Below are 288,358 nucleotides of genomic sequence, written 5' to 3' on the forward strand. Positions count from 1 at the left end.
GCCCTTATTACCGGCAGGTGAGACCGTAATTGAGAAGGCCTGCAATTATGAAGTTAAACACATAATGATGTATGATTTCATGCAGGTAACGCGATCGTTGTTTGCATTTTGTTTGCACAAGGAAAATATTCAGTGCAATTAATTTACTTCTCAATAAATTTTAGATAAAATATATAAAAATAATGTGCATAAAATTGTTCACACTAAATATGTTAAAAAAGATTTTTTTTATACTTCATCTATCTTGTACAAAAGTCGTAAGCAGTATTTCTTTAGTAACAACACTTTCCTGAGCCAAAATTGTAATATTTTGTTATATTTATCCAATGCAGTGATGTTCATACATTTTTAAGTGGCTTAAGTGTCCAAATACGTGCTATATTTTAAATGCTTATCGTCAGTAAATTTCTCTCTCTGTCTCTCTCCAGCAGATGAGTTTGATATCTCAGCATGTAAATTTTTCCACCTTTATAGCATTTGAGACACTGAACTAATTGTATCTCCCGCATACAGATTTGCATGCTTGAACTTATGCAGCGCAACTCTGCCTTTCTCTCACGTACATGAACTGCGACAAACATGCACATGCTGTTCAACTGTTAAACACTGCTGCGTCCTCGCTCTCAATCCCCCTCTGCTCTCCTCTCCCCGCTTCTCGCTCGTACAATTGAAACCGACCACAACTGTTTCCTCCTTTCAAGCAAATGTGGACAGGTGGAGTTTGATCGAGTCCAAATGCCAGATAACGCAGAACAAAACCTCTGCAGAAACAGTCAGAATGAAATTTGCCGGAGCACGTGACCTCCACGGCCCAATGGCGGTTGGCCCCTTTTAGATTTTTTTGCAATTGTGGGAACAGTTAAACTTGTTGTCTGGCTCTGGAGCGGCATTCTGTGGGCCGCCCCGACCACAAACCAAGTCTGCAACCGGTCACCGCTCTCCAGGCAGTACTAGAGGAGAGCGAGATAAAGATAGACGCTGAGACTGCGAGAGGGGAGGGAGGGCGATGACACTACGTGTTGATGTCAGAGTGTGAATCAGCCAAATTGCCAAAAAAACCACAGCGACGCATTCGTGCTGCTTCTCTTTTGCGCAGGGTAAGCATCAGTCAACCACAGACTGACCGCCGATCGCAATCTTCCCTGTCTGTCAGCCATGCACAGAGCCCAAGGACAGAACCGCCCTGCCAACATCACTGGACCGACACAGGGTGACCATGGGTTCCAGGGTGTGGGTGTGTACTGTGTGTTGGGCTTTCGGGTTTGATTTGAGCTAAACGTTGTGGCCGCTGTTGTGCACGTGGCGTGTGTCATGATCGTATTTTTGGTCTTTGCAGGGCAAAGCAGGGAGCCTTTCAAAATTAGGGAGCAAATCAAGTTGGAGGTGTTGGATTCAGCCGAAGAGGAGGGCTCGGCGTTGGAGAAGCAGTCGATCGTGATGGCCTCAAACAGCATCTTTGAAAGCTTCTCATCCTACCAGTCTTGCTTCGCCAGAGGTGAGTATCCGAGGTCTTCACGGCTCTTTTTTTGAGTCGCTTTCATAAGAATGCTACGAGGAAGCAAGAGCCGAGCTCTTATCTCCATGCTCGGTGAATCGATGCTGTTGTTTACACAGTGTGACGACAGTCAAGTTCTTGTTTGCAGTGTCACTGAAGTACTGAAATCTTGTGGCTGAATCTGAAAACCACAGGGCTGTGGGTTAGTGAGCACTCCACTGGTTAACCTCATTCAACCAGCCAGTGTGTAGTGGACCCAGCGCGTCGCTGCCTGTGGACTTTGTGGTGTTTCCTTGTTGATACAGTCAACCATTAAGTGTTAGTTTGAGAACATTATTTGAACCGTGCATTGTGTCCGCCGAAGATAACGTCAGGTTAGAGATGGAACGTTGATTTTGGAGATGTTTTTTTAACTTATACACCAAAATATTGCTTTGATGGTTTTGAGATGATGTTGGAAGACTTTGGCTTGCTGTGTAAATCATGGTGGTTGTTGGGTCGAGTTTAAAGATGAGAAGATCAAGAAATGAATCCACATAATCTAATAAACTCAAGATGTTTGGATGCTGAATTTTATGCAGTGTTTTTAGCCGATGGATTGTTGAAGTTATGCATTGGCAGGTTTGAAGTTGAAGTTCATGATGTATGTTGCTTTACACAATCTTAAGATTGCATTTCAGTTCTCTTGTCATATGCATTTCTAAACTGTCTGAAAAATGGTCCCAAGATGTCACTGGGGCAATCAAAAACTTGTACAGACGTGTATATATCTGGTACCAGTATGTACATTTGATGTACTCATATGCACTCTTTATTACCAGTATTTACTTCTGAGGTACTAACATGAAATCTTAATGGAATATTTTACTTTCATAAAAATAAAATTCCAATAATCCCAATAGTCACCCCCACGTCATCCAAGATGTTTATGTCTTTATTTGTTCAGTCGAGAAGAAATTAAGCTTTTAAGGAAAACATTCAATGATTATTCTCAATTTAATAGACTTTATTGGACCCCAACAGTTCACAGTATCAACGCAGCTTCAAGACTCTAAACATTCCCAACCGACGACTAAGGGTCTTATCTAGCGAAACGATCGACATTTTCTGCAAGTAAAAAATAAGTATTTTTAAACCACAACTTCTCGTCTTGCACTAGTCGTGTGACCTTACGTAATTTGTAATCACGTCGAAAGGTCACATGTTACATATGTTAAATGTACACTTGTGGACCATTTTAAACAATAAACTGACATTAATTAATATCATTCCACATACAACAACGTCTAAACGGTCCTCTTTCTAAACACTGGAGCGGTAGTTTCGCATACATCATGCGTGACCTTTCGACGTGATTACGTAATACAAAAGGTCGCACTGCACGTCACACGGCTAGGGCAAGACGAGAAGTTGTTGTTAAAAAGTGCTTTTTTTTTCATAACGAAAATGACTATCTTTCGCTAGCTAAGATCCTTATCCCTCTTTTGGGATTGTTTAGAGCCCTTTGCGTTGAAGACTGCATTAAAATGTTAAACTGTTGGGGTCCAATAAAGTCGATTAAATTGAGAAACATCCTGGAATGTTTTCCTCAAAAAACTTAATTTCTTCTCGACTGAACAAAGAAAGACATCAACATTTTGAAAAACTTGGGGATTAAATTATCAGGGTGTCTTTTTTATGAAAGTTAGGGCTGGGTATCGATTCAGATTTTCCAGATCGATTCAATTTCGATTCACAAGCTGTCAAATCGATTCGATTTCGATTCTCGATTCAATTTTCGATTCCGGTTCTCGGGGCAGTTTTTATACTCGATTCTCGATTCAACTCAATAAATATAGATTAAAACAAATACTATACTAATAAAAAGAACAGTGAACAGCAGGTTTCAAGTGGGTAATTAATTATTAAAATCGATGAAGCACCTGAAACCACCATTTTAAGCACTGAATTAATGAATGATAGGCTTGCCTCTCGCTCCTTGGTAACCTCGCGCAAAGCAAAAAATAGGGTGACATCTAGTGAAGAAGACTAGTAATTCGATTTACGTTAATCTTTCGTTCAATGTTTGCAGAAATAAATATGAAAGAAAAAAATCGATTCTGCTCTTTGAGAATCGATTCTGAATCGACCACATTAAAAAAAACGATTAATCGAAAAGTCGATTTTTTTGCCCAGCCCTAATGAAAGTGTAGGATACCTTCAAAGTCCAATAAGGTGTATGAATATGGCTTATATGCCAGAAATGAGCATCAAAAGTAACTTTAGGTTGTGCCCTGGTTTGTGGGTGGAAGTTGAGTTTCATTTTGAGCCTTCCATTGAAAGGCAATAATGTATTGATCATTTTAGTGTTATAAACATTATTTTCCAGAAGGAAGAGATCTAGTAAGACGCGTTTTCTGTACCCATTGTGATGTAGTGGTAAAAACATAAAATAAATATTAGGGTTTTACAGCAGCAACAAATATACTGTAAATGTGTTTCATTTTTGGTTCGTTGAGTCAGAGCTCTGAACTTTCCCTCATTTTTAGTCTATGTTAAAGCTCTCAAGTTATTTTTAATACACCTGTGGTCTAAACATGATGATTAAGTTTCTAGTACTGAAATGACGGTGGGCTAAGGTGAATGGAAATACCCAGTAATACATAAACTGGTGTATTTAACTCATTCAGTTTTCTCTACGTGTGTTTCATTATAATGGAAGGATTAAATCATTCGGGTTTCACTTAGAAAATGTTTTTTTTTTAATGCATTTAAATGCATGTGTTGAATTGCAAACAGGAGCGTGGGATCTTTTTGAGAAGTTGTTTTAATGAGGTTGCGTGACCTTTTTATCTGTTTGTTAGTGAGAACGACATCCACACGTCGTTTAAATTTCCTGAGCCTCTCTCTCTTTCTCTTGCACACATACGTTTACATGCGTATGAGCGCTTTCAGTTAACACAGGAAGTTTTATCAGTCGCACCCGATGCATGTTTTGCTCTGAGCGCATGTGAACAAGACCTGATGAAGCATCTGAAAGTCACAACAACGGCCACATTCAGGCGTCATCATCCTCCTAATGATGTGCATCTCCACACGACGTGTCTGTTTATGTAGATCACAGCAAAGTTTAACAGCCGCTTGTTTTGCACCTGTGTGCAAACTACCTGAGTAAAACTGCAAACGTGTGATTTCTTGCATGCATATTTTTTAAAAGTGTGTGCATGTATGTATGTGTGTGTGTGTAAGAGATGTGTACGTGTTTTTATGCATTGGTTTGTGTGTGCATATGTCCGTGTAAGAGATGTGTGTGAATTTGTGTGTGGGTTTTACCAAAACCTCTCCCAGCATGAGTCATTGTATATCATGGTTACGGTATATATATATATATATCTCAAAATAGTTATTGTTATTGTAAAATGTAAAAATACATAAATTTCTAGTTTTAACAACCAATGATTAGGCCTAATTTTATATTAAATATGTAACAAATAAAATATGCTTGATATTATTTAATTATTGTCTCTTTTTAACTCAGACTTGATGAAAAGATGAGAGCATTCGTGACAAATGTTAAATGTGACAAAATGTGCAAAACTTATTTTAAAACGGTTACTGCAGACAATGGGATGATTTGATCGAATAAGCAACAGTCAAAACAGATCTTCATATCATTCGAGAGGTCTGAATATGATGGTGTCATGTTGTCATTGTATTTCTGTGTTTAATGCATCTCACAGTTTCTACTTTGTCTGCAGTTGTTTTTGCTCCGGCACATTTGCATGTATATTTTAAAATCAAATATGAATGTTTGTTGCAGTCCTATTTGCATTTCTTTTTGTTTCGAGGAAAGCTACAGGTTAATGTATGTGAGCGGACGCATGGGGATACAAGCATGGTTTTGTACATGGGTTCTAAAAAACTAAACTAAAAAACTAAACAAAAAAACTGTTTGAGTTAAATATTTTCAATTGTGTCACACAATTCAAGTCATTTGCGAAAATCGTTGAATGTTGTTACTTTAAATAATAATTTACTAAAGGGCATAGACCTTAACACCTATACACACCACACAACTGATGTAAAGCGATATCTTTAGAACAGATAGTGTCACCATACTTAAAAACGTAGAACAGGACATGTCATTTAAATAATTGAAATTATATGCTTTAAATTGGATAAACATATACTTTATTTAAATCATAAATCCAGGCTAACGTTTATTACTTTTAGCACTAAAAATTAGGAGGGCAAGCTGAAAATTTAGGGGCAAACCTCAAATCACCCTGCAATGCAATTTTTTACCACCCCCTAAATAACAAATACTTTGATAATAAATAGACTAAAACCTGTATGCATTTGTCACACATGTCATCATGCACAATTGGTCAAACTTTCAGAATAGAAAGTGATGAACCATACAACCTCCTTGACTAATTCTAGACATAAGATACCCCAAAAGTCTCAATTTGCAACAAAAACTAGAACATAATAGCAAAATATAGATGTCTTTTAAATTAGCAAAAGAGATTCCCAATGCTGATCTTAGGTCTGACAGGCTGGCGATGGGACGGTCTCACCATTATGGTGAATATCGACCAACACTAGATGATCTACTCTTGACATTTGAGTCTGCATAAATTTGTAGAAAGCTTTGTGTTTTTGTCCTACAAATGCTTACAGTTATATTTACACCAGGCCATTTATAAAATTGAGCTACAGTGTTTCAATAGTTCAATTGGTAGAGCGTGTTAGCTGCACAAAGGTCATGGGTGACATTGCATGCTTGTGTAAAGGGTCTCGAGGTGTTAAAGTTACCATATAACACGTCTGACTAATGAGAATGTCACACATGAGAGCCCCTTCACCTCTTTATCTTCAAATGAAGCCACTTTTACCCTCAACATCATCTGTTTCCTTCTTACAGACGCGCTCGGTAAGTTTTGTTGTATTGCGTATATCTTTCCAGTGTTGGTTGGAGCTGAAAGCTTTACTGGGTTGTTTTTGTGCTCCTTTGGCTCTTGTCATCACCAGAGATGGATTTATGGTGGTTCTTAAGGGTCGTCTTTGCTCTATGGACCTGCAAACATCGGTCTGTGACCCAGCGGCCTCACGCCTGCCCATGGCTGATTTTAGTTATCTACATCCCCAGGCACCTGAGAAGGAAGCCATTTCGCCTGGTCCATGTAGATTCAGAAAGGGACTCACATAGGGTCATAAATTCCTCTCGTCGCTCCCCTGTGTCCCTTTGGTCGTCGGGGTGAATTTCAAGAGCTTAGCGGAACTTGGAGAAGGTGCGGATAGGGGCGGCGTTCGTATCCGGAATTATGGGAATGTGGTTCGAGTGGAACCTTCAACAAATAACATAAATTATTTTATGAAATCTCACCCAAGTAATTTATATTTCTTCAAGTAGCTCTGCAAAAACAGTCAAGAAGCTGAGTGCACTGGCACCTCGTTTGTTGTAAAATAATCCGGCTATTCCCAGCACCTTCCTGAAGGGCCTTTTTGGAGATTTCATCCCAGTGCAATACCTGATATGTATTAAAGAGCAATATGTTCCAATGTGAAATGCTGATCTCTTAATATCAGAATTTTGCAGGACCGATCGTCTTGCAGCTCATTGCCGAGGCTTATATTGAGTTTCCTGTCCTCGCCGAAATAGATTTTTTTACAGCGCTCTTTTTACACAGAGCCTGGAGAGTTTGGCCCTGGTAATATCGAGCTCCATGTCTGGTAGACAGGCAGGCAGGCCGCTAGCTATTGAACCCGTGTCTGACACAACCACGCTGCGAAAGTTTCGAGTGGCACCACCCCTGGAAAATGAAGCGACTCGGTGGAGATAAAGATGTTTGAGAACCGATGGAAGAAACTGAAGTTAGATGCTGATGGTTAAGTGGGCATCATTTGGTGTTGTTTGTTTTACCTGTAAAACGTTTTGTTTTTTAATAAGAGATTTTCATAGATTTTAAAATTACATCCCATTCTATTCCCAAAATAAGAAATATCCAAATATACCACCTTGCTCACAGCGCCGTATCGCATCCAAACATCGCTAACGTATCGTATTGCCAGATTCATGTCGATACACAGCCATAGTAGTAAATCCACATTTTGAATACTAAAGGAATTATTTGTTATAATTTTGACATTTATGGCTTCATGTTTGGTTCATGTATGCTTATAAAATCAGATTTAACTCCATTTTGGTTTTGGGCAAACAATAAAAAAGATATAAAGATATTAAAGCGTCCTACTAATGCAAATTGATCAGTGAAAAACTTAATTTTTATTGCATCAGCCCTAGATGAATGTTTGATGATGTCATTTCTGAATAATAATTGTAAAAAGTTTAAGTATATTTCTCCAGGGATGTTTGTTTTGGTGTGAACACACTCCAGTTTCATTTTAATAATTATATGGAGGACAGACATTGATTGGTTGACCGCATTGCATTAAATCAGCCACTGATTGGTCAGCCATCGATCGGGTCGAAAGCCAGCGACACAGCGGTGCTGTATTGCCGAACGAACCATTTTGTAAACGTCCAACCGTCTGATCCTCCACCTCAGACTTTTTTTAGTCACTTGCCGGGCAAATTTCCTTATGGAAATCAGCTTTCAGTCTCCAAGGCATGTAAAATAATGTGAGAGACGGAGCGTTTCATAACACGCGCGTTAAGAGAAACAGAGACACCTCCTCGGCTTGGATGTGTACGCTCAGAAACCACAGAGAGGTTTTGTTGGTGCAGATAAGAGGTCAGGAACTCGAAGTTCTTCTGTGTTCTCCTTCATTATTAACCCCCCACACCCGCTTTTCCTGTGAGTCAACAGCTACTCGCTGTTGTTGAAAATAACTGTTTCACTGTGAGTCTCTCTTTTAACACCTCAGGCCCCACATGTCGTTTGAGAAAGCGGAATCGGGCTTCGCTTTAAGGCCCTGACAGGAAGTTGCTGCTTTTGCAAGGTGCACGAAGAACGTCTACTTTCTCTCCTGTCGTGTTTCATGTGCACAGGATATGTGCAAAACCCCGGTGCAACCGTGAACTGCAAACGATCTTCACGTTTAATATCCAGGATTGTTTGAAACCAGCTTTTTAAATTACTTAAAGATGCTTTAAGTTGAGTTAATCATAATCAAGTTACTACACTGAATTTCAAGTGAACCAAACAAACTAAAATTTTAAAAGTTAATGTATTTGATTGATTTTGTTGTAAAGCTGCATGTGCAATATAAAGAAGCATATAATTTTGTTAGGCTTCACAAAAAAATAGCTGTACGTTTCGTTAGTTAGTTAGTTATCTAACCTAGTATATCAATATATAGATTTCATCAGAATGACCCGAGGCGTGCACATGCATGTGCTCCTGAAATTTCTTTGTTGAGTGTTTGTATGTGTTGGCGAGTCTGTGTGAGGTTTCAGTGAAACAAACCTCTGTGGTGACGGAGCGGAGACTGTGGCTGCCCGACTAGCCACAATTCTCTACCCACATGCAAAGTAGCCTAACCAGAGCTCTCATTCAGACAGTGTTACTGTAGACACATGCATGTACAAAGACAACAAAACTACATCAGTCATACACTTACTCAAACTAAACAAACTGATGTCCAGGGTGCGATTTGCTAGGGGAGATGGAGGGATTATCCCCCTGAGTCTTTATATCTCTGCCCCCGTGGAGCCAAAATGTATCCCCCCATGATTAACGGTCATCAAACGGCCTAAAATAAAGATAATTTAATATACAGTAAGTAAAGACGCTGCCACACAATAGTGCAAACAACAGTAAAATCAGAAATGGAGTATTACTGTGACAGTAGGTGACAGCGCGTCTAGGTTATGTCATGATCCTTTTTTAATCCATGCCTGGATTTTCCATTTGTCACCATGCACAAATAGTCTATTTCATGGTGAAAACAGCCAAATAATAAATGAAAAGGATTGCAAGAAACATAACATCGTATTTTACAGGACCATCACAAAACAAATCCAAGAAATATTACAATAAAAAAATGAAACAGCAACTACAATCGTTTGGATGGAGGGGAACTTGCAGGATGACACAGGAAACCAAAAAAGCAGACTATTTTCTTAGTCTGACGTCTTAGGTCATATATATATAAAGCCTATTTATTGTTATATTGAGAGTACTTTGTGTATTGCATTTTTTTTATTATATGATTATAAACAAGTGTTTTTGCATGTCTGGCACAAGGCATAAAGAAGCAATGCATTCAGGTTCCATCATAATTTATTTTCATAAAAACAAATATTTGAAAACAAATTGCACCCTGCTTACTGTATGTCAGATAATTAAAATTATAATAATTTTATAAAAGCGATGTAACTTAAATGCACCAACAGAGAACTAGAAAACTCGGCAATTGAAATAAGAATCGCTTTAGTAAAGAGAAATGATTGAAATAAGAGAGTTCCCCAACCAAAGACTAAAGTCTTGTTTCGGTGGTCAAAAAATATGTTTGCACAAACGCTTTTAAATGATTGACAGGTCAGTCTTTAGATGGGGGTTGCACGTCCTTTAAAACATTGGTTATTGTGTGTATATCTGTGTGTGTGAATGTGTGCGTTTCAAAAGATGTCACAAAAAGCCTTCAGTTAGACTCAAAGCTCCTAACGGCAAACTCACATCTGCGGCTTCCTTCCTCTGCAATATCAGCTTCAGCGATGGACAGAAAAAAGATCTGTCCTTTAAGAGTATACTGCTCATTTCTATGCAAACCATAATTGGGTATTACGTTCCCCAGTCCAGGGTTTTATCAAAAGAGGAACGTAACAAAGTTTTTAAATAAAACTAAAATTAAAAATAGACAAAACCAGAAAAACACATGAGTAAGTGTATAAGTTATGATTTATTTTGCATTAAATGTTTATGGAGCAATGACTTCAGGGTGACCCAAGACTAACATAACAAACAAAAGTATTCTAATAAAGAAATCCCTCAACATAACTAAATCTGAAATAAAAATACAAAGGTTTTACTCCTTACTCCCTAAACAAAAACAATCCATAAAAGGAGTTTCAACAACGATAAAAAATTAGCATGTCACCCCTATGCTCTCAAATGTTTTATGGCTAGTTGTATATAACCAGACTTTAGATTAACTCACACCAGGTTGAATAATTAGAAAAATAAACTTAACAAAGGATGACAAATTGGTCTGTGGCAGAGATGGTGGAATCCACAACACTCTTGAGCGTGCGGTCCAAATTTCAAAGTGAGCTTCTTGCCGTCTTTTTAAAGAGTAACCGCGAACAAGCCGTCAAATCCCGTCCAAGCCCACGGCAGCAGGTTTGCCTCCTCATTACCTCGTTAAGGATATGAGCGAGAGAGAGAAAAAAAGAAAAGTAAAAAACAAAAAAACAACACAGGACGTAACATTATCTGCATGATATTGAAGTAAAATGCGATATGGAATAACCCGCTAAATAATGCAATCTATGATATGCGATATGTTGCATTGTATGTTAATGCAAGCACTTGCAATCTTTGCTAATATTTTGACCATACACAACCTATTAAAGTATTATAAAATCATTCAGTTATTGCAAAGTATTGCGCACATCTGCGGTAATTGCAATGTATTGTGCGACCACTGTTTTATTACCATTGAGGTCATAATATCCATTATGGTGCATTCACACCAGCCACGTAAGAGGCAGCAAAAATGCGCTATTCGAGAATTCACACGGAAATTCGCGGAAATTCACGGCACGGAATTCCGACGAAGTTCAGATTTTTTAGCTTGCGTGTTTCCCACAGCAACGCTCTATTCGCGCTGAATGCGCCATCTGCGCCGCAGAATGCCTAATCACGTCTTTGCATTAAATTAGCATGTAATTACCCATGCTTGCCGCCTCTACCGCGTCAGGTGTGAACCCTGCATTACTGTTCTGTCTTAAAGACAAGGGCGCCACTAACATTTTAGGACCCTATTAAAGAATTTGGGGTTGGGCCCCCTACCACACCCATTTTGCACCAAAAATACAAGCAAACCTAGCTATCTAAAATTTTTGTCTGCAATTTAATAATACAGACCTATTACGTACACTATTATCAGTCTTTAGTCAAAGACCGACCATGTCTGTAGCTATAAGATGATTTATTGTAAAAATGTAAATGTAATAGCAAAATACACTACAGTAATCAAATATTCAGAGAAATGCTACATTCTTAAACAAAAATGTAACCATACTTGATGTGGTGTGTATGAACCTTATCCCAAAAACCTTTGGCAGTTTACCATCTGATCACATTCAGTGACTGACTCAAGCTTTGTTTATAAGTTAATCGCGCTTTGCTCCACACCACGAGCCTCCGCTGATCACTCACGCCTCTCAACAAACAGACTTGACTTTTGTCCTGAAGCTACGTGAGACAGTGAATGGGGAGGGGGGGTTATTTTGCAGAAAATACAGAAACATAACTTTGCTTTATTGGTAACTCTTTGGTAGACACATTAATAATTTCTATTAGATTACTACTATTAGTGTTACTAATCAAAATTATCTCTTGGGGCCCCAAAAGTGTGTGGGCCCTTAGAATCGTCATAACTTTTCCTCCCATGCTTAAAGAAACACGGTAAGACCGTAGTCATCTTTTTTGATGTTAGTGAAAGTTTTAGTCTGGATTTTAGAGGCCAGATAATTTACATACAAGCAAACACTGTTAACATGAACGTTTCTACACCAACTTCTTGTTTTTGGTCTGTACTGTCGATTCCTCGACATCATTTGACTGTTATCATTTTTATCTTTGGCCTTTGTCATATTTATTTACATACTCTCATTTCGCCACCGGCCTTTTTCCCTTTTCACCAATGAAATTAATTTGCCAGACAAATGACTCAAGAGAAAGATATCGTCTGTTAGCGCCCGCTCATGCTGACCGTGAATACACAAATAGCCTGTTACGTGTCTCCTTTTAAAGCCCGCGTGCGAGCGTCTGCGTGCGCTGCTGTAAGAATGCGATCCGCAAACTTTACGACACGAGTCTGCTGCAGTAATTATGTCCGTATGACTCAGTGGCTGTTGGCTTGCGTCCTGGGCACAGTGAGCATCACCTGTTTCCAGCACAGTCGTCCGGGCGCCCGTGTATATGCGTGTTTGTGTGTATGGTGAGTCAGAGAAGATCTCAGCTGGTCTATGTTTAGTCATTGCATCGGTCGGGGGGCAGCGTCTTCTCCGGTCGCCGTCTGGCCGCGTAAGAAAGCCGTAGTCATGTCTAGCCACTGTGTCTCGCTCTGTTGAGCACTTATGCTTGCACATGTTTGGGTGGAAATAGGCTCACATGAATTGTGTGTGTGTGTGTTTTGGTGTATTTAAATGGACTTATACATAAACACTGAAGGAATGTGAAGAAGGACGTGTGAAAGTTGAGTTCATTTAGATTAAAGGTCAAAGTTTCGATTGCTAGAGAGCAGACATACTTATAAAATGCATTGCTTGAATTCACAAGTCGTTTTAAAGTAAAGCATCCTTAATGTAAATGAAAAACGATTGTAGTAGACAATGATGATAAGTCCATAAAAACAGAAAAAAGATAAACACACAAAGATCTTAAATTATTTGCCACACACTTGAGTTCTTGGCCCATTTTAAAATTTAAGGATGTCAAATATATCTTTGGTGTTTTAGCTCAAAATACCCCACAGATTTTATATAATTTATTATAAGATGTTAAAATTGCCACTTTGTAGGTGTAAGCAAAAATGTGCCGTTGGGTGTATCCTTAAAACTGCAAATGAGCTGATCTCTGCACTAAATGTCAGTGCTGTGGTTGGATAGTGCAGATTAAGGGGCGGTATTATTATAATAAGATCCCCTTATGACATCACAAGGGGAGCCAAATTTCAATTACCTATTTTTTCACATGCTTGCAGAGAATGATTTACCAAAACTAAGTTACTGGGTTGATCTTTTTCACATTTTCTAGGTTGATAGAAGCACCGTGGACCCAATTATAGCACTTAAACATGTCCCCTTTAAATAATTTTTTAATTAGTTATTTTAAATCCTTTTTTTCGTGCATTCTATATTTTCACTTTTAATTTTTTTTTATGGTTAATTACCTCACTTGTCAAACAGCATGTTTTAAACAAAAATTATAAAATGTAATAACTTATCTTTTCTAAAATAATCAAATAAAAATCAAATAAAACAAATACATTTTATCAAAACATTGCATTTTTTGTCAAAGTGCTGCATAACAAAACTTTGTTTAAATTAAAAATTAAAGTACAAATCTTTTGAGGGTGATTAAATTACTTAAGAAATAAAAAAATGTAAATCATTATTTGATTATTTTAAATGTAGATTTTACTATACAATAGTAATGAATTTCTGTCAACTTCATTACGTTGAACAGACTATTATTTTGAGTTCAGTGTATCAGTGTGTATTTGACGATTGCTTAAAACAATGAAATTCGCGTGAACTCTGACAGCAGTTCTGAATATGACCTCATATATTTGTGTCCTCAGATGCTAAAAACAGCACGACACTGAGTCATCCGTGTAAAGTTTTATTGGTCAATATAAGATAGTTGCTAATTAATCCACTTTAAACATTTCTTAAAGAAATTAGAACCAGCAATTTAATATTAGGAGCATATGCGACCAAAATCTTTGCAATTTTGAACCCTGCATAGGTTAGTCAATATACGGTATTGTTTGACAAAAGCTCAGTGGGTAGCACTGTTGTCTCGTAGCAAGAAGGTCCCCGGTTCGAGCCCTGGCTAGGTCAGGTGACCTTTCTGTGTGGGGTTGCATCTTCTCCCTGTGTCAGTGTGGGTTAAATCCAGGTACTCCAATTTTCTCCCACAGGGAAAAAACAGGCAGGTTAGTTGAATTGAAGATGCCAAATCCCCCCTCTGCCATCAACTTGTGTATGAATTAACCAATTCTCGCCATATAGCCTTATATGCTGGAATGGTGTCTGAAATGTAAGAGTTTAACCAAAACTATTTTGAGATTCAATCTCCATTTACTCATCGTCTTTTTGTATGGGGAACACAAAAGATTTTAGACAGAAATAACAGTTTCTGCGTGAAAATCAGAGCAGCTTTAACATTTCACAAAAAGAATTCTGGCAACTGTTGTCTGGATCATCTAATCTGTATTGCTCAGGTTTTGCTCTTTCATAACTCTCATTTATGTAATTAATAGAGCTATTAAACTTAATTTAAGATCATTTATTCTTGGGAGAATTTGAGAGATCCCATTTTATGATCCCTGACTTTATCTTGGCAAGCCTGGGCACACAGAGTTTTAGACATTGTTCAGATCTCTTTTTAAACTCAACACATTTAATAGGGAGATTTCTTTCCTATATAGGGTACAAATCATACGAATGTGAATCGTATCCTAGTCCTAAAACAACACACATTTTTGTCTGTATTATCATGCCACGTTGCCATCTTAGAAAGTTGTCTCTCATATCAAAACAACTCTCAACATCATATATATCTTTGCCTTTCATCACTAGGTTGGTCTGGTTAAGCAAGTGTCATAACAGGTAAAGCAGATGATGAGCTGTTTTGACTCGCCACTTTTTCCAGACTAATACGCTGCTGAATAAGTGGTGAAATATGTGTTTCTATTTGAACATGTCATTTAATACTGTGAGAGTTATAGCTTTTATTAAAATACTTTGATGGTCTGTAAAGGGTTTTAAACAACTCAGTTTTAATAACAAAATGTTTGCCAATAGATTTAAGTAGATTTTTACTACACTTGATAACTACATTCAGTAAACTGCAAAAAATGACTTTCGTTTTCAGTACAAATATATAAGTTTTTAAATCCAGATGTATTTTCTTGATGAGCAAAATGCCCTAAGAAAATAAGTCTAGTTTTAGACATAAAATATAAATTTAAGTAACTTGTGCATAAAACAAGCCTAAAAATCTGCTAACAGGGTAAGACAAAATATATTTATTCAAGAGAAATTCAGGAAAAAAATGTTTTAAGCACAAATTTAATTTAATATTTTTTTCCTACAAACTAGACTTTTTTTCATCAGTTTGCTTATCAAGAAAATGCGTCTTAATCTAATTTTTTTTTTATATTTTTATTGAAAAAAGACAAAAATAATAGGTAATTTTTGCAGTCTATGATTAGTTTTGCTTATATGTTTCTATGAAATTGACCATGAACGCCCCCTGTATACACCTAACATTTTTTTGGAGAAAAAGATTGAACTATAAGCACAGTTTGTGAGATTTTTGGGACTCAAAAGAAGGTTCATGAAATGTCACCATTTGCTTTTTCATTGCGATCTAAGGAAACAATTAGGATATAACAAGGTATTGTTTTGTTTTGGGTAAATGCTTCTATGTTTTTCACAAAACCTGTTATTGTTAAATGCCTATTGAAGTCATGCTTTTAACCGCACAGTCTTTAGCGCACAATTCATGCCCCTTAAAATCTCTGTAATGTGTGAGAGCTAAGCCCCGCCCCTGACCCCTCCTCTTGACCCCACCTCCCCGGGGAGCCTCAGCCATGTGGCAGATTGGCCCGGGATCTAAGGGACCCGCCGGTACGTTTGATCTGCTCTCTGCGCCGCTCCACATAACCTCCGCGAAACAGGAAGAGGATTTCTAATAAAGCCTCTTCATTTCCTTTTATTTTCATTTCTCTTCACTTTCTCCATTTGCCTGGTGAAAAAAAGAGCACCTGCTAAACTGATCCAGATGGTGACCTGTAAAACCATCCACCTGTGTGGAGTACATTTAGTGTTTTTAACTTGTCAACAACACTAACCATTGCATTGTCAATTTAAATCCAATTTATTTGTTGTTTAATTTATTTTTTGGTTTATAAAAACAAACAGAAAACTAGAGTGAGAAGAGTAAAACATAGCTTGCAAACAAGTTGACTTTGACCCGTATTCCTTCTCGCCCACATGTCATACATGTCGAGCGATGCTGTGCGTGCTTCACCTTTGCTAGTCAATAACGAAAGTGCCGGGGTGTAAATCCTGTGCACAAATACACACTGTGCCCCTTCACTTCAACAAGTCTTTGAATAGATCCAGCAGATAGAGTCTGCTTATACCAACAACTGGCAGCCGAGTAATATTGATCAACGTGAATGAAGCCGAGAGCGAATGGAAGGTGTTGCCATTGATCGTAACATGGTCTTGACAGGAGCCTCTTTGTTCCCCTGAAGATTGTAACTGAGAGCGCTAATCGCTCTTTGACGAACAGTTTGTCTGATGTGTTAAAGACACAAATGATCCGTCTGACTTTAGTTACTAACTGCCGAGACATTTAGGGGCGTTTGTGTCGGATACGGGTGGACAATAGCTGAGTGTTCAGCTGTCACCGGCCGCGAGGAACAAATGTGCTGTCATTCACATCGGCAGCTCGAGGCAAAATACTTTAAAGGAAGAAGCGCCTATTCGTTCATTTTTAAATATTTTTCAGCTTCTTTGCCTAAATGCAGTCAGGCCTGTTTCCTCTCACAGCTGCTGTTGGTGAGTTTTTATATTCATAAAGCCACCGGTGAGGCCACATGTTAATGGTGCTGCCCAAAAAATCCCAGATTTCTTCATATTACAAGCTTTGGGACACCACATGTGAAGTTCAGGAAGAGTCACCACAACCCAGCTACATGGAAAATATTCTGTACAGCTAACAGAATAAACGCCTGAATTCCCATTGGAGAAAATAACATTTAATGAGATGTCATCAATTTCTTTTTAATCAGTTTTATCACTTTAAACTCTTAATACTTTATCCATCAGTAATATTAATAAATAAATAAATAAAATATAAAAAAATTAGGTCTAAGGCAGGGTTCTATGGAGTGCACAATTGAAACTAACTTTTGCTTTCACGTGCGCACGCGATAATTTCACGTGAGCACACGAAACGTCTCAGGTTACTTATGTTACCCTTGTTCCTTGAGAAGGGAACGAGACGCTGCGTCTCCGTGGCCATACTTCCAGCGTGCTTGTACACCCGCTTCGCCATATGCCAGATAAAGTGGGCATTCCTTTCTTCCGTATTTATGCTTTCTGGCTTTTTTTGTTTTGCCCAACCATTGGTCGAATTTGATATACATACTCAGACGCGTCACACTATAGGCGTTCCCCATAGCATTAGCTCTGACGCAGTGTTGAAGTTCCCTTGAAAGGGAACTAAACTTTTAATAAAAATTCTGATGACTAAAAATTAGATTTTTTTTACTCCAATGTCACCTTAGGGGCTCGGTAGTCTCAATCATTTGTGATCAGATTTTAAGTTGACACTTAAAAATATGCAACAACTAGTTAATCTGTTCACCATATATCACCCCATAATTTTCTGTAACAATTCACTTTCCAATCAGATTAATGCATGTAGACTAGCGATGCGCGGGTCGTTTCTTAACCCACGGGCCCCGCAGATAACCATTTCTGGTAAAGAAATTTTCACTTTATTTCTGGGGCGGGTCATTAAAAACAAAATACGCGAGTAATCACATACAAAATAAAGGTTTGTGTTTGCATAATATATGTGTTATGTATATATAAATACACACACACATATATATATATATATATATATATATATATATATATATATATATATATATATATATATATATATATATATATATATATATGTAATAATTACATACAGTGCACACACATAAATGATGCAAAAAAAATAAATATATTTTGTATGCGATTAATCGCGATTGATCTTTTGACAGCTCTAAAAAAAACATGTATGTTGTGTGCAATTCAATATAGCCTTTTAAAACATTTGGTTGTATATATTTTCATATTTTATTATGTTCTTTAATAAGGTTACAATTTTAAGCCCTACGTAGCCATCTTTGGCCTAACGTCACCAAAGCGTCAAGCCAGCCGCAACCACAAAACAAACAGAGAAATAGAAGTGAGGACGAGGTGTGGGGAAATTATAAGGTCGGAAATTTACATCTTTAAAAAAATGAAGAAGGTTAAGCTGCTAAATCTAATGTAGAGATATTTAAAGTTCTTCTATACAGATGACTACAAACACTGCTGTTGAAAATGTTTATTATTATCTTGTTATTAATATGACCGTGCTGGTTTCTATGGTTCATTCGCGTATGTTGTTGTGTACAGGGCGATATAATCTAATGGCTGTTTCCAAGCACTTTTAGGCTGAAATAAAGCCTGTTTTCATTTACATTACAATGCCTAGTATGTAGATTTAATGATCGCAGGTGTTGGGCGGGCCAAATAATTTCATAAAAATGGGACCTGTGGGTTGGAAGAAACTAGTGTTTCACTAGTGTAGACTATAGATCACTCTTTGTCTGCCACATTTGTTACTTTTAAGTATGAACTGACATGATTGTGAAAGACGTTTCAGAAGAAGGTTGTTGAAAATGCACGCAGTCACCTTTATGCCGCTCGGCACGTAATCGGTTAAAACCGCAACAGAAAATGCCAATAAAGCGGTCGATCCCAGCTCCCGGTCAAAGCTGCTTCGCCAAACCACATAAACCCTCCTAGACTTTGATAATGGACCATTCGGAGAGCCACAGAACCTGATGGGATCCGTCCCAAAGTGAAACTCTGACGTACTTTGCCGATGTGGTTAACAACTTGGAGATGCAAACGGCGTCGTGTAGGAGCTTTCCATTTGTCGGTTGCTAATTTATTTATCTGTGGATTTTGATTTGGTTGTCGCCTTGTGAATAGACGTTCCCATTCTCTAGAATGTTCTTCTGGCTAATTTGGTAGGCCTTCATCCGCATAATAGTTTAAGTGAAGGATGAAAGTGAATGAACAGACCTACTGAAGGATGGAGATGCTGTTAAAAATGACTTTTGGAGTTATTAATTGATTTTGTGGGTGACTAATGACTTTTTATTGAGCACTCCATGTGGGTGGAAGGGCTAAACAGACCTCACCAAACTCATGTGGCCTAGATATGAGTACAGCTGAGCGCTGAAAATCACTTTGAAGGACCTTATAGAAATTGTATGCAAGACTTTATGTAATGCCATCTTTTGCAAAGTGTTTCTTAAGAGAATAAAGCGATAATAAACAAACAAAAGTACACATGCAACAAGGCAACCAGCACCTTTGTATCTTTTTCACTTTAGATATAAAATCATTCAGCAGCTTAAAGTGAAGAAATGTGTTTGCTGTCAAAGATAACAAAACATCTGTCAGTAGTCTGTGTGTGTTTTTGAGATCTGATCTCTGTGAGTCATTGTCTAAAGTACCCATCTGCCCCAGCTGACCACAGGTCATTCAGACTGAACCGCCAGCGTTGGCCCGGCCACGAGTCTTCCTCAAACAAAGCATCTGCGGTCCGTAATGCATAATCATAGGTCAGCCACAGAGACGAGATGGGTTTGAATGCTCCTGTCAGCGACTAAACAACATCTCACGTCTGCCGTGAAGAGTAGACAGACAGGAAAATACCTTCAGTTAATGAATGGAGAACCTGAATCACTGGGGTTTTTAATTAGAGACTGTATGATAAACTAAACAATAGTGGCTTTCACAAAGTGTCAAGCTGTGCCTGCATGATTCATTTTAATGTGCCATGAGTGAGCATCTTCAAAAGTGACGTGTTTGAGCCTATAGACAATGCATTGTCTTATAGAGACTACATTGTGTTTTACAAAATACATGCACACACAAAATACCTTGAGAATATAAATGGAGAACGCGTGTTATGTTGAACAGGCTTTCCCAAACTGGGGTTCGCGTAATTAATTACAATTAAATCAACCGTGAATAGTCACTGAATTTTTTGCTAATTTTTCCGTGGCATTCTCACGGATTGGTTATTCAACTGTTTTGTCCTATTTTCTTACCATTGTCGCTTCGGTTTAGGGTTAGATTTACATAAAATTACATCCTTACCCAAACCAAACTCCAACACCAGGCGACAATTGTTTAAAGTTTAGAAAATATAAAAGAATAAAGCAGAAAAAATAGTATAAACCAATACTTAAAGTGACATACTAACGCAAACACCAAATCTAACCCTAAACCGAAGCGACAACGATTTGAAAATAGGAAAATGCAGTTGAGTAACCAATCCGTGAGAATGCCACGGAAAGAAAAATGCAAAAAATTTGCAACAAATCATGTTGATTAAATCCTAAAATTTAAATAAATAATAAAAAAGTCGGTAACACTTTACAATAAGGTTCATTAGTTAACTACATTAGTTTACATGAACTAATAATGAACTGCACTTATACAGCATTTATTAATGTTTATTTCAACAATTACTAATACTTTATTAAAATCTTGTTAACATTAGTTAATGCACTGTGAACTAAAATGAACAAACAATTTAAAACTTTATTTCTATTAACTAACATTAACAAAGATTACTAAATACTGTAACAAATGTATTGATCATGGTTTGTTCATGTTTGTTAATAATACATTACATACATGAGTTACCAAAAAGTCTAAATAAAACACTAACTAACAAAATATATGTTTTATTTGTTTAATCTGAATGTCATGTGACCAATACACAACAATATATCAGAAACGGATTCTTACAGATTTGTTTTATGTACCAATAAAAGAAAATTACCAGATGAAGGTCCAATAACAGGTAATGATAACAATAATGATATAAAATACTATTAATAAAACTTTAAAAACAATAAATGTTTTTGAAGTTAATGTGCTATTAAACGATTAAAATGTTAACTTAAAATTTCATGGGGTACCTTTTGTAAACAATTTAGGTCAAGGGGATTTAAAAAAGTTTTATATACTATGTAGAAATATCCGTGTGAATATCAGTTATTATTGATTTAGTCTTAAACTTTAAGGATATACAGTTTTTTAACGAGGGTTTAATCTGAACTCTTAATGTACCGTAGTTTACTATTATGATTCACCAACCCAATCTCACATGAGTTCATATGTATTTTACAAGGTGGCCAATTCATATGAATTCGTACAATGTGAGACGTACAAAAATGTACGATTACTTGAAACACTGATTAAGCCCCACCCCTAACCCCAACATTACAATGGTGAAGACAAATCGTACTTAAACATACACTTGAGTGTACAAATTCATACAAATTGGCCATCACGTAAATACGTATGAATTCCTGTAAGATTATGTTGGATTTATTTAATATTATAACTTAGATCAGATGTTTTTAGATAATATTGTGATCTCATTTCTGATCTACTGGAACACATTACAGTTTCTCTTATTTATAAAAAATTTTTGTCAAATAAAAAATTTGACAGTGAGATTCACAACCCAAAGCTGCTTTAAATTTCATCTCCAGCTGCTAAATAAGATGATGGGCAGCTTCCAGCATCTTCCTTCTCGTTTCTGTTATCATCCAACTTCTGCTTCTCATTTCCTCGCTCATCTCCGGCTCCCGACAGCTCCACATCCTCCTGTCCTCATGCCCGAGGCCGTGGCTCAATGCTGCAATAACCCAACGGACCAAACCTTCTTTCATTGGCTTCGGTTTATTCAGTTTTCTTCAGTGCTTAATTAAACTTTGTCTTGTAAATTGTATTTGATTTTCATTGAGCATAAAGCAGTTGGAATGGGATAAACGTCTCAGATTGGATTCGAGATTAATCGCTCCTTGTTTGAAAATCATTGCATGCTGCGTTTGTTTGATTTTGAAACATTAAGTCAGTGTGTGCAGGCAAAATCTATTTTTTTAAGTAGTTTTACAGGAAACCTTGAAATGATGAACGTCAATATTTCTGGGGCTGCGGGTGTATTACTGGAACGCTTTACTGATTAATTAAAAAACTGTAATTTTAAAGGTAAATTCATTTTTGTTGTTCTTGCACTGTACATAAATAATAAAATAAAGTAATAAACATTAACCAAAAACGATTCATTGTGGTCAAAAAGTCATCATTCCTCGTGACTTCCCGCACTGATACTCGTCTATTTAAGTGTATAAGGTACAAATTACTGTGGGTTTCTTTAATTATGACTTAAAGCCCTGAAAGAAAATGAAAAGGTTGAGTCTCTTAAACAGTACCTAATATATTCAATAATGTTTAAAGGGATAGTTCACCCAAAAATGAAAATACTGTCATCACTCACTTTCATGTTGCTACAAACCTGCATCAATTTCTTTGTTCTGATGAACACAAATGAAGATGTTTTGAGAAATGTTTGTAGCCAAACCATTCGTTGACCCCATTTACTTTCATAGTATTATTTTTCCTACTATGAAAGTGAATGGGCTCTACAAAAGGTTAATAAAAACTTTAAAACAGTAAAGTCATGTTTTAATAACCACAGTCAAAATTATTTTTATGCAAAATACTTATTTTGTTTAAAATGTATTTTAGATAGTTGACCCGTGGCTTAATGTTGACACGTGTGTGTGTGTGTGTGTGTGTGTGTGTGTGTGTGTGTGTGTGTGTGTGTGTGTGTGTGTGTGTGTGTGTGTGTGTGTGTGTGTGTGTGTGTGTGTGTGTGTGTGTGTGTGTGTGTGTGTGTGTGTGTGTGTGTGTGTGTGTGTTTTAGCTTTAGCTCTGCTGTGCTCACTCATCCATTCAAACTGCACTAAATGATGCCTGCGGCAAATCTCTAGATGTCTTTTAGACACACTCACACGCAAACACATGCACACATAAACATAGACACAAACACAGTCACACTTTCAGATAGATACAAACATAGACACACACGCACACATGAACGCATAGACACAAACTCATTCAAAGACTCAAACACCGACATGCACTCTTACACAGACACAATCACACAGACATGAACAAAGACACACACAGACACACATGCAGACCTCTCCTCTAGATCAGGAGCACACACCTTAGACTCACAACAGAAACTAAAGACCTCTGATCATCATAATGTTAACATTTGACAGCAGTACTTTACACAAGTTGAATTCCTCTCACAACAATCTTGTGTAAAACTTTCTCTGTTTGTTAATAGAAATCTGCTTAACGTCTTCTCTTTCCTGACAATATAGACCTGAAGATTCATCATTTGATCTCCTCCACTTTCTTTCTGACATCAGCCCTCATCCCATGTGCCAGAAAAATCAATCGGTAGTTTCAGAGGAAGAGCTCGGTACACCGTAAGCGATCGCTGAATTATTTACATGAACTCACGACCCTCCCACCTGATCTGAGGTCCACTCGCTCTTTACCCTGACGTCTGGACCCGTGCTTACATTCACTGCTACAGTACAGAGATCAGCACAAATCAAATATTGTGATCAGGACCATGACATGATGTTTATATGTCCACAATAGAAACATTGCATTCAATAACGGCATGTATATGCTGATTTCTGACAGTTAACATCTTTCTTAACAGTTTAATTGTATTTCGCATTTCATTTAATATCAGCTTGGGCAAAGCATTAGATTGTGCGGCGGCCTGCGCTCTCATTACAGTATATGGGACCTTTGGGAGCTGTGATGGAGGTAGATTGAAACTCACAGCGGGATCGTTTCATGTTTTGTTGTTTCCTCTGTGTGGGGGCCGGTCGTCCACTATGAAGAGCCCCGCTGTGATGTTAAATAGTGTTTTATCATGAAACTACTCTATGCAAAGTGATATTGTTTCATTTCACTTTGCTGCCTGTAGTTTGTTGTAAACATGAAGAGTCAGACAGGTGTTTATTGACAGACAGACAGATAGACAGATGTGATCCGGTCCGGAGGATCATGGGAAGATGATCGTCTCAGTCTCCGATGACGTCAGAACGGGTGTATGATCAAACTGGAACATTCTGATCAGCAGTAATGTCAATACAGCTGCATTATGTGTGTGTGTGTGTGTGTGTGTGTGTGTGTGTGTGGCCCCGGGACTGAAGACATCTGTGGCTTAAGTGTTCACATCCTCACACACAGATACAGTATCGCGCCTGTATGTAAAATACTCCTCGAGAATTGATACAATAAAGATGAAAGCATGCTTATGAGGTAGCAACGGGCTCAATGCAATGACTATGACTACATATACATGGTGTAGTAATAGAAGTAACTGATTTGTTTTTGGTTGATTTGTTTGTCACACACAGTAGTTTCGGTTCAGTATGGACAGACACATCTCTCTTGGTTAGGATAAAACAACTTATCTTGTAACACAGTGTGCTGAGAGATTAGAGCTCTAATCACCTGTTACTGCATGGAGACACATTTTGGATAAGCCAAAGTGTTGAGTGCTTGACTGTGATCCCTAACAATGCAGTCTGTAGACAGCTGACTAAGTTTTGAAATGGAGCAAGTATATGAGAGAGAGAGAGAAAGAGAGAGAGAGAGAGAGAGAGAGAGAGAGAGAGAGAGAGAGGGCATAGTAGAGTGCTTTGTGCTGTCACTTGGCTATTCTGCTAAACGATATGTCAGAAAATCAATTAATTACTTTTAAGCAGCAGTTAACAGCATTCACACAATACAGTCACATGAATTATTAAAGAAGAGGGAAGCTGAGTTACCCTCCCATCCTTTAACTAACCTCCTCATATAGTACAGTACTGAAGAGAGACTAAGAGAGAGAGAGACAGGAGGAAAGATGCAGTGAGACAGAGGGGGGTGATGTAGTGAGACAGACAGGAGGAGTGATGCAGTGAGACAGACAGGAGTGATGTAGTGAGACAGACAGGAGTGATGCAGTGAGACATACAGGAGGAGTGATGTAGTGAGACAGACAGGAGTGATGCAGTGAGACATACAGTAGGAGTGATGTAGTGAGACAGACAGGAGTGATGCAGTGAGACACACATGAGGAGTGATGTAGTGAGACAGACAGGAGGAGTGATGCTGTGAGACAGACAGGAGGAGTGATGCTGTGAGACAGACAGAAGGAGTGATGCAGTGAGACAGACAGGAGGAGTGATGCAGTGAGAGACAGGAGGAGTGATGCAGTGAGACATACAGGAGGAGTAGTGATGTGGTGAGACAGACAGGAGGAGTGATGTAGTGAGACAGACAGAAGGAGTGATGCAGTGAGACAGACAGGAGGAGTGATGCAGTGATATAGACAGGAGGAGTGATGCGATGAGAGACAGGAGGAGTGATGCAGTGAGACAGACAGGAGGAGTGATGCAGTGAGAGACAGGAGGAGTGATGCAGTGAGAGACAGGAGGAGTGATGCAGTGAGACAGACAGGAGGAGTGATGCAGTAAGACAGACAGGAGGAGTGATGCAGTGAGAGACAGGAGGAGTGATGCAGTGAGACAGACAGGAGGAGTGATGCAGTGAGACAGACAGGAGGAGTAGTGATGTGGTGAGACAGACAGGAGGAGTAATGCAGTGAGACAGACAGGAGGAGTAGTGATGTGGTGAGACAGACAGGAAGAGTGATGCAGTGAGACAGACAGTAGGTGTGATACAGTAAGACAGACAGGAGGAGTGATGCAGTAAGACAGATAGTAGGTGTGATACAGTAAGACAGACAGGAGGAGTGATTCGGTGAGACAGACAGGAGGAGTGATGCAGTAAGACAGACAGGAGGTGTGATACAGTAAGACAGACAGGAGGAGTGATGCGGTGAGGAGTGATGCGGTGAGGAGTGATGCGGTGAGGAGTGATGCGGGAAGACAGACAGGAGGAGTGATGTAGTGTGACAGACAGGAGTGATGCGGTGAGACAGACAGAAGGAGTGATGTTGTGAGACAGACAGGATTAGGGATGGAGTGGGAAAGTCAGGAGGAGTGATGCAGTGAGACATACAGGAGGAGTGATGTAATGAGACAGACAGGAGGAGTGATGCTGTGAGACAGACAGAAGGAGTGATGCAGTGAGACAAACAGGGGGAGTGATGCAGTGATACAGACAGGAGGAGTGATGCAGTGAGAGAGAGGAGGAGTGATGCAGTGAGAGACAGGAGGAGTGATGCAGTGAAACAGACAGGAGGAGTGATGCAGTAAGACAGACAGGAGGAGTAGTGATTTGGTGAGACAGACAGGTGGAGTGATGTAGTGAGACAGACAGGAGTGATGCGGTGAGACAGACAGAAGGAGTGATGTAGTGAGACAGACAGGGGGAGTGATGGAGTGAGACACACAAGAGTGTTGAAGTGAGACAGACAGGAGTGATAAGGACATATGCAGTGAGACAGAAAGTAGGAGTGAAGTGGTGAGACAGGAGGAGTGATGCAGTGAGACAGACAGGAGGGATGAGGAGTGATGTGTTGAGACATACAGGAGGAGAGAAACTGCATTTCTGTGAGTGTGCAGATGTCTCTTTTTGAGGAGGTTTAAGGTTGTTGCTATGGGGTTGCTAGGGTGTAGTTATGTGTTTGATAAGGTGCTCTGATCTTGTGTCATTTTTTTTAATTGTTTCTGTTCAGAAAGTCACAAGTGTCATCTTTTTGACATCTCGGTTGTTTCTCTGCTACAGCAATGAGATTAAATTCATAGCAACTCTCTCATGTTTCTCTTGCTAGCTTTCAGAAGATATCTCATCAGTGCCTTAACATATGAACATTGTTCATAATAGAGCTGCAAGATATATTAAAATTATTAAAACATTGCATATGTGCATATCACACATATGCAATGTACTTCAAAATGTTATAAATAATTAAAGTTTTAGGTTGATGCAGGTAGCACAGACACTGGTGAGAGGAAAAAGGATGATTTCTTTTCCCAGAAAAAATGTAAAACATGATGTTGATATTATTTTCATTTTTTGAACATATTTTAATATAACTTAAATACATTTTAAAACCTAATAAGTATTAACGCATATCACATTTTTTTTCATATTATTCAACCCTAGTTCCTAAGAATCTTCCATGATCAGAAGATCTTGGCTGTGCTAGCCACATTCATTTCAACACAGTTTACTGTTACCGTCAACAACCAATTTAGTTTCAATTGCCTACAAATTTTACAGGTTATAAAATAAGGTTTGAAGTTAAATAAATTTACTGCATGATATTAACTTTTTAAGTGACTCTCATGATGGCTTTAGTCCAACTGAACGACTGCTAGTTTTGACCACATTGATTGTTGGGCTGTAGGAAGTGATTATTGATCCTGTGTGTCCAGCAGTGTTGGCCCCGGGGTGGCGTCTCTCTGAGGGCCCACAGGGGACAGACCGCCTCAGGACACTGAGCTGGACAGCAGCGTATCTGTGCTGTCTTTCGTAAGTGTGTCTGAGGTGTTTGCCAGAGTTTCAAAAGACAGACAGCACTATATGTGATCCATCTTTGTGGTGGTATGAGCGATGAAAGGATCTGCCGTCCAAACCTCGGTTACAACCGTCATGACTTACTGTGGCTTACCAAACCTTTACTGCAAACCAGACAACTAAAATCCTCCAGACCCTTTGAAACCTGAGCTGTGAGTTGCCTTGGGTTTATGCCAGTGTCATTGAGACCAAAATATCATTTCTATATTAACATCATTCAGCAAACGCTGTGGACACTGACACACATTCAGATATCTGTCAAGTGCATGAATTTGCATGTCTGTCAGGTCTTAAAATACGTCTCATGAAAATGTTTTACATGGCTGAGGAACCTTAAAGGATTCAGTAGAGCCGGATAAACTGCTTTCTTTCAATAGAATATTTTGTGATCCTTAGATAAAGATGCACTTTTCTGTCTTGGAATACTGTTGGAAAAATCCAGACATACTTAGAGATGCTTAGAACCAATACATCAATCTTAAGAACCTAAAGCATAACATTTTACAAAAACAAAGACTTTTAATCCCCAAATTGATTTTGGATTTGATGCGTGGCTGTACAGTAAAGATCCTTAGAAGCACAACACAAACCTTGTTCATTTCTTTTTCACAAGCATTTCACCTCAGAATCTCTTCATCCCTGTCCTCCATTTTTGCTAAAAAAAAAACAACAAGATGGAGACAGAGGAGAAATCATTGGCTAAATGAAATTAGCAGGTTCGAAGCGCCCCGGGGCAGAGAGATGGGCCTGTCTCCTGAGGCCATGGTTACTGATGGGATATATTAGTCATGACTGCATGTCAGCTTTCCCTCCATCACCTCTTCATAATCGGTGTTTTTTGTAATATGGAGCGTGCTGGTGCGAGACCAGACGGTATAAAAGCAGAGAAAAAAGAGCGAGTTCTTGTTTCCCAATTGCTAAACTTGGATCGGATTCATCCCATCATGAATTCAGCACCATTCAAAGCATCCGGACCGCTCTCGTGGGCCATGTACTTCATGAGGAAGGGCCGAAATGGCAGCGGACTTTTTGGTAAAGCCCAAACTTTCACTTGTAAATGTTTTTTATCTTTCAGTTTGGATTTCATCACATCACACATTGTTATTTCTCTGATAGCTTTTCTTGTCTTTCCTTCTTTTGTTTGCTATATTTCCCTCACTTTAAAATGAGGAACTGCTCAAATAGGGAACAACAACTTCATTTTGTGTGTGTGTGTGTGTGTGTGTGTTCAGGCCTTGCAGCTGAATTTTTTGTCATTAAATCATTTTCAATAAATCAATTGTTAAATAAATAGCAGTGACAATACAGTAGGAAGTCTGATATTAGTGGAACTTTTATAAAGTTTTAAGTGCTTTCTGATGGTATCTTCGGGATAGTTTGTAGGTAATATTTTGAAAAAAATCCTCACTGCTGATTTTGTTGGTATCATGCAGCATAAAGACCTAAAAAATTTTTTGCAGAGCTGTTTAACGTAGATGAGTTTTTTGTTTAACCAGCAATCATAGTTTCAGACCGAATGATGAATGAATGAATTTAAGAGCTCATTTAAACTGTGAGATGTAAGATTTCTGTATTTTGCTGGCTGGATAATACCAAGATACCACAGTTTTATTTGAATTGCAAAATTATTACTGTAGTTACTATGTTATGTTAGTGAATACTGTGGTCATTCTGGTATTTTTATAAGGCTTTAAAGAATATAAATTAAATAATTGAAAACTAAAATCATACATTTTTATGTCAGATTCCATTTGAATGAAATATTAGTATACGCAGTATATGACCCTCAATGGCTCGACTGAACACGATCAGATATTTGTAACCTTGCAATGCTTGTCAATATATTTTATGGCCGACTACAAGCACTATTGATCGCTCAACTTTCAGAGATCAGATTACTCCAATTCAGTAAAACACAAGACCGGGATCCTGCACATCCAGACCCATGGAGCCTTTGTGCTAGAAAATCATTTACGATGGGCATGGATGTTATTTTCTCTGAAATTGATTGTCGGTTTCAGATTCGGCCACTGTTAACCGTCTTATTTGCTGTGTGTGGTTACATTGAACTAAAATTAGTAACCTGAACTACATCACCCTACCTTTCATAGACAGCAAGTATAATATACATGTGTTTGTGTGTGGTCGCTTCAGTAAGAGACTTGAGATCAGCTCGGTGTTTTTTTGTGTGTATGCCGGCTGACTTTTTGTGACATCAGTATTTGCATTTGTTTTCATTCATCCTCAGCAGAGACAACAGAAAATGCTGCATGAATAACACAGATCTTAAGAAAGATTGTTTTACATTTTAACAAATGAATCATTTCATGTAATCTGATAGGACAAAGTTGTTCAGTTCTTGGTGTTTTTGTTACAGATTTTACTGACTAATATGTTTTTAGTTTATTTTGAGAAACTGCAGTGGCATAGAGATAAAAGTCTATATTTCAGAAGTGAATCATTTGAGCTTTTTTTGGTCTGACCTGTTTTGAACGAAATATACATTTTATAATTAAGATTATAATTAAATTCACATAATTGTTCTAAGATTAAACTTTTCACACAGAATAAATGCAGCTCTTCATATTTACAAGAATATTTTTTGTTGTGTTGGATATTTGTAAAAACAGGATCTTTCAGTTTGCTGTTGTGTTTACTATGTGATAAAAAAACATTTGCTTTGTCTGACACATCCACTTCATGCACATGAAGAGCAAACACATCATCCATATGATTCATATAAATCATCTGCTGCCCCCTACAGAACACAGAGTATTAGATGTGTGCTCTTCATCAGACCCCCTCTCTCTCTCTTTCTTTTACTCACTGCACCCTTTTGGTTGTTGCTTTATTCTTTTCATTTATTTTAACATTTCATTCTCTGTAATATTTAGACTTGTATGCTTCATCTTAAACATTTTATTTTGTTAAAAATGTTTGGGCTACGCTTTTGTTTATTGTGAGAACATCGTGTTTTAGTGACATAAGACTTCTCATGAATGTGCTGATGTTTTAAGGATATTACAAAGCCTACTAGTACAGCAGCAACATTATCTTGCTTTCAAACAAAAACACTCCTATTACCTAAAAATATCTCCTATTACAATAGAAATATATACAGTTCAATACAATTACATTTTAAGCAAATAACAGCACTATATTTTTTTCTAGTATTTATCTTGCTGTGCATTTGTTTTCTTTTATTATTTGTTGTTTTTTATAATATATAATATAGCTGTCAAATAATTTAATATATAAATATTATATATTATATGTGTAATTTAATAAATGTAAATTACTAAAATAATATAAATAACTTATGTTAACATAAAAGAGAAATGTAATTATAATTCTTTCGTGTCTTCACCCTGTCGGCTGGTCTTTTAAGTCACGTGACGAGTAACTTCAAACCAAACAATTCAAAGTAAATTAACCTTTTGACGAGAGCGCGCGTCAAAGCACGCGCGAGGAATTCCATTGACGGCTCGGCTGCTTTTTTTTCTCCCGCTACGGACGGCGCTCTGATTGGTCGAGCCCACCGAGGGCCGTCATCTCTGGCCAATGAGAGCGCTGTATGGGCAAGGCTTATGCAAATGACCCTCCGGTCTGGCATTCCTGCGCTGCGCGTCGCCAGTAAAAGCCGCGTCGCGCCGGGAGATTCATCCAATGCGTCATTATTCCTAACGCGAGGAGTGTGAGCTGGATTCAGGAAGAATACTTTCTCCCAAAATCTTACTTTTATAGATCAAGTATTAGTTTAAAGTGAACCGAAAACGCGTGCGCCAGGGATAACGCCTACAAGGTGCGCAACTTCACGCGCACTTTCTGACGGATACGCGAGTGCCAAGACATCATCTCTGATGATTTCTGAGAAAAGAGGAAGAGAATCGACACAACGCGTTCATAAAGTTTACTTTTAAGACTAATTCCCTATTTACCCGAGAGGATTGTTACGCGTCTCTCTTTGCGCGTCTCAGCTGCGCGTCTGGTTCTTCATTTCATCAGAGAAGCGCAAAAGATACCAAATGGTTTTTCTTTGGGACGCCAAATACGGTAAGATTGATTTCTCAGGTCTATCAGGACCACTACTTTATCGCGTCGTGTTTAATAATATCAGAATATTCACAGCTTTAATTACAAACACAATTGAATAGCCAAACCTACTGTTGATGTTAATGCAATAATCATAAAAGCTAACAGAATGTATCTGAATTATTTAGGCTATAAGTCGGTCTTTATTTCATTGTAAAATATAGCCTAGTGATGAAATAACATTGCAAACTGTATTTGTATTGTTGAAGTGCGAAACGTAAGTAGTCAAATAAAATATCAATAGTACAAAGTTATTAAACAAGTAGTATTGAATTAGCTATGCAGACTAAAATACATATTAACAATAAACATTTTCAGAAAAAGGTAATTGTAAATGCAACATTTATGAAATGGAGTGTATCATTAAAATTGGCACAAAATGACAAAGTAAACAGTAAAACTAAATGTAATAATAATTTTAATATTAAACAAATCTAGAATAGATCAGTTGCTATATCAGTTAAATAGGCAGAAACTTTACAGCACTGTTTTTATTGTTTGCTAAAGTTTCCAAATCAAACAGAGCACCCCGACTAGACACAATACATAATATTTGCAAATAGGTGACCGATGTCGTCTGAGTTTGACAGCAGCTTTGGCAACAATTATTTTGTAAATCATCCAAAAGACAAATACATTTAAACTTCTCAACAGAGCTTAATCCTTGCATTACAAAAGTCATGTGCACGACTCCACCTGCAATATTCTCATACAATCATTATACTGTGCGCTTATGAGATGCAACGTTTCCCAACTGTATGTGTATTTTAAGCGTTCAGTGTTTTGTACACTAATCTCTCTCTCCTAACCAACCACCATAAATATACTTAGTCACCAGCTGCAGTTTTGGACTCATCTGCTATCTCTGCGTTCACATTGTGTGGCGCGTTTGGAGAGTGCGTCTGTGGTGCAGCGGTACGCCGCGTTTAACCGCATTGATTGTGGTTGAGTGAATGACGCTTTAATGGTCTGAATGGTTTCAAACTGCTGCTGGCACGAGCACCAGCGCGCAGCTCAACCAATCAAAACTATTTTAAACCATTTAAACATTTGCAGTATTGATGTGACATTAAATTATATTTGCATAATGTGCGTAAACGAGAAATATGCAGGAAATGATAAGGTTTCGGTTGTTTTGGGTAAAACACTACTTATTAATTTAATTAGCATTAACAAAAAGTTAATTATATGCAGTTTAGTACACTTTTTAAGGTTATTTTGTGCATAAAAAAATACTGCATAATATTGAGCCCTTCTCATTCAGTCAGATTTCAAAGCAAGCAGCAGCATTGTAATATCATCTATGATGAAGTTAAATAATTGTATTAAAATTAAAATGTTAGATTCATATAAAATATTTGTGTTCATTTGACATGTGGTGCCCATTTTAATAAGTTGAACATGAAACTGAATGCTATTTGTTTGGTTCCTGTTTCAGAACCTGCGCCTGGGCGACGCTTTACGCCTCCCTCGACCACCCTTAGCTCAGGGAAGATGAATGAGGGTTTACCCCTGGGGGCTCAGGAGAGCAGCGGCGCCGCCCTGGTGGGCAAACTACGCATGGCTGACCGGAATATGGTGGAGGTGCTTTCCGACCACCCGGGTGAACTGGTGCGTACGGACAGCCCAAACTTCCTGTGCTCGGTACTGCCCACACACTGGCGCTGTAATAAGACCCTGCCCATAGCCTTCAAGGTAAACCGCACTACAGACTGGTGATTCCTTTCTTATTGTTTTGAACAACAACATCATCATCTCTCTATGTTAGTAGACAATGTAAGACTGAGTTGCACTCACAAATGCATACATTGAAAGTCTAAATATACTAAACTACACCAGATAGACTTTTAAACAAGGTATTAGTTGCGCAAAAATTATCATATTAGCTGTGAAAATACAATAACATTGTGCATTTTATATAGTCCATTTTCTACAAAGCCTTGCCTCAAGCTTTTTCATCTCAACAGTCTTTTATAATTTGACATTAGTCTTTTAATTCTTGCCAACATCCTTAACTAATCTAATGATTTGAAGGGAAGCGTCTGTAATTGTTGTTAATCTCCTGTGGTCATGGGTGACCTCACATTCTTTCATCATAGTATTATTTGAAGGCAGAAATGTGACCCGTCTAGTCTTACAAAAACTTAAACGTAATGAATGAAGCTGTGACGCATATGTTTTCCTCTAGACCGTCTCTTCGCTGTTAATACTGTACTGACATTTACAGTTAATATGCAAATAACCTGCTTATTTTGTTTAGATGTGGAGATATTGCACGAGTTGACAATGACGCAGGGCAGTAGAGATGATTTGAATGATGTTTGTTTTATTTTCTGTATTACATTTGCCCATGGGTTTGCATGATAGTAGTCATTAAATGTCTGATGGTAAAATTTTAATAGACTTAAATAACTAGCGTTTTATGGTAATTGCGAGATTTTGAATTGTTAAAAGCATTCATGTGCTTGTAGAGCTTTTGAGAGCTCTGACGTGTATCACCTGACCTCCGTAAAATCTTGTAATATTTCATTTAAATATTTTAGATAATTTACCATGTGAATTAAGTTTAATGTCTTATTCATAATCAAAAGCCATATTGTGTTGCATTATAAATAATAGTATAATTCAAAGTTTGAGGACATGAACAGCTCTGAGTAAAACATCACAAGCTGTCTTCTCCTGCATGAATGCAGAAATACGTTTTAATGATCACAAATCTTGTAATAAAATATATTACTAAAATCTTGTAGTAAATTGTAATAAAATAGATTCCTATTCTGTTATCCAAGTTTTGTCATTGTAGTTTAGTGTTTTAATTGTTGTACTCAATGTTTAGTTAATTTTTATTTTATTGAATGATTAAGTCGTAAGTTGTTTCTAACATATCTTCCTCATTCATTGAATGGCAGGTGGTGGCTCTCGGTGATATCCCAGATGGAACGTTAGTGACGGTGATGGCGGGGAACGATGAGAATTACTCTGCCGAGCTTCGCAACGCCACGGCCGCCATCAAAAATCAAGTCGCCCGATTCAACGACCTGCGATTCGTGGGCCGCAGTGGACGAGGTTAGTAGGAAAAAGGGAACCAGAGAAACATGACGAAACATGACACCAAAATAGAACATAAAGGACTTCTCCGATGGTATTGTGTCACCGTGCACAATGCTTTTAGCTGGATGTGCAGAACAGATGTTGGGTTGTGTATATCAACGATTGTAGAAATTTGACACAGACACAGTATATCTAGTACATCATTGGGCCATATTGCTGCTAGATACACAGACACACATTCACATTTTTCCAAGCGAGGATGTCCTATGATGTTTCCAAATTCAGATTTATATAACTATTAGTCCACAAATTATAGCTAAGATGCATATTTGTGAGAAGGAAACACTGCCGCTGAGCCATGACGAGACATTTTAACACCTGTGTGTGTCTGCGTGTTCCCATGTGTGTCTGATGTAGACCGTTACACACACTACCTGATGCGTCTGTTTCCTGTAACATGCGTCAGACAAAATCAGGTGCAGTCAAATACGACATGGCTTATCTATTTAAAGCATAACCCTTTATGTACACTAGTTAGACATCCACCTCCAGTTGGCCCTTTGTAACGCTGGTTAAACAACTATCTGACTGTTTAACCACTTCACTGTGCTGTGGGTGGAGTTACAGTATAGTACAGTAATGCTCAACGGTCTCGCTTTATGTTTTCGAAGCTTTATCGAGGTCTTGGTTAGATAATATAGAAAGATATTTAAATTTCCGAGTTTGTGTTTATAGCATTTGAATTCTGTATGCTTGGATTTGTTTGTGATGTTGCACATTTGTAAGTTGGTTTGGATAAAAGTGAATGTAGACATGCAGACATTGCGTTAAGAAGGGATCAGTGTCGTTTTGCATGTTTTGCATTTGGTCTATTTTATATTTGTGAATTATATGCCAGTGAATTACTGTAACTTCTCATGGAGACACCAGAGGAACTGAAGCGAAAGTCACTTTTTGCACAAGTGTGAGATATTTTTGTAGATGTTTTCCTGTAGCTCAACTGGCACAAATGCAAATGCAGTACATGCTGATAAAATGCATAGATAAATGCATTATAGGTTGCTTTGGATAATACGTCTGTCAAATGTATATAAATGTAATCATTGCAAGACAAATCTGGTTCTAATTTCATCCTGTAGTAAAAAGCAAGTGTTAAGTAGCGCATTCATGACTCCAGCTTTCATGATGACAGAGGAGTTAGTCAACAACACTAGACTCATCTTCTGGGAAATGTGGTGTCCCGCAGGGCTGTATTGTGGGTCTTGATGCGATTTGTCTGATATAACCCTCAGCACTAATGTTGCTGTCTTACACCTGCATGCCCGGGCCTGATACACACAATCACAATGTTAACACTCTTTGTCCTGTTCTCTTTTGTCTGCGTCTTCATTTGAAAGCACATGTACGGCATAATAGAGGGAAAAACAGGATTTAGGCATCAGAGTCTGTGTTTGCTGCAGGTGTGTTTAGATCAGAGACATGTAAAGTCTGACAATGGAAGATTTTGTGTATGATGTCTTCAACACATCTGTGGGAAACGCAAACTCACAAACACATGAACAAACATTAACGTTTAGTTTAGTACACCAAACAAAACAAACATATTTGTGCAAGTTTTGCTGCGTGAAGGCCCTTGTCAGATATGCACATCTATACAGACATATGTGAGAGAAAGAGAGAGAGAGAGAGAGAGAGAGAGAGAGAGAGAGAGAGAGATAAAGCAGCTGTACTGTATAGTGATGGAAGTGATTATAGTTTGTGCCGGAAAAGAGTGCGGGCCGAGAGAAAGCTAGCGTGTTAACTAAGAGAGAAACATAAACTCTCTCTCTTTCTCTCTCTCTCTCTCAAACACACACTACTCGGTTGAAATGCTCAAGGTTTTTCATCAGTTAAGACCTGCAGATAAGAAAACAACAATTTATCCGTGTGGCTTTTCTTTCTTTTCATATTCTTTGTTTACTCAATTGTGTTGAGTCGCTGTCCTTGGGCCGTTACAATGTTGTTGATTTGACTTTTTCAATTTACACACACTAGAAAACACAGACATTTACAAACAAATCAACTCAGAAAACTTACACATGTTATGTGGGGACGTTCCTATAAGGAACCACATGCACTTCCTGGTTGTTTGGACATTAATGTGTCTTCTCAAGACATAACATATCTCATCCAATCACTTACGCACAGTGTAATGTTTGTGTGTACTCTACTCATGTGTTATTGTGTGTTTGAGATGATTTCGTAGAGAGAAGCACCAGACACCAGTATGGTGCATTCGCTCAGGTTTGAGCTCCAATCCCTCGAGTGTGCGTGTGGTCAACCTCACCATTTGTCCAATTTTTGGGACAGTTTGGAGTTTTTCCCAGGTCTGGTTTTCTGGTCGAATAACAAGTGTGTGTGTGTGTAACTGTACTTTGCTTTAGACCCGTTCATGTAACTTAAAACCATGGTTGGCACACTGGCTGCAAACGCCCTGAGCTGCATCTTATCAACATAGAGATGAGTGACAGGTGAATGCATGAGGAATTGTGTGCATAGATCCTTATTTTATGAATACAATTATTAGGAAGTAGGTCATTATTTATACTTTTTATTATTTGATGGCTGACATAATATTTAACATTATATTGAGACTGTTTGACATGTAATGTAATTAGAGATGCACCGATATATCGGCAAATCATTGGTGATAAAAACAGCCAATTGTCATGGCCGATATATCGTATATTTGAGCTGTGTGTATAGAAAATCTAGTTTGATGTTCAATATTAATGGTCATTACATGAATGAATAATATTCAGAAAGTGTTATCTTCAGAATCTAGCTTAATGCAAGTTAATATAACCACCAAACTATCGGTATTGGTAAAAAAATTTAACCCATTCTCACGGAGTTGTGAAACCAATAAATAAGATGCACTGTATAAGTGAATGGGAAGGAGTGGCGTATCATATGGATGTCAAATTGGAATTTGGCGTATGTATTGCGCGATTTTCACACTTCGTGCCTATACACATCTACATGAGACTGGGTAGTAAAAATATGGTGCATCTCTAATAATATATGTAATATATGAAGACTTCAGACAGAAATACTTATTAATCAGACTGCATGTTTATTGCTCACGGCCGTGACCGAGGTCTGTTGAAACATTTATTTTTAAGTTGTGGATGTCTACACGTGTGTTTGTGGATGTTTATGAGGAGTGAATTCTGTCTGACTTTGTGCCACGTCTCCTCCTGATATCTCACAGTATTATTTCAGTCTCTCTCTCTCTCTCTCTCTCTCTCTGTCTGAGGTCATCTAGCTCGTCCTGTGATTATTTGGGGCTGGTCACATGGCTCGTGTCTCTGCTGCAATGTGCGTTTAAAGACACAACAAAGGCGACTTTAAATCCTCGTGTGTGCCTTTTACCAAAGTACAGGCAGTAATGTTGGGGTAGACTTGACAGCTGTCCATCAAAAGATCTGCTGTAATGTCCTCATCCATAAATACACACAACCTCAGTCTCATCTCATCTTTCTAATCGGGTTTAATAGCCTCAAGCTTCCTAAATGTGGACATGGCAAATACATCTGCTAAATCTGTTCAGCACATCTACTGTAAAGTCTCACCTGTGTTTTCTCTTTCACAGGGAAGAGTTTTACTCTCACCATCACCGTGTTCACCAACCCTCCGCAGGTGGCCACCTATCAGAGAGCCATCAAGATCACAGTGGACGGACCGCGAGAGCCACGCCGTAAGTTCAAACACATCACTCATCAGTTCATCCCTTATGAAAATTAACCATGGTTTTACTACAGTTAGAACAAAAAAACAGTGGTTACTGTAGTAACCACAAAATAACCATGGTTTCTTAATAATAATCATTTTTTTAAGGAACCTCTTAAACTAGTGCTGGGAATAACTAACTAACAGCGGTGGCACAATTAATTGAACTACATGGTTCTTCTCTTCAGTTTGATCTAAAGTAGGGCTGGGCGATATTGACCCAAATTCATATCTTGGGAATTTTGGGATGAATGGTGGTATACAATAAATATTTCTACTATATATTGTACAAAATGTGATAAATATTTACATGCAAATTAAATTAAACACAGGGTTTTACTTCCTGTTTGAAACATGCAAGCTGGTTGGACATCTTACGTCTGACCTCAGTAGGGTTGGGAACCCTTTTTTTAAATGGAACCGGAAGATTCAGTTCTAAAAGTGGTTTAGATGCAATGCACGGGCAAGGCACTTGAAGTGATCACTTTAAATAGCTGTGTCTTGTGTCGAATATTAATTGCGTTAAGGTACTGTTTACAGTCATGCATCCAAATTAACGCAGCTTAACACAGAAAACACTCGCGCTGCTGAGGTACACAAAGGTGTAACGATGAAGCAAAGTGTAACACATGTGACAAAAATCTCCTGCAAAAGCCGCTGTACAAGTAATATGACAAAAAACTTGCTCCAGCTCGACATGAATCTTAAATCATGCAGTGTTTTCAAATGTTTGAGAATTACTGCTCCTAACATGTCCACTTCACTGGGTACACTGTAAAAAAACTTTGCTGCCTTAAAAATTTTTGTTAAATCAACTCAGATTTACCAGTCATGTTAACAGAGGAGTTGTCACAACTTATAAAATATAGTTGAGAAAATTCAACTTAAATTTATAAGTTATAACAACTCATCTCTAGTCAAGATAAATAATAGTAAGTTGAAATGACTTGTAAATCTGAGTTGATTCAACAAATTTTTTTTACAGTGTACTAAACCTTACGAGGACTACTTCATCAAGAATAAATGATATAGTAATTATTAATAAACACAAATGGAATTGTTTAAGTATTGTGCATTATTTTCATATTTCTTTTTATTATAATGTAATCGGAATCAGAATCGGAAATTGTTAGGAAGAACTGGAACCAGAAATTTCTTACGATACCCAACCCTAGACCTCAGCCTACATTTCAGGCTGAACTACTATTGTAAAGGAGGGTCATATCAGACCATATCGATATACAGTCCCTCCAGAAAAATGCGATTATGCGATCGCATGATTCAATGCATAATCAGCCAAAGTCCGCATATGTATGTGGGGGCCAAATTTTTTCAAATACGCCGTACTTTCACCGCATAAATTGCAGATTTCTGCATTCAAAATATGCGGAGCTTGCATGATTTCATAATCCCCGCATTTTTGTAGCAAAAACTCACATATATCTTAGCAGAAAGCAAATTTTTTTTAGCATTTACTTCACACAAGCGCAGCCATGTCCCCTGTTGCTATGGGAACGTTATGAAGTGACATAAATACGCGAGGTGAACATCATTGAAAAGCTGCAAGCCCCAACTGCAGTTTTTGCAAGTTCCCGCAATTTTTGCAAGTTCCTGCCTTTTTATTTGCATAAAATCGCATAAATATCCCGCATTTTCCATCGCACATTTTAAGAAAAAGTGCCACAAGATCAAGGATTTTTGGCCGCAACAATCACAAAAAACTCTGGATTTCTCTGGAAGGACTGGATATAGACGCTATTGTCTCATCCAATATCCCACTGGGAAAAAATACGGAAATATTATTAAAACTTAATATACCACCCAGCCCTAACCTGAATGCCTTATTAACTTTGGTTTACTTTTGGAAGTTTTGTTAGTTTGTAGTCTAATAGTAGATTTTACAAAAATCAAAACCCCAACACTTCACATTACTTTGTAGAAAATGAATAATATATAAAGAGTTTTATATTTCACGATATATGTTATAAACAGTATCATATATATGAATATTATTATTGCAGCACATTAGTATTTCACTAATAAAAACGTTTTGTACCCAGTAGATCTCAAAATATTGTTTTATTGTATAGTATAATTTGTGTTTGTCGTCCTGGTGTGTGTGTGTGTGTACTTGAAAGAGTTTTTATAGCGTGGCTTTATATGCTCTTGTATCACGCTGTGCTCTAATGCTGGTTGCCGTGGCACGGCTATTCCCCGTTGGTCCGTTATTCCGGTCGGGAATCTGTCTGGCGGCGCCACCCCGCATATTCGGGGTCTGTCTGGCCCGGTGTTCAAAGCTGTCAGACGCGCTCTCTGATTTCAGCGGGACTTCCTCTCCTCGCGTGTGCGCAGACGAGCGCGTCTGCATGAGTGCGGCTGACGGCTTCGCACAGCTGCGAGCGGCGTCTCTTTCCGTTTGCTTTTTCTCTCAACGCCTGTGATCATTAATCCGGCGTGCTCGCCCGGTCTCGATGTGTGAGGTCAGAGAGAGTCGCCCACACACGCACATATGCGTCTCCTTTTACTGTAAATGCAGACAGGCTGAAAAACAGCATCTGAAATCCTCCTGTGTAACATACGCACCTCCAACACACATACACATAAAGAGGAGAGAAACAGAGACAACTCAACCTCATGACGTCATCATAACAACAATCACAATTAGGATTTTCAAAAAAAATTGAATTTCATTCTCTCCTCTTCTCTTCTTATTCCGTTTCTCATCAGCTCTCCTGCTCATCTCTTCTCCTCTCCTCTGCTGTCCCCCTCTTCCCCCTTTTTCTCTCCTTTCTTCTCCTTAGCTCCTCTTTTCTATATTCATCTCCTCTCCTCTGCTCCTCTCCTGTTTTGCTTCTCCCCTCTGCTCCTCTTTTTCCTCTCCTATATTTTTCTTCTTCTCCTCTCTTTACTCCTTTCCCTTTTTTTCTCCTGTCCTCTAATCCTCTTTTCTTCTCTCCTCTCCTTCTCATTTTCTCTGTTCCTCTTATCTCCTCTCCTCGGCTCTCCGTCTGCTGTTTTCTCCACTCTTGTACTCCTCTTTTCTCCTCTTCTCCTCTGCTTCTTTTATTCAAACTCATCTGCTCTTCTCCTCTCTTCACTCCTCTTTCTTCTGTCCTCTGCTCCTCTTTTCTCCTCTCCTCTCTTTCTTCTTTTCTCTGTTCTCCTTCTCTTTTTTCATCTCTTATCATCTTTTCTCCTCTCTTTCTCTCCTCCTCTGCTTCTCTTCTCCACTCTCCTTTGCTCTCATTCTGCTTTTTTCTCCTCTCTTTAATTATTTTCTCTTTGTCCTGTACTTTGTTCCTCTGCTCTCCATCTGCTGTTTTTTATTATTCTCACATACTCCTCTTTTCTTCTCTTTTGTGCTCCTTTATCCCAACTCCTCTGTTCTCCATCTGCTTTTTCTCCTCTCCTGTCTTTCTCTTCTCATCCTCTTTTCTCTTGTCCTCTCTTTTCACTTCTCTCTTCTGGTGTCCTTCTTTATTTTTCTCTCCTCTCTTTCTCCTATTTTCTGTTCCTCTTATCTCCTCTACTCTGCTGTTTTCTTCCATCTTTCTCCTCTCTTTTCTTTTCTCTTCTTTGTCTCTTCTCCTCTGCTTCTTTTATTCACTCTCCTCTGCTCATCTGCTCTTCTCCTCTCTTCACTTGTCTTTCTCTTTCTCCTGACCTCTGTTCATCGTATCTCCTCTTCATCTGCCATTTTTGCTGTCATCTGCTCTTCTTTTCTCCTCTCTTTCTTCTCTCCTCTCTTTCTCCTCTCCTCTGCTTTTCTTATCCCCTCTCCTCTGCTTTCCATCTACTTTTTTCTCCTCTCTTTGTCCTCTCCTCTACTCCTCATTTGTTCCCTTTTGTCTTTTTCTTCTCCTCTGCTCCTCTTTTTTCTTGTCCTTTCTTGTCACTCCTCTCCTCTGTTCTTCTTATCTTTTCTCCTCTCTTTATCTTCTCCTTTGCTTCTCTTATCCACTCTCCTTTGCTCTCTTCTGCTCTTTTCTCCTCTCTTTACTCCTCTTTCTCTTTGTCCTGTCATCTGTTCATCTGCTCTCTGTCTGCTGTTTTCTATTATTTTTCTCCTCTCATGTACTCCTCTTTTCTTCTCTCCTTTGCTCCTCTGCTTCTCTTCTCCCATCTCCTCTGCTCTTATTCTGCTCTTTTCTCCTTTCTTTGTCCTCTCCTCTACTCCTCATTTCTCCTCTCCTGTCTTTCTCTTCTCCTCCTCTTTTCTCATGTCTTCTCTTTTCCTTTTCACTTCTTTTTTCTCTTCACTCCTCTCCTCTGTTCTCCTTCTCTTTTTTCCTCTCTTCACTTCTCTCTTTTCCTCTGCTCTCTTTCTTCTCTCGTCTCCTTCTTTTCCCTCATGCTCTTTCTCTTCCTCTGTTATTTAGCAGGGCAATTAGGCCATCCAGTGTGTTATATGCAGATGTATGTGTGGTTGTGTGTGTGTTAGAGTCAGAACTGGGTTTTTTTGTGTTTTGATTTTGCTGATGGACAACAGGTAACACAATCGTTTTCTCTTATCTCCGTTATGTATGTATGTGTGTCCAGGGCATCGACAGAAGCCGGATGAAGGTGTAAAGCCAAGCGCGTTAGCTTTCTCTGAGCAGCTGAGGCGAAGTGCCATGCGCTGTAGTCCACACCATGGCCCCGCCCCCAACCCACGCCCCGCCCTCAACACGCCCCCATTCAGCAGCCCCGCCCACAGCCAGATTTCTGGTGAGTTAGTCCAGTAATTCACTTTATGTTTCATTATAAATCCACATCAAAGAGCAGCGCAAAGAGCAGGGAGGGGCCATCATCACTTTTAAACTAAAGTCTTATTGTTACAGTAATTCATAAATACGCCATTTGGATGCACTTGTGAGTGCTGTTAGCTGCTTTAGGGATAGTGAAAGGGTGTGTGACTGTGTGTGTTTGTGTGTGGTACTTTGTTATTGGTTCTGCTTGTTCCTGGCAGGTGATGGGGGGGAAGTGGGGACACATCACACATCATCGAACATTCAGACATAACAAATACAGAGAACAAGGACACCTTTGATTGGAGCTTAGCTGAGCATGCCAGAGCGTGTCACTACACACGCACACACACACACACACACACACACACACACACACACACACACACACACACACTAGAAGGGAAAGTTTAGGTCCTAATAACATTCAGTAACAATTCAGACCTCTTGGTGGCCACAAATCTGTCTTTACGAAATGAAACAAAAGAAACGATGAAAGAGCAAAGTCAAACTTTCTGTCCTTTCATGTATTCATAAAACACACAAATGCCATCGACATTTCCCACAGTCCCAGCTGTCATGATATTCTTATTATTTGGTCTGTTTGGATTATGTGTGTTCACAGCGCATGATCAGTCATCATTACATTCATGTTTTGTTTAGAAAACATTTTGTACTTATAATATATTTTACCTTGTTTCATTTTTATGTTCAGTCTCAGTTTCTGAGAAATGAAGTGACAGGAGCTCTAAGTTAAGACCCAACACTTCTGCTTTTCAATTATTTCCCAACGTATAAAACACGGAGCTCCACCTCTGAAATATTGACATCATCTCAGTTTCTCTTCCCCTTCATGTGTGAGGTGTGTTTGTGTGCACGCAAGTGTGTGTGTGTGTGTGTGTGTGTGTGTGTGTGAGACAGACAGAGAGAGAGAGAGAGAGAGAGAGAGGGATATATAGAGAGCGATCACCTTGCATGTGTGCATTTGTGAGGAAGCAGAATAAAGGAAGTGAGATTCATTTCACAGGAAGCAGGTTTGTGTGAAAATCCCTAATTCAAAACACAACCAAATCTTTGTTTTGTGTATTGAAATGATTTGATTTAATTATAAAAGGAGCACCAGAGGATCAATACAGTTTATAGATGATGTGAGCTATATAGTTGTATTTGCAGTACATTTAGGGGTGGTTTCCCGGACAGGTCTTAGTCTCAGACTAAAATATATGTTTGAGCTGCCTTAATTTAAAACCACGTGGTACTGACACATCTTACATATAACAGTCCCATAGTTTTGTCTCAAGATGCACACCTGTATTGTTTTTTGTAAGGTTTATCTGAAATGTCCTAATATAACTAAGGCCCTTAAGTGTTTAATCATGATCAAACCTTATAGCGATAGGATTTATTTCCATTCTGACCAAAGCCTTTTCATGTTGATTTGTGCAGATTCTCCCAAATATTTTTGAAAGATCTCATCTATATTATCAACATACATTTTAAGCCGTATGCCCTTAAAGCCTATTTTAATTTCTCTTCAGTGTTAAAACAAAGTTGATTCTTAAAGCAAAAAATTACAACACAATATTGGGCCAGATTTACTAAACGGGGCAAATTAACGTCAGAGCGCAATTCCAAAAAAGCGCCAATGAGAGTGGTGATATCTGGGGGTTATTTACTAAAAACACGCAAATTAAATAACAAAGGAGGAACAGTTGATTTCCATAATGATCAACGCAACCTACTAAGAGCAGCGCAAAATAGTTCAGGGTAACAAATAAGCAGAGCTGATGAGGTGCAGGTGATCTACTAACACCTGATGCGCTTTAGTTCAGCACCACGGACATCACAGCTGAAAATTCAGGGAGTGAAATCGCAGCTAACGAAGTCATAGGACACTGAAACGAACTGGAGGACAAAAAAATGAAGGTTTAGAAGAAGTTTTGAAATGTCTGGTATTGTGTGACGACTTCTCGTGACTCCTATTTTATTTACTTTAGCAAATAAAAATGAATATGGTTTGGCAAAAATATTTTTTAAAAATAATATGTTCTTCTGGCATTCCAAATAAAATGTTATATTTTAAAAAATCATGCGTTCTTTACTCTCTGTGATGCCTCTTTTTTTTAGCAATAACTGCAGCCATTTCAAGCGCAAGTGATTTAAGACATGATTTTTTGGCGTTAAATAATGGTGCAAATAGCAGTAATATGACCACATGCAAAGATTAGTAAACCACATATAATTTAAATAATCTCCTCCCATAAATTTTGTGTCTGAAAGGGAAACTCCTAAAAATTAATATGCAATAAGATCAGTCGCAAAAATAACTAGACCACACCTTTACAAAGCTAATTATCCACTGCACGTCTTACGTAAATCCAGACCGTTTTTATTTAATGCCAAAATGATGGTTTGCGCTGACGCAAGCTTTTAGTAAATCTGGCCCTAATTCTCATGAGCAATAGAAGAGCTGCATATGACCATAAATAATTACATGACCCTGGACCACAAAACCTTAAGTCTTAAGTAGCATGGATATATTTGTAACAATAGCCAACAATATATTGTATGGGTAAAAATGATTTTTTTTATGCAATAAATTATTAGGATATTAAATTAAGATTTTTATTTATTTTTATAATTATTATTACATTATTTAAATGTATTTATTAAGTATAATTATATAATTTTATTAAGATTTTTTACCTCTCCAGGTTCAACGTTTGCCACCTCTGTCCTATACTAATAAACCATACATCAATGGAAAGCTAATTTGTTCAAATGATGTATAAATCTCAATTTAATTGAGAAAACATTTCTTCAAAAATATTGACCCTTATGACTGCATTTGTGGTCCAGGGTCAGATATAGCATTGAGCTCTGGATGGGTTAATGATGAAGTGAGCAGTGGATTGAACCGGGTTGGGCTGTGACGCTGGATCTGAATGTTTCCTGCCGCCTGCTTCTCTCTGATCCGACAGACAGAAATAGCCATGGGAACGCAGCCAACGGAAACCGTTATTAAGTCAATTCGAGAGCGCTTTTTCTTTCTCTTTCTCGTTATTTTCTACTTCTCTTTTCAAACTGGAGAAAATGGGGAGCAGCTGCAGTGCCACGGGTTAGACGCGTCTGTTTGTGTGTTTGCACAGGATTTGCGTGCAAATATGAGGAAGCTTATGAATTTAAAGAAGTTTGCATTTACAGCATGTATTAGTGTGTAGGTATGTGTGTGCAGATAGAGCGTGAGAGAGAGAGAGAGAGGGCAGAAAGCGGAAGTTTGGACTGAAATATGTTTGGAGAACGATTTTTGGCAGCGCCTTACAAAGTAACGCAACACTTGCTGCTGTAGTTGTTTTCTTAAAAACCACTATACTGTAACATTACACCACAGGGACATTAAATAAGTTACAGCCAGACGTCTCGGATGACTTTTTGTATCTCTCAGGCGTTTTCCTTAAATGTAAACTGGAATAAAGAATTCGCTGGAGGGAATTTTAAAAGCTGGAAACATCACAGAAGTTACAACTTTGATCATTCCAGTAAATTAAAACCGGTGAGAATAACTGGAAATTCTTGTGGAAAAAGTCATTTTAATCCCAATTCCAAAAGACATATTTTCATAGTACACAATATGAATCATTACAGGACACGACTCAACAGATACTCCATCATCTTTCTACTGACAGGAACACTTTAGCCAGACTGCAACAACATACTCTGTTATTTGCATCGTTTTCCAGAATTATTATCATCTTAAAATCAATAAAACAAGATATATTTACTAAAGTCTTGTTTTTAGAGAAATCTGAAAATCTTGTGCAATTTTTGCTTTAAATAAGAACAAGCTGTTTGCAAATGTGGTAAGAAAAATAATTCAATTCAAAAGAAAAAACAAACCAACCATATTTGTTCTTGTTTAAGGCATAAACTTCACAAGATTTCTCTAAAAAAAATCAAGACATTAATTTTTTTGGCGATGTATGGCAATAGTTGTATGGTTTCTTTAAGAACATTTTGTATTCGTGTGCTTGTAAATGTAAGTAGTTATTGAGTTTCGTATCTCTCCAAACCATTTTTGGTAGCCGTATGTGTGTGATCTCAGTAATAAATGATTGAGTCCTGCTAACACCGGATGCCTGAATCCGCCTCCAGCCACCCACCCAGCCATGTGTGACTCCTGCCCCAGATCAGAAGCCCTCAGCCTGGGGAGGGGAGGCAGGAAAAGTGGGGGGGAGAAGGCTGGCAGCGGGCCGCGGTCTGGATTCACTTGAAACGGACCGCTCGCTCTTTGGCCGCCGAGTGTAATTTGCTTCCCCTGTGATGGGCCGCCCCGCTCTTCTGTCTGAAAGTCTGTAGGATATCGGGGAGCGTTTATTAGACCGCAAGGATGGAGAGAAAACAACCAAACTTGTACCGATACAACCGTCTCCTCCCAAATGCTTACTCAGACTTTATTATTCAGGGTCCTTATGTTTAGCTGAAATAGTTTTGTTTGGATTCTACTGACTTTGATTCGTGCAAATGTGCAGATGAAAATACTCTCATTCAAATACTGACTGTGTGTAATATGCAATGCTTGTACTTATTTCTTTTTGTTAATATCAAAGTATTAGTTTGAGTTGTGATGAGGTTTGTAAGCCAGATGTGCAAAGTTTAACCTAACAAAGCCTCTCCAGGTGTATCATAAAACACACACATCTGTGATGGACTCTCTTCATTTCTTTGTTTTTATGCTTATAAGAACACATATTATGCATATTAATGTTTTTTATAGTGTTCATCACATACAAAACTTTTATTTTCTGTAATATGGTATTTTTTGAAGCAGCTTCTCCAGAGTTATTGTGTAAATATGATTTTACCATGTAATAACATTACTGTACTATGGTAACACCACAGTACCCATTTTGACAATCATACTGTGGTGTTATCTGAATATAAATGTTGAATGTTATGATTGAATATAAATGTTTTCATTTCAGATACTCGACAGATGCAAACTTCTCCATCGTGGTCGTATGAACAGTCGTATCCTTACCTGGGTTCCATCTCCACCCCAACGGTTCATCCCACAACACCAATATCACCCAGCCGAAACGCCATACACTGTAAGTACTAAATATACTGTAGTATCACCATGGTACTTACTTGTTAATGCTTTCTTTGCAAAAAGATACAGTGATGATATCAAATGTGAATTTCATTTAACATTGAAATAATAGCTGATCATGGAAATCTAAAACATCACTGGATTTAACACTGCATTTTGTTGGTCAATAGCTTGAACGATAAAGTACCCATGAATAAAAAAAATCTTGTTGATGATTTCTCCTATACACAAATCACAGTAAATAGGACACTTTTAGGGCATTTTTATGGCTCTTATTTTTATTAGAAACATCTTAGACAGCGTTGATACTCCATTCTTTTTATCATCCTTAAATATCTCATATGTTGTTTATGTGAAAAGCTTTAATTAACACTAAACACTGTTTTACAAATACCAAGTCTCATTGTTTTGAATCAATCATGTACCATAACTAATCATAACATTGTCTTCTCTCAGGTCCAGATCTGACAGCGTTTACCGACCCACGTGTCAGTCTGGAGCGTTCCTTCCCCTCGCTCCCCTCCCTACCAGACGGGCGTTTCTCTGACCCTCGAGTGCCCTACCCCACCGGAGCGTTCACTTACACGCCGACCCCCGTCACCAACGCAATCGGCATCGGGATGTCGGCTATGACGACCCCTGCCGGCCGCTACCACACGTATTTACCGCCGACCTACCCCGCCGGCTCTTCTCAGGGTCAGGGCGGACCCTTCCAAACCAGCTCGTCGCCCTATCACCTGTACTACAGCAGCGCCGCCGGATCGTACCAGTTCTCAATGATGCCGGGGGGAGGCGGAGGCGAGCGCTCGCCACCCCGCATCCTACCGCCCTGCACCAATGCCTCCACAGGCTCCGCCCTCCTGCACCCCTCTCTGCCCAATCAGAGCGATGTCGTGGTGGAGGCCGAAGGAAGTCACAGCAGTTCGCCAACCAGCATGTCCGTCGAAGCCGTTTGGAGGCCGTATTGAGAACAAAGACTGAAGGGTTTGACCAATAGGATGTGGGCAGCTGAATTTGGTGGTTTCTGATTGGAGCATTTTGGACTCTTTGTTTTACACCTCACAGCATGAGACTAGTTGTGGATAGTTTGTATTATTATTATTATTAATGTTGTTATTATTATTGTTATTGTTATTGGTCTCATCAACATCATCATCATCATACAACATTGTTCAGCAGTGGCAGCCATGTTTTGAGTTCACTTTTGTTTCTTGTTTCTTGAACATCCCAACTATGCAGGTACACAAACCTAAATGCTCAGCCAATCCTTTGCAAGCATGTGCTCCCATTGTACACAATGATAAGAAAATTGCGTTGACTTGCTAGGCAAGATTTTTTTCGTACTGTAACTCCGCCATAACAGTTTTTGACCTAAAAGAAACTGACGACTTACATCACCCTGCACGCAGACAGACATGTGTTTCGTTTTGTATTCTTACGTTTCAGTTTACATTGCTGGAAGTGTTTGAGTTCATATACGTGCTTATTAACTATGATGCACCGCCACAACAGTATGGATGCAGAACGCCGCAGAACAGGGAACGAGACGCTGCGTCAGCGAAGCTTCGCTATGAGAACGCCTTCTGTGTGACTGCTTTGAATTTGGTGCCAGAGAGCGAAACTTATTACACAGTCAATATTTCCAAGTATTCGTCATAAAGTGAAAGATACATTTCAAAGACACTGGCCTTTTAATCTTTTCTACTCTGTTGTCGATGTTTTCTCAGCCCTTTTGACACACTGTAGCCAAGGTAAAGCACTAAGCATAGGAAACAAAGTCTTTGCCAATAGCGATATGCTCTTAAGAGTTTAAACAGACATTTGACTCAGTAAGTTTCCAGGTTTATGAGACTCCACTGCCTTTCACGCTCTTTCTCTTCTCACCGGGAATTCAAGGTTTAATGGTTGGATGGATGTAAGATGGACCTTTTGTGTAAATAGATTGTAAATGATTTCAATGGCAGTCTGATGATGACATCATGGATTGCTCAACACAAGACACTGTTCTCAACTTCCACCATTGTGAAATGGGCAAATCTTGCCAAATGCAGCTTAAAATGTTTGTTTTTTGTCCTGTTCAACATTTCTTTGCTGAATATAATACGGTTGTGAAGGAACTGCTCATTTCTATGCCATGTGTTGTGTCTTTATTTCTTCTTTATAATGAATGGGGCTTGCCAAGATTGACAGCATCATTGCTGTTACTCGTAGACAAAACACTTAAGTGTTTATCTGTCTCTTTTTTTTTATCTTACAACGCTTAGGAATTTTAGGAATATTTAAAGTTGGAAACTTAATGAATTATATGAAATTATTTGTGCATGTTGGGTAATTTATACAAATCACATACAAACATTAGCTGCCTTGACATCAGACTCATCTTCATCTGCGTGCCACATTTCCCATATAATCCCGTGTAATTTCCATGAAAAGTTTCCATAATTCCCAGAATTTTGCAACCCTAAACATTCTCCAGGCGCGATTGATATGTTTTTTTTTTTTTAAGGAGATGTGCTGTCTTCTAATCAAACTTCTAATCAAATTGACAACCAGATTTTTTGCCTGGTTCATAAAATTGGTAACAAAATTCTTTGACATTAAATCTGTGATTTGAGCCATGCATAGAGTCCAAAATATTTAGTTTGGGAAGGTGCTTTTTTTAAATGGTAAAATCAAACACTCATATTTTTTAAGAGAACAAAAAATAAAGTTTGCAATATTTTATCATGAAATCCACATAAACTCTGTTTACTTTTATATGCTGGTGGGTCAGCAGAGTTTAAGGGTTAAATTCTCAACCTTAATGTACTTAACTACCCTGAACCACAAAACCAGTCAATGATTTGTTAGGAGATTTTAAATAAACTGGAAACTGAGGGTGCAAAAAATAAAACATTTAGAAAAAACTGCATTAAAGGCGCAGTGTGTACATTTTAGTGGCATCTAATGGTGAGGCTGCAAATTGCAACCAGCGGCTTAGTCCACTGCTCTCCCCTCGCTTTTGAAACACATAGAAAATCTACGGTAGCCGCCACCAGACAAACATGTCATCGTTGGAGACAACTTAGTAAAAAAATGTGTCCGTTAAGGGCTTCTGTAGAAAAATGCTTGCACAAAATGGCGACTTCCATGTAAGGGGACCCTCGGTGTATGTAGATAAAAAGGTCTTATTCTAATAAACACATAACGGTTCATTATGAAAGGTCTTTATACACCCCTGATAATATAGTTTGTATATTATTTTGCATTTCTGTCAAGAGATCCTTGACGCAAAAAATTTATTGTTGGCTATTGCTACAAATATACCTGTGCGACTTAAGACTGGCTTTGTGGTCTTTTGTTTTCTTAAAATAAGGAACTGTGGTGGTATCATAGCAAAATTCAAGTTTTTGTGCTAGTACTCAAAACTGTCCGCACAGGATTCAGTCTTGTCTTGGTTTCACACTGGAGTGATATCACTAAATTGCATTATCTTTTTTCTTTAACATCTTTAATGTGATTGGATATTAACCTTCCTGCTTCAAATGCAATGAAAAACTTATTTGGTAGATTTCTTTTGTTACTGGTGTGCAAAAAATATCAAAAATTATAAAAATAACGTATGCCGACAACATTGTTTTGATGACTGCAAGAAATACACGTATGAGATCTTATTTTTATATTATAACATCTGATATATCACAAGAGCAAGAGGGCTCTTTTTATGAATATAAGCATGATTGCAAATGTGATTTTGTGATTAAATATGAACATTAATAAAAAATGAACTAGATCTAAAACACTATTTCGACAATGAAAGAATTCTGAACATATCAGCTGTTTAAAGGAAAATTCATACCCTACTGAAAAAAACTGATAAACCCAGAATAAGCTGGTGAGCTGGTTTTTGCTGACCTCCCAGCTTGGTTTTAGCTTGTGTAGCAAGCTGGTATAGCTGTGTTTTGGTCACTTTTTAAGCTGGTCAAGCTGGACTTAGTTGGTATATTTAAACCAGCTGTCAGCTTATGCTGGTCTTAGCTGGATCTTACAGTAGGGTACACATAAATATTCACCACTGCAATAATCTAGTGTTTTTTATCATTAAATTTATTGGGTTATGTTTATTTTTCTGTTCTTGTCTTGGTCTCGACAAACTCTGGTCTTGGTCTTGGTTTAGGTGGTCTTGACTAAAACACTTTGAATCGTCATTCCATGTTATTCTTAAAATCTTTGTCTTTCATCAGAATTGTAATAACCTTCGAAGTAATTTATCTAAACTGACACCATCAATCCCTCTTCTTTTTCAGTCCCATAAAAACATTTAAAGTGTTAAATGCATTACAGCAGGGAAAAATGCATTGAATGCTTCATGTCGACATCCTTGAAGCGTCTCTGTTCGTTTTATCTTCTGCTGATACGTCAAGAAGTGTTTGGCTGTGTAGTGTGTGTCAGTATTTAAACGCCCTCACATAACTCCAGCGTCTATATACTTACTGTACTATTCTTGATCCAGGAAGAATTTATACAGACAAGTCCTGACCTGCTTACTGCCTGCAGATACTACACAGATAAATGTCTCTGTCTGTCTGTCTCATCCACATCTCTCTCTCTCTCTCTTTCCCCTTAAAGTTTTTTCACATATTTGTTTTTCCTTCTCACTTGCCCAGATTTACCCACAGGCAAACACTCACAGAACCGTAGGGGACAGGAGAGGCTAAATAAAGGCGGACCTGTCCCAGCGGTCTGCGTCAGGACCCTGCCGAGCCTCGGCTATAATTGTGGTCTAGGAGTCGGGCCAAGGCCTATAAAATCAAATCGTCTTTATAAAAAGAGTCCAGGGTGTGAGAGCGGCATGACTCCAGCCACCCACAAACACATACCGCTGACTGTCTCCATACACGTCTGTGTGCGCACTCATAGAAAAACTGCTTGGAGAAAAAGTGTTGTAAAATCAGGCTATTTCTAGTCGTTGGACCCTGTGTGATAGTTTTTGTGCCTTCGTTCTACTTGACTCTTTTAGAGACTAAATGTTTGGAGACACAAGCAATGTGGGGATGAAAAGAGAAGCTCATGAAAAGAAAATTAACTTTGTCCTAAGCGCTGTAAAACAATCTGTAGAAGTGACAGTATTACTGTCAGCTGTTTACCAGTAACTTACTGTAGATTTAAATTGATGTTATTTACTGTAAAACAATAAAATAAAAGCCTCATGCAAAGCATTCCGGAAAATAAAATCTGAAGGAAAAAACAGATAAAAGTTGATGACGATTTTTGGTTTCCAGAATACTTTGCATGAGGCTTTTATTTTGTAAGTTTTATTCTGTAAAGACTGAATATGTAAAGACATCAATTTCTTGATGAGCAAAATGGCCTAGTTTTAAGACAAAAACAAACAATTTAAGTAAATTTTAGACAAAAAATATAAAATTTAAGTCAATTTGTGTTTACAAAACAAGCAAAAATATCTGCCAGTGGGGTAAGCAATTTCTTTCTTTATATGTAAACTTATTTTAATATTTTTTTCTTACCCCATTGGCAGATGTATTTGCTGTACACAAATTGACTTAAATTTGATATGTTTTGTCTAAAAACTGACTTTTTTTCTTAGGTCATTTTGCTCATCAAGAAAAAGCATCTTAATTCAAGAATGTTTAGATAGTTTTACTGAAAACAAGATAAAAATTTTCTTAGTGTAGAAATAGTTACAAATGTGTTAATTGTTAATTCAGGAAAAAATATTATTATTTGGTCTTGGGGGATTCTGATGAAAATATTTTAGCTCATACATGGCAAAAAATATCAAAACATTCTTAAATTAAGCTTTTTCTTGATGAGCAAAACGAGTTAAGTCTAGTTTTTAGACCAAAAATATCAAATTTAAGTGATTTTGTGCATAAAACAAGCAAAACAATCTTGAACATTTTTCTTAAACACTAAATTAAAGAAAAATATCACAAAAATTTGGTTACAACCATTGGCAGATTGCTTGTTTTATGCACAAAATCACTTAAATTTGATATTTGTGTTCTAAAAACTAGACTTTTTTCTAAAAAATAAAATAAAAAAATTTGTAGTGTACTGAAATTTTTGAATGCAAAATTATTCATCTGGGCAAATCTAAGCCCAATTTGAAACATAGTTGAGATTTCTTCTAGATATCATGTGAAAAAGGCACATAAAGTTAAAAAACACATTTACATTTACAGATTTTTAGCCTGATTTAAAATAAAAAGTCCTATATTGCTAAAAATCTCAATATTCTTATAAAAACTGTCCAAATCCAGTTGAGGGTCACTGGTTAACCTCTGGTCATTCATCACACAGACAGTTCAACATCACATCATTCCCGACCAACCACAGGATCAATATAAAGTGCTGAAAGTCCTGACAACTCATCCATACATACAATATTCCCTCCTGTCACTTCAAATAATGATTTATCACAAATGCAAACGATAAATAGCGAGCAATTAATCGTAGACTGATGTCCTCTCATTAATCTACATACTGACATATTGAAGGACAGCAGTGAAACAGGAAGCTTTGCATATAATGAATGAAACTGGTCGCCTGGAAATAATCCTTTATTTGTTGATTTTTTAAAATTCAAAGTTAAACTCTGGAAACTTTTCTTTCTGTCCAGGAGATGGCAGTGCTTCACTTGTACTGATAAAAAAGAGTTTAGCCCACACTAAATTAATAAAAGTCCTGTTTATGATTAGTAATAAATAGTGATGGCAATCGTTTGGATTACCACAGATTCGAGCCGATTTGATTCTTAAGGTCACCAATATATTAAAACATTCATTCTCGATTTTCAATCAAATTATGATTTGATAAAGATAAGCAGGGAATTTTATAAAAACACATTCTTGACACTGAAACCGTGATGCAATAGATTTTATAAATTCGTAACAATAAAGATAAAATGACTTTTTTTTTATAAATAAATATTATATTTATCTACATCAGCGAGATTATTTATGCATTTTCATTTTGCTCAAATAATGTTTATATTCGCATTGTTGCTGTTGTTTAATTATATTCGACTATTTTAAATTAATATTGTTTTTCAAATAATAAAATAATTTTGCTATTGTTGTTTTAACAGTTTCGCAGTGAATATAAAACGGTGAAGACTTTACATTTGCCGGGTGTTGCTACGTCAAGCGTGCTTTCGTCACCACGCAACCCATCGACGTCATTCCGCTAAGCGCGAAATTTAGATCCCCGCGTTTAGAAACAAAACAAGCAGCTGTTCTTCCCGCCTCACGTCACATTCACGGTAAGCTCGAGAGCTCAGACATGACGGAACCGGGCTGCTACTCTCCCAGCTTTAAAAAACCATCCGATGTTCTGCGGATGAGAAGGAAGCGCGCGAGGAGTGACGCATTCGGTGGGAAAGCGTCCAGTCCGGTGGTGTTGGCCGACGGAGTCCGTCCGTTCTCACCGGGCCCACTGTTGAACGCACCGGAGCGCGCGGGAGTCAAGCGCAGAAACCCTTTCGCGAGTATTGAAAACACGTACAACAGCCCCAAAAAAAGAGTTTTATCATACAGCGGCTCCGGTACCGGCGCTCCGGAGGGAAAAACGGCGGCAGCTGCGGGTCTAGAAGGAAAATTAAAAGATGAGCGTTTAAATACCGGAGCTTTACTGAGAGAAGAGCTTTTACAACAACAACAGCAACAACATCATTATCATGAGGTAAATATGACTTTAATGCTTATGCTTTGTAAAATCATAGTAATTTTTTACATCAACATGGTTAAACATGGTAATAACATTGTGACAGTTTAGTTTATTAGTTTATGTTAGCAATCTGTGCTCGGTTCAGACAAAAGCCCCTCAGTTAGACGTCAACGACCCGTCGTCAATTAACTTATTCCTTACGTAATAGTGTGTAAGTGTACTATAATGTATAGCCATATATATAGCGCGTAAGTGTATTATAGTCATTTATAGCGCGTAAGTGTACTAATGTATAGCCACATATAGTGCGTAAGTGTACTATAATGTATAGCCACATATAGTGCGTAAGTGTACTATAATGTATAGCCACATATAGTGCGTAAGTGTACTATAATATATAGCCACATATAGCATGTAAGTGTACTATAATGTATAGCCACATATAGCGGGTAAGTGCAGTATAAGTGTACTATAATGTATAGCCACATATAGCAAGTGTATTATAATGTATAGTCATATATAGCACATAAGTATACTATAATGTATAGCCACATATAGCATGTAAGTGTACTATAATGTATAGCCACATATAGCGGGTAAGTGCAGTATAAGTGTACTATAATGTATAGCCACATATAGCAAGTGTATTATAATTTATAGTCATATATAGCACATAAGTATACTATAATGTATAGCCACATATAGCACGTAAGTGTATTATAATGTATAGTCATATATAGCACACTATAATGTATAGCCACATATAGCGTGTAAGTGTACTATAATGTATAGCCAAATACAGCGCGAAAGTGTACCATAATGTATAGCCATATATAGCACATAAGTATACTATAATGTATAGCCAAATACAGCGCGAAAGTGTACCATAATGTATAGCCATATATAGCACATAAGTGTACTATAATGTATAGTCAATATATAGTGTGTAAGTGTATTATAATGTGTAGTTATATATGGTGCGAAAGTTTATTATAATGTATAGACATATAGTAATGCAAAATAAATCAATGACCTAATCTATATTTAAGCATCTCTCAAAAAAAATTGCAATCTGTTCAGTTGACATAAGATTGCTACAATTTAGTTTCAAAGTGTTTACTTTTTTATGAAAGAGTTAAAAACTGAATGGTTTTCTGCTGCACATGGTTTAATTTTTGCTTTTCCAAATATTTTTTAATGCTGCTTTATTATAAATTATGTTGTTTGTTCATATGCAGAAACCGGTTTCTATCTCTGGAGAAGATTCGTTGTTTGAAGAGGACCTGTTTGAACCCGAGAGTTCTGATCCAGTGTTAAAGGTACGTGAAGAAGATGACCTGGTGTTTTCTCAGGTTTTAGTCTGGTTCCCTGTGGATTCATGAGCTTCATTGGTTTTTGATTGTCTCTAGAGTCCAGAAGGTCGTCCGATTTCTGATGTGGATCCGTGTGAACCGTGCCTGGAGTTTCCGGCGGATTGGTCCCTGAAAACCCGTCTGCTGTTCACTTCTCCTCAGTCCTTTAGTTGGGCTGACCAGCCGAAGGCTCAGGAGGAAGCTCAGGGTTTGACCGCTCACTGCAGGGCTGCGTACACCAACCTACCTGCTCAAATACAGGTGATGGTGCTTGACCGATATCAGCTTTTTATTGGCTGATATTAAGAAAGCAATGTTCCTAATTTCTCTGATATATCGGCCACTGCAATGTATGAGTCTATTGCAAATTTGTGCCATTTGTATTGTACAGAAGTCCAGTGGTCATTTTGTCTTAATGTATTTTTGTCATTTGTAAATATTTAGTATAAGAGTTTTTTTTAATGATCAATTTCTATACACTTAAATGAGGTGAACCTTGCTTTTATGTTTTGGTTGATTGCTTGTAGCAAAGAATACAGCAAGATATTAAATGTTGATGATGTCATTGTATTTTAGATAAACATTTCTGTTTTTGTACTTCATATGTTTTGTGTTCCAGGACCCTCGGGGATGTGCGGAGCTCCGTTGTGGTTTTCAGCAGTGTTTGCAGTATTGGCAGCATCCGTCTTTCTCATGGCTCTCTCTCTTCCCGCGGATCGGAGCCGAGCGCAAGTTCGCTGGCAAGATGACGCCGTGGGCTCAGGACACCGGCCTGGAACAGAGTCTGATGAGTGACTGGTGAGAGAGCTCAATGTGGAGATTTAACTTTGTGGATTTATAGGAGTCAGATACGAAACGTATTTAAATTATATTGCAAACAAAATTAAGTTTGGCGTATCAGCCAGTCCTATAAACAAAGAACAAATCATTAAGTCTTCTGTCTGCGTATGTTGTGAGAAATCGGGTGTACTTTAGGACCCAGGAGTAAGCTGCATGCGAGCTGCAATCGTGAAAGAAACAAACTAAATAAAAGGAGCTAAACATTTAAAATATGGTCAAAGAACTGAGCAAGTGACATCGGCATTGGGCAATAATAATTTCATTCCTGTTTTATATCTGTCGTACCTCTGGTATAAAGTGAATGTCTTGTTAATGTGTTGTTGTTTTGTTTCTGTAGGTCTGTGAGTCTGACGTCTCTGTACAGTTTACTGAAGTCCAGACTGTGTCCATACTTCTACCTGTGTTCATACCAGTTCACTGTGCTCTTCAGAGCTGCTGGTCTTAATGGTTCCAGAAATATCAGCGCACTTATGACTCCCACCACTAGAGGACTGCGTGAAGCCATGAAGACTGAAGGTGAGATTCAACACTGACTCCAGATGATGAGGCCGGTCATATCATTTCCTATATCAAACACAAGATATTTGGCTTTTTGCTAAACAAAATCCTGTCCACAACCAGTTGAGGTTTTATAGGTCTCTGATGCTATTAGAGACTATTTACCTTTACTCAAACTACTCTTTATTAAACATATTTCTGACTGAATTTGATTGGATGAGCCACATTTTAAGACCTACTTATTATTCTACAGTTGAATTGCTTGTAATGCACAAAGTTGCTAGCAATATCTTCATCCGTGTGTGTTTAGATGTTTTGCTCAATGTTTGTGTGCGTCTTGTGTTCAGGAATTGAGTTCACACTCCCCCTGCTGGAGGAGAAGAAGAAGAGCAAAGATTCACCTGAGGTCAGCGAGAGCTCTCGACAGGCTGATGGTGAAGATCCGCTCAGGAGCTGTGATGATGTGTGAGTAGATAAACACAGTATACAGTATCTATCTATCTGCTGCTGCTGATGATGAGAAGATTCATTCATTCATTCAATTTCTGTGTGTGTTTCTGCAGAAAAAGTGATCACAGTGAAGATGAAGATGTGGGTGATGATGAAATTGATGATGATGGTGGATTTTCTTGGTTAAAGGAGATGGGCGTCCAGGACAAGATCAAGAAACCTGATGCTATTTCTATCAAACTGTATCCTTTATGAGCTTCTAAAATAAACATGCATGGAAATGATGGATTTAGAGGTCAATAGTTAGAAACCAATACAGCACATATTTTTCAACCTATTAAATATATTAAAGGGACATACCACTTTTTTTGAGAATATGCTCATTTTTCAGCTCCCGTAGAGTTAAACATTTGATTTGAACCTTTTTGGAATCCATTCAGCTGATCTCCGGGTCTGGCGTTAACACTTTTAGCATAGCTTAGCACAATCCATTGAATCTGATTAGACCATTAGCATCACGCTAAAAAATAACCAAAGATTTTCAATATTTTTCCTATTTAAGTTTGACTATTTAGTTACATCGTGTTCTAAGACCGACAGAAAATTAAAAGTTGCAATTTCTAGACAGCCTCCTGCAGCAATGTTACGGCAGCAAAGTCCTTTATTATTACGCCAGTTTGAGAGTATAGTTCCTAGCCATATCGGCCTAGAAAATCACAACTTTTATTTTCTGTCAGTCTTAGTACACGATGTAACTACAGAAGTGTCGAGTTTTAAATAGGAAAAATATCCAAACTCTATGGTTATTTTTTAGCGCAATGCTAATGGTCTAATCAGATTCAATGAATTATGCTAAGCTATGCTAAAAGTGCTAGCGCCAGACCCGGAGATCAGCTGAATGGATTCCAAAAAGGTAAAAATCAAATGTTTTACTCTACGGGAGCTGGAAAATGAATATATTTTCATAAAAAGTGTAGTGTCCAAAAACTAGCTAAATCTTTGTTCCCTTACAGCATCTGATCGCTGACTGAAATTAAGATAAACTTGAGATGATCCAGGGTAAAGTACACATGGTTTGAAATGACACATGGTTTAAACTGACCTTAGGTAATTATTTTCATGTTTTAAAGGTGATTTTGAATCCACTTTTTTGAGTTGAAAACAACATCTGCAAAGTAACAACGCTCAAAAGGGCAGTGGGGGATTTTCGCTTTAACAGAAATCACTTCTAAAAAAAGAACTTCAGCAAATGACTGGATTGCCTACAATTAAGCCACTTTCTGGGTTAGTGACATTACCAACCCCAAAATTTACATAAACCCTGCCCCCTGGAACACGCAGCATAATTCCTGATTTTCAAACTCCTTTATGTTGAATATTAATGATCTTCCCTAACTGATGTACCAGTCGTAAGGAGCACAGAGAGGTTCGGTTAGATCACAGACCGGAGTCGGTGGTGCTGGTCGAGGGTTCAAACACATTCACTCTGCTGAACTTTCTGATTAACTGTAAGAGTTTGGTAGCTGGAGCCGGATCTCAGGCCGGGCTTCCTCCAACACTTCTCGCCCCTACGGCTTTCAGAGGAGCCACACTGCACGCGCTAAAGGTTTGGACCGTTTACCATCTTTTCTCCTGAGCATTATGTTATTTTTTTGTACGGTTTTAAAATCATGAAGAGCACACCATGTGTTTATTATAGGATTGCAAAGATGCGGAAAGTCTACAGAAACTTTCCATTGGAATATAATCTGCGGAATTTTGGAAATATTCCAAATAGAAAACTGAACAGGAATTTATGGAAATCAGAGTTCTCACAGGTCCTTGAAATCCTTAAAAGTTTATGAATCTGGTGGAAAAAATTCAAGGCCCTGTGAAGTTTTTGAAAATATACATACATAGATACAGGTCATTGAAAGTGCTTGAATCTATTAATCTAAGTTTTCTGGAAAAAAATCCATATTATTCCCTGTGTAGTGTAGGATAATATCATAAAAATCTAGACTTTTTAAGCACACGTGCTAAACTGTTCATTTTAAATGTTTATATCTTCTGTATGCGAATGTTGATTTATACCAAAATGCTTTTTTGCATAGTTGTGTTTGACAAATGAAAACGTCTCGGGTTACGTATGTAACTGTTGTTCTCTGAGAAGGGAATGAGACGATGGGTCTCCCTTGCCATACTTCCTGCGTCCCTGTAACGCCGTCTTTGGCAATATTTCAGATAGCGATATACTTCCTGGCTCCCGCGTCACCCTGTCTTTGTCGTTAAGCCTCACCATTGGTTGAATTTAATATACACATTCAGACGCACTTACCCATGGAGGCGTCCCAAAAGTGTCACCGCAGTGACGCAGCACGAGTTCCCTCAAAAGGGAACTGTAACAATGTATCTTTAAACGTAACACGATGTAACCTTGCTCTCACCTGTCATGTGCCCCACATTTAGTCCTTGAATTTAAAGTTAACCAAGGTGTGGATACTTATGCTCATCAAGCCGTGCATTTATTTGATCCAAAATCCTTTAGGAATCATTCTAATCTGAAAAAAATCTAATACTTCTTTCAAAAACATTACAAGTTGTTGCAGACTAGTTTACACACAGCACAAGAAAGCTTTAAGCTATGAATAGATGCAAAGATGGACATTTTGACATTACTGTTCCCTGTTATAGGCAACTCATTATTCCCATTAATTCCCATCGAAAGTTACCAGCCGTGAAAATTTTCAGAATTTTGCAACCCTAGTTTATTATTATTTACATTAAAGCATGTGTAATGGGCTGTTTAGAGTGAGTATACCTAGCTTTAATGACAAGTACTCGTATCAATGCTAGTATTATTTATTTAAACATCTTGTAATGTCTGCTGTTTCTCCCCTCAGGCACGTACAGTGAATGTAAAGACTCAAGTTCGAGCGGGTTATCAGGACGTGTGCAGTCTGGAGGTGACGGGACCCATCATGCCTCACACACTGCATGCGCTCACCCAGCTGTTAAAACCCGCTCAGAAGGGTGAATTCTCTGTCGGCCTGTATACTCATGAACCCACCGCTGTCCTTAATGTTCCCATCGGTCAAGCATCTGAACTGGAGACACCGGTATGTTGAACATTTGTATTTGTTTTAAAATACTGATAGAGCTCCAAATGAAATGCACACAAGAGATTAAACACACAATGTACAGAGTTTACAATGTATATGTATAATGGGATTAGCATATTTATAAAAGAGAAATGCAGTAAGGTGACTAGGATGCCACATTAACTATTATGTACATAAGTTGACACATGTGTTTTGACACTCTCCCTAAACCTACTCTTAAGGGCTCATTATTGTTGTATGTAGGTCCTACGGCACAGCTGAGATGACGTAGGTTATGTGTTGGTTTTCATTTATACTTCTGCGTTGTCATCATCCATGTCGACGTGCAAACACACAAACAGACCACTGGTAGGCAATATCCACGCATGTAACCACAGTAGCAGCACTACCGTCAATGAAGAAGCAGCTTAGCAAGTTTAACCCATTTCTTTCTGATGAGTGATTTTCTGTCTGTGTGTATGGTGTGCAGTGAATTCACTGTAGGACTCTCTGGTCGTCTCATCTCATGTGTTTCATTATTCACAGGACGGTGTGGTGCAGGATCTGGTCAGGTGTGGTCTACAGCAGAGTACAGTTGAGCAGCTGGCCGTGCCAACAACATTGGGAAAATCTGCTCTCAGACAGCTGCACATGAAAGGACATTCATACAGCTGGAGGTCCTGAGACACAGACCACATCTATTCCTATCTGTGATGGTGTGACTTACTATACCAGCTGACACCAGTGATGCTCTTCCCACTGTAGTACAAGTGTGTCTGAAGTGACTTTATAACTCTGATAGTTGTTTCTTTATACTGCAACTATTGACTATCATGTCAGTTTAAGTGTTTTAATACCTGTTTTACGTTTTAAACATGTCATTTTATCAGAGATAAACTTGTGTTGACTGCAGCTAAATGTTTTTTTAGGCTAATGTTGTAATATTTATCACACCTGTATAAAATTGTAATATTAAATGAAATATTTGAAATCATTTTTGCTTTTCTTCACATATTACTATCATCAGTGTGTTGAGTGTATAAGAAGTCCCTGTAGTGTACTGTATCAGATATACTGATGGTAGTAAATTGAAATTTTGAATACCATAGTAATGAATAATCATGTGTCATGGGCGTATATGACATTCCAAGGTACTTAAATAAATATTATTTAATAATATTATGTGTATCACCGTTGTACATTTTCAGAAATATCATAGTAGTACTACTGTTAGGGCAAAACCTGGAAAAGAATAATAAAAAATGTCTTGCTCTAAACACATATGGACGGTTTCCCAGACAGGGCTTATCCTAGTCCCGGACTAAAATGCATGTTTGAGCTGCCTTAATTTAAAAACACCTTGCGCTGACACATCTTAATCAGTACCATTTGTTTTGTCTTAAGATGCACACCAGGGGCCTCATTTATAAAATGTTGCATAGAAACCAGCCTAAATGAGATTTTTCCATATAAAAGACAGTTTTTATAAATATGGATTTTGCCGTGGAATCTGTGCGTACGCACGCTTTATAAATGAGGCCCCATTATAATTTTTTTTGTAAGGTTTGTTTGTAAAAACTTATAATATAACCAAGGCCTGGTCCTAGTTTAAACTCTGTCTGGGAAATCCCTATCCAGTAACCATGTGAAGTGTACCAGAACTCTTTAAAAGGTCATAGATTTTTATTTTTAGTGAAAAAAATGTGGGAGGAAAAGGTAATTGTGTATTGCAATCTAAGAATTTAATATTTTTGCCAACAATAGTACAGTTATTGACATCAGAATTTTTTTAAGGTAAAGTGTGTATCTAAAAGCACAATATTAGTTCCCAATATTATGTTAAATGCAACAAAAAACTTTTTCCATTGACTTTTAGATTATCGCAAAACATTAGCTCTGTGATTCTCAAATTGGTGATGCAATAACAATAATTAATAGCTCTTTTATTTTAACACAGAGAAAAGAGCAATTTCTTCTCAAGATATTTTCAGATAGTACAGGCTTAATGTCACCAGCTACTGCTATCAAGTCGATCCTCAGCAAGACAAAAAATCTGATCCAGTGCTTTCAGAATCAGAACATCAACATCAGGATTTGTTTCAGTTTCATCATGGTAGTTCTTCACTGGGAAGATGTTGGACATTGGTACACCAATCGAGTCACTGCACGTCTGCATCTAGAAAACATAACATCATTAAAAACATTAGACTGATCAGTGAGATTCTCAACCTTTATCACTTCAAGACCCCCCCGCTCACCAAAATATAAAGTATACTACAGCTTGTTTTAACTAAAGCCCGGAATACACTGCACGATTATTGGTTGTCCCAGACGAAAGATTGCCATCGTGAAACAATCGTCGCGATTTCTGTGATCGTGGCTCTTCATCTGTGGTCCTTTGTCGTACAATGAGAGAGGTTCAAAGACGGCCGTTTTCCCGGTCTTGTGTCCAAAGATAGCCTACGATAGTTTTCTGACAGTGTCAGAAATTCAGCATGATCACCGCACCGTGTGTTTGCTGCTACGACCTGCACGACGGTTTTTGTTTACCACGGGCGCATGCTGGTGACGTTGCGGAACGTGTGACGCTGCCGCCGAAGCTTCCGTGTCATCATCGTACAGTCTACATACCTCTCGTACCCGAGTTTAAACGATACATGTCGCACAGTGTGATAAGGTAATGATCTTATAGGAGGGCAAAAATCGTGCAGTGTATTCCGGGCTTAAAACATATTTTTTTATTGTACACCCTCTTGAGGCCCCATTGAAAGTTTTTTGAAGCCCCCCCACTCCATTGGGCTCTGGTCCCCTGATTGAGAAACACTACTGTAGATCATATTTTCTTTAATATTACTTAATGGATGATGTACCTTCTCTTTGATCTTCTTGCTGTGAAACACCTTTCTTAGATTTTCCTTCACCGCTGGACATGCTTCATCTACTTTGGTCATGACAATGACTTGAGGAATATCTATACAACGTTAGACAAACATCATATGTCAAACATCAGGACAAGGGTCAAGTGGATTAGAAAGAATGGTGGCAATTTATTATCACTGTCATATTTAAACCAGGGCCGTAACCACAATGCCCCCCAATAATCAAAAACGGACAAATTGTCCCCCTTTAGGATTTATGGTTTTACAGGGCTTCATGTCATTTGTTCTGTTGGCATAATAAAATGAGACACAGCATGTGAAAGTTTCACAGAGAGTGAAAAATATGAAAGTGTGAAGCAAATATGCAGTTTGGTTGTAGTATGATATATATAGTAGATATAAATTATATAAAATAGTTTTAAAGTATAAAATTATATAAAATGTCAGTCTACTGGCAGTTATATTTCTGAATGAAACGCCTATTTTTCAATATCCAATTAAAGCACATTGGAAAGCACAAGCCATGCCCACTATTTTCCTTGTGTGATAAGGGCCAATCAAACTAGACTTTTTGTTCCATTGACCTCCATTCATATGCATGCAAATGAGTCAAGCTTGTGCAACAATATTTCAAAGCTTACTGCGTAGCACAGTTCAAGTCTGGCGAATTCGTATTATGTAAAGCGTTGTGACCAGTACATAACTGGTATGTCACTGCTTGACCTTTCTATCTATTGAAAATCACAAATGGACGAAGCCAAATATTATATTATATTCACAGGAGAGACTCACCGCCTTTGCTATGGTAAGTACACTTTAATATGTTACAGATGGATGGATGTTGTATGTATTGATACATATAGCCCTGAATGTTTTGGTCCCCCCCAATGTTCAAGCTGTGGTTGCGGCCTTGATTTAAAACATACAACAACTTTTGAAAACCAAAATCACCATATTTCAAAGTAATAACTGCACAGTAACCTAACCAACAAATAATCATAATCCAAAGTTATAAAAACAGTAAACAAAGACATTCGGTGTAAGGCTGCATTACGATTAATCGTGACTAATTGTTTGCAAATAAAAGTTATATACCATACACCTGTTCAACTGCTTGTAATGCAAATTTCTAATCAGCCAATCACATGGCAGCAACTCAATGCATTTAGGCATGTAGACATGGCCAAGATGATCTGTTGCAGTTCAAACCGACCGTCAGAATGGGGAAGAAAGGTGATTTAAGTGACTTTGAGCGTGGCATGGTTGTTGTTGCCAGACGGGCTGGTCTGAGTATTTCAGAAACTACTGATCTACTGGGATTTTCACGCACAACCATCTCAAGGGTTTACAGAGAATGGTCCGAAAAAGAGAAAATATCCAGTGAGTGGCAGTTCTGTGGGCGCAAATGCCTTGTTGATGCCAGAGGTCAGAGAAGAATGGGCAGACTGGTTCGAACTGATAGAAAGGCAACAGTAACTCAAATAAACACTCGTGACAACCGAGGTATGCAGAAGAGCATCACTGAACGCACAACACGTCAAACCTTGAGGCGGATGGGAAACTGAGGCTACAATTCACACAGGCTCACAAAAATTGGACAATAGAAGCGTTGCCTGGTCTGATGAGTCTTGATTTCTGCTGCGACATTCAGATGGTAGAGTCAGAATTTGGCATAAACAACACGAAAGCATGGATCCATCCTCCCTTGTATCAAAGGTTCAGGCTGGTGATGTAATGGTGTGGGGGATATTTTCTTGGCACACTTTGGGCCCATTAGTACCAATTGAGCATTGTGTATTGTTTCTGACCATGTCCATTTCTTTATGACCACAGTGTACCCATCTTCTGATGGCTACTTCCAGCAGGATAAATCATCTCAGACTGGTTTCTTAAACATGACAATGAGTTCACTGAGCTCAAATGGCCTCCACAGTCACCAGATCTCAATCCAATAGAGTATTTTTGGGATGCGTTGGAATGGGAGATTCGCATCATGGATGTGCAGCCGACAAATCTGCAGCAGCTGTGTAATGTTATCATGTCAATATGGACCAAAATCTCTGAGGAATGTTTCCAGTACCTTGTTGAATCTATGCCACGAAGGATTAAGGTAGTTCTGAAGGCAAAAGAGGGTCAAACCCGGTGTCAGGGACAGGAGACGAACCCAGGCGCAGACAGTATAACAGAAACCTTTATTATAACAGAAATGAGAAAACAAAACCCACGAGGGGGCAAAACACACTAGGGAAACAAAACACCAAACAAACTAGACTTAACAATAAACTTCACAAGGAACTACACTTACTTGACAGAATACTAGACTAGATTTAATAAGAATCAACACACAGGATAAGTACAAAACGAACGAGCACAGGACAGCAAACACAAGGGCCTTAAATGGGGGAGCAAATCAAGAGGGAACAGGTGACATGAATCAAACAATCATTAGGTGATTAACAAGGAGACAAGGGGGCAGGGTTAGACAAGACAGGCAAGGCACATGGCCAGATAAACAAAGCCAAGTGCCTTAACATAAAACATGGTACTGCCAGAACCCTGTCACAAGGAGCTAGAAACTATGACAAGACAGGATCCTGACAGTACCCCTCCCCCAAGGGACGCCACCTGGCGTCCCTCAAGGGAACACCCTAGACATAAGACAAGAGTGAGACAGAGACAAGAACCAACAAAACATGACAACTAACAACAATGGTAAACAATACAACAGAACAAATGGGTTGGGGTTACATAATAAAAACAACAAACAGGGGAGGGGGGGAGGGGGAACAGAGTTCATGGGGGGAGGTCCAGACAGGGTGGGAATGGGTGGTACAGTCTTAGGTCCAGGGGGTGTTGAGGGCTTGGGGCGAGGAGTCCGGGCAGGCTTGGTGGAGGGTAAACGAGATGGGATAGTCTCAGGGGGGGCCACCATCTGGGGCCAGGGCATGACAGGGATAGCAGGTTGTGGTAGGGCAGGACCTGAAATGATGGGGGGAATGGAAGGAAACAAGGCGGGGTTCCAGGGCAGAGGAGGAGTCGGAGAAGAAACAGGCAGGGGAAGTCCAGGGCTGAATGGGTAGGGAAGAGAGTTCAGGGAGGACATAGAAGCTGAGGACCAGGTTGAGTGGCAGGGTGATGAGGGTGCAGGAGATGCAGCAATAGACAATGGAGGCGAGACAGGGGGCGCCGCAGCGGGCTGGACAGCCGAGACAGGGGGCGCCGCAGCGGGCTGGACAGCCGAGACAGGGGGCGCCGCAGCGGGCTGGACAGCCGAGACAGGGGGCGCCGCAGCGGGCTGGACAGCCGAGACAGGGGGCGCCGCAGCGGGCTGGACAGCCGAGACAGGGGGCGCCGCAGCGGGCTGGACAGCCGAGACAGGGGGCGCCGCAGCGGGCTGGACAGCCGAGACAGGGGGCGCCGCAGCGGGCTGGACAGCCGAGACAGGGGGCGCCGCAGCGGGCTGGACAGCCGAGACAGGGGGCGCCGCAGCGGGCTGGACAGCCGAGACAGGGGGCGCCGCAGCGGGCTGGACAGCCGAGACAGGGGGCGCCGCAGCGGGCTGGACAGCCGAGACAGGGGGCGCCGCAGCGGGCTGGACAGCCGAGACAGGGGGCGCCGCAGCGGGCTGGACAGCCGAGACAGGGGGCGCCGCAGCGGGCTGGACAGCCGAGACAGGGGGCGCCGCAGCGGGCTGGACAGCCGAGACAGGGGGCGCCGCAGCGGGCTGGACAGCCGAGACAGGGGGCGCCGCAGTGGGCTGGACAGCCGAGACAGGGGGCGCCGCAGCGGGCTGGGGGTGTGGTGTGAGCCCTGGTGGAGACTTAGGCTGGGATGCCACAACCCCTTTCCTCCTCTTCTTCTTGCGCGGGCATGGTGCGGTGAGCGGGCCAGGTGGGGTGAGCGCTGTGGTGGGAGTGGCAAGCTCAGTAGAGGACCCCTCGGATGCCGACTCCCAGGATGTTCTCCGCTCGCGCTTCCCTCGGATGTCGGTGGACTGCGCGGGGCTCTCCGGCACCGGAGTGGCGACCACCGGGTCCTCAAACATCAGAACCCCTACCGCAAGACCCTCCGGAATAGGAGGCAGGGGTGGAGGCGGTGCAGCCTTGGCCGAGACCCTGGACTTCGACCGGTTTCCGACGAAGCGGATCATGTCCTCCAGTTCCAGGGGTTTCAGCATCCTCATCTCGCTCGGCTTAAGAGGCTCGTCGAGACATCGATTGAGGATGACCTTTAGCTCATCCTGGGTGAAGAGAGTGTCTTTTGCTGCCCGCCTGAAATCCTCCGCAAAACTCAAGACATCGACCTCCCTCTGGCGGAGACCGAATAAGCGGTGAGCGTGGCGGGCTCGCTCAGCTGGGTCCATACTGTCTGCTGGGTTCTTAGTGGCTCGTTCGTTTTGTCAGGGACAGGAGACGAACCCAGGCGCAGACAGTATAACAGAAACCTTTATTATAACAGAAATGAGAAAACAAAACCCACGAGGGGGCAAAACACACTAGGGAAACAAAACACCAAACAGACTAGACTTAACAATAAACTTCACAAGGAACTACACTTACTTGACAGAATACTAGACTAGATTTAATAAGAATCAACACACAGGATAAGTACAAAACGAACGAGCACAGGACAGCAAACACAAGGGCCTTAAATGGGGGAGCAAATCAAGAGGGAACAGGTGACATGAATCAAACAATCATTAGGTGATTAACAAGGAGACAAGGGGGCGGGGTTAGACAAGACAGGCAAGGCACATGGCCAGATAAACAAAGCCAAGTGCCTTAACATAAAACATGGTACTGCCAGAACCCTGTCACAAGGAGCTAGAAACTATGACAAGACAGGATCCTGACACCCGGTACTAGTAAGGTGTACCTAATAAAGTGGCCGGTGAGGGTATATATACATAATTATTATACATAGTACACACACACATCTATATTATGTAAACAAACTTTTATTCTGCAAATGATTCATCGTAATTAATCGTTATGCAGCCTTTAATTCGGCGTTCAGTTTTACCTCTATCACTGATTCTGCTGCGAATGATCTTCAACTTGTCAATAAGTTTCTCGTCAGTGAATGATAATTTATCAGCAGCTATGATGTAAACCAGACAGAAAGCCTGGTCAGAGAGGTTGGGGTCACTGATGTAATGTTCCTTTCCTTGAGCGATTGGCTCCGACTCATCAAACTGAATTATAAGATAAAACATACAAAACATTAGGCATACTGGACACAAACAACTTTTATGATTAAGTGTTATTCTGCCAAATATTGTGATTTATTACTTTATAGCCATCCTTCACATGGCCAAATACAGCACTGACGATGTCCTCTGGAAGTGACCCACCCAACGTTTCAGATTCTAAGCCCATTATGTCTGTGAAGACATAGGGCAAGAACTTGTGTCCACTTTTAATGCGGAATGATTTGAGCTACAAAGACCAGAAATATAACAATATTTACATTTGGTAGACATTTTTAAATTAATTAATTTTAAATGACCTAGTTTTAAGCTTATGTTTATTTTAACGATAGGCTATATGAGTGCAGAAAAAGATGAAAATTGCCACCTTTGTTGTTAAACTTTTACTTTGCCCAGCAGATGAACTAACTGGTGCTATGGAGGTGATCCGTTCTCGAAAGACACTATTGACGGAGTTTATAAAGCTGGACTTTCCTGCACCAATTTCTCCAGCAACCAGGATCTTAATGTACTTCACATCTTCATTACTCAGAGTGAATTCTTCTAGCTTCTTTTTCAAGACATCTCTCTGACTGTCAAGAGAAATACAAATAAAGCTGGAAAATCAGAAAGGCAAAGTTTAAAAAAAAATCTACTGTAGTATTTCATCACTTACTTCCAATCAAACTTTCTCCATGGTTCATTTAATTCTGGTAAAAACAGATCAAAAATCTGTATGATCAGTGTTTGTGATCTAATATGAACACTAATCATATAAATACTGCTTTATGTCATAAAGAGTCTTACCTGGTTCAGGCTGTGGTGGTGTTTTTGGTTTTGACTCTGACACACCCATATTTGCAACACCTCCAGGAAGCAATTTCAGTCATAAGTGAAAGTGGGAGAAGATTAATATCTTTAATATCATAATATTTCCAGAAATAGGATCAGAACTCTTGATATGTAAACTTTAGAGCAATGAATAACAACATTTGGAGAATTCATCCGAAACAGAATGGTTTTCCTCAAATCAATCCTCAATAATATATGTGCTAGTATATGAATGATATAATTGTAGTGCTATAAAAATGTTTGCAGACTATTATTCTTTGAATTGGATTTGCTACTAAATAGTTGGGGTTAACAATACAAAAAAGTGATATTTACAATTGGAATAATTTATTTAATTTTATGTAGCCTACATTAAGCTACACTGTCAGAAATAAAGGTACAAAAGTGTACCTTTTCTGTCACTGGGGCTGTACCCTAAGTTTCTGTTTGGTACCTTTACAGGAATACAAAACAGAATACAATTTTGGGTAGATTACCGTACCTTAAGGACCTACATTGTTAGAAAAAAGTCAAAATATGTACCCTAGCTGTCAGTGGGGAAAGACCTTTAAGAAGGTAATTGTATGGACCATTAGGTACAGATGTGTAAACATTTAGTACCAATATGTACCTTTGAGACACTAATATGTATTTTTGAGGTACTAATAAGCTCTCTTTGGTCCCAGCATGTACTTCTGAGGTACTTAAATGAAATCCTTAGGTGCAAAGCTGTACTTTTTGAAAGGGTACAGCCCCAGTGACAGAAAAGGTACAGTTTTGTACCTTTATTTCTGAGAGTGTATGTATTTTGTTGTGTTCTTGTCTTGTTGAGTGTCCATGTCTTTTATTTTGAAGTTCTCGTGTTCATGTCTTTTATTTTGATAGCATGTGTAGTCATGTTTGTCTCTAGTTTCCCTGATGTGTCTTGTTCTGATCAGTTTCTTGTCTATATATATCCGGTTGTTAAGTCATGATGTAAGGAATACAGTTTCTGGGTCCAAACCTCCACTAATTTCAATAGAGGATATTATTTAAACAGCCGTATATGAGCACTATTTATTCATTTTACACGTTGAAGCGAAAATTTTATAAACACTGTACAGTCTCTACTGTCAACAATATATTAATAATTCATACAAAATCCATGTCCATGACTCCATGCCTCTTTTTTTGTTTTTGTTTTTGTTTTGTTTTATTTATGTTCATCTGTTTTGATTTAATTAAACTGCACTTGGATTCTAAATTGCTCGCCTCTCAGTGGACTACTTTACAATGATCATGATTACTTATAAATATAATAATTTTCTAAGTCTTAACAATCGAGATTTTAAGCAACTGTGGGCATGTATGTACTCTACACAGATCAAAAATCATTGAAATCGGTTGAGAAATGTAAAAGTGATTTAACCTGCGGCCTTGTGCCTCTGGCCTTATCACAGCTGTGACGATATAGACCAGGAGTGGGGAACCCTGGGTCCTGGAGGGCCACTGTCCTGCAGAGTTTAGTTCCAACCCTAATTAAACACACCTGAAAAATCAAAGTAAAGTCTTCTGGATTACTTGAATGAAATTCAGGTGTGTTTGAGAGTGGCTCTCCAGGACCCAGGGTTCCCCACTCCTGATATAGACCAATATCACACTCTGACTCGAGCAATGTTGGTTAAATATATATATATTTATATATTTTTCTAAATGTATTTTGGGGCAACAAATACATTTCTTATTTTACAATCCATAAGGCAAAAAAATATGTATTTTTCATTGCCAAAATATAAAAGTTTGTATAACACGTATAAAGTATATTTTTGCAGTAAATATATTGCATTTTAATTTTTTCAAACCTTGTATGCAGCTACTGCTGCTATCAATTCGATCCTGAGCAAGATTAACAATCTGTTCCAGTGCTTTCAGAATCAGAAAATCAACATCAGGATTTGTGTCCATCTCTTCATGGTAGTTCTTCACTGGTAAGATGTTGCACATTGGTACACCAATCAAGCTACTACACATCTGCATCTAGAAAACATAACATTTCAAAAGAGACTGTAGATCAGTGAGATTCTCAACCTTTATCACTTCAAGACCCCCCCCCACTAATGTATAACAAATAAAATATTCTACACATTGCTTTAACTAAACAGATGTGTATTCATTAAAAATTACCAAACCCTAAGAAATATTTTGAAAAATGTTACACCCTTTTGGCCCCAAAAAAGTTTTTTTAAATGCCCCCCAATGGGCTCTGACCCCCTGATTGAGAAACACTACTGTAGATAATATTTTCTTTAATATCACTTAATGGATGATGTACCTTCTCTTTGATCTTCTTGCTGTGATAAACCCTTGTTAGATCTTTTTTCACCACTGGACATGCTTCATCTATTTTGGTCATGACAATGACTTGAGGAATACCTATACAACGTTAGACAAACATCATATGTCAAACATCAGGACAAGGGTCAAGTGGATAAGAAAGAATGATGGCAACTTATTATCACTGTCATATTTAAACCAGGGCCGTAACCACAATGCCCCCCAATATTCAAAAACGGACAAATTGTCCCCCTTTAGGATTTATGGTTTTACAGGGCTTCATGTCATTTGTTCTGTTGGCATAATAAAATGAGACACAGCATGTGAAAGTTTCACAGAGAGTGAAAAATATGAAAGTGTGAAGCAAATATGCAGTTTGGTTGTAGTATGATATATATAGTAGATATAAATTATATAAAATAGTTTTAAAGTATAAAATTATATAAAATGTCAGTCTACTGGCAGTTATATTTCTGAATGAAACGCCTATTTTTCAATATCCAATTAAAGCACATTGGAAAGCACAAGCCATGCCCACTATTTTCCTTGTGTGATAAGGGCCAATCAAACTAGACTTTTTGTTCCATTGACCTCCATTCATATGCATGCAAATGAGTCAAGCTTGTGCAACAATATTTCAAAGTTTACTGCGTAGCAAAGTTCAAGTCTGGCGAATTTGTATTATGTAAAGCGTTGTGACCAGTACATAACTGGTATGTCACTGTGTGACCTTTCTATCTACTGAAGAGCACAAATGGACGAAGCCAAATATTATATAATATTCACAGGAGAGACTCACCGCCTTTGCTATGGTAAGTACACTTTAATATGTTACAGATGGATGAATGTTTATTGCTATTCAGTATGTATTGATACATGTAGCCCTGAATGTTTTGGTCCCCACCAATGTTGAAGCTGTGGTTGTGGCCTTGATTTAAAACATACAACAACTTTTGAAAACCAAAATCACCATATTTCAAAGTAATAACCTCACAGTAACCTAACCAACAAATAATCATAATCCAAAGTTATAAAAACAGTAAACAAAGACATTCGGTGTAAGGCTGCATTACGATTAATCGTGACTAATTGTTTGCAGAATAAAAGTTATATACCATACACCTGTTCAACTGCTCGTTAATGCAAATATCTAATCAGCCAATCACATGGCAGCAACTCAATGCATTTAGGCATGTAGACATGGCCAAGATGATCTGTTGCAGTTCAAACCGAGCGTCAGAATGGGGAAGAAAGGTGATTTAAGTGACTTTGAGCGTGGCATGGTTGTTGGTGCCAGACGGGCTGGTCTGAGTATTTCAGAAACTACTGATCTACTGGGATTTTCACGCACAACCATCTCAAGGGTTTACAGAGAATGGTCCGAAAAAGAGAAAATATCCAGTGAGTGGCAGTTCTGTGGGCGCAAATGCCTTGTTGATGCCAGAGGTCAGAGAAGAATGGGCAGACTGGTTCGAACTGATAGAAAGGCAACAGTAACTCAAATAAACACTCGTGACAACCGAGGTATGCAGAAGAGCATCACTGAACGCACAACACGTCAAACCTTGAGGCGGATGGGAAACTGAGGCTACAATTCACACAGGCTCACAAAAATTGGACAATAGAAGTGTTGCCTGGTCTGATGAGTCTTGATTTCTGCTGCGACATTCAGATGGTAGAGTCAGAATTTGGCATAAACAACACGAAAGCATGGATCCATCCTCCCTTGTATCAAAGGTTCAGGCTGGTGATGTAATGGTGTGGGGGATATTTTCTTAGCACACTTTGGGCCCATTAGTACCAAATGAGCATTGTGTATTGTTTCTGACCATGTCCATTTCTTTATGACCACTGTGTACCCATCTTCTGATGGCTACTTTCAACAGAATAACGCGCCATGTCATAAAGTGCAAATCATCTCAGACTGGTTTCTTAAACATGACAATGAGTTCACTGAGCTCAAATGGCCTCCACAGTCACCAGATCTCAATCCAATAGAGTATTTTTGGGATGCGTTGGAATGGGAGATTCGCATCATGGATGTGCAGCCGACAAATCTGCAGCAGCTGTGTAATGTTATCATGTCAATATGGACCAAAATCTCTGAGGAATGTTTCCAGTACCTTGTTGAATCTATGCCACGAAGGATTAAGGTAGTTCTGAAGGCAAAAGAGGGTCAAACCCGGTACTAGTAAGGTGTACCTAATAAAGTGGCCGGTGAGGGTATATATACATAATTATTATACATAGTACACACACACATCTATATTATGTAAACAAACTTTTATTCTGCAAATGATTCATCGTTATTAATCGTTATGCAGCCTTTAATTCGGCGTTCAGTTTTACCTCTATCACTGATTCTGCTGCGAATGATCTTCAACTTGTCAATAAGTTTCTCGTCAGTGAATGATAATTTATCAGCAGCTATGATGTAAACCAGACAGAAAGCCTGGTCAGAGAGGTTGGGGTCACTAATGTAATGTTCATCCCCTTGAGCGATTGGCTTTGACTCATCAAACTGAATTATAAGATAAAACATACAAAACATTAGACATACTGGACACAAACAAATCTTATGGTAAAGTGTTATTCTCCCAAATATTGTGATTTATTACTTTATAGCCATCCTTCACATGGCCAAATACAGCACTGACGATGTCCTCTGGAAGTGACCCACCCAACGCTTTAGAATCTAAGCCCATTACATCTGTGAAGACATAGGGCAAGAACTTGTGTCCACTTTTAATGCAGGATGATTTGAGCTATAAAGACCAAAAATAAAGCACCATTTACATTTGGAGGACATTTTTAAATTAATTAATTTTAAATTACCTAGTTTTAAGCTTATGTTTTTATTTAAAGGTATAGCGGAAGATTTTCTTTTCCGGGTGGATCATCTAGACTATTGGTCATCCCAGTTGTCAATCATTCTGATGATATGTTGAGGTAAGGCTATCGTACATGCTCGTCCCTAGGTTAGCTTTCTGCATATGTCCACTTTCAGGTGGATATGTGTGGTGACTGGTGGGTTTCACCCATTCATTGAAGCTCGCGTTCTCGTGTTTTTTCTAAATGTGTGAGAGTCGCAAGAGAGAAAAGGTGTCTATGAATTGTATGACAAGAAGATAAAGGCCTCTGAAGAAACAAACATGACCAGAGTGTTTTTGGGAGAATATTTCACACGCTGGCATGCGTTAAAAGCCTGGGTTGGGCTTTGCCACACGAAGTTTCTACTTGACAGGTAAAGTTTGTCATGCTATTTTGGGAAATCCATTTAAAATCACTCCTATTAAAAGTTGATGTAAGCGATGATTCGCGATGCTAGCCCTGGAACGAACCGTGCAGACACGGTAAACATGCCGACAGCAACTTGTAAACAGAGCGAAGAGAAGAACTAGGCTCCTGCCTGCTCTCTCTTTCTCTCGCTCGTGCACACGTTTAATAGGCGTTTCCTTTCTGGAGCAGTTGCGCATGTGCATTTTTTTTGTGGAGGGGCAGTTCTTTTCAAAAATTCTGGAAAATCTTCTGCTATACCTTTAAAGATAGGCTATATGAGTGCAGAAAGAGATGAAAATTGCCACCTTTGTTGTAAAACGTTTACTATACCCAGCAGATGAATTAAATAGTGCCATGGAGGAGATCCGTTCTTGAAAGACACTATTGATCGAGTTTATAAAGCTGGACTTTCCTGCTCCAATTTCTCCAGCAACCAGGATCTTAATGTACTTCACATCTTCATTACTCAGAGTGAATTCTTCTAGCTTCTTTTTCAGGACATCTCTCTGACTGTCAAGAGAAATACAAATAAAGCTGGAAAATCAGAAAGGCAAAGTTTAAAAATATCTACTGTGATATATCATCACTTACTTCCAATCAATCTTTCTCCATGGTTCATTGAATTCTGGTATAAACAGATCAAAAATCTGTATGATCAGTGTTTGTGATCTAATATGAACACTAATCATATAAATACTGCTTTTATGTCATAAAGAAAAGAGTCTTACCTGGTTGAGGCGGTGGTGCTACTGGTCTTGACACTGTTCAGCCCATATTTGCACAACCACCAGGAAGCAATTTCAGTCATAAATCAAAGTAGGGGAAGATTGTTATCTATAAAATAGCTTGCTAACAATGCAAACACATGAACATCATTTTTCATGTTTTTGTTGAACACATCTCATTTAACATTCACAGTGATGTGGAAAAGTAAAATAACTTTGTAAATGGGTGACCCACAACGGTTCATTTTTATTATGTTTTGTGATAGTTGTTCATCGGCATCTTTGCCTGTGTTTAAATCTTGTCTCAAAACTCATGTTTCATGCTGCCTTTGAGTAAATTGATGAGTAATGTTTTTTTTTTTATTATTGTATGAAGGCCTTTTTTTAATTGCTTTTTTGTGTACAGTATTTACTTGTTTCATCTGTACAGCACTTTGAAAGGCATGATGCGGCCATGTTTAAATGTGCTTTAAAAAAAACTGAACTTGATTTTCAGATTTACTTTGGTGATTCAGTAAGTCAGGTGCAAAATGAAGTTCAATGGGTTAATGGATCACATTTAAACATCAAATGTCAAGAGATACCAGAGAGCCATACGAACATAACATCTTCACTGAAAACAGGACGACAGTACACGGGTACAGTAATCACTAAAATGATAGCAAAATATTTAAAGCTTAATGTAATGAAGCTTGTGCTTTGACAGGACATGTTTTAAAGCGTGCCATTATGGTGCACATCCACAACAAGAGTCAAACTTTCTGTCCAGTACATAACTAAGTTTAAGTTTTGCATTTTGTGCAGATAGATACATGTAATGTAATACATTTATGTTGTATTTAAGGCCTAATATTACGTAAAATGCATCATATAGAAATCGCTTCAGTTTGTGTTTATTAACCCTTTCGTTTTACTTCTTCATGCAGCTTTTCCTGTTAGAGGTTTCTGTTAAAAACATTTAATTTATTAATAATCTAGCATGTGTTCATTTTTCTGTCATAGTTTCTTCAAAATTAAGTTTTAATGTTTTTAATAAAAATATTTCCATTTTCACCACGATGCATACGTACCGCCCCTTTAAATGCCCCACCTCCAATTAATTGAGAACTCGTTTTTCAGACCTAATCAAAAAAGAAAAAAGAAAAAAAAATGACACATGCACATCCCTAAATCCAGGGTACCCATTCTCACCAAGATGCGTACAAATGACACTCAGTGTGATGATCGTGCAATAGATCCGCCAAATTCCGCTTTTGCGTGCATATGATACGCCAGCCCTTCCAGTTCACTTATATGGCGAATCGTTTTGTGTCATTTTATTTATTGGTTTCTCATTTGTTTTCTGTTTTTTAAACCATTTTCGCTTGGATTTAGGGTTAGATTTGGGTTTTGCTTTAGGATGTAATTTAATAGGTTTCTCCATGTTTTGTCTATTTTTAAATAATTGGTCACTTGGAATTGGGGTTAGAATCGGGGTTTGGGTTAGGATGTCATTTTATGTTACAAAAAGTTGATCTAACTCAAAACCCAAGCGACAATGGTAAAAAAACAGAAAACAAATGAGAAACCAATAAATAAAACGACACGAAACGATTCGCCATATAAGTGAACGGGAAGGACTGGCGTATCATGTGCACGCAAAAGCGGAATTTGGCGGATCTATTGCATGATAATCACAATGCATGTCATTTGCTTTTTATTCGTGGGTTGAGGGGGCACGCAATTAGCAACAATAACTTGCAAAAACAAGACATTAAAACAACAAATACAGTGCAAGCACACACTCAAACAACTGGTACAGACTGTCAGCTCATTCCCCGTTTAAAGTGCAGAAGATCACAGAATTACCATAATCACGTCGCAATGCTGTTAACGGTCTATAGCCACACTTCACATTTAGGCTTATGTAAATTAAAACAACGCTAAATTATCTTAAAAAAAAAGCTGATGGCGGCGTGTGCAAACATTAAAACTTCCTTAAAACAGTGTCCTGTAGATTTAAAAATTCCACCTCGACCTCTAATCTCTGAGTTTGAGCCAGTCTGTGTTTGCATGAAGTCAGATGGAGCAGGCGGTGCTGGTTCGTTCTAAATGTTCTAAAATCCATATTTTACACAATCCATAAAATGCCCCAAAAACACATTGCTAGTATCAAGTCACATTAATATGCTAAAGACCTAAAGACGCATGAGACGCAGCAATACAACCAATCAGAGAAACTGGTCTATTTTAATAATAATTAAAAAACATATATCAACTATATTTTCCTCATTTGATTACATTAAAAGTCATGAAACATTCAATGTTTAATTTATTTTAATTATTCTTGATATATATTAAATTAATAAAAAAAACTGTGTATGGGGGGCACAACAACCTGTTTGGGGGGCACGGCCCGCAAATGTCCCCCCTTGACGTCGGCCCTGCTTGAGTGGCCAAGACCGCAAGTATAAAAATGTGATTTTCAAAAATTAAACAGAAAATAAACAGAAATAAAAGTGACCGGAGTTAGATTTTCCCCAGAACTGTTAAAAGTGCAGTCAGTGTGAAGCAGCACAGTAAATGCAGAGTTAAACAGATGTGTTTTTAATCTAGATTTAAAAGTGTTTACTGTTGAATCACATCAGGGGGGTATTGCACAAAAGTAGAATTATCTTTTGACATTTTAAATATGTCAAATTATGTATTTAAATAGAATAACATGCACACTGTCATATTAATATTGAAATTAAAATACAATTTGTAAACTTACTGACTTTATTTTAAAAAACAAACTAAAATAGCATAATAATTTGGACCATCCATCACTTTCAGAAAATCAAGATTAAGAACATTTTGCATGCTGGTGACTTGATTGCAGAAATAAACAAGGTAAAGTCTGTTGACATATTTTATCGTCTTTACTAATTTTAACATTAAAAAAGTCTTGTATATCTGCCACAGGGGTGGTTGCAATCCACTGCATCCAATGACAATAGGGAAAGCTGTAACACAAAAGAATGCCTGTTCTCCTGGGACTGCCCTAATGTAATACTTTATTGAGGAATCTGTTCCTGTTACTTGCAATCTTGTAGAAGTGATTTCAGTGCTAGACTGACATTTCTTACATCACCTGAGAATCTGTACCTCTATGTCAGATATTTCTCATGCATTAATGCTAGTCTACATAATTATGTACTTAATTGAAACCGCCTTTCAACTTCATCAGCTATTTCTTACCTCAACAACCGCATCAATAAATGTATTCATCAAACCCCTGACAGCAGTCTTCATAAAAACACTAAAATAACAGTATGCATACTTAGATAAATTATAGTCTATCTAGTATTTTAATGCAGGACCATGAAGTGACTAAAACACATGAATATCTAGTAGGAATGACAGGAATAGCCGATTAATCTGAAATGGTATAGTCTGCTATACCAGTGTTTCTCAAACTTTTTCAGCGTCGGGCCCCCATTGAATATGGTGCATCCTTTTGTGGCCCCCCAAAAGAAAATTTATGGCAAAAAATTGCAAAACTTAACATTTTAATTAAACAAAAATATTAAATTATTCAATGTAGTGATGTTGGTTAGTATCATAATTTTTCTGAGATTTAAGTACACAGAATTTATGATAAATTAATTTATTTTATAAAAACCGGGGGCCCCCGGCACCATCTCATGGGCCCCCAGTTTGAGAACCACTGTGCTATAGCATGCTGTGGATGTTTTATGAGTCTGTGGTGTTTAGCATAATTTTTATGCTGTGGTCTGTTGGTGAATTGGTATGAAGGTAGTGGACAGAAATTAACTGGACAAATTAATTAGAAGGGCTGGCTCTGAACTAGGTATGAAGCTGGACTCTGTTCATGTTGTGGTTGAGAGAAGAATACTGTCAAAACTTAATTCAATTCTGAACAATCCCTTTCACCCATAGGGTGCTGGCTGACCAGAGAAGTACATTTAGTCAGAGACTGATCACTGCTAAGTGTTTTACTGAGGGCTTTAGAAGATCCTTCATACCTGTGGCCATTAGGCTGTATAACTCCTCTTTGTGAGTGCTGGGAAAATTCACTATTGAAGTAAATTACCCTTTTTTATATGTTTATTATTTTTTTATTTCTTTTAAAAATTATCTTTTAATTTTTAAATCATTGATGGCCATATAATTATTTTTTTTTCTTTAATTTCTTTATTTTCTATAATTGTAACATCAAACCAATTTCCCCCTGGGATTAATAAAATTCTTTGAATTGAATTAATCACTAGGATTAATCTTAGCCTGGTTGTTAGCCTGCTCTGGAGCAGGCTAGCTGCAAAGAGTAAATCTCCATAGTAACTTCATTTAGATTAATTTAGCCTCCCTTCATGCAACCGAGTCAGGGCTAAATTCAGCCAGGATAACTGGAAAATCCCAGCTTAATCCCTTATCTTGCTTTTGTGCAATACCCCTCAGATCTCTTCTGGAAGCTGACTACAGGTGGCTTAATAACTAAATGCTAACGCACCTTGTTTTGAGTGAACCCTTGGTATTTCTAACTAAAATGATCAGAGTTATCGGTTAGGTTTATATTCAATTAGCATATCTGTCATGTATTTAGGTCCTAGTAATTTCCAAATAGTGTGTTTGTGCTCTCTAATATGAACACTACTGCTTATATGTCATAAAGAAAAAGAGTCTTACCTGGTGGAGACGATGATGCTACTGGTTTTGACGCTCCCCCGCCCATATTTGCAACACCTTCAGAAGCAATTTCGGTCATAAATAAAAGTAGGGGAAGATTGTTATCTATAAAATAGCTTGCTTAAATCACAATAAAACAACATATTTACTACCAACAATTACAGCTTACATAAAATCACAACATAACATTTTTTTTTAGGTTGTTTCACTTACAACACACATGCAAAGGTTACACTCTGAAGCTATTTTGGGGATTTCCGCCTGGATTTGGCCTACCCAATTTCAAAAGCTTCCCATACCCACATGCAGAAGTGTACATACAAAGGTTTGGTGTCATTTTACTGGAAACCCTTTGAAATTACATAAACATTGTTGAAAGTGCTAAACATGGTTGTATTTGTTATCAATCCTCTAATAAACACAACAATAAATAGGCGCTTTTTGATGTTTTTTTTCTTCTAAAGTCTGTATTTAAAAGTGTATAACTCTGGCCCATGAGGGCTCCAGCAACCTGCAGACAGTTTTGTTTGATTACAGCAAATGTCAGCTAACACATCAGCTAGTTGATAATCTATGCAAAAGTTATTTTATTCCAACTGAAGGGAGGATTAATACCCTTTTTGTATACAATTTCTGCCTAAAAACATTTGAAGTGTCCCCATAACCACAAACAGTGGAATAAATGCAATATCTTTATATCATTTTATAGAAAACCCTCTGAAGTTACATAAAAGCTGCTGTTTGTGACAAATATGTTGTTTTTCATATGATGAAACACCACATTTTCTTTGTTTGTGTTGTTTCTGTGTGCTCTAGCAGACTGCAGATTTTACTGAAGGTTTACAAAAGACAATTTTTTAACCTCATTATTCATTCAATGATTGTTGGATATGTGTTGATAATAGAACAAAAAGAACAATGTAGTCTTATTCCTGAGAATGAGAGCTTTCATTTAATATAAGACTTGCCCATGTTTGTCATATTTGAAAAATATGAAATATGTGAATATTAAATTATATTATAAGAAATTGTGGGGGGTGATAGTGTAAATTAAGTGTAAATAACTTTCTTACAGTAAAATATATCTCAAGGTGATGCATATCTGCAGAAAGAGATTTTAAGCTTTCAAACAGTATCTCATATGTGGTACTGTGGTCCATGACAGACCATTACAAATTAAAATAATATTTTATATTATGTCATAATAAGTAATTTTGGACCGGGTACAGGGTCCGCAGAGTTAAAGAAGATAACATCTAAAAGTGTAGCACCACAGCAACAGGTTTTTATGTTTTTTTCTGAAAGCGTGTGTGATAGAACCAAAATCCCTGTAGATTTAATGTGACTATCACTCGAAGTGGACTGGTATGTACCAGTCCACGGTGCCAACACTTTCATATTTTAAGCCAGATATCTTCAACCCTGCAGAGTTTTACTTCTTCCCCATTTAAACAAATGTGAAGCAGCCAGCTGGTCAAGGTCTTCATGATCACTTAAAAGTTAAAGGCAGGTGTGTTGGAGTAGGGTCGAAACTAAAGTATACAGGACAGGTCTCTAGAACCTCATTCACACAGGACTTTGGTCCCAGAAATTACCCTTAAAATTGTCAGACAAGTTACTAACATAAATAGTACTGTAACCAAAGCTTGTAAAATACAGTAAATAATTACATGATAAATCATCATTCATTCATATTTCTGATAGATGTAGACACAAAACTTGTCATGGCTCTCTTGGTCCTGAATATAAGTGACCTATATATCTGGCCTAAAGGTAAAAGACAGTAGTGACTGTGCAGTGCATGAGTAGCATCTAAGGCTATTTGTGTACCTTTAACTTTTGTCCTCCTATAATAAATACTAATGAGTGGTTCCTGTAATGAATCCTACATTTATAAAGTACCGCAAACTAGAGGGTCCGTTTTTGGCTCCATCCCTAAGTTATGTTATGCTATTCAACAACTTTTTTAATGATTTGTTTACAATAAAATTTACAATTATTAAAACAAATACATGTAAATCTGATTGATTTCGTACTGTAAACCTAAAAAAAAGTCAAAGTTTTAGATTTATCTAGATAATTTCAAAGAATTTACCAAAAAATTTTTTATTTCTACTTTAAGCACTGATATGGTTTAATATATTACTAAATTAATTCTGTTATTGCAATGAAGAGTGTAGGCAGCAGATCCAAGTTCAGTAGGGTTTTTATTAAAACAAAATAAAACAAGATAATCCATACAGTAAATGCGTGGCATAAGAAACAGGGAAAATGGACCAGGGAACACAGAACAGGAGCAACATGTGAAAACAATACTCGACAATAACAAATGAAACACAAGGGCAATATATACACCTGGATTAATAAAGAAAACAAGACAATCAGACAAGGACCAATGAACAAAAGAACTACAAAGACATGGCAGACAATGACAAAGACATGACTATGGAAACACAAAACAGGACTGTTTACTATGAGAATGTTATGTTATATAGCCTGACTGTAATACAACCCCAGAATATATGCACTGTAATGATGATATCAAATCAACATATATGTTATGTTACTTTCATACTTTCAAGTTAAAGTCAAATCAATTCTTAGTCAGCATAATGAAGTTTAAACATTTTTTGTGTGAGCGTAATGTCATCCAGCTCATCTTGAGAGTCAACAGCTGACTTCAGACCAATTAAAAATAATGTTGAAATAAAGATATTAGTAAATAATTGCTCACCTTGGATTATTTTCAAGATTTGAAGATGGTCTGCGCTGTAGGTCTGCTATTTGTGTTTGTGATTTCTCCTCTGTCAGTGATAACAGAGGAGTCAGTGATAAATGCTGCTTCATTCAAGGGTTTAGTGGAGAGAACCCAGTGCAGAGCATTTATAGGATCTGTTATACTTTCACTTTCATTATGATGTCATAGTAATGCTGCGTAAACTGCAGACATCCGCATTGCAGATATTTCAGTGGATGTTATGACACACCCATCAGGCTAATCTTTAGTTTAAGATAGATTTATGTTATAGATCATTTAAACATGCTTTTGTGGTTTGGTCAAAAATGTTTGTGGAAGTTTATTTGCTTGTAAAATGCTGAAAATCATTGCACCTGGTTAAAACTTTAAATATATAGCACGTAAAGGCAGACCTAAGCTATATGTCATTGTTTTTATACCACAATGCTCACCATCTGCTAATTCATAAATGCACAAAGTGTAATAAAAAGAAAGTTTAGAAGTCATTTTCATACAGTAATAACACATATTGATATTGTGGTAACACTTTATTTTAAGGTGTCCTTAATACAGAGTAATTACCTCATTAAGTACTTAGTAGTAGACGGTGTAATTACATGCAACTAAATGTACTTAATATGTAACTAAGTTATGGAACAGCATGTACTTACAGATTGTAATTATGCACATGTAATAAGCTGCAACTGTTACACATATGTAACAGGTCGAGTCTGTTACAAAGCTAACTACTGCTGTAATAAAAGGTCTTGTTACATATGTGTTACAATGTAATCATATTGAAAGTACTTTGTGTAGTACTAACAACAGGTACCTACATATGTTACTAGTTACATAGTTCACAGTTTAAATACATGCATTAGCTTCTTAATTACTTTGTAATCACATAATATTACACAGGGATAAGCTACGTAAAATAAAGTGTATCAAGAGTGTAGCAGAGCAACACGATCTCATTCATTTCAATGGAAACGGGTGACTTCCAGTGGCACGAGCAAAAGTGACTGTTGGTGACCGTATGGGCGTGTCCAGCGACGCGAGAAAGTTAAAAGTTTAACCTATGCAAATGTTACCGATATTGTTTCTTAAGTTGATAATCTGTTAAACTTAACTTTCCTGGCTTAGCGTTGTTAAGTAAGCAACTTTTTACATTCTGGTGGGAAGCCAAAAAACACACATACTGATTACAAAAGTATACTTTGTAATGATCTGCCTGTCACTGTGGATGAAAGATGGCCAGGGGAAGACAGAGACCTAATTTCCACATCTCAGGAAGAGGAAAAATGAGGTCATGGTAAGAATTATTCCCAGATTTTTACATGCCCAAAAACTTTGTCTAAAGTAGTTATTATTGTTGTATGAATGATGATCATACTTTGATATAAAAACTAACAATTCATAAATGCTGTAGAAGTATTGTACATTGTTAGCTAATTCATTAACTAATTTTAAGTAATACAAACTTAGTCTAAAGTGTACCTTTACGTTTTAGACAATCAATGTAATATAAGACAGATAGCTATTAAAATTTTACATTTCTTAACATAAGTTACAAGGCTGAATATAAAAAAGAAATGGGTTGCAGATTTAACACCAAAGCTGACACTTCATTTAATAGGAATCCTTATTTTCATTATTACACTATTGTCATCATTGTTTGAAACAATATGAATAAAATCAAAAATAGGCCTATATGTTTGCCCTTAAATTATTCAAAGACCCAAATCACTTTCAGTTTCTGTTTCCTGAAAAGGCAGGATTTTCAGGATCTCCACAACATTACAGAGGAAGATCATTAACCACTTAGTAGATAAAGTGCAAAACTCTTTAGTTATTTTTGAGCGTGATGCTAAATGTTCTAATCAGATTCAATGAATTACGCTAAGTTATGCTAAAAGTGGCACTGCCAGACCCAGAGATCAGCTGAATGGATTCCAAATGATAAAAATAAAATGTTTAACTCTACGGGAGCTGGAAAATGAGAAAATATTTTTAAAAAGTGAAGTGTCCGAGGATATATCATATGGAGGACGAGGAGTGCAAAAATTAAAAATAAATAAATAAATAAATACATGTACAAAGAAATATATAAAACAAACATAAATAAATAAATACAAAAATAAATATGCAGAGAAATATAAAAAACAAACATAAATGATTATTGCAACTTTGATTTCTTTATTTTTGTATTAAAATATTTTTAAAACTTTTATTTAATTCTGTATTTAATTATACATTTTTATTTATTCTTTTATTAATTTCCACATTAATGTATTTATTTATGTATTTATGTGAACATTTAATTATTTTTTTACATTTATTTATTTATACATTTATTTATTTAAACGTTTATTTATTTCTACATTTATTTTTTCCACATGTATTTATTTATACATGTATTTATTTCCACACGTATTTATTTCTACATTTCTGTGTCTAATATGTTAATGAGGAGGGGCGTGTTTTTCTTCAGCCGTAGCAATGGAGCACAGAGTGGCAATGCTACAGTAGTGTATACACGTGTTCTGAGGCCACAACAGTCACATCTTTTGCTCTTACAAAAGGAGTGTGGACGTGATTTTGAGTGTGGTGCAAGTGAAATGGATGTTGAGAGAGGTGGGCGAAATGGCAAAAATCACCGTTTAAGTAATTTAATATCACTGTTTCTGTATGTATTTACAGGATAAGCATGCATATTCTTTACCCCGAACATCGCGTTATAACATCCGTTCGGGATTCTTGCACACATTACAGAAACCGCATCTTTAACAGGTCTGGTAACAGTGAGACACGATAGGGTGTGCACATGAAATACACTGATCATATTTAATAAACGCCATATGCAGCTGATAGATCATTGATAGAGCTTGATGTCAACGAGGTTTGTGCACGATAAGGAGAAAAACCACACGCACTTTCACTGATGCCCACAAGCATATTGAATATTGCGTTTGAAAAGCGACTGAAAATCACTTTAACATTTGCGTTTCTTAATTTTGTATGAACAACGTGTGATGTAATCATTCATATGCCTGAGATGTGGGCTCAGTCTCCTCTTCCAACGTGCCTCTCAAACAACAGCGCAAGTTGAAACACACGGCTCGTCCAGTCGGACACCTCGCTATCAGCAGGCAATGGTCATTGCTTTCTGTCCTTTACACATCATAAAGTTATGGCAAAATGCAGGCGTATGTAAAGGCAAGCAGATAGGCATAGAATATAAAGGCAACAATTTCGCGTTAAGTGTTCTCCAATAGTAAAACATAAAGACACTGCATTACGCGGAGTAAGACAGTGATATTAAAAGACAAAATTCAGTACACGCTTTAAAACATAACATGTACAGGCAATAGCTGAGACCGAAATATGAAAGCGACCCGATAAATACAGTGTTTTCACGTCCTATCAAATGATAAGAAAATGCTTCTCTACGGTTCATTATAAAATTCATACATAATGTCCTAGTAGTGCATCACATAACGTTTTCATCATCTCACAGGTTATAAAGTTTGTAGCAATCTAGCTTTCAATATTTTTCTGTCATTTGGCTGAGGTTGTAACTGGAAGGAGGATAATTTCTAGGCTACTGTATGTCTGTCAGAACAGGATCACTTTATTACACTGAACCACACTATTTAGTACAATTACAAAATAAATATGAACATATGATATCGAAGCCTTTACAATAATAACATACATGATATGATATCAAGCATAATAAAACTAAAAAGCAATAAAAACTGTAATGACAGCATGTGGTATGACATTAAATAATGAATCATTCCACATAAAACAATTTTCCATCTTGCAGCGTAACTTAAATAACTAAGATATAAGGAAGCAGGATGGACTTATACATCGTGGTCGCCTATTATTACCAAAAACCCGAAATATGAAAAAACTCTGAGGTAACTCTGAGGTAAACCGTGCCAAATGCGCTATTTTAACCGTTCACAATAAATACTCTTAATAGTGACAAAGAAACATAACTGAAACAGGTTTTAATTGACAAAGATTGTATTTAAAACTGGTGTATACTCACATTCATGCAATGACGCACACAAAAACACAAATATCTGTACGAATGCTGCTGTTCACAGCGCACATCTAGCCCCACTATGCAATAATGATGATTGACAGATGTGCTAATATTCGTCTTTCCAACATTTGGCCAAACATAAAATATGTTTATAAAACTATAAGATAGTATTGTCTATGACTCGACAAAAAATGCTAGACAAAAACTTCTCTCCACTCCTCACATACATGAAAAAGAAAATGCTGTACATGTTTGTAAAATTAGTTTGGCTACTCTTGCATTATACAAGCAGTTATGACAGAGACGCTCCAAAATGTGTGAGGCATTTCATTCACTGAAGAGGCATGGTAGGTTTGAGAGTTCGTGTCGGTCCCGACCATTTGCCTGCTGATAGAAGCGAGGCGTCCGACTGGACAAGCCGTAACTTGCGCTGGTGTTTGAGAGGGGCACGTTGGAAGAGGAGACTGAGCCCACATCTCAGGCATATGAATGATTACATCACGCGTTGTTCATACAAAATTAAGAAACGCGAATGTTAAAGTGATTTTCAGTCGCGTTTCAAACACAATATTCAATATGCTTGTGGGCATCAGTGAAAGTGCATGTGGTTTTTCTCCTTATCGTGCACAATCCTCGTTGACATCAAGCTCTATCAATGATATTAGCTGCATATGGCGTTTATTAAATATGATCAGTGTATTTCGTGTGCACACCCTATCGTGTCTCAGTGTCTGTTACCAAAGATGGGGTTTCTGTAATGTGTGCAAGAATCCCGAATGGATGTTTATAACGCGATGTTCGGGGTAAAGAATATGCATGCTTATCCTGTAAATACATACAGAAACAGTGATATTAAATTACTTAAACAGTGATTTTTGCCATTTCGCCCACCTCTCTCAACATCCATTTCACTTGCACCACACTCAAAATCACGTCCACACTCCTTTTGTAAGAGCAAAAGATGTGACTGTTGTGGCCTCAGAACACGTGTATACACTACTGTAGCATTGCCACTCTGTGCTCCATTGCTACGGCTGAAGAAAAACACGCCCCTCCTCATTAACATATTAGACACAGAAATGTAGAAATAAATACGTGTGGAAATAAATACATGTATAAATAAATACATGTGGAAAAAATAAATGTAGAAATAAATAAACGTTTAAATAAATAAATGTATAAATAAATAAATGTAAAAAAATAATTAAATGTTCACATAAATACATAAATAAATACATTAATGTGGAAATTAATAAAAGAATAAATAAAAATGTACAGAATTAAATAAAAGTTTTAAAAATATTTTAATACAAAAATAAAGAAATCAAAGTTGCAAGAATCATTTATGTTTGTTTTTTATATTTCTCTGCATATTTATTTTTGTATTTATTTATTTATGTTTGTTTTATATATTTCTTTGTACATGTATTTATTTATTTATTTATTTTTAATTTTTGCACTCCTCGTCCTCCATAATATCACACTGTATTTACTCTATAATTTCATAGATCAAGGGCACCACTTCAAATTACTGCAAATGTTAAAGTTACCTGATAAATAATAAATACATAAATAAATAAGTTGTTATTCCTATTGTACTCACCTTAAAACACAGATAACCACTTTAAATCAGCTGGACTGAAGTGATGCGGATGACGTACGAAGTGGCTGACGTGTTATCTGGTGCGCCCCAGCTGGGGTTTTTTTGTGCCCCCGGGCTTCGTTTACAGTCTGAGGGAGACGCACGCTGTAAGTTTGAAAAAAAAAACTTGTCTGAGGATAACATGTCATCTGCGTCACTGCAGTCACGTGACTTTAGTCTTGCCCATGCGCTTCACAACCGACGCGCAAGAGAAGACAACGCTGAATAAAGTCGTAACATTTATTTGTTATGCTTTCTAACTGACACACTGATGTCACATGTTTGATGATGTTTTATTACCTTTCTGAACATGGACAGTACACCGTACCTAGATTTTCAATGAAGGGTCAACAAGCTCTCGGACTAAATATAAAACATCTTAAACTGTGTAAGGACAATTTCCTGAATGAAGATAGCCCCTCCCTGGGGAAGCACAGCATGACATCACCATGAGGCCCGAGAAAGCAACTCCCACTGAGACACATTTGGTTTTCAAAGATCACACCTTTAGGATGTCATACATTTGTATTTGTATTCTCTCAAAGCAAACTGTATATGAAATGCTACATGCACAAATAATCTGAAACTAATATTATTTGCTTTCTATTGAAATATCTCATTGCAAGTGGTTACAATGGTCTCACTCTTTTAACAACAGAATTCAATGTTAAAGTGTTAGCAAACTCAATCAATGTTGATAGACACCTCCCACACCCCCTGTATGCAAATTAAGGACAGCCCTGAGTTTTACAATAACCAATCAGTACCAAATTCATATATGCTTTGTTCTCTAGTTATTTAAGGAGATGTGTAAGAGATTCATGTGGGACTTTTTATATCTAGATATGCACCCCCATGATGCTGTATCTTTGATTTCATTTTACTTTAAGGAATCTGTAAACAGATCTTAATCAGTTGCCAGGTATGCAATATTCTCATTTGATTCTTCGTGTTCAATTGGATTGTGAATTGACTTTGAATTATGACCTTCCTACCTGGCTAATAAATTGTTTGGATTATTCTGTGTTGCTATGAAAGTAATTGACATGAGTAGTAAATTACGATGTATCCTTGTCACAGCAATGTCTGAAAATCAGGCTAGTAACGGACTAAAATCCCATACTAGATGGCATAGTGGTACATCAGCGGAGGATTTTGGAGATCCGACTAGCACTTGGCGTTAGTTTAAGTTAAATTAGATGCGTGGAGGCTAATTTCCTGTTTAGAGTAACATATAAATGTCGTCTGACCGCTCTAAATCAGATGAGCCTCAACCTCTGATTATTTCAATATTAATCTATCTAAGTTGCATATTAAATTATTGCACGATTATACAAAGCAATCACTGGAGAAGACGGTCAGTTTTGTTTTATGATATTGGTTGTGAACCTCTGGTTAGAAATAACTATTGTAATAATTAAGTTGCACCTCTATGGGGACTAAATAAAGTATGTTCAGAGATGAGCACGCATAAAAGGCGGCCTTCTGAACATATGGTCTAACCTCTAGCAGCGACCAAGCCTGATTCTATTGTGATCATGGGCCCGCATGATTATTAAATATTAATAAACGGCCGGTGCGTGAGTCCAAAGCGACATGAGTAGCCGAACGAACGAATGCAATAGCAAGTAGGGCTAAACCAGAATAACCAAACATCCACCCAAATAAATACCTATATAGCGTTTGGAGATGCTTCATTTAGGCTTATATTCCTAAAAGTCATTTCAAACAGGACCATTTCAATCCAATTTACCCAATGAAGTAAATCACCTTCAGCCAGGGCCGGATTAACCATACGGGCTTGGGCAATTGCCCAGGGGCCCAAGACCTCCAAAGGGCCCAGGGTAGCAAGGGCACGAGCAAAATACTGTATCTGGTAATCTCCCGCTGGCCGCTTTATATTAAACAAACTGTCAACACGGGCTTTACGCTCAATGCGCTGCAAAGAGAGACGCTGCGCTGCCTAACGTGAGTTGAGGGCGGTTGAGTCTCATGCGGACTGACCAATGAAGAGAGGGCCTCAGGTTAAAACCCTCTCCTCATTGGTCAGTCCGCATGAGGTGGGTCAAAGGTTCGCCGAGCATTACGTGACGCAAGGCGTTGGTACAACAGAAAAAAAACGAGACACGGAGAAGCTAAGGGGGAGCGCGAAGCGGAAATTAAAAAAGGAAAATGACATCAGAAACGCAGAAAATGTAAAGTATAAACAGTGGTGTAGTCTACGTGATACGCAGGTATCTTCGCGATCCGATCGGCGTATGAAATCAAATAACTATAGCGGCGCGAAAGTGACTGGGGAGCAGAAAACCCACAGGCGAGTGACAGCTAAGTAGCACGAGAGCGATTCCAGTTATCACATGGAGAAATCTGCGTTGAATCGCTCTCGCGGTACTTTGACATCACCAAGAGTTCTGCTTAGCGCCAAATGAAGTCGAACCTGCAGACAGTGAAGCTGCTCACATGACACTGTAAACAAACAGACACAGACCATGTGGAGAAATGAACGAGAAGTGCACAACATAAAATCCGGAGAGTACAACGCACATGTGAGTAAACAACATTTAAATCATCAATCCATTATCTGGAGGTAAGGCTCCAATAAAATAAAATAAGCCGGTGTTTATGTCCTGATGTTTTTTAGCTGCCTTCCAGCATGTTTGCTTGTGCTTCACAGTGTTAAACTTCCTTTCCCTGTGATTATTTATATATCTACGTTCAAGATGTAGCCTATATGATCTTAAACTTCTGTGAGAAAAGTCATGTCTGCGTTGATGTTCAGTTCAGACTTGCATATTAAAGATCATTTTCTTCACTTTGGTTTGGGTGTCTAATATAAGGCTATATGATGGTTTTGTAATAATAATTAAGTAAAAGCCTATTTTCATTTTTAGACAATGCTTGTATATGCAAAAAATAAGCTTTTTATATCAATGACTATGCAAATTAGAGTTTATCCATGGTCTTCTTAAATGTGTATTAATTAAAAAGTTCTGTTAAGTGAGCTTCCGTCAACGACGAGGACAACTCAGCTAAGTTAGCCAGGACTTTTCTACACCGCCAGCTTACGTTTACAGCCCGGAGATTATACAGATGCTGATGTGTTTAGTTTTCATAGCATCATATGTGAGTGAATGTCTTTGATAGGGGACATAGTAGTGCATTTGTATGAGCATTTAAATATTTGTAAATCAAAATACACCCGATGACAGTTAGAATTTGAAGTATTGAGTATATTTACTGTATAATACAGTAATATATTCTGTATATGACCATATTATGGTGATCCTGGGGTCGTGATGATGGGGCCTTTGAATATTGTTGCCCAGGGTATAACAAAGTGTTAATCTGGCCCTGCCTTCAGCTTTACATCTTTGACAAGATATAGCAGTAGTTAGCATGTAAAGGCTTTTGTGGAGTGTTATGTAAGGAATAATTGACGACGGGCCATTGAATTATAAGAAAATAATGCACACCAAGGTGGTAATGCGGAACGACGCGAAGCGGAGTGCCATTACACCGCAGGTGTGCATTATTTTCAAATAATTCAAAGGGCCGGAGTCAATTATTCCGCTTATACCACGGTTACCACAAACATTGCTCTGGTGCCTATTTTTAAGACATTTGAAAAGATAGGTGTGCGGTTTACAGAAAAATAATCAACACCCATAGAACATTTCTCAGCCAATCAGAATGCAGCATTCAACAGACCCGTGGTATAAGTGTAAAATATTTAATTACATTTGTCTAATTTTGGTTGGTTTGGTCAGTCTTAAAGCACAGATAGCACAGATACACTTTTCACTTTTAAATGTCCAAGCTGATATTTCACATATTGACATACATTTATCAAAAAAAAACAAAAAAAAAAACGAGATTGCACACATAACACTTTAAATGTAAATTATTTGAATTCAACTTTTCAGATTTTCAGTCTGGTAAAGAAATAATAAACATTTATAGCCTTATTAAGTACATCTTAATAAATATTCTCAAGATATTATCAGATGGTGACATAGGCTTCATGTCACCAGCTATACTGCTGCTATCAAGTCAATCCTGAGCAGAATTAACAATCTGTTCCGTCATTTTAACATTGGTTCTACTAACTCCAAAATCCAGATTTTTTTGGAGACCTTTCAGGCATGAAAACGGGTCAGGGGTGAAAAAGATGAGAAGAAAATTACCCCTCTAGGGTCTGGGAGCATGCTCCCCCTTATAATTTTTTTAAATGACATATTTTAAAGCATCAATCTGATGAGTGTTGAGATGCATTTTTCTGCCAACCTTTTTATTACTAATTAGTGGGGAGCTAGCACATTTTTGCCATTAATGCCATATTAAAGTATCAGGACAAAAGGTGGGCTACAGCAGCAGTGTGGGTATGGTTTTATGGTGATATACAGTGTGTCGTTTTAAGCCTTTGTCAAAATGACAAATCTCCTAATTTATAACTTTTATGCCTACAACATATGGTATGTTAATTTATAGTTTAATTTACAGCTTTTCTTTTTACAGTCCTTTAATTGAACCATTACCTTTACTTTATGTCTAAAACAAAACACTTGTGACTCCTGCACTAAGGGTTAAAAACGTTATCCCCTTCATATTAATCTACATGTGATAAACTAAAAAAATAGTTATTGTCTAGTTTGATAGTCAGACAGTTAGTGATTTCACACATAGAAAAGAGAGAAAGAAAAGAGACCTTACAGGAACAAGCTCACAAACAGCATTGTACTGGCAAAGGTAACTTACGTTTTTTTTACTTGCGTTTAATGTATTGTAATTAAGTTACATTGCATTTAGCAGACACTTTTGCTTAAGCACCCCTAAAAAGGGGCTAGCCTCGCCCATGTTCTAATGTATTTTAACTGAAATGTGAGAACCTCGATGACGTATGCGGTCGAGCAATGCGACTTCCGGAGAACGCACCCGAAAACATGTTCGGGACGCGTCCGGTGGAACTGGAAAAGATGGCCACCTTAACTAGATACTAATGCTGCGTTCCAGGCAACCTGTAACCAGTAACTCACGACTTCAAAACCACGACTCACGACTCTGAACTGGGAGTACATCGATCTAGTACGAGTTCACGGGTGGGAAGTCACAGGTTTGACTGCCATTCCAGTGCACTTTCACCGGTAGAAGGTTGTAAAAACACGAGTTACAGGCTGCCTGGAACGCATAGGGTCGTGAGTCGTGGTTTTGAAGTCGTAACTCACGGGTTTAAAAACCTGCCTGGAACGCAGCATAACACTACGTTTACATGCAGCCAATAACCCATTTAAATCCGGAATATTAACAATAACCCGGTCGCGCACGTCCATGTAAACACCGGCAAAAACACGAATATGCTCATATTCCTGTTTTTAAAAACCCGAATATTACCCCTGGGTTACCCCTTTTCTAACCCGAAATTTTGGTCATGTAAACGCGTATCAGCATATCCCCATTAAAAGGAACATTGATTTGTGTACTGCGCATGTTCTATTCGAAAGGAATCTTGGTCTTTTGAGTAGAGGAACTTCAGTAGCGTAACGAGCCAACACCGGGCCCCTAAGCAGGATTATCAAGGCGGGCCCTTTACTACAGCACGTGATGACGCAATGTCCACATGCAGGCTACAATGAATAGGACATGACAGGATCATAGAGACATTAGATGACTGACAAAATCAGAAATAGCCTACGTGCACCACAACACAAACATAACACAGTTGCCAGCGCACCATAACATATGAAAAAACACTGCTGGTGACAGCACACTATAACATATTGTTACTCACTGCTATGACTACACACACATGTCACGGCCGGGGGCGGACCCAAAGGTAACTAAAAGGCCACGCCCAGAGGTGGGTAGAGTACCCAAAATCTGTACTCAAGTAAAAGTACAAGTACTTATACAAAAATGTACTCAAGTAAAAGTAAAAGTATCAATCTAATTATTTACTTGAGTAAGAGTAAAAAAGTATTAGATGAAAAAACTACTCAAGTAGTTAGTTACTCGTTACTTCCGATCTAATAGAGAAGTAGCGCAAAAGCACTGAATTTCAGACTACTTGGAGGTTTTTCACAAACCTCTCCTTAAAAGTCTCATTGTTCTGCTTATATACAAGTAAAGCAGCCTATCTCAGTCCTGCAATGGGCACATTATCACATAACGTGTCATTTGAGAAAAAATCTCAAACACACACACAGATGTTTTTCTGACGGTTAACTCTGTATTTATTTCATGTTCACAACACAAACTTGTCAGCATCTGCCTTTAAACATGCAAACAGTAAACAAAAAAGAACGTGTGTGTCTGTTTGTTATCATGTTTTTATATGAATAGGTTATTTTCATTGCCATTAAAGTGCAATTACTGAACATTAACAGGAGCTTAATAAAAATGATCATTTTAGAATTTCATATGGAACTTATCTGTTTGTGCAAATCAACTCTACATCTATTATAATATATAATACATGTTTCTTTAAAATCAAACGTTATTCTTTTATTTTTATTAATTCATTCTTTAGGAAGGATTTAAATAAAATACAATCCCGTTTTTATTTGAATGTATTTTCTATACATTGGTGAGGTGTCCGGATTTGTGTATAAATGCAAGACGTCCTTACATTTTGCTGTTCAGTTTGTTTAGTTGTGGGGAAATTATATGGAAATGTGCAGATGTGAAAGTGCTGCTTGTATGGTTTAACTTACACTAGGTTTTGTCATCGCTTGCACAAGAGTGCATATGGCAAAAACACATTAATAGTGTTCAAATAGACAATACTGACACTTACTTCAGGTTGGATCTTGAATTCCTGTACGTTGAGATGTCAGCTCGTTTATTGAACAAAGCATGCATCGCATCATGAAACTATTCTTTTTGACCTCTTGGAGTGAAAACATAGACCGAACTTGAAGCCGCCATGCATGATCTGCCTCCGATATCTCGCACAACGCACACGCGCCCTCACTGCTTCTCTTATCAAATACGCGCGGTTGCGCGCGCTAAAGGGTGACCGCGCGGTCACGCGCGCTAAAGGGTGACGCAGCCTGTCTCGCGAAACTTTCGAACACGCCCTATAAACTTTAAAAAATATATATATTCATGAATTATTACCATTTGAAAGTAGCGCAGTAACGCCACCGAATGTAGCGAAGTAAAAGTACAGTTTTTTCACTAGAAATGTACTTGAGTAAGAGTAAAAAGTACATATCCTTAAATTTACTCTAAAAGTACTAGTTACACAAAAAATTTACTCAAGTACATGTAACGAAGTAAATGTAATTCGTTACTACCCACCTCTGGCCACGCCCCTCTCTAACTTCCACCTCGAGGAGGTACCCAAGACCACTCCAATGACCAGACAGACGAGTATACTACGGTTAAAAGTATCACTTTATTTAAATAGTTAAAAGGGGAAAGGGAAAGGGGAAAGGGCAGTTAAAACGAATGACTCTCTTCTTGTCTCCAGGGGCGGTTTGGACCAGGAGATGGGGACAGAGGCTCCTTTCTGGCTTGGTCCTACTATCCGTGGCACCCTCCGCTTCTTCCTGGAGGCAAACAAGTAAAACACTGTAAGTGAACTAAGTATTCCACATGGGACTTCAACTTGCCGGCTTTTTCACCCTTATCTCCTACGCCCTTAGGTTCTTCCAGTTGGGGCCCCTCGCTCTCCTCAGGACGGTGTACGAGGGCAAAGGTAAGTATTTCACTCTTTCTCCACAGTTCGTTTCTTCCCCCAGGTGTTGCTTTAAACACAGACGATTAGACACGTAACACAGACAAGTCACTCACGGGGCTCAGCTGTCTCGTTCCCCTCTAGGCGGTACACTAGGACGAAGGTAGGTATTCCTCTCTTTCTTCTCCGTCCTTTTCCTCTACAGGACTTGGCTTTAAGCACAGACAGAATTATTGCATCACACAGGTAAGTTACTCACGGGGCTGGACTATCCTGTTTGCTTCGAGGCGGTGCACTAGGACAAAGGTAAGTGTTTCTCTCTCTCTCTACGCCGTTCGGTTTACGGCTGGGGCGTTGCTGTAAGTACAGGTAGGTTAATACATCACACAAATAGGTTACTCAAAAGGCACGAACGTCTCGTGTACTGCAGACAGTGGGCCCTCGCGGCAGCGTTCATGTACCGTATACCTCCAACCGTCTGCTTATGCCTTCGGGGTGTCGTGGGGACTAATGGGTCAAATGTGGCGGAGCCGAACGCTTCCCTGGCTCTCCCTCCTTGCTTGGACACTTGGGGCCACGAATAGGGGCGAACTCTCGATGAGGCTCCGCACACACCAGAGGTTTCTGTGGAATAGATCCCAAAGAGAATGCCGTGACCCGAACTCCGTACGATACACTTAATTTGCTACTCACTTGCACGTAGCGCTGGGCTTCGCCACTGTCTGCTCCAAAAATAGAATGGTTAATACTAACACACAGGGGGGGGGCTCCTCTTCACACGGGGCGCGAGCCACCACGTGTTGTTCCTTCCTCACGAACCGTCCGAGGCGGGGGCGGTTCCTGTCACTACAGACACTGCACACACACAGCAAGCTTTGTGTAAACACCAAAAGATAAGTTCACTCACCCCACAGCACTCGGCACACTCTCACGTGAATTTCTAGGCTGGACCACCTGGCCTCGACCGGTCAGTGAGGCCCGTTGAGCTTCGCTCCCACCGCAGGAGAAACAGTATGGTAATATAATGAAAGAAATCAGTACAACCCCTGTGTGTTATTTGCTACCCGTTTGGCTCACCCACACTTCTTGTATCCGCAGGGCCAGATAACATACAGTAACAGCTCCTACGTCGTCTTCCTGTTCGCACTTCCGGTTGTCTCCTGGCTCTCCCACCCTTCCCTTCACAGTGGGGCCAGGTACCTTTAACACACTCAGAATGCACAATGACAACCTTATATCAGTGCAGCATACACATACACCAGCGGTTACTCACTCGTTGTTGAATCTCACAACCTGTTTGTACTTCCGGTTGTTATGTGGCTCACCCACGCTTCCGTTCACAGTGGGGCCCAGTACCTTTAACACACTCAGAATACACAATGGCAGCCTTATATATCAATGCAGCATACACATACACCAGCGGTTACTCACTCGTTGTTTGTACTCAAAATCTGGGTTCGACTGCACTCGTTGGTTTCTAAATCCTCGGATTCACAACTACATCCGTGTCCAAACCTCTTCACCTAGTCACCTTTTGCCTCTTTTTCTCCCCAAGGGTTCGACGTAGATCCATACGGCAGCTCACACAGCAGCAAACGCAGCGTGTACAAAGTACACCAACAAGCACCCCTCTGATCTCTTCAAAGGCCTTTTTGTACTCTGCTTAATCCCCTGATGGACCTATCAGGAATCGCTGTATCAATTGCCCTCACCTGCGCGTAACTCAGCTTGATCTAGTGTTTCGGGGAAACCCCGGAAATCCCGGTGTTTCGAGATAGTTGTCCGGGCGGAACCCATCTTCCACACTTTTGGTTCCGCCCTCACAGATCGTCACCTGGTGACACACACGTACACCTAGGTCTAAATACATAAAAAAAGATGCTCACTTACATTATAGGCTATAGCATTACATTATAACCACATTATAATTTGTAGAGGCATTTTCCGGGCTTCAGTTCTGGATGGCATGATGCACACAGCAGCTCTAAACTTCAGACAAAACGAAGCTCAATCATTACATTCGCCGGATCGATCCATACCGTTTAAAATCATGTGTTTTCTTACTGCTGCACTTTGTGCTTTGCTTTAGGTGTCTTGTGTAGTGTTTGGGTATTTAAAGCGTTATCGTTTCTTGTTTGTGCTAAGAAACCAAAAGATACAAACCAGCCGATTTCAAAAGTGCACAGAAACTCTGGGCTGTGATTGGTTGGGCTCTATCTAGAGATCGACCGATATATCTGTTTCCCGATATTTTCCCTGATATTTGAGCATTTTCCAATGATCGGATATCGTTTTGTAATATCGGATTGACCGATAAACGAGAGAATTGTAGCTGGACGCATCTGATGAGAGGAGCTCACAGCAGCAGCAAGGTGCACAGCAAATATGAAGGCGACGCGACTTCATTAAAAGGTCTGTGAGTATACTTACTTTGCATATGAGGCATTTATAACACATCTCATCTGTGCATTAATGTATGTTATGTTAAATAAGTTGATATATTAAAAGCAATGTATGCAGCTTGTCCAAGAATAGAGATGAACTCACAGAGTCACGCTGATTCATAAAATCCGGTCCCAAAAACGACGTAGCTTTGCATGAATAAAACAACCATGAGTTAATGCTTAATTAAAAACGCTAAATTAAATTCGTTTTTCTTTTATTTATGCTTATCATTAGCATCGTAAAATCACGTTCATATTGCTGTTCACTTAAGTTACCGGGGTTGAAGGCTGAAGCACAGCCATCACATGTAGCTAACTTTTAACAAGATTTACCATATTAACATTTGCCAGATAAACATTATTTTGCTAAAATATCTAAATAAATGTCTGTGGATATTAATTAATTATTTATTACCTCCGCAAGCGGTCACAGTTTGATACAGTCAATGCGCGAGTAAATGCATAAACAGCGCTGTCAACAGCCATTTCATTAGCTATAACAACAAAATATTAATTATTCTGACATCAAATAACATTACCAGTTAAGAAATTAAATGATATATAAGCCGTTTTGATTGTTACTTTTCTGAATGTAGTATTCCAGTCAGTGATGATATTTGTAAAATCTCTTTGCTAACTATTGGTTGGATTGCTGAAGGGTACAGGTTGCTGGTCAAGACAAAGGTATTATATCCCAAAATGGCACTTAATTCACCTGTTTAACTCTATAAACTATGTAGAATATACAGCCAACTCCGCTATACTTTCCTCTCTCTCCCGCTCCGTTACCTGGCAACCGCAAGCGCGAACTTTGGATCAGTCCATTTCTGACGAAATGATAGAGGTGTTTGGAATGGTCCATGTATTGGGACTATAGTTTTTACATTATTCATTAAATTAATATTATTCTTCACTCTTTCAGACCCCTCTATTTATTACTTTGTATGCAAAGAGTGAGTGATTATGATGATGATTATTACTATAAGGGTTTGTTCAGTTCAGTAGTGTTATAGTAATTATGTCAAAATCAGAAGTATAACAGTAAATAAAAATCGGTTCAGCATATCGGTTATCGGGCACATAAAAAACAGAGTATCGGTCGATCTCTAGCTCTATCGCTAGCGGTGATTTCATTGGGCGATGGCTTGTTCGAATTCATGCGTCATAAGAATTGACAGCCGCGTGACGTCAAACTACGGCGAGATTCGCGAAACCATACGGAGGAGTTTGCTTTTAAATCGCTCTCGCGGAACTTTGACGTCATCCGGCTGCCGGTTCTTGTGGCGCCGCATGTGATACTATGCTATTCATATTTCGTTAAATACAGTTAATGTGTGAAAAAAGTGAAAGATGACAGATTAACTGTAGCGTCGTCTGCATCTAGATGCAGTTTCTAAGATTAAAATTACTTAATTTTAACTGATCACCACATATTCAAAGCGCCATAATATAACCAGCATTAAAACCACTTAAAATAAAAACCGTTTTTTCTTTTGTATACAGCGTCCGCTCCGTGGATAAGGAAGCTGCCGCCAATAACGCCGGTGGCTTTATTATTAACTGACTGAATACTTGACTCTTACCTGAACATTTAGATATGAAAGTTTAACATCAACAGTACCTGCGTGAAACATTATAAACACTGACGATCATCTGCCGACTCGACTGTTTCTGCACGTCCGCTTAATTAACGGCTTTTCGTTCGATCCGCGTGAGATAAACATTTTTGTTCTGTACTTTTTACCTTGCATGTATTTCTACATATTTTCGGCGAAGTAACACTCAGGATATAATGTAAGTTATTATAGATATCATATAAGCTTGTTCTGAAAGGATGACAAATCCGTCTGACTAAAAATGATCTATCCAGCTTAATTTAGCCAAAATAATGATTTATTCGATTTCATACTTTATAGATGTTAATTTATCTACTAATATATTATTGAAAATGCCATGAATAAATATTCATTGCCTTCTGTAGGCTATTGCATTCGTTTTGTACATTTATAGGTGCATAAATACTGTCTAATTTTAATTTCTTTAAGACACTGTTGTGTTCTGTATTTACCGATGCTCTGTAAATTTGCACTTAAAAACCTTCTTGTTAGAAAATTGTTCTTTAATTATTATTTTTTCAAAAATATATTTAGCTGAAGGCTAGTATAGCTTGTTAATCTTTTTCTCATAAAAGGCATGTAACTTAGCCTACCCTGCTTCTACATCGGTGCAGCTTGTTCTGGATTTAAATAATAATTTTATTTTAGTAAATGAAGCCGGTACAAAATCACAGCATTTACCTTTTGATCACAGTTTACATCGGGATATTGCCAATTCCATGTATACAGGGGTAACTCTCTCTGCTCACGCATGTAAACGGGTTATTCCGAATGTTCCAGAAACCCGAAACCCGATGTTAACCTGACCATAACCCGAATATTTACAGCATGTAAACGTGTAAGCCCTGTTAACCCTGACAAAAGGTTGTATTTGATTTTAGACTTGTGAAGTTTTAGCGCAGTGTCGTTGCTAAGAAACGCTCTCTTGTTTACCTTTGTCTCACGTGCTGCAATCCGTTTGTTCTTGCGTGTTCTCGCGTGTCCTCGCGTGCGTTAGTGTATTACAGTAAATACAGTAGTAGTTTCGGCCATTAACTTGTTGTTGATTGTTTTCGGGCGTGTCCTGCTGAGTTTCAGCCCACATTCGAAGCACTTGATAAAGCAGGCAGTCCACCGCGGCAGCAGTCGCGTGCAGCCCTCGTCGTGTGAAGACCGAAGAGTGTAAAGACCATCGACTCTACCTGCGCGACTCCACCGAGCAGAGACACCGACAGGGCACTTGAGTATTGCACTTTTTGTACAAACTTTTTCTATTTATCCTTTTTCCTCTCTTGTACATTTCCTATTCTTATAATTTTACTATGTGCTTTCACATCTCTACTGTCATTACAATTCGTAAATCTGTTGTATCACGTCGCCACGAAAGAAATATTAATAACCTCCGCACTCTCCCTCCTTCCACTATTGCCTCACTTTCTCTTCCCATTGGCTTATGGAACTGCCAATCTGCTGTCAACAAAGCAGATTTCATAACTGCCATTGCCTCACATTCTGGCCTTTCTGTTTTAGCACTTACTGAGACATGGATTAAACCAGAGGACACTGCCACTCCGGCTGCCCTCTTCAACAACTACACTTTCTCACACAGTCCTCGCACAACAGGAAGGGGTGGAGGAACTGGTCTGCTCATCCCAAAGGACTGGAAATTCCAACAGCAAACCCCCTCATGTGACAGCAACTCTTTCGAATCGCATATTGTTACTATCATCCACCCTACTAAAATAAATTTTTTAGTTATCTATCGCCCCCAGGTCAACTTGGACACTTCTTGGAGGAGTTAGACATACTTCTGTCTTCATTCCCTGAGGATGGTACTCCTTTAGTAGTACTTGGTGACTTCAATATCCACCTGGAGAAACCACAGGCAACTGACTTCAACACCCTGACTGCGTCGTTTGACCTCAAGCGAGTCCCTACTTCACCAACACACAGGTCTGGTAATCTTTTAGATCTTATCTACACACGCTGTTGTTCCAGCTACCACACCCAGGTCACCCCACTTCACACATCTGATCACTTCCTCATTACTCTCGACCTCGACCTGACCCCCCCTGTCGCTACATACGATCCCCTATTGGTCACATTCAGGCGCAACCTGCGCACGCTCTCTCCCTCCCGCTTATCCTCTGCGATTGCTTCCACGCTCCCTGCTCCCAGCCAACTCTCTCTGTTAGATACTGACAATGCCACTGACACATTTTTATCCACTCTTACATCCTGCTTAGACACATTATGCCCTCTGACATCTGGACCGGCCCGGGTCACACCTCCTGCTCCTTGGCTAACTGAGGTTCTCCGTGAGCATCGCTCCACACTCAGGGCTACAGACAGGAAGTGGCGCAGATCGAATGATCCTTCTGATCTCTGCCTCTATCAGTCTCTTCTTGCCTCCTTCTCCAAGGATGTCTCCTCTGCAAAGACCCTATACTACCATTCAAAGATTAACAACTCATCTGACTCTCACACTCTCTTCAAGACCTTCTCTACCCTTCTTTGTCCCCCTGCCCCCCCACCTTCATCCGACCTAACGGCTGATGATTTTGCTTCCTTCTTTGTGAAGAAAACTAAACTAGTCAGTTCTCCAAGCCGCCGCTTCTTGCGCATTCTCAAAAAAATCCCTGAGACATGCTCCCTTCCCTCCTTCTCTCTCCTATCCGAAGCAGATGTTTCCAAGGTCTTGGCTTCTAGTCATCCGACTACCTGCCCGCTAGATCTCATACCCACCCATCTCCTCCAGGCCATCTCTCCGTCTGTTATCCCTGCTCTCACTCACATTATCAATTCATCCCTTTCCACTGGCACCTTGCCTGTAGCATTTAAAGAGGCCCGGATAACCCCGCTGCTGAAGAAACCCACTCTCAATCCTGCTATGCTAGAGAACTACAGACCCGTTTCTCTTCTTCCCTTCATTTTCAAGACTCTTGAACGCATTGTGTTCAACCAGCTCTCCACTTTCTTCACACAAAATAACCTCCTGGATAGCAATTAGTCTGGATTCAAAAGTGGTCACTCCACTGAGACTGCGCTCCTCTCAGTCATTGAGGCCCTAAGGCAGGCAAGGGCAGCCTCCAAATCATCTGTGCTGATCTTACTGGATCTATCTGCAGCTTTTGACATGGTCAATCACCGCATCCTTGTGTCGACTCTCATGTCTATGGGTGTCACTGACACAGCGCTTCTATGGTTCAAGTCGTACCTCTCAGATAGGTCATTTCGGGTATCCTGGAGAGGTGACGTCTCCGAACCCCAACATCTTTATACCGGGGTCCCTCAAGGCTCTGTGCTGGGACCGCTGCTCTTTTCGATATACATGACATCCCTGGGCTCTGTCATTCGGAAACATGGCTTTTCCTACCACTGCTATGCAGATGACACTCAACTCCACTTGTCATTCCACCCTGATGATCCCACGGTTTCTGCCCGCATCTCGGCATGCCTGAGGGACATCTCACTCTGGATGAAGGATCACCATCTCCAGCTTAACCTTGCGAAGACAGAACTGCTTGTCATATCATCTGAACCAAAGATTCAGTACAACTTTTCCATTCAGCTAGGTTCCTCGACCATCACGCCTTTCAAGACGGCCAAAAACCTGGGAGTGGTCATTGATGATCAGCTTAGCTTCACAGAGCATGTTGCCAGCACCGCTCGCTCTTGTAGATTCATCCTCTACAATATTAAGAAAATTAGACCTTTCCTAGATGAGCATGCTACGCAGGTCCTGGTCCAAGCTCTTGTCCTGTCCAGGCTGGACTACTGCAATGCGCTACTGGCAGGACTTCCAGCCTGCACGATCAAACCCCTACAGATGATTCAGAACGCAGCGGCAAGAGTGGTCTTCAATGAGCCAAAGAGGGCGCACGTCACTCCTCTCTTTGTCAAGTTACACAGGCTTCCTATAGCAGCCCGCATCAAATTTAAGGCTCTGTTCCTGGCCTTTAAAACCACCACTGGGTCAGCACCCCCTTACCTTCGCTTGCTTATAGAGCCTTACGTACCCTCTCGAGCATTGCGCTCTGCCACCGAGCGACGGCTTATGGTACCATCTCAAAAAGGGAAGAAAACACTAACGCGTACCTTCTCAGGAACTGTCCCACAACTGTGGAATGATCTGCCGGTCGTGACACGATCAGCTGACACTGTAGCTGTCTTTAAGACTCGGCTAAAAACCCATCTCTTCCACCATTACCTGACTTCCTAATTACAGATTTACCATCTTTCTTTAGTTACCCTTCTCTTTATCTCTTTCTCTATTTACCTTCCTCTTTATCTAAAAAAGAGACTATTTCCAGTGCACTTATGTATTGCTGTTCTTATGTTGCCATAATTGCTTCTATTGTTTACCTCACTTGTAAGTCGCTTTGGACAAAAGCGTCTGCTAAATGACAAAATGTAAATGAAGGTATTTCTAAAGACAGAAGCAAATGGCTGAATCCACAGGGAACCGCTTCCTAATTCCTGTTGAATTATCATCTGAAACCTTTCTCAAAGAATTCACATCTACCCCCCAAGACAGTTACCCCATGGGGTGAGACAGAAGAGTCACACACCCTACCACACTTTCTCGTCCCCTTCTCCTCATGTTCTAAAAGGAAACTGTATACATTCTACATGCACAAAGAATCAGAAACTGATTTTGTTGGGTGTTATATGAAGTGTTTTAATGCAAGTGGTACATATGGGTTTATTAAATATGACAACAGAATTCAATGTTAATCTGTGACAATAAATAAGTAAACTTAACCTAATGTTGGGAGACAACTCCTACCTTAGAGATGTTGACCAATCACCCACTGTATGTATATTAGGCATCACCCCTGAATTTTACAACAACCAATCAGTACCAAACTCCTATATGCTTTGTCTCTCTGGATATTTAAGGGAATGATGTAAAATTGTTCGGGGGGTCTTTCTGTACATGGAAATTCACCTCCATGATGCTGTATCTTTGATACAGCATCAAGTATTTTATTTTACTTTGAGAAATCTGTAACCAGATATTCATCACTTGCCAGGTATGCATTATTCTCATTTGATTATATTTGTTTCCTCGTATTTGAATTGGAATGTAAATTGGCTTCTGAATTATGTTTTTCCTACCTGGTCAATAAATTGTTATGTTTGATTTTATTCTGTGTTGCTCGGTAAATGTTGACACTGCAAGTAATATTGTTGAATCCGTAGTTACCCTAAGGACTGAAATCAGGCTAGGATCGGCCCAATCCCAGTTAGATAGTGAATAATACATCAGCTGAGGATTTGTGAGATACGAATAGCAATTGGCGTTAGTTTAAGTGTACTTAGAAGTGTGGAGGCTGTGTTTCCGTTTAGAGTAACATTTCTGATTACTCTAAATAGGGTCAGCCTCAACCTCTGTTTATTTCAATATTATTCTATTCATTAATTTTGATTAGAAATAATTATTGTAATAATTAAGTGTCACCTCTAAGGGGACTCAATAAAGTATGTTTAAAGTTGAGCATGCAGAGAGCGGCCACTTAAGCGTATAGTCCAACCTCTGGCAGCGACCAACACTGATTCGCTCATGACCGTTGACCAGTATATTATTTATGAGGCCCGTACTAGGATCATGTGCGACTGTGAGAACCGAATGAACGGGTGTAATACCAGAGCTTTATCAGAATAAATAAACAAACATCCATCTAAATTCTGTACGTTTTAAAAGTAATAATCAATCCGATTTGTAATATAATATAAACTAAATCTTTGTCTTTGGAGTCAGATGAGAGATAAATATAAATAAGTTACGTAACGCCAAAACGTCATATGCAAAGCGCCGGAAAAGACAGAACGCGCTTTAATCCTTCGCCAAGCCGTTTGGTTCCGCCATTGGGCCAACGGATGGATGGGGATATATTTTTCACCCCCTTACACACTAACCAAATACTCGCAGGCAAGATCGTAAGTTATGGCAATAACTATGGATCTATGAGACCGAACGATGACTGTCACCACGGTCTTACCTTGAATGACGCCATTCTGCTAGCTCTCCTCGAGACCTAATATAAACAATGTCAGATGACTGACCCCAAGTGGTTGGTTCCTTATAAAACATCCGGGTGAACCGAACACTTCCTCTTGCCTGGAACGCCTCCGTTCATCCTGAGTGACAAGAAATGGTGCAGTTATCGTTCGGTCTCATAGATCCATAGTTATAGCCATAACTTACGATCTATTTCGACCTCACTCAGACCGTCACCACGGTCTTACCTTGGATGACTAGTGCCATCAAGGTCACGAGGGATGGAAGCACATCCTTGCTTGGCAGCCGAGAGCAGGATTGTGGACCCAATCGTAACAGGATCCGCCACATTGACTCTGTAATACCTGGCAAAGGTACAAGGCGAACTCCATGATGCCGCTGTGCATCCATTAGTGCCACCCCCTTAAGTGCTGCCCAGGATGTGGCCAGACTCCTGGTAGAATGAGCTACCAGATTCCTTGGGAATGGTAAGCTCTGACTGGAGTATGCATGTGCAATACTGTCTACTATCCAATGTTATAGGCGCTGTTTTGAGGCTGGTTTTCCAAGACTTTTCTTATCAAAACACAAGAACAACTGAGTGTGTAAATGTCGTAATGACTGTGTCCGCTCAATGTATGTGCGAAGTGCTCGAACTGGACATAAGGTGGCAAGATCAAGGTCTGCACAAGAGGGATCAGGCTCAGGCTGAAAGGCTGCAAGTTCAATCACTTGATTGATCGTACGATCATGAAGAACCTTAGGCAGGAAAGCCGGGTTTGACCCCCGAATAGTTTAGCTTTCCATCTTAGACAGTCTTCACTCACAGTTAAAGAATGTAATTCGCCCACACGTTTTGTTGAGCAGATAGCCAGAAGAAAAACTGTTTTCTTTCCTTTGAGAAATCGAGTAACCAAGACATGTTTACCAACTGTTAAACCTTCCACAATACTGTGGAAATGAGAAATAGCCGCCACATAAACCCTTACTGTGTTGACTTTTCTTCCTGAGTCTAGAAGTGACTGGAGAAAGCATAAAATCGAATCAAGACCACAATTCGTGGGGTCTAGGTTTTTGTCCTGACACCAGTTAGAGAAAACACGCCACCTGCTTGAGTAGTTATCCCAAGTGGACGGTGCTTTAGCATTGTTTATGGTTTTCCTTACTGCTTCCTCTAATTGACAAGAGAAGGGCTGAGTAGGGGCCAGACCCAGAGCTGTAACGTGGCTGGATTCGGGTGCCAGATCTGACCTTCCACTTGAGAGAGAAGGTCCGCTCTGATTGGTAGTGGCCACGGATGGCCTCGTACCAGACGTAAAAGAAGTGGGAACCAATGTCTCCTTGGCCATTTCGGGGCGATCAGTAAAATCCTGCAATATCCCAGATCCACTCGTTTGAGTACATGAGGAATCAATGGTAGAGGAGGACAAGCGTATAATAAGCCTTTTGGCCACTCGTGAGACAGTGCATCCAGTCTTGCAATGTGTTGTCTTGGCTGATGCGAACAGGTCTGTGTGGGCTTTTCCAAACAGGGTCCATATCAGATGCACCACCTCAGGGTGTAATCGCCATTCCCCCGGGAGAGGTCCAGTTCGAGAGAGGAGATCGGCAGCCCGGTTCACTACTCCGGGTATATAGAATGCCCTGAGAGAGGCGAGTCTCGGGTGGGCCCAGAAGAGAAGCCTCCTGGTTTCCTGAAGGCAGCGCAATGACCTGGTTCCTCCCTGATGATTGATGTAATAAACTGCCGACATGTTGTCGGTTCTTACGAGGACATGCTTGTCCTGTAGGAATGGAATCAATTGTCTCAAAGACAGATAGATTGCCCTCAGCTCCAGCACATTGATGTGTTCCATGGTCCAGGGGAACTTTCATGAGCCTCTGACTGATCTTCCTTGCCAGACAGCTCCCTAACCTGTCAGCGAAGCATCGGTTGTCACTACCATTCTCCCGTCTGGTATATTCCCCAGAGGAACACCCTGACCCAAGCTGCTGCTCTTCATCCATGGACGCAGAGCGTGAACACACTTCTGTGTAACCTTCAACTTCAATCATCTGTATAATTTGGGGTGGAGTTGGAATTTGTTGATCCACCACTGCAGTGGTCGTGCTTTGAGCATTCCCAGGGGTACAACCTTTATTGCTGCCGATATTGTCCCCATTAATCTCTGGAACTGTGCCAGCTCCATCCGTTTGCCTAAACGGAACGATTGCGACAGGGCCGATAAGCTTTCTACTCTCTGTGGGGACAGGGTTGCTGTCATTGTTAACGTGTTCAAAACTAACCCGACAAATATGGTTACTTGCCGTGGCTCGACATGGCTCTTCTCGTGGTTCAAGCGAAACCCGAGTTCCTGTATATGGCTGATAACAGCGGCTGTATCTCTTACAACCTGGTCCCGACTTTGTGCACAGATCAACCAGTTGTCCAGGTATGGGAGGATCTTTATACCCACAGCCTGGAGAGGGTAAAGGGCGGCTGACACCACCCTTGTAAATACACGTGAAGAGAGGGAAAGGCCGAAAGGAAGGACCCTGAATTGATATGCTTGAGCTTGGAAAGCAAAACGAAGGAACTTCCTGTGATCTGGATGAATGGGCACATGGAAGTATGCATCCTTGAGGTCTAGCATTGTAAACCACTCGTTTGGCTCTAAGGCTTCCAGAATTTGGGCAGTGGTCAACATCTTGAACGGCAACACTTTTATGTACGCATTCAGGCGTCTTAGGTCTAAGATGGGTCGGAGACCACCATCTTTTTTGGACACAAGGAAATAGTTTGAATAAAACCCAGTGTGCTGTTCGTAGGGTTGTAGCGGAGTAATCGCCTTCTTCTCCAGGAGTGTTGCTATTTCCTTGGATAAAATTTCTGCCTGGACTGAGTCTTTTACCACAGTTAAGTGAATCCCTGAAAATGAAGGGGGTCGTCACCGGAACTGGATTCTGTACCCGCTTTTTATTGTAGCGAGTACCCAACGATCTGAAATTTTCTTCTCCCAACTGTCCAGGCATAGCTGGGAGCAGATTCCGGCCGCTCTCCCAGGATTGCTATGCAGTTCCCCCATAGGGGCCTGAGCCCCTCGGGTTTTGCTTCTTTTGGGGTGCATTTCTCCCTGATGTACGAAAACGAGACATTTGTGAATGCCGAGGTGCATGTCTGGCACTTTGGCTGCTATTAAACCTCTGGGAATAGGTATTCTGCCCTCTGTTGAACTGCCATGATCCTGGCCGACTAAAATGAAGATGATAAGAGGGCTGAAAGCCTCGATATGACTGTCTAGTTGCCTTGACGGAACCAAACTTGCGTTGTACTGAATCTCTTCTACGCCGCGCTTGCTCCGCTTTATCCAGTGTCGTCTGGGAATCTGGATGAAACACACGGCCTGGTGTGACGGGCATGTAGGTCAGTTCCTTCCTGATAGTATCATGCAGCGATGTCTGTGCTAGCCAAATCTGTCTACGAGAAAGGATTGCAGATGACAAAGAAGCCCCGTGCGTAACCAAGGCTGCATCGACCAAACCCATAATGTCCCGATCCTCTGGATTCACAAGTTTCCGTAGAGAAGCTAAAATTATGGCTAAAGCATTACCAGACCGGGTTGTAGGTTCGACACACTAAGTTGTCGGTTTTCTCACACTCTTTCCGGGGACAGCGTGGGTCATCCGTTACCCGGTCTAGACCCAAAGATGTTAAAAATGCCATTTCACGCTCTACCGCTGGCATACCCCCCATGCCTGTTTCTGCAGCTATGCTGGTCTATGCTGGTTTGATGCAGGTTTAGCCGGTGGTCACCATCTTGGATCCACATGTGGTGGCTGAGGGCTTGGTCCGTGTAGGCCGGGGAAGCTTGACGGGGTTTTTGGGGGAACAACAAAGGGTGGCAGGACAGAAGGGGACAGGGCAGGGTTAGAGGGTTGAGGGGAAACAGGAAATGGGTTAGGTGAGGGTGAGCCGGAAACAGAGGGTGGTCCGGGGCTCTTCGGGACAGGAGATGAGCAGCTGGATGGCATTGAGATAGTTACTGAGGAACAGGAGGAAGGGCAGGGTGGTGAGGGTGTGGCTGACGGTGAAGACAAAATAGGGACCAAAACAGGGGACGCTGCGACTGGCAGCGGAGGCGAGACAGGAGCCAAGACAGGAGGCGCTGCGGCCAGCTGGAGAGCCCAGACAGGGGAGGGCCTGCGGTGTATTTCTTTAATTTTGATGATTATAACTGACAACTAAGAATCCCTGGGTATTTTTAAATCCCACCTTAAAACGTACTTTTTTAGAGTAGCTTTTATGTGATGGTGGGAAGGTGATTATGGGAAGGTGGCGCCCTTCCGCAACTTTTTAAAACCGGAAGTATTGCCCTATGGCAAGCTGCTGCATGTCCGTGTCTGTTTTAAAGATCGCTCTGAATGGGATCTCTATGAAAAGTCCGTCATAAAAATGGAATTATCTCTGCTTTTTGCTCAAAATATGGTGTTTTTGCAAAAACCTACCCATATTCAAAAGCTGATTGCAAAAGAACCCCTAAAGGTAGGATGAAACGGGTTTTTTTTTTGTTTGAAAGCAGAGGGTCTGTTCTTTCATTTGGTATATTGTATGTTTATATATTTAAAGAAGAACATTTTCTGGAAGGCATTAAACTTTGGTGAAAATCATGAAAAACGCTGGCGCTGGCTGGCAACTTTTTTTTAAAAACGCTGGCGGTGAAAGAGTTAATATTCTCTCTTTCTAGCGCTTTGAGATGCTGCTTTTAAAGGCGCAATATAAAATAAAGTTATTATTATTATTATTATTAACTAAGGAAAATCCCAAATTCAGTATCTCAGAAAATTTGAATATTACTTAAGATCAATACAAAGAAAGGATTTTATAAATCTTGGCCAACTGAAAAGTATGAAAATGAAAAGTATGACCATGTACAGCACTCAATACTTCGTTGAGGCTCGTTTTGCCTGAATTACTGCAGCAATGCAGCGTGGCATGGAGTCGATCAGTCTGTGGCACTGCTCAGGTCTTATGAGAGCCCAGGTTGCTCTGATAGTGGCCTTCAGCTCTTCTGCATTGTTGGGTCTGGCGTATCGCATCTTCCTCTTCACAATACCCTATAGATTTTCTATCACTTTGAATTAATGTAATTCTGCAAGCAGTCTACAGCAAAAATTCTAGTGGAAACGGTCAACATTTTTTTTTTTTTGTTGATTCAATGTTTTATTTTTTAGAGTGTAGCCTTCAGCTCTTCTGCATTGTTGGGCTGGCATATCCATACTGTCTTACAAAAATTAAGACCTTATTGTTTGTTTATGCAAGCACCAAAATACGACAGGCACTTAGTGCCAATTGGGCATTGTTTAAATGCCACGTCCTACCTGAGCATTGTTTCTGACCATGTCCATCCCTTTATGACCATCCTCTGATGGCTACTTCCAGCAGGATAATGCACCATGTCACAAAGCTTGAATCATTTCAAATTGGTTTCTTGAACATGACAATGAGTTCACTGTACTAAAATGGCCCCCACAGTCACCAGATCTCAACCCAATAGAGCATCTTTTGGATGTGGTTGAACAGGAGCTTTGTGCCCTGGATGTGCATCCCACAAATCTCCATCAACTGCAAGATGCTATCCTATCAATATGGGCCAACATTTCTAAAAAATGCTTTCAGCACCTTGTTGAATCAATGCCACATAGAATTAAGGCAGTTCTTTTCTGAAAGAAGATTAATATTCTCAATGTTGTGTTTGTGTTTACTGTTAGTAGCCCTGAATGGATAGTGATACAGATTTTATACAGCTGATTTTGATTAATTCAATTTACGTATATTTTGTCAACATTACGTGTTCAAAGCACATTTCACTAAAGTTAAAAAAATAAATAGTTTAAAACGCAGTGATTCCTTAAATTCACACAAAACAAACAAAAAAAAATAGTTTTCAACAAGGGTGATTTCTTAAATTTACACAAAACAAAAAAAAAATAGTTTTCAAACGCAGTGATTCCTTAAATTTACACAAAACAAACAAATAGTTTTCAAACGCAGTGATTCTTAAATTTACACAAAGTGGGCCACATCTGGGCCACAGTCTTTAATTTATCCTAAGTGCCTGAAACTCACATTTCTTAATAGAGAGGGATGTTGTTTTGATGACATTTTTTGTAGGCCAACCCAGAAGTTAGTTGGACAAAAAAAACCCATTCATTTTCCCATAGAATTTTGCATTATTGCAAAAAATAAGCTCTATAATTTTTAGATTGGTGAGGCAATAATAAACATTAATAGCTCTTTTATTTTAACATAGAGAAAATAGCAATAGCTCCTTCTCTCACCAGCCGCTGCTGCTATCAAGTCGATCATGAGCAAGATAAACAATCTGATCAAGTGCTTTTAGAATCAGAACATCAACATCAGGATTTGTGTCGATCTCATCATGGTAGTTCTTCACTGGGAAGATGTTGCACATTGGTACACCAATCAAGTCACTGCACGTCTGCATCTAGAAAACATTATTTAAATTAAAAAATCAGACTGTGGCTCAGTGAGATTCTCAACCTTTATCACTTTAAACCATCCACTCACCACACATTTCTAACAAATAAAACATACTGTAAAAATTAGTGTAGAAATCACAGTATTACTGGCAGCTGTTTGCAGTAATTTACTGTAGATTTAAATGGATGATATTTACTGGCAAAAGTTTATTCAAAGTTAAATGTTAAATTCTAAACAAAGACTTGTTAATGAACATTAATCATTAACAAATCTTTGTATTTACAGAATAAAACTGTAAAATAACAGCCTTATGCAAAGCATTCTGGGAACCAAAATCTGAAGGAATCAATCTTTACCACCATTGTACTGTTTTCAATGCAATCAAATATAATTTCATTAGTTTTAATTATTATTATTATTATTATTGGATGATTGATTTTATTTCTCTAACACCTGGAGGAAATTAAAAAAATTATGAAATGAAGAATATTAATGAACCTGTTATAAAACCATTTGACAGAGTATTTACACTTAATGATATTTTTATTACAAATTTAATTTGTATCAAATTGTAAAAAAGTGGTCAGACACAATTATAATGGTATCAAAATCAACCACATGACAGTTTAATGTAATGTTAACTCATAAAGCTGAGTAGTTTCTTATTTTTGATAACTTATCTGCTATATCATGTTTATGACACATTTATGATAAGTTATGATGTATTGATTTAAATCAAGTTGTCATTGCAAAGACATCTCAAACAATGTCATCTTTACATTAAAAATGACACAATTGAGCGAATAACCCTTAACGACAGTTGTCATATACGTGCATAAAATCAGGTCATGATTATGAAGATGTCATGTCAGTCTTATGAACACCCCTTCAAGTAAAGTGTTATCCTACATTTTTCATATCAGAAATGAAATAGATTAAATTAATTGATGATGTACCTTCTCTTTGATCTTCTTGCTGCGATACACCTTTCTTAGATCATTCTTCACCACTGGACATGCTTCATCTATTTTGGTCATGACAATGACTTGAGGAATATCTACAATAATGTCACAGAGGCAACGTTAGACAAACATCATATATAATATGTCAAACATCAGGACAAAGGTCAAGTGGATTTGAAAGAAAGGTGGAAATAATATAACACAATAATATTAAACAATTATATTTATAATAAAACATTCTCAATATAGCCACTAAAATCCTTTCTAAGACTCAACTTATGTTTAATGGGAATACTCAACTTAATACAACAGCCAATTGCAAGTCTTCAAGTACACACCCCTCAATATTTTATATTGTGTTTTAAAAGTAGTTTTGTTTATTAAAATTTTATTAAAATGAATATGCAATTTTTGGATTTAGTTTGATATAGTAGATTGAGTACTTTAGGCTACAGATGGACGTATGATTATTGCTATCTGATATATATTGATACATATAGTCCTAGATGTTTTGGTCCTCCCAATGTTCAAGCTGTGGTTACAACAACCTCTGTAAACCAGAATCATCATATATCAAAAATAAATAATTACGCAGTAACCTACACATTAAAATACATAGGAATTCTGCAGATAAAGGCAATTTTAAAAATATGAAGTGATGGTCTTATGGCCTTGCTTTTTATGAATTGTTAGGTTTGTACACTCTCAGAAATAAAGGTACAAAACTGTACCTTTTCTGTCACTGGGGCTGTACCCTTTCAAAAAGTGCAGCTTTGCATCTAAGGTTTTAATTTTAGTACCTCAGAAATACATTCTGTGACCAAAGAGAGCTTATTAGTACCTCAAAAATGCATTTTAGTATCTCAAAGGTACATATTGGTACTAAATGTTTACATATCTGTATCTAATGGTCCATACAATTACCTTTTTAAAGAGTGCTGTCCCACTGACACCTAGGGTACATATTTTGACTTTTTTCTAACAATGTAGGTCCTTAAGGTACGGTAATCTACCCAAAATGTTATTCTGTTTTGTATTCCTGTAAAGGTATCAAACGGAAACTTAGGGTACAGCCCCAGTGACAGAAAAGGTACAGTTTTGTATTATTTCTGACAGTGTAATGAACATACATTATACACTGGTGTAAAAAAGTATTTGCTCCCCCCCCCCCTTCTTATGTTATTGCATATTTGTCACAATTTAATGTTTCAGATCATGAAACAAATTTAAATAATCAAAGATAACACAAGTGAACACAACATGCTGTTTTAAATGAATAAACAGCATGTGTGATAAAAATGTGAAAATGTGTTTGCCCCCTAAACCTAATAACTGGTTGGGCCGCCCTTAGCAGAAACAACTGCAATTAAGTGTTTGCGTTAACTTGCAATGAGTCTGTTACAGCGCTGCGGAGAAATTTTGGTCCAGTGATTGAAGGGTTTTCGAGCATGAACCCCCTTTTTAATAGGATTTAGGTCAGGACTTGACTAGGCCACTCATAGGTCTTCATTTTGTTTTTCTTCAGCCATTCAGAGGTGGACTTGCTGGTGTGTTTTGGATCATTGTCTTTCTGCAGAACAAACAGATGGCTGGACAGTATCCTTCAGGATTTTTGGTAGACAGCAGAATTCATGCTTCCATTTATCACACCAGGTTTTCCAGGTCCTGAAGCAGCAAAACCAGACCAGACCATCAAAGTACCACCACTGTTGGTATGATGTTCTTTTTCTGAAATGCTGTGTTATTTTTACGCTAGACATAATGGGACAAACACCTTCCAAAAGAGTATTTTCCCAAGTCTTTGGGATCATCAAGATGTTTTTTGGCAAAACTGAGACGAGCGTTTATGTTCTTTTTGCTCAGCAGCGGTTTTCTTCTTGGATCTCTGCCATGCAGGTCATTTTTGCCCAGTCTCTTTCTTATAGTGGAGTCATGAACACTGACCTTAACTGAGGCAAGTGAGGCTTGCAGTTCTTTGGATGTTGTTGTGGGGTCTTTTGTGACCTCTGAGATGAGTCATCTTTTCGCTCTTGAGGTAATTTTGGTTGGCCGCCCAGTCTTGGGAAGGTTTTCCAATGTTCCATTTTTTTGTCATTTGAGGATATTGTGGTTTGCTGTCCCAGAGCAGACTGATATATCTCAATTACTTTCTTTCTTTCTTATTTGTTACTGAATTTCTTTGAAACTCAACATGATGAGTAGCTTTTAGTGATGGGTCGTTCGCAAACGAGCGGCTCTAAGAGCTGATTCTTTGTAGCGAACGAGCAGAGCCGAATCTTCAGACGCAGGCAGGGGAGCCGAGCCAGAAGAGCCGAATCTATAAAAAGAGCCGGACTGCCATCACTAAAATGTAGAGCCGGAGCTTGAGCCGAAAGAGCCGAATCAATGGAAAGAGCCGGACTGCCCATCACTAGTAGCTTTTGAGGATCTTTTGATCTACTTCACTTTGTCAGGCAGGTCCTATTTAAGTGATTTCAAACAGGTGTGGCACTAATAAGGCCTGGGTGTGGGAAGAAATTAGAGAAATTGAACTCACCTGTGATAAACCACAGTTATGTTATGTTTTAACAGAGAGGCAAACACTTTTTCACACAGGGCCATGTAGTTTTGGATTTTGTTTTTCCTTAATAATACAAACCTTAATTTATGTTGTGTTATTTTTGACTAATTTTTAAATTTGTTTGATGATCTGAAGACTTTTGAAAGGGGGGCCAACACTTTATCACGCCACTGTATATGCATTTGAGACAAATGATTATAATCCAAAGTTATGAAAACAGTAAACAAAGACATTCAGCGTTCCGTTTTACCTCTATCACTGATTCTGTGGCGAATGATCTTCAATTTGTCAATAAGTTTCTGGTCCGTGAATAATACTGTATCAGCAGCTACGACATAAACCAGACAGAAAGCCTGGTCAGATAGGTTGGGGTCACTGATGTAATGTTCCTTCCCTTGAGCGATTGGCTCCGACTCATCAAACTGAATTATAAGATAAAACATACAAAACATTAGACATACTGGACACAAACAACTTTTATGATAAAGTGTATTTCTTACAAAAATTGTTGTTTATTACTTTATAGCCATCCTTCACATGGCCAAATACAGCATTGATGACGTCCTCTGGTTGTGACCCAGCCAACACTTTAGATTCTAAGCCCATTATGTCTGTGAAGACATAGGGCAGGAACTTGTCTCCACTTTTAACGCGGGATGCTTTGAGCTACAAAGACCAGAAATTAAGCACCATTTACATTTGCAAGACACTTTTAACGTGTATTTTACTAAACATACAAGAAATGTAAAATTACCTAATTACTTAGTTTTAATATTATGTTTCTTTTAATGATAGGCTATTTGAGAAGAACGAGATGACAACCTTTCTTGTAAAACTTTTACTATCCCCAGCAGATGAATTTACTAGTGCTATGGAGGTGATCCGTTCTTGAAAGACATTATTGATCGAGTTTATAAAGCTGGACTTTCCTGCACCAATTTCTCCAGCAACCAGGATCTTGATGTACTTCACATCTTCATTACTGGGAGTGAATTCTTCCAGCTTCTTTTTCAGGACATCTCTCTGACTGTCAAGAGTAATAAAAAATATAGTTGGAAAATCAGAAAGGTAAAGTTTACCTAAAAAATATCTACTGTGTTATATAATCACTTACTTCCAATCAAACTTTCTCCATGGTTCATTAAATTCTGGTAAAAACAGATCAAAAAATCTTTATGTTCAGTGTGCTCTAATATTAACACCAATCATATAAATACTCCTTTTATGTCATAATGAAAAGAGTCTTACCTGGTTGAGGCTGTGGTGGTACTAATAGTTTTGAGTCTACGTTACCGGCCATATTTGCAAAACCTTCAGGAAGCAATTTCAGTCATAAGTCAAAGTGGGGGAAGATTTATATCTTTAAAATAGCTTGCTAACATCATTATGCCATATTCCCTTCAAAGATCAGAACTGATGTGCATACTAGGAGTTGTGTCTCATACTGTGGTGGATTAAAATACAGCAATGAATAATAACGTTTGGAGAATTCATCCTGAACAGAAGAGTTGTCCTCAAATCAATCCTCAATAAGGCCTAATCCTTATGTTGTTAATCATTGGTTTATACGTGCAACATGGCCATTACGAAAATTAACCATGGTTTTACTACAGTTAAAAAAAAAAAACATGGTTACTGTAGTAAAACCATAGTAACTACAAAATAACCATGGTTTTGACAATCATGGTTTTCAAAAACCATAGTTAAACTATAGTAAGTGTAGTAAAACCATGGTTTTGCTGATAGTAATCAATACACCAAAAAACCATGGTTACTACACTTTTACAACAATAAAACTATGGTTAATTTTCGTAACGGGGTGCACGCAATTTTAATATTTATTACATATTTTTTATATTAGCTTGATTCTTAAAATGTATGTTAACATTTTAAATAATGATAAAAATATTAACAAGTAAAGTAACATAAAATAATATAATAAAAATAAATAAAAAATTTAGTAGACTTTCCGTGCCCCAAAAAATTTCATTAGGGTTGGCCAGAGGGGGCCATAGCAAATCATTTGACTTAAAAAAAAATAATAAAGGCTACGGTAAAGACAGCACAGCACGCAAAATTATCTCAAAATGCAGTGATTATACGAAGTCTAGTTGAACATAAGCAGTTAAGAAATCAAACCTGTGTGTAATAGTGGGCTATATTGGATCCGTGCACTTTTAAAGTAGCATAAAGGATCAAGGCAGTGGTGTATTGGTGTCTGGAGAAGTGGGTATACTATTAATTTATGCCCCCTGTAGAAGTGGGTATACCCCATGCCATCAAATAAAGAGGTGGGTATACTCCGTATACCTGCGTATACCCTGCACTACACCACTGGATCTAGGCTATATTTAATTTATACAGACTATGTAATATAATTTTACATTTAACTACTTAATTCAGTTTCTGTACTGTACCTGACAACTTAAAGACCAACCTAAAAAACATGTACAAATTTTTGTCAAAACCATGGTTATTTTGTGGTTACCATGGTTTTACTACAGTAACCATGGTTTTTTAACTATAGTAAAACCATGATTAATTTTTGTTAGGGTAACGGTAACCGTAATCATTTCAATAAGAAAGCATTTACAGTGTCCGCGCCTGCGCGTATTCGGGGTTGCTTTGAAAGCTGTGTGGAAGCTTGCGCGTCGTATTGTAAACTTAAAATTAAAGTGAATATTTTAGATTTATTTAAAATAATTAAAAAAACAATTTATGATATAATATATTACTGATATATTCCGTTATGTTATGTTGTATAGCCTGACTGTATTCCTTTATTTTAAAATATACAGTAGCCTACAACACCATAATATGGGCGTAATGTTCTCCAGCTCATCTTGACAGACAATAAAACAGCTGATTTCAGACCCATTAAAACTAACATTGAAATAAATGTAATTTGAAATTGCTTACCTTGGTTTGTTTTCAAGATATGTAGAAGGTCTATATGCTGTAAGTCTACTGGTGTTTTTCTCCTGTGTGAGTGATAACACACTGATGCTGCTTTATTTATAGGAGGGGGAAGTATCTGTGATACTTTCACTTTCATTATAATGTTACATTAATACTTTGATCAATCTGATGAAAACACCCAACTAAACCAGCCAAGCTATGTATTGATTTTGGTTGGACTGCACTGTTAAATTGACAGTGAAATCTGAGCAGTGTTCTTGCTGTATTAATGTCATACTGTGATCTGCAATGCAGTATGAGAGGAAATAAACCTCTCGCATAGCACTTAGTACAGCCTTTATATATAAATATACATTAACTGTAAACTTCACTTAAAGTTGACCTTTTACTGAAAAATGTTGTGGTTTAAGGACAAGTGGGATTGTGCCTTTATGCCATTTGACCACATGACTGTCATTCAGTATTACACTGGATGTTATAGCAGGCTAATCTTAAGATTGATTTGTGTTTTAGATCATTTAAACATGCTTTTGTGGTTTGGTGTCAACAGTATTTGTGGAAGATTTTTTTTATTTTATTGCATGTTCACTAAACATTACATAAAAGAAAACATACAACATTACATAACATATATAACAGGGGGAGATGCATAACAGACCTTACTACATTAACATACATAGCTTACACAGAGAAAAAAAACACACACAAGAGAATGATACATTTCCATTACAAGCCACACGAACCAGATCATCATAAACTATATTTGTGGAAGTTTATTTGCTTGTAAAATGCCTTAAATCATTGTCACTGGTTAAGCATTTACTTCATTGCACATAAAGGCAGCATGAGACTTAAGCCATAAGTCTTTATTTTTATACCACCATGGTCATCATTTTCCTCGCTTAGAATTATTAAGTAAGCAAAATTTCAGTGCAAAAGGTCATGGGTTTAAAGCCAGGAAACAAACACACATACTTGTACATTGTTAGCTAATTAACTAACCAATGTTAACAAATACAACCTTAGTGTAATGTGTTACCTATACATTTCAGACTAGCAATGCTATATAAGACAGATAATGTATTAATCTTTTAAATAATTACCCAAAGTAAAAAAATGGGTTGCAGATGTAACACCAAAGCTGACTTCACTTGATAAGAATCATTGTTTACATTATTACACCATTGTCATCATTGTTTGAAACAGGAAAAGTTATGAATAAAATTAAAAATAGACCTGTTCCTAAATAATTCAAAGACCCAAATCACTTTCAGTTTCTGTTTCCTTGAAAAGGCAGGACTTACAGGATCTCCACAACATTACAGAGACAGACCACTTATAACTCAGGATGGAAAGCCCCCCCCTCCAAAGTTAGAAATTTAGTCAGACATATTGTACATACATATATTGTATAATGACATGTTTATTATAGAGTTGGTGTGATAAATCGCGCTATGCATCGATAATGAAATGCCAATGCAATGTTTGCACAGCTCTACAGCTCTTTGATCAGTATAAAGTCCTTATCAATCTAAAATCACTGTGAGTTTATAACTTATTTATTTGAAAAAACATACAATAACATGCAGAGAAAAGAGCATCTTTATAATTCTTAAGATGTTTTAGGTGGTGACAGGCTTAATGTCACTAGTTATCAAGTCGATCCTGAGCAAGATAAAAAAAATCTGATCCAGTGTTTTTGGAATCAGAACATTAACATCAGGATTTGTGTCAATCTCTTCATGGTAGTTCTTTACTGGGAAAATGTTTAACATTGGTACACCAATCGAGTCACTGCAGGTTTGCATCTAGAAAACATAACATCATTAAAAAAAAATTAATCTGTAGATCAGTGAGATTCTCAACCTTTATCACTTCAAGACCCCCACTAATACAGCTTGTTTTAACTAAACAGATGTATATCATTTAAAAATAACCAAACCCTAATAAACATCTTGCTTTTTGTCTTTTTTTTGACAAACTAAACACCCTCTTAAGGGCCCCTTGATTTTTTTGGTAACACTTCATTTTACGACCCGCAAAGTACCGCGTAATTAAACCGAATTTACAGCTTACCTATTTGTAACAACAGAGTACCTCTACAGTACGTACTTGTAGTTATAAGGGAACAAATAATAGCAACTTGTACCTCTTTGATCTGTATATGTATACATGAGTTACCAGGGAACTCTTAAATTTGCGGGCTGTAAATTAAAGTGGGGCTTATTCCCCGATTGTTCTGTGTATGTACCAGGTAACTCACATATTTGCGGGCTGTAAACTAAAGTGGTGCTTTGTTCACCTCTTGTTATAAATGTTATAGGGTAAATACCATAAACATACAGAATATTGTTATTTTTATTTTAAAACAACTTATTTCAAAACATCTTTAAAACACTATAATTAAGACAACACTTAATGTTTATTATCACATAACTTTTATTTAAAATAAAAAGTCATGACAATTTTTCATTGTTTTTGCGGCTTGGCTTCCTCTGTTGGTGTTCTTGTCCACTCGGATGATGAGTTGATGTCGTCTCACAAATTCTGTTCTGCATAACATATAAAAAACATAAATGAAAGCCTTCAGTAAATGTTTCTTCACTGTGCCTTGAAAGAAACAGAGTTTTCTGAGCCAGTTACGTTAATAACTTTAGGCTAACTTATGTGCTAGCTAACCTGCTACCGTTAGCTAGCAACTTTCTTGAAAAAACATTGTTTGAAATGCGTGAGTCATGTATTAACAAAACCAGTCACCTTATCCAGCATGCGGATCCTGCTAACATCACTCGCAGCCGTACTCCACTGTGTAGAACGTTTTCAAAACCTCTTAAAGAGTAACTAAACCCTAAACCAACTTTTTTTAGTTAATGATCTGTAAGAATGATGTTTTATTAGTGCTGTTCATTGATTTTAGTAACTTTTTTGCCATTTGGATATAAAGTGTTTCAATACTGCAATAAAACGTGTAAAAACGTCTGAGTGCTGCCCTCTTCAGGTTGAACGGTGGCTACTGCAGTTGAATTTTCCTATTGGGTATTGGGTCCAAAAAATGACTCGTGACGTAAGCAGGTTTAAGCTCACCACGCCCTTGTTACGATCTCACCACACACTTGATACGAGCTTAGTTCGTCCCCTCTATCTCCGTTGGGATCTTCCCACTTTTCTTGCATTTTTCAAATATTACCAGTGGGCGGAGTCAGGCTCTGACCAGGGGTTTAGTTACGCTTTAAAGAAATTTCACCTCAGGATCGCGTTCCAGCAAACCTCCTGCAGACGGCCGCGCGCTCTACACTTGCGCAGTAGCCTACGCATGTAGTCGTCTTTTGCTTTAGCGGGAGCTGATATTTGCTGTTGTTTCATTCTGGTTTGCCATTGCATAAATTATATTTGGCTAAAATACTTGTGTTTACAGTAAATAAATTGCAAAGCACCACTTCAAATATGTCCGCAAATGTAGGAGTTTCCTGGTAAATAGGGAATAAGTTGCTATTTTTATTGTACTTACCTTAAAAAAAAGATAACCACATTAAATCAGCTTGACTTTTGTTATTAAAAGCAAGTAATATAGGCTACTAAAATAAAAGTGATATGCTGTTATATTTATTTGCCGATGTGGCTCGTAGACATTGACTGTATACAACATTCAGTAGTCAATATGAAAAATTCACAATAAAAAATAAATAAAACATAATTTCCCCATAGACTTGACTAAGTCATACATACCACGTAATATTACAATAGGTACCCTGTTCTTATAAAATACTTAGAGTATAAATAATTTATAATTCTTTATATTCTTACCCCCTTATTACCCCAAACTTAAAATATGATTCCCTTATACCTACAAGTACGTACTGTAGAGGTACCCTGTTGTTACAAATAGGTACGCTGTAAATTCGGTTTAATTACGCGGTACTTTGCGGGTCGTAAAATAAAGTGTTACCGGTAAAATCAGGTCACATTGTAAAGGTTTATAAAAATAACTATGGACTAAGAAACAACTAACTTTTCAGCAAGACCACCCTGCAATGAATTAAGACGCAGCTTTATAAGAGTCATCAGGAGCTAATCCCAAGTGTTTATCTGGTAGCTTTTGGTGTATACTATGTACTGATGAAGTGCTTGGCGACTGTGTAATGCATGCAATATCAACCCTGTGTAAAGCTGACAAAGATGGTTGTTTCTCAGCAGATATATGTACATTTGTGCCACCTCAACACATTTCTCGGACAGGGTTTACAGGACTAGGCCTTAATTATATTAGGACATTTTAGTTTTTACAAACAGACCACATCTTGTGACAAAACAATGGCACTCAATATGTTGAGGTATGTCAGTACAAGGTGTTTTTAAATTATCATAGCTCAAATAAGCATTTTAGCCTGGGACCAGCATAAGCCCTGTCCGGGAAACCGCAAGGTTGTTTTCCCATATCAGATGTAGGTTGCTTCAGGATGAGTTGTAATTTTAAAGTGTAGTTGTGTTCAGAGACGGATTGATCCTCCCATTGTGTTTCTGCTATTGCAAATTTGTGCCATTTGGATTGTACAGAAGTCCAGTGGTCATTGTGTCTAAATGTATTTTTGTTAGGGATGCACCGATAGGATTTTTTTGGGCCGATACCGATTTAAACAGACAACTTCTGGCTGATACCGATATTAAACACTTGTATACAATCCTATACAGTTGGTCTATTAGCTAGTTTATTTCTGAATCAAATTATTTTTACTGAACATGGATCGGATCTAATTAACATTAAACTGACCAACATAATAAGAGAGGCACAAATTAAGCTAAAACAAATATGATAAGACAGCATGACAACCTTCAAAGGTGGCTTTTGCTATTCAGCATTTATTTTATTGACAACATTAACTCATTTTTTTTTTTGACATATAATGGATTTCTTTATGCAGTTAATTAATAAACAATCGGTATCGACTTTTCTCGTGCTATTGCCGATATGCCGATGGTTTCAAATTGATCAAAAATCGGCCGATAAATATCGGCGGCCGATACATCGGTGCATCACTAATTTTTGTCATTGTAAATATTTAGTATAAGAGTTTTTTTTAATGATCAATTTCTATACACTTAAATGAGGTGAACCTTGCTTGTATGTTTTGGTTGATTGCTTGTAGCAAAGAATACAGCAAGATATTAAAAGTTGATGATGTCATTGTATTTTAGATATACATTTCTGTTTTTGTACTTCATATGTTTTGTGTTCCAGGACCCTCGGGGATGTGCGGAGCTCCGTTGTGGTTTTTAGCAGTGTTTGCAGTATTGGCAGCATCCGTCTTTCTCATGGCTCTCTCTCTTCCCGCGGATCGGAGCCGAGCGCAAGTTCGCTGGCAAGATGACGCCGTGGGCTCAGGACACCGGCCTGGAACAGAGTCTAATGAGTGACTGGTGAGAGAGCTCAATGTGGAGATTTAACTTTGTGGATTTATAGGAGTCAGATACGAAACGTATTTAAATTATATTGCAAACAAAATTAAGTTTGGCGTATCAGCCAGTCCTATAAACAAAGAACAAATCATTAAGTCTTCTGTCTGCGTATGTTGTGAGAAATTGGGTGTACTTTAGGACCCAGGAGTAAGCTGCATGCGAGCTGCAATCATGAAAGAAACAAACTCATCAAAATAGAAGGAGCTAAACATTTAAAATATGGTCAAAGAACTGAGCAAGTGACATCGGCATTGGGCAATAATAATTTCATTCCTGTTTTATATCTGTTGTACCTCTGGTATAAAGTGAATGTCTTGTTAATGTGTTGTTGTTTTGTTTCTGTAGGTCTGTGAGTCTGACGTCTCTGTACAGTTTACTGAAGTCCAGACTGTGTCCATACTTCTACCTGTGTTCATACCAGTTCACTGTGCTCTTCAGAGCTGCTGGTCTTAATGGTTCCAGAAATATCAGCGCACTTATGACTCCCACCACTAGAGGACTTCGTGAAGCCATGAAGACTGAAGGTAAGAAACACTGACTCCAGATGATGAGGCCGGTCATATCATGTCCTATATCAAACACAAGATATTTTTTTCTGCTAAACAAAATCCTGTCCACAACCAGCTGAGGTTTTATAGGTCTCTAATGCTATTAGAGACTAAATTACCTTTACTCAAACTACTCTTTATTAAACATATTTCTGACTGAATTTGATCGGATGAGCCACATTTTAAGACCTACTTATTATTCTACAGTTGAATTGTTTGTAATGCACAAAGTTGCTAGCAATATCTTCATCCGTGTGTGTTTAGATCTTTTGCTCAATGTTTGTGTGCGTCTTGTGTTCAGGAATTGAGTTCACACTCCCCCTGCTGGAGGAGAAGAAGAAGAGCAAAGATTCATCTGAGGTCAGCGAGAGCTCTCGACAGGCTGATGGTGAAGATCCGCTCAGGAGCTGTGATGATGTGTGAGTAGATAAACATGGTTTACAGTATCTATCTGCTGATGATGAGAAGAATCATTCTTTCATTCATTCTCTGTGTGTGTTTCTGCAGAAAAAGTGATCACAGTGAAGATGAAGATGTGGGTGATGATGACATCGATGATGATGGTGGATTTTCTTGGTTAAAGGAGATGGGCGTCCAAGACAAGATCAAGAAACCTGATGCTATTTCTATCAAACTGTATCCTTTATGAGCTTTTAAAATAAACATGCATGGAAATTATGGATTTAAGGGTCAATAGTTGGGAAACAATACAGCATGTTTTTTTCAATCTATTCAATATATTGAAGGGATACTCCACTTTTTTTGAAAATCGTCTAATTTTCCAGCTCGCCTAGATTTAAACAATTGATTTTTACTATTTTTGTATCCATTCAGCCGATCTCCGGGTCTGGTGCTAGCACTTTTAGCATAGCTTAACATAATCCATTGAATCTGATTAGACCATTAGCATCGCGCAAAAAAAATAACCAAAGTTTTTAATATTTTTCCTATTTCCTCATTTTTAGTTACATTGTGTACTAAGACCGACAGAAAATTAAAAGTTGCAATTTCTAGACATCCTCCTGCAGCCATGCACCTCCTCCTGCGCGAGAATAAGAGTATAGTTCCTAGCCATATCTGCCTAGAAAATCACAACTGTTATTTTCTGTCTGTCTTAGGACATGATGTAACCACAGAAGAGTCAACTTTTAAATAGGAAAAATATCCCAACTCTTTGGTTATTTTAGCGCAATGCCAATGGTCTAATCAGATTAAATGGATAATGCTAAGCTATGCTAAAAGTGCCAACGCCAGACCCGGAGATCAGCTGAATGGATTCCAAAAAGGTAAAAATAAAATGTTTAACTCTAGGTGAGCAGGAAAATGAATATATTTTCATAAAAAGTGGAGTGTCCCTTTAAACGAGCTAAATCTTTGTTCCCTTACAGCATCTGATTGCTGACTGAAATTAAGATAAACTTGAGATGAACCAGGGTAAAGTACAGATGGTTTGAAATGACACATGGTTTAAACTGACCTTAGGTAATTATTTTCATGTATTAAAGGTGATTTTGGATCCACTTTTTTGAGTATAAACAACATCTGCAAAGTAACAACGCTCAAAAGTGCAATGGGAGATTTTCGCTTTAACAGAAAACAATTCTAAAAAAGGTAACACTTTATTTTGATAGTCCACTTTAGACATTTTACTAATTATAAGTAACTTTGAAACTACTTATCAACTACCAATCTTTAGAGAATTAGTAGACTGTCTGCTTAATATCTACTAACACTTTATTGTGATGATATCTCAACAGACATTCAACTGTCTATAAGTATCTTTGCAGGTGCATGTCAACTTATTCCACTAACCCAAACCTCTTCCCTAACCCCAACCCTTACAGTCTACTAATACTCTAATGACAGTTAGTTGACGTATAGTTGCAAATTATTGAAAGTTAGTTGACATGTAGTTGCAAAGTTGTTTATAGTTAGTAGAATGTCTAAAGTGGACTATCAAAATAAAGTGTAACCCTAAAAAAAACCCACAGCAAATGGCTGGATTACCTACATTACCAACCCCAAAATTTACATAAACCCTGCCCCCTGGAACACGCAGCATAATTCCTGATTTTCAAACTCCTTTCTGGTGAATATTAATGATCTTCCCTAACTGATGTACCAGTCGTAAGGAGCACAGAGAGGTTCGGTTAGATCACAGACCGGAGTCGGTGGTGCTGGTCGAGGGTTCAAACACATTCACTCTGCTGAACTTTCTGATTAACTGTAAGAGTTTGGTAGCTGGAGCCGGATCTCAGGCCGGGCTTCCTCCAACACTTCTCGCCCCTACGGCTTTCAGAGGAGCCACACTGCACGCGCTAAAGGTTTGAATCGATTACCATCTTTTCTCCTGAGCGTAATGTTATTTTTTGTATGGTTTTAAAATCATGAAGAGCACACCATTTGTTTATTATAGGGTTGCAAAGATGCAGAAAGTTTACAGAAACTTTCCATTGGAATTGAATCTGGGGAATTTTGGAGATTATTCCAAATTGAAAACTGAACAGGAATTTATGGAAATGTCGGGAAATTTAAATAAACTCAGGGTTCTCACAGGTCCTTGAAATCCTTAAAAGTTTGTGAATCTGGTTGAAAAAATTCAAGGCCCTGGGAAGTTTTTGAAAATATACATACATACATAGATACAGGTCATTGAAAGTGCTTGAATCTATTAATCTAAGTTTTCTGGAAAAAATCCATATTATTCCCTGTGTAGTGTAGGATAATATCATAAAATTTCTAGACTTTTAAGCACATTTGCTAAACTGTTCACTTTAAATGTTTATATCTTCTGTATGCGAATGTTGATTCATACCAAAATGCTTTTTTGCATAGTTGTGTTTGACACATAAAAACGTCTCGGGTTACGTATGTAACTGTTGTTCCCTGAGAAGGGAATGAGACGATGGGTCTCCCTTGCCATACTTCCTGCGTCCCTGTAACGCCGTCTTTGGCAATATTTCAGATAGTGATATACTTCCTGGCTCTCGCGTCACCCTGTCTCTGTTGATAAGCCTCAGCATTAGTTGAATTTAATATACACATTCAGACTCACTTAACCCTGGAGGCGTCCCCAAAGTGTCACCGCAGTGACGCAGCGCGAGTTCCCTCAGAAGGGAACTGTAAAGTATCTTAAAAGGTAACACAATGTAACCTTGCTCTCACTTGAAATGTGTCCCCACATTTAGTCCTTGAATTTGAGGCTATTGGACCTGGAAAGTCCTTGAAAGGTTCTTGAATTTGAAGTTAACTAAGGTGTGGGAACCCTGTAATACAAACTTGGAGGAATCCTGATACTTATGCTCATCAAGCTTGGCATTTATTTGATCCAAAATCCTTCAGAAATCATTCTAATCTGAAAAAATCGAATACTTCTTTCAAAAACATTACAAGTTGTTGCACACTAGCTTACACACAGCACAAGAAAGCTTTACGCTATTTTTTTTTTAATTTTACATGAATACATGCAAAGATGGACATTTTGACATTAAACTTCCCTGTTATATGCAACTTAATTTTTTTTTTCAAATTCCCAGTTTATTACCATTAATTCCCATGGAAAGTTTCCAGCCTTGAAAATTTCCAGAATTTTGCAACCCTACACTGTAAAAAAAGTCCGTAAAAATTTCAATGTTATTGCAGCTGGGTTGCCGGTAATTTACCGTAGATTTACATTTATGTTATTTACTGGCAAGAGTTTGTTCAAAGTTAAATAAATTTTAAATATTAACAAGTCTTTATCTTTACAGAATAAAACTATACAATAACAGCCTCATGCAAAGCATTCTGGGAACCAGAAATCATCATCAACCTTTTTCTGTTTTTTGCTTCAGATTTTGTTTCCTAGAATGTTTTGCTTGATGCTGTTTTTTGGTTTTACTCTGTAAAGACAAAGACTTGTAAATGTTAAATGTTCATTTAACTTTGAACAAAATGTTGCCAGTAAATAACATAAATTTAAATCTACGGTAAATTACCGGCAACTCAGCTGCAATTTTTACGGATTTTTTTTACAGTGTAGTTTATTATTATTTACATTAAAGCATGTGTAATGGGTTGTTTAGAGTGAGTATACCTAGCTTTAATGACAAGTTCTCATATCAATGCTAGTATTATTATTTAAACCTCTTGTAATGTTTGCTGTTTCTCCCCTCAGGCACGTACAGTGAATGTAAAGACTCAAGTTCGAGCGGGTTATCAGGACGTGTGCAGTCTGGAGGTGACGGGACCCATCACACACTGCATGCACTGACCCAGCTGTTAAAACCCGCTCAGAAGAGTGAATTCTCTGTCGGCCTGTATACTCATGAACCCACCGCTGTCCTTAATGTTCCCATTGGTCAAGCATCTGAACTGGAGACACCGGTATGTTGAACATTTGTATTTGTTTTAAAATACTGATAGAGCTCCAAATGAAATGCACACAAGAGATTAAACACACAATGTACAGAGTTTATAATGTATATGTATAATGGGATTAGCATATTTATAAAAGAGAAATGCAGCAAGGTGACTAGGATGCCACGTTAACTATTATGTTCATAAGTTGACACATGTGTTTTGACACTCTCCCTAAACCTACTCTTAAGGGCTCATTATTGTTGTATGTAGGTCCTACGGCACAGCTGAGATGACGTAGGTTATGTGTTGGTTTTCATTTATACTTCTGCGTTGTCATCATCCATGTCGACGTGCAAACACACAAACAGACCACTGGTAGGCAATATCCACGCATGTAACCACAGTAGCAGCACTACCGTCAATGAAGAAGCAGCTTAGCAAGTTTAACCCATTTCTTTCTGATGAGTGATTTTCTGTCTGTGTGTATGGTGTGCAGTGAACTTACTGTAGGACTCTCTGGTCGTCTCATCTCATGTGTTTCATTATTCACAGGACGGTGTGGTGCAGGATCTGGTCAGGTGTGGTCTACAGCAGAGTACAGTTGAGCAGCTGGCCGTGCCAACAACACTGGGAAAATCTGCTCTCAGACAGCTGCACATGAAAGGACATTCATACAGCTGGAGGTCCTGAGACACAGACCACATCTATTCATATCTGTGATGGTGTGACTTACTATACCAGCTGACACCGGTGATGCTCTTCCCACTGTAGTACAAGTGTGTCTGAAGTGACTTTAGAACTCTGATAGTTGTTTCTTTATACTGCAACTATTGACTATCATGTCAGTTTAAGTGTTTTAATACCTGTTTTACGTTTTAAATATGTTATTTTATCAGGGATTAACTTGTGTTGACTGCAGCTAAATGTTTTTTTAGGCTAATGTTGTAATATTTATCACACCTGTATAAAATTGTAATATTAAATGAAATATTTGAAATCATTTTTGCTTTTCTTCACATATTACTATCATCAGTGTGTTGAGTGTATAAGAAGTTCCTGTAGTGTACTGTATCAGATATACTGATGGTAGTAAATTGAAATTTTGAATACCATAGTAATGAATAATCATGTGTCATGGGCGTATATGACATTCCAAGGTACTTAAATAAATATTATTTAATAATATTATGTGTATCACCGTTGTACATTTTCAGAAATATCATAGTAGTACTACTGTTAGGGCAAAACCTGGAAAAGAATAATAAAAAATTTCTTGCTCTAAACACATATGGACGGTTTCCCAGACAGGGCTTATCCTAGTCCCGGACTAAAATGCATGTTTGAGCTGCCTTAATTTAAAAACACCTTGCGCTGACACATCTTAATCCGTACCATTTGTTTTGTCTTAAGATGCACACCAGGGGCCTCATTTATAAAATGCTGCATAGAAACCGGCCTAAATGAGATTTTTCCATATAAAAGACTTTATAAATGAGGCCCCATTATAATTTTTTTTGTAAGGTTTGTTTGTAAAAACGTATAATATAACCAAGGCCTGGTCCTAGTTTAAACTCTGTCTGGGAAATCCCTATCCAGTAACCATGTGAAGTGTACCAGAACTCTTTAAAAGGTCATAGATTTTTATTTTTAGTGAAAAAAAATGTGGGAGGAAAAGGTAATTGTGTATTGCAATCTAAGAATTTAATATTTTTTCCAACAATAGTACAGTTATTGACATCAGTATTTATTAAGGTAGAGTACATTTCTAAAAGCACAATATTAGTTCCCAATTTTATGTTAAATGCAACAAAAAGCTTTTTTCCACACTTTTAGATTATCGCAAAACATTAGCTTTGTGATTTTCAAATTGGTGATGCAATAACAATCATTAATAGCTCTTTTATTTTAACACATAGAAAAGAGCAATTTCTTCTCAAGATATTTTCAGATGGTACAGGCTTAATGTCACCAGCTACTGCTATCAAGTCGATCCTGAGCAAGATAAAAAATCTGATCCAGTGCTTTCAGAATCAGAACATCAACATCAGGAATTGTTTCAGTTTCTTCATGGTAGTTCTTCACTGGGAAGATGTTGGACATTGGTACACCAATCGAGTCACTGCACGTCTGCATCTAGAAAACATAACATCATTAAAAACATTAAACTGATCAGTGAGATTCTCAACCTTTATCACTTCAAGACCCCCCCCACCCCACTCACCAAAATATAAAATATACTACAGCTTGTTTTAACTAAAGCCCGGAATACACTGCACGATTATTGGTTGTCCCAGACGAAAGATTGCCATCGTGAAACAATCGTCGCGATTTCTGTGATCGTGGCTCTTCATCGGTGGTCCTATGTCGTACAATGAGAGAGGTTCAAAGACGGCCGTTTTCCCGGTCTTGTGTCCAAAGATAGCCTACGATAGTTTTCTGACAGTGTCAGAAATTCAGCATGATCACAGCACCGTGTGTTTGCTGCTACGACCTGCACGACGGTTTTTGTTTACCACGGGCGCATGCTGGTGACGTTGCGGAACGTGTGACGCTGCCGCAGAAGCTTCCGTGTCATCATCGTACAGTCTACATACCTCTCGTACCCGAGTTTAAACGATACATGTCGCACAGTGTGATAAGGTAATGATCTTATAGGAGGGCAAAAATCGTGCAGTGTATTCCGGGCTTAAAACATATTTTTTTATTGTACACCCTCTTGAGGCCCCATTGAAAGTTTTTTGAAGCCCCCCCACTCCATTGGGCTCTGGTCCCCTGATTGAGAAACACTACTGTAGATCATATTTTCTTTAATATTACTTAATGGATGATGTACCTTCTCTTTGATCTTCTTGCTGTGAAACACCTTTCTTAGATTTTCCTTCACCGCTGGACATGCTTCATCTACTTTGGTCATGACAATGACTTGAGGAATATCTATACAACGTTAGACAAACATCATATGTCAAACATCAGGACAAGGGTCAAGTGGATTAGAAAGAATGGTGGCAATTTATTATCACTGTCATATTTAAACCAGGGCCGTAACCACAATGCCCCCCAATAATCAAAAACGGACAAATTGTCCCCCTTTAGGATTTAAGGTTTTACAGGGCTTCATGTCTGTGCTTTCATCACCTTTTCATTTGTTATGTTGGCCGTTTCACAGAGAGTGAAAAAATATGAAAAAATGCAGTTTGATATATATAGTAGATATAGTAGATATAAATTATATAAAATAGTTTTAAAGTATAAAATTATAAAAATGTCAGTCTACTGGCAGTTATATTTCTGAATGAAACGCCTATTTTTTAATATCCAATTAAAGCACATTGGAAAGCACAAGCCATGCCCACTATTTTCCTTGTGTGATAAGGGCCAATCAAACTAGACTTTTTGTTCCAGTGACCTCCATTCATATGCATGCGAATGAGTCAGACCGGAAACACAAGCTTGTGCAACAATATTTCACAGCTTACTGCGTAGCAAAGTTCAAGTCTGGCGAATTCGTATTATGTAAAGCGTTGTGACCAGTACATAACTGGTATGTCACTGCTTGACCTTTCTATCTATTGAAAATCACAAATGGACGAAGCCAAATAATATATAATATTCACAGGAGAGACTCACCGCCTTTGCTATGGTAAGTACACTTTAATATGTTACAGATGGATGGATGTTTATTGCTATCCAGTATGTATTGATACATATAGCCCTGAATGTTTTGGTCCCCGCCAATGTTGAAGCTGTGGTTGCGGCCTTGATTTAAAACATACAACAACTTTTGAAAACCAGAATCACCATATTTCAAAGTAATAACCTCACAGTAACCTAACCAACAAATAATCATAATCCAAAGTTAAAAAAAACAGTAAACAAAGACATTCGGTGTAAGGCTGCATTACGATTAATCTTGACTTATTGTTTGCAAATAAAAGTTATATACCATACACCTGTTCAACTGCTTGTAATGCAAATTTCTAATCAGCCAATCACATGGCAGCAACTCAATGCATTTAGGCATGTAGACATGGCCAAGATGATCTGTTGCAGTTCAAACCGACCGTCAGAATGGGGAAGAAAGGTGATATAAGTGACTTTGAGCGTGGCATGGTTGTTGGTGCCAGACGGGATTTCAGAAACTGCTGATCTACTGGGATTTTCACACACAACCATCTCAAGGGTTTACAGAGAATGGTCCGAAAAAGAGAAAATATCCAGTGAGTGGCAGTTCTGTGGGCGCAAATGCCTTGTTGATGCCAGAGGTCAGAGAAGAATGGGCAGACTGGTTCGAACTGATAGAAAGGCAACAGTAACTCAAATAAACACTCGTGACAACCGAGGTATGCAGAAGAGCATCACTGAACGCACAACACGTCAAACCTTGAGGCGGAAGGGAAACTGGAGGCTACAGTTCACACAGGCTCACAAAAATTGGACAATAGAAGCGTTGCCTGGTCTGATGAGTCTTGATTTCTGCTGCGACATTCAGATGGTAGAGTCAGAATTTGGCATAAACAACACAAAAGCATGGATCCATCCTCCCTTGTATCAAAGGTTCAGGCTGGTGGTGGTGGTGTAATGGTGTGGGGGATATTTTCTTAGCACACTTTGGGCCCATTAGTACCAATTGAGCATTGTGTATTGTTTCTGACCATGTCCATTTCTTTATGACCACTGTGTACCCATCTTCTGATGGCTACTTTCAACAGAATAACGCGCCATGTCATAAAGTGCAAATCATCTCAGACTGGTTTCTTAAACATGACAATGAGTTCACTGAGCTCAAATGGCCTCCACAGTCACCAGATCTCCAATAGAGTATTTTTGGGATGCGTTGGAATGGGAGATTCGCATCATGGATGTGCAGCCGACAAATCTGCAGCAGCTGTGTAATGTTATCATGTCAATATGGACCAAAATCTCTGAGGAATGTTTCCAGTACCTTGTTGAATCTATGCCATGAAGGATTAAGGTAGTTCTGAAGGCAAAAGAGGGTCAAACCCGGTACTAGTAAGGTGTACCTAATAAAGTGGCCGGTGAGGGTATATATACATAATTATTATACATAGTACACACACACATCTATATTATGTAAACAAACTTTTATTCTGCAAATGATTCATCGTTATTAATCGTTATGCAGCCTTTAATTCGGCGTTAAGTTTTACCTCTATCACTGATTCTGCTGCGAATGATCTTCAACTTGTCAATAAGTTTCTCGTCAGTGAATGATAATTTATCAGCAGCTATGATGTAAACCAGACAGAAAGCCTGGTCAGAGAGGTTGGGGTCACTGATGTAATGTTCCTTTCCTTGAGCGATTGGCTCCGACTCATCAAACTGAATTATAAGATAAAACATACAAAACATTAGACATACTGGACACAAACAACTTTTATGATAAAGTGTTATTCTGCCAAATATTGTGATTTATTACTTTATAGCCATCCTTCACATGGCCAAATACAGCACTGACGATGTCCTCTGGTTGTGACCCAGCCAACGTTTCAGATTCTAAGCCCATTATGTCTGTGAAGACATAGGGCAAGAACTTGTGTCCACTTTTAATGCGGAATGATTTGAGCTACAAAGACCAGAAATATAACAATATTTACATTTGGTAGACATTTTTAAATTAATTAATTTTAAATGACCTAGTTTTAAGCTTATGTTTATTTTAACGATAGGCTATATGAGTGCAGAAAAAGATGAAAATTGCCACCTTTGTTGTAATACTTTTACTTTGCCCAGCAGATGAATTTACTAGTGCTATGGAGGTGATCCGTTCTTGAAAGACATTATTGACGGAGTTTATAAAGCTGGACTTTCCTGCACCAATTTCTCCAGCAACCAGGATCTTAATGTACTTCACATCTTCATTATTCAGAGTGAATTCTTTGAGCTTCTTTTTCAAGACATCTCTCTGACTGTCAAGAGAAATACAAATAAAGCTGGAAAATCAGAAAGGCAAAGTTTAAAAAAAAATCTACTGTAGTATTTCATCACTTACTACTCCCAATCAATCTTTCTCCATGGTTCATTGAATTCTGGTAAAAACAGATCAAAAATCTGTATGATCAGTGTTTGTGATCTAATATGAACACTAATCATATAAATACTGCTTTATGTCATAAAGAGTCTTACCTGGTTCAGGCTGTGGTGGTGTTTTTGGTTTTGACTCTGACACGCCCATATTTGCACAACCAGCAGGAAGCAATTTCAGTCATAAGTGAAAGTGGGAGAAGATCAATATCTTTAATGTCATTATTTCCTGCCATATTTCCAGAAATAGGATCAGAACTCTTGATATGTAAACTTTAGAGCAATGAATAACAACATTTGGAGAATTCATCCGAAACAGAATGGTTTTCCTCAAATCAATCCTCAATAATATATGTGCTAGTATATGAATGATATAATTGTAGTGCTATAAAAATGTTTGCAGACTATTATTCTTTGAATTGGATTTGCTACTAAATAGTTAACACAGTCTCACCCCATGTCGTCAATATTTGACGACACTTGACCATTCGTCATATGTTGACGCGAAGGGTATACCTTTCGCGTCATTTTTTGACGAACTGGGGACTTCAATACTATTACGTCCGTTGCATTCTCTTTCCTATTTTCTTACCATTTTCGCGTCGGTTTAGGGTTAGATTACGCAAAATTAAACAGTCTACGCGAAATTAAACAGTTGTCACCTGGCGTTGGGGTTAGAGTTAGGTACGCGAAATGAAACAGTTGTCACCTGGCGTTGGGGTTAGAGTTAGGTTTGGGTAGGGATGTCATTATGTAAATCTAACCCTAAACCGACGCGGAAATGGTAAGAAAATAGGAAAGAGAATGCAACGGACGTAATAGTATTGAAGTCCCCAGTTCGTCAAAAAATGACGCGAAAGGTATACCCTTCGCGTCAACATATGACGAATGGTCAAGTGTCGTGGGGTGAGACTGGGTTGAAATAGTTGGGGTTAACAATACAAAAAAGTGATATTTACAATTGGAATAATTTATTTAATTTTATGTAGCCTACATTAAGCTATGTATTTTGTTGTGTTCTTGTCTTGTTGAGTGTCCATGTCTTTTATTTTGAAGTTCTCGTGTTCATGTCTTTTATTTTGATAGCATGTGTAGTCATGTTTGTCTCTAGTTTCCCTGATGTGTCTTGTTCTGATCGGTTTCTTGTCTATATATATCCGGTTGTTAAGTCATGATGTAAGGAATACAGTTTCTGGGTCCAAACCTCCACTAATTTCAATAGAGGATATTATTTAAACAGTATATGAGCACTATTTATTCATTTTACACATTGAAGCGAAAATTTTATAAACACTGTACCGTCTCCACTGTCAGCAATATATTAATAATTCATACATAATCCATGTCCATGACTCCATGCCTCTTTTTTGTTTTTGTTTTTGTTTTGTTTTATTTATGTTCATCTGTTTTGATTTAATTAAACTGCACTTGGATTCTAAATTGCTCGCCTCTCAGTGGACTACTTTACAATGATCATGATTACTTATAAATATAATAATTTTCTAAGTCTTAACAATCGAGATTTTAAGCAACTGTGGGCATGTATGTACTCTACACAGATCAAAAATCATTGAAATCGGTTGAGAAATGTAAAAGTGATTTAACCTGCGGCCTTGTGCCTCTGGCCTTATCACAGCTGTGACGATATAGACCAGGAGTGAGGAACCCTGGTCCTGGAGGGCCACTGTCCTGCAGAGTTTAGTTCCGACCCTAATTAAACACACCTGAAAAATCAAAGTAAAGTCTTCTGGATTACTTGAATGAAATTCAGGTGTGTTTGAATAGGGTTGGAATTAAACTGTGCAGGACAGTGGCCCTCCAGGACCCAGGGTTCCCCACTCCTGATATAGACCAATATCACACTCTGACTCGAGCAATGTTGGTTAAATATATATATATATTTATATATTTTTCTAAATGTATTTTGGGGCAACAAATACATTTCTTATTTTACAATCCATAAGGCAAAAAAATATGTATTTTTCATTGCCAAAATATAAAAGTTTGTATAACACGTATAAAGTATATTTTTGCAGTAAATATATTGCATTTTAATTTTTTCAAACCTTGTATGCAGCTACTGCTGCTATCAATTCGATCCTGAGCAAGATTAACAATCTGTTCCAGTGCTTTTAGAATCAGAACATCAACATCAGGATTTGTGTCCATCTCTTCATGGTAGTTCTTCACTGGTAAGATGTTGCACATTGGTACACCAATCAAGTCACTGCACGTCTGCATCTAGAAAACATGACATTTCAAAAGAGACTGTAGATCAGTGAGATTCTCAACCTTTATCACTTCAAGACCCCCCCCCCCACTAATGTATAACAAATAAAATATTCTACACATTGCTTTAACTAAACAGATGTGTATTCATTAAAAATTACCAAACCCTAAGAAATATTTTGAAAAATGTTACACCCTTTTGGCCCCAAAAAAGTTTTTTTAAATGCCCCCCATTGGGCTCTGACCCCCTGATTGAGAAACACTACTGTAGATCATATTTTCTTTAATATCACTTAATGGATGATGTACCTTCTCTTTGATCTTCTTGCTGTGATAAACCCTTGTTAGATCTTTGTTCACCACTCGACATGCTTCATCTATTTTGGTCATGACAATGACTTGAGGAATACCTATACAACGTTAGACAAACATCATATGTCAAACATCAGGACAAGGGTCAAGTGGATAAGAAAGAATGATGGCAACTTATTATCACTGTCATATTTAAACCAGGGCCGTAACCACAATGCCCCCCAATATTCAAAAACGGACAAATTGTCCCCCTTTAGGATTTAAGGTTTTACAGGGCTTCATGTCTGTGCTTTCATCACCTTTTCATTTGTTATGTTGGCCGTTTCACATAGAGTGAAAAAATATGAAAGTGTGAAGCAAAAATGCAGTTTGGTTGTAAGATGACATATATAGTAAATATAAATTATATAAAATAGTTTTAAAGTATAAAATTATATAAAATTTTGTAAAAAATTACAGTAAGCATAAAAAATATTCATTAGCGATTCCTTCTGCACATTGCATGCAGTCTAATTTTGGCAGTTTCGTCATCATTATCAGCTCATGTACCTTGCATTTGAAAAAAAATTCACGTGCAAATGTAAACATGAATGGAAAGATTAAAGTCCCAATGATGTCAAAATAGACAATTGTTATTTTAACTGCAATGTTCATTATAAACTATTTATCTGGGTTAAGTCATAATATTTAAAAAAAAATTAATGTGCCCTTATCAGTGGCGTGTTTACCATTTTGGGGGCCCTAAGCAAAGTCCAAGGACCTGGGGCCCCCCATGCCCCAACATTAAGAAAAAAATTCTTGGTTTAAAAATACAAATAGTGCCCATTGTCTTATTCAAAAGAATAAAGAATCATTATCTGTCAAAAACATAAAGGACTTGGTTTTACCGCAGTGGTTTCCAAACTTTTTCCAAAAGGCCTCCCTTTTGTACAGAAAAATATTTTTAAGCCTATCTCAGATATATCCTTTGCTGGCAAATTCCTTATAGGATGTATTTAAAATGATGTAATCAATACAGTACTGCAACTTCAGTGTGTGATCTTAAAAAAAAAATAAGAAAAAAGCGGAATGCTTACCACGCAGACTTTTTATAACTCTGAAATCATTAAATAAAAAATCATTAAATAAGTTAACCGCTTGTGGACAGTAGGGGGCCCCCCAAGCCCATGGGGCCCCAAGCAATTGCGTGGTTTGCGTGGTGGGTAAACACGCCACTGGCCCTTATAATCTTCAATCAACATCTGAAAATACCTTTTCACACAGACATTCCGGAAAATACACAGAAATGCATCCTGGATTTTTCCGGGATCATTAGATTTTTTGTTCATTTACACCGCCAATGATTTGCCAGCTTCTGCAAGGTCCAGGAAAGACGTGACCTGTTTAAAGTCCTGCACTATCTTCTATGCATGCAGCGTCTGAAGTTTGCATATTATTTATTATTTCTCTCTCCAGAAACCACTCGTGTGCATTTTTGTTTATAATAAGACTATTAAGGAGCGTGTGCCGTGAACACACAGTTCTTTGCTTGTGAATGATCTCAGCTTCTGAGTGGATATTTGACAAGCTCCCTGATCTCTGCTTTAATACAGTTTTCAGACATTTCTCATCGTGATTGTTTATATGCATTTAAAACCCGCATTTTGAGGAGCTGAACGATATATCTTGTTGGGATGACGCGCGGGCATCTTCGTTTATTATAGCTCAAATGAGCACGTGACGCGATATTCTTTTATGATGCTAAATGATCTCCGTTTCAACGCAGTAATAAGTGACAAGCTAACTTATCTGATATCTGCTTCAGTCCAGTTTGCTGACATTTCTCGTAGTGAATGTTGTAAATCCCTCATTTTAAAGAGTTGAACCAACTTCATGATGCCATGACATGCGCGTCCTCACTACAGCACGTGCGTCATTGTTTATGCGTCTCATTTATCATTTCCTGATATCTGCTTCAATATAGTTTGCAACATTTCTCGTGGTGAATGTTTATATGCATGTCAATCTCTCGTTTTAAGGAGCTGAACCATAACTTGTGATGTGATGACATAACTTGTGATTTGTGTTCACACAGACGCTTGTCTTGCAATTTTACAGGTATTTTCTGGGACCAAAGGTCTGTGTGAATGGGGTTTTAGACGGCTTGGGCGGGAACATCTGTTTACTCCGCCACCCTCTAACTGTCAGTCTGCTACCAAATGCCTATTTTTTTTTAAAAAGCACATTGGAAAGCACAAGCCATGCCCACTATTTTCCTTGTGTGATAAGGGCCAATCAAACTAGACTTTTCGTTCCATTGACCTCCAGTCATATGCATGCGAATGAGTCAGACCGGAAACACAAGCTTGTGCAACGATATTGCGCAGGTCGCTGTGTAGCTAAGTTCAAGTCTGGCAAACTCTGACCTGCGAATTCATATTACATGAAGGGTTGTGACCAGTACATAACTGGTATGTCATTGCGTGATCTTTCTGTCTACTGAAAATCACAATAGGACGAAGTCAAATATTTGCATGCTCAAAGCCTCGTGCGACCGAGGCTATATTCTGTTTCACTCAGAAATGCGTCACAACACGGAAGTCGATCACGACTACGGTTCACTGGAGAGATTCACCGCCTTTGCTATGGTAAGGACACTTTAATGTTACAGATGGATGAATGTTTATTGCTATTCAGTATGTATTGATACATATAGCCCTGAATGTTTTCGTCCCCCTCAATGTTCAAGCTGTGATTGTGGCCTTGATTTAAAACATACAACAACCTTTGAAAACCAGAATCACCATATTTCAAATCAATAACTGCACAGTAACCTTAAATTAAACAAATTAAAATACACATTCTGTAGATAAAGGCAATTTTAACAGCAATTAAACATTTTTGAAAACTTATATAATATAATTACAATTATGAGATGAAGGTCTTATGGCCTTGCTTTTTATGGATTGTCTGTAATGAACATACAGTATATATGCATTTGAGACAAATAATCATAATCCAAAGTTATGAAAACAGTAAACAAAGACATTCGGTTTAGGGATGCATTACGATTAATCGTGACTAATTGTTTCCAGAATAAAAGTTATAAAACTAGAAAACACAAGTTATTTAAAAAGCCTCTTTGTTGGGGAACTACTTTCTTCAGCCAGGATTTGAAGGCCAGAATGACAGGTAACACTTTCGTCTGTTTTGAATGTCATAATAACGCAATAGACCAAATAGCCGTTTCTAAATATTACCGTTTCTTGGTCACAACGTGTACTTTTAAGATTAGTTCAGTGGATAATATTCAATATAATATTCAAATCTGCAGTCGATTAGTAAAGATAGCACCTATTTAAACATTTGCTTAGAAAGATTTGGTACGTAAGAACCAGACCCATCACCGGACATCAGTGTTCACTGACCCCGCTGACCACCGCCCTATCTGGGCTACATCCCTGACAGAGATTCCCTGTCTCTGATGTATCTGTGTTTGATGGTCAAACCAGCATTATTTGGTCTCATGAAACTATTACTTGTTTTTTGTTCATATTTCGTGTCTTTTGTGTTGTTATTGTTTTGGCGCAAGGTAAAAGTTAAAGGCGGAGTGCACAATGTTTGAAAGCCAATGTTGACATTAGAAATCACCTTAACAAACACGCCCCTACCCTAATAGAATCTGGACCTTCTTTTGATAGACCCACCGCACACATACGCAACACCGGCAAGGATGTTGGTTAGTAGACACGCCCCTTACTGCTGATTGGCTACAAGTGTGTTTTGATAGTCGGCTTGACTCACTGTTCCAAAGGGTTTTTCAAACGTTGTGCACTCCGCCTTTAATAAAAATATATTTATATTCAACTGCTTTCCATTTAATCTTAGTGCGACATGAGCACTCTCTTTATTACTGGACTTCGTTCTTCAGTACTACATACAAACAGTTTTTTATAAGTCAGAGAGATGGTTTTTGCATGCTGCAGTGCTTAATATCAGTGGCGATGTCTCACAACGTGTTTTAATAGTCATGTTACGCGAAATAAGTGTCCAAATGTAAGAACAAGTGTCCTTACCTAAATATATATAATATAATAAGGGAAAAATAAGTATTTGACACATCAGCATTTTTTATCAGTAGGGGACGTCTAAGTGGGCTATTTACACAAACTTTTCACCAGATGTAGTCATCAAGTCAAATATTGAATTCATACAAAGAAATCAGAACATTTAAGTTTAAAACTTGAGTCAAATAAAGTGAAATGACACAGGGAATAAGTATTGAACACATGATGATAACAAGGTGCAAAATGGCATAGAAAGCCAGGAGATCACCTGAAATCTGTCAGTATTGAGAAAGTTACCCTGCCCCCTATCAGTACTAATTGATTTTAGCTGCTTTAGTCCTAATTGATGGCATATAAAGGCTTTACTTAGGAAACACACAGGAACGACTTTATGATGGGTAAAAGCAAATAATTCTCTCAAGATCTTTTAAATCTTATTGTTGAAAAGCATTTTGATGGGAATGGTTATAGGCGCATTTCCAGAATGCTGAATGTTTCTGTGAGCTCTGGGGGCCAATATCTGGAAATGGAAAGAGCATCAGTTCACCATAAACCGGCCACGATCAGGTGCTCCACCTAAGATCCCTGTCCGAGGGGTCCAAAGAATAACCAGGAGAGCCAAGAACCACTCGGGCAGAACTTCCTCACGCAAGACTCCATTGCTGAATAAAAAGCATGTTAAGGCTTGGTTAAAGTTTGTGAAAGAGCATTTGAAGAAGCCTGTGGATTATTAGGAGACTATAGTATGGTCAGATGAAAGCAAAATTTAACTTTTTGGCAGTCATTCTACACATCATGTTTGCAGAAGAAATGGCACTGCCCACCACCCCAAGAACACCATACCAACAGTTAAGTTTGGGGGTGGAAGCATCATGGTTTGGGGCTGCTTTTTACCCCATGTACTGGCAGACTTCATATTATTGAAGGCAGGATGAATGGAGAAATGTACCGGGACATTCTGGATAAAAATTTGCTGCCATCTACCAGAAAGCTGAAAATGAAAAGAGGGTGGACATTTAAGCAAGACAATGATCCCAAACACAAGCCCAAGGAAACAATGAAGTGGCCAAATCACCTGACCTAAATCCCATAGAAAATCTATGGAGAGAACTGAAGATCAAAGTTCATAAAAGAGGCCCAAGGAACCTTTAAGATTTAAAGACTATTTGTGTGGAAGAATGGGCCAGCATCACTCCTGAGCAATGCAGACGACTGGTCTCTCCATACAAGAGGCGTCTAGAAGCTGTAATCACCAACAAAGGCTTTTCCACAAAGTATTAAATAAAGTGTGTTCAATACTTATTCCCCGTGTCATTTCACTTTATTTATTATGACTCAACGTGTATACTTAAATGTTCTGATTTCTTTGTATGAATTCAATATTTGGTTTGATGGCTACATCTGGTGGAAAATTTGTGTCAATAGCCCGCTTAGAAATCCCCTTACTGATATACATAATCATTATATGTAGTACACACACACATCTATATGATGTAAACAAAACCTTTTATTCTGCAAACAATTAATCGTGATTAACCGTTATGCAGCCCCTAATCCGTATTCAGTTTTACCTTTATCACTGATTCTGGTGCGAATGATCTTCAACTTCTCAATAAGTTTCTCGTCAGTGAATGATAATTTATCAGCAGCTACGACGTAAACCAGACAGAAAGCGTGGTCAGAGAGGTTGGGGTCACTGATGTAATGTTCATCCCCATGAGTGAGTGGCTCCGACTCATCAAACTGAATTATAAGATAAAACATACAAAACATTAGGCATACTGGACACAAACAACTTTTATGATAAAGTATTATTCTCACAAATATTGTGATTTATTACTTTATAGCCATCTTTCACATGGCCAAATACAACATTGATGATGTCCTCTGGTTGTGACCCAGCCAACACTTCAGATTCTAAGCCCATTATGTCTGTGAAGACATAGGGCAAGGACTTGTGTCCACTTTTAATGCAGTATGATGTGAGCTACAAAGACCAAAAATATAACACAATTTACATTTGGAAGACATTTTTAAATTAATTAATTTTAAATGACCTAGTTTTAAGCTTATGTTTATTTTAATGATAGGCTATATGAGTGCAGAAAAAGATGAAAATTGTCACCTTTGTTGTAAAACTTTTACTTTTCCCAACAGATGAACTAACTAGTGCTAAGGAGGAGATCCGTTGTTGAAAGACACTATTGACCGAGTTTATAAAGCTGGACTTTCCTGCTCCAATTTCTCCAGCAACCAGGATCTTGATGTACTTCACATCTTCATTACTCAGAGAGAATTCTTCTAGCTTCTTTTTCAGGTCATCTCTCTGACTTGTATGTTCGTTTGTAGATCTGTTAGAGGAGGTGGAATAGATGCCTTCAATGCAAGCAAGTGTTACTTGGTGATTACCAGTCTTTTGAATATTTGCGTATTGCTCTAAAAGGTAAACCACGCATTCTGTTTACAATTATTTATAGACCTCCCAAATACACCTCAGCACTTGTTGATAAATTCACTGAACTTTTATCAACAACTTCCTCTGAATTTGATTATTTTGTTATTGCTGGAGATTTCAAAAGAGACAATACAGAAAACAATAATGCGATTGAACTGTTAAATGTTTTAAACACTTTTGATCTGACCCAGCATGTGCAAGGTCCTACAAACAATAGGGGACACACTCTTGATCTTCACATTAGCAAGGGTCTAAACATTTCATCCACTGTCATCAAGGATGAAGCGCTATCTGACCATTTCTGTGTTTACTTTGATTTATTGATCTGTCCTGCCACTGATGCTAGATCTGTCTATGTCAAAAAAAGGTTCATAAATGAGAACACCAGTGAGGTATTTATGAATGCTATATCAAAGTTGCCAAACATATCAGCAGACTCTGTTGATGTTCTCCTTGAAAACTTTAACATAAAAGTTAAAGATGCCATTGATGGTATAGCTCCAGTAAAGGTCAGGGTGATCACTGGCAGACATAAAGCACCCTGGAGAAACACAACAGCAGTACAGCAAATGAAAGTGGTGTGTGCGATATGGAGGCGATTCGGATAGGCAACCTTAGGTCTGTTCGCCTCGCGTGAAAATGCCCATTGTCCTATGTTCTTCTCGCTAAAGGACTCGGACGCACCCCTCGGGGTGGATGCACTGCCCCACCCATGGCCCGAAGTGTTGCTGTACGCTTTCCCCCTCTGTGCTTTATAATTCCCACACTGTCCAGAGTGAGAGAGAGAGGCTTGTCTCTCCTTCTGGTGGCACCCAGATGGCCCAAAGCTCAGTGGTTGGCAAAAAATAATTCCTCTGCTTTATGCCCGGCTGTGGCCCCTCCCTCTCCGCACAGACATGTTGTCTCAAGCGAACGGGGAAATTTATCACCCACACCTGGACAGGGTGGCTCTCTGGGTTTGGCCCGTGAGAGGACAAACTGAAACACGCTGGGATTACACCCGTGCGTAATTGCTACTATTCAAAATGCCAGAGCTGTTTCTACATGGTCCTTATATGGTTGTAAGTGGCAAGTGAAGGGTGGTGTAATGAGCACGATCTTGTCACAGGAGTGACGATCTTTTAGGCGGAACCAAAAATGTGGGAAAGTTTTGGTTCCGCCCGGATGTTTCCGCCCGGGCCGGGAAGAGAAAACACCGGACATCCGGTAGCACCGCGAGGGCTGTAATCAGCCAAACTACGGACAGCTGTGAGTTATTAACAAGAGCGCCGGGTGATTGGACGAAGGCAACACCCAGGCAGATACTTAAGAGCAGTTTAAACCACAGTTGTTGTGTTTGTTAGGACGAGTGTTGGTGTGTGCTGCAGCGCTGAGTTAAACTCACCGGGTACGCCAGTCGGATTACTGGACTCGCTCTCTCTCTCTTTGTGCATCGTGGGATTTCGGCTGATGCAGATATTGAAGACCTTACGGGTTGGAAAGTAAACGGAGACTGACCTTGTAGGAATGAAGTGAAAGAAGACGGAACGTGCTATCGTGAGTACCCATCTGTGTAGTGGTGGTATTGACGACTGGAGAAAACGTTATCTGTGTAGCTGGAATCATCATACGGAGGAGTTAACCTAAGGAAACGTGAGATAACCGAAGCACCACAGTCGTGAGTAAACGAATTCATTCATTGAGTGTACCTTGTATATACTTGACCTGGATATCTTTTAAGCGCTTTCCAGCAAGAGTGGGTGGCCCTGCCCCTGAGTCAGCGTGGTGGGTGAGCCACCGGATCTTTGTGTGAGACAGCCACAGTGACGGAAAACAACTGCTAGGCCGTGTTACCATCTCCACATTCTTGCCCAGAGCGAGGCGAAGGAAGACGGGCGTCTATTGTGTGCACTGAGAGTGGTGGGTGAGTCTTGGATGTAGAAATTTCACTTTGAAGTGGTGCTGTGTATATTGCAGTGAGATTGCTGTGTCGTGTCTGACGTACCCCGCCTCCAGTCACTCGCTAGGGGCGCTGAAGAGGAAAACGGATCCTAGAATAAACCTGTGTACGATTATGCTGTGAATGTGTTTCAGCCTTAGAAAACCACGGAGTAGTTCCTGAAGTACTTTCGTAGCCAGACGCTTGGCGGACTTGTGTTAGGAGTGGCGGTGAAGACCTGTACGACAGGCGGTGTGAGTATTACCAGTTTCATTGCTACTTTACCCGTGTGCCGTTTATCATCACAGAGACAGAGGCGAAGGAGATCCGCTGCCCCGAGGTCTCTACAAAGGGGCGCCCCGGTCCGGTGTTCGATTGCCAACGGGCGTCGAGGAAAGGGCAGCGCTCGACCCGGTGTGACGGCGTGACACTCCCGCCCCTCTGGGGAACCAACGAGTCAGCCGAGAGGGTTTGGTCCCCGGCGCTATCTTGGAAACCACTGTCGGTCGATGCAGTACGCCTAGCCGTGATCGTAAGTCCGCCACCCCGAGAAGTAGAGCATAACCTGTTCAGTCTGTCCATCAATAGGGAAGAAAGCTGTCGTCTGTGGAAGAAGAGAGAGAGAACCAGTGTGAGCTCCAAGGAGACCCGTTGTGAAGGAGAACCATACGTACCAGAAGCTGTAATCAGCGAAGAGGTGAGAGAACTAACCGAGAACGATTCACTGTGCCCTTGTGTCCCAGCTGTTGTCTGTGGAGGAAGAGAGAGAGAACCAGTGTGAGCTCCAAGGAGACCCGTTGTGAAGGAGAACCATACGTACCAGAAGCTGTAATCAGCGAGGAGGTGAGAGAACTAACTGAGAACGATTCACTGTGCCTTTGTGTCCCAGCTGTTGTCTGTGGAGGAAGAGAGAGAGAACCAGTGTGAGCTCCAAGGAGACCCGTTGTGAAGGAGAACCATACGTACCAGAAGCTGTAAACAGCGAAGAGGTGAGAGAACTAACCGAGAACGATTCACTGTGCCTTTGTGTCCCAGCTGTTGTCTGTGGAGGAAGAGAGAGAGAACCAGTGTGAGCTCCAAGGAGACCCGTTGTGAAGGAGAACCATACGTACCAGAAGCTGTAATCAGCGAGGAGGTGAGAGAACTAACTGAGAACGATTCACTGTGCCTTTGTGTCCCAGCTGTCATCTGTGGGAGAAGAGAGAGTACAAGTGTGAGCACCAAAGTAACGAGTCGAGGAGGAAAATTCATACTTACCCAGCAGCTGTAGTCGGTGGGGAGGTGAGGAGACTCTCGGGAGAACGATCCACTGTGTCTTCGGGTCCCAGCGGTAGCCTGAGGAGAGAAAGAGGAACAGGAAAGGAGAGTGAGTCGACAACCAAGGAGCTGCGTGGGAAGACGGCGGAGTGCCGCGAACTACACGCAGGTACACGGACGGGAAACAGTACATACCCATATTCATTGTGATTTTATTCTGCCTCCAGGAAGGAAGAGGAGCGCGCCACGGGCAGAGGGAACCAGAGGCGGGAGCCCGTTCCCCGACGCAACTTTCACCCCCCTGTCACTCACTTGCTCGTGGCCCCTTGGAGGACAGATTCAGACATTAGTTTTAATTTCCCTTTCCCCAATCCCCCGAATCTTTTAAATATTTAAACAAATAAAGAATATTTTTTTATACTTACCTGTTCCTCGTTGTTGTCTGGTCATTGGGTTGGTTTTGGGGACCTCCTCGAGGTGGGAATTTAGAAGGGGCGTGGCTTAACCACTGGCAGCCAGCCCCTGGCTTGTGACAATCTCATATCTTATCAGTGCTCAGTCCCTCAGTCCCTGAGATTTTTTTACAAAACCTTATGGATAAAGGCAGGTCTTTTTCCACAATTAAGGTTTATCTGGTGGCTATTTCTGCTTGTCACGTAGGGTTTGATGGCTCTACTGTCGGGCAGCATCCTTTAATCTGCAGATTTATGAAGGGTGCCCGTCATTCTTTGCCAGTCATCAGGAAGTCTGTCCCTGAATGGGACCTCTCCATGGTGCTGGACGCCCTGTCTCATTACCCCTTTGAGCCCCTGGGTGTTGTTTCCTTGAAGCTGCTGTCTTTTAAGGTAGCTCTGCTCTTGGCTCTAACATCAGCAAAACGTGTTAGCGATCTGCATGCACTTTCTGTACACCCTTTGTGCACTAAATTCTCTCTGAGTGGAGATAAGGTTTTTCTTAAACCTAATCCGGCTTTTATGCCTAAATGTTTCCCTGCGTTCACGTCGGAGGTGCTGGAGCTGTCCGCTTTTCACCCTCCACCTTTTTCCTCTGCGGAGGATCAGAGGCTCAATGCTCTATGTCCTGTTCGTGCATTACAGACGTATATCGACAGGACTAGGGTTTTCCGGAAGAGTGACTAGCTCTTTATCTCATGGACGCCCCCTCACAGAGGGAATCCCATATTTAAGCAATGCCTTTCACATTGGCTTGTGGACGCGATTGCCTTGGCATACGAATCGAAGGGAGTGCAACCTCCTGGGGATATCAGAGCTCATTCTACGCGAGGCATGGCCACCTCTTGGGCTTTGTTTAGGGGAGTGTCATTGCAGGACATCTGCTCTGCTGCCAGCTGGGCTTCTCCCCACACATTTGTGCGTTATTATCGGGTGGATGTTAATAAAACCTCAGTAGCACATGCCGTTTTAGGTGTAGGGTCATCATAGCCCTTCACTGCTGCATACCCTTTTCCTACTGTTGTCATTATAGTAGGAACAAAGCGCTTACGGGTTTTGAGCTCTTTCATGTTACCAAGCATGCATTCACATCCCTGCCCTAGTTTGTTTTTTGCATTTATGGGTTTCCCCAGGGTGTGCTTTTTACATATTTTCTGCCTTGCCTGCACACTACAGCCACTTGTGTGTGTGCATGGGGCACATTATTATGGGACGTGTCGGGCACCGCCCCCTGGGGGTGACCGTTCCCTTTTTTGTACTGGCTGTCATACCTCACTGTGAGTGTGTTGGGCAATCAGGGAGCTGTCCATGTCTCTCCCATAGGTGGATCTAGAACACGATATGATGAAAGAGAACAATAGGTTACTTTCGTAACCCTGGTTCTCTGAAACATCGAGTGGAGAGATCCACCAGCTTTGCCCCGCTTGCCGCACGAGAAGCGAATACACTCACTGAGGAGTAGCAGCCCGCATTGGCCTTATATGCCAGCAGGTAAGAGGGTGTGGTCTTACCTGGCATTGGCTGCACGCTTCTGTCTTGGTGCAATTGGATGCTTCTGTAGAGGTCAGGTACGGATGCCCTTCCCATAGGTGGATCTCTCCACTCGATGTTTCAGAGAACCGGGGTTACGAAAGTAACCTATTGTTTTGTCTCAAGACATGACTTAGAGAAACTGGTTCATGCTTTCATCACAAGCAGGGTGGATTACTGCAATGGACTTCTTACTGGGATCCCCAAAAAGACCATTAGACAGCTGCAGCTCATACAAAACACTGCTGCCAGAATTCTGACCAGAACCAAAACATCTGAGCACATTACTCCAGTCCTCAGATCCTTACACTGGATTCCTGTCACATTCAGAATAGATTTTAAAGTATTGTTACTCGTTTATAAATCACTTCATGGCTTAAGACCCAAATACATGACAGATATGCTAACTGAATATAAACCTAACAGATTACTCAGATCATTAGGATCCGGTCAGTTAGAAATACCATGGGTTTACTCAAAACAAGGTGCGTCAGTATTTAGATATTATGCCACCTCTAGCTGGAATCAGCTTCCAGAAGAGATCAGATGTGCTTCAACAGTAAACACTTTTAAATCTGTTTAACTCTGCATTTACTGAATGAGCACCGTGCTGCTAGACACTGACTGCACTTTTAACTCAAGTCACTCTTACTCCTGTTTTATTCTTTTTAACATTTTAAACTGTTTTTATTAAAATCACATTTATTTTCTTTGTTATTTTAAATTCTCCTATATCTTTGTTTTTATTGTGTTTTTATCGTGTTTCTCTTATTTTTACATTTTCTTTTTTTCTCTTTTATATATTGTTTTCTCATTTCTATGTAAAGCACTTTGAATGACCTCTGTGTATGAAATGTGCTATACAAATAAACTTGCCTTGCCTTGTCAAGAGAAATAAAAATAAAGTTGGAAAATCAGAAAGGCAAAGTTTTAAAAAAAATCTACTGTAGTATTTCATCACTTACTTCCAATCAATCTTTCTCCATGGTTCATGGAATTCTGGTAAAAACAGACCAAAAATCTGTATGATCAGTGTGTGTGATCTAATATTAACACCAATCAAATACTGCTATGTCATAAAAAAAGAGTCTTACCTGGTTCAGCCTGTGAGGGTGCTACCCACTCTGACCGGCACATATTAACAACACCATCAGGAAGTAATTTCAGTCATAAGTGAAAGTGGGAGAAGATTAGTATCTTTAAAATATCATTATTTACTGCCATATTTCCAGAAATAGGATCAGAACTCTTGATATACTTTAGAGCAATGAATAACAATGTTTGGAGAATTCATCCTGAAGAGAAGGGTTTTCCTCAAATCAATCCTCAATTATATATGTGCTATATGTATGATATCATTGTAGTGCTATAAAAATGTTTGCAGACTGTTATTCACTGAAAAAATGTATTCATTGAATTTAATCAATTTATTAAGGTAAGTGGTTGCAATAAATTTATTTAAGCTACATTTAAACAAAAGTTTTATATTTAATTTTACTTTACTAATCTTTTTTGTTTAAATGTAGCTTAAATAAATTGATTGCAACCACTTACCTTCAATGAATATTTTTTTTTCAGTGTTCTTTGAATTGGATTTGCAACTAAATAGTTGGGGTTAACAATACAAAAAGTGATATTTACAATTGGAATCATTTATTAAATTTTATGTAGCCTACATTAAGCTATATTACATTAGGGATGCCTTCACAGGCCAAATCAATACATGACAAATACAACTGTAATTGTTTTGTATTGTGTTCTTGTCTTGTTGATTGTTCATGTATTTTATTTTAAAGTTCTCATGTTCATGTCTTTTATTTTGATATCATGTGTTGTCATGTTTGTCTCTAGTTTTCCTGTTCCTTGATGTGTCTTGTGTTCTGATTGGTTCCTTGTCTATAGGCTATATATAGCCCTCATGTTCCCATTGTCCTTTGTCAAGATTTTTTTGTTTGTATATGTTCTGCTGATGTGAGTATGCCATGGCTAGTGATGGGAGAAACAAAGCTTTTCGAAGTTTCGAATCTTGAACAAATTTCTTCACAAATTGATTCAGTTTTTCGAAGAGTTTGAAACATCCCACACGTGGCGACACCTGCTGGTCAAAATAGTGTAAAGCAACTAAATCTGTCCAAACAATTTACACTTTTTACAAAATAAAAGCAAGCTTTTTCTGAAAATATGTTTTTAAGAAAAATAACTTAATTAACGTAATTACGTAAAAGTATATTTGTTGTTTTTAGTTTTATTTAGGGCAAACAGATCATTAAAACTAACTCCCCTTTTATATGCACATGTTTGTCATTGTATCCAGGGGCGTTGCACAAGATCTCGGGCCCTATGCAAAGGCAGTCCTGATGGGCCCCCATGCCCCACCCCATAATATATTGCAGACTTTTTAAGGGCCCTCTCTTCCTTTAGGGCCCTGGTAATTAGTACTGGTTTTACCCCCAGTCCGACGCCCCTGATTGTATCTGTCTGTAAACAAAAAGTAGACAAAATTGTTGTGTTATCAGTCATTAGGTATCGCGTACCTTCTCTGGAGCTGTTCCACAACTGTGGAATGATCTACCGATCATGACACGATCTCCTGTCTCTATACACTGTAAAAAATCCAATTAATGAAATTTTGGACGGGTAAAAATATATAAGTTAAACCAATTTTTTTGTTTGAGCTAGTTGAGAAGACATATTATTTTAAGTCTAGATAAATCTGTGTTTTAAACATTTAATGAATGGTTATTTTCAAATCCAGTCAACATTCAGAATGGCTAGTGTTGACTGAACTAATTAAGACAAATCAGGTAAATATGTGGACTTATGACAGTTTCCTGACAGCAAAATGCTCATAATATTACTGTTATTTGGTCACAAAATGTAATTGTAAGAGTTGTTCAGGCGTGAATGTATGTGCTTAAAGTTTAAATATGCGGTCGGTTAATAAAGATAGCGTCTATTTAAAAGTGTGCTCGGACACTTTCGGACGGAGATGAGCTCCAGAAGAGCTCCAGAAAATCACCGGCGCTTAAGCGCTCACACCCTGCCCAGCGCAGCCTCGCCTCGGCAAGCGCATCAGAAATCGACTGCTGGCTCTGATATCGGATATAGGATTGCACTTAATTGATATCGCTGTTGAGTGATGTTTTTTATATCTTTTACATTTGTTATAACCGGACAGCATGCAAATTTGAACTTCAAAGCTGAAGGAGCGGATGGAGAAATAGTCCCAATATCATTACAATCTTAAACAAAACTTCTAAATATACCCGTGTGTACCCGTGTGCACGCGTTTGTGTATGTACAGTATGTGCGTGAGTTTTTAATTTAAAATGTCTTAACTTGGAAGGACCTGGATCACAGGTCATTTCATCTGAGATCAATCCGCACGCAACAGCTGGAATCACTTACTGATTCACAGGACACAAGTCATCAGCCGTTTCCTCAAGTTCACGTCAGGTAAGTGGTTGTAATTAAATGTTAATTTTAGAATATATTAATCGGTAAAGACGCAAATACTCGACGTTTTTGTAATTATGTTTTTGTAAAGATATATTTAAAAGTGTGTTATGTTATGTGTCCGAAGTAAAGTGGAGCTATTTTATTAAAGATAGCCTGGATATAGGTGGTTTACCGGACAGGGTTTAGAACTCGGTCTTTATTATAATTGGGACATTTTTACAAACAAACCTTATAAAATACAATACTGGCGTGCATTTTGAGACAAAACAATAGTACGTTACTCATATGTTAAGTGATGTCAGTTATTTTAGTCAGTGATAAGCCCTGTCCAAGAAAACCACCCAATAGTGTTTAATTATGTGTGATGTCTCAGGGAAATTTGGCCTAACGTTAACGTTATTTTAGGGAATAAAGCATTTCACAATCAAGCTTTATTATATTAAACATGTTATTTATGTATGTGTGTGTGTTTATATTCCTCTGTTTATCAAACCAGAGCGGTGATGATGTGGAGAGGCAGACCAGAGGGCTGAAGAAAGTCTCCTAAATGGCCCTGGAGATGTTTTGACTGACTTTGGAGTGCTTTTTGGACTGTTTAATGCCCTCTATTTAGAGAAGACTTAATTCTGTTAATTATGTTCAGTCTGTATGATAAGTGAATAAGTGAATAAAAAGCTTTTGTTTTCATGTGACTGAAGTTAATTATTTTGTTAACAACACCAGCATAAATTATTTGATAAATAATTTTAAAATGTTATAAAAAAATCCCAAATAATAAATATTAATTGAAGTAATACATAAAACATTGAGTGAATACTTAAATTTTAATTGACAGAGTCTTTGCTGTAAGTTTTTAAAGATTCAACTGATTAAAATATTTTAGTTGAATGAACTATAAAGCTAATTGAGCCAGCATACTTTTATATATTTGAGTCAAGTTTGGGCCAACTAAAAAACATCAATCCAGGTAACACTTTGGAGACAGAAATTGAGTGAACGTAAAATTTCTGTGGAACTAGTTACTAAAAAAATTATTCATTGAGCCAACAATTTATTTTTTACAGTGTAGCTGTCTTTAACAATCGGCTAAAAACCCATCATTCCCGCCATTACCTCACTTCCTAATATAAGACTTACTATCTTTCTCTATTTTCATTTTTTCTTTATCTCTATCTGTACATTCTTACAAACAAAACCAACCCTCGTCTATGTACACTGTGTTGGACTTGATGAGACTATTTTGAGTGCACTTATGTATTGCTGTTCTTGTGTTGCTATAATTGCTTATATTGTTTCCCTTATTTGTAAGTCACTTTGGACAAAAGTGCCTGCTAATTGACTAAATGTAAATGGAAAGCTTAATACAGTATATTTTTGACTAAATATATTTCGTTTTAACCTTCATAAATATTAAATAGGTATATAAATGTATTTCGGGGAAACAAATAAATTTCTAATCCTACAACCCATACAGCAAATATATATATATATATATATATATATATATATATATATATATATGTGTGTATATATATATTTTTTTTCCTTGACAAAATATAACATTTTGTATTAAAAGTATAAAATATTAAATTACAAGTATATTTTTGCAGTATATATATTGAATTTTAATCTTTTCAAACCTGTAATGCAGGTTTGTAACATACAAAGTTTTTCATCTAATGCGATGTGAACATCTATAAAATATATAAAAAATGCCAAGAAAATATTGGTGAAAAATAATTTTTTTATAAACATAATTCAAAATATATTTAGTATATTTTTTGGCCATTTCTGTATATTTGAAAGTATATTGTTTTGTCACATGGGCAGACAAAAGCGCTCTAACATTAGTTATTTCTTATTGGGGCAGTTTCCCAGAGATTATCTTAAACCAGCACTCTGCCTTAGTTAAATTAATTTTAAATGCATCATTTATAAATAAACATTACTGGTGTGCATCTTAAGCAAATCTTAGATATGTCAGAGCAAGTTGTTTTTGATCAAGACAACACCAACATTTAAGTTAGTCTGGCCGTGTGTCTCAATACGTTCCCTAGCTCCCGAAGTCTTGAATCAGTATATCGTGTACACAGGTTCGGGCACTGGTAAGGACCATAGCTCACTTCACATTGGGACTATCGCCCTGTTCCAAATGGCACACTTCGGACTTGTGGTCCTCCTCAGAGTCCACACTTTGATGACATCACGTAGTTCAGACTTTAGGGACCCTTGATGCGAGTCCACGTGGGTGCACCGGAGTCGTATTTTGGGACAGACTCGAGCATCACACCGGAAATAGGTAGAGAAGTTGCCCGTCAGTGTGAACTCCTCCCTTCCGTCGTCTGATTGGTCTAATTGCCCTTTCGCAAGGACTTCTGGGTTGGCAAAGTGCGCGAAGCCTGCTGCAGTGCGGGCTTTGCTGAAGACCGCATCAAGGGGGCAAAGGAGGTGCTGATGAGCACACTTCAAAGCATAAAAATGACAGATGGGACACCCTACGGACTCGTAGACTAAGCGAGAACGCGCAATTTAAGGCCACGAGACCGAAAGTCCAAATGAAGTGCGCCATTTGGGACAGGGACAATGTTCACTTATTTTTCTGTCACGTGGCTGCTTAAGCGCGTTGTAATCACTCACAGCTGTTACTCATCAACAACCGTCAAAACCAACATCTCTCTGACTTAATTTTAAAAACAGTACATTGTGAAAAATGCTGTCATTATTCTCTTACATATCTGTGCATAAAATTGGAGGCATATAATTACATTTTAAATGTAATAAATATATTTACAATTTTAAATAAATATTATTATTTTAAATATTGAGTAGATTGTGGTCCCTTACTGTGTAGCAATGTGTGTTTATATTTACAACTAAAACAAACGTTTGTCTTTATAAAAGTTCTGTAACATTTCATAAAGTTTATTGAGTTGAATCACGTGATGTTCGGTTGGCGAGCTTCAGAAAAGGTCACGTGATTTCCGGTTAGGGAACATAGGGGCTGAATCCGAAATCGCATACTTACTGTGTAGGTACTGAATTTCACTGGGTACCTACTTAACGTGCGCTAAGGCAGTATGTACGTTCGCGTTAAGTATGGACAGCATTCGCCATGTTGACGTTATCATGTGACATATGACGTAGTAGACTTGTTCGAGTTCATGCGGAACCACAAGAACCGACAGGAGATTGACATCACAATACCGCGAGAGCAACTCGAAATCAGACTTCTCCGTGTGATTTCTGGAATCGCTCTCACGATACTTTGATGTCATCCAGCTGTTGGTTCTTACAGCGGTGCATAAACTCGAACAAACCTAATAACAGACATGAAAACGTATGCGTGTGTATGAGGGACAGGTGCACTAACACCTGATTGCATCAGTAACTTGATCTGTAACAGTGTTACAGATATATTACACATTATTTTGTAGTGGACATAATAAGTAAAACAAGCAGATTGTAATTTAATATCGATTGTCAGATGACAGCTGTGCTTGAATACAAATTAGACAATGCAGGCAATGTGATTATACACATTTTAGTGAAGCACTCTCTTGTATTTACTTAAAACAACAGGAAACATTAATAAAAAATGAATGAATAAAACCATCACAATAAATGAAAACGTTCAGAAGTGAATCCCATATGAAACAAAACTTTATTCAAATGTATTTTTCTAACAAACCATATATTTACTGTCAGCTCAACACAGCTGTGACAATTCTACAGCTTTATTTTCATGAATCAGCTGAGAACTTTAATTGTGGTATATCCTGGGTCTGTGCGTGAAGTCTGGGTGCTGAGGAACAGCCCTTTGTGTGTTTCATGCTGCCTTTGAGTAAATTGATGAGTAATGTTTTTTTTTTATTATTATTGTATGAAGGCCCTTTTTTTATTGTTTTTTTGTGTATTTACTTGTTTCATCTGTACAGCACTTTGAAAGGCATGATGTGGCCATGTTTAAATGTGCTTTAAAAAAAACTGAACTTAATTTTCAGATTCACTTTGGTGAATCAGTCAGTCAGGTGCAAAATGAAGTTCAATAGGTTATTAGATCACATTTAAACATCAGATGTCAAGAGATACCAGAGAGCCATACGAACATAACATCTTCACTGAAAACAGGACATTAGTACACAGGCACAGTAATCACTAAAATGATAGCAAAATATTTAAAGCTTAATGTAATGAAGCTTGTGCTTTGACAGGACATGTTTTAAATCGCGCCATTATGGTGCACATCCACAACAAGAGTCAAACTTTCTGTCCAGTACATAGCTAAGTTTAAGTTTTGCATTTTGTGCAGATAGATACATGTAATGTAATACATTTATGTTGTATTTAAGGCCTAATATTACGTAAAATGCATCATATAGAAATCGCTTCAGTTTGTGTTTATTAACCCTTTCGTTTTACTTCTTCATGCAGCTTTTCCTGTTAGAGGTTTCTGTTAAAAACATTTAATTTATTAATAATCTAGCATGTGTTAATTTTTCTGTCATATTTTCTTCAAAATTAAGTTTTAATGTTTTTAATAAAAATATTTCCATTTTCACCACGATGCATACGTACCGCCCCTTTAAATGCCCCACCTCCAAATAATTGAGAACTCGTTTTTCAAACCTAATAAAAAAAAAAGAAAAAAAAATGACACATGCACATCCCTAAATCCAGGGTACCCATTCTCACCAAGATGGGTAAAAATGATGGTAATTCTGTGATCTTCTGCACTTTAAACGGGGAATGAGCTGACAGTCTGTACCAGTTGTTTGAGTGTGTGCTTGCACTGTATTTGTTGTTTTAATGCCTTGTTTTTGCAAGTTATTGTTGCTAATTGCGTGCCCCCCCCCAACCCACGAATAAAAAGCGTACAAATGACATGCAGTGTGATTATCGTGCAATAGATCTGCCAAATTCCACTTTTGCGTGCATATGATACGCCAGTCCTTCCAGTTCACTTATATGGCGAATCGTTTTGTGTCGTTTTATTTATTGGTTTCTCATTTGTTTTCTGTTTTTTACCATTGTCGCTTGGATTTAGGGTTAGATTTGGGTTTTGCTTTAGGTTGTAATTTAATAGGTTTCTCCATGTTTTGTCTATTTTTAAATAATTGGTCACTTGGAATTGGGGTTAGAATCGGGGTTTGGGTTAGGATGTCATTTTATGTTACAAAAAGTTGCTCTATCCCAAAACCCAAGCGACAATGGTAAAAAAACAGAAAACAAATGAGAAACCAATAAATAAAACGACACGAAACGATTCGCCATATAAGTGAACGGGAAGGACTGGCGTATCATGTGCACGCAAAAGCGGAATTTGGCGGATCTATTGCACGATAATCACACTGCATGTCATTTGTACGCTTTTTATTCGTGGGTTGGGGGGGGCACGCAATTAGCAACAATAACTTGCAAAAACAAGGCATTAAAACAACAAATACAGTGCAAGCACACACTCAAACAACTGGTACAGACTGTCAGCTCATTCCCCGTTTAAAGTGCAGAAGATCACAGAATTACCATAATCACGTCGCAATGCTGTTAACGGTCTATAGCCACACTTCACATTTAGGCTTATGTAAATTAAAACAACGCTAAATTATCTTAAAAAAAAAGCTGAAGGCGGCGTGTGCGAACATTAAAACTCCCTTTAAACAGTGTCCTGTAGATTTGAAAATTCCACCTCGACCTCTAATCTCTGAGTTTGAGCCAGTCTGTGTTTGCATGAAGTCAGATGGAGCAGGCGGTGCACTGTTAAAAGTAATACCTAGATCTAACTTATAAAAAGTGAGGCAAGTGACTGCATGGGAAGTTTTAGGTTGAGTCAACTTGCAACCTTTTTTAAGTATATTGAACACACTAACATTACTTAATATGAATGCAATAAAATTGAGTTGAGTTAACTAATTGTACTAGTATTACTCAGTTAGATAAACCTACTTTTCTTGGTACAGGTAACATATTTATGGTTAGTTGTTGTTTTTTATGCCGTGAGATGAGGGCTAGAAACATTTATTCAAACAACGCACCCACTCGGTTTCGTATTGGGCAGCTGTAAAGCGCAACATACTTCAGTATGCAGTCTATGCACAAGCACCAGTCTTCTGAACAATGGTAACTACAAAACTCAAAGAAAAAACAGAAACTCTTCCAAATTTTGAAGATAAATGAACATTAAACACTAACAAGTCTTTCTTTTTAGTTAAAAACAAAACAAAAAAAGTTTCAATTCAAATTTCACTCTCCAAATGCAGTCCCATGCAAAGCATGCTGGGAACTGCAAGTCCACTGCCTAGTTAGTTGTGTTTACTAAAATAATTCATGTAGTTTTAACACAAAATTATTAAGTTAATTTCTTTCTTACAAATTTAAATTGATTATAGATAATACAATTAAGTTGAATTTACTCAATAATGTGTTCATATAGAATTAATCAATTTATTCCAATTTTTATTTTATTTTAACTCATATTTTGATTAAAAAAACAAGAATTAAATTTTTTTAATACAGTTTACTCAATTTGTTTTTGTTAAACCTACTAAGGCACAGAAACACTTTTTACAGTGTGCTGGTTCGTTCTAAATGTTCTAATATCCATATTTTACACGATCCATAAAATGCCACGAAAAAACACGTTGCCAGTATCAAGTCACATTAATATGCTAAAGACGAAAAGACGCATGAGACGCAGCAATACAACCAATCAGAGAAACTGGTCTATTTTAATAATAAAAAAAAACATATATCAACTATATATTCCTAATTTGATTACATTAAAAGTCATAAAACATTCAATGTTTAATTTATTTTAATTATTATTGATATATATTAAATTAATTAAAAACTGTGTAGGGGGCACAACAACCTGTTTGGGGGGGGCACAGCCCACGAATGCCCCCCCTTGACGTCGGCCCTGCTCGAGTGGCCAAGACTGCGAGTATAAAAATGTGATTTTCATAAAAAGTGAGTTAAAAAATAAACAGAAAATATAGCTGCAAGCAGCAATGGCGGGCCCTCGCACGTTTTTTTACCGCTACACGGTGCGTCCGAGAAAACGATGCACGGTGGGCAAGGGCATCAAGTGGTTAAATATCAGTGGGCTATTTAATGTTGTTACTGAGCCATTTGGGGACTGTAGCTAAAAGAAACCCCACATTTTAGACCAACGGGGGCACTAGTGAGCCACTTAAGAGACACGCCTATGTCTGACATTTTTGTGCACACTTAACAGCCGACAACTCTGATGTGTCTGCCAACTTTTAGGTTAATCTAAGCACGCCAAGAGCCCTAAATAAGCCTGAAAAAAAGTAAAGTTTGGGGCGTTGCCATGGGAACAGCGTTCGAGATATCAAAAATCCCTTCGCAATTTATCATCTACTATGTCTCGGCATCATGTTGACCACTTCTGGTGTCAATCTCATGAATATTCTAGAAGGAGTATTTAAAAGAACATCGGCGTCAACTGAAAGGCTTAAATAAGCCTTTAAAATGAAAGTAAAGTTTGACACGTTGCCATGGCAACAGCGTTCGAGATATCAAAAATCCCTTCGCAATTTATCATCTAATATGCCTCAGCATCATGTTGACCACTTTTGGTGTCAATCGCATGAATATCCTAGAAGGAGTATTTAAAGGAAGATCGGCGTCAACTGAAAGGCTTAAATATGCCTTTAAAATGAAAGTAAAGTTTGCGGCGTTGCCATGGGAACAACGTTCGACATATCAAAAATCCGTTCACAATTTATCATCTACAATCTCTCTGCATCATGTTGACCACTTTTGGTGTTAATCGCATGAATATCCTAGAAGGAGTATTTAAAGGAACATTGGCGTCAACTGAAAGGCTTAAATATGCCTTTAAAATGAAAGTAAAGTTTAACAGGTTGCCATGGGAACAGCGTTTGAGATATCAAAAATCCCTTCGCAATTTATCATCTACAATGTCTTGGCATCATATTGACCACTTCTCGTGTCAATCGCATGAAAATCCTAGAAGGAGTATTTAAAAGAACATTGCATGGACCTGTTTAAAAAAATCCAGCTTTGTGACTGACACACTTCCTGGCGCCTGGTGGTGGCGCTATACCCGGGAGACACAATGGGCACATCGATGCGATCGGAATCTTCAGATGAACAAACACCCCACGTGTCATCACAATAAGACATTTTTTGCCTTTGATAGTAGACACATCCTGTTTCTCTGAATTCGCCATAAATTTGTCGCCTCGCCATGGCAACACCGTTCGAGATATCAAATATCCCTTCGCAATTTAGCAAGTCCAATGTCTCGACATCATGTTCACCACGTTTGGTGTCAATCGCATGCATCCTCTAGGAGGAGTATTTAAAAGTTCAACGCATTTTTTAAACAATCCAAAATAGCCGACTTCCTGTTGGGCGGAGCTTAAATGTTAGAGGGCGAAAGTTGTTCGGGTCGATGAGATCTATATGTGTACCAACTCTCGTACATGTGCGTAAATTTTTGCCCGATCTGTGCCCCAATGTTTGTTTTTGCATTACAGGGGGCGCTACAGAGCTCCCTTGCCACGCCCGAGTTCCAGCCTTTGCCGGGTCCTAATGGCCGACGACTCTGACATCTCTGCCAATTTTCAAGAGTTTTTGAGTATGTTAAGGCCCCCAAAATGCCCCGAAACATAAAAAAAATTAATAAATAAATAAATCCGAGCAAAAACAATGTTATGCCATTTATGCCTCCAAACATGTTAATAATGTTAGGTATGATGAAGAATACACTTGTATATATCTTTCGCAGTAACTGTTGCACTGTAGAATAGTGGGTTAAGCAAAGGACATTGTATAGAAGTGTTGCACACCTCTTTCACACAGCAGGCTTTCAAAAAAGTCAGCAAAAAATGGGGGGCCTGTGCCCCAGTAGAGCTTTATGTCTAGCAACGCCCCTGATTTAGATCCTAGTAATTTCCAAATAGTGTGTTTGTGGTCTCTAATATGAACACTAATCATATAAATACTGCTTATATGTCATAAAGAAAAAGAGTCTTACCTGGTCGAGACGATGATGCTACTGGTTTTGACTCTTCCCCGCCCATATTTGCAACACCTTCAGAAGCAATTTCAGTCATAAATAAAAGTAGGGGAAGATTGTTCTCTATAAAATAGCTTGCTTAAATCACAATAAAACAACATATTTACTACCAACAATTACAGCTTACATAAAATCACAACATAACATTTTTTTTAGGTTGTTTCACTTACAACACACATGCAAAGGTTACACTCTGAAGCTATTTTGGGGATTTCCGCCTGGATTTGGCCTACCCAATTTCAAAAGCTTCCCATACCCACATGCAGAGCTTAAGGTACAAAAATTTGGTGGCATTTTACAGGAAACCTTTGAAATTACATAAACATTGTTGAAAGTGCTAAACATGGTTGTATTTGTTATCAGTCCTCTAATATACACAACAATAAATAGGCGCTTTTTGATGTTTTTTTTCTTCTAAAGTCTGTATTTAAAAGTGTATAACTCTGGCCCTGAGTGCTCCAGCAACCTGCAGACAGTTTTGTTTGATTACAGCAAATGTCAGCTAACACATCAGCTAGTTGATAATCTATGCAAAAGTTATTTTACTCCAACTGAAGGGAGGAATAATATCCTTTTTGTATACAATTTCTGCCTAAAAACATTTGAAGTGTCCCCATAACCACAAACAGTGGAATAAATGCAATATCTTTATATCATTTTACAGAAAACCCTCTGAAGTTACATAAAAAGCTGCTGTTTGTGACAAATATTGTTATTTATGTTGTTTTTCATATGATGAAACACCAAATTTTCTTTGTTTCTGTTGTTTCTGTGTGCTCTAGCAGACTGCAGATTTTACTGAAGGTTTACAAAAGACAATTTTTTAACCTCATTATTCATTCAATGATTGTTGGATATGTGTTGATAATAGAACAAAAATAACAATGTAGTCTTATTCCTGAGAATGAGAGCTTTCATTTAATATAAGACTTGCCCATGTTTGTCATATTTGAAAAATATGAAATATGTGAATATTAAATTATATTAAAAGAAATTGTGGGGGGTGATAGTGTAAATTAAGTGTAAATAACTTTCTTACAGTAAAATATATCTCAAGGTGATGCATATCTGCAGAAAGAGATTTTAAGCTTTCAAACAGTATCTCATATGTGGTACTGTGGTCCATGACAGACCATTAAAAATTAAAATAATATTTTATATTATGTCATAATAAGTAATTTTGGACCGGGTACAGGGTCCGCAGAGTTAAAGAAGATAACATCTAAAAGTGTAGCACCACAGCAACAGGTTTTTATCTTTTTTTCTGAAAGCGTGTGTGATAGAACCAAAATCCCTGTAGATTTTATGTGACTATCACTCGAAGTGGACGGGTATGCACCAGTCCACGGTGCCAACACTTCCATATTTTAAGCCATATATCTTCAACCCTGCAGAGTTTTACTTCTTCCCCATTTAAACAAATGTGAAGCAGCCAGCTGGTCAAGGTCTTCATGATCACTTAAAAGTTAAAGGCAGGTGTGTTGGAGTAGGGTCGAAACTAAAGTATACAGGACAGGTCACTAGAACCTCATTCACACAGGACTTTGGTCCCAGAAATTACCCTTAAAATTGTCAGACAAGTTACTAACATAAATAGTAACCAAAGCTTGTAAAATACAGTAAATAATTACATGATAAATCATCATTCATTCATATTTCTGATAGATGTAGACACAAAACTTGTCATGGCTCTCTTGGTCCTGAATATAAGTGACCTATATATCTGGCCTAAAGGTAAAAGACAGTAGTGACTGTGCAGTGCATGAGTAGCATCTAAGGCTATTTGTGTACCTTTAACTTTTGTCCTCCTATAATAAATACTAATGAGTGGTTCCTGCAATGAATCCTACATTTATAAAGTACCGCAAACTAGAGGGTCCGTTTTTGGCTCCATCCCTAAGTTATGTTATGCTATTCAACAACTTTTTTAATGATTTGTTTACAATAAAATTTACAATTATTAAAACAAATACATGTAAATCTGATTGATTTCGTACTGTAAACCTAAACAGTGTTTCCCATAGATCTGAAATTTACTTGTGGTGGTAGCTGGTGAAAAGGGCAATCATTATCCACCAACAAAAAATGGTATACTATACATGTGACAAAGAACTAATAATGTGTGACACAACACAATACTTTGATTTATTAAACATTAATATTAATTTTACATTATAGGTCATTAATCTAACCACCCCAAACTTTCTTTGCCATAAACAAAGCTGACACTGTTTGTCAAAGCACCACGAAAACACTTGATGTTTTTGCACTGATATATGAAGTAATTTGATGACCCCTTTTATCAAACTCAATAATACAATACTATGTATAGCCTATTAATAGACAGTGCAGGTCTATAGATTATAAATGTGACTGATGTTATAATGGTAATAATTTCTATTAGATAGGCACTTTTACTGCTTCTGCTTTCTATTACTCTTTTTCCAATTAAAAAAGCTTAATCCACTCATTATTTCAGATTTAAAAGTCTACTTGCTGTCCCGATGACAGACTTTACATTACAGCTTTGCGTTTTTTATATCCTGAGTCAGCTAGACCTTTGCTCGTTCAGAATTAGCACTGCTTTTTGCTACAATCTCTGTGCAAACTGTTTAGATTTTAGTAAAGATATGGTCTATTAATAATAAGATTATAAAAAAAATTGGATAAAGAAAATGAAGCGGCGCGTGGTCTGAAACAGCACTCGAGCTTTAGCGCGGTAGCGCTCGCGGCCGTTCTCCGATGGACTCGGGTTTTACACACAATATTAATCAGACTTGGGACCCGAAGTAATGAACTAGGACCGACCCGGACCCGACTGACCATTTAAAATATAAACCCGGAACCGTACGGGTCCCGCGTCCTCAGTGAAAAAAGACCTCTAATGGTAAAACTCTGCTCAAGTTCAGAAACATGAAAGGATACAATGTGACACTGAGGTTGCTTCGCGTCGCACCCAAATTCATTGAGAAACAGAGAGCACGTGAACGGACACTCAACGGGAGAGACACAACGTGCTTGCACGCAAAATTAAGCCAACTTGGATGCTATAAGCATATGCGACCATTTTGGTCGCAGTGTAGTTCCCTGGCTGCTCCGTATGTGCAGCAGTTGATCCAGTTTGCCGCGCTGGATGATGAGTTTATGACGCGTACATCATCTTCACGGTCACCCGACCCCCACCCCTCTCTCTCTCTCTCTCTCTCTCTCTCTCTCTCTCAACAAAACTAGGGTCATCCAGTCCAGTTCAGAAAATACGGAAATTCGTAAAGTGATTTTTTTTCCTGGGCGGGTCGCAATTTACCTGGACGCAGCGCCCAAGTAGAGCCTATGTATGGGAAACACTGCTAAAATAAAGTCAAAGTTTTAGATTTATCTAGATAATTTCAAAGAATTTACCAACATTTTTTTTATTTCTACTTTAAGCACTGATATGGTTTAATATATTACTAAATTAATTCTGTTATTGCAATGAAGAGTGTAGGCAGCAGATCCAAGTTCAGTAGGGTTTTTATTAAAACAAAATAAAACAAGATAATCCATACAGTAAATGCGTGGCATAAGAAACAGAAAATATGGACCAGGGAACACAGAACAGGAGCAACATGTGAAAACAATACTCGACAATAACAAATGAAACACAAGGGCAATATATACACCTGGATTAATAAAGAAAACAAGACAATCAGACAAGGACCAATGAACAAAAGAACTACAAAGACATGGCAGACAATGACAAGGACATGACTATGGAAACACAAAACAGGACTGTTCACTATGAGAATGTTATGTTATATAGCCTGACTGTAATACAACCCCAGAATATATGCACTGTAATGATGATATCAAATCAACATATATGTTATGTTACTTTCATACTTTCAAGTTAAAGTCAAATCAATACTTAGTCAGCATAATGAAGTTTAAACTTCATGTTGTATTTTGTGTGAGCGTAATGTCATCCAGCTCATCTTGAGAGTCAACAGCTGACTTCAGACCAATTAAAAATAATGTTGAAATAAAGATATTAGTAAATTGCTCACCTTGGATTATTTTCAAGATTTGAAGATGGTCTCTGCTGTAAGTCTGCTATTTGTGTTTGTGATTTCTCCTCTGTCAGTGATAACACACTGATGCTGCTTCATTCAAGTGTTTAGTGCAGAGAACCCAGTGCAGAGCATTTATAGGATCTGTTATACTTTCACTTTCATTATGATGTCATAGTAATGCTGCGTAAACTGCAGACATCCGCATTGCAGATATTTCAGTGGATGTTATGACACACCCATCAGGCTAATCTTTAGTTTAAGATAGACTTATGTTATAGATCATTTAAACATGCTTTTGTGGTTTGGTCAAAAATGTTTGTGGAAGTTTATTTGCTTGTAAAATGCTGAAAATCATTGCACCTGGTTAAAACTTTAAATATATAGCACGTATAGGCAGACCTAAGCTATATGTCTTTGTTTTTATACCACAATGCTCACCATCTGCTAATTCATAAATGCACAAAGTGTAATAAAAAGAAAGTGTAGAAGTCATTTTCATACAGTAATAACACATATTGATATTGTGGTAACACTTTATTTTAAGGTGTCCTTAATACAGAGTAATTACCTCATTAAGTACTTAGTAGTAGACGGTGTAATTACATGCAACTAAATGTACTTAATATGTAACTAAGTTATGGAACAGCATGTACTTACAGATTGTAATTATGCACATGTAATAAGCTGCAACTGTTACACATATGTAACAGGTCGAGTCTGTTACAAAGCTAACTACTGCTGTAATAAAAGGTCTTGTTACATATGTGTTACAATGTAATCATATTGAAAGTACTTTGTGTAGTACTATTTAACAACAAGTACCTACATATGTTACTAGTTACATAGTTCACAGTTTAATTACATGAATTAGCTTCTTAATTACATTAAAATTACATACTATTACACAGGGATAAGCTACGTAAAATAAAGTGTATCTAGAGTGTACTTAAGTGTACTTCATGTGTATCTACATACCATCTGTAACCTAGTTTGAATCAACTCACTAGTTCACAGTTTAAATACATGAATTAGCTTCTTAATTACTTTCTAATCACATAATATTACACGGGGATAAGCTACGTAAAATAAAGTGTATCAAGAGTGTAGCAGAGCAACACGATCTCATTCATTTCAATGGAAACCGGTTGACTTCCAGTGGCACGAGCGAAAGTGACTGTTGGTGACCGTATGGGCGTGTCCAGCGACGCGAGAAAGTTAAAAGTTTAACCTATGCAAATGTTACCGATATTGTTTCTTAAGTTGATAATCTGCTAAACTTAACTTTCCTGGCTTAGCGTTGTTAAGTAAGCAACTTTTCACATTCTGGTGGGGTAATTACTATTAGCGGTAAAAAATAACAATAAGCTTCTGTATGGCTGCTAAATCATTGTGTTAGCAACGCTAAATCATGGGTCTGAAGCCAAAAAACACACATACTGATTACAAAAGTATACTTTGTAATGATCTGCCTGTCACTGTGGATGAAAGATGGCCAGGGGAAGACAGAGACCTAATTTCCACATCTCAGGAAGAGGAAAAATGAGGTCATGGTAAGAATTATTCCCAGATTTTTACATGCCCAAAAACTTTGTCTAAAGTAGTTATTATTGTTGTATGTATGAATGATGATCATACTTTGATATAAAAACTAAAAATTAATAAATGCTGTAGAAGTATTGTACATTGTTAGCTAATTCATTAAATAATTTTAAGTAATACAAACTTAGTGTAAACTGTACATTTTAAAACAAGCAATGTTATATAAGACAGATAGCTATTAAAATTTTACATTTCTTATCATAAGTTACAAGGCTGAATATAAAAAAAGAAATGGTTTGCAGATGTAACACCAAAGCTGACATTTCATTTAATAGGAATCATTTTTATTTTCATTATTACACTATTGTCATCATTGTTTGAAACAGTATGAATAAAATCAAAAATAGGCCTATATGTTTGCCCTTAAATTATTCAAAGACCCAAATCACTTTCAGTTTCTGTTTCCTGTAAAGGCAGGATTTTCAGGATCTCCACAACATTACAGAGGAAGATCATTAACCACTTAGTAGATAAAGTGCAAAACTCTTTAGTTATTTTTGAGCGTGATGCTAAATGTTCTAATCAGATTCAATGGATTGTGCTAAGCTATGCTAAAAGTGGCACTGCCAGACCCAGAGATCAGCTGAATGGATTCCAAACGATAAAAATCAAATGTTTAACTCTACGGGAGCTGGAAAATGAGAAAATATTTTTAAAAAGTGGAGTGTCCGAGGATACATCACTCTGTATTTACTCTATGATTTCATAGATCAAGGGCACCACTTCAAATTACTGCAAATGTTAAAGTTACCTGATAAATAATAAATAAATAAATAAATAAGTTGTTATTCCTATTGTACTCACCTTAAAACACAGATAACCACTTTAAATCAGCTGGACTGAAGTGACGTGGATGACGTACGAAGTGGCTGACGTGTTATCTGGTGCGCCCCAGCTGGGTTTTTTTTGTGCCCCCGGGCTTCGAGACGCACGCTGTAAGTTTGAAAAAAAAAAAACTTTTCTGAGGATAACATGTCATCTGCGCAGGGGCGTCATGCACCAATTTTTTTTGAGGGGGCACAGTGTGCACAGCTTACAAAAATGTGTGCATACATAGTGATGGTCGTTTTCGAAGCACTGCTTCATGAGGCTTCGAAACATTTAGGAATCTTTTGTTTCGAATCAGTGGTTCGGAGCGTGTTTCAAACTGGCCGAAGTCACGTGATTTTAGCAAACGAGGCTTCATTACGTCATAACTGTTTCGAAACGTTTCGAAAATCCAATGGTTTACAACTAGGGGCAGTTGATCACAAATGACCAGTGTCTAATATGTTTAGGTGAACTCGGGTCAGTTTTATTATGCAAGTTCATAAAACATTTATCCGATCTGACTAATAACACTACCATTTTGTCTACTTTGTTTTGTTTATAGACAGATTTAATGACAAAAATGTGCATAATTAAAAGGGTAGTTAGTTTTAATGATTTGTTTGCCCCAAATAAAACTAAAAAAACATAATACACTTTTAACTATGTCTTAATAAAGTTGAATATTTTTTAAAACATATTTTAATCAAAATCTTCCTATTATTTTGTAAAAAAAAAAAGTAAAATGTTTGGACATATCTGCTTTTACACTCTTTTGACCAGCAGGGGTCGCCAGCGTGTGGTGTTTCGAACTGCTTTGAAAAACTGAATCAATTTTCGAAGCAATTCGTTCAATTGATTCGAGGCTTCGAAAAGCTTCGTTTCTCCCATCACTATGCATACACGGACATCAAACGAAATATTATAGAGCTTTCAGTCTTTTCCATGGCACGATTTTGAGCCTTTCTGCCTTCTTGACAAAAACCTCCAAAATAAAAGTGTTGACTAACTTTCATATCAAATACTATTCAATCGGAATAATGACATATTGGCATCATATTTACATCTGGAACGGCATGTTTTGTTTATTTACTTGTTTAATTGTGTCAATGCATTTTGCACAACAACTGCATAATCCTATACAATTAATGTAATTTTAAATCCATTAAGTTTATAAACAACGAAACTCACATAAGCTATAGCCACGTGATTGAGTTCAGTGTTCAATAATGATTCAAAAAATGTTTAGATAAAAATTATTAGAGGAACGGATTTTTGCATTCAACTTTACCTCATATGTGAACGTGTGATTCCGCGTCCCCGTGAACTTTGGCGTTGAATCTAGATGAAGATGAATCTAGAAATCTCTACTAATATAACGTTGAGACGGTCACATTTTAAACCATACATTTTCTACACAGAGGAGGTTAACTGCACCGTACTGGGGTTTGGAAATGTTGTGAGCGTTTCTTACACATTTTAATTCCTATAGCAAAATGCAGCAGCAACAGCAAAGAGCTCGTGAGCGCACTCAGACGTTGATGACATTGATGACGTCAGCGACTGCGCTAAATGCAGCGCCTGCAGCCAGAAGTAATGTAACACGATCAAAACACTATCAAAATGGGAAAAATCACCGAAAAGTGACAAGGATGCAGCACAGAATTAATAATATTGTGCATGGTAAACAGATTAAAAGACACATAACAGATTAATGGGCACTTCTTTGATTTTGAGGCTCAAGAAACCAAGGGGGCAACTGCCCCCTCAGAATGAATGGGCATGACGCCTCTGCATCTGCGTCACTGCAGTCACGTGACTTTAGTCTTGCGCATGCGCTTCACAACAGACGCGGAAGAGAAGACAATGCTGAATAAAGTCGTAATTTTTGTTATTTTTGGACAAACGTTTATTTGTTATGCTTTCTAACTGACCCACTGATGTCACATGGACTACTTTGATGATGTTTTATTACCTTTCTGGACATGGACAGTATACCGTACCTAGATTTTCAATGAAGGGTCAACAAGCTCTCAGACTAAATATAAAACATCTTAAACTGTGTAAGGACAATTTCCTGAATGAAGATAGCCCCTCCCGGGGAAGCACAGCATGACATCACCATGAGGCCCGAGAAAGCAACTCTCCACGATTCACAGTGGACCTCCCACTGAGACACATTTGGTTTTCAAAGATCACACCTTTAGGATGTCATACATTTGTATTTGTATTCTCTCAAAGCAAACTGTATATGAAATGCTACATGCACAAATAATCTGAAACTAATATTATTTGCTTTCTATTGAAATATCTCATTGCAAGTGGTTACAATGGTCTCACTCTTTTAACAACAGAATTCAATGTTAAAGTGTTAGCAAACTCAATCAATGTTGATAGACACCTCCCACACCCCCCGTATGCAAATTAAGGACAGCCCTGAGTTTTACAATAACCAATCAGTACCAAATTCATATATGCTTTGTTCTCTAGTTATTTAAGGATATGTGTAAGAGATTCATGTGGGACTTTTTATATCTAGAAATGCACCCCCATGATGCTGTATCTTTGATTTAATTTTACTTTGAGGAATCTGTAAACAGATCTTAATCAGTTGCCAGGTATGCAATATTCTCATTTGATTCTTCGTGTTCAATTGGATTGTGAATTGACTTTGAATTATGACCTTCCTACCTGGCTAATAAATTGTTTGGATTATTCTGTGTTGCTATGAAAGTAATTGACATGAGTAGTAAATTACGATGTATCCTTGTCACAGCAATGTCTGAAAATCAGGCTAGTAACGGACTAAAATCCCATACTAGATGGCATAGTGGTACATCAGTGGAGGATTTTGGAGATCCGACTAGCACTTGGCGTTAGTTTAAGTTAAATTAGATGCGTGGAGGCTAATTTCCTGTTTAGAGTAACATACAAATGTCGTCTGACCGCTCTAAATCAGATGAGCCTCAACCTCTGATTATTTCAATATTAATCTATCTAAGTTGCATATTAAATTATGACACGATTATACAAAGCTATCACTGGAGAAGACGGTCAGTTTTGTTTTATGATAGTGGTTGTGAACCTCTGGTTAGAAATAACTATTGTAATAATTAAGTTGCACCTCTATGGGGACTAAATAAAGTATGTTCAGAGATGAGCACGCGTAAAGGGTGGCCTTCTGAACATATGGTCAAACCTCTAGCAGCGACCAAGCCTGATTCTATTGTGATCATGGGCCCGCATGATTATTAAATATTAATAAACGGCTGGTGCGTGAGTCCAAAGTGACATGAGTAGCCAAACGAACGAATGCAATAGCAAGTAGGGCAAAAAACGAGATTGCACACATAACACTTTAAATGTAAGTTATTTGAATTCAACTTTTCAGATTTTCAGTCTGGTAAAGAAATAATAAACATTTATAGCCTTATTAAGTGCATCTTAATAAATATTCTCAAGATATTATCAGATGGTGTCATAGGCTTCATGTCACCAGCTATACTGCTGCTATCAATTCGATCCTGAGCAAAATTAACAATCTGTTCCAGTGCTTTCAGAATCAGAACATCAACATCAGGATTTGTGTCCATCTCTTCATGATAGTTCTTCAATGGGAAGATGTTGCACATTGGTACACCAATCAAGTCACTGCATCTAGAAAACATAACGTAATTAAAAACATTAGACTGTAGATCAGTGAGATTCTCAACCTTTATCACTTTAAGGCCCTCCATTCACCAAACATTTCTAAAAGATTTTAATATACTACAGCTTGTGCCCACATGGAAAGAACCTATATGTGGATATATGTGCATATATGAAACCTATATGCAGCTTATATGCACATATATGCTGCATATATACAACATATATGCGCATATATGAAACCTATATGCAGCTAATATGCACATATATGCAGCACATATACAGCATATATGCACATATATAATAATATATATGCACATATATGAAACCTATATGCAGCTAATATGCACATATATGCTGCACATATACAGCATATATGCACATATATAATAATATATATGCACATATATGAAACCTATATGCAGCTAATATGCACATATATGCTGCACATATACAGCATATATGCCCATATATGATAATATATATGCTGCATATATGCAAAATTGAGGTGCATATATGTGCATATACAGGTCATAAATTATGTGAATTATTAAATAAAGTTATGATGTCTGCACATTTAAAACATTTACAAGATCTATCTATGACATGTATAACAAAATGGTTTAATTTAACAGCTACTGTTCAGTGTTATTTAACAGCGACAGTAGTGCAGATGGTAGAGTGAGTTGTCTAATGATTGGAAGGTTGGGTGTTCGAATCCCAGCAGTGGCGTGTGGGATTGCATTTTTTTTTGTGATCGGAAGGTTGGAGGTTTGAATCCTGGCTCCTGCAGGTGCAGACTGTCATTGGTTGGACCTTCATTTATGTTTAATTTATTAGCAGCTTCAGATTTTAATAATTTTACCAATATATAGGTTAACATATATGTGCATATACAGTCTTGTTCAAAATAATAGCAGTACAATGTGACTAACCAGAATAATCAAGGTTTTTAGTATATTTTTTATTGCTACGTGGCAAACAAGTTACCAGTAGGTTCAGTAGATTCTCAGAAAACAAACAAGACCCAGCATTCATGATATGCACGCTCTTAAGGCTGTGCAATTGGGCAATTAGTTGAAAGGGGTGTGTTCAAAAAAATAGCAGTGTCTACCTTTGACTGTACAAACTCAAAACTATTTTGTACAAACATTTTTTTTCTGGGATTAAGCAATCCTGTGAATCACTAAACTAATATTTAGTTGTATGACCACAGTTTTTTAAAACTGCTTGACATCTGTGTGGCATGGAGTCAACCAACTTGTGGCACCTCTCAGCTGTTATTCCACTCCATGATTCTTTAACAACATTCCACAATTCATTCACATTTCTTGGTTTTGCTTCAGAAACAGCATTTTTGATATCACCCCACAAGTTCTCAATTGGATTAAGGTCTGGAGATTGGGCTGGCCACTCCATAACATTAATTTTGTTGGTTTGGAACCAAGACTTTGCCCGTTTACTAGTGTGTTTTGGGTCATTGTCTTGTTGAAACAACCATTTCAAGGGCATGTCCTCTTCAGCATAGGGCAACATGACCTCTTCAAGTATTTTAACATATGCAAACTGATCCATGATCCCTGGTATGCGATAAATAGGCCCAACACCATAGTAGGGGAAACATGCCCATATCATGCTCCATGCTTCACTGTCTTCACTGTGTACTGTGGCTTGAATTCAGAGTTTGGGGGTCGTCTCACAAACTGCCTGTGGCCCTTGGACCCAAAAAGAACAATTTTACTCTCATCAGTCCACAAAATGTTCCTCCATTTCTCTTTAGGCCAGTTGATGTGTTCTTTGGCAAAGTGTAACCTCTTCTGCACATGCCTTTTTTTAACAGAGGGACTTTGCGGGGGATTCTTGAAAATAGATTAGCTTCACACAGACGTCTTCTAACTGTCACAGTACTTACAGGTAACTCCAGACTGTCTTTGATCATCCTGGAGATGATCATTGGCTGAGCCTTTGCCATTCTGGTTATTCTTCTATCCATTTTGATGGTTGTCTTTCGTTTTCTTCCACGTCCCTCTGGTTTTGCTCTCCATTTTAAGGCATTGGAGATCATTTTAGCTGAACAGCCTATCATTTTTTGCACCTCTTTATAGGTTTTCCCCTCTCCAATCAACTTTTTAATCAAAGTACGCTGTTCTTCTGAACAATGTCTTGAACGACCCATTTTCCTCAGCTTTCAAATGCATGTTCAACAAGTGTTGGCTTCATCCTTAAATAGGGGCCACCTGATTCACACCTGTTTCTTCACAAAATTGATGACCTCAGTGATTGAATGCCACACTGCTATTTTTTTGAACACACCCCTTTCAACTAATTCAACTAATTGCCCAATTGCACAGCCTTAAGAGTGTGCATATCATGAATGCTGGGTCTCATTTGTTTTCTGATAATCTACTGAACCTACTGGTAACTTGTTTGCCACGTAGCAATAAAAAATATACTAAAACCCTTGATTATTCTAGTTAGTCACATTGTACTGCTATTATTTTGAACAAGACTGTATGTACATATATGTACATATAATATAGGAAAACGGCCAATTTTATATATGTCACATATATGTAAAACCTATATCAAAACCTATATTGAAACATATATGTTTATATATGTTTTTTCCATGTAAACTAAACAGATGTATTTTTGCTTTTTGTTTTACTTTGATTAATTTTACACCCTCTTGATAGCTTGGGTGCCAGCCGACAGGAAGGACGGGAAGATCAGTCTGGGGTTTCTCCGTTGAGGAGCTACTATGCGAGACCCAAATTGTCAGGGTGGGCTCAAATTGATGATGGACAGACGATCAACAGTAACGTAATCAACCACATCATCAAAGAGCGCGTGTGTTGAATCTATTTACAACAAAATGGCTGCCGCTGTAGAATTCAGATGTGTGGATTCTGACATTGAGTCTGTTCTAAAAGATATCGATCAGAGCATTGATTTTAAAAGAGGAACAGAGAAACGCGATCAAGGCATTTGTTGATCGGAAAGATGTTTTTGCCGTCCTTACTACCGGATTCAGCAAAAGTTATATGATTAGTGTTAAAGGGATACTCCACTTTTTTAGAAAATATGCTCATTTTCCAGCTTCCCTAGAGTTAAACATTTCATTTTTACAGTTTTGAAATCCATTCACTATTTTCGGGTAGTGCGTAATATCACTACGCCCGCTGCAGTCATGTCACAGCAGCAAAGTCCTTGATGAAGAACAAGCACTTATCACTACCTATCGGAATAGTTTGAAACCTAAACTTTGCCTAGTTATCTGCATTTGATGCAGTGGCTGCTGGTGACTTCTTTTTTTGAAGCGCACGATGCGAAGTTCATCACCAAAGCTAAGCTGTCGTAAACAAACTTGCCTGTTACAATGTCATACTCAACTGTAAAACAGGCAAACTTCTCAATCGATAATCTGTTCAACATCACACCAGAAGTCACGCTGACAGTGGGTCCTTTATCAGGCAAACATCAAATATCTGGTCCTGGAGAATTCCACTGCAGATGTGATCGTAGGAAGACCCTGGCTTATACAACATCATCTGGAGCTCTCTTGGGACACTGGTGAAGTGAGAAGTTGGAGTCATCATGTTTTTTTTGAACTGCTATATGCCTCAACCTTGTTGTCCTCCAGTTTCAATGAAGGTATGCAGCACTTCCATTGAAAGTCCCAAAAATAATGTGTCCGTCTATTCCCCCAGCATATTCATCATTCAAAGATGTATTCTGTCCCAAGAGAGCTTACAAGTAACCACCTCACTGGCCATAGGACTGCGATTGACCTCCTTCTGGGTGAACCAGTGCCTAAGGGAAAAATCTATTCACTAATCATCCCAGAACAGGAGGCCATGGAAAAGTACATCCAAGAAGCACTGGACCAGAGATACATACAACCATCCACTTCCCCTGCTGCATCTCCCTTCTTTGTCATGAAGAAAGACAGTAGTTTGCAACCCTGCGTCCACTACAGAGGGCTGAACCAAATAACCAAGAAATTTCGATATCCCCTTCCCCTCGTTCTATCAACGCTCAAACAGCTATGAAGCTAGATCTTCACAAAGCTTGATTTATGAAGTGCATACAAGCTGATACAGATCCGTAAAGGAGATGAGTGGATAATAGCTTTTGTGACCCCTACTGGCCACTGGGAATACTTGGTCATAATGTATAGTCCCATCTAACAACTAATAATGTATCTACTGTATAGTTCATTATTAGATACATTACTTATTTGACTTATACTCACAAGTAGTATTAGCTTATTTAACACTCTTAACATTATTTGTCTAGTAATGATAATGTAAACTTTTAAGTCATTTCCTGTAAAAACCAAACTGACTTTATGTCTGCCTTTTTGTCTGCATTTGTTTAGATGCTGATGTTTTATTGAAAATGTTTTTTATCACTGCTATTATTAAGATGTGTTCAGCTAAACTAGCAGTGCTTAGAATGCCACTTTAACTAATATGCACATAAGTTTGTGCATGTTGTGTTAGGTATTTGTTAAGTTTTTAGGGACAGGGTTTAGTCCCAGACTAAAATGCATGTTGAGTCGCCTTAACTTCTTTAACTCTGTGGACCCTGTACCGGGTCCAGAATTATCTTATTTTGACTTAATATAAAATATTCCTGTAATTTGTAATGGTCTGTCATGGACCCAGTACCACATATGAGATACTGTTTGAAAGCTTAGACTCTCTACTTTCTGCAGATATGCATCACTTTGACATATCTTTTACTGTAAGAAAGTTATTTACAATTAATTTACACCATCACCCCCCCCCGATATTTTTTAATATCTTTTAATATTCATATATTTCATGTTTTTCAAGTATGACAAACATGGGCAAGTCTTATATCAAATGAAAGCTCTCAGTCTCAGGAATAAGGCTACAGCGTTATTTTTGTTCTAATATCAACACATATCCAACAATCATCGAATAAATAATAAGGTAAAAAATTGTCTTTTGTAAACATATGGGAAACTTGAGTGTGGACTGCCTCAGATAGCACATATAGCCACAAATGATACACCATCTTTTATTTTAGGTCCTACTCTAAAAAATGAGTCCATTCACAGCATTTTCTTTGGTTGTGTGCATAATTAATCCCTTGCTATTTATTATATGTGGAAAACAAAAAATTAATATTTATATGAAAAATGTATTTTCGCACACTTCAGTAAAATGAGAATAACTTTTGAATGCGACATGCTAAAGAGTTCATTCTTTTTTTGGGTGTTTACTGTCTGCTGCTGGTAACAACCAGAACTGTCTGCAGTCTGCTAGACCACCCAGAACCAGAGTTATACACTATCAAAGATAGTATTTACAACATAAAAAAAGAAAATTTGGTGTTTTAGCATATGAAAAACCACATAAATAACAATATTTGTCACAAACAACAGCTTTTTATGTAACTTCAAAGGGATTTTTGCAAAATGATATAAAGATATTGCATTTATTCCACTGTATGTGGTTATGGGAGCACTTCAAATGTTTTTTGGCAGAAATTGTACACCATAAGCGTATTAGTCCTCCCATCAGTTGGAGTAAAATAACTTTTGCATTTATTATGATAGAGAAAAAATTCCTTTTTCCTCTGTAAGCTGGCAATTGCTGGAATCAAACAAAACTGTCTGGAGGTTTCGTTACCACTCAGGGCCAGAGTTATACACTTTTAAATACAGACTTTAGAAAAAAAACATCAAAAAGCGCCTATTTATTTTTGTGCTTATTAGAGAACTGACAACACATACAACCATGTTTAGCACTTTTAACAGTGTTTTATGTAATTTCAAAGGGTTTCCTGTAAAATGATACCAAACTTTTGTATGTGCACCTCTGCATGTGGGTATGGGAAGCTTTTGAAATTGGGTAGGCCAAATCCAGGCAAAAATCCCCAAAATAGCCTCAGAGTGTAAGAAGTTAATAAAAAAACACAACACTTTGCACTGACACATCTTAACATATACCAATGTTGTTGTTTTGTCTTAAGATGCACGCCAGTATTGCTTTTTTGTTTGTAAATGTCCTAAAATATCCTAAAACCTAGTCCTGGATTAAAGTCACCATGAAACGGAAGTAGTGTGGTGACATATGCAAGTGAAATGACTTCTGAAATGAAATAAGTAAATATAAACTCTGTCTGGAAAACCGCCCCTTTAAGTATTTTGACATTACCTCAAAAACGACTCTCATTGTGGTGACTTTCTGCATGGATGGGGTACAGTAGGACTCTCTGGTCGTCTCATCTCATGTGTTTCATTATTCACAGGACGGTGTGGTGCAGGATCTGGTCAGGTGTGGTCTACAGCAGAGTACAGTTGAGCAGCTGGCCGTCCCTACAACATTAGGAAAATCTGCTCTCAGACAGCTGCACATGAAAGGACATTCATACAGCTGGAGGTCCTGAGACACAGACCACATCTATTCATATCTGTGATGGTGTGACTTACTATACCAGCTGACACCGGTGATGCTCTTCTTACTGTAGTACAAGTGTGTCTGAAGTGACTTTATAACTCTGATAGTTTAAGTGGTTTAATAAATGTTTTACATTTTAAACATGTTATTTTATCAGGTATTAACTTGTGTAGCTAAATGTTTTTTAGAGTAGTGTTGTAATATTATCACACAAATGGAAAATTTGAAATCATTTTTGCTTTTCTTCACATATAACCAGCATCAGTTTGTTGGATGATCCTGTAGTGTAACAGATACACTAATGGTAGTAAATAGAGATTTTGAATACCATAGTAATGATTGATCATCATGTATCATGGGTATTTACGACACTCCAAGATACTGAACAGAATATCAGTGTATCAATATTTTCAGAAATATCATAGTACTACTGTTCAGGAAGAAACTGGAAAGCATTTAAATTCCTATAATAAACATTTTCTTGCTCTACTTAATCAGCTAAAAATGTATCTGAATGCAAACTCCTTAAATTAAAAAATCCCTATCCAGTAACAGTGTGAAGTGTATACATTTGTATTATTAGTGAAAAATAAAAATAATGTGTATTGCAATGAAAATATATATATATAGATTTTTTGCCAACAATACTACACTGTCAGAAAAAAGGTTTAAAATTTAACATTTTCTGTCACTGGGGTGGTACCCTCAAAGGTTCAGTTTTGTACCTTTTATGGGTATACAACAAATTGAAATATTGTATCTTTTGGGGTACAAGATTATACCTTAAGGACCTATTCGTACCTTTAAAGGTACAGTTAAAAGTTTTGTACCACCAACATTTATCTGGTACAAAATTGGTCCTTAAAGGTACACAATAGGTCCTTAAGGTGTAATATTGTACCCCAAAAGGTACAATATTTCAATGTGTTGTATAGCCATAAAAGGTACAAAACTGAACCTTTGAGGGTACCACCCCAGTGACAGAAAAGGTACAATTTTAAACCTTTTTTTCTGACAGTCATTGACATCGGTAATTACATATTTTATTAATTGAGTGTGGCAACAATTTCTTAAAGCTAGGTCACAATAATACTTTTGTATTATACAGTACATCCAACTTTTCTCTGTATTATTTATAAATATAGTTAGAGAGCAGAATAATGAATGTTATATAAGCTCACTGATCTAAAGATAGATTATTGTAGGAATCAAGACTCCTTCATTGAGAAATTGATTCTATCAGTCCTTAAACATGAATATACTGAATGAATAAACTCTACACAACTCGTATGAGTGCATTTACTCATGCAAAAAATAACACATGCACATACCGTACTGTTATAGTAATGTAATGTAATATTGCTCACGCAGGTCATATTTTAACACTCGTGTCACCTCAAACCCTAAACATAAAGTTGCATCTGTGAGCATGTACTTGTAAAGAAACACAGCTTGATTTTCTCTCTTCAGCATGTGAGTCGGTTCATTGTAACTAAAGAGAGTTTTAAAACACCGGCCTCTCTGATTATTTATTATATTATGACTGATGTTTATTAACTGGAGATTTGGTAAGTTTACATCTGCATGTTTCTTCATGTCATCCATGTGCTGCGGAAATGTGTGTGGAGTTTTCATAAAGTGTAAGCGCAAAATAATGACATCACACATTTATGAAAAGTTGTTGCAGGGAAGATTATTTATAATGCCTGAAATGTGCAACTTTTTGTGCCTTTTGTAAAACATGTTTGTGTCATTGAAGAATGTAGTTTAAAATGAAACAACTTTACCATTGTTACAATGTTTTTATTAATTTTTTATGTATAGATGTACAGTATGAGTTAATATGAGTCATGTGTTGTGTTGTACAGTGACTGTATACAGTATGTTATGAATGACAGATGAACATTTTTACCCTGCTATTTTACACCTTGACATAATATTGTTTATGTGGGTTAAAACTATAACCACCATAAAGTTAAAACTATAACCACAAACTATAAAAGTGTATTTTATTAACTGTAGAATTGTTTAATGGGTGTGTATAATCAAGTAACATTAGATATTTTTCTATTTATTAGATTTTTCTGAAAGAAGATGAATATTCTCAGCATTGTGTTTGTGTTGACTGTAGCGCTGAATAGTAAGTGATACAGATTTTATACAACTAATTTTAATTCAATGCACTAATATTTTGTCAACATTACGTGTTCAAAGCATACTTCACTATTTTTTATTATATTTCAAATATATTTAATATATTATAAAATGTTTGTTATTTTTTATTATGTAAAAATACATTATTTTTTTTTTATATATTTTAAAAATTTTGTTATTTTTGATTATATAAAAAAACAATGTATTTTTACATAATAAATACAAGTATATTATACAAGTATATTTTAATATATTATAAAATGTTTGTTCTTTTTATTATGTAAAAATACATTATACATTTTTTAATACAATATATTTGTATAATATATTTTTATAAAATCAAAAATAACAAATATTTTACAATATAAGTTTTGACCTGTGTTAAGTTAACATATCTTATAAAAACAAGTTTTGAAATGTTTAACATATATTTTTGTTACTTTAACTTGATGCAATTTCTTTATAGTGTATTTTTATCCTTTTTTGTTTTAATAGTCTACTTGGTCAAGCACTATTTTGAGCACTGTGTCGATGATGTGCATGCTTTTGTTTTGTTGTTACTACTATCATTTTAAAGCTTAAGATTTTCAATAGGATGAAATGCAAGGCAGGTGATGGTGTATTGCGTTTATATAAGTCTAGCTGTTTAGTCTTGTTTTGTTGAATGCAAACATGTGTACTGTTTGAATGACTCCAAGATAGTTTGGGGTAATATTTAAAAAATAAAAAAATTTACGAACAAGTTTGCAATGATAAATCATTAACCACAATACTACAGAAACATGCCAGACAGCAAACTACTCCGGGGCGGATCTGCACCGGATTGGGTGCGGCTCCGGCCTGGAGTCGAATTAAGAATGTAAACAGAGTCTGTTGACTTTAATGTGCACATTTTAGAATCTAAAATCACAGTTTTTCTGTTCCAGTATGTTTAGGGTTCATTCTTCAGATGTCTAAGGTCCAGGTGTTTCCTCAGGACAGCGTCGTCTTACCCTGCAAAAGTTCAGGGTTTCCCAAAGAAGAGCTATATTGGAAAGTGATGGGCAAAGATGTGGTCTCTCTCCATGGAGGCAACATCACAGTTACTCAGGGGTTTGAGGATCGAGTGTTTCTCATGGATCCTGATTTGTCTGAAGATTTCTCCCTCATTTTAAAAGATGTGATGTTTAATGATGGAGGAGTGTATAAATGTCTGTGGATGAGACAGATAACCATTTGCTCAGTGCATGTACATGTGTTGAGTAAGTATTCTCACATTCTGGTTCTAGGTTTCAGATATTAACAGGTGGAAAGCACCCTAAAAAAGGTACTTCAGTGACATGAAGTTGTTCCAGACTGATCCAGATCCGTGCCAAAGTCAGTCGAGCAGGTGCGGATCCGGCCCGGAGTCATCTGCTGTCTCAAACAGCTTGATGTCATTGAAGAACTTTTTTTGAGTTCTAAGGGTTTTTGAGAAACTTCTGCTTGTGATTTTAAAAACTGAATTAACCTTAATAATTACATCTTGCTGAAATTTTGATTAATTCATGATTCAAAACATGAAACAATCTCTCTTTCTTTTAAAGAACCTTTAGTTTTCCCTGTTTTCGCCACGGTGGGTGAAGAAGTCACATTGAAGTGCTTTGGCCATATCTCAAAAAATCAAGCATGGGAAGATCTAAACATCCAGTGGTTTAAAGATCACAGAGAAGTTCTGCGGTTGACGTCTGGAAAGATAGATGTTAATGTTGAAAACAGCAGTATGTCATTGCCCTGCAGAGAAGATCTGTCTCGAGGGATCTTCTCATTGACCATCAGATCTGTAAGAGATCTGGATCAGGGTGTTTATCACTGCTGGTACAGGACCGCAGATTATGAGGAACCACGGAGTGGACTTCCAGAGTCACACACACTCACTGTTCTGGGTATAAATCAAACTTATAACCCGTTATCTGAGAACATTGTTTTATTATTTTACCACAGTAAATACTGAGAGATGTCTTTCTGTCTCTCCTCTATAGCTGTGTCTTCTGAAGTGTCGTCCACCACAGATTCGATCCTCAGTGTCAGCGACGGCTCTCATACTCACACCAGCAGGTCTGTGTCAACATTGAGAGCCGTTGCAAGCACTACGAGCGAATCATCCAGACCTGTATCAACACAGACTAATGTGAAGAGAAGTGAAACTGAACCCATCACCACAGCGTCTGTGCAGACGTATGCAGAGACTGCTGAAGGTACACAAAGATCTTCAGGGCTTTAACCTCTAGGGATATTAAACTATTTATCACCTTTGATCTAACCCGATTTCGAAAGTTTTGTTGTATTTTTGGCTTGTATTTGTCTGCAAAAATGTAAAATCTTTACATCACAATCATTTGGGATAATAAGACTTGTTTTTCCAGATAGACTAATATATCTTGAATTAAAGGTGACATAGAACGATTGAACAGAGTATTTATCCTTGTTCTGTGATGTGACATGTAGACAAAAAATTTTTGTTTGGGTCTGTAATGCCTTAGAAGCTTCCTAATAACCTCTCTCAGATAGCTCTATTAGGGTGGGGGATTTTAAACAAGTGGTTTTGCACCTATTTGGTTCCCCCTACTGGCTTAACTTGCAATCTCATTACTGATTGGCTGACTTTGCTGCCACTCAAAAAATGTGCCAATTATTTTAAAGTTGATGGGCAGTGAGATGCCTGTGATGTCATAAGCATCAGTTTTTCAGATTGGGCCGTTTTCTGGCTGACATTTCTGAAAGAGGAATTTCTATGAGACTGAGAGGTTTAGCATGGTTGGCACTTTTTGTATGTTTGTGATTGCGGGTAGACTACCATTATTCAACAAAGACAAGGTAAAAATGGTTTATCATTCTCTGTCCCCTTTAAGGTTCTTTTTTTAATGACATTAGCAAATAGTTCAGTAATTTTTTAACAAAAATATGTGTTCGATTAATTTTTTATAATATAAAAATGGAGAAAAGATTAAACAAGTGCTGTTTTGATCAATTTATCCACCTAATTAGTCCAAGTGTCAAGTAACCTCAATAAGTAAAAAATACTTGACAATGGGCTGTTGAATTATTTGAAAATAATGCACAACTAAGGTGGTAGTGCGGCACGACGGGAAGCGGGGCAACATTATTTTTAAATCATTCAAAGGACCAGAATTATTCCTCTTATACCACAGACATTGCTCTGGTGGTTATTTAAGACATTAAGGTCAGGTGTGCGTTTATAGAAAAATAATACATATCTTTGAAACATATCTCAAGCAATCAGAATATAGCTCTCTATAGCTGCGTTTCCATTGCAGATTTGTGCAAAACATTTGTGTTATTTTCTAAATGTTGACAATAGACGACAATAGCGAAATGACAGCGTTTCCATTAATCGAATGTAGGAAATTTAAAGCCATTATTTTAATGGAAGGAGAAGTGTGAGTGTTATCCAAACAATATTGGCAAGGACAGCCTGGAGCAAACACGTATGAGGTGTTTCTGGGAGGCTTTAGTACATACTGTGCCATCTTCAAATTATGATTATGTGATTAAATACATCAGATGACCTAAAAATACAAATAAACAGTATCCATTGCAGTTCTGCCAAATGTCCATTTGCGCAAAGGTAATGGAAACACAGCTTCTCTCTTTCTCTCTCTCTTCTCTAGCTGTGTCTTCTGAAGTGTCGTCCACCACAGATTCGATCCTCAGTGTCAGCGACGGTTCTCATACTCACACCAGCAGGTCTGGGTCAACATTGAGAGCCGTTGCGAACACTTTGAGCGAATCATCCAGACCTGTATCAACACAGACTTATGTGAAGAGAAGTGAAACTGAACCCATCACCACAGCGTCTGCGCAGACGTCTGCAGAGATAGCTAAAGGTACCCTGAGCAAGTGTTCATCACCTATTGCCAATAACCCATTGTCTTATTATAAAACATATCTAACAGTTTTCACTGTGATACTAAGACTTGTTTTTCAGATAATATACCTTTAATTAAGGTTCCTTTTCAATGCCATTGGCAAATAGTTTTGTATTCTGTACAAAAAATGTGTTTGATTTTTTTTTTATAATATTAAACAGAGAACAGTTCAACATTTTGCAAAATGCTGTTTTCTTTCCATTTCTTATATTCGTGACAAGTTTAATCAAATTCATCTGCATGATCAGTACAAGTGTCAAGTAACATCAATACAGGTAATACCATCTCTCTCTCTTCTATAGCTGTGTCTTCTGAAGTGTCATCCACCACAGATTCGATCCTCAGTTTCAGCGACAGTTCTCATACTCACACCAGCAGGTCTGGGTTAACTTTGAGAGCCGTTGCAAACACTTCGAGCGAATCATCCAGACCTGTATCAACACAGACTAATGTGAAGAGAAGTGAAACTGAACCCATCACCACAGCATCTGCGCAGACGTATGCAGAGACTGCTGAAGGTACTGAAAAAGCAGGTGTTTGCCAACAACCGAATATAATAATTTTACTTGGGATAATACAACTTGTTTTACAGATAATACATTGAATTAAGGTTGTTTTCGATGGCTTTTGCAAATTTTTTTTTTTTACATTTTTTTTTTTTTTATAATGAAATGGTGAAAAGATGTTTAAATTTCACATATCACTTTCTTAGACAAGTTTGATCAAATTCATCAAGTGTCAAGTAACCTCAATACAGGTAATACCATCTCTTTCTCTTCTCTAGCTGTGTCGTCCACCACAGATTCGATCCTCAGTGTCAGCGACAGCTCTCATACTCACACCAGCAGGTCTGTGTCAACTTTGACAGCCGTTGCGAACACTTTGAGCGAATCATCCAGACCTGTATCAACACACGCGTATGTGAAGAAAAGTGAAACTGAATCTTTCACCACAGCATCTGCGCAGACGTCTGCAGAGATAGCTGAAGGTACCCTGAGCATGTGTTTGCAAAAATCTAATAAGTTTACATGGAATAAAAAGGCTTGTTTTTAAGATAATATAACTTGAGATTATTTTCTTACACTACTAGTAGTCTGTATTAACTTTAGATGTTTTCTCTTAGGTCGGTATGGGCATCTTAAGATGCCATTGGATAAGAAGATTCCCTGGATTCTGATTGGACTCATCAGTGGAGTTTTGCTCATCACAGCTGGAGTTTTGGTTTCACTCTTTATAATAAACTGATTTGTTTTCAGTGTGCGATGAAGATTTTGAAAGGTTATAATTAGTTTAAAGTTCATATATGCCCTCTTTGTATCATCTGTTGAGCAGTGTGGTTTATTATGTATACCTGGAGTATCAAAAAAATCAAACTTTATTTACTTTTAAACCTGTTGTTAATCTTGAGCAAAGACTTTACTGATGTTTAAGTATTTGATTTTCTGTATTTACTGAAAACTCTTACAAGAGATGAATTACGATAGGGAAAGTGTATTACGGTGAGGCAGAACGTTTTAATAACCAGCTATCCTCTGAAATGTAAGATTCTTGTTTTAGATTTTTAAATTACAAAATAGATAATAAATTACACTAAAATAAGTACAAACTTTTTGAAAAAGTTTTATTTTTGGAATGGGTGATATTTTGATTATTTCTTCTAAATATTCTTTCTTATAAAAGTCATTTATTTAATCTGTTCAAGCATAAGATTTGAATTTGTCTTTTTATGAGATTTTAATACTGCTCAGGGTTAATGTAAATACTTCAAACACTTCAAATTTGTTTTATAGCAGTTATCGTTCAAATATACACTATTATGGGACGGTTTCCCTGACAGGGATTAGACTAGTCCTAGATTTAAATAAATGTAAGAGCTGTCCGAACTCAAAAGAACTTGCTAACAAGCTAATCCCTGTCCAGGAAATCCCCCTATATATACGTTCTTATCATTTGTCATGTGGCTGAGTACTTTACACATTATTTTATTTAATAACTAAGATCTATATTGCGTGCACACATGGATAGAAATATTGTAAACGATCAGTCACTAAACAGATCGTAATTTTCTTAGACTTTTTATTTATTCAGTTTCAGCACAAAACCCCAGAACAAAACACATGCCTTCCTAACTAGATGTCATGGGCTTCGACTGGTCTGACTGTAAACAAAATGATTTGAAAGATGAAATGATCACCAATATTAAATTAAAACATCTACAATAACAGACACAACAGAAACTAAAAACATCCACAGTTTTAAAACAGTTCAGTCAAACATCAAAAGATATCGGACATCTCTGGAATCCAAACATTTTCTCATTACTCATGTGCATGCTCATCTCAACTGGCATGCAAAGGCCATCACAGTTAGCTGATACCAGGGGGAGGGTTTGGAAATCCCTAAGACATGATTGATCATGCTTATATCATCAGCAAGAAATGAAATCTCTGATTTCAGTCTATTAAAGTTTGTGTTGTGTTCTGTCATCAGATGTTAGTAGCAGCAGTAAACACAGGTCCGGTGTGAACGCCTTCACCTGCGACCTCTCCCATGGCCTGTAGTGCAACAGTGGCAGCCATGGCCTTGGCATGTTTTTTATTGGGACTGGCAGTCTGTGGCTGATAATCATTCCCATTAACCACCACCTGTTTACAGACAAAGAAAAACACTTCTTATATCACAACACACATACATCTATGAATCAGCTGCTAGACGAAGCGGGTGCGCAGCGCGTTAGGCCGAGCGAGCGGGTGCGCAGCGCGTTAGGCCGAGCGAGCGGGTGCGCAGCGCGTTAGGCCGAGCGAGCGGGTGCGCAGCGCGTTAGGCCGAGCGAGCGGGGTGCGCAGCGCGTTAGGCCGAGCGAGCGGGTGCGCAGCGCGTTAGGCCGAGCGAGCGGGTGCGCAGCGCGTTAGGCCGAGCGAGCGGGTGCGCAGCGCGTTAGGCCGAGCGAGCGGGTGCGCAGCGCGTTAGGCCGAGCGAGCGGGTGCGCAGCGCGTTAGGCCGAGCGAGCGGGTGCGCAGCGCGTTAGGCCGAGCGAGCGGGTGCGCAGCGTTAGATTAAGCTTTTGCATTGGACAAACCGGTTGCGTTAGACAAATCTGGTGAAGTGGTTTGGGAAGGTTTGGGAAACACAGATGTGTTTTTCCAATGAGATCCAATCTGAGCACCAACCTTGAAGAGGAAGTTCTTGCGGTGGTCAGGTCCGCTGTGGTGCACCATGACAAACTCTGGCTGTGGCCACTTCTTCTTATTACACATCTCCATTAAAGCAGACACTGGATGTTTTCCTGCAGGCATTTTGGTCAGAACAGTGTTATTCATTGTGAGGGGAACCTTAATATGATTTCCTAATGTGAGACACTCCTATAGAGCCCAAACAACATCATTTCTTTCTGATTTTACGTTACAGCAGATGCACCAAGGTCACTTAGGAACATTTGGTTAGGGTTAGAATTTTGAACTGATCATTCACAACATGCAAGATCAAGGTTACAACTAGGGGTTAGGAATGAGGTTTGCTGTTATGTGGTGCTGATCCCCAACATCCAGTAGCACATATTTGAGTACATTGGTATGTTTTGGAGGACTCACCTAGATGATCCTTCATCACAACAAGGTTACCAGATTTCTGGGTTTTTTCCCCTTCGGCAACAAGACCTGCATGAATAAGAAAGCAGGGCTTAAAAATTCAAGCGCTACAAAGCTCAACCAATGACTTCTGCCAGGATTGTTCTTACCTTTACGGTCGGTTTTAAAGTCAATGATGATGGGCTCCACCGTGCCTTCCCTGTGCTTCCCCAAACCCTCGCCAGAACGCCATCCCATCTTTCTCATAAGAAACTCCCCCATCCCACCCGAGACAGGTGCTGCCCGCAGGAATTGATCCTGAATGCAGCCGAACAGACAGAAGCACAGAGAGAGAAAGAGGAGGAAGCAAACGGAAAGAAACGGGAAACTCGTGAGAGATTTGTTTATTGTCGAAACGGTCACGTCACTTCAAATCACGTCAATTCAATTGGAGCTGCATATCAAGTACGGACAAGTCTTGTCATCTACTAGATTTATAACTTAGCAGCCTTCAGAATTTACCTGAACAGTTTAAAGGTAGAGTCTTTTCTATTCTCACCTAAAGCAGTCTAAAGGACTAAACTAGAATAATTAATTTTACATTTGTAGGTAAGACATGAGTACTTTAAGTTGCAGCCCTTCAATGGGCCGATACCATCCTGAACAGAACTCAGGTTCTGAGCCGGTTCAGTTGAAACACACAGGAGCATATAGTAGAAATCATCAGTTCACACAAATCCACATGAATTGAAGGAAGGGTGCTGGATGACGTACGTACCTAGGCCCCCATCATCGGCCCCCGAGCATCTGACGTGAATAGAAGGGGCCTGACTGTGACCATGGCAACAAGGCAGCTACAAGGACTGACCCTGCAACAAGTTTCCATACAGAGGGGTGAGAGTTCACAGGTCAGACTGTGAGCCCCCACCCCTCTTCCATCTGTGACCCAACCCCATACACCCCACCAGCTCCACGGGCACAGAAACAAGCTTGAGCTTTGGAACCTTGTAGCCACTGGCAATGGATGCCAAATCCCACTGAATCCTTTCTGATCCCAATGGAAGCAAGATTGTTTTGATTGAGGTCAAATATTTGTTGGAAAGTTCACCTGGAATTCATCACATAATATGATTTTTGGACAGAAAACTGGGACTTACTTGGTCACCTTTAAGTGCATCATCAAGCAAGTCACCCTATGTAGAATTTGAACAATTTGGGACCCACACATTGAGCTCCATCATTATCCCACATTTGAGGTCTTTTAGCTTGGAAATGTTGCATAGAAAGACCCTGCTATTTTTTGTGGACCGTTTCAAATGAGGTCATGGTATTTTGCCACTATTTATAGGGTGGGATTATACAGTGGTTAGCATCCAAAGCCTTTAGGACAATACGTTTCTTAATACGAAACATAAGTGTGCATGTCTGGTTTAAAGGTTTCTAAGCTGTGTACATTGTGCATAAAAGAGGATTTTGAAGCACTAAGTCATGAGAGGCCATGTGTTACATTGATTTTACTGGAGTGCCTAAAATCCCCCTAAGCAATGTTCAACATATAATTACATTTATTACCAACTTTAAAAGAGTAAAATAGCTTGTTAGCCTAACTGAAAGCTTTTTATAGTTGCCAAACATGGCACATTAATACAGAATTCAAATATGTAGTAACAGGTGCTTTGAAAGTGGCTCATCCAATCAGATTTGAGAGTCGAAATTGTACATTGGGACTTTTTCAATTTGCCTGATGAGGTCAGAGGACTTACTTCACACGCTCCTCCATGTCACCCTCTCATAAGACACTTTATTGATGAGAATAGTGAGGTGCCCATCCAGAAAAGCATCTGCTATAACAGAATTTCAAATAGAAAACATCTGTGTGACATGCACAAATGGTGTACCCGCTCAACTCATCCTGCCAATCAGACACAACATCAAATATTTGCACTTTAAATGAAAAGACGAGAAGCTTTTATCCTTTAGCTGTGATAGACAGGTATGACGTCAGTAAACACAAAGCAAAAGGTTTCCGTGGAAACCCTGACGTCATCCTCATTGACCGATCAATACTCATTACGTAAAATCTGTGACCTTTAGGTGACGACTGACTGGATGAATATTTCAATTATGAAGCGGGTACGCCAATTGACAACGCACAGATGAAAAATCTTATATCCTTTGTTAAACTTTATGAATACAGAGATGTGACGGCTGTTTGTGTCTGAAAGCAAGATGGTGTCATTTCAGGAACCTTTGGGCTGGTTAGTGTAGTTCAAATGTAAAGTTAATGATATAAATTTAGGAAGTCATAAAGACGAATAATCCTATGCAAGCTTGTGTGATCTAAGAAAAGACTGTCTAAGAGTTTTGAGAATTTGGTTTTTTTAAACACACAATGCCCATTAGGCACAATACACATTTATCATTGTAAGATTGGTGGCACTGTCTCATGGCTTTACCTTCTTAATCCAAGCCTGTGGACCGCTGTTAGACAGCTCTTCGGACGAGAGCACCGTAGCACCTGTCGAGCCTGTGAAGAGACCTGGAATAGTGTTGGACTGGGCCCATGCATCCACCTGGAAAAGTCATGAGCCGAATGTGAGCGATAAATGCACGCTTGTGCATATTTAAACATGTTACTGTAAGACAGGTTTGCATGACACCAGACACGTGACACTATGGATTTAAAGGACTTGAAATGCAGCACAAATGTTTTATAAACCTTGTATTGGAATTTGGAGTTTGACATCACCTTGTCAGCCCCAACCTTTATGGTAGGGAATGGATTTTGCTTGACTTACAGAATTTTTTATCAAACAAGGCTGCTAGGATAACTGCCAGAAACCTCTTACAGGATAGAAAGGATGACCTCTGTACCAAAATGAAAAGAAGAGGACATCTCCGTTGGTCCACAGCATTTCTCCCCATCACCAAATCCCTTTTACTCTCATCCTAAAGCCTAAGCAACACCTTAAGAAACAGCATGCCATCTACTGGCATGGTTCGTAAGTTGATGAAAAAAAAATATTACATCAAAATAATGGTACAACTGAATCCAACAATCAAAATAAAACACTCACTAATAAAAACATTTAATTTGTTTAATCTGCATGTCATGTGACCATTACACAATACCACAATACATCAGAAATTTAAAAACTCATACAAAATTAACAGATACGTTTTATGCAGTGGCGGCCGGTGACTTCTTTTCGAGGATGCACGATGCAAGGCTCGTCAAAACATGTATTTAGCACATCATGTGTGTTGCTCATCATGTCAAAATATGTGTTAGGCGCGTCATGTCAAAATAAGTGCCTGCTGCTGACGCTTCGAATGGGTTTATGATAAAAGAGACGCTCACGTTTGCCAAATACTTGTCAAAATTAGTAATTTGTGAACGCGAGCGTCACTTTTATCAGCAGGCACGTATTATAAAGCATGATGCATATAGGTTCACATGATGCAATGAACACATATTTTGACATGATGAGCAACACACGACACTCCGAACACACATTTTGAATTTGTGCCCCTCTGAAGAGATGTCACCGGCCGCCCCTGGTTTTATTTAACAAACAAAAAAATTACCAGATGAAGGTCCAATAACAGGTAATAATAACAATAATTATGTAAAATACTACTGATAAAAACTTTCAAATGAATGAAAAAAATATTACACATGCAAATGTGCTATTAATTATTGAAATATTTAATTAAAATCTAAGGGGGTATTTCAAGTAAATATTTTAGGTCAAGGGGTCTGACAAAAAAGATTGAAAACCCCTCTAGTGGCAAAAACAAAAGACACATCTTTATATTCTTTCACCCACGAAATGGACACAAAACCATCACCTATTGACTTCATACTTGTTTAAAAACGGAAGCATTTTTAAAGGGGATATTTCACATAAAAATAAACATTTTTGTCATCATTTACTCAATATGAGATTAAGTAAATGATAAAAGAAGTTACATTTTTGGGTGAAATATCCCTTTAATTACATCTGTGTGATATGCAACAGTTCACACCATCACAGCTATTAATAAAAGCATGCATGATAGAGGGTAACATTTTGCTCTCTCCTCGAGAGACTGTAATAATAACACCACAAGATCATCGCTCTGAACCTCTCCTGGCCAGGAGATTGTGAGCGGCCATCATTTTGGATCTCCCGTCGAGAGAGACAATAAAAGAAATGCCAAGTTCTGAGTTTCTGGCCTGTGTGTCTATAACAGATCACACCACATTCTGAATCGCCCATCCAGAAAGGCAATAACCGACATCTGCAACAAGGTGAAGCTCAGGAGAGCAAATGGACCTTCATCTGCGTGGTCTAGATCGTTAAGGATCTTCTGCACCGCCTACAGGGCCACATCTGTGTTCCAGATTGCTCCTCGGTGCTCCAAGAGATCAGAATCCCACAGCGCTTTGTGTTCAAGGCTGATCAGAATCCAACGGCAGCACATCAAAGCCTGACCAGTGGAAGACATCACCACCATCGGACTGCTCACTCGACCGCATGGAACGTAAATATCACTCACCAAACCTCTTTTCAGAGACCTTGGCATTAGTGAATTGTCAGTGTCTGTTAACCTTTGTTGCTTCAAATATTGCAAAACTGAATTTCAAATGTTAAGCAAATAATTTGTCCTATGAAAAATAAGGTTCTCACCTTATAAGAAAACATTCTGCCATAAATTCACCCCAAGTCACCTCAATTTTCTATTATTTGCATTTAATCTCACATCTTTACTGTACTTTAGTTTTTTTGTATCATTTAGTTGTGATCTTTTGTTCATAAATTCTACTTTATTTTACGACTGTGTTGATAAAGTTGAAGGCTTTACAAGTTGGCTAGAATCTCACAAATTCATTCAGATAAATTAGATGACAAACTCCCTCCAATGGACATATTTTCTTATTTGTTAAATTAACCATCTGGAGATCAAAACTCAAAGTAGAGGTCTTTACGGATCCACTTAAATCTTAAAACCTGAGGTCCAACCTGAGCGGGTTCAGGTCCTTTTCCAACCCCCAAAGACGACCTGAACTATCTCTAGTGTGTGCATCGAGTACTTTTCCAACCCCCGTTTGCCAATGCTGCTTGTGAAATTGTGTGGCTGTCGATTCATTTTCCTTATGACAGACCTGTCAATCAATTTTGAATGCACATTTTAACGGTAACATCGTTGTGAGATAACAAATGAAAATAAATGGAGCAGTGGGCCAAGCAGAAGCTGGGCCAAGCAGAAGCGAGGCCAAGGGGTTTCTCTCTGTCTGACTGGTGTGTGCAGGGATCCATTTACATTCGAGTTGAGTAAAAAATTTGCCACTTGTTCAGGTCGGACCCGGGTCTAATTTCTCAGATGTCTCAGGTAGGGTCTTTCTTAAAATTTTTTTTATAAGATTCATGCACGTCGGGTAAAAAGGGATTTGTGTCATTTTGGGGCGGTTAATTTTTTTTGGACCCGAGAAGACCTCTAACTCACACCACCTCTAGTGTCTTGTGTATGGCATACTTCACAATTTGTGCCCGTGTGAAGATCACTACACCCTGGATTAGCAATTTGAGCAACTGTGTTTCAGAGAAGATAAAGCCATAAAAGTTCGATTTCACTCAAAACTATAATACATTTTTATACATACTTGCTCCTGAGCCCGGCTGAGCATACACATGGCGTTGATGTCGAAAGGGTTCTCCGCCAGCCTCTTCTGGGCCACAGCGCGCTCACTGACAGCCAACGTGATGTCCACTGGCTGAAGGTGCGAGACGATAAAGTTCAAGTTCATGAAGATAAATTGACATCAATCTTGTATTAAAAATATCAAAGCCTTGCCTGAGAAGGTGCTTCAGGAAAGACACTGTCATTGCTCTTGGTGGGTTCCTCGGTCACAGCAGGACCTGAGGCAGGCGGCTTTTCTGTCTTCTTTTCGACTGGCACCCATTCACCATAGGCACCATCAGCCTCCTTCTTCCTGTGCTGTGAGCCTGAAGACACCGGGAACTCCTTAGCAAATGCAGCTTCAGCTCGGACGCCTGGCTTTAGTGAGGTATTCTAAAAGAGGAGCAGGACACAAGGATAAATAAATTAATTAATTAACTTATGTTGTTTTTGTTACTTTTTGTTAAAGGTCATATATTAAAAAACATGCATTTAAAAAAAAAAAAGTTGTACACATTTGTATCCAGTTTTTTGCCCTTTAATTACTGAAAACTCATATTTTCTTTTATAATATTTTAAAAACAATTGCAGTTTAACATTGCAAGAGCCAAATGTTAGTAGTTCAACTACGAACATTGCACAAAAAAGAGCAAGTGTAAATAATCAACACATGTATTTTTGAATAAAACTGTAATGCAGACCTCGTAAACATCTTCTCCTAATGACTAAAATTGCACTTCATGTTTTCTTTTTTAATATTTTAAAGACATATAGGCTAAAAAGTCTTTCCATTGTACACTACATTCGGATATGACTGTATGAGTTCGCCCCCTAGTGGCAGTCGTAATGAAATTTTAATTTAATGGTAATTCTGGGTCAACATGGGAGAGAAGCTCACTCCAGCGCAAGAGCCTTTAATCTATGAATACATTTATACTTAATAAAATGATTCAACTGATACTGATAAAGTTAAACAAAAAAAGAATTAATAATTTGGATTGGAACACATCGAAATACATCATTTCCAGTCACGCCTCACATGCGGAGTAGTCGCACAAGTTTTTTTTTTTTAATGCATCCAAAGCTCAAATTGGATCCGATAATTACACAGCCACAGATGGTTGGCACCCCATGCAGCCCCTTTCCGACTCTCCTTTCCGGTTTACAGATCGTCATTTAAAGTGAAAAGGGAAAAGTTACCACTCTGACAAAGATGACCGGCGGTCCAGATAAAGATGCCTGGAGGGCTGCATTTGACTAGCCCTGTTTTACATTGACACATGGGTAGATTTTGGAGAGATGCGCCAATATGCAGGCTTCACGGTTATCTATGTTTAATTTTTAAGATCTGGCTAACCCTATTCATAAACAATGGTTAAAGTAAAAAAAAAAAACATTAGTAAAAGCGACATTAAAATTTGAAACTTACACCAAGACTGAAAGCAATGCCCTTAGTCTCCTTAAGGGACGATGTCCCAAACCCCTGCTCATCATCTTCATCATCTGACACATGTGGTTTTGCAATGGCCATCTCCTCCTTGCTCTCAACGATCTTCTTGCATCTCTGAATGATGGGATAAAGAGTTAAACCAAGTTAAACAGGTGAAAAGCTAACAGAACTCTATAAAGAAAGTTAATCCACACCTCTGTCAGCTCTTTGATGCTGAAGCTGTTAGCCTGTTTTGTTACTTTCCTTTTGGCCTCCTCAATACTGGCTAGGTGTTGACTATTAGGTGCTGATGACGCAGGTGGCTTGTTGACGATTGTGGGTAATGGAGCCATGTGTGACAGTGAAGCCAGAGCACCAAAACTGGACAGAGCAGCACTCATAGTGGCCGCAGTCATGCTAGCCATAGCAGCGTTCATAGTCATGAGACTCCCAGACAACGGTAGGGACAAAGATGAAGAGTTTGGACCTGACAAGGGTAGTTGGAGGATAGTTTTGGGTCTGAGGCTCTCAGGAATGGGCACCCCCGCCTTGGTACACATAGCCGCGGCGTTAGCTTTAGCTATTTCCAACAGCTGTTCCTTATCTGTGGATGAGAAAGAGAGTATGAATACTAGGATAAGAAAACGTCTATGACAGTATTAAAAAGCAAAGTTAGGATTGAAAGGTACCGAGCTCTGTCAGACGTGGAGGCGTCTTGCTGGTGCTACGGCGATTTCTGGACGTCGATCTCTTCTTCCGGAGAATGAGAACAGGAGAACGGCTTGGTTCCCGTCTCCATCTGTCCCTCTGATTTAAAGTTCGACTCCCGAAACCTCTTCTCCAGCCCGAGCCGGATCCAGACCTCCTCCTCGAACGAGAGCGCGACTTCCGCCTTGATTTAGATCGTTTGCTTCTGTCTGGAGTTCTGGATCTCCTGCGTCGGCCTGATGATCGAGACCTTGACCTTTTCCTTTTTGGTGACCTCGACTTAGACCGTTTGTGCTTTGCTTTGGACTTTTTCTTTCTTTCTGAGGGTGATCTGGACTTGGACTTCTTGTCCTCGTGCTGTGAAGATGACTTTGATCTAGATCTCGCAGGTAATTTGGATTTTGTTGATCTTTGTTGGCTGGGAGACTTGGATGGTGACTTTGAATCTCTCTGTGTAGCGATCTGTATATCTGGTGTGGTGTCTTTCTCGTCAGGGTTGATGCTATCCTCTGAATCTTTACATGCACCTGTTGAGGGTTCTGCAGATACATCGAGCACTTCCAAAGGCACCTCAGGCGTAATGCACTTCTGAGAAGATTGGCACTCTGGCACATCTCTACTTTGTACTAAAAAGGGAACCGGTCGCCAAGATCCTTTGACAACAACCGCATTAAGATTAGAATTTAAGCCATCCGTGACAGTCTCAGGCAACTTGGTGTCTAAGTTTACAGCCACTGACGGACTTTTCTCTGTTGTTTCTTCTGTTTGCACTTCAGAATTTTCAACTATTTGAACTTTCTCATTCTCAACTGGTTCAGCTTCCTTTTGTGTTTCTTTTAAAACAGACTTCGATTTTGATCTGGATCGCGATTTTGAACATTTAGTCTTACTCCTGGATCGAGACTTTGATGCAGATCTTCTGTTCTTCCTTGATCTTGATCTGCTTCGTCTAGAGCGCGACCTGGAGCTTCTTCTGACCGAACGGGACCGGGATCGTTTCTTACGTTTCCCAGAAGGAGATCTACTTTTCTCTCTTCGCTGATGAGGCCTCTTTCTAGATTTGGATGTTGACTTTGATCGGCGATGTCGTTTAGAAGATCTGGATCTTGATCTGTGTCTTGTCTTGGGTGATCTTGATCTGGTTCGCTTTTCATCTTTTTTAGATGACATACTGGAGCTTCTTTTCTTGTCCTTGGCATTGTTGTGGATGGAAATTTCTATCATGGGAATAATGTCAGGTAACGGAGATGTACCCAGACCAGGTTTACTGTTGAGCTCTGATTTCGAGGTCTTAGCATTTTCACTGGAAGGTTTTGACTCGGATTCTGACGCAGATGCAGAAGAGCTTTCGGACCTCGAGCGAGACCGCTTTACTTTGTCAGCATCTCTGTATTTCTTCTTTTTCTTTCTTTTCTTTTTCTTCCCACTGAAAACCACAGATAAGCAGACAAATTTTAAGATGTTAGGCATTAAACATAAACTCTTTATGCTGCTTAAAGCATAAATGAATTACAAGTTTTACTATAAGTACAAAAAGTTATCCTTCCAACAAACTAACACAACTTCTGTTATATACAAAGACTGTGCCATACCCGTCTTGAATTTCTCTGTCGGACTGCGTCTCTGTGCTGCTGTCTTTTCCTTCCTTGCGTTTTTTCTTCTTCTTTTTACTTTTGTGTTTTTTGTGCTTCTTGTTTTTCCTGTGTTTTGTGGTGTTATCCTCTGTACCGCGGTCATCCAGCGGGTCAGTGAGCATGACTTTATCTGCAGTGAAGAGAATGACAGAAATAATATGAATGGTTTCTGTATGCTTTACGGGTCAGTTTTGCTCACTCTTTGATAATTTTGTATGTCAAGTATTTAATATGCACTATGCATCAATGTGACCCAGCCTCTCATTTATCATTCATATTTGTGACACTACAACACAATTGAAAACAAAAAGAACACATAGGTGCGTTTTTTCCAGACAGGGTTAATTCTAGTCTCAGACTAAAATGCATTGAGCTGCCTTAAATTAAAAAAAAACTTGTACTGACATATCTTAACATATATCAATGCCATTGTTTTGTCTCATGATGCACACTTGTATTGTTTTTTTTTCTGTAAGGCATGTTTGTAAAAACTACTTAAATGTTTTAACATAACTAAGGCCCAGTCCTGGATCAAACTAAACCCTGTCCGGGAAACCGCACTATAAAGAGTACCGAGGGCTAACCTGTTGATATGTTCATCTGTCCTGTTTCAAGTCCATCCTGTTTTGATTCTGTGACAGGTTTAGATTGAGGCTCTTCTGTATGACTGAACAAAACACATTTAATTACTTACAGATTGCAGATAAATTTTATTTTTTTATCTGTTGGGTTAAATGATCAAGTATTTGTCATTCACAATGTTGTAGGGCTGCATAACAAAAAAATGTTATAAAAGTTTATATAATAAAAGTTTTTGTGTACATCATGTGTGTACTGTGTATAATAATTATTTATATTTTTTAATAAATATTTACATGTGTTTATACATTTCTATATTTATAAATAATTTATATTACATATAAATATATATACATTTTTTTCTTAAAAATATACATACATGCATTTTTATTTATATATACATATTTATTATACACAGTACACACACATGAAGTAAACAAAAACTTTTATTCTGCGTCTGCGATTCATCATTATGTAACACTAAACTAAACATAATATTACTATTACATCTGATAAACACCAAGAAAATTTCACCAAAACCTGTATGATAGAGGTAAATGATCAGAATGTTTTAGTCATTCTTTTTGAATTGTGTAAAAATAAATCACAGTGACAGTCTATGTTTCAATAACTGGTTATCTTTTATAATACATTTTTGCAGTTCATTGAAACACTCCTGCTAAATGTTACATATAAACATTTTTCGTAATTTAAAAGTCCATTAAAGCAGCAGGTATTAAAATTAAGCAACATTTGGAAAATGTTGTCTAAAATAGTTTTATATAACATATCCTACATGTTATATAACTACAAAGGAGGCTAAGGGCCAAGCTAAAATAAAAAATAAAACCACCTCATGATTATAATGTAGTAATTATAATGCAAGATTTAACTAGTAGTTTTTAGAGGAAAAAAAGTCAAAATATATAAAACTATGAGATTAAAGTAGTAATATTGAAAATAATGTCAATATAACAACAATAAATTCATAATATTTTGAGAATAAAGTGAACACTATGAGAATAAAGTTGTGAAGTTTCGGAAAAATTTATTTTTCTATTATATTTTGAGAATAATGTCATATTTAACATGAACGTGTTTGGAGTGATGTGAACAAGCTACCAAATTACATATTACAAAAAACAAGTTCATGTAAAAATATGAAAAAAATATTCTCAAAATATAGCAACTTTATTCTCATTATATTGACTTTATTCTCAAAATATAATGACACTATTCTCGCAATATTACAACTGTATTGCCATAATTCTACTACATAATTTTACTACTAGTTAAATCTCACATTATAATGACTTTAATCTCAAGATGTTTTTTTTTTATTTTAGCATGGCCCTAATCCTCCTTTGTAAGGTAACACTTCACAGCACTTGTGCCAATACAAAATATTTGATGTCAACTAGCAAACAACTGTGTCATTTTTGTTAAAGTGTAAACAAACCCAAACGACTTTTTTAAAACTATATATAAAATAAATCACAAATCAATAAGTTATATTTTCTCTGTAGTGTAGGACTGCACATTTTAATTTAGATACTACCATGTTTTTGGGACATGACAGCATGGCAATACCTTAATATAATTTTAAGAACCACCACATTGCAGTACTATGTAAATACAATGATGTGTGAGTAATAGTAATCATTATCAATATACGAAATATGAAGGTGCTGATAAATGTAACGTTAAGTTAAGTTATGTAACGTTAGTTGAACTACAGCGGCAATGTTTTTGCCTAGCAACGTACGCATGACAAAAACAAGTGCGTGATCAAAACGGAAAAAAAAACTCTATTCAGCCAAACCACTTACGTAAACGCCATTAACAAACGTTTGAAATGTATTTTAAGAGTGTATTTTGATGTGGTACATCAGTACAGACTATAAATTGACAGAACCGCTAATGTTTGGCTAGCTGGCTAAAACATAGCAACGTGTTTGTAAACGAACTCGCGCGCGGTTTTACGTCATCTAAAAGAGATAAACGATCACACAAATTACCTGTTATCTTCAGATTCATCTGCAATTTCTTTAATCTTATTCATAACAAAATCCCTGAAAATCTGCTCAATGTTGGTCGCCATCACAGTAGGTCCGTTGTTGTGTACGCCAGTATCCCATAATGCTTTGCAGTTATCCCCCTCATACAGCGAATGAGAGCCGAGCAGTAGCACGTCATTCAAATTCTTCAAAGCTTGTATTTACGAGCTCTCTGAAAGAAACAAGTGTTTCTTTACCCTTTTCATTTTTTAATAAATGCAATAAAATTGTAATCGCCTCTGCAACTAAACGAAGAGCATTAGGTGATCAATTGTGAAATTGTTTATTCAGGTTTTTAGAATAATGGGAAATGCAGTTTGCTAATGAAGCTTGTCTGATCCTCAAACGAGTAAATGAATATTACATTAATTCTGTACATAATTACCAATACGCAAATTGCGTACAAACCACATTGCACTTCTAACAAAAAAGGAAAAAGATTTTTCCATTTAGTTGACACGCCCCCAACTCGACTCCGCCCCTAAATAAAGTCCCGCGTTTTCTGCTGATAAATTCGACTTTATCTTATTATCTAACTTCATCCGCATTGATTTTCCTGGTTGATATTCTCTGTTTTCTTTTAAAGTTATTAATCGATAATAATTAGTTACTCTATAAGCTGTGGTAACCCTTACCCACATTTACCTGGATAAAGAACCAGTGTGTTAATTGAATGTGGACTCTCACCATGTAAGTAGTTTTTAAAACAGTTATAATAGTATATATAGATAGATAAATATATTTATTTAATATATCACTGGGTAGGCCTACTTTGTCACTTAAAATAAATAAGGACACAGTGAAGACTATTTTATAATTGATTGAAATGACTTTGGTAACTTGGTGTCTGGAAACATTTATTAAAATCTTTATGATAACAGTTGTGCTGTTAAGTGAAATGTATGATAACATCCAGTAATAAAACCATTTAAAACTTATTAGTAGATTTTGCAATGCTTTTATTTTGTATGAAGTGCTCCTTCTGGAGAGCAGTCCATTTACCAATAAACCTTATCAAACTATAGTTTAATAGAAGTTTCCATGATCATTAATGACATAAATGTATTTTTTTAAATCAAAGAAAAGCTTATAATGATCATTAGTGGATCATGAGGTCTTCATGCTGTCATTGGATAAGAACAGATGAATGCTCTCTGCTCATCACAGTCAACCTCTGTCCACCAACTCTCATCTGAAATAAATGGTTAAGAAAGAGAAACAGAAAGAAATAAAAATATTTAAAGTAAAAAATCATTCCTTGCTTTGGCCTTTAATTCTGTTTAACTTAAGAGCTGGAGGTTCAAATGTGTTCAGAATGATGACTTAAAGTGAGTTGCAAAACCTTATAATATCTTATACTGTATCTCAGCTGGTAATGTAATGATTATTACTAAGAAAAAGTGAAAAACGATTAATTTTACCAAATCTGAACATCTCAAGGCAGGACATTGTGTTTTTCTGGGGGTGAGTGGGCATCCAATCACTGTATCCCCAGGAGGAACCATCTATCCATTGGAACTTGTTTTTCTGTTGTGGTCAGGAATACATATTTATTTATTCATTCATTTATTTAATTATTTTTTATTTTTAAGTATTTATTACTTATTTATTATTTATGCTATTTCTCTCTCTCACCTTCTGAATTCCTCCAAGCCATGTCAAAACTGGAGTTTTCTTTGCTTTGGCCACCATCGTCACAAGCTGTTTATGAACATCTGCGTTCGGCACTGATGCCAGATGTCCTTCTGGAGACAGTTTTTTACAGGATGCCTACAAAAACATTTGATATGCTCAAGTATTTAACGACTTTTCATAAGCCAACTTTTTGACAGGGTTACCTCAGCTTCGTTGAATGTCTGTAGAGTTGGATTGAAATGGTAGCACCTTCCGTGAATCATCTCGCCATGGCAGACAGCTACAGGCATTTCTGTCAAACACAGAGCCATACAGTAGCTTTATTTTGAAATCAGTTTTAAGTCTCATACATTTTTGTTATTTTTCTAAGGAAGTTCTGGACAATGTGACTTTAGCCTTGGATTGTTCAGGTCCATCAAGATGTTTGTAGAAGGTTCAGTACCGTGAAAATGAATCTCAGGAGAGACTTCTCTCTGTTCATGTTTCTCTCCAGCAGCGCTGAACTGCGATCTCAAGATGTCACGCATTCTCAGTATCTTCAGGACTTGTGGTCTGTACTCGGTGCCCTGTCTGAACTCATCCACTGAAAGGAAAAAGCACAAAAACAGGTAATGAAAAGAGTTTTTTAATGTTTAAAGATAAGCTATAACATTTGTAAGATGTTTTGAAGCTCTCACATGGTGCTGTGCTCCTCTGCATCTCTGTTAGTGGATACATCCTCTGTCCAGTTACAGGATCCACCAGAGTCACTTGAGATTTCTGAGTTCCCTGTCTGATCTCATACGGCGAAGGATTATAGTCTGTGAGAATAAAAAAAACTCCATGGATCCTACTGTAATTGCTAACTGCTTATGAAATACATCTTACACCAGTTGTCTCATCTTAGCTATCTTTCAGACTGGCAAGGTTGGTGTGTCCACTTGACTAGATGGCCCGCAACCCTTTAAAACCAAGAAACACACCAGTCTGGCCAGTCTAAATGAACAGCTAACCACTACATATAGTCTGGTTTAAAAGGTTTTATTTCAGCAGGGTTTTCAGACTTACAGCCGGAGACTCTTCTGTTCATCTCTCCAACCTCCTCCTTCAGCATGCCAGTGTTCAGGTCCATCAGAAAGCGTCTAGATGGTTCTGTTCCCTGCCTACGTTCCTCCACAGGAACTGGTTTGTGGTCCACCTCATGTCCAGAAGAGTACTGTCTTTCTTTTCCCTCATGCACAGAACCAGCCATCACTTCCCATCGGTTTGCTAATGAAAACCACAATTAAGATGTATCCAAGCTTGCAATCACTGTAGTTTACCTTCAAAGTCAATGAGTTAATGACATAAAATTGGATCTGCAATGTCAGCAGATATTTCATTGCACAATAGTCTGTAATTTGTTATCATGACAGCCTGTTGCATTACTGTCCATTTTGTTTCTGTGTTATATGAGTTAACTGGTGTTCAGGTCCATCAAGATGTTTCTTAAAGGTTCAGTACCATGATGATGTATCTCAGGAGAGACTTCTCTCTGTTCATGTTTCTCTCCAGCAGCGCTGTACTGTGATCTCAAGATGTCACGCATTCTCAGTATCTTTAGGACTTGTGGTCTGTACTCGGTGCCCTGTCTGAACTCATCCACTGAGAAGAAACAGCACAAAAAATAGTTTTTTAATGTTTAAAGATAAGCTATAACATTTGTGAGATGTTTTGAAGCTCTCACATGGTGCTGTGCTCCTCTGCATCTCTGTTAGTGGATACATCCTCTGTCCAGTTACAGGATCCACCAGAGTCACTTGAGATCTCTGAGTTCCCTGTCTGATCTCATACGGCGAAGGATTATAGTCTGTGAGACAAAAACATTCAAGTAAAGATACACAAAATCTCCATGGATCATGCTGTTATTGCTAACCACTTATGAAATACATCTTAAACCAGTTGTCTCATCTTAGCTATCTCTCAGACTTGCCAGGTTGGTGTTTTCACTTGACTAGATGGCTCAAAACCCTTTAAAACAACAAACACACCATTCTGGCCAGTCTGAATAACTAGCTAACCACTACAGTATAGTCTGTTTTAAACGGTTTTATTTCAGCAAGGTTTTCAGACTTACAGCCGGCGACTCTTCTGTTCATCTCTCCAACCTCCTCCTTCAGCATGCCAGTGTTCAGGTCCATCAGGAAGCGTCTAGATGGTTCTGTTCCCTGCCGACGTTCCTCCACAGGAACTAATTGATGGTTTCCTTCATGATCTGGACCAGAAACCACTTCCCATTTAGCTGAGAATGAAGATCATAGAAGTGTAAACAGACCAGCATTCAGGTTTACATTAAAACCTTACAGCTTCCCTTTAGGAAAGACCAGCATTTAACATCTCCCATGTGGTCAGTCACATAAAGATCTCTTTCTTCAAATATTTCAGGATGATACTTACAGCCTACTGCTTTATTGTCCATCTCATTTCTCTTTTCTTTGAGCTGACCAGCGTTCAGGTCCATCAAGATGTTTCTGGAAGGTTCAGTACCATGATGGTGTATCTCAGGAGAGACTTCTCTCTGTTCATGTTTCTCTCCAGCAGCGCTGTACTGCGATCTTAAGATGTCACGCATTCTCAGTATCTTCAGGACTTGTGGTCTGTACTCTGTGCCCTGTCTGAACTCATCCACTGTTGAAAATAACCGAGAGTCATGTACTGTATGCCTAATGTGCAGGTATTATGGACAGTTCTTAAAGGATCAGTCACCCAAATTCTGTCATCATTGATGGTGATTTTTTTAACAGGATATTTGGAAATTATGAGCAAGACATATTTCTGTGTTTCCTGAGAGTCTCTTGTCCTTTATTAAGCATTAAAGTGAGTCATAATTTAATGACATTGTATTTTATCCACAGGTGGTTTACCCAAACCCAACGTGCATTATTTTTTTTTTTCAAATAAAGACCCGACCCGAGACAAACCTAATAAAATAAGACCCCAATCTGACCCAACCAAGTGTCCAAGTAAAATGACTCGATGCACACACGCAAGATAGTTGGGGTTTTCTTGGATCTGTTCTGCAAAAATACATTTATTTTAATTGACCCTAGACCCAATGACGCTAATATTATACCCAACCCGTGTCTGAGGCTCACGTGAATTTTTTTAGACTTGATCACGCTCAGGTCTCGGGACGGACCATAGGTTTTCAGATCTAAGTGGACCCGTGAAGACCTTTACCTCAGTCACCTCTTCTAGTTTCAGATATCTCAATATTGTCCTTATTTTTATGTCTGCCATGAAAACTTTCTCATATGTTTTTTTTCTGAAACAAGCTATGCTCTCCACCTTAATCTTATAGCCCATGCGTTTCTTTAACAGATGTTTTATAAAGGTACATGTGTGCACCTGTTGTATCTGGCATGATTAAACTGATATAAAATCTATAAAATTTGACTGATCTTAAACATCAAACAGCATGATTTTCTAAACCCATGGTGAACTGCAGTTTAGTTGACGTATTATAATTTTATTTGGCTTATAACATTTGAGTTGGTATAAGAAGATCATTTTTCCCTCTTGATTATGTGGGTTTTGACAAGTTCAGATAGCCCGACCATTTCAATTTCCACATGACTGGCTAAATGCTTTTAAGTTATATTTGGGTCAGTGAATCTTCAGAGCACAACCCACAGAATTTATCAGATGTTTTAATTAATTTTCCGAGGCTATATTTCGATTATACTTCAGTTACAGTACAATGTGTCTTGATGCTGTATTTTCATATCCTTTGATACATTTTTAAAGATATTTTAGGACATTTCACTATTAGGACTTACATGGTGCTGTGCTCCTCTGCATCTCTGTTAGTGGATACATCCTCTGTCCAGTTACAGGATCCACCAGAGTCACTTGAGATTTCTGAGTTCCCTGTCTGATCTCATACGCTGAAGGATTATAGTCTGTGAGACAAAAAACTGAATTAAAAATACACAAAATCTTCCCTGATGACAGTTATAGTTGTAAATAATTCATCACACTTACAGCCGGCGACTCTTCTGTTCATTTCTCCAACCTCCTCCTTCAGCATGCCAGTGTTCAGGTCCATCAGGAAGCGTCTGGACGGTTCTGTTCCCTGCCTACGTTCCTCCACAGGAACCGAGTCGTGGTTCTCCTCAGTGTTCATCTTCATCATTTTTGAATGATGTGAAGGTTCTCTGCTCTTCCAGTGGACTGTGTCTTCCTTGAGTTCATCTTGGACCAGTTGTGGGCCTTTAAGTTTCCATTCACTCTTTCTGAGTCGATGGACATCTTGCAGTGGTCTTGCATGGAGACCTGCACACATATCCAACAATTCAAATGGCCACCTGTCCCCAGAAATTATTGTATATTTCTGCATTAGTTATATGACAGTATTAATGTCTGTATGTTGGTGGATGTATAATGTTTTGTGCAGTAGAGGTATTATATGAGGTAAAATTAGTGGGAATGCACATGATCTAATTTTTGAGCTACAGGCGATAAAGTGTAATATAGATTTTGCTCAAAATGTAGGTTTTTATAAGTCCTCGTCTAGCGATCCCAATGCTCTTAATAGTCATATCTAAAATGATCTTAATTTGTACATTTTCTGAAAGGTTTACTGTGCTAAATACAAAGATGCGTGTCCATCCTCATTTTGGTTTTGGGTTTTAAACATGCAGGAATTAGTAAATAAAGTGCAAGACTTGCTTGATGTTAAATTAGTTTTTAAGAGAAATAAAGTTTGGTACCTGATTAATGATAAAAGAGTTATTAGAGTGACAAGACTCGAAAACAATTTTCCTCGCGCTGACTGACAGATGTGAAGCATGCACCTGATATCTACACAGTTTTAAAAATAATTTGTTATGTCTTAATTAAATGTTTGGTTAAATGTTGGGGATTTGGTGTGTTACAGTAGATCCTTGCATTACAGTAGATCTTAAAGCTGTCTGTCTCAATGTCAATCAAACAATAACAGAAAGAAAAAAGTTGAACATATATTTTTCCTATAGATATTGTTTTTGACTTTGTCTGTGTTAAATCTATTAGTTTTACTGTGATTTTAAGGTATGGATGCGGTGATTTTGTTTTTGGACCCTCACAAATCTTTAAGTTAACTCTGTCAACTTCAAACACGTGTAGCCATGTATTTTTTTTATAAATATAAATAAGTAATTAAAAAAAATGTGCTCATTCTGACTCAATGTGGCAGCACAGGTTATAATCTAACAGATAAAATGTTGCAATGTGCCATATACAATATTTACAAGATAACATACAGTATGTGGTGATATGATTAAACAGGTTAAAGTTCATATGTACAATGCAAAGATAGAGTTACAGTACTAGAGGACCCACTGCCATTAATATATATATATATATATTCTCATATTTTCTTAATTTATGAATTTCAATGTAATACCATGAATTGTATTTGGTGGCCTCTGATACCCTCGTAAAATGTATAAAAGAAAATGTTATTTTAGTTATTAAGCTTTCTTTTGACACCTCTTTAAAATTCTTGTAATCTTGAACCTTTAAAAAAAATTATTATTTTAAAAATATTTTTAAAAAATGAGAAATGTAGATCAATCTTACCAACAACCACTAACAGTAGCAAAACAGCCCTTAACATCCTGTGGAAAGTAACAAACACAGTTTAATGTTTTTATCTGTATTATTTTCATTAGTTAGTTCATGTTAAAATCTACCTGTGATGTTTATTCCTCTACAGATTCCCGATGTGCTGCAGTATTGACCGAGCCGTCCGCCTGTGCTCCGGCTTCTTCAGACAGATAATAACCTGCTTTAGAGGTTTACATGCACTTGTTATCGTGTCTCATTGAATCTATCATCTACCTTTGTCTCTTTACTTCTGATAATCTGCTCTTTGATCTCAGACATTCTGACCCATGTCACACTTTAACTGAGATTACTGTCAGCACATTGAGTCTTTGACCCAGGCCAAGAAATAGATGAAATAGTGTGAACAGAGGAGACATTCAGTTTCGACAGTCTCAGATGTTTCGAATTTTATGAGAATTGTGTTTGCAATGACCTTTCTGACTTCTGAGATTACTTTTTATTTGAAAACTTAAGAGTATATTTAGAGATATTTTTGAGATCCCTGTGAAACTCCTAAAGTAAAGGTGCTACAAAATGTTCTTCACGGCGGATGCTACTGGAAGAACCATTCAGTCAAAACAATCATTTTTAATCTTTTCTTTATTCTGATGAATCTTAGCAACTACAAAGAGCTTTTTGTGACACAGAAGATGTAAAAAGCTCTAAAGTAGTTCTTCTAATATAATTTTTAAGAGCGCAGATGTTTTGTTTTGGTTTTGGTTTTTGATTCAGATACTCTATCTTCTGTAGTTTGTTCTTTATGACAGTCAAACTTATCAAAGGGAGGGAATAACTCAGATTTATCTGCTGTGTGTTGATTTCAGCTTATTTATTTGAAAGACCCTTCCAAAATGTAGGTGAAAACTTTAAGTCTGTTACGACCTAAGTGATGTTTTACAAGAGTTAACAAGTGTTTTATGACAAGTATTTAAATTACTTTAATTTTTTAAGTAAATGTGACAGGTGTTTAGAATGGTTTCCATAAGGTTGGCATGTGTTGATCAATGAGTGATAATTTGTTCTGGTTGGATTCTTTACTTGGTGAAGTCTAAACACCCCTCAAAGGCAACATATCCTCAGTCCAACCCATACGATTGCTTTGGCCGTTTGTCCATTTAACCAAATAAGACCAATAGATGCATTTAGTAAATTAGCGCCTATACCGGCAGCAGGTGAAACTTAATATATGAGTGTATAAAATGATATTTTGAGGTATCATTTTGCTATGATGACATGTACAAGTATAACATTTTCAATTTAAACCACCAGGATTAATTGTATTTTATTACACATTACACTATTCAGGCATTTAGGGCAAATAACGTAACCATTTATTTATTATATAATATTAACACAGCATTCAAAAATGTACTTAAAATATATCAAGTGTACCGAGGTCAAACAATCGATTTATTTGAAGAAAAGATGCAAAAATGATGACAATCCGCTGTAAATATCAGATCTTGACGCAAACTGATTCAAAAACTGCCGCCAGAAGAAGCGATGATACGTCATGATACTTTTATACTGTTTTATGCAATAAAAACCTGACTGTACTTTTACTTGCGTGTTGTGATTATATGGTTCAAAAGTGGTTGGGTTTAGGGTAAGGGTGAGGTTAGATGCTCCAAAATATCTTTAAAACCATAAATGTTTATGAAACCATTTCTATATTTACAAATTCATAAAATTAAATGTCTAATCTGATGTATAATGCAAAAACCTTAAAACGTAATAACAGCTTGTATAACCTACAGTACTGCCGCTAGATGACATTAATGCCTTAATACGTCACTTTACGTTGTTATAAGGTGCTTGCACAAACGCCTATGAGGTCATTATATTTTGGCGGACAGTCTCCTTAAAGGGCACCTGTTATGCAAAATCTACTTTTACAAGCTGTTTATAAATGTGTGTGATCCACCCTTTCCTTTTTTATCCCCATTAAACCAGAGCCGTCTCATTAGACATGCTGTTTTCATTTTATTGTTAATGTGATGTCACACTGATAAAGCCCCGCCCACGACCACTGACTGACTGGTTAATTTTACCCGAAAGCTTTTGTAAATGTGTTTGGGGCATTGTAGGGCTAATGCGGCTAGTCCCTGACTTTTGAGCTGAAACTTCACAGACACATTCTAGGCACACCTGAGACTTATATTACATCTTGTAAAAATGGGAATAATATGTAACAAGTCTCTACACCTGTCACACAGGGTTTACTTGTTTCATCTTAAACTATCTCTCTTCAACAAGCTAATGTGAGGTCTCATTTCTGTCCACAGCACAACCAGCATTACAGGTTTGTTTTATCATAACATATGGTTTATTTTCAAAATCCTTTAGTGCTTTAATGAACCAGAGCTTGTCTCTTTGCATTGACCCGCCTGTTCTGTTTTGAGTCGACAGGGCCACACATACGCCCTATAGCAGTCAAAATCTTCCCGCTAACCCTCCTGTCACAGCGGGACAATAGGACGACACGTCAGGAGCTCACAGTGTGTGTGTAGGGATCTGTAATACACCTGATTCTGCTACAGAACATCCATCATTTCATGACAGGTTATAGCAGTGCATCTCAATGGGCTGTTTGTGTCATAGTGAGCTGTCACCACTAGAGGGCACTCAGTCTCTTCATGAGCTTTCTTACTGTATATCCTTTTACATTGATGCCTGAAGATGAGTTGGATTACTGGCGTTGACTGAAGGTGACCTGCATGTTTCCAGTGCCTCCAAATAAGATGCTACTTTGCTTTGAATTGCATTAAACACAAAACACGGTTCAGCTCTGTGCACCATTCTTACTTAAATAGTCAGACTCAAACAAAGCCAATGCGTGTAATAATGGTCTCACAAATAATTTACACAGAAATTCATTCTGCTTGTGTTTTGCAAATGAGATCGAACATATGTTCATTCACTGCTGAAGAAAACAGCCTACGGTGATTCCCTGCTCTCCCAGTCTGGAAAACCTGTCAAGCGCCCAAATCCGACAGTGCCTGACAACAGGCTGGGAGACAAGCTAACCACCACAGACTGGTTTAAAGTGGGTTTTCCTTTAATTCTGAGAAAACATTTGTCAGATTTGTAAGGGACCTTGAAAAATAACATCATCATAACAGCAGAAGTGTTCATCATTCGTTGACTCCCCTGTTTCAATCCCCAGTGTGAGTTTTCTTGCAAACATAAGTTTTTCTGTCATTGTGGGAACTTCATGGAAATTTGATCTCATTTAGATTGCATATCAGTTACATACACACAAAGAGCCGTCATGGTTTGATCTCTTCTGGTTGGCAGTAATCCAGTTGACCAGAAACCACTACAAGAACTCTGACCTAAAAAAATGATCATCTTCACAGAATAATATAGTATCAGTTTACACCGTATGTTTACCACAAGTTGTCCACAAACTGAATTTGATTTCATCTTATATTATATTTGCATTGTATGTTATATTTTACAGACCACACTTGGACCCTAACCAGAAGTCTTAAAGCCCTGAAGCTGACAGATATTGGCAGATGTTATCACTGATGAGTTTTGTGGAGACATCGCTGCTAAATTTACCTACTAACACATGGACCGTCTCTCTCTCTCTTCCAGGATTTAAACAGTTTCACAGCTGAATCTGTAAGTTTTTAATAGTTTATATCAGTGGCGAGGACAGAAATGTTAAACTGAGTGGACTGTTGTTGAGAAAAGAAGTCAATGGGGCGTCTGATCAGTTTGGTTACAAACATTCCTCAAAATATCTTCCTTCGTGTTCATCAAAACAAAGACAATTATACAGGTTTGTAACAACATGAGAGTGAGAAAATGATGACAGAATTTTTATTTTTGGGCAAACTACTTGAAGATGAATAAGCATGGATCCATATAATGACACACATCTGATTCCTGTCTGAACTGTTTGTGTTCACTTTAAGACATAACTGACTGTTTTATGACAATTCTTGCCAAGACAGATAATGTTGCGTGTATGTGTCTTGTCAAGCGCATGGAGATTATGTGTTTGCGTGCTTTTTGAAGTGCGTGTCTCCATGCGTGCACATCCATTTGAGTTTGTGTGCACTGAAAACAGCTTCACTTTAACCTCTTGTGCTCAAATAGTTTAAATTTGTTTACATTTGTAAGGTTTAGAAACACTAATATAAATAGTTATTTATTTCTGAATGATGTGTATTTGAGTGATTATTATTAAAGAGATTATTATAATTTCTGCCTGATTTCTTCTGCTTTTCAACAAAATATTTAGTGTCTCTCTTCTGACTGGGTGGGCCAGCCGTCAATCTGGGTGGGCCAGTGACACCCTGGCTCTTATGTAGCCTTGCCACTAGTTTATAAAAACCTTTTAGCAATGTCACGTTCTTAAAGTAGCAATGAAATTGAAATGAAAAACTGTATTTTTTACAAAATAATGTGCCCTCATAATCATTAATCAGAAACGCAAATCTCCTCTCCTCCTCAGATGATATCTCTTTACTTCCGGTCATATGGTCATTTCTCGATAGACGTCCCAACTTTAATGTAAATATAGTGCTTATCAAATGTATTAAATCACCTGTTATAACAAAGAGAATCGGTCAAAAACTTGTGTAAAACTACAATTTTATTGTAATTTATTATGCAAATAACAAACTTAAACAGCTAAAGTGTCTATTCATACATAATAACCCAAATCTGACCCATCACAGAAGTTAGAAATGAATCAAGCGTAACATTCAACCATTAAAACTTAGTAAATAACTGTTAATGGGAATTTGAATAAAAAAAGAATAATGTGCTTTACTAATGTATTTTAATTAATACATTACAACAATAAATTAATGGATGAAAAAAAAAATTTAGGATTAGAAATACTAATGTGACTAAAGGGTTTACACATACGGTACATTCACACAGGGCAGAAGCGTTTAACAACAATGCTCCGTTCTTCCATAAACGTAATTGGCTTTATTTACATAAGGCGATCTGATTGGCTGACGCAAGCGGTGCCGCTTCAAACGTTGAGAAATGTTTAACTTCTGCTGCGAGCAATGGCAGTGACACAGCGCCGACGGATCCACAATTCAGTTCGGCAACGCATGATGTCACCCGTTGAAAGTGAATGGGAAGCATTAACGCTTACGCCCCGTGTGAATGGACCGATACTGCTTGATTAACCATTACAGAAACATCTGATTTTTGTATAATTGTCAATACAGTTAGTTTAGGTCACCTGTGACACAAACCTTACATTGTGTGCAGGTCTAATAAATTTGTGAAGCACTGTATATTAAAAATGAACCGCTAGATGATATGAATTATGCTTTCCTAGACAAAATTCACTGTAGTGGTTGCTAAGGTGTTTCTAGGGATGTGTGTGATTTCCAGGCCACTGTTAAGCAGTTGCTAGGGTATTCTGAATTGTTACTAGGTTATCATCAGTACCTTGGATATTCTTGGTGATTGGAGAAATGACAGAAGTCTCTCTGAAACCTGTGACTCCGGTCCCTCTGCTATTGTGAATCTATGGGATAATTTTATCCATTTATCCTTCGGCCAGGTGAAAATGATCTCTATGAGCACTAACTATGATCAATAATAAAATTGATTCTTGCTTTAAACAATAATAATTGCATCCTACAACACAAGTCAGACAAATGTTGTTTGTCATTTTCCTGGCACAGATAACAAGCAGATCCTCACATAGCACCTGTTCACAATACAGAGGAATAAGAGAGGAACGCTGTGAGATTCGGGAAGCATATGTTCAAACACAATGTTTCAGACGGTGTAACACAGTTCACACAAACACACTGACATCTATTCCTGTTATGTTGCCTAATTAGTAAACAGGTTGGTTAATTACTCCATAGGCGCTTAAAGACATGACTGCAGGAGCTGTCAGTGATATTTAAACACCAGATACTGTAAATTATTCTATCAGATTTATCTCTCGAGGTCGATCCCAGTGTTTCTTGTGCTGTACGAGTGGAGAAACATTCACTTATTTCATTATTAGTGACATCTGTCAGCAGCTCTGTCGAGCAAATCTATTAACATTTTGGAACCTGACACGGCTCCTGATTTTTGGCTATAAACTCACCCTTCTGTGCTGTGAGCTGGCCAATGCAATTTTTATAAATGTGTACAGGCCTGGTGTATTTCTTTCTACAAAAATTGCATAAGACAATTGGTGTTTGCAAGTAGAGGTCTACACGGAAGAACGGTCTATATTTTAAATGATCAGCCGGGTCCTGGTCGGGTCTCAATCTATTACTTCGGGTCCCGGGTCTGTTTAACATTGTGGGTAATACCCGAGGTCAATCGGACTCGGAGAACACACACTCACATTTAAATAAAATATTTCAAAATCAGCAACAAAAACTTAGATGAACTGTCGCATTATTTTTTTCTATGACGCAAAAATTGCGTTAAAAAGTTTATATTTGGTTGCTCCAACCAGGCAGCTAATGCGCATGTGCTCTTTTAATGTGTCTCTGGCTACCAGTCAGGAGCTTCTGCAGTGAGACGCAATGACTTTACCTTTGACAATTGGCTCTTTTATTTAGAAGGCGGGACCTATTCCGCCGTACCGCACATTTTGCACTGACTTCTCTAATTTTTATAATAATATTATAAATTGACCGTCTTGCTGTTATATCTAAAGTTTTTGCGACTCAAAGAGCACAGAGATGATAGCAAAGAAGCAAAGCTAACGAAAGCAGCCATGGCACTGAACGAGCAATCGTTATTATAATCCAAATGGGCAAACATTATTAAGCAAGTTGACCCGATGTAAAACTGCGTTATTAATCACCATGACTGTAAAGTGGACTTTAAAAGCTGAAATAAGCATTCAACATTTCAATCGTCAAGAGAGGAATAACATGGATGAAACTTTCTTGGAAATAAGGATTGTGCATCACACAGACAGGTACAAGGAGGGAGAAGACTAACTTCTATGGGTAAGACAAAAAGTTTAATTTTCGCTACTTGTTTATCGACTTATTAATAACATTTAGCTAAGAATATTTGCCGGTCGGGTCTGTGTATTCCCGGACGGGTTCGGGTCCAGATTTTAAATAATAGACGGGTCTTCGTCGGATCCGGGTCCAGCTTTCGAAACAACAGACGGGTCCGGGTCGGTTCAGTGTAGCACATTTGCGGGTCTGATCAGGTTCGGGTAGGAATTTTTGGACCCGTGTAGACCTCTATTTGCAAGTGCAGCTGCTGTGATGTTGTTGTTTTTTGGTCGTCACTGGACCTTACGTATTACGTAATCACGTTGAATGCGTTAAATATGTGAAGCACACACTTACGGACCATTTTAAACAATAAACTTATGCAAAGACATTAATTTGTATCATTCACATACAACAACATCTGAACGCTCCTCTTTCTCCAAACTTGTAAACACTGGGGTAGTTTTGCATACGTCATGCATGACCTTTCCACGTGACTATGTAATTTGTAAGGTTGCTCTGGTGCATCACATGGCTTGTGCGAGACAAGAAGTTGTGGTTAAAAGTACTTTTTTTGGCGAAAATTACGATGTTTTGGCTAGATAAGAGAGCCCTTTAAAGCTGCATTGAAACTGTAAACTGTTGCAGTCCAATAAAGTCCACTATATGGAGAAAAAACCTGGAATGATTTCTTCTCAAAGTAAACAAAGAAAGAAACAAACATCTTGGATGACATGAAGGGGAGTAAATTATAAAAAAAAATATGAAAATGGAGTAATCTTTTAAGAAACAGTGTGCATACTGACGTTAGGGATGCACTGATATATCAGAATATAATCGGTATCGGCAGATAAAAGATCAGAACTCATACTTTGTCATTATTTTGAATTGGGTCCCATTGACAACAAAATGTCAGTTTGTATGCACTTATAGGATTTCTTGAAATCATAATTTGAAACAATGAGAAAAAAGCTAAACTGTCGGTATCTATGGTATACGTCATTCTAAAGCTACAAGTATAGTTTAGTTTTAGCGTTTGCATAATTGTATGCACACACTTTACTTTACCACGTGTACTTTTAATGCATAATTAGAAATGCACATGCGTCAAATGTTTGTGTACACGTATGAGTCAAATAAACTATGCTGTGCAAGACTGTGTGCTCGACTGTGCGCTTACTTTTACGTACATGTTAATAAAACAAACTATCTCGTCAATTAAGAGAAACGCCCCCTGCCAATGTCCAGTTTTTACGGCAGTCCATATTTCTGCTGTTATCAATTAGGTGGCGCTCTTACCCAACTTATAAAACACTGAAGCATCCACTGATCCAAAAACAGTAAAAGCTCTGTGTATGTATTGATCATCGTTCTGAATCTGATCTCTGACAAAAGTTCTTTGCAAAAATGCAATTGTCTCAGCTTTTTGCCAAAAATGTTGTCTTTTTGAAAAAACCTATATTTGAGAGGTGATAAGAGAAAAAATGAAGATAGGATGAAAGTTTTTTTTTTTTTTGATAGCAGATGGTCTGTTCTTTTATTTGATATATTGCATGTTTATGTAAAGAAGAAAATTAAGTAGAAAAAGCCATTAAAATGTTGTGAAAATCATAAAGATGCTGGTGCTGGCTGGCAACTTAAAAAATGCTGTCATGGAAAGAGTTAAATAGTAATTTAGATCAAATTTGATGTACAGTACAGTAGAAGACTTAAAAAAGGGGACAACATTTCAGTTATTACTTTCCAAACATTTAGGATGGATCCATAATAAATATATTTTAGTAGAAACTATATGTTTTCTTAATATAATAAAGCAGATAATCTTGTGTTAGCCACCACTTTCATAAAAGAAGTCAAAGAAATATTGTGAAAGCTTTTTACAGTTTTACAGCTGTATTTTTACAACTCTATTTCCCTGTACTCACATTTGTAGATTATGATTATCTCATTTGTGAATCGCTTGGATGGATAAAAGCATCTGCTAAATGAATAAATATATTAACAATAGTAACCATAACTGCAGTAACCAATCTATTGTTGGGAACTGGTAAACATAGAAATATTTTAGTAAATCAGATCTTTTCAAAATCATGTCTCGGTTAAAAGCTGCTAACCTAGATATAAACAGGGACTGTCTTTCTCATCGGTTAGTGCTCTGTAAGTCAATGATAAAAGATGTCTCTAGAATACTAATTCACTTCTGATAGCGGTGGACCACACATTTTACACCTTATTTATTCGTGTCTGTGACCTCACAGCTACAGATAGTGTTGGAAATGTGAGATAGCTGCAGAATTCTTGATTTATTTAACCTATGAAAGCTTTATCACAGCCCAGTTTAGCGTTTTACACACAGCGGGAACTATGATGTGTGTTTACCTGAACATTTCCTACATACCCACACAAAATATTCAAAGGAAAAAATACTGATGTTTACCTCTGGAGTTTAATGCATTTTGAAAGAGATTTTTTTTGTATTTCTCTTAAGCTTCACTGAGCTCCATTTGAATAGTAATGTCTCATTTCACATTCGCCGGGTGAATTTGCGTTTGGGTTTGAGTAACTCGATGCAGAATATTAAATGTTTGCTTTTTACCCACACACAGAGTCTGAAATAACTCATTGCCTCCCCTGCTAGTAGTAGGTGAGTTAAAAATACAGTGCATGAATATATTTATACCTGCTGTGATGCTGTGAAATTTGGTTGCTTTTCCTTTGTTGGATATAACACCACAGGTCATTGTGTTCCTACTCTTCAGTCAAAGTCACAAATTTATCAGGAACTGGCACACTACTGTATTTGAGTTTAAGCGATATAAACAAAAATGCAATGCAATGCAATCTGAAATACAAAAACAGCTGTTTTAATTTTAATCTAGTCACAACTCTTTTGTAACTCTTAATGTTTCACGAGATCCTGTCGTCCCGTAATGAATTTCTTATCATGTGGCTCCACCCGACATGCAAGACATCTCGTACCTTCAGCTCCATCCATCCCATCAAACTCTCTCTCGGTTTCCCACCAGCACACTTGATGCTTCGGCCGTCACCTCTTAGTGCAGAACCTAACGATCCGAACGCTGTACTCACTACGTGGAGTTTGTCAACTGTGAGCCTAATGTACCGCTATCTCGCTGATTTAGGACCTGCTTTAACTTCCCACAGTTTCACCTCGGCCATTATACGAGGAACATATAAACTGATGTCAGATCAGAAGAGGACAGCACTGACTAATGTACCAGAATCCCAGCCAACAGCTTTCTGTCCACTGCCAGGAAAGTGACATAGCCACCTTGCTGTGCCAATCATCTGTGGGAAACCGGGAAAATAGAACATCATGTTATGGGCTGACAATTTTGATATTATTTGTAAGGTTCGGCAAAACCCAAGAGCGTATCACCAAATGGAGACTAATGATCTGTTGACTGTGATAAAGGCACAAGAGCATTATAAACACAGAGTGCTTTTATAAATACAAACACCAGATGCATTCATATAATCATTTAACGTAAACTATCCTTGGAAATAAGAACACGAAGATTAGGTAAATATACACTTATAAAATGCTGTAATTTAACCTAAACTAGATTATTTCAACCCAAAATAGTTTTCCATAAATGTGAGTGTGTGTTCTCCGAGTCCGATTGACCTTGGGTATTACCCACAATGTTAATATAGTTTCCAATAGATTTTTTCCATTGTTGGGTCAAATATCTAAATTTTTGGGGTTAATTTGAACCCAACTGCTGAGCTGGTCCCTTTTGACCCAACACTGGGTTGAAAATATTTTTTTTTAGAGTGTACATAAATTAAAATGTTAAGTGATATTTGCCGGGGCGTCACTGTAACACAATACTATCATAGGTCTGTATGAAGTACTGCAGGTTTCTGGGCTAAATATAAAACTTTGACAGTCAAAGAAATCCCACAGTCTTACATTAAAGTAGAGAGCCGAGTCTTATCTAGAGACCAGAATATTATAGAGATTTGTATAGGGGCTCATTTGATCTGTGCCCACTTGTAAACACCCAGAGCAATGTGTTAAAAGACAAGCATAGCAATTTAGCAAGAGCACCTATAATGCAAAATCCACTTTTACAAGGTGGATAGACAACAACAACAACCCTACAGTAAAAAAAATATACCCACTTTTTTTTAATCCACATTAAACCAAAGCAGTTTCATTAGACATGCTGTTATCATGCTCTTGTTAATATGATGTCACACTAACAAGCCCCACCCACTGCCACTGACTGGTTAATTTTACCCAAAAGCTGTTCTAAATGTGTTTGTTAAAGGAAAACACCACCGTTTTCAATATTTTACTATGTTCTTACCTCAACGTAGACAAATTAATACATCCCCATCTTTTTTTCAATGTTTGCACTTTATCTTTGTACAGCGCGTCGTGAATATGTTAGCATTTAGCCTAGCCCCATTCATTCCTTAGGATCCAAACAGGGATGAATTTAGAAGCAACTAAACACTTCCATGTTTTCCCTATTTAAAGACTGTTACATAGTTACACGAGTAAGTATGGTGGCACAAGATAAAACTTTTGTTTGGAGCCATAGGAATGAATGGGGCTAGGCTAAATGCTAACACATTCAAGAAGTGCTGTACAAAGATTAAAAGTGCACGCATTGAAAAAAGATAAGTCCCAGACTGTATTCACAGGAGTCAGATCTATTAGAAACTGAAAGAGCTCAGTCTACGTTGCTCAAAATTTTGGGCATAATTGGCATACAATCGGACATTTAAAGCGGACGTTTTTTTGTGATTCCATTTTTTAAACTTTAGTTAGTGTGTAATGTCGCTGTTAGAACATAAATAATGCCTGCAAAATGATAAAGCTCAAAGTTAAATGCCAATCGATATATTTTCTTTAACTGAATTTGCTTTTCAAGGACTATAGCAAACGGAATGTTTGGACTGAAAAATAAAACAGTTTATGACTAAACTCCGCCCACAGGAATACGTCAGTCGCCAGCTTTGGCTCAAACGGCTCTGCTAAGCTAAGCTGCTGTTGAGGGACTTCATAGAACAAGGAAGACATCAGCCTGTTTTGAGGACAGTAAAAACAGCACTATAAAGATAAGTAAATTGTGTCAAAAGTACTGTGTTTTTTTTAACACAAAAAACATGAACACATTATATTGCGCACCGTAAACACAATTAAAGCCACAAAAATGCAGGAAGAACTGTACCTTTAAGATTGTCACAAATGTGTTTACAGTTGATCCTGTATAGCTCAGTGTTAAAGCATTGCGTTAGCAATACAAAAGGTCATGCGTTCGAGCCCAGGGAACGCACATGTTGAATAAAATACTACCTTATCATGCACTGTAATTCGCTTTGGATAAAAGTATCTGCCAAATGCATTCATGTAAGCTTTATTCTTCTCATTTTGGACTCATTTTGGAGTTGATTGACTACATTAATAAATATTTGTCCATTTTTTTAATAAACAGGAGGCAAGATCCCAGCAGGCTCTCATGCGACTTCTCAGCCAGTGCCTTCTGCACTTCTAACACGGAAATAAGTCTGTAGTTTCTCTGTTCAGAGGTATGCCAGTCAATTTTCAATCTCTCAGTTTGGACTCCACGGCCCCTACAGATGTGAATCATTCAGGAAGTCACATTGACTGGCCAACGTTTCAGTTCTGAGGTAAAAGAGAGCAAGATTGGTATCTCACCTTCAAGGACCCAGGGGAAAATTACATTTAAATTTGAGATTGGTGACCCTGTTCTCCTTCAGAGCATTGTGGAAATGAAATTAATGGCCCATGGGTACGACTCGAGGGTCTGAGGAGAGACTGTGAGAGATGAAACCCGCAAAGAGAAACGTGAAGACACTTTCGCAGAGCAGAAAACGTGCAGGTGACTTTGTGAGAATATAAAGGTTTGAAGGGCAGGCGCTTTCAAAAGCATCGTAGTGGGAGTAATTGAGATTGAGGAGAAGATGGAGCAGAGAGCAGGAGGGAAGGAGGTGTCTGGATATTTGCTCGTTTCCGTCTCCCTCCAGCTGTAATTAACATCGGCCGGCTCACTCCATAAATCAACAGCCGTGCGACTTTCACCGCAGGTTCAGCGTGGTTTCCCTGAAGAGGAGCGTCAGAGCGAGACCTTAACCTCACCGTGAGAGCACGTGTGTGTGGAGATGGCCTTCGCTTCTTCAGGTGCTTCAGTTAAATCAAAATTATATTCTCGCAATGCCAGAATGTTGACGGTAAACAATTAACATTGCAAATCATGCGTTTAAGGCAGGGGTGCCCAACCCAGCTCCTGAAGATCTGCATATTTTTAGGTAGCCCTGAAATGCTTGATTGCCAGGTTCAGGTGTGTTTGATTGGGGTTGGAGCTGAACTCTGCAGGACAGTAGATCTCCAGGTTGGTCACCACAGTTTTAAGGTCATCTTTATCTCAACTTTCACAATATGTAGCAGCGCAATGGAGGACGACGGCTTGTTTAGTGGAGTAATGTTGAAGTTTTATGTCTTGTTACAGAAATTAAGCTCTATAATCTTGAATAATCATTTTGTCCATTGCATATCGCAACATTGTTGTTTAAGCTGTTCAGGGTCAGTATGTCTACCTTGAATTGTTTTTCCAAGTGTTTAGCATAAATGCTGATAACACATACGAGTCACTTTTAAAATATGATATAAAAAAAATCAGATTTAGGCAACAAATTGGGCAGTCTATTAGGCACCCAAACACAACATCTAGACCAGGGTTCACCAAATGGCGGACCCCGGTCCGAATCCGGACCGCAAGATGCGTCGATCCGGACCGCAAATCCTTTTGACGCAATGAAATAAATAAAAAGCAAATACTTTTTATAGTTATTATAAAATCCTTTTTATATCAGGCACTTAAAGGCAGCTCAGTTGCGCTATTTGGGTCCTACACCGACCCAGATTTGAGTGCTGCGTGCCGACACGAACAATCTCAGACAGATGTGCAGTGAAGAGAGCAGAGAGTGAAAAACAATGGCATTCTCATAAATTAGGAAAGTTGGTGCTGAAAACTTCTTTTTTGAGGTGGGTGGAAAATACGCATTTATTCTTTCTCATTTGCTCGGAGTCTGTTGCGGTTGTCAAAAGTGGTAACATTAAACGCTATTACGAAACTAAACATAGACACTTTGAAGAAACTTACCCTCAGCAGTGCGAGGGAAGTGTGCGAAAAATAAATGAACTAAAAGCCCAGTATGAGCGACCCACACGGGTCCTCACTCACTTCCACCCAAAAACGAAAATACAGTGGATTTTAGGAAAGCATAACAAGCCCGTTACAGATGGGGAAATAGTGCATGGATGCTGCGTGAAACATTTTTAGATGGAAAAGAAAGACATAAAGTGAGGAAAATAATATTTAAAATGTTAGCTGGAAAGGACAAAGCAATTTCTCCCACTAAAGTTCTCAGTCAGATTAATGTAAGCAAGTTAACATAAATGCGATGTGATTTTTTTAACTAGGAAGATTATGCTTCCATCTTTAAGTTAAACTAAGTTTAACCTCATTTATTTCATTTGAGCTTATTTACATTTTTATAGATTTAAAGGAACAGTACAAATTAAGAGAGAAAATCCATATGAATTAAGAGAGATTATTCAGAATACATGATAACATTACATTTTGTTCAATAAAAGCAAATATTTACACTAATTTCTTTAGTCTGGTGAAAGCCGTCAATTTATGTTTTTACGTGCAGTACATCATTGTCCGGACCTTGGCTTGGAGGAGGGTTCATTTCTGGACCTCAAGCTATTTTAATTGAAGACCCCTGATCTAGACTAAAACAAGGCAAACAAGGCTGAAACAAATTTGGGCTTTCAGTGAAAGTTTAAAGGGACAGTGGGTAGGATTTTAAGTGTTATATTAATCAAAATCAATGTCTTAATTCATAAATATGTCCTCGTTGATGTCAAATGACCTCTGCCAGTGATCTGACTTTTCTTTGTAAGCTTAAAATTTCTTCTCTTTACTTACATTGAACGGGTAAGTCCAAGGAGGCTTCCGTGTCATTCTGCCATATTGATAAACTATAATAGCAGAGAGGGACAAAAAGCACTAGCCTACCAACACGTTTTTGTTCAGAACATGTGAATCAGCTGAAATGGACAAGGAGATCAGTGAGTTCATAACGGCTACCTTAGTTGCAACACGCATTTGGAAAAGCGAGGCGCTAGAGAGCACTGTTTGTTGAATGCAAAATACAATTTCACCACTAGATGGGGGTAAATCCTACTTATTGTCCCTTTAATAAACGTTTAACCATAGCCCAAAAGTGAAATAAAACAAATTAATAAATGAAACCAAACATTGTTATCACTGTTGGCTTTGCTTACATGACAAAAACCACATCTGACCAAACTGGTGGGTTACTTATAACCAGACTATATTGGGTCTATAGTTAACCTACAGTAGATGGTGAATTGACGCCTATTGCTTGCTGGGTTATGTCAACAGGTCTTTATCCTCAACGTCAGCTCACCGAGCGAGCAAGCGAGAGAAAGAGAGAGAGAGATACTGTACGTGTTGCATAAAAACCATTAAAGGTGTTTTTAGCTGCGGCCGGTGTGACTCTTGCCTCTGGAGATTATGATGAAGCATCTGCCCTCTCTGTCCAGCTAAGCCTTAAATACCATCAATCAAAACCTACTTTAAACCATATTTTGGCTGTCGCTCAAGCGCCATTGATCTCGCTCTAAAACCTTCCTTCCTGCGTGCGCTCTGAGAGGGTGATGTTTGATACGTGATGAGACTTGACAGGCATCTCTTTTACTCGCATTCTCGAACACACAAGCATTGATTAGTGAGGATCTCTCGCGTACTCACTGTCAATCTCGAGGCCTCGCGGTGTGAACATCTAACGGCCTTCCAGAAGTCTGTGCATGGAAAGACAGACTGCTCATGAGATGAAATTGGCCAAAGTTAACTCTAATGGACCCAACATAAGACAAGCAAAATCTTCTTGACCAATTATTACAAGTTTTTATTAAGTTACAGCTAATTTTTTCACAAGTGACAAAAACTTCAAACAACTGAGTAGGCTACGCTGTAAAAAGTGGACTCAGTCAAGTCATCTAACAGAAGCTGCTTAAACAACTCCAAAAACAGCACAACCATCTTCATCCAGTTTGACTTTATTTCATACAAGAACAAAAGCTTTTATTGAGAACTAACAGAGGTTTAGTCTTAGTTCACTAGCACTTTCGACTAGTAGCCCTGCTTATATGAGTTAGTTACTCATCAATACTGAAGCAGACTGAAGTAGATCAGATAGAGACAGCATGTATATAAAAGTAAAGAGTCTGTGTTGAGTGTTGTCATTATTGTGACGGTGCGGTCGCAGGATTGAGTCCTTGTGGAGTTGCAGCGGCAGGCAATAAATCATCTGTCTGCGGATGACAGTTCTAAACGAGAGCTCTCATTGGACGAGACAAGTACATCACTTTGTGTGTTAGATACTTGAGGCTTTGCCACACCATCCGCACACATGGATTTCAGCGGTAGGCCGATGTGTTTGTGTATTCCTGACAGAAGTGTGTGTTTGTTTAACTTTATGCCATTAATAGAGGATTGAATTTTTCTTTATCTATGTCTGATTCAATGTTTTTACATCATTTGTCAAAATGACAAAAAGAAAATTAAAAAGGTCCTGAAGCAGGCTTTGTTTTCTTTTCTTTTAAAAATGTAATTTTTATCTTGTAATTTTTGGGATGAGAGATGCCCTGGCAGGTTTAATGATAGTCACATGTACTGTAAATTCTCTCTCTCTCTCTCTCTCTCTCTCTCTCTCTCTCTCTCTCTCTCTCTCTCTCTCTCTCTCTTCTCTCTCTCTCTCTCTCTCTCTCTCTCTCTCATTCAGTCAATCTATATGTGGCAGATGAATTCATATGTCATGCTTGAGGAAGTTTTTGACTCCAAATAGAAGCTGGCAAAGGTAAGGCATTAGGTTTTGGGGACGCGCACAAGTGTGTATATTTATGCATTCCCTAGTGAAAAGACCAATTTAGAGGGGTTTGGGAAACTTTTTTAGCTGGTCAAGCTGGGAGACCAACTGACCCACCAGCTAAAACCAGCCGCCATCTTAACCAGCTTTCAGGGTTCCCAGGGGTCATGGAAATTCTTGAATATCATGGAAAAAAATACTTTTCCAGGTATTGAAAGTCAGAATTTTATAACTTTTGTTGTTCAAGTCATGGAGTATCAGGGATTTTTGTTTGTTGCTTACATTTTTTTTACATTTCCAGGTCCAATCCTCTGCTGTCTACAATTTAAACAGCTGTTTATTGGCACTCTTTATTCATTTCACACATTTAAGCTAAATTTTTATAAACTTGCATTGTACACTTAATTATGCAGGCTTACGGCCTCCTGGACATAGTCATGTAAATTCAGCTTTTTAGTCGGAAATGTCAGGGAATTTGAGTGGGATCCCTGAGCTTTGCCAGGCTGGGAGGACCAGCTAAGACCAGCCAACCAGTTTAGCCAAGCTTCCAGCCTAAAAGTGTCCAAAACCCCTCTAAAACCAGCTTATACAGCTAAAACCAAGCTAACAGCCGGTAGACAGTCTTTTCAGTAGGGTTTGGCAGATGCTTTTGATTAAGCCCACAACATTTGTACATTGCTAACACAATACTATAACAACAATGAATTGACATTTTGAGATGTGGCTTTTATTCATCTTATTGTAACACTAATTATATAACTTTGTTTTTCTTCAAAGTCTGCCAAGTACATAAAGACACTTAATAGAGTAAAGAGTTAAAAGAAATGAATATGAGAATGTACATTAAGATTGTTTCTGCAGGTGAACTGGGTCAGATTGTCTTAATGCAGATTTGTTTAGTTAGTTCACACAACTTGTCTTTGTTTATTTGTTTGGCATACATAAGTTGTATGTATTTACATTTAACTTCTCTCTGCTATCTGTGACTCTAAAACAAAGATTCATCATTCAGCCTCTTATAAAAACATTACAAGCTTATTTTGAGATTTTATATCCCATCAATAAAAGTCACCCTGTCCTAGTCTGTGCCCTTGAAAACAGAGCTTAACATTTGTCTGCAGTATAGTTCGCTGTTTTACTGTATCTTGATGTGAATTTACTAAGTAAAGATGAATTCTTATGGTGTGTTTTTAATCAGACACATCACTAAAGATGTTGATGCTACATCCTTACCGAAGATCCATTACCAATATAGAAGGACAGAAAGCCAACATAAACCTTTCATCTACTCAAACTTTGATGATAATAATAATAATTAAATAAATAACAATAATAATGCATTTTCACAGCAGACATTTATTCTGAATAAGCCTCTGAATAAATCACTTGTGTGAAAATGCATTATTATTTAATTATTTAATAATTATTATTATCATCAAGGTCATGGTATAGTCTGGTTACCATTACGCATTTGTGAAGACGTTCCTGATATTTTCTAAATGTTGATAAACTATTGTGAAATGACGGCTTTTCTTTAAACTCATGTTGTGCAACAAAAACATAATTTGTTTCTTCTCGTGATAAGTCATTAAAAAGATCACAGCGATATCGTGATATTATTAAAAAGAAATGTCTTTAGTTTAGACTTAAATTGTTTGACTGTCTGATTCTCGAACATTGTCTGGTAAATCATTACAGAGCTTTGGGGTTAAATAGGAAAAGGATCGACCAACTTAAGACACTTTTGATATTCTACGTTTGTCTGTTCCTCTGCAGTCAAAGGTCACGCTGCAGTGAAAGACGACACCTCAAGTACTCGATCAGAACAACACAATTTACTTCAGGTCAGACACAAAGATACTCTTCATCTGAAGACAGGAGAGAGACGAGTCTTTCAAGTCTACATCCATTTATATACAGCATATCACACAGTAACACAGTAGGAAAGGTGCAAAGCATATACAGTAAGGCAGTATTTTTATGAGGTTGGTTGTGTAAATGGTGTACAGACTTTAAGGGTTGTCATTTTTTTCTTGATTTCCTGATTGTCTGAATGATCTTCTCTTCAGTCACACAAACGCTGCTGATGATGAAGATGATGATATCTCATCAATGACATGAATGCTCTCAGTGATCCGAGATACTGCTGAGAGACTCCAGAAAGAGAAAATTATCAGCTTTTTAAAGCATCTGGTATTTAATAAAATAGTAGATGCAGATACGTTAAATGTTTATCACACAAATCCTGTGCAGTAATATAGAAGTTACACTTTAAGTTCACTTTTATTGGATGCTCATTAAATAACATGAAAATATCACCACAGATCACCTGTGTTTTCCTCAATTTTTCCTTTTCTTTTCTTTAGACATCCAAAACTAACATCAATATTTGTAATATCTATTTAATAGAGCCTTTATTGGTAGACTTAAATTACACCTGACACAGTTTGAATGTGCAAGAGCTTTTCTCAGATCTAATGTCACTTCTGAGAAATGTAGCAATGTTTTTTAAGTATCTGGTGTCAACATGCTAAAAATGAGATCAATTATACAGCATGTTGTATATTTGTAAAATCAAATAACGTTTACATTTGGCAGACGGTTTTATTCGAACATACATTTTGTTCCCTGGAATCGAACTTAAGACCTTTTGGGTGGCTAAGACAACACTCTACACTGAGCTATACAGGAGCACATAAAACTAAACCAATCTAAAACTTTGACTATGCATAACCTTTGGGACTATTAAAATCATTCAGTTATTGATAAACATTTCGATATGCACCATATATCACCAAAACAATATCGAGGCAATTTCAATATATCTTGCTCCCCTATTACAAAGATCTATTTGGACATTTAAAGAATATCTGAAACAGGAAAGACGTGACAGATGTGTGTAAATTTCTTTGTTCTGCTAAACACAAATGAAGATATTTAACAGATCTGGTGCATCATTGACTTCCATAGTATTATTTGATTCTACTATGGAAGTCAATGGTGCCTCAGATCTGCGTGGTTACAAACATTCTTAAAAATATCTTCATTTGCATTTAGCAGAACATAGCAATGTGTACAGGTCTCTAACAACTTGTGGGTGAGAAAAGTATTGACATAATTTTTGGGTGAACTATCCCTTTAAGTCACTCATCCTCAGTATAAGAAACAGTGACAGTGATGCTTGTCTTATCAAACGGCACTACAATGCAAAAAATGACTTTCTTGCCTAGTATTTTTGTCTTGTTTTAAGTACAAATATTTAATAATTCTTAAATCAAGATGTTTTTTCTTGATGAGCAAAATGACCTAAGAAAATAAGTCTAGTTTTTAGACAAAAAATATTAAATTTAAGTAAATTTGTGTATAAAACAAGCAAAAAAAATCTGCCAATGGGGTAAGCAAAAAAATCTTGAAATTTTTTCTTAAACACTAAATTCAAGAAAAATTCAAGAACAATTTTCTTACCCCATTGGCAGATTTTTTTGCTTTTTTTATGCACAAAATCATTTACATTTCATATTTTTGGTCTAAAAACTAGACATATTTTCGTGGGTTGTTTTGCTCATCAAGAAAAAGCATCTTAATTTAAGAATTTTTTGATATTTTTACTGAAAACAAGACAAAAATACAAAGATTTTTTTTCTTGAAAATAATTTTTTTGCAGTGTAATAAACTAATTGTCCTCCATATGTAATATTGTACAATATAGCTGTTTATTGCCACCAAGAATTTCAGCACATTATTAACAGAATTCAGTAAATGTTTGGTCTGATAAATCAAAGCTGTCCATCTTCAGTAGTAAACAACTCTGCATCGTCGACCGGTCAAGTAGATTTGTGACATTTATTGCTTATTGCTTTATGAAAAGGCCTTCATGCAGCATCTCTGCCTGTAATATTTGCCCGGTGATTAATCTGTCGTCTTCTGATATCATCCAGACATTTACAGCAATATTCATTCTCCCCGTCTCACAAACCGCCACCTGAGATGTGTAAATACAGTTCAAACGCCCAAACCTAATAGTGTGGTCACAGGAAGGGCACGAGGCGGGCGGTGTAACATTTCACATCTCTGTGATAATTTGAGCACTTAAGAAAATCAGGCGAACAATTAGCCGCCTCACGTCACCAGATCTGTTACCAGTATCACCGGCTGTATGCTGGTATTAATGGGCTTCTGGAGAAAATGCAATCACTTTCTCGCACCGCAAATGAATCAAAGGTGACGTGGCCTGACATCATTATCCCGAAGAAAGACAAATGTGATTGGCCGAGGGTGTAGAAGATCACTGCAGGCTTGAGATCGTATGGCATCTGAGGCTTTGCTGTACGTCTGAGAAATTGTAATGCTTTGTTTGGAATGTAGGTGGTGGATAATAAGGGTGTTTGAGAAAGAAATAATAGTCAACACGATTTACTTTTACAAATAAAATCCTTTACTGCACCCTAGATTCAGCAATGGCCCTTCTTTATATTCCTACATTCAATATCTATATAACACATTCTCATTAGTATTCTTCATACTGTAGGCGTCCGCATGTAAAGTATAAATCCGAACTGGGTTTGTGAAATGTTTGATGCTTTTAACTTGGCAAAGTTAACAATTGGTTAGTTATTTTTAACATTGATATAGATTGCAGTTTGTGTTGTTATATATGATACGAGAGGTGTAATCGGTCCTATATGATTCACCACCAATTTCAGATGTTCTTTGCTTCAGAAATAATTGCTGTCAGCGGTAAGCTGGGTTACTTTGACCCAATTGGAAGGTGTTGGGCAATTTTCTTGAAGAAACCCCATTGATAACGGTGTCATTTCTTGATCTTGCTGTGAGATGGTCAGATTTCTGTTCTGTATTTCACAGCAGCTCTTCTCAAGCATCACCATGCTCTTGGGTTCCTGTGACCAGGCAGCTGCATTCAATTCAATCTGATATATATACAATCAGCTCCAAAAATATTGTAAAATATTTTAGCTGTTTATCAACATTTATTACAGTTGTATTTAAAGGGTTTTCACATACAAGTTGGACGAAGGGTTTAGGAGTTAAAGCTGTTTTAATAAGTAACTTTAATAAGCCAAAAGTAAGGGTACAGTTGACTTAACTCTTAAGTTGCCTGCCAGCATTTTTTTATGATTTCCACAAAAGTTTCACAAAACCTTCCAGGAAAATTTTCTTCTATAAATATATAAAAATACAAATATGTCAAATGAAAGAACAGACCCGCTGCTTTCAAACAAACAAAACAAGAAAAAAATATGTTTCATCCTATCTTAACTTGTTCTATTTTTATAACCTCTTAAATGTGGGAATGTATTTTAAATTTTCAGCAAAAAGCTGAAATAATTGTATTTTTGTAAAGAAATTTATTAAATTACTTTTTGCTTCAGTTTTTTTATAAATTGGGTAGAGCGCCATCTAGGGGATAATATTGAAATGATAGATTACTATAAAAATGTGTCATTGGCAGGGAAATGTTTTCTCTTAATTGAGGAGATAACTCGACAATGTTGGGGAAAGATTTAAAAGCTTTTTTGGAGATGTATTGTCTATTTTAGTTTTGGGAAAAGTTACTTTTAAAAGTAATGCATTACAATATTAAGTTACTGCCCCCAGAAAGTAAATAATTGCTTATTTAGTTAGTTTTCATGGAAAGTAATACTTCTGTTACTTTTAAGTAACCTTTGCATTACTTTTTCTTACTGAGGCTTGATCTCTTTTAGGCCTCGCAGGTGTTTTAATGACTGAGAAGTACAGCATTCAGAAATTGCATCGCAAAAATGTCAAGCTCTGGCTCCCCATCTCTGTTTCTGACTCAAACTGTTCCCACACAGGCACGCATGCATAAAGTGCGTAATCCTAAGTGACTATGTTCAGTTTAATTCAGTATTTTTTTTTTTTAACTCACATTACTTTGCAAAAAAAGAACTCAAATATTAATGTGTACATTCATCAACAACCAAAAAAATATCATGACCGCAGATAACTCTGGTGTATGATCACATTATCTTCTCCATGATAAAGAAAAAGCCCTTATTCATTATACAGTGTATGACTGGAATAAGATTTGGTAAACAGCTAAAAAACACCAAATGTGTTTCTGTAAAAAATATTTATGAAGCTTACTGTATATATAGTGCTGCTGTGTAATGAATAAAGCCTCAAGTGTGCTTAGAGACACTAACTAGCAAAGCCAGAACAGCTAAATGGATGTGTTTGCCCAGTTCTGTTATGGCGCTTTTCCATTATTGGCACGACGATCAGCTCGGCTTGCTTTAATTTGTCTCTGTAAAAAACTGTAGTAAACGGGTTTCTATAATAAGATAATATTACAAAAATAGCTGCAGTTGTATAAATACTAGCAGTATAATTTATGCATGTGGCAATGCATGATGGGTAAAATTTTCAAATCCACAGATTTAAATAAGCTACATAATTTTATTCAACTCAAAATGTCTTGTTTAATGAGAGAAATCATGCAACTCGTGCTTTAAACTACAACACTTGAGTAATGGAGAGTATATTTCAAGGTTTACGTTAAGTGTACTTATTTATTTGGGTTAAAACAACATCAGTGTTAAAAGTATGCTTGTAGATTACTGTAGTGTCTTAACTTTAAACGTGGCATTGTAGTATAGAAGAGAGAAGTCTCTGGGTCACTTAACAAAAAATCATGAAGGTCACAGACTGTTGTAACCAACTGGATAAACACTATTTTGTTTTGGTAAACAATAACTGCTTTAGTCAATTAATTGCCATCAGGTTAAAGTGAAAATGTTTTTAGAGATGCTGAATTCAGTGACTAATGCGTTTCTTTGTGCACAGACCAAAAGAGTCGGCATCTCTTCTTCAGCTCATCGCTTGAGACCAATGAGTTTTTAACTCGCAGGTAAACACAAAATTACCGTATTTCAAAGAGCGATACGCAACGTTTTCTGAAGTGCGACGATGTGGTTCCTTCCTATTATTATTTTCTCATCTGAGATCCGTTGACTTTGTAAAATATCAAAGTGTTGAGAGAAAACAAAGCTCGCTGTCTGACTGTGAGTTAAGTTAAGCTCTTTTTATTTGTTTTTCTCCCTCAGAACTTTCTCTGGGCTTTGAGGTGTAAATGCAGAAGTTTAATCATCTCATGCATACGCTCCTATCATTTGTAATTGGATGTTGTCAAAACAAGTCATTTGAAAATGCTGAACTCTGCCTCGCACGACTGCGCGTGCTGCTCCACTTTCTAGTCTGAAATGAAAAATTGCTTTGTTTTCTTTATTTTAGAGCCGTACGTCTTTATTGTGCAAACACTTGACACATTTGCATAGGACGCCACGCGTGTCACGCCTGCATGGAATTATTTATGGGATTGTCCGGAGTTTCGAATCATTATTTTACATAGTTATGAGAAAACCTGAAGGAGATTACATCATACTGTACCAGCTAATTTATTGCCACACACCGCTACCATTACAGGATCTTGCGGGCGGTTGTCAGGGAATTCTTTCAATTTCTAAGACATTTTGATCATTTTTTTATTCAGTTGCTATGGTTTTTTATGTGTGGTTGCCGAGACTGCTGTTACTATAATCTATCAGCTATGATGTATCGCACTTTTACCAAAATTCCTCAGAATATTTTTTACCTGAATATGAAAATAGGAAATGTTTGCCTTTTTTTAATCAATATTTCTGAATTTTTATGGCTTTGATATGTAAGCAAATTTGAGAATAGTTTGAGACACTGTACCCTGTAAAACAATTGCTGTAGTTATGCAGTTGTGGTTTCAAGAAACTTGAAATCAAACGTACTGTAAATTTAAGTTGATTCAACTTAAAAATGTAAGTGGATTTTTACAGTGTACTTCAAAATGAGTTTAGTTGTAATAATGCTGAGTTTTCTCTCTGTCTATATTGATTTAGCTACTGTGAGTTTATGGTAACCTGTTGGTTAGGTTTATGTAATCAATCATTACCTCGTGATAATCTGCTTTAATGATGAATGCTTCAGTCCGCAGATCGGCTTTGACTTCAGCCATGAAGAGCGTAAGCAACAGATGATATTCATTCAGACACTGAATAATAATGCAAGCAAACACTGTGACCAGACTGAAGTCAAAAACAAAAAAATCTACTCAAAAAATCCCTCAGGTAATTAACCGCAGGAAAATGAGAGGGCAATTATGTTTGTTTATGGAGGATAAATGTCCTGAGACGTAAGAGAACTCATGTCTGCATCTGTTCACCATCATTACTGTGTGTTGTTTTTATGTCTAGACAAACAAAAAGTCTACATTTATTCAAAACAATAGATTATGGATTTAGATGTGACATGTTGCTTTATTCACAAAAACAGATGTCGCTTCAGTAAAACCTCATAGACACCACTGTGACCTTAAAATCCTCTACGCTTTAAAGAAAACAGACACATTAAAAATGGTGGATCTTCAATGATTAATACACACTGCTGTGCTAAACTACAGAGAGACATGGCGATCTACTGTAAGTAATGAATCATCTGTCTGATGCTTCAACTTTTGAATAAAACCAAAAGCTTGAGAATTCTGTACCTGTTTTTAGAGGAAATTTCAAGACGGCATAAAACCAAAATGTATATATATGTATGTATGTATGTAAATGTGTATGTATATATACATATATATATGACGTTTTTTCGTGATCGTGTGTAATATATATATTACATTGAGTGTTATGGCTGCCCACCCAAAATGTCCCAGTCCAGCAAGCCTTTTATTTTAAATGTGTAAGAAAAAACTAATTTCTCCTCAGTCCATTGAGAACACACACGCACACTTTTTTCTTTTCACACATCTATAGGATTGAACATTCGTCACATCGGCCACACTGTAGCAAGGAAACCTTTGATCAGACCTCTATTTTTAGTAGATTGCTTCATAGCTACATTACCCCTGGACAGCTACTGAAAATGAAACACTATGCAAGTCTGTGCTGTTAAACCAAATGCCACCACCCAAAGGTTAGACATCTGACTGCTGAATTGACTGTTTGTAATGGGAGATTTTCTGCTTCCGTCGCTGTGAAAAGGCTGAGGTGTTGTTTGGCTGTCGGAGGAAAGATTACTCACCTCCGTTTATTTGGCTGCAGAAGACTTTAATAAGAAATGAGTTTGTTTAAGTGCAGATCTCTGACTTTTAGGCTATTTTAACACAATAATGATGAAGTAAAAACAGAAAATGTAATACGCCAATGTTATTAGAAAGGTAAACGCAGATCGGCAACGCTGTACCAGGCCAGGCCAGCAGATGGCGATTCTACTTCGTAAAGAAACACCACACACCTGCGCACGTACCCATTCTTCTACAGAGCAATAAATACAAACAATCAAGATTGTTCTTGTCTTAATTCAAGCATTAAGCAATTGTTTTAAGATGTATTATGAGGTCGGTTTATTAAGTGACCCTCGGCTAGTTGCAAAATTTTATAAACTTTGTTGAAGAAGTGTAAAGTAACTTAATTATCACAAACACAGTCCTGTAGGCCACCATTGTGGTTTTGGTTATACTTTTGCATCCCTATAGAATGAATTAATATCTGCACATGTTGTCACCATTATTACAGATTCATGTTTATGTAGTTTACACAAAGAACGATGCATTGCTATCAAATACACAGCTTTAAAGTTGATATTTTCAGGACCCTAGAACACTGTCATTGTGTAAGCCAAACGGTATAAAAAGTTTACAGTTTACGGTTGAAAATGTTGTTGTGTAAATGGCCCCTTAATTGCACACTTGACAAACCTGCCCTTTGAGACATTGTTTAGATATTGTCCGAAATGTCTGAGACATATGATCAGGAGATTGTTAAGCATTGCTCTTCGTTTGGCCATTTTGAAACAAGTCAACCCCAAATGGAGATATTGTTCTTATAAGAAAATGTTTCTCCAAAACTGCAACAAACAGCATGGAAATGTAGATTTCAATCATACTGTATACATATATATTAGTGTATGTCAAAGATGTGTTGAATATTAACTTTCAATTCTGTAACCAAAACTCTTATGAAAGGAATACATCCTTGTGAACCCCTGGTTAATGGCGAGCGTTAAAGCTTTGACAAATGTCTGGTATGTGTGACAAGGGATTGTTCAGTTTAGCTCGGCTTAAGAAATATTTTGGAAGTAGAGAAACAGGCACATTCTGGTGGTTGAAAAATACACAACAATTTGAAGTTTGACTGTACTATAACTCAACCAGACGAAAACACAGAAAGGCTATTTCAGGTTCTCCGTCTCAGATTAAGAAGAATTTGTTGGTGGTGCCAACACGTGATGGACTTTATCAAGATAAAAAAAATAATCGCACTGATTCCATCGCCATTGAATCAACTTCTCCACGGCCACACAGATGTCTCCGATCTGTTTTCAAGGACAAACTGTATGTTTTCTCCCAAAGTTTTCTAATGGTTCATTGTGTGTGTGTGTGTGTGTGTGTGTGTGTGTGTGTGTGTGTGTGTGTGTGTGTGTGTGTGTGTGTGTGTGTGTGTGTGTGTTTGGGATAAATCTCCAAGTTCAGTCTAGCTGACAAGGCAATTCCAACCTTACTTAACTGCATTTACTACCTTTCAGCGATGCACTAATAACAGTGGATGGAGAATTTCAACCTTTGCTGCTTGGAAACTAAATCAATCAATGAACGCTGCATCTTAATGAAGAGGAAAGATATCGTACCTGTATTAAATGCAGAGGTAAAGTCACTGACGACTGTCTTGATGCTGGATTCCTAGATTAATTGTAGATATACAGGTCTGTATTTGCAATGGATTGTGGACTTTTAAAGTGTATATGGGATATTATCGCTCATGCACCTCCATCAAAACATTAAATCATTTACCACTAAAATATCTGCTGCTATAAGTTTGTCATTTATCTAAGCTGAGTGCCAAATCTCTGCAATGTTGTTTACATTTGCCAGCTACATTACAATAATAGATTTCTTGAATCATATTTCACAAAACCTTAAAACACAAACGCTGTTGAAGGATTGGTTCACATATCATTGGAAATGATGTCACCGTTTACTCATTTTAAACCTGTATGAATTTCTTTCTTCTGAGACAAAATGAGATGTTGGGCAGAATATTCACCCTGTTCTTTATTTCGAACTAACCTTTAAAATATACAGTAAAGGTTATGTGTGGCATGCAGTGTTAATTTATGGCTGATGTAACACGCGCTCACTCACAAGTTCACAAGAGAAAAATGAATACTGACCTTTCATAAAGTTAACCTTCAGTGTGAAGATATTTTGATAAATGATGGTGAGCACACAGTTGACGGTACCCATTGACCTCCATAGTAGGAAAAGCAAATACTATGGAAGTCACCTGGTACCATTTGGTACTTAACGTCATTTGTCAAAATATCTTCTTTTGTGTTTAACAAGAAACTCATACAGGTTGAAACAACAAGAGGGTGAGGAAATAATGAGTTTCTATGACTTTATTCTCTTCTCTTCCTCTTCACCTGAGCTCTTGGGTTAAACTTTCAGTTCTCAATGGTGCCTCTTTTTCGTTCTCTGTCTTTTACTCTTCTTTATCTCTCAGGTAATATCTCATACAGACTGGAAACAGTTCTTGGTGCATGTATTATTTACCACTTCATGCATTTCTATTAGAATCATTTTAATTGTAGCCTTAAGTCAGTAGTGTTATTAAATCGTTTCTCTAACAATTCTGCAGAATAGGTCTGGATTTAACTATTTAATTTAATGCTACCCATTGCAATATGGACATCAGTGATAATAGTGATGTTTGACTTGGTAAACACAAACAATCCAGTTAAACGTTCAACGTCATTGATTTCTGCTCTCTGGCTATAAGTCATCACCTCTATTGTAGTTTTATATAGTTCATGTCAACATCATTACACTAGAGGTCTTCTCGGGTCCAAAGAAATGTACCTGAACCCAAATGACCCGAATCCTTTTTTAGTCCGATCCAAGTCCTAGTCCGACCCGACCAAGTGGCAATTTTTTTTTCAAACCAACTGGATCTGAACGTAAACGGCACCAACATGTGTGCAGTGTGCATTCCACCAGTCAGACAGAAAAAAAATACCTGTGGCTTCACAAGGAATTTGGCCTGCCGCTCCATTTATTGGTAACCACTTACAGTGTGTATTCAAAATGGATTGACAGGTCTAGCTCAACAAAAAATAACCTAACGCTAACTAACTAACCATATGATGTCAAAAGTGCTCTTGGAAAACAGAGTATGGATTGGAAAAGGATTTGATGCACACATGCAAGATAGTTTGTGCCTTTGGGTCCACTTGGCAAAAACATTAATTTTAATTACCCGAGACCCAGGGCCACTGATATTATACTCGACCAGTGTCAGAGGCACACTAAAACATGTTTTAGACCAAAACCTGCTCGGGTCTCTGGCTGGACCTCAGGTTTTCGGATCTAAATGGATCTGTGAAAACCCCCTACAGTACATCACACACACATTTGTTTAGCTATCTGCGTGAGGACACTGATAGGCATAATGCAATCCCTACCCCTTTACCCCAACCATCACAACTAAGAGGCTGTTTACACTTGGTATTAAGATGTGTTTTCATCGATCGGATCACAAGTGGACAAGAGAGACACATCACGTTTACACCTGGTATTTAAATCCGTCTCTTTTGTCCACTTTCGACCGCTTCTTTCCTGAATACTGTGAGGGGATGGTCTGTGAGACGGTGGGGGAGTCTCTCTGCTGTCATTCAAACGCGAGCGGGAGTAATTATGAGTTCATATGGAGGCGAACTAACATTATGTTTGCTTGTTTAGCAAGTAAACATGCGGCACAGTGTTTTGCACGTGTGTATGTTAGAGCCTTCTCTGAATTTTTAGTGCAATTGATGAAATAGGATCGCTCAACTTTCACACGCTTTCAAAATGAAACTACAGAGATCAGCCACTTTAGTTTATCAATGAAAGGCTAAAAATAGCACTGTTCACCGTGTGTTTGTGCCAGAAGTCAAAACATTGTGTTTTGTACCTCAGATTAGATAAATGGTGGAGAAAAGGCGGTCGCCCACATTCAACCACATGTGTGTTTACACAAGCAAAAGCAATCCGATCGAAAGGGGTTTCGACTACCTCTGAATGTGGTTGAAAGTGGTCGAAAGTGGACGAGCTCAAAACGTTTTGAACACCGTTTATACCTGGCATTAATGTCGTCCACTTGCGATCCGATCGATGAAAACACATGTTAATACCAAGTTTAAACAGCCTCTAAGTGCTTTACCCTAACACCAACCATAACCCAATTCAACCCCAACCCTAAACCCAAGACTTAACCCTTAAACAGCCCTTTAATCTGTTAACTGGCGCTTTCCCGTGAGCGTGAAGTTTACTTTAATATTTTTTATGTAAATGTTAATATATCACAACAAACTATTTATTGTTGGAAAGGTCTAAGAATTTAGTTTTCATATTTCAAAACCTTTTAGCAATAATAATAATAATAATAATTATGAAGAAACTGTAATTTATTCATTTGTGACAAGAGTATGCAGCAAACCTCACAGCAAACCAACACAAACCTCAGTTTTTTTATAATTTGATGTATTAAAAATAATACCATATTGCATTTTTTATTTATTACAAATAAATGTAAACTGCTATAAAAATAATTATATTTTCACCTCCAGACACTTCCGTAAAAAAACATTAAAGTGTCTTCTTTAAAACAAGAGCAAAATTAGGCTGGACAAAAAAATTGCCAGAGATTATTAATTTAAAAGTGTACATCACCTTTAACACCCCCACGACTTAAAAACGTCTGTGCCAGTTAAAGACTTAAAGGAGTGTCAGAAAGTGAGGAGCGAACAAAATGACCTCTCTTTACTCTCCTTGTCCTCACTTTGATGGGTTTCCAAAAAAAAAAAAAATGGTTCTCACAAAGATAGCTGTATAGCACACACACACACACACACACACACACACACACACACGTATCAGTAATTATTATTAATGAGGCTAATTTAGTGTGAAAACAGACAGTTTGACGTTTCTTTGCTAATAATCACACGGGCTGTTCTAGGATGATGAATTTAAATCACGCTTGATAAAATACACGTCTGTGTCACAGATTAATCTCTAGTACTTTGATTAAAAGTGCACCGCTGGTTAACCTGTTTGAATAATTAACTTCTTCACTCCAATTCCTCTGTATGACTGAGAAATATATCAAGATATAAATTATTTGATATAAATATTCCCTTAATAGAGGTAATTACATCATGGAGTTGATATCTGTATTATTAATGGCACTGCATGAGGATGAGACTTTTCTGACATAATACCACAGTCAAGAGAGTTAAAAGATGATGGGAATTAAACTCTGTACGTCTGTAAAGCTGTTAATATGTAAATAATGATCATATTAGTCCTGTCAACACGTTTCAGTGTGTATGAAAATATAAGTTAATGTACATGTTATACATGTGGTACAACACTTTACTCACATATTGATTTAATGGATTTCTACATGTTTGCATTTTGTACATTGGAAATACAAACGTCTCTTTCTCTCAGGCTTACACACAACTCTCTTTTCTTTGTTTTCTCTCTCAATCTCTGTGTGATAAATGTCTGAGTCACGTGTTTAAGTCTATTCAGTGGAGCTTTGGTTTCTTTAACTCTGGACCAAATCTTTTCCCAGCAAATCAGGGCCACGGTGGAGCGCTGTAAATCACCGCGAAATAGAGTCTGGAGATTGAAGAGAGAAAGAAAGATCTGCAGACAGAGACTAATTCTGTAATTGACTCAGGAAGTTTGTGTTTCCAGCTGATAAATGTGGCGTTTTGCAGTATTTTGGTTTTTATCAGAATAAAACGTCTCGGTTACTATCGTAACCTCGGTTCCCTGAGAGAACGTGAACGAGACATTGCGTCAGTTAGCTGACGCTATGGGATTGATCCTTCAATCACGATAACCCTGAAGCCTTATTGCACAACGCCAGTGCAGTTGAAACTCGCGCTGGCCAATGACGCTCAAGACGGCAAAAGAGGGCGTGGCCTTCTCACTATAATAGCAGCCGTCCTGAGCGAATATCTTCAGTAAAAACGACTGAACGAGCGTACAGCCTACGAAGCCGTGAGCACGGCAGCTAACGCAATGTCTCGTTCACGTTCTCTCAGGGAACCGAGGTTACGATAGTAACCGAGACGTTCCCTGTCGAGAACGTTCTCTCGACATTGCGTCAGTTAGCTGACGCTATGGGAGATTGTATAGAACCGCGCCGTGCATACGGCAAGATAGGCCAAGTATAACGAAGCAAACAGCATGCAACAATCTCAATGACCAGCCGATAGCGGCATATCGCACTAATCACCAGCCAAAAACCATAACAGGGCCAGTAGCGTACTAGCGTAACACCACATTAAGCGGGTAAGAAGTAAACGCTAAAGAATTAACAACATACCTAGCGAGCGGACGGCGTCCGGCGCACAAGTTGTAGAAGTGTTTAGATCATTGGACTAGCGGCGGTGAACACAGCACTCTTGCAGTCACCTGTTGACATCCCCAAACGGCGGACGAGGTCCGGCGTTGAAGTTTGTAGAAAATAATCCACATGCAATATTCATATGACTCAGCATCCAGCGAGCGGGTGATTTCCGGCGTCCGGAATGCAAGTGATAATCCGCAAAAACCAATACATGGTGGTATTCTCGTAGTGAATAAACAGAATACTCAGCGAGCGAGCAGCGTCCGGCGCTAAGGTATTCTCAAGTTGGCGTCGCAGTAGCGCCGCCCCTTACACACGACCTGATAGAAACCATCAGGTATGTCAGGCACTGGAGGTGGAGGCATTGTTTACCGAAAGCACTCGGGAGGCCAATGAGGAGACATCCAGATTATAAAACCTAGCAAAGGTGTTCTGAGACGACCAGCCAGCAGCCAAGCATAAATCCTGAATAGATGCGCCTTTATACCAAGCCCATGACGATGCAATAGCTCTCGTAGAATGGGCTCTAATATTCAAAGGGCATCGCACTCCTTGGCTAGAGTATGCCAGTGAAATAGCATCAACCACCCAGTGCGAAAGTCTTTGCTTGGAAACTGGGCGTCCTTTGGTGCTGCCTCCAAAACAAACAAACAGCTGTTCCGCTGCCCGGAACGGTGCCGAGCGATCAATATAAGCTTTTAGCGCTCTTACCGGGCAAAGCTCCCTCTGGACGATCGCGTTAGTAGTCGCCGCGTCATCCGAGGAGAAGGCGGGGATAGAAATAACCTGCGCTCTAAATGGCGTGGATAGCGATTTAGGCACATAACCCGCTTTGGGTTTCAACGTGACATTACAGTCTCCTGGTCCAAATTGTAAGCATTCAGCGTTCACAGAGAGAGCATGCAGATCTCCTATGCGCTTAGCTGAAGCCAAAGCCAGCAGAAGCACAGTTTTTAGAGAAAGCTCCTTCAAACCTACCGTTAGAATAGGCTCAAACGGAGGAAGAGTTAGTGCTTTCAGGACCAAGGCCAGGTCCCAAGACGGTACGGTGGGAGGGCGAGAAGGTCTGAGGCGCCGTGCACCCCGTAAAAACTTCGTTATGAGCTCGTGTTTGCCCACAGAGCGCCCCCCAATATTAGCATGAAAAGCTGCGATAGCAGCAACATACACTTTAAGGGTGGAGGGCATGCTTCCCGTATCCATTCTGTGCTGTAGAAAGGATAGAATAGCTGACACGGAGCAGTTCACCGGGTCAAACTCTTTTTCTTTGCACCACGCAGCGAATACCGACCACTTAAGGGCATATAACCGTCTTGTAGCGGGGGCACGCGACTGCATCAGCGTATCGAGCACACTCTGCGGCAGCGCCGCGTCTGTCAGCGGTTCCCACACACCTTCCACGCGTGAAGTTTCCACTTCTCGGGGCTGGGGTGCCAGATTGATCCGTTCGCCTGAGAGAGCAGGTCTCGTCTCAACGGGATCGGCCATGGGGCAGTTGACAGTTCCAACAGCTCGGGAAACCACGGCTGGTTCGGCCAGTACGGGGCGATTAGTGTCACTGTTGCTTTTTCCTCTCTGATCTTGTGTAAAACTGACGGCAGCAGTTTTATGGGGGGAAACGCATATTTGCTGGCTCTCGGCCACGGCAACGACAGCGCTTCTCCGCCCAGAGGAGAGCTCGTCAACGAGAAGAACAGCGGGCAGTGTGTGTTTTCCTCGGACGCAAACAGATCCACTTCTGCTTTCCCGAACTGACTCCAGATCAGCTCGATAGATAGGGGGTTCAATCTCCATTCCCCTTGGGGAATGCCGTTCCTCGACAGCATATCCGCTCCGCAGTTCATGCTGCCCGGTACATGCGTCGCTTTTATTGAAAGGAGATGACGATCCGCCCACAACAGTATCGCTTCTGCCTGCCTGAACAGCGGCCTGGAGCGCACTCCTCCCTGGCGATTTATGTATGAAACCACCGTAGTGTTGTCCGTCCGGACAAGAACATGATGGCCCCCGATCAGCGTCGCAAAGCTCTGCAGTGCTAAAAAGACGGCTTTGAGCTCTAGACGGTTTATATGCCATAACCGCTCCGACTCCGGCCAGGAGCCCGAAGCCGGGACGCCATCGCACAGGGCTCCCCAGCCCGTTAACGACGCGTCCGTTGTGACTACTTTCCGTCTCGTAACCAGCCCGAGTGGGGCACCCCCGCTGAACAGGTTGGGATCGAACCAGGGTCTCAGCGCTCGCATACATCCGTTCGTAACTGTAATGCGCGCTCGTCCCGATATCCACGCCCTGTTGGGCACTCTGGATCGTAACCATAGTTGCAACGGGCGCATATACAGCAGACCGAGTGGGCAAACCGGTGAGGCTGCCGCCATCAAGCCTAAAAGTCTCTGAAACCGTTTCAGTGGCACAGTGCCTCCGTGGCTGAATACATTCAGAGCAGACGTCAGATCCCGTTTGCGCTCCTCTGATAAGAAAGCCTTCATTGAGACTGAGTCGAGACGCACGCCTAGAAACGCGATCTCCTGCGTTGGAGATAGAGCGCTCTTCTGCAAATTCACACGTAGACCGAGGCTGTCTAAATGCGAAAGTACTGCGTCCCTGTGGCTGATGAGCACCTCTCTGGATTGTGCTAAAATCAGCCAATCGTCCAAATAATTCAGGATGCGAATGCCGCTCGCTCTCAGCGGGGACAGCGCCGCGTCTATACATTTCGTGAATGTGCGCGGGGCGAGCGCCAGACCGAACGGGAGGACCGTGAACTGGTATGCAGCATCCTTGAATGCAAATCTCAGAAAGCGCCTGTGGTGCGGGGCGATCTGAATGTGAAAATAAGCATCCTTTAGGTCCACTGAAATAAACCAGTCCCCGGGCCGAATGTGGGCGAGGATCTGTTTCAGTGTAGTCATTTTGAAAGCACGTTTGTGTAATGCTTTGTTGATTTGTCTCAAATCCAAGATCGGTCTGAGACCGCCGTCTTTTTTCGGGACGACAAAGTACCGGCTGTAAAAACCGCTCTCTCTCTCTTGCATCGGAACTGACTCTATCGCTTGTTTGGCGAGGAGATTGCAGATTTCCTGATACAAAATCGACTCGTCCTGAGCCCGGACCGTTGACGCTATCACGCCGTTGAAACGGGGAGGTCTGCGTCGAAACTGTAGAGAATATCCTTTCTGAATAATGTTCAGCATCCATTCCGATATGTTGGGAATGGCACGCCATGCATCTAAGCGCAGTGATAGCGGTTGAATGACAGGATGACCTGACCGCTCGTTGCCGCCGAGCGTCTCGTGCGTGACGGGTAGCTCGGTTCTGGGGGGCTGCGCGTTGCTCGCCGGATCGCTGCTCGGGGGCGAGTGACCCAGCGGGACTAATGAAGACCTCTCCGCTCTGTGCAGCGTGTGTGTTACGGGCACAAGAGAGGACGGCCGGGGGGCGGCTGACGCCGCGATAGACAACGGGCTTTTGTGCGGCTCGCTGAGACCGTGCATTAACCCTTCCCGTCCCCGCTTTCTCTGCGACCCGCGCGTCGCGGGGGGGTTCGAAAGCAGGGAGGGTGCGCTGTGCGTGTCTATATGAGGGTGGGAGCTGCCCTGGGGCGAGCGACCCGAAACCAGATAAAGAGGAAAACGCTCTTTTTGTGAAAAAGTAACATTTTTTATTGCATTCAACACAAAAACATTTAAAGAGACAGTCTCTGCGTCGCCCGCAACAGCCAGGGGGACGCTTGACGAGACTTTCGTTCTCTTGACGGCGGGCTCGCCGCTCGGCGTTCTCTCTCTCACACCACTCACGTCAGGAACGCAGCTTTGCTCCGGACTGCGGTCCCCCTGGACCCGGTTTCTTGCGACGCTTCCTGGTGGATTCGTGCCAGGGGCTCTTGTGACGCACCACCGGTTCAGGTCTCACTGTCGGGGGCGTCGCCGCGGGGGGTTGCGCTGCCGGCCGGCGTGGCGCAGACTCGGAGCGGTGTCTCGGCGGCGGCGGTCCCGCCGGCGCATGAGACATAGGGCGGCGAGGAAGAAAGTGACTCATGGCTTTAGAACTCTTCACCGCCTCCGAGAATCGCTCCGTGATGGTACCCACGGCGTCACCGAACAGGCCAGATGGGGAAACGGGAGCGTTAAGCAGCGTCTTCCTGTCGGCCTCCTTGAGATCTGTGAGGTTTAACCACAGCTGGCGCTGCATCACCACCATGAAGCCCATGCTGCGTCCGATAGCCTGCGCCGACTTTTTGGTGGCTTTCAGCGCGAAGTCCGTTGCCGCCCTCAGATCCCTGAAGGTACTCAGGTCCGTGCTGCCCTCGTCCAGCGCCTTTAGAGCCCGCGCCTGGAAAATCTGGAGGACCGCCATGGTGTGTAGCGACGACAGAGCCTCCCCTGACGCGGCGTAGGCTTTATCAGCCAGGTGCGCCGTCATGCGGCACGCCTTAGAGGGTAGTGAAGCCTCACCACCCAAGGAGGAGGACGACGGGCAGAGATGGGCCGCCACGGCTTCCTCGACGGGGGGGATATGCAGGTATCCACGAGCCTCCGCCCCGTCCACTTTAGAAAACAGCTCAGACCCGCCGGCGCGAGCGCGGACGCCCTGGGGGGTCGCCCACGCTTTGGTGACCTCATCGTGCAGGTCTGGGAGGAAAGGGGCACTTTTCCTCGGAGCGGCGGCGCGGCGGCCCGAGTCAAAGTACCACGAATCGAGCTTGCTCCTTTGGGGTTCTTGCGGGGAACTCCACTCGATCTCTAAATCCTGCACGGCCTTAGAGAGAATGCGCACCAGCTCTTCGTGAAAGGAGGGGGGGTGGGCGTCAGCCTCCGACGCGGCAGGCGGAGATTGGTCCCAATCTCCGTCAGACGCCGTCAGTGACATCTCATCCTCCTCTGCGGGGACCCCAAAGGAGACAGACTCGGCAGCTCCCGGTTCAGGACGCAGGCTCTCGGCGACGAACTGAACCGGAGAGCGACGGGGAGGGGAAGCGCGGCGTTCCGGCACGCGCTCGCTCTCCGTCGGTGGCTGAGCCCCCACCAGCGGCACCTTGGCGGCAGTGGGAGGCTGCAGCGAGGAGCTTTCGAGAGCGATGTTGAGCCGAGTCCTGAGCACCCTCATTGTGAGCTCATCACAATGAGGGCACTCCGACCCAACCAACGCCGTCTCTGCGTGGAGAAGCCCCAGACGTACTATACACAGTTTGTGCGAATCGGGCGGGTCGATAGGACCTCCGCACCGTGAGCACATTCGCGACATCTGGATCGCTAAGAGGGACGTCCGTCTTATCCGCGTACTCAACAGATGTCTTCGTTGCAGGGTAAAACTTGCTCGTGAAGGAGAAAATACTGAAGATATTCGCTCAGGACGGCTGCTATTATAGTGAGAAGGCCACGCCCTCTTTTGCCGTCTTGAGCGTCATTGGCCAGCGCGAGTTTCAACTGCACTGGCGTTGTGCAATAAGGCTTCAGGGTTATCGTGATTGAAGGATCAATCCCATAGCGTCAGCTAACTGACGCAATGTCGAGAGAACGTTCTCGACAGGGAACTAAAGTTGAGGTTTGATTCATCTGATTTGTGAATGACAGTTTAAAGAGATACAGCCTATGTACTTTTTTGATTTATTACTCATTAGTCTGTATTCGGGGTAGACACCACCTCAGCATGAGTGTTTATTTTCATGATTTCCTTTAGAAGTTTCTAGTACACTTACTGTAAGTTTGTGAAAACACAGACGTGCAGTAAACATACACATAATTAGGCAGATCTTCACACATAACCGTTTACAGTAAATACAGCCGGCCGTGTCAAAAGCTTGTTGTTCACGTAGTTGATTACGGTTATTTAACTTCTGTGCTTAAAGAAAATCTTTCTGGCCTTCACAGATTGAGCTGAGATGCAATAAATGACGGCGTTTGTTTAATGTTGAAGATCAAAAGCTGATTATGAATTGGAGCTGATTTTAAAATGAGTGTTATTGACGGATAAAAGTGTCGTCATTAGCATATTTATTACTCATTATGTTTCCCAAAGCAATAAAGACACTTGGATGCTAATTTGCAAATGCCATTTAATTCATTTGACTTCTTGAACAAATCTGTCAAAACTATTATAGAGTCACATTTACACAGATGTTTCCAGTCAAGTTTTAATCGTCGCTGTGTTTAACCAAAGTATTTTAAATGAATTTAACAAATAAACACACTATTTTTACTCTATATTATACACTACATATATTTTGTATTCTATTGAATCTGAATAGAGATCAGATATAATGAAAAATAAACAAACAGGCCACAAATTATGAAAACATTATTATTATGTAAGGGATAATAAAGGGATCCGCTTCGCGTCGGGTCCTGATCACACTGTCGGGGCTTATTTCCCAATAACTACCGGCTGCCTCTACATTATCCCGCTTATTACACGGCTACTTGCCACATAAGAAAAAAAACTGGACATGAATATGAATTTGAAACATTTTATTGGCATATTTGTTTTAAATTAACATTTTTATCCTTCCGCGAAACTTTGCACAGATGCATAAAATGATCGTAATACCTTATTAAGATCCTCTGCTTCATACTTGTCTCCATTTTTTCTCTTTTAGCCAGTCTTTGAGAAGTTTTAATGCCCATTCTGTATTTTTTTGTGTGTTGGCTTTTGTGTGATGCTCTATTTTGTCAAGTTCAGTCTCAGTAAGCTGTCTGTGTCTTGTCGTGGTTGTCGAGTGTTTGTCACAAGATGGCGCCAAACAGACAGTAATCTTTATTGATCTTTATTGGCGCGGAGCGATTTTACTCGTGCAAGTAGTCCGGCTATGCGTTATTATTTTGGAGCGGTTATTATTTGAAAAGAACGAACCTGCAAATGTCTCAACTGACCAATCAGAATCAAGCATTCCAGAGAGCCGTGTAATAAAGGTTTATAACAGCCACATTTATGTGGGATTTTGTCATTATTGTTTATTTTTAAAGGCGGGGTGCATGATCTCTGAAAGCCAATGTTGACATTTGAAATCACCTAAACAAACACACCCCTGCCCCAAAAGAATCTGGACCTTCTTTTTATAGACCCACCCCACACATATGCAGCCCAGGCAACCATGTCACTTAGTAGACATGCCCCTTACTGCTGATTGGCTACAAGTGTGTTTTGGTAGTCGGCCAGGCTCCTTTTCCAAAGTGTTTTTCAAAAATCACGCACCCCCTTTAAATTAAAGGTCACATAACACAGTGTTTCTGCTCATCTCATGTAAATCTTGAGTACGTATAGAGTAGTAATACATCCTTCATGTCTCCAAAGAGTCTTGAGTTTGATCAAATTTATAAAAAAAGACAGATCAGCTGTACCGCTACTTTCCAGAAAAACCTGAGCTCCAGGAGGTGTCCAGCAGGTGGAGTGAGTCATGAGCATGCAACACATACAAAACCTTATCCCACTTACTTATAATTCCCTACATATGTGTGTCGTTTACATTATATGCACTTACACGCTGATTACCAATAAAACAGATATTTGATGCAGTTTTCCTTACCACCTGCGACTCATGACCCCATTTCATTGAAATCCAGCTTCAAACAAACACGTACAACTCCACTATTACCCCAGATAAATAAACAATATCCATAATTTCCATAATGCTGGTTTTTGTAAACAAGCTTAAATTTCCCTCACAAACAACATCACACCTCTTTGGTGACATTGATTTCATGTCAGTTCTTGGTGCCCATATAAGGACTTCCTCTGTACTTCCAGCAATCCTTATGTTACATAATCAGTAGTCGAAAGAAACTTTTCAAAATTTGTACGAATCCTGATGAAGTGCATTCGGCACAGAAATACTCGGTCGTACGTCCAGATGTATCATTTTTAGCATGAGGAATTAAACTCTTAAACTGTGTTAATACATCAGAATGCATGAAATACTATTAGACCCCCTCCCTTTAATATTTGTGTTTTCATGTCAAAACTCAAATGTTGTGATGTGTACATGAAATAAGCTCATAACCCATTTAAACATTATTGATATATCATCCTCAAAGAGCTGAAGTTGACCACCAGCCATTTCAATAATGGAGTTTTTCTTGTGCCATTCAACTGTGAGAGTCCTAAGATTAAAAGACCTGCTGTACAGTATTCAGCTGTATTCATTCAGAGATCTGTTGAATATGAAACAAGTCTTTCTCTTTTATACAGTACATGTTTTATTTCCCTGTATGACTCGTTTGATCTTATTCGACTGCTGGCATGGTTAAAGAAAAAGCTGACTGTGAGGAAACCTTGAGATGTTGTCTGGATGAATGAGGAGAACTTCAGAGAGACTTTGGTGCTGACGCCAACTCCTTCTCTCATTTATCAAATTAAACACATGCAAATGAACTTTTGAGGTGCTAATGATGTGCTGCTGAATGTTTATCCTCTCAAAATGAGCTGTGATGGATGCTATTAAAAATTATTATTGGGGCAAATCGCACAACCAGCTCAACATTTCAGTACAAATTCAAAGAGGAAAGAGTTTATGGGATTGGCATAAAGAAAAAGAAGAAAGTTAACTTGAAAAATTAACTACTGGATTTGCCTCAGATTTGCATTAAATGCATATGTGACCCTGGACCACAAATCCAAAAAGCTGCGGCATTCCATTAATGTATGGTACTAAAATATGACATATGCGCGAGATACAAGTATTTGCAAATCAGGAATCAAATATTGAGAAAATCACCTTTAAAGTTGTCCAAATGAAGTCCTTAGCAACACAAATTATTAATGATAAATACATGCTTGATATATTTATGGTAGGACATTTACAAAGTATCTTCATGGAGCATAATCTTTACTTTATATCCTAATGATTTTTGACCCATACAATGTATTTTTGGCTTAAGCTACAGATATACCCATGCTACTTAAGACATTTATGTAGTATGATATAATGTAGTTCTTTGTTTTGTGACCTACTTTCTTCATTTAGATATATATTATTGAAATATGACCCGATTATTCTGGACAGGTTTCATCAGATTAATCCTTTGAAAAATGCGAGGCAATGAAAAGTGAATATGGCTAAAAGGAAGATGTGGGGAAGATAATACTCGCCCATTAGCGCTTGGCCGACAGAGGCAGACGGCCTAATAACTTTTAACCTCTGACTGTAGGCCTGACATCCCCACGGTCATCTGCTGCTGGTCGCTGTGACATAGACATCAGCACAGAGATGGATGATGGATCAGTGACTCGCCCCGTATCCCAGCGCCTGTTAGAGAGAGAGAGAATAGGTATGAGCTCCAGTGGGAGAATGAGAAGTGTTTTTCTCTCTCTCTCTCTCTCTCTCTCTCTCTCTCTCTCTCTCTCTCTCTCATGCAATTTTCTCTAAAACCCTTAAAATCCAATATTAGTGATTTTAATATTAATTAAGTTATAAGTAGTAATATTAAGTTTTAGATGCAGTCACACTTTAAGCTTCACTGAAAAAGCCCTAGTTAAATTTAACACAATTAAAATTTGTGCATTTAATGCATTACAATATCTTTTTGGTTTTAATAAACAATAAGAAGTGGTTTTTAGTCATATCACATGTGTTTTAAATCAACTATCTGATCATGATTCATTTAAGTTGGGACTATATAAATAATTTATGTTGTATTAAAGCAATATTGGTAAAACTGTGTGGGGATTTCCCATTCCCAGCATGCTTTGCATGAGACTGAATAATGTAAAAATCAAAATAGTGTTATTTTATACATTTTTAATTAAAATAAGAAAATAGGGAGATTTATAAATGTTAAGTATGAGTGCGTTTACATGCACAGAATAAGTGGATAACTATCAAAAATCTGCTTATTATAGAAAACTGTTTTCATGCGTTTACATGCAAATCAATAAGCCGGCTATGCAGTCAACTGCGTTTACATGGGACTTGGAGAATTATCAGTTTTCTTGCAGGCAGTGACGTCACCACCTATTGTACACAATAGTCAATCAAAAAGCCGACGGCATATCTGTCTTAAGCTGTACAGTTGTATCTCTTCTCGTGTCTGCAGAACCTGTAAATGTAACATGAGCTTTTATTTTCACAGTTTCTCTGCCAACTGCTTTAGTCGAGCAGAGACTTTTATGCGTTACCTTGCGCTTACTTCCGCGTGTGACGTTCATCTTTCATACGCTGAGACATGCGCACATGGACAAAACCGTGAGAAAGCGGGTTAAGGTGTTTACATGCCACGCGAAATCGGCGTGATGAGCAAAAAACTACCTGTGCCGATCGGTTTTTGCTTACGCTGTTTATGGGCTTTCCCCGATTAAAGAAAACCGCTTTACGCGTTTACATGACCCCACGTGTTATCAGTTTATTGAGCATAATAGGCGTAAGACGCACTCTATGTTGTTTTAGTATTTAAAAGCCTTTCTTTTTTTGTTCTTGGGTTTTAAATACCATTGTGCAGATGAGTCGAACAGTTTTATGGACATGTATCAGTTATTTAATGTTGTTTTCAGTGGCGGCTGTGACTTATTTTTTGAGGACGCATGATGTGAAGTTATTTAAAACAGGAGTTTAGCTCATCATGTTTGTGGCTGGTCATGTCAAAATATGTTTGTCACGTCATGTAAACTTAAAGACGTGTCTGCTGCAGACGCTTCAAAGGGGTTCATTTTCATTTTCATTTATTTATTTTTTCAAGCAAATAGTATAACAATGGAAGAATACTCAATAATAATAATAACTAGCACTTATGCTTGAAATGGAGTGGGGAGAAGTAAAACTTATTGAACCCCACCCCAGTCTATTAAAGAATTTATACAAACCGAACAAAATGCTTCCGTCTTCAATTATAACAATGGAAAAAAGAAAGAGAGAAAAAGAGAAGAAAAAAAAACATAAAATAAATAATGGTAATAATAATACCTCATTAAGAAACATTAACATAGTTAAAGGATTAGTCCATTTTCTTACAGAAAAAAATCCAAATAATTTACTCACCACCATGTCATCCAAAATGTTGATGTCTTTCTTTGTCAGTCGAGAGGAAATTAAGTTTTTTAAGGAAAACATTCCAGGATTTTTCTCATTTTAATGGACTTTAATGGTCCCCAACACTTAACAGTTTTAATCAGTTTAAATTTGCAGTTTTAAAGTACTCTAAATGATCCCAAACGAGGCATAAGGGTCTTATCTAGCAAAACGATTGTCATTTTTGACAAGAAAAATAACAAATATGCACTTTTAAACCACAACTTCTTGTCTATCTCCGGTCCTGTGGTGCGCCAGTGCGAACTCACGTAATTGTGTAATGGCGTGGAAAGATCAGGTGTTACATATATGAAATGCACTTTTGCGGACCATTTTAAACAATAAACTGACACAAAGACATTAATTATTATCATTCAACATACAACAACGTCTGAACGGTCCTCTTTCTCCACACTTGTAAACACTGGGGCGTAGTTTAGCATACGTCATCCGTGAAATCTTGACGTGATGACGTATTACGTGGGGTCATGCTGGCGCGTCACACACATGCACATGACAACTCAATTTAATTGTGCTAAAAACATCTAAAAACATTTGAGTAAGTTCAACTAAATACATATATCTAAATTTAGGTCATTTATTTACGTGCAACCACTTAGCTTAAAAAATGAGCAAATTGAATAAATAATTGTTTTCGGTCTCAGCAGGAGAACGCAGTGAGAAAGTTTGATGAAAATAGATAAGCCACAATTCACTTCAAACTCATGCAGAGACAAGAAAGTATTATTGAGCGGTTTACTGTTGGGTGCAATGGCACCATTACAAGCGTGTCTTGAAATTGCTTTCTGTAAATGTTTTAAAGAAAAAAGGGAAATAAATATAAAATAAATCTATGGTGTTTTTGTGGAAAATAAAAAGCAGAAGCTTTAGCACGGCTGAGATAAGACGGGCAATGCTATCAGCTCACGGTTCAACTCGTTCAAGTGTTCTGGCTCTGATGGTTTTAACAGAAAGTCTGAGTTTTCTTTTCTCCTGGATTAACTCTGTGAGATTCCCATACAAGAGAGATGCATTTATGTTTGCAGATAAGACACAAAAAAAGGTTCAGGGGTATTGTGTTTCATGTCTGTGTTCTGGTATTGACACGTATGGCCACGATGCCTCTGGGTAAAGTTTATTAACATTTAACATAACTTATGAAGATCTTATGAGCTTTATTTGCCATGGCCAGGAGTAAATGAAGATCCCTTGAGTGTTTTAGTAAAGCTCTGACTGTGTTATTGCCATATTTTTCATAATTATACACACTCATCTCGTTTTTTCATGCCCAGTTATTTTGCCACCAATAAAATCATTCATAGCTGCTGTTTTGCTCTATAAATCAGACATAATCATAAACTAGTTTTGTTAGGTTTTGTGTCTATTGTCCTCTTGATTAAAAACTCATGTTTAATTTATGCGCTGTGTTGTGTTTTGCAGAAAATGTGAATATTAGTTGACTCTTGCTTTATCCAGATACAGTAAGTAATGAATACAAAGTTGATATACATGTGATTGAGGTTTGTTAATACTTTTAAAATGTCTTATCTTAGGTTGAGCTTCAGAAAAATATGAGTTTCAGCAATATTTACAGATGTATTTTTTATATGAATGACACCTTGCAAATGTAAATCCAGATGATGACATCACCTAAAAAGGCAAAAAAGTTTAAATGAAATATTATTTAAATACATGAATAAATTAATATTTGAAGAATTTGATGAAAAACTACAAATTTTTTATAATATGCTCTGTTGAACACACACAGACAGTAAAGCCCTGATGTGTTTAGAGTAAAAGTAAGTTTTGAATTGCATGTAAAGGCTTTTATTAGGAAAAGATAAATCACACAAATGTTGTCATGTTGACAGTGATGTTTTATAATGCAGAATAACAAACAGTAAAAGAAAGATGCATTGAACAAAGGCACAGCTCTTGTTTGTTTTATGAAATGAAGTTTATGGAAAGTTTGAGGACAACAACTGATCAAATAAATCTCCATACAAACATGAAAAGCAAGCATTTTATTCCCTACATAGAATGAATGGGTGTGCTTTGATATCACTGACCTGCTGTCTGATCAACACAAAATCATTTTAAAGGGAACTTGTCATGAAAATATGACTTTTTTGTTCAAACGTAATTGAGGTATTAAAGGGATACTTCACCGATTTAGCATTCAGCTTTGTATCTGTAGAAACCCGGCAGTATTACTGAATGACCATGTTTCCCTCCATCATTTCCCCCTGAGAGGAGAGATATCTGCATTTTGGTTCTGCAAAAAAGTCCTCCGATGATGCAAAAATCGTCATATTACATCATCTGAGGACTTTTTTGCAGAACCAAAATGCAGATATCTCTCCTCTCAGGGGGAAATGAGGGAGGGAAACATGGTCATTCAGTAATACTGCCGGGTTTCTACAGATACAAAGCTGAATGCTAAATCGGTGAAGTATCCCTTTAAGGTTTAGTTTTAAAAAGTTTCTGTTACGTTGATGATTTTAAGAAATTACCACTACATTGAAAATTTAAGCATTTACTTAGGCTGAGAACAAACTTTCTGAAATTGACTACATGATTGAACATGACACTTCTGACCCGAAAAGAGAAAGGCTGGTTCTTGGACCAAATGTAAATCCAGTTCCCAGGACTTTTAACTCCAGGCCATCTGGACCAACAGACACGCCTGTATCGGCTGCAAGCCCCACCTTCACACAAACTGGACCGGCATTGGCTGATGCACTGCCGACTTCAGCCCGAGCTATTGCTGAGGCTCCAAACATATTTGCTTCAGCACCTGCCATGGCGTTGGGTCCTCTGGCTTCTGCCTCGAATACACTGAACTCAGCACGAGCGCGACCAACTCCTGCTTCTGCAAAAGCACCAGCCTTTGGGATTCTCTCCCCGGGTTTGTCATTAAGGGCTACTGCATATGTTCCAGTCTGGGCATAGGTGGATTCTGCAAAGGCATTTCCTGGTCTGTCAAATGTGTCAATGACACCTATGGCATTCGCCACATTAACATTAGCTGATGCAAGTTGCACTGTAAAAAAAGTTAAACAATGACATCTGTTACTTGAAGGATACTAATATTAGCTCATGCAAGCACTGTAAATAATATGCAGCATGATGTTTAAACAACTTGATTTAGCAAATCAATTCTACCTACTATTTTAAGTTTTGATCTGTGAGTAGTTAACATAACTTATAAAAACTAGTTGAAGTTGTTTAACTTAATTTTTTAAGTTTAAGTAACATAAAAATATATGTTGAATTGACAAAAATGCTGCATTTTATTTACAGTATAAATGTATTGTATAATGACAATTAATATTAAACATTAAACTGGTGATGTTACTTTAAATTTTTTATACACAGAACTCAAATTCAGTGCAACTTTCCTATTTTCCTTCGGCCATGAATATTGGTTTAAGGTAATCAATTCACTTCCATTTTTATATGCATTTTAAGGCATTAAAGAGTGTCTATTTTAGTGCAGTTATGTCCCTCCTTGGCAAATGCTATTTACTGTAATCTTCAATGCCCAGGCAGTAGTGAGCAGGGGGTTGCCAGAAATAAATCTCTGGGGCACATTCCCCCCTCCACATTCCTTAGTATTACATGTTGTGTGCAACACAATGCACTTTACAATTTTTTCTTACTTGTATTTAAAAAGATTTGTTTAGTACGTTGAAGTGTCTTCAACATTATTAACACGTTTTTAGACACAAATTTCATACACTTTGCAAGTAATGAAAGCCGAGAGAAAATGTTCTTGTACATTTGCATTCTACATTACACAATGATAACATTGAATAATTACATTTACTTCTTTTACAAGAATTTACAATAATAATAATAATAATATTTCAAGAAACAAGAGATTACTAATGAGAGAATATTAATAGAAGTTTACTTTTTTCATAAACACTTAATTCAAGATTTTTTTTCTTATTCCACTGGAAGATTTTTTGCTTGTTTTAAGCACTAATTCGCTTAAATGTTATATTTTATAGTCTTAAAACTAGACTTATTTTCCTAGGTCATTTTGCTCATCAAGAAAATACATTTTAATTTAAGAATGTTTAGATATTTTTACTGAAAACAAGATACAAATACTAAGAAAATCATTTTTTTTGAAGTTCACACATTAACAAAAATAAATTTTCCCATTAATTTATGAACTGTATACTTACCCCTTCTGTTGTGTTCCATTATTTCATTCAGATCAGGAGTTGGTAAAATGGTTTTTGCTTGAGCAGCCTCTCTGTCCTCTGAAAGTTCAACTCCTGTCGAGCAGTTTCATTCTCTGAATTTAAAGCATCATGAACCCACCTCTTCCTACTTAAGACCACCTCTTTTGAGAAAGAAAGGGTGATATTGTTAACTGAAACTAAAACTACAACTAAAACTAAATCGGAAATTCCCAAGAATATCCTTAAAGGATGAAATGAAAACTGAAACTAAATATGAACAATGAAGTAATGAATAATTAAAAAAGTTAGATGTGCTGACAGACATCCAACATCATAAACGAACAATAACTGATCAACAATTAAAACTACAAAACTACAGGCACAAGACAGGAAACAGAAATGCAAACAAAGTCCACAGAACACAGAACAATGATGACATCCCTATATTTTTATGTTTATCACTTTTGTTGTATAATGTCATGAAACTGCAATTACCCTGCCTCCTTCTTTGTTAATTTTGCTAGAATTGTATTAGATATAGTAGACTAGTTACACTATTGTTAGTTATGCTAAAGCTGTATTGTCTCATATTGTATGTCTCAGGATATGCAGTGACTATTTATGTATGGGATACTGTTAATGGAAGGAATGTAACAGGACTGCTGTGTGTGCATGTGTCTCTGAAAGATGACTTTAATGAACTTGACTTTCAGCCAGGGAAAATCCAGCAAGGAAAATTAGGGAGATATCAGCTTGGGAATACCTTGAGGTCACATGGGTATAAAAGACAGCTCATTGATCCATAGGATTTCCATCTTCCCATACACTTCTCATAACTACCTGTATGTGTGAGAGATCCATCTGAAGACGAGTTGATTTCACAATGATAAAACTGTGTTTAATGTATCCTGTACCAGTTCTTAGTTGTCTAATATTTATTGTAATGTAAAATGTAAACTATAAAAAAAAAAATGATTACGAAAACCAAGTTCTTGATTTTTAGGGGCAATTCACATTTTGCGCATGCAAATATGTTAATTTGGATGTAGCCCCGTGGCAAGCGCACTCAAATAGAGCGCGACGCTCTTTTGTTTGGGGCAGCAAGCCCTGCGGCCAACTGAAAATACTTAAACTTTTCAGAATGCCACAACGAAAGCGTATTGAAAAGGGAAGTGGCACGGTTGTGTCTTCCACATGATTTTTGATAGTGATGTTACCAGTGACACCGAAGCTCCGAGGCGTGTGTCAATAGGTGTGTTCGACTTCATGCGGCCCTGCGCAGACCGATCGGCGGCTGACTTGAAGCAGTGCATTCCGGTTAGTATTTTTGTCCGACTTTAGCTGTGCATGCACGTAACTGTGTCATATGGTTTTTAAGTACCGCGAGAGCCTTTCGAGAGTAGCAGGCTAGCTCAGTCGGTGCAGCTTCTCCAGAGAGGCTGCACGGAGTTGTGATGACGTAACAGCTTTACGTGATTGGTTGCCTCACTGATGACAACTATCACGTGCGTTTCAAGTTTAATCCAACCTTTAGTTCCACTAATAAACATTATAAATTCATGTTTTAAAACAGGAAAAAACACTTTAATATGCTTAAATATGTTGTATTGTGTCGTGTAATAAAATAAAAATGAAAATAACAAACTCTATTGGTATTTTAATAATAGGTTTGTTTCCAGTTATTTTCGGGTATACAGTATGAACAGCAATTAAAATATTCGATATAAAATGTTTCTGGTTGCAACTTTTTATTAAAAGGTTTGTTTTATCAAATTTAGCATCTAATTCACTTCATTTGCGATTAAAAACAAGGAAACGCGGCGCACACGTCACTACGGCAAGCAGCAGGTGTCCGGCTTGACGGCTCCGTCTTCAGTTCCTCCCTCGACTGCAAGCGGCAAACCTCGCCGATCGGTCTGCGCAGCGCCGGATGATCTCGAACACACCTTTCGTTTCACACACACCCACGTGACTGCTTCGTTATCTGATTCAAAGGTTTTAAATTGTGCGATGCGCGGCGCGCCCTCATGGGTTGTATTGAAGTATTGCGTTACACGGAATCGATTACTGTATAGTGAGTTTATAATATAAAATATATATATATATATATATATATATATATATATATATATATATATATATATATATATATATATATATATATATATATATATATATATATATATATATATATATTGGATAGTAGGCTACTAAAAAGTCTTTTCTGCACCACTTAAAACCATGATATTTTTTTAAATGGTTCACACTTTATACGTTTAAGACCAAGCTTCATCCTTAATTTGTTATTTTTGTTTGGAGTTACCATTCGTATGAAATGGAACATGCTTTGGTCATGTATTTTATATATTGTTACATTTATTTATTATTCTATCCTTAATTTGTCAAACCATTTATTCTTGCTTCTATAATTAATATGTTGTTTGCGACATCCTAACCCAAACCTCAACTCCAGGCGAGAATAGTTTTAAAAGCGGATGGAAAACATGTAGAAACCAATGCATAAAATTACATCTTAACACAAACCCCGTATCTAACCCTAACCCCAAGCGACAATGATTTAAAAATAAAGAAAAAATTATAAAATGACACAAAGAAAGTCGTGGCACAGATACGAAAAACCATTTATAGAAATTCGTGTTGATCGGCATGAAAATGACATTCGTGCTCCAGAGGCACGAAAAACAGCGGAAAATCTGTCAATAACATAAATAAATTGATCACATTTTTTGTGACAATAACACGAATTGCTGTGAGATAGGTAGGCAGCATATAAATTCCTGTACATGCACTGTAAAAAAAATTCCGTAGAAATTGCAGCTGGGTTGCCGGTAATTTACCGTAGATTTAAATTTATGTTTTTTACTGGCAATATTTTGTTCAAAGTTAAATGAACATTAAACATTTACAAGTCTTTGTCTTTACAGAGTAAAACTAAAAAAACAGCATCAAGCAAAACATTCTGGGAAACAAAATCTGAAGCAAAAAACTGAAAAAAGTTGATGATGATTTCTGGTTCCCAGAATGCTTTGCATGAGGCTGTTATTGTATAGTTTTATTCTGTAAAGATAAAGACTTGTTAATATTTAAAATTTATTTAACTTTGAACAAACTCTTGCCAGTAAATAACATAAATTTAAATCTACGGTAAATTACCGGCAACCCAGCTGCAATAACATTGTAATTTCTACGGATTTTTTTTACAGTGTGTCTTTTGAAAGCAATACTCTTTGTGTGAGAAACAGACTGAAATGTAGTTCCACTGAACGCAATATGAGCTCTTACAGATATTTAACCTTGACACATTGTAAAGGGTAAGTAGACAGAGATTTGCTTTAGCTGTTGACCTGTGAATGGTGGTAATTACAGAGAGCAGATACCCGACCATCACCTGCCCCTCGTAGGGTAATAACAGACCGTCTCATCTGTAAAAGTCAACGCTCCTTTAATTCCCCGAGTTATCCTTTGAAGAACCCGACAGGCCAAAGGTTGGAGCAGCGGACAGTCTTTTCTATCTCAGTGATAAGTCACGGGGATTTGGTTTGATTTTATGGGATGTAGGCGCCTGGGCTTTGATGTCTCTGGTTTCCTAAAATGAGATGTTGAATGTAACGTGTGCAGGTAGAATAAGGTGCCTTTGAAAAACCATCGGGGGTCTGAGGTTAAAGTGAACTAATTTACTCTACTGTCACAGTCTTGTCAGAAGAACAAAAGAAACAAGCGAAAAAGATTTGACTTTAATAATACGACTGCTTTAAATATCTGTGGCCGTTTGGTTTTCAAGGGCGAAAGCGCTCGAGGGAGTTGGCGGGCTCACAGATCGACTCCATGTTCACAGACGGGTCAGTAAAGTTGGGCTTTTTTAACTCTCAGCCACATGATCCTCTTTCTATTGGCCTGTATTTCCACCTGAATAACATCATGTGCCAGCTTTCATTTAAATAGACCCCAATAAGGTTTCTTATTTTACCTCTGCAAGGGTTTTATACTTCTACATCTGACAAGGTTAAATCGAAATAGTTTAAAAGGACACAACACTTAAACACAAACTATTATTAACATTACCAGATAAAAAGTATGTTTATGTGGCGGGGGGAACTATGCCACCGCCTTGTGAGGGGGAAATTAAACCACTTAACTAAGGAAGACTGAGTGAGCAACGATATCTGAGTACCCCCACCCAATACTTTTTAGTCTTTGTACAATTTACCATAAATTGTATGTAGCGCCTGTTGTGTTGCAATATAAAATGCTCTAGAATTCAGTAAGGCGGCTTCAGGGTCTTAATTTTACACGGCAGCTTCCTGAAGTGTATATGTGCAGTACTATTGGTAAGTATAGTAGGCTACAAAGAAACTCCACCCTTCCTGGATCCAACAGAACAGGTAAGACGCCCTCACTCCTTAGTATAAGGGATATATAAGAAATTAGAATGAACAAAACAATAATAAAACTTAACTAACAAATCTTTTATTTAAACTAAATGAATTGTATTGTTTGTTTGTTTAGTGTTCTCTTTTGTTTCTTTCACAGGAGCAAAGAATCAGTATTAAACTTCACCCATTCAAGGAATAGCAAAATAAAATGACAAATAAAAATAAATAAACTTAAATCAACAGATTTGTTTCAATGTCTGTGTAAGACCAATCAAATTGAAATATAAATCTGTGTAAACCTTTTCTCAGAATGAATTCTGATCTCACTGAATACTATATACACATGTAAGCTTAATTCAAACCTTCAAAATAACATAACATTACACAGGGAATTCACTTAAAACCTTGAATTATAAATCACAGATTTCACATGAACAGTAATTCAAAGTAACCCTTTTTTTAAATGAAGTCACTGATTATAAAGTCCAATCCACCTTTAGGAATGTGTAAATCAGTTAACAGTTCCAGGAAAAAAGTAGAATTTTAAACCCCTTCCATTTCCATGTCCATGGGTTCAGTGGCGTGTTTACCATTTTGGGGGCCCTATGCAAAGTCCAAGAACCAAGGCCCCCCATGCCCCAGCATTGCCCAAGGTTTTTCAATTGAATTGCACAACAATAACATTCAGTATATAGAATTAAGTGAGATATATATAAACCAGGTTTATTTTGTTTTACACTGCTTAAAATAACACTAAATTGTTACAGTTTGGTATGACAAAAATTCTTGGTTAAAAAAATGTTTTCACTCCCCTCTCAGATATATATTTTGCTTGCAAATGTATTATAGGATGTATTTAAAGCAATGTAATTAAAACTGCAACTTCAGTGTCTGACATCTTACTAAAAAAACTAAATGAGGAAAAAGAGGAAGCATTAGATTATGATTCAGACTGATCTAATAAACTGAACTAACAAACACCAGCAAACAATATTGTAAGTTGTTTATTGCTTGAATTTATGGATGGGAATCACATAAAACTCTTATGTTCATATTGTAAAAACAAACTTACTGTGTGAGATACAACAAACATATAGACTAGAAATACACTAAAGATGAGATTTTAATGACAATGATGAGATCCAGAATATGATTTATGTATTTTAGACATGATTTAAACCCCTGCGTGGTGTCTTTATCATGTTTATACCTGTATAAGTGTGGAACAAAAGATGCGTGTCACCGATCAAACCAATCACAAGTGTTAAGCCCAAAGTCTTTAAAGTAAACTTGATCATGGAGTGAATGTTGTGCAGTTACGAGAGCACAGAGAGAGTCGAGCGAGCGCTCATTCCAGCACTTGTGTGGCTGCTTTTTGTGCGCGCTGTGCAGAGGTGCGCTGTCCCGGAGAGTTTGCTCATCTGCGTTTGCGCGAATATTGTTATGCACGCTCGTATCTCTCGCTCGCGCGTGGTTTTTGTGCGCGCGCTTTTGGGTCTGATTAAACGCCATAGCCGCGCATATAATTGGTTCGCGCAGCGCAGATCACTCGAGTGGCGCAGTTTCGTCCTTCTTTTGATGAGTTCGGCTTCCCATACTGTATGTGCCCTCGCGAGGATGCGCGCATATATTGTAATGCGCATATATTATTCTGTGTGCATACTTGCACATCTCTCGCTCGCGCGTGCTTTATCCGTGCCTATTTAAGTCTGAATAAACGTAACATACTTTCGCACACCTTGTGGCCAGTAGGGGGCCCCCCAAGCCCGCGAGGCCCTACGCAATTGCGTGGTTTGCGTGGTGGGTAAACACGCCACTGCATGGGTTCAAAGATGAATAATGCACTTGTGCACAGAAAAAGTCTCTGATTTCCTTGGCAAAAATGTGCACTAATCACAGTTTCACGAATGATAGTTAAACCATCCAATTCAGTTCACTCACTGAAAACAATGATTTGCTTACCAGTGTTCAGTAGAAAAATAGAAATATGTACATCACCACTCAATTTGTGGACAAGACTCTGAATGACGTCCAGGGATGGCAGGGTAAAGCTTCTTCACTCAATGCTCTTCTGCGACTGTACCCGTGATTAGTGATGAGCGAGTCACTCGAAACTCGGATCATTTAACCCGATCCCTAAAATGACTCGAGAACCATGAGTCCTAGTGACCATTAACCCGAGTCAGTTGAGTCCTCTCAGATTTTGCATTAAGAATGAGAAATTGTATAGAACACAAAGCTCTTCAAATGTTTACAACAGAATTACAACAAATAACTCTACATAAGCTGCCATAGGTTCTATAACTTGCAACAACAAGTTAATTTACATCTCCAAATGTCAACTGGGGGTACCGAGTGAGCAAAAATCTGCTATTCTGGATCGTAATTTCCTGCAGCTCCGAGTCCGAGTACAAAGGGATGCGTGCGCGCGACAATGAGTTCTTCTTCTTCTTCTTCTTTTCCAGTTTATTGGCAACCGCACTTAACAGTGCATTACTGCCATCTTCAGGTAGCATGGAGCTTGGACCAGAAACCTTTCTTTCTCTTAACCTTTCTAACCCCCTCCCAAGTAAATTAATAAAAAAAAAAATAAAAAAAACTACAACAACACTTTACTTTCCCTGATTCTCTCTATACTTCATCCACTACTTAATTCTATAATCCTATCCATATTTAATCCTACACTCTTTTCATTAAACCAGTACTATTCAAAAACTGAAACAACACATCAACCGTACTACTTCCTATACCTAGATCTAATATATTCTTTACTGTTAATTCTTTCCCTTCATTGTTCCACACTCCTTCTCTTAACACTTTCCTTTCTTCATCATATCCCTTACAACTCATAATCACATGTTCTACTGTTTCACTCTGTCCACATTTCTCACACAAACCTGTTGGGTGCTTAGCTATTAAATGCAATGTTTTATTCAAACCTGTATGCCCCACTCTCAATCTCGTAAATATACTTTCCTCTCTTCTATTTCTTCCTCTTTTCCTACCTTTTCCCACTTTCTCTTGTATTGCATATAAATGTCTTCCTCTACTCTCATTATCCCAATATTGTTGCCACTTTTCAATCACTTTCTCTTTTATTACTGATTTTATTTCTTTTATACTATGTGGTAACTCAATTTCTATCCTCTCATCATCTACTGCTTGCTTAGCTAACTTATCTGCTTCTTCATTACCTTTAATTCCTACATGTGCTGGCACCCACATAAACTGTACTTCTATCTTGCTTTGCCTCAACTCATAAAGATTTTGAAAAATTTCAATGATTAAATCTGGCCTTGATTCTGATTTTTTATTTTCAATGCTGACTATTGCTGAATATGAATCTGAGCATATTACTGCATTTTTTATTTCCCTTTCCTTAACTACTTGCACTGCTAACAGCATAGCCATTAGCTCACCTGTATATACTGAAATTTGGTCACTAATTCTGACTTTTTTCCTCACCATTAACTTTGGCACATTGACTGCCACTCCTACTCTTCTTCCTTTCTTGGATGCATCTGTGTATATCTGTACATTGTCCTCATACGTACTACTCAAATACTCTTTTGCTCTTATTACTTCCATCTCATAATCTCTTTCGCTTTGTCTTATCTTCAGTAATGTTAAGTCTACTACTGGCTGAGGGAGAATCCATATTGGGATATGTGGATATATCACTCTGGGTACACATCTATAATTGTTAATCCCCATCTCCTTAATGTCATTTTCTACCACCCATCCAAAACTCTTATATTTCTTCATTCCTTTTTCCCAACATACCCCCAAAATTTTCCTTGTTGGGTGTACCTCGTTTTGACAATTCAGATTTGTCCAATACACAGCCATTAACTGTTGTCTTCTCATATTAAGCGGCATTTCATTTGTTTCTACTTGCATTGCTGCAATAGGTGTTGTTGGATAAGCTCCACAACAGATTCTCAATGCCTGCGCTTGAATTCTATCCAATTTTTCTAACTGTGTTTTTGCCGCCATCCCATATGCTATACTTCCATAATCTAGTACAGATCTTATCATTGCTATATATACTGTTTGGAGCGCCCCTCTATCTGCTCCCCACTCTTGTCCTGCCATACATTTCATTACATTTAAGACTCTTTTGCACCTGCTCACTATCTTATCAATATGATTTTTCCATGTAAGTCTAGTATCAAACCACATTCCCAAAAATCTAACTAATGTTACTCGATCCAGCGACAATGAGTTGGTCGGCAGCTCTGGGATTCACACAGAGAGTGACTCAACTCATAGAGCTTGAATCCTGGACTAGGAAAAATGAGCCTTGCACGTGTTATTAACCCACTGACTCATTTAGGCTAATCTGTTGCAATATTTGACTGGCACAATGTTTTGGGTAAAAGCTGCAAATGTTTAAACATTTTAAATCCGAGGACTGCTGCAGCAGTGCTGCTGGAAAGATCCGCCACCGACATACATACACAGCTCCTCTTGTTGACTGAGTCACTCAGAGTGACGCGAGTGGTTCACTCACAGGACCCGTGCAGGAGCGGGCGTCTCTGTCTGGGACTCAATCACAAGATCATGTTCTTGCGTGGATGAGTGACTGTGTGGCTGCATTAACCGAAACCTATCGTGGATCTTTTAAGTCAATCTGAAACAGGACACGTTCCTCTCACATCCAAGTCAAAAAAGCCTGACATCTTCTAAACATGGTGTTGATATATTTGTCATTATGAAATGAAACTAAACACATGGAACTTTTACAATTATGTTATTGATAATGTTACCACGGACATGCATGTTTTTTACGAGTTCCCCAGCCGTTTTTTGCGAGCAGAGGAGTCGTAGACTCGTAGCTGCATGCGTGATCTGAGTTGCTTGGTTGGCATTAGTATGATTTAGCGATTGGAATTGGAAGTGACTCAAGTGACTCGAGTGACTCGCACAACCCGGATCATATTAGTGAGTGACTCAGAATAACCCGAATCCTTAAAAAGATCCGGGTTGACCATCACTACCCGTGATCATTACAACAACAGCACGATCCACGAGGCTGCAGTACCACGTGCAGGCGACGCATGAGAAGACGAACGATACACAGCCCTGTCTGACGACTCAGAAGGCTTTCCTCAAATAACACTGTGACATCCACTATGTTTTCTGCTCGTTTGAACAAATAAAACAAATACTGTGTAACATACACGAAATAAAACACGGGTAAATTCAAATTACACGGCTCGTAGCGTGTTAACTCTTTACAAACTCTCTCTCTCTTCCTCGTGGTCTGACACGACGAAAAACTTGTTGCATCACGTTAAATAACTGAATAATCAACGCGATTCAAAACTCAAAAACAACTTCATACGGTTCTGATGTGTATCACTAGTTTAAACGTTGTTTACTTTCACTTTTAACGTTATAAACACTAATCACACCAACCGTACACTTCTTCAGCGTGTAGTTGCTTCTTCCAGCTCACTCGCGTAACTCTCTAGAAACACGTAAAACGAACGCACTTTACAGGGGCACAAAATGGCGGCGCCCATGGCAAGTGTCAAAATAAAAGTCTCTCTCAAAAACACTTACATAGGTAAATTAATACAGGTAAATTAGTAAATTATATAGGTCCCCTACATTTAGTATGTGTTGTCATTGCTAAAGTATTCCGAATGTTTATCATATTTCTGAAATCTGAAGTAAACAGGGGACAATAAATATCAGTCCGACAGTTTCAGTTTATTTGAAATTGTAAATCACTTTAAAAAAGGAGAAAACCTGAATGAATTCCTGTAGAGAATATAAGGATTGAAAGCTCTCGGCTGATGATATTCATTATATTTCAAATAAATCAGACACAAGGAGATGAAATAAAATGCAGAAGAAAGATTCATGGTGTCAGATTGTAAGAGGCTTCATAACATTTCTATATAAATCAGTGTATTACATCTTAAAGGGGACATTTCACAAGACTTTTTTAAGATGTAAAATAATCTTTGATGTGCCCAGAGTGTGTACAGTATGTGAAGTTTTAGCTGTAGGTGTGTGCAAAAATGTGCTGTTTTGGGTGTGTCTTTTAAAATGCAAATGAGCTGAAGAAATGCAAACACTGATCACCATAATGGTGGTTTGTTGAAATTGAAACTTTTATTTTCTTTCTCTTTGCATTAAATGGCAGTGCCGTGGTTGGATAGTGCAGATTAAAGGGCCGGTATTATTATAATAAGATCTCCTTCTGACATCACAAGGGGAGACACATTTCAATGACATTTTTTCCAAAACTCAGTTACTGGATTGAAATTTTTCACATTTTCTTGGTTGATAGAAGCACTGATGACCAAATCATAGCACTTGGATATGGACAAAAGTCACATTTTCATGATATGTCCCCTTTAAGATTTGATTTTACAGAATGTGCATGAAATGAAGCATCCATTAGAAAAAACATGATTGTATTTTACTTATGATAGTGTTAAAGCTACTGTATATGTGATATACATTTGAGAGAGAATGTTCTGGATGTGTAAGGGCGTGTTGCAGGTTAACCACCGCTGTCGATAAATGGGTACATAAATCACTCAAGATATGACCTTTTTTTAACGTTTTTGGTATTATCGTTTTTTTTAAGCAATTCTGTTGTCCAAAAAAGCTGTTGTCCAACTTCAGTTTTATTTTATCACACTTTGTAGTATGTTGTATTTGTCCCGCCCTTCCTCCACTGTGATTGGACGGCTGAGTAAAAAGTGACATTGATGAGTTGCTGCCGTTTTTTAAAAGCGTGACACTTTTGGAAACATGAAAAACATGCTCCCGGTGCAGGAAAACGCCTTGGCATATACACGTCTCCTAAGGTGTGAAAGAAATCGGTCGTTTTACCACCTTTTCCCTCAGTTGTCTTCTTGGACAACTTGTAAATAATGATGTTTTGTTTAGTTTTCTGAAACCAATATCTCATATTACACATTGTGCTTCTTTTTGGGGACAGATTCATCATCTACTCCCGTGTCTCCTCCTTTCACACCTGTCACCATTCTCATAATGAAAAGTTATGTTTTGCACTACTCGTGAGACATAAAGACAAAGAGATATTTCCTGTTGGTGGCATCCAATGGTAGCACATTAATTGTGAACAGGATTCAATATTCACAGCTAGTGATGCTTGTTAAAGCAATGCTCTGACTTGCAAAATCATAATGGGTACTTGGTTTTGACCTGTGAACCACTGAGCTATTTTAGGTGTATATTGATGTGTTGATGTAGTCTTTCACACAGCCTGACGTGCAATACTAACTTCAGCTTTAACTTTAGAGTAGCGGTCTTTACTTTCAAATAAATCATTTGTGATACAGAAGCACGGGGAGACGTTTGGCAGGATGAGTTTTGTAAAGGCAGTGAAGCTATAATACGGTCTGTGACTGATCAAATATCTTGTTTATATGCAGAGCGCTTCATGGCAGCCGTCGTCTAAACTTCTCAATGTATTCAGCCTCCCACAATGCAACAGGGCGAGCATCTCTTACAAATAACCTTATGATCGGATCTCGCTTTGTTATATTTTAATAATTTATTGCATCCAGAATGAACAATATGAATAAAATGGTGTAAAGAAGTGAAGAACTGGTCATATTTGCCTATAAAAACAAGTAGCAGATGAATAGATGCTTTACTGATTTTAAGGTTGCATGCAAAATCTTGTTTTGGGGCACGTGCCGTGAACATGACTCCTCTGATCCCATTGTTCTTCTGCAGTGATATCATCTACATGTTTTGACTGCGTCACAAAGACCGGATCTGAAACGTTGTCACAGTGTTTTGACAGATGCTATCGAGGGGTTAATCGCATCATCTGCTCTCACCGCCACACAGCTTTAAATCAATACGCTTCTTTGTTTCTCTCCTGCTCAAACCTGATCCGACTTGACCCGACTGACACTAAAACTGTCTTGCAGAATATTCCTGACTGTGCTTGAGAGAGTACATTTCACAGGGATGAAATCTAGATGTGACTCTGTAGAAAGCTTTTCATTTATTTAGATGTTGCATTTATATATTTTTATGATCTTCTGTCTTTCTCTGAGAAGTGGTTTTGATAAGCTGCTCTGCTGACACTGGTTTAGGCTCAATGCTTATCATTTATTTGTGTTTTAGGACCAAGAAGCAAGATTGTATAGTTTATAAAATAGATTTTTAATTTAACCGATATGTAGTCAGTGCCGCAAAACTGCCGTAGTATTGCTATGTGGTTGCTTTGAAAAAAATAATTTGGGTTTGCAAGGTTAAATGTTGCCCAAATTTTTATTTGTGGGTAAACTAACATTTGCATTTATGCATTTGTCGTGCTTTTATCCATAGTGACTTAAAGTGCATTTAAACTTGAATCTTTCTCTCATTCATACTCACCTGGTAAGAAACAAGCAAAACAAGCCTTCAAAATGAAGTAAAGATCACTTGATTTGGCATTGAAGCATTCAGCACGTTTATTAGTCATGCACGGAGGTCATATATAGATTGAGTTAGGAAATGAGTTTGCGGTCTTAGTGAATGGGTTAAACAAATCATACGAAAGTCACAGGCGTCCTTTCTGCATAGATTCAAGTGACTGCGGTCAACAGCAATTACCCATGAAAAGTTGAAAATCAATTGAATAGGTGAAGTTAAAGTTGGGGGTCTGATTGAAATGAGTTTGGCACAGCAGTGATGCCTACTGTATGAAAGGGGCTGAAAGCTCAACCGAACTTTGCTCCTTGGTAATCAAAAGCTATTCATGAAGTAATCCTTATTTGAAGTTTTGCCCCTCGTGAACGCACCTCTTTACGTTTAAAGTGCTTTCCGCTGGGGACGTTTTTAGTAAATCGTTTAATCAGTGCTATTGGCGACACACCGAACGTCATCGAGTTCCTGCACTGAATCCTGAATGCAACCTGATTTGAATTGAGGAAAATGAAGGCTTGAAGACACATGCAGAGGCATTGAATGAGAAAAGATGATGATTGATTCATCTACATTGACATTTTGAAGACTTTAAGTTTATGTTTTATCCAAATATTGTCATAATATTCTCAAATATACTAAACCATGGGTCTTTAATCGGGACAAAGATCCCTTAGATGATAGAAGCATTGAGCAGGGATAGTAAATGTGTAAAACAGAGATATTTAAGTAAGCAGTAAGGTACGAGAGGCCGCTTTTTTGTATTATGCACCCTGCAACGCGAATAAGCACAACTATTGACCAATCAGAATCAAGGACTGAAACTGAATGTGTTAAGATAGTACACTAGCACTATTATGCATGATATTGTTGTACATGCATCATTTTCTGTATATATTTACTGCTGCTCCATAAGTGGGCACATGTTGAGTCTTCAGATATTTTGTCCATGCAGGATAAGCATGTGCGGCTGTGCACTCCGCAACTTAAAAGAAATATTGGTTGTAATGTTTTGTACATGTTTTACATTTATAATCAAAAATGCTTATGATTAAACGCCATTTGGCAGACCCCCGGTTGAAGACCCATGTACTAAACCCAAAAATTGAAACCTTGATCAAGAAATCAAACTTCTTCATAAATGTAGTATCATAACTGTTCTGGTGAAATAGCTGTATAATATAATATATAATGACATGATCAGGGCTTCAGTGCACCTTTTAGTTGTCATTTTTGGATGATAGCGATGTATAATTTTACTACAGTATTATAATTTTAACCATATCATTATACTGGTGTTTGATGCTTTACTGCTGTACTGTTAAACTGACCTTAAGTTTAATAACCTTTGTCATTGGCTGATTGTAAACCTCTACCATCAACAATTATACGAAGCTATTAACTCTTTCAAATGTTTATTTTCACTGCATGATACTGGAAAACAATTACATGTAGTCAGGAATAAGGTGTTGGACACAATGTATTGTAAACTGAATAATATTCTGGAACGGTCTTGGATCAGGTTTTTCCCTAAAACTCTCTGTATAGATGAACCCGGTGTTCATGTTGATATCTGCAACACACAGGGGTTCAAAAAACCAATGGAGAATAAATCCCATATACAGTCGATCTGCTCTTATTCCAGAAAAGATCTCGCTCTTGTTTCCTACTCGCTAATTCCACAATCGCCGTCCGTTCGATATCAGCGAGCTGCGTTCGGGTCTCTGTGGAGGAAGAGAAATCCAATCGAAATCCATTCAATGTTCAACCACGGCACAAAACCTTCAGCTCTGCTTATCGCTCACTTTTCAAGGTGAGTAAGTGAATAAATAAAAAATGGCATAAATTACTGTTCGTGCAGACTTATGTAAAGTTGAGTTTTTGGACTAAAGTAAAGCTAGAAAGAAAGGCCTGCATGTCTTGTGAGAGAAATCTTTTTTTGTAACTTTTTTCATATCTGTGAAATGCTAATCTGTACATTGGATGTAAGGTGAAGTCTCTTCAATTCTTCAGGTAAATGACTCGTGTTTGGAATCTGATAGTAAAGCTTAACGTCTGAAGATCTTTGTGCCTTCAAGAGACCGAGTGACCCGTTGCTTTGCTTTTTATTTGCATGATTTAGTTTTACACGAGTCCTGTTTGTCTGTGAAACATGTTTTCGGTTGCCAGTTGGGTTTGATTTCCAGGAAATATGCATACTAATGAAAATATATCTATACTCTTGAATTCCCTCACTTTGGATTTGTCTGTGTAAATAACATCTGTTTTTCAGACCATGTTTTGTGAGATTGATTTGAAAACTCACCACAGAAGGAACACAGATGACTAAATTTAAACCCCAACATAGTTTTTCTATATTTTATCTCATTGTTCACAGATATGAATGCATAAATAAAGTGCACAATACATGTATAATATAAAGGTATTGATAGCATGTAAAGTGAATCCTATCATGTTTGCACAAAGCAGATCTTCAGTAAAGACGCGACAGAAATGAAGTTGCTGAATAGTTGACATGAGATTCATCACATGTGACTGAGAATCATTAAGAAATTCAAATAGAAGAGTAATGAAGGTAAAGATATTAGATGTCATGTTAAAGATAAATACTTCACCGAACCATAATGAAGTCAGGGGCGGAGTCAGACTTTGTAAACATTGGGAGCTTTGGGGAACGGAATATTTTTCTTCCTGTCATAGCAGCTATATCATTTTTTTTTTTCAAAGTACAGCGAAAGCGATTCATGCAATCATACAGAGTTTGTTGAATTGCTTTTGTGGTACGTGGATATCATCCCCCTGTCATGAAGTTGAAAACACATATTTCAAACATCTTGGAAGGGGCTGATAAGTTGAATCAGGTGTTTTATGTAAGGAGACATATTAAAAAAGGACATACTGTAACAACACTGACCTATAGCATACGGACTGAATTCATTTTAGAAATATGAAAAATGTGGGGCTTTTCAGAAAGTTAGTAATAAATAAATGTGTAGTCTCATTCAGACTTCAGGAGTTTTTCGATCGTGAAAGTGTAAAAATTCACAAAGTTTTTCATGATGTAATTCCTCTTAGAGCTGATTGGTTCATGATTTTTATAAGATAATTTATGTGATAAATACTAAAAATGTAAGCAGTGACTTTTTTAATGGTTTTCACAATAATACAGCAAAACGTCCATTTGACCTGAAGCATCCGCCTCATCAATAATGATCCGACACTAGCCGTGTTTTTCTCACCCGTCCCCATTATCAGTCTCTGACTCTTCTCTGGATTAAATGTCTGGTTAGAAAGCTCGTTTAGCTTTTAAGCGCTCCTGTAATTGAGAACATCAATATTGATTTCCTATGGACCGCTGGTTAAGATTCGTCTCTATATCTAAAGCTCAGCTTGAGTCTTGATTCACATGTTCACTTCTGTTCAGAGAATCTCAATCTGCTCATTGCTTCGTTAAACCTCACGCTTCATTAGTCGACATAGTGACACTTCAGTCCTATTTGACATTGATACTGACACCAGCTCACTATCCCAAACCATCAGTGTCAGGCTACTTAACCACCTTAAACCTCCATACAGATTCAGAACAAACAACTTATCATTGAATGTTTAATGAGAACATTCATTCATACTTTAGATTATAGAAATATCATCACTGTAATCTCATTTAGATTTATTTTTATTACATTAAATTTTGTGTTTGTGTATGTACATATGGATATTATATATTAGATGTAGGTACATGTTATGTCAACGGTATCTCATGGCAATTTGTATGTATTTTATGAGGTGGCCAAATCATATTAATTCATACGATCACATTTGTAGATTTTATTTGATTTTCCTTGACCCCTGTGACATTGGGGTTAGGGGCATATTTTTTTATGATAATCGTACGTTATTGCATGATTAACTTTTTACACTCTTGGGACAAATTTAATGCGTTGTCCCAGAATTTTCCCATTTTGTGTTATTATTTAAACAACGCATTTTGTGTTAATTTTAACACAACTTGATTGATTTTAATAAAATCCACACAAAATGACACATAATGTGTTGAAAGCTTAACACAAAAAGATGTGTACAAAATTAACACATCCTTTCTAAGAAATTAAAAACTTTACCTGCATAAACTACAGATTTTTTGTGAACTCAATTCATAACCATTTATTTGAAATCTTTTATTACTTATAATAACTTGCAGTTGTCTCTTTAAAGGGGGGGGGGGGGGGGGGTAGAGCTTTTTTAATAGATTCTTACGTATTAACACACTTAAAGAGTTGTAATCCTCATGCTAAAAAAGCGAGGTAAAAAATTGCCCGAGTATTTTTGGGCCAAACTCCTCAAACTTTTTTTTCAAACATGGGTACATGTTGCATATAATTGACCCCTTATTCCTTTTATGGGCACTTCCTTCGTTACCTATCATTGACCCCTTATTCCTTTTATGGGCACTTCCTTCGTTACCTATCATTGACCCCTTATTCCTTTTATGGGCACTTCCTTCGTTACCTATCATTGACCCCTTATTCCTTTTATGGGCACTTCCCCTGGAAAAGCAGGCCTACACGTCAATCAGAGTGAAAGCGAGAGTGCTCACCATTAGCATTGTTCCTTCCAGTAGAAGTCACAGGCATCACTGGATGCGACAGCTTTGTTTTATATCAAGAATAAACAATAGCATGAAAGAAGAAGTGTGTTTTTGGAAGTAAGGAGAAGAAAATCACATGCTTTCCAAGTAACCCTGTCTTAAGACAACAGTGGATGCAGTTAGTTTTTTCCCCGGAAAGCAAGGTAATTGCAAATGGGTTTATGTTTGTTACCTGCATTTATAAGACGAATGCTTAACAAACAAGGCTCAGTTTGACACCAGATTTGACAATAGTTTCTGAGTGATTGAACGGTCCTAACATTAAAAGACCCCATTTAGGAGTTGGAACCACAGGTGGTAAGTAAATCAAAATCTTATCTCAAGTCTTTCATTTGCAATTGCTGCATAAGTGCATAATGTAAACAACACAAACATATTGCTGTGTAACTCTTTATCTCCTCGCACCCTACGCTTCCAAGAGGCCTTTTTCGGAAAAACTGAAAGCTGTTGTGTCTTTTATAAATCTGACAACACGAAAGACTAGGACATCTGAAGGATGTAATACTACTCTATAGGTACCCAAGATTAACATGAAATTGGCAGAAACAGTGTGTGTTATGTGATCTTTAAGGCAGTTAAACATTGCTGTATATGTTTATGATGTATAGAATAAAGTAAAGCTATAGTAATATTGTCTGCATATAATTTATATAATATATATTTTCTAAATCAAGGTAGTATGTTAACAGTGTATACCAAAAAGTGATTATTTTAATATCTTTGTAATGTAACCTAACAAAATATTTAAATCCTTGGGGTCCCTGCTTCTTCTTTTCTCTTTATTAATATGTGACCTCTACTTTAAACTCTTAAGTTGATTGCTGTGTGATATATGATGAAAGTCAACAAGTTAACCTGACACAGGTGTTAATTTTATCCAGTTCTCATCTGAAGTCTCACGTGTCATCTCTGAAACGGGTTGAAGACATTAACATGTCTGTTTTATTGAGTTAACCGAGTGCCTGAAGTCAGACCCACTTTTCAACAATTACTTACCGTCCCTTCAGCCGAGTCTTCCAGCCATGATAAATGAAGAGCTGATCTCCTGAACAAGTGTCAAAGCAATTATGACACAGTGATTCATTTACAAAGTGCTTCAAGCTCGAAATGAGTCGAATCATTTTTCATTGTTAGAAATGACTGATAGCTGGAGGTGCGTGGGGGAAAACCTTAATCGTCCCTCAGAAAGTCAACGTTGTACCTCATTTTACATCAGACTGGAATGAGAAGATGCTTAGATATCGCTTTTTAAACGTCCGCAATTCATGTTACACAGATCACGATTGTTGTGATTGAGTCCGAAATGTAACTATTGTGAGCGCCACTTTCCCTTTAAGGCATATACTGTCTGCAGAAGCAATATCAGCAATATTTATTGATTAGGGTAATATCAATACTGTTACAGATATACATGGCTAAGGTTATAAAGCCATGAATTATCTATGAGGCTGGGAATCTGTTAGATAACACTGAAGGCTTTCTGCTCGCACATAAAAACTACATCAAGATCACAATGGTGAGTAAATGATAAATGATTTTATTTATTTTCATTTGAAAGCTGAAGACCTGAAACGGCCATGGTGAGATAAACTGAGCCGTGTACTTCATCATCTCAATCTGTATAAGTTTGTCTCAGTGGTCATGACCTCTGAATCTCTCTCGTGTGAATATCTGTCCTACAAACAATGAATCTGATCGATGTGGATTGGTAATTCATCAACCGAACCAAACGTGATTTTTTTATTTGAGATTTGTTTACCGCAGTAACCGGTTAAGCCTCAATCTTAAGTGTATAGTTAAGTCTATAGGGCGAACATCATTGTGCAGAGACCAATTAGATTAGGTTTAAGAGAAGCTTTTCTGCACCGCTGGAGCAATTTAAGGTTGAGCGCGTCTTTCAAGAGCACCGTGAACACATTATCCATTAAGAGATTGAATCTTTAACCCCAGTTACTGTTTCATTTATTTCCCAGCGCTATGTTCATTCTCTTAACCGAGACGTAACCTACAGTAACCTCACAGCAACCATTCAACAACCTTACCATCCTGAAATGATGAGGTCAAGGGTGGAACATGATGAAACTATCCAATAAACTATCTGCAGGTGTTACGGCTGAATCTTCAATTAAAGTAATGATGATTATAAAGCAAAAGCACTGTAATTTTACTTATGATGGATAAAATTTTATAACACTACAACCCAGCAAGCACTAGACATCATTTCACAGGTTACCCGATATTGTGCCAAAGTAACTACATGTAAGCAAAGTCAACAGTGATGACAAGGTGTTTGCTTTCATTTATTAATTTATTTGACTTGATTGATTATTGGGCTATAGTTAGACATCTATTAAATGTTCACTAGCTACATTTCCATTAACCTTTAAATTGTGAAAATTGACATTGCAAATTGAAAATATGGCCAATGGAAACACGTCAATTTCGCAAAAACTCCCATATATCGCAAAAAAATTCAAGCAATTCAGAAAAACTGCTAGCTGCTGGCTTATTTGAAAAACGGCAAACAAAACTGCAATAGAAACGTCTCGGGTTACGAATGTAACCATTGTTCCCCGAGAAGGGAACGAGACGCTGCGTCGCCGAAGCTACGCTATGGGAACGCCCTCTGCGTGATTGCGTCTGAAGCACGTATGTCAAATCAGTCCAATGGTCAAGTGACACGTCATAGGCGGGTGACGTGGGAACCAGGAAGCTATAAAAAGAGCACCCAGCAAGCCAACTTCAGCTAAATTGTGCCGAAGCAAGGCGAGACAGGGATGCAGGGAGTATGGCAGGGAGACGCAGCGTCTCGTTCCCTTCTCGGGGAACAATGGTTACATTCGTAACCCGAGACGTTCCCCTTCGAGGGAACTCGAGCTGCGTCGCCGAAGCTACGCTATGGGAACGATGTACCAAAACACCATACTACCAAATGCCTGTCTGTGTGTAAAAACGCGCACAGCTTAAGACATGAGCACCTGGGCTCCAGGCGTAGCACCAACATCTAACTCGTAAAACCGAACGAATGTGAGCGGAGAGGACCAGCCTGCCGCATCACAGACATCCTGCATTGAAGCCCCTAGCCACAAGGCCTTAGAGGCTGCCATACCCCGGGTAGAATGAGCCCTGACGGCGATAGGTGAAGGCCGTCCAGTGGTCTCATAAGCCAAAGAGATAGTCTCAACTATCCACTTACTGAGTGTCTGCTTGGTCGCCGGCAGGCCTTTCTTGGGCGAGCCAAAGCACACAAACAGTTGCTCAGACCTCCTCCACAAAGAAGATCTGTGAACATAGGCATCCAGTGCTCGCACTGGACACACCAAGTTAAGCTTTTCCTGATTCCTATCCCTAAATGGGGGAGGACAGAGGGCCTGAAGTACGACAGGTCGTGGCACATTAGTCGGTACCTTAGGCACATAGCTGGGCCTTGGGTACAAGAAAGCCTTAACCATCCCCGGTGCGAATTCAAGGCACGTAGGGGAAACCGACAGGGCCTGAAGGTCACCCACTCTCCTCAGAGAAGTGACTGCCAACAGAAGTACTGTCTTAAGTGCCACAAACTTGACTGGAACGGTCTCAATGGGCTCAAACGGAGCCATGGACAGACCTTCCAGCACAACGGCCAGGTCCCAAGCTGGGACCCTGGGTCGGACTACAGGCCTCAGCCTCCGAGTGCCACGAAGGAAGCGAACCACCAGCGGGTCTCTCCCAGGGGATTGCCCGACCAAAGGAACATGGTAAGCCGAGATGGCCGCCACATACACCTTCAGTGTAGAAGGAGATAACCCTGCGGTGAACTTTTCCTGCAGAAACTCCAAGACTGTACCAATTGGGCAGTTCACAGGGTCATGCAGGTGTTTGCTGCACCAGGAAGTAAAGACTCTCCATTTAAAGGCATAAAGCTTCCTCGTGGAGGGAGCTCTGGAGTGAAGAATGGTCTCAGCAGCCTCAGCTGAGAGACCAGATTCTATGAGTCTGGCCCCCTCAGTGGCCAGACCCACAGTTTCCATAACTCTGGGCTTGGGTGAAGAATCGAGCCACCCGCCAGAGAGAGGAGATCCCTCCTGACGGGTATTTCCCAAGGTGAGCCGTCGAGGAGGGACACCAGGTCCGAGAACCATATTCGGTTCGGCCAGAGTGGGGCAACCAACAACAAGCGGACGTTGTTGCGACGAACCCTTTCCAGAACTCCCGGGAGCAGAGCGATCGGGGGAAAAGCGTACAGCCGTAGCCTCGGCCATGGCTGAACCATGGCATCCAGACCCAGCGGTGCTGGATGTGTGAGAGAAAACCATAGCGGACAGTGTGTCGTCTCTCTGGACGCAAACAGATCCACTTCCGCCTGGTAAAATCTCGTCCAGATGGACTCCACCACCTGAGGGTGGAGCCTCCACTCCCCGGGCCTCAGCCCCTGTCTCGACAGGACGTCTGCTCCCTGATTCAGACACCCGGGAATGTACACTGCTCTGAGGGACAGCAACTTCCCCTGTGTCCACAGAAGGATATGCCGCGCCAATTTGTACAAAGGGCGTGAACGCAAACCCCCCTGGTGGTTGATGTACGCGACTACCGACGTGTTGTCTGTCCGGACTAACACGTGATGGCCCCGCAGGTGAGGGATGAAACATCTCAGGGCGTAGAACACTGCCATCATCTCTAGGCAATTTATGTGCCAGCTGAGCTGTCTGGCCCCCCATAATCCATGAGCCAGATGGCTCCCCATAGTTGCTCCCCAGCCTGTGAGGGAAGCATCCGTTGTCAGCGTAACTCGACGGAACTGAGCCCCCAACATCAGTCCTTGGGAGAGAAACCATGGTCTCTTCCAAAGATCTAAGGCACGAAGACATCTGCGCGTGACCTTGATCAGACGGAACGGGTTGCCCCTCGGGGAAAACCCTTTGGTTTTGAGCCACCACTGTAGCGGTCTCATGTGAAGCAGCCCAAGGGGTATCACATTGGACGCTGCTGCCATGAGCCCCAACAACCTCTGAAATTGTTTTACAGTGTGTGACTGGCCTAACTTCACTCTGCCTACAGCCAAAAGAATGGATTCCACACGAGCAGGGGACAGATGTGCCTGCATTGTCGTTGAATCCCATATAACGCCAAGAAAAGCTGTCCTCTGTACTGGAGAGAGCATGCTTTTCTTTGCATTTAGCCTTAACCCCAGTTCTCTCATGTGGGTCAGCACAGCATCTCGATGCTGCGCTGCCATACTCTCTGATTGGGCTAAAATTAGCCAATCGTCTATGTAGTTTAAGACACGGATGCCCCGGAGTCGTAATGGAGCCAGCGCTGCATCCATGCACTTTGTAAATGTACGGGGTGACAGAGATAGACCGAAAGGGAGAACCCGATATTGGTAAGCCACGCCCCCGAAGGCGAACCTCAGGAATCTCCTGTGTTGCGGGAGGATAGATATGTGAAAATACGCGTCTTTTAGATCTATCGTCACAAACCAGTCCTCGGATCTGATTTGTGTGACGATCTGCTTTATAGTTAACATCTTGAACTTTAGTTTTGCAACAGACCGGTTCAGATGACGTAGATCTAAAATCGGACGTAACCCCCCGTCTTTCTTTGGAACTATGAAATAGCGGCTGTAAAACCCTGACTCCCTGTTGTGAGGAGGAACACATTCTATGGCTTCCTTGCACAAGAGAGTTTTTACTTCTTGTTCCATTGTTAGAGTCTGCCCAGCACCCACTATGGTAGATAACACGCCGTTGAATTGGGGTGGCTGGTTGCAAAACTGAATTTTGTAGCCCTTTTCTATTATTTGCAGAACCCACTGAGACACGTTTGGCAGGAGTTTCCACGCTGCCAAATTTTCTATAAGGGGGACCAGCCTCTCGAGACTGGCTTTTTGTGTACTGCTTAAACTTTTCCCGGTGCCCTGAACCAAACTGGCAGGGTTCAACCTGGATGATATTAATGCCTCCCTCCTCGGAGAGAGGTGTTGCGTGCCCCGCGCACGAGTCACACAAGAATATGAAGCCGCTGTGCCCCGAAACACACACCGCGGCGGGGTTAACACACTGGCATCCCGAGGGCATCGAGGAGAGACGGGCACCGTGTTGTGAGGTGACTGCCGGCTCTCCCCGATTGGGGGCTGCCCTCGGAAATATGACACTACGTCCCTCAGGACTTCTTTTTAGCCGACGCCTTCCTCGCCATAATAACAGCCCTCAGGTCTGTTTTCTGCTTGGATGATGTCTGAGCGCGACCGCCCGAACCCCAGTTTTTTTGAGGGGGACCACGAGTGGCAACACTATGCTTTTGCGATGCTCTATATGATGTCGATGGCTGCTCCCGCCCAGCAGCCCTATAATCAAGAGCACGGCGGGGGAGATAGCGTTCGAACGCCGCCGACTGCTTACGAGCCTCCGCAAATCTCTCGACGACAGTATTAACGGCATCGCCGAAGAGACCGGAGGGCGCAACGGGCGCGTCTAAGAGAAAAGCCCTATCTGAGGTTTTAAGCTCGGACAGATTAAGCCATAAATGGCGTTCCGTGGCTACGAGAGCTCCCATCGATCTACCCACGGCTTTCGCAGTTTCTTTAATCGCCCTGAGTGACACATCAGTGACTCGACGAAGCTCTTTAAATAAATCAGATGTACCCCCCGCCTCGGCATCTAAATCTTTAAGCAGTTCTGCTTGGTACGCCTGTAAGACAGCTAAGGTATGCAGTGAAGCCCCAGCCTGCCCTGCAGACTTATAAGCTTTACCCACTAAAGATGAGGTTAACCTAACCGGTTTCGTGGGAAGCGAAGGCGATTTTAATGATGACGCCGCAGCGGGGGAGAGATAGCTCGCAAGCGTCTGCTCCACCCGGGGCATCGTTAAATATCCGTGCTCACCCATCCCCACAATGTTGGAATACATGGTGGCGTGAGGGGTATGAACACGGGCTGAATACGGAGCTTTCCATGATCTCGACAGCTCGCTGTGGAGATCAGGAAAGAAAGGCATGTTGCGCCGCGAAGGTTGAGGTTTCTGTTTTAAAAAGCGCTCATCTAACATACTCTGAGGACGCGCGCTCTGAGTCTCCGCCGGCCAGTCTAATTTTAAGCGAGCCACGGCATTAGTAACAACCTCCATCAAATCATCGAACGCGGGGGACGAATGAGAAGGCTCCTCAGCGTCCACCACGTCGACAGACATAATATCGACTTCCTCGGACGACGATAAATGCAAATCTGGGCTCCCACCCTGGGCGGAAGAAACCGCAGCGCGTGCTTCCGAATCCAGAGACGGGGCACTAGATCCCGCGGGTGAAGGCTGAGAAAGGGGGAGACCCGTCTCAAGCTCGTCCGCGAGATCTAGTTGTGATCCCCACGATCGCAGCTTCCGCTCTGCCTCGGCAGCAGCGGGGCCAGAACCGTGGGGAACACGCGGCTCCCCACCCTCCTCGAAGAGTGCGAGCCGCGAGCGCAACGTACGGAGCGGCATCCTATCACAATGTGCACAACCACCCCTCTCAAGCGATGATCGTGCGTGTTGTGCCCCGAGGCACATAACACAGAGATGATGCGAGTCCTCGCTCGTAATGAAACGAGGACACGGGGAAGCACACTCCTTAAAACTTTGTTTGGACTTAGACATGATAATGACACACACTCGCTTGCTGAGGCACAAAGAGCTGAAGTTGGCTTGCTGGGTGCTCTTTTTATAGCTTCCTGGTTCCCACGTCACCCGCCTATGACGTGTCACTTGACCATTGGACTGATTTGACATACGTGCTTCAGACGCAATCACGCAGAGGGCGTTCCCATAGCGTAGCTTCGGCGACGCAGCTCGAGTTCCCTCGAAGGGGAACTGTTTATTCGCATTTCAAGGTCAACTGATGTAAGTAAATCACATAATTATTATTTGAAGATGACGCGGTATGAACTTAAACCTACCAGGAACACCTCAATATGTGTCTGCTCCCAATTATAAGACTCTTTCCTTGTCAGTAATGTCTGGATAACACTCCTACATCTCTTTTGATTTCATATAATCTACTATTACCTCCAAGAAACAACTATACGTTGCAGCTCCTAAATATAAGGGGCTTTTTAATGTTTGGATAATACTCTAACCTCTCCTATGGATAAAAATAATGCCTAGTGTGGTAGATGTGATATTAGTAAACCTAGAAAAGGTTTAAAAATAGATTCAGTTGCATATCATTGTTTAATGCTTACACATCATTTCGCATAGTCTTTTGTTGACATTTAGAAAATAATGCAAAAGTTTTATGCAAATCGGCAATGGAAACAAAGCGACAGTACTGACGGCCCAAATGTTGTCAATTTTTAGGCTAGACGTCTAGACTGTGTTTGGACAGCGTAGACGTCTTTTAACTCTTTCACCACAAGCATTTTTTTAAAAAGGTTGCCAGCCAGTGCCAGCTTTTTTCAAGATTTTCACAAAAGTTTAATGTCTTCCAGAAAATGTTCTTCTTTAAATATATAAACAAACAAGGCACTACTTACGGGTTGTCCTCGACCCGAGGACAACGAGACAAACAGACCCAGTCCTGGTAGATGTGAAAGTCGGCACACCTCTGATCTACTGGCCGTCCTTCAACGTGATGCCCAGCTGATGCCTGACCAACGATCACCGGCAGAACCGCTTAATCTCCGCTAAATCTCCTTATCCGTTCTCCCAAGGGTTTTTCCCTCCTAGGACTTATTTTTCCTCGGATAAAAGCCCGGGTTTTTTTTCTCCTAGGGGGTTTTTAACCCCGGGGAGGCAGCCTTTTTGGGCTTTACCTAGCTTCCTCTTCTAGACGTTGATTTAGTAATACGTGCGCTTATAATAATGAGTCATAGCCGCAGCAAATTTAACTGCTCATGCTATCATGTATTTTGTTGTGCTATCTGTCGTTTTGCTGTGCTTTTCACTGCTTATATTTATGTAAAGCTGCTTTGAAACAATTGACTTTTGTGAAAAGCGCTATATAAATAAAATTGAATTGAAAAAAAAATTGAATTGCATCATTGAGTTATCTCGTCAATTAAAAGAAAACGCTTCCCTGCCAATGACAAGTTTTTACGGCAATCCATATTTCCGCTATTATCCACTAGGTCTTATCCAACTTATAAAACACTAAGGGGGTGTGCAAACCAAAGCTTTTACGCCCACAGCCGGTGCATGTTTTCAATTGTTTCCAATGGACGCTTGCCATTTTTCAAATAAGCCAGCAGCTAGCAGTTTTCTTCCAGGCGGAAAATTGGCGCTCTGTGTTTTTTTACGTGCTGAGTGCCGAGAGTTAAAAAATATTCAACTTTGGGTGAAAAGTTCCACTCGTTAATGTCAGTTCTCACACGGCTGTCCAATCACAGTGGAGGAGGGGCGGGACATTACCACAGCAACCAACCAAGAACGCTGGCACTCAGCTGAAAAAACAGCTGGCATTCGGCATTGTCCAGGTGTTTTCAGCCGCGTATAAAAGCTATGGTGTGCACAACCCCTTACGCAAATATGGTTTCAAAAGCACTAAATACTCCTGTATGTTTAGATTTTCGCTCTGAATCTGACCTCTAATGAAAGTCCTTCTATTATCTTTGCAATTATCTGCATTTTAAAAAAATGCTTATTATTACGAGTTATTTTTGTCTTCCCTCTCCCATTAATGCATTGATAAAACATGAAGTAGAAGTCTTGAAGAATCCTCTTGTATACTGAAGCATGCAGTCCTCTTGAAAACATCTGAATTGTTTGTGCATCTTGATATTCTCAACACAATGAAGAGTCGTTTCACAGCAGCAATTACAGAGCGGTGTTACGATAGACGAATGAATTAACATAACTTACCTCAACACTTTACCTTGCCAAACAACAACATGGTTACTTAAGTATCCGTAAGTCGATGGTGAGCAGACACATCAATGAAGCAGAACTTCTGTTGATCTTTATCACTCGGGTGAAATTGGATCGTCTCATTACAGCATTAAAAAAACTATTGGATTTTAATAACTAATTCCCCTCTGTGATTAAACTCCTCTACTTAGATGCCCTTTATGGTAATTGTTTAATTAAAACTGTTGTTCGAGGGTTGTACTACAAGGACAGACGCCACAAGATTCCCATAAAGATGAATGTCACATGGGAGAAAGATCATACAAACCAGTTAACCCTTACATGTGTCATTGTGTCATTGTGTTGTGTCTTCAAACAGGTCCTCTGCATGTAATGTTTTGTATTTTGAGCTCTTTCTTTGTGAATGTGTTTGGTTGTAGCTGCTATTGGATGACTGTTCCTCTTGTGATATGATAAATATCAGAATTTGAAAGATTTTAACTTTTTTTCCCTAAATGCGTCCATGTAAAATCATTAGGGCTGTCAAAACTAAACAAAATGTTAATAACACTTTAACATTAATTATTTTTAACGCTAATTTTATTAATGTGTGATATTTTTAACGCAAGTTATTAAAAGTTACCAAGTGAACTATTTTCAGGCACTGCGTAAAATCATTGCGCCTACTGCAGCCATGTTACAGTAGCAAAGTCTTTTAAAATCCTAGAAAATCACAACTTTAAATTTCTGTCAGTCTTAGTACACGATGTAACTACAGAAAAGAGTCAAGTTTTAAATACGAAAAATTATTTTTGAGCATGATGCTAATGGTCTAATCAGATTCAATGGATTATGCTAAGCTATGCTAAAAGTGTTAACGCCAGACCCGGACAGTGGCTGAATGGCCCAAAACTGTAAAAATCAAATGTTTAACTCTAGGGGAGCTGGAAAATGAGCATATCTTCAAAAATGTGGAGCGTCCCTTTAAATGTATCTGTCTTAAAGTCTATCAAACAATAAAGGAAAAAAACTGGAACATATTTTTTTCTATAAATATTGTTTTTGACTTTGTGTGTGCCAAATCTATTAGTTTTACAGTTATTTTAAGGTATGGATGCAGTGATTTTGCTTTTGAACGTTGAAAAATCTTTAACTCGACTCTTTCACTACACTGTAAAAAACAACAGAAATTAGTTGTCACAACTTATAAAATATAGTTGAGAAAAGTCAACTTAAATTTATAAGTTATAACAACTCACCTGTAGTTATAACAACTGATCTCTAGTCAAGATAACTAATAGTAAATTGAAATGACTTGTAAATATGAGTTTGATTCAACAAAAAATTTTAAGGCAGCAAAGTATTTTTTACAGTAAACATACATTTACATAAAGCATCCATATTTGTCCATGCACATTTTGATTAGAGTTTTAAATACTTGAAAAGTGTTAAATTAAGGTAGATAAAATGTGCAATTAAATTGTGATTAATCTAGATTAAATATTTTAATGGATTGACAGCCCTAAAATAATTTTAACTTAATTTGCAATTAGTGCACTTTTAATTCTTTTTTCATCAACATGAAGAAGCTGATTCTGGTGTTGCAGTATCTGGGGTAAAAAAATAAAACTTACAATACATGATTACATGTATTTTATTATTTGAACCATATTAAAAACTGTCAAATGTATTATTCAAGTTTCATTCAGACAGACATATTGAAAGTTGTGTATTATGTACTGTAATGTGGAGGATAGACTACCAGGGTATGAATATATCTTATTCACAATATGGCACAGCCTCAGATGTCTTCTGCTTTTATTAAATGCAAGAAAAAATATTAAAGACAAAAAAATGAATGTGATCTCGCTCACAGCTCACCCTGCTGACACCCAATGTTTTATTCTGCAGCGTGAAACCTCATTGTGTTTTAAATCTCTCTTGCTGAAGCAATAAATTGGGGTCATTAATTGCAACTTTAGACAAATGTTTTGTGTCACACATAAAGCGTACAGAACAATTTCACCCGACATGCCTGCATTCACATTTTCACCACAAATACTGTGATAATCATCACCACCGATGCTTTAAACTCCTGAGATGAATAGAAGGCTGAAAATCTAACATTGCTGAGTGCTCGGTGGATGCGGTCGCGTATAACCCTCGCCTTCTCCAGACATCCACTCCAATTAAAAAACACATTAATAACAGCACCTCTATCATTTGTGCTGTCAGTATCGCAGTCTAAGCCTCAGAAAATGACTTGTCTCAAACAATTAAGTCAATAAAAATGATCTTAATTTAATTAAGAGAAGCGACGGCTGGGTTTATTATAATGAAGGTGCTTGTTGGGTGGAGGTTAGTCGTGTCCGTCCTCTCCGAGCGCGTGGATGCGGGCACTGAGCCGAACTGGGTCGCTTGTCATTAAGACAGATTTGAGGTGAATGACACACTGGAATCTCTTCATGCCAACTGTGTGACTGTTAAACTGGACAGCCGGCATCAGTAATGGGACCGATTCCTCTCCTTCACACCATCTGTCCTGCTCTGCTACATTTTGGGGTTTTTGGCAACTTTAATAGAATTGATCAGAACAAGATTTTGATGGGAAATAAAAATACATCTTTAGTCCCAATGTGTATTACTTTTTTATGTAACACGACTGAAACCACATGGCTTTCTGTCCTCTTTTGATGTTTGATCTTAATCTAGAAAACTGGACAAAAATGTGGATATCTGGATGCATTTGTTTAAATCTGCAACTATAAAAAGTGAAAGTTGGAGTCATTAAAAAATTACTTCAATTGGTTACACCTACAAAGTATACGTTTTTCCAGCTTAAATGTTCTCTTAAGTTAAAAGGTTGAAAGTTAAAAAAATATTTATTATGAAGCGTTCAGATGCAGAAGCCATTAAATGCCACCACTGTCAAAAATGAGATTATGATATACTGAATACTCTTAGCATGTATTATGCGTGCATCAAATACATTCACTTCAAATCCATTTAATCCCGACCTCAGGCCATTCAGAAATACTGTTTTTTACTCGGTTCAAGGAGGTTTACAGAATATATTAGGATATGGACTGAACTTCTGAGCTTTTTTACTTTTTTCAAAAGGGACAGTGACTGGATTTTTTTATTTGGTTTCTGCAAAAAAAAAAAAAAAAAAAAAAATGCATGCACTTAAACGGTTTTGCAGAGAAAGACACATTTGTAAAATATCAGTTAAATGACTAATGTGACATTTATGAACCTAAAAATAATAACCTGACAAAAAAATGCTAATATACAAGAAAACATGTCAATTGTGCACATGCACTTCATGTGTTCATAGTACTTGGCTATGTACTGGTTTGTACAGTATTACAATTATATAATGGTTTATTTAAAACACCAAAAGTTCAAAAATTGTTTGTTTAAGATTTGTTTAATCTTCAAAAACACATTTTGACAAAAGCCAAGATAATTGCATTTTTGTAAAGGACTAGAGATTAGATTGAGAGCGATGATTAAAACATACACAGAGTTTTTACTGTTTTCGGATCAGTGGATGCTTCAGTGTTTTATAAGTTGTGTAAGAGCTCCACCTGGTGGGTAACGGCGGAAATATGGAAGCGTTTTCTCTTAACTCACGAAATAACTTGTCCGTGGCGGGGGAAGAGTTAAACAGTTTTTCACCATTTCTAAGTACCAACCCAATACAATCATAAACATCTATTCAGGTGGTAGTGGTATTT

At 38.5% G+C, this 288,358-nt stretch overlaps 9 protein-coding genes across 35 annotated transcripts; 4 read left to right on the plus strand and 5 right to left on the minus strand.

The window, feature by feature from the left end:
• Positions 1-894: 894 nt before the first annotated feature.
• runx1 (RUNX family transcription factor 1) lies at positions 895-50,499 on the plus strand. 5 transcript variants are annotated; one of them, XM_065254105.2, is made up of 8 exons: positions 895-1,210; positions 1,337-1,495; positions 33,151-33,407; positions 34,622-34,778; positions 38,398-38,502; positions 43,074-43,241; positions 48,244-48,369; positions 48,828-50,499. In XM_065254105.2, the coding sequence occupies exons 1-8, from the start codon at positions 1,156-1,158 to the stop codon at positions 49,337-49,339; spliced, it is 1,539 nt and encodes a 512-aa protein (XP_065110177.1). In that variant the 5' UTR covers positions 895-1,155; the 3' UTR covers positions 49,340-50,499. The 5 variants fall into 5 exon arrangements, with proteins under 5 accessions (XP_065110177.1, XP_065110178.1, XP_065110176.1 ...); XM_065254104.2 differs by having other exon boundaries at positions 896-1,234; XM_065254107.2 differs by having other exon boundaries at positions 897-1,097.
• Positions 50,500-55,544: 5,045 nt separating this feature from the next.
• On the plus strand, positions 55,545-63,377 carry LOC135735640 (protein downstream neighbor of son homolog). Its single transcript, XM_065254103.1, has 10 exons — positions 55,545-56,054; positions 57,278-57,358; positions 57,449-57,652; positions 58,011-58,189; positions 58,569-58,747; positions 59,077-59,194; positions 59,293-59,421; positions 60,587-60,785; positions 62,062-62,277; positions 62,806-63,377. The coding sequence occupies exons 1-10, from the start codon at positions 55,656-55,658 to the stop codon at positions 62,941-62,943; spliced, it is 1,842 nt and encodes a 613-aa protein (XP_065110175.1). The 5' UTR covers positions 55,545-55,655; the 3' UTR covers positions 62,944-63,377.
• A 546-nt stretch (positions 63,378-63,923) lies between these two features.
• LOC135735638 (interferon-induced protein 44-like) lies at positions 63,924-168,517 on the minus strand. Of its 14 annotated transcripts, none has more exons than XM_073814369.1 (24): positions 168,372-168,517; positions 164,287-164,343; positions 152,897-152,926; positions 152,768-152,801; positions 146,316-146,541; positions 146,031-146,177; positions 145,762-145,933; positions 140,142-140,242; positions 139,670-139,844; positions 82,143-82,199; positions 77,478-77,510; positions 77,341-77,374; positions 77,055-77,259; positions 76,089-76,235; positions 75,820-75,991; positions 73,469-73,569; positions 72,999-73,173; positions 71,134-71,169; positions 71,003-71,036; positions 70,715-70,919; positions 70,430-70,576; positions 70,161-70,332; positions 65,130-65,230; positions 63,924-64,435 (listed from the first exon to the last, which is right to left on the minus strand). In XM_073814369.1, the coding sequence occupies exons 2-24, from the start codon at positions 164,330-164,332 to the stop codon at positions 64,268-64,270; spliced, it is 2,718 nt and encodes a 905-aa protein (XP_073670470.1). In that variant the 5' UTR covers positions 164,333-164,343; positions 168,372-168,517; the 3' UTR covers positions 63,924-64,267. The 14 variants fall into 14 exon arrangements, 11 of the variants coding, with proteins under 11 accessions (XP_073670470.1, XP_065110160.1, XP_065110162.1 ...); XM_065254088.1 differs by having other exon boundaries at positions 71,134-71,193; XM_065254090.1 differs by lacking the exons at positions 145,762-145,933; positions 146,031-146,177; positions 146,316-146,541; positions 152,768-152,801; positions 152,897-152,926 and having other exon boundaries at positions 71,134-71,193.
• LOC135735448 (protein downstream neighbor of son homolog) lies at positions 126,299-132,712 on the plus strand. The gene is given in 8 exon segments (XM_065253876.2): positions 126,299-126,633; positions 127,018-127,196; positions 127,522-127,639; positions 127,728-127,856; positions 129,346-129,544; positions 131,377-131,449; positions 131,452-131,585; positions 132,114-132,712. Coding segments are annotated over 8 exon segments (1,023 nt in total). The 5' UTR covers positions 126,299-126,580; the 3' UTR covers positions 132,252-132,712.
• A 12,203-nt stretch (positions 168,518-180,720) lies between the features above and the next one.
• LOC135736132 (uncharacterized) lies at positions 180,721-188,769 on the plus strand. Its single transcript, XM_065254919.2, has 9 exons — positions 180,721-180,914; positions 182,944-183,005; positions 183,946-184,260; positions 184,585-184,923; positions 185,020-185,235; positions 186,670-186,885; positions 187,230-187,445; positions 187,712-187,915; positions 188,051-188,769. Exons 2-9 carry the CDS (start codon positions 182,960-182,962, stop codon positions 188,170-188,172), a joined length of 1,674 nt encoding a protein of 557 aa, XP_065110991.1. The 5' UTR covers positions 180,721-180,914; positions 182,944-182,959; the 3' UTR covers positions 188,173-188,769.
• A 217-nt stretch (positions 188,770-188,986) lies between these two features.
• Positions 188,987-202,654, minus strand: sonb (SON DNA and RNA binding protein b). Of its 10 annotated transcripts, XM_065254078.1 has the most exons (13): positions 202,526-202,654; positions 200,513-200,595; positions 199,887-200,058; positions 198,276-199,720; positions 197,802-198,190; positions 197,587-197,721; positions 196,332-196,550; positions 196,141-196,251; positions 192,950-193,066; positions 190,664-190,811; positions 190,518-190,583; positions 190,098-190,213; positions 188,987-189,572 (listed from the first exon to the last, which is right to left on the minus strand). In XM_065254078.1, the coding sequence occupies exons 1-13, from the start codon at positions 202,606-202,608 to the stop codon at positions 189,414-189,416; spliced, it is 3,243 nt and encodes a 1,080-aa protein (XP_065110150.1). In that variant the 5' UTR covers positions 202,609-202,654; the 3' UTR covers positions 188,987-189,413. The 10 variants fall into 10 exon arrangements, 8 of the variants coding, with proteins under 8 accessions (XP_065110150.1, XP_065110155.1, XP_065110153.1 ...); XR_010527666.2 differs by lacking the exons at positions 188,987-189,572; positions 190,098-190,213; positions 190,518-190,583 and adding exons at positions 191,272-191,362; positions 192,257-192,337 and having other exon boundaries at positions 190,762-190,811; XR_010527667.1 differs by lacking the exons at positions 188,987-189,572; positions 190,098-190,213; positions 190,518-190,583 and adding an exon at positions 191,272-191,362 and having other exon boundaries at positions 190,674-190,811.
• Positions 202,655-203,537: 883 nt separating this feature from the next.
• Positions 203,538-204,488, minus strand: LOC141282084 (dromaiocalcin-2-like). The gene is made up of 4 exons (XM_073814558.1): positions 204,403-204,488; positions 204,200-204,334; positions 203,986-204,091; positions 203,538-203,756 (listed from the first exon to the last, which is right to left on the minus strand). Exons 1-4 carry the CDS (start codon positions 204,460-204,462, stop codon positions 203,683-203,685), a joined length of 375 nt encoding a protein of 124 aa, XP_073670659.1. The 5' UTR covers positions 204,463-204,488; the 3' UTR covers positions 203,538-203,682.
• Positions 204,489-204,564: 76 nt separating this feature from the next.
• LOC135735447 (uncharacterized) lies at positions 204,565-208,481 on the minus strand. Its single transcript, XM_073814605.1, has 9 exons — positions 208,202-208,481; positions 207,997-208,119; positions 206,615-206,845; positions 206,295-206,459; positions 205,905-206,027; positions 205,640-205,822; positions 205,247-205,447; positions 204,877-204,999; positions 204,565-204,782 (listed from the first exon to the last, which is right to left on the minus strand). Exons 1-9 carry the CDS (start codon positions 208,350-208,352, stop codon positions 204,565-204,567), a joined length of 1,518 nt encoding a protein of 505 aa, XP_073670706.1. The 5' UTR covers positions 208,353-208,481.
• A 33,578-nt stretch (positions 208,482-242,059) lies between these two features.
• Positions 242,060-247,427, minus strand: LOC141282100 (uncharacterized). Its single transcript, XM_073814606.1, has 2 exons — positions 246,148-247,427; positions 242,060-246,065 (listed from the first exon to the last, which is right to left on the minus strand). Exons 1-2 carry the CDS (start codon positions 247,425-247,427, stop codon positions 243,563-243,565), a joined length of 3,783 nt encoding a protein of 1,260 aa, XP_073670707.1. The 3' UTR covers positions 242,060-243,562.
• Between the last annotated feature and the right edge of the window lie 40,931 nt (positions 247,428-288,358).

The sequence above is a fragment of the Paramisgurnus dabryanus genome, chromosome 4, assembly GCF_030506205.2.
Source record: "Paramisgurnus dabryanus chromosome 4, PD_genome_1.1, whole genome shotgun sequence".
NCBI lineage: Eukaryota > Metazoa > Chordata > Actinopteri > Cypriniformes > Cobitidae > Paramisgurnus > Paramisgurnus dabryanus.

Excerpts from the sequence above, each read along its gene's own strand:
- runx1 (XM_065254104.2), top strand. The coding sequence starts at position 1,156 with ATGCACAGAGCCCAAGGACAGAACCGCCCTGCCAACATCACTGGACCG. Across the intron at positions 1,496-33,150 it reads CCAGTCTTGCTTCGCCAGAG|AACCTGCGCCTGGGCGACGC; the intron begins GTGAGTATCCGA and ends TTCCTGTTTCAG. Across the intron at positions 38,503-43,073 it reads CGGACCGCGAGAGCCACGCC|GGCATCGACAGAAGCCGGAT; the intron begins GTAAGTTCAAAC and ends ATGTGTGTCCAG.
- LOC135735447 (XM_073814605.1), bottom strand. The coding sequence starts at position 208,352 with ATGATGAAGATGAACACTGAGGAGAACCACGACTCGGTTCCTGTGGAG. Across the intron at positions 205,823-205,904 it reads GCAGAGGAGCACAGCACCAT|TGGATGAGTTCAGACAGGGC; the intron begins GTGAGAGCTTCA and ends GTTTCTTCTCAG. Across the intron at positions 205,448-205,639 it reads CTTGATGGACCTGAACACCA|CAAACCGATGGGAAGTGATG; the intron begins GTTAACTCATAT and ends GGTTTTCATTAG.
- LOC141282084 (XM_073814558.1), bottom strand. The coding sequence starts at position 204,462 with ATGATTCACGGAAGGTGCTACCATTTCAATCCAACTCTACAGACATTC. Across the intron at positions 204,335-204,402 it reads AGACATTCAACGAAGCTGAG|GCATCCTGTAAAAAACTGTC; the intron begins GTAACCCTGTCA and ends ATGTTTTTGTAG. Across the intron at positions 204,092-204,199 it reads GGCTTGGAGGAATTCAGAAG|AAAAACAAGTTCCAATGGAT; the intron begins GTGAGAGAGAGA and ends TGACCACAACAG.
- LOC135736132 (XM_065254919.2), top strand. The coding sequence starts at position 182,960 with ATGAATATTCTCAGCATTGTGTTTGTGTTGACTGTAGCGCTGAATA. Across the intron at positions 184,261-184,584 it reads AGTGCATGTACATGTGTTGA|AACCTTTAGTTTTCCCTGTT; the intron begins GTAAGTATTCTC and ends TTTCTTTTAAAG. Across the intron at positions 184,924-185,019 it reads ACACACACTCACTGTTCTGG|CTGTGTCTTCTGAAGTGTCG; the intron begins GTATAAATCAAA and ends TCTCCTCTATAG.
- LOC135735638 (XM_065254088.1), bottom strand. The coding sequence starts at position 164,332 with ATGGGCGGGGAAGAGTCAAAACCAGTAGCATCATCGTCTCGACCAG. Across the intron at positions 139,845-140,141 it reads GCAAGAAGATCAAAGAGAAG|ATGCAGACGTGCAGTGACTT; the intron begins GTACATCATCCA and ends CATGTTTTCTAG. Across the intron at positions 77,511-82,142 it reads AGCATCATCGTCTCCACCAG|TGTCAAGACCAGTAGCACCA; the intron begins GTAAGACTCTTT and ends TGGGCTGAACAG.
- sonb (XM_065254078.1), bottom strand. The coding sequence starts at position 202,608 with ATGGCGACCAACATTGAGCAGATTTTCAGGGATTTTGTTATGAATAAG. Across the intron at positions 197,722-197,801 it reads GCATCAAAGAGCTGACAGAG|AGATGCAAGAAGATCGTTGA; the intron begins GTGTGGATTAAC and ends CCCATCATTCAG. Across the intron at positions 196,551-197,586 it reads GCATTGCTTTCAGTCTTGGT|AATACCTCACTAAAGCCAGG; the intron begins GTAAGTTTCAAA and ends CTCCTCTTTTAG.
- LOC135735640 (XM_065254103.1), top strand. The coding sequence starts at position 55,656 with ATGACGGAACCGGGCTGCTACTCTCCCAGCTTTAAAAAACCATCCGAT. Across the intron at positions 59,422-60,586 it reads GATGCTATTTCTATCAAACT|TCGTAAGGAGCACAGAGAGG; the intron begins GTATCCTTTATG and ends CTGATGTACCAG. Across the intron at positions 60,786-62,061 it reads CCACACTGCACGCGCTAAAG|GCACGTACAGTGAATGTAAA; the intron begins GTTTGGACCGTT and ends TTCTCCCCTCAG.
- LOC141282100 (XM_073814606.1), bottom strand. The coding sequence starts at position 247,427 with ATGTCGCGAATGTGCTCACGGTGCGGAGGTCCTATCGACCCGCCCGAT. Across the intron at positions 246,066-246,147 it reads CCGCCGAGACACCGCTCCGA|AGCCCCTGGCACGAATCCAC; the intron begins GTCTGCGCCACG and ends GTGCGTCACAAG.